General features: G+C 44.8%; 3 protein-coding genes and 2 long non-coding RNA genes across 8 annotated transcripts; 2 read left to right on the top strand and 3 right to left on the bottom strand.

The window, feature by feature from the left end:
- Positions 1-45,297: 45,297 nt before the first annotated feature.
- Positions 45,298-77,817, bottom strand: FECH (ferrochelatase). Its single transcript, XM_026496381.4, has 11 exons — positions 77,541-77,817; positions 73,019-73,145; positions 67,842-67,961; positions 66,321-66,469; positions 60,439-60,573; positions 57,518-57,624; positions 54,107-54,205; positions 51,118-51,225; positions 50,542-50,706; positions 47,114-47,173; positions 45,298-46,640 (listed from the first exon to the last, which is right to left on the bottom strand). Exons 1-11 carry the CDS (start codon positions 77,605-77,607, stop codon positions 46,506-46,508), a joined length of 1,272 nt encoding a protein of 423 aa, XP_026352166.2. The 5' UTR covers positions 77,608-77,817; the 3' UTR covers positions 45,298-46,505.
- Positions 77,818-87,129: 9,312 nt separating this feature from the next.
- NARS1 (asparaginyl-tRNA synthetase 1) lies at positions 87,130-103,023 on the bottom strand. 2 transcript variants are annotated; one of them, XM_026496382.4, is made up of 15 exons: positions 102,790-103,023; positions 101,690-101,772; positions 99,396-99,461; positions 99,202-99,294; positions 99,027-99,116; positions 98,060-98,138; positions 96,949-97,019; positions 94,617-94,703; positions 93,215-93,436; positions 92,906-93,105; positions 92,353-92,488; positions 91,548-91,661; positions 89,357-89,488; positions 88,694-88,825; positions 87,130-88,212 (listed from the first exon to the last, which is right to left on the bottom strand). In XM_026496382.4, exons 1-15 carry the CDS (start codon positions 102,830-102,832, stop codon positions 88,081-88,083), a joined length of 1,680 nt encoding a protein of 559 aa, XP_026352167.1. In that variant the 5' UTR covers positions 102,833-103,023; the 3' UTR covers positions 87,130-88,080. The 2 variants fall into 2 exon arrangements, with proteins under 2 accessions (XP_026352167.1, XP_026352168.1); XM_026496383.4 differs by having other exon boundaries at positions 101,690-101,769; positions 102,790-103,003.
- A 2,458-nt stretch (positions 103,024-105,481) lies between these two features.
- Positions 105,482-122,827, top strand: LOC130543974 (uncharacterized). Its single transcript, XR_008959803.1, has 3 exons — positions 105,482-105,674; positions 118,537-118,682; positions 122,733-122,827. It is a non-coding gene; the product is annotated as an uncharacterized LOC130543974 (long non-coding RNA).
- Positions 122,828-146,189: 23,362 nt separating this feature from the next.
- ATP8B1 (ATPase phospholipid transporting 8B1) lies at positions 146,190-272,357 on the bottom strand. 3 transcript variants are annotated; one of them, XM_057313374.1, is made up of 28 exons: positions 272,258-272,357; positions 206,607-206,809; positions 188,634-188,731; positions 187,200-187,313; positions 185,377-185,475; positions 185,218-185,279; positions 182,703-182,775; positions 182,525-182,595; positions 180,709-180,791; positions 180,436-180,594; positions 180,177-180,265; positions 178,061-178,251; positions 175,525-175,733; positions 173,483-173,526; positions 172,638-172,794; positions 167,149-167,337; positions 165,927-166,039; positions 164,127-164,291; positions 163,272-163,383; positions 162,039-162,114; positions 158,563-158,695; positions 157,901-158,189; positions 153,436-153,659; positions 152,174-152,257; positions 151,163-151,408; positions 150,726-150,864; positions 148,890-149,020; positions 146,190-147,782 (listed from the first exon to the last, which is right to left on the bottom strand). In XM_057313374.1, exons 2-28 carry the CDS (start codon positions 206,785-206,787, stop codon positions 147,558-147,560), a joined length of 3,756 nt encoding a protein of 1,251 aa, XP_057169357.1. In that variant the 5' UTR covers positions 206,788-206,809; positions 272,258-272,357; the 3' UTR covers positions 146,190-147,557. The 3 variants fall into 3 exon arrangements, with proteins under 3 accessions (XP_057169357.1, XP_026352169.3, XP_057169356.1); XM_026496384.4 differs by lacking the exon at positions 272,258-272,357 and adding an exon at positions 265,107-265,220; XM_057313373.1 differs by lacking the exon at positions 272,258-272,357 and adding an exon at positions 212,187-212,374.
- On the top strand, positions 147,760-162,955 carry LOC130543973 (uncharacterized). Its single transcript, XR_008959802.1, has 4 exons — positions 147,760-147,827; positions 159,445-159,491; positions 160,396-160,522; positions 161,256-162,955. It is a non-coding gene; the product is annotated as an uncharacterized LOC130543973 (long non-coding RNA).
- Positions 272,358-280,124: the final 7,767 nt, after the last annotated feature.

Genomic DNA, 280,124 nt, shown 5'->3' with positions numbered 1-280,124 from the left:
CTTGTACAGATTCCATATGAGGTCACATGTGGTGAGTCAAAAGGGGATCACTTTATTGTCACCGTATGGAAGAATGAAAACAAACACATTTGGAGCCAGAGACCTCATATGGAATTTAGGGTCTGCCGTAAATTATATAGCTTTCAGCAAGTCCCTTAAACTCTCTGGGCTTCAATTCCTCCAACAAGGTTAAGGTTAGGATAGGTTATATCTGATAGGATAGGTCCTTTATATCTCTTGTTAAAAAATTTTTGAAGATATTTATAACTTGCTATAGGTCATATCTTGGCTTATTATTTTTTACAGTTAATGAGTTAAAGAGTTCTTTTATTCATTTTAAATTTAAATATCCCCAAGGTGCAAAGGAGTTCCATTAGGTAAACCTTTGGTCTAAGTGAAGGACTCACCTAAAACCCAGCCTATGAAGCACTAAGTGCCTTTATCTAGGGTAGTGGTTTTCAATTCTGGATATACATTAGAATCACCCAGAGAGCTTTCATTTATTTATTTATTTATTTTAAAGATTTTATTTATTTATTTGACAGAGAGCCAGCCAGCGAGAGAGGGAACACAGCAGGGGAGTGGGAGAGGAAGAAGCAGGCTCCCAGTGGAGGAGCCCGATGTGGGACTCGATCCCAGAACGCCTGGATCACACCCTGAGACGAAGGCAGATGCTTAACAACTGCGTCACCCAGGCGCCCCACCTAGAGAGCTTTTAAAATATACTGGTACTTAGGTTTATCACAGACCAATCGAATTTGACGGGGTGGACCCAAACATTTATATATCAGTTAGCTTTTGTTATATAACAAACCACTCTAAAACATAGTGACTTAAAAGACACAACCATGTTCAAACACACACACACACAAAGAAAAACCATGTTATAGGTCACAATTCTGTTGGTTGTCAATTTGGACTGGTCTCAGCTGGGTGGTTCTTCTGGTGTTGGCTGGCTCTTGCATCCACATGTCAGCTCCCCAGGGGGACTGGCTGGTCTAGGATGGGCCTTTGTTTGGGCCCCTTGTGGCCTGGGAATGGAATTGGTATAATTGCCTCTGCCATATCCTACTGACTGAAGAAAACCATGATAGGTCCAGCCCAGATTCACAGGGAGCAGAATGGAAGGAGACTCTAGCCCTTGATGGGAAGAGGGGCACAATCACATTGCCAAATGAGGAGTGAAATAATGCAGCCTTTTTTTTTTTTTTTTTTTTGCAATCTACTATAATCTATATGTTTTAAAGTTCTCCTAGAGATTCTAATGTCCAGGCAAATTTGTAAAACACTACTGTAAAGCCTACTGTTTCTCTATTTTTTTCCACAACCCCAACCCTACTCTGTGCCAACTCTTTCATATACCTTCATTGTATAGCTTGGACTCATTTCATGAAAAAACTATTTACAACTTCCAAACTTGCAGTATAGGTATATCACCTATAAGCCGACTTTATATAATTGAAAAAATCTGCCACAGGCTGAATGATTTAGACACTTATTTTGTTGCCAGATGAACTCCCAGCCTCAGCTATTGGTGCCTGCTCACCAAGCCATTCATTCCATGTGCACAGCTGGTGGGAAGCACTGGGAAAGCACGGAGTTCTTCCTGCTAGAATACTCTGGAAGAATTCTGGGCTACCCTAGCCACCCGCAAGGAACAGCACTGGGCTTAGCACGGCCTTGGGGCCAGTCATGGCGATCTTGAAATAGCATGGCCTTTGGCTCAAAGATGGAATCCCTTTTACCTGCTATTGGCATCTTTCTTCCCCAAATGGCTTACCCTTATTTATTCAGGCTTCTGAACAGAGAAGACCGTCTTAGAAAATAAACATGCTAGGCCAAGTCTAAACTAAATGATCACCAAAACCTCTTCCACCTCTGATATCTGCTGCCTCAAATAATCCATCACCATTACTCAGAAAGGTAAACAATAGCTAAAGTTGGAAATTTTCAAAGCTAAGAGATCTCTGGTCTCACTTTAGCCCTATCAGGATAGCAGAAACAAAAGAAATTCATAGCCTAGGTGGACCCTTCGAATGACCCTTTGAATTGGGCTCACTGAGGATAATACTTCCTCATTTGGGAAGCTTGTTGATATGAGGCCATCTGTCTAGCTTTTGGTTAAAGCCATTTGATGGGATGGGGTATCCTTAAGTCAAAATACCCAAAATTATTAGCCATAGTCCTTACAAATCCCCTCTCTTACTTTTATCTGCTTCCTGGACTCGTCCCTCCTTCAATGGGGCTATTTTTATGAGGGAGGAAGTACTTGTAAAAGGAAAATAAAAAACAGGAATAAATCCCTGTAAACCCACCAAACACGAGGAAACAGTGGTCAGTCCACAACTGTCCATGGACAGTGATTATTTCTGGAAGTACTAACAACAGTTGAAGCCAACACTGGAACATGGTGAGTAACCATACTCACTATGCTCTCACCTCCCCAACCCTCCTTCCTTGCACAGAACAGCGACCCTGCTCAGTAGGCTGGGGCAGGGCTAATCATGGACCTCTCACGGATGGTAAAATGGGATGTAGCAATATAAGGAGTAAGTGGCAGAACCAGCATTCAGACCTAGACGTCAGAGTTGATCTCCTTGTACCTAGTCATTCAATGCTGCACCACAAGGACCCGGAGATTAGTACGGCGTGCTCTCTGACTGGAGTAATAAAACATATACCATGAAATCACTACTACTATAGAGTCCTCTCTGCTAGATTCCAAATAAGTGGCACAAACAATAAAAAAAAAAAAATGCCAAGAATTCAGAAGAAATGGGGACCACTCCAAACTGGGTTGGTCAAAAAAAGGTTTCTCTTACCTCATGTAGATTTCTAAGTACTACATTTTATTAACAAGCTCAACTGAGTGCCGCTCAAGCATGGCCAAGTAATCTAGATTTGGGGGGAAGATGACATGCCTCCCCCCACATAACTAACCTCAAATGTACAGTATGCTCTTCAGATAATTAATATGGAGATCTCTGAATCATGATTCCATTTTTACCTCTAGCTCTGATTTGGGAGGGAAACCAGGGTTTTGAGTCAGAAGATTTGAATTCATGCTCTAGGTCCATCTCGTACCAATATGTGCAAGCCACTTAAATTCTCTGATCTTCAGTTTTCCCGTATATTGGAAATAAGAATATAACAATGTGTGACTGCCCTACCTAGTTCACAAAGTTATTGGGAATATCAGGCAATGCGATACATATGGATGTGAGCTATTAAAGATAGCTATCATTTCACAAAAAAATATAAGTCTGAGGCTCAGAGAGGTTAGGTAATTTGTCCTAGGTAACACCAGCGGAGCCAGGATTTGAGCCCAGGATTGTCAGTTTCAAAGCCCGCATGGAAGTCCCTATTGAAACATGGATTCCCCAAAGTGAAAGGCGAGCCATGTTGTGGAACTTGTAGCAATGCATACCATGTCATAAAGCATTAATTAACAATTAGCCCTGACAACCGAAGTGTAACTAGTAGAAGAATAAACTCACTCAACTCTACCCGGCAAGGACTATTCATAAAAATTGTCGTGAATTGACTAAGCCAATCTGGTCATGCACAACATTTAGGCTCTTTCTGGTGGCTAATCGTAGCCACCAGAAGGCTTTGAGATGGGCAAAAGTTACCTACTTCCCCAAAACTCCCTGTCAGATTTTACAGAAAGTGAGTCTAAGACCAAACACTGCCACAAACAGTATTAGAATTTAACAAATTCTATCGAGCAAATAAGTCACTACCCTATGCACACTACCTGCTGTAAAACTTCAACGAAGTCTAAGTTCTCTGTCCAACAGGGAGCTCTAACCATACTCTAGAGAGACCCAGCAACATTCCAGAGGCACGCTCTTGTTAGCCATTGGGCAGCATCAGACAAGAAGCAACTTCTGAAACCAAGGTTGGAACACAGGATCTCTTAGGGATCAGACCTCCTGTATATTCCCCAGCTGTGCAGGTGAAAGGTTTCACTCCGCATGCAAGGGAGGCTGTGAGGGGTTCTCCAACCCAGTATCTTAAATACCTTTCATCTCACCTAACACCAAAGTCCAGTTGTCACATTTCTCATGATAATTGATAGTCTACTATTTTCACCATTAAAACTCCACTTCTGTACATAATAAATAAATAAATAAATAAATAAATAAATAAAAATAAAACTCCACTTCTGCATTCAGTATGCTAATTAGCAGAGCTAGGTATTGACTGAGATGTGGAAGGCTGAAGTACTGATGTAAGCAGTGGCTGCCCTGGAGTGAGACCCTTCAGAAACGATGTTCACTACCACCCAAGGCTGCACACTCTTGATGAAGACAACTTATTGCCCCCAGATGGAAGCACAAACAAACTGACACAAATTACACCTAACTATCTGTGCTAACATCTGTTAAAATAAGTCACAGTCATGGGATGCCTGGGTGGCTCAGTTGGCTGGGTGTCTGACTCTTGATTACAGCTCAGGTTATGACCTCAGGGTCATGAGATCGAGCCCCGGGTCAGGCTCTGTGCTCAGCACGGAGTTGGCTTGCCCCTCTCCCTCTGCTCCTCCCCACCTCCCAACTCTCTCTCTCAAATAAATAAATAAATGCAATCTTAAAAAACAAAAAAGTCACAGTCATTACAGTAAAAGTTCATGTTTTATCCACATCCTATGTTGGAAAAGATTGAATAGCATTTGTTAATTTCAATATAAAAAATAATATTTCATATTGCATTTATTTTTATTCAGCTCATTTTTCTCTACAACCCACAGGGCAGGTCTACTAAGAGCTTAAATCACCTTCTTCATACTCCTCTAATAACAGCGGAGGTGGATGAATATTTACTATGTGCTGGACATTGTACTCAACACTTTACACAGTTTACCTCGTCTTGTTCTCCCAGCTGCTATGAGGCAAGTACTACCATGAGCCCCACGTTACAGACGAAGGAACTGTGCGGAGATGAAGGAACGTGCTGCAGGTCACCACCAGGCAGCCCGACTCCAGGGCGAAGCTCCTGTCTCTGCAGAGATGAAGGAACATGCTGCAGGCCACCACCAGGCAGCCTGACTCCAGGGCGAAGCTCCTGTCTCTGCAGAGATGAAGGAACGTGCTGCAGGCCACCACCAGGCAGCCCGACTCCAGGGCGAAGCTCCTATCTCTGCAGTTTCCTTCAGTTACTAGCGGAGCTTAGACTCGTTCTCACAGCTGGGGACCCCTACTCCTGCGCTCCTTCCGTAGGAAATCCCAATTGCTAAGGAGCAGACATGGGTAGAAGTGAGGGTAAACAGTTCAAATGCCCTTCCATCATCTCCATAAAATGTGTTCACAGCTTGACGCCAGAGATTATGGCCACTAGGAACTTGCTCCCGTTTCCGACTCTTCATCTCACCCTTGGGGAACTCCATCTAGGACATGTGCTTGGACCTCCTGGGAGCTGACACCTATGATTTGGGACTTCCCAACCACAGAGAAGCTTACAGAGTGGGAGCGAGAGTTCACTGTTGGCTGTGTGTCCTCAAAGTGTCCACAAAAGTGAATTTTAATTTAATTTTTTTAAAGATTCGTTGATTTATTCGAGAGGGAGAGAGAAAGAGTACACACATGTGAGTGGGGAGAGGGGCAGAGGGAAAATCTCGAGCAGACTCCCCATTGAGCGTGGAGACCGATGTGGGGGCTCAGTCTCATGGTCCTGAGATCATGACCTGAGCTGAAATCAAGAGTTTGACATTCAACCAACTGAGCCACCCAGGCACCCCAAGAATGAATCTTCAAAGGATACTAATAGAGCTGCAAAATTGAACCCACAAATAAAACAGCTGGTATTGGTATGAAGCAGTGGCTACAAATACATCTCCTAACGGAACTATTTTTGAATAACCTCGTCTGAGCTCTAAATGGTCCTTACCATCACCATCATTGTTACTGTCATCATTACCTTCACCTTCACCACTCTGGCTGGATTTTCAGACCAATAAAATATCCTCCTGTCTTCTCCTAAATTCAGAACTAATTGAGAAATGAGACACAGAAATGAAAGTCTTTTTTTTAAATCTGAACATGCATTGCATTTGTGACCAAAGGGGTTTCCTAATATAATCCTCCTGAATCGAACTTTCCCCCCAGACTGCCAGCCAACTTTCCCCTCTTTTCCATCCTGCTTTCCTCGCCCCTCCCAGGGGCTGCTCCCAAGAGCACTTCCCGGTAAACCTCCTGCACGTGGACCTTGGGGTCTCAGGGTCTGCCTCCCAGAGAACATAACCCAACACACCTACTTCTATGCCTTCCTCCACTCCATTCTCCCCTCCCCTAACAAAACCAGACACTAACTTGGGGAGGAGGAAGGAAAGGGGAGGAAATCTAAAAGACTCAACTAGTTCCTAAAGCAGATTGTTTGAACAGTAAGAGATGGAGATATTATTAAATGATAACACTAAGTTCCTGATCTGCGCCCCAGTACAACTGAATAGGGCTCTTGAAGATCAGAAATAGAAAATTAAGAGGCTCTGTCCTCTTTAAATATCTAAGATGTAAGCTGAACTACAACTGTGAGCCAGCGACACAAGAAGGGGGATCCAAATTGGACAAAGCCTGAAGGCCCTGGGTGTTCGAGCCCACCCGGGAGTGTGGGAGGCAGTGCTGGGGGCCAGGACGTCCCCCAAGAGAAGAACACGGCCCCTCAGCCTGTGTTGGGGATGGAAACAGTGATGAACCGACTGAAGGTAGAGAGAATGTTGGGAAATCGTTGCTATTCTTGAGCATATTTTATAAAACTAGTATCTTTCCAAGGATTTTTTCATGAACATGATCGTTATGATGACAATGAACAGATGTTAAAAGTAGTGTGAAAGCAAATCGTGGAACAAGAGACAGCACCGTCAAAGGAGGAAGCCCCTTGTTTTACATGCTCACGCCCCTGGTTACAGTAGCTCAGGCCACCCCATCCTGCTTAGCCTTGCTCCCTCTCCATCCTGCTGCTGGAATACGAGGTCATCTGGGAGTGGAGATTTGAGGTGGGAATTAGTATTCTATGGCTGCATAACAAATTAGGGCAAACTCAGCAGCTTAAAGTAACAGTCACTTCTTATCTCACTGTTCTGGAGGCCAGCGGTCCAGAGGTACTGGCAGGACCATGCTCCACTGGAAGGTGCTAGGAAAGGACCTGTCGCAGGCTCCTCTCTTAGCTTCCGGTGGTTTGCTGGCAGCCTTTTGTATTCCTTGCTTTATAGACACACATGGCTCCAATCTCTACCGTCACATGTTCACAGGATGTTCTGTGTGTGTGTATGGGTCCAAAATCCCCTTTTTATAAGGACACCAGGCATATTGCCTTAGGGGCCTCCCCTAGTCCTGTATGAACGGATCTTAACTAACTGAATCTGCAGTAACCCTATTTCCCTATAAGGTCACATTCGGAGGTACCAGCGCTTAGGACTTCAACACACGAATTTGGGAGGAACTCAACCCATAGCTATAGTCAGTATGAGAAGGTGTTCCTGGTCACTTGACACTTGAACCCTGATCAAGGCCTCTTGATTCTACGGTTAATTAATTTGTCATTTATACTTTTTCTGCTTCGTTTTAGATATTCTTATAATTTGCTCTTGACATTTTGTGGAAAGAGGATAAAGCAAAAGATAAGAGGAGAAACAGGAGGTGGGGAAGGAGAAGGAGGAAGGGAAAAAGAGAAGAGAGTAAAGGAGAAGGATGGTGTGTCACTTATAATGCTGTCGGGCCTGGAATTGGCAAGTAAGGGTTTGGGTTCCATGGCCTCTTTTGCCAGATGTGTATCAAGGGTGGCTGTGTCCCCAAATCTGTCTTCAACATAACTCCAACCACAAAATCCAAGATCAAGATCATCCATATGGATTAAATTTTATGACTTATGTTTGTAAGCCTGAAATTTCACAAGATCTAAAATACTCTTCCAGTGGATTTTATGGCAAAGGAAGGCTGAACAGGAGCATCAAAGTCCTCTCCCCCGCCCCCAGCTGGCCTATCTACAATTAGAGACATTCCTTTCCTAGAAAAATTGCTCAAGGTAAAATATGAATGTTCTCTAAGTTCTGCTGTGAGGTCAAGTCCAGAGCCATGGGCAGCTTCCAAAACCATTTTCTGCCCACAAGTCATCACTGGCCACCGCCCTTCCACTACCTCTCTCGTGGCTGGGCCTCAGCTTGCTCCGCATCCCACGGCGAGTTCAACAGAGGGGAAAGGAGATCAAGAGTGCAGGGCTTGTGGCACTTCGACTCCACCCACAGGGCAGAGCAGAGCAGAAGACAAGAGGCCTTGCCCTCCATGAGCTGAGGAAGGACAGCTCGTGGCCCACTGTTCCAAAGGCACAGCTGCTCCCCCCTCAGAGAAGCAGCTGTATCTTCCAGAACAAATCTAGCCATGTAGTACACAGGAGTAAGTCATGCTTAGAGTCTAAGAAGCAAAGAACAAGTTTGTCCCTCCTACGCACACAGTGGAGTGGACAGCGGCCTCTATGGTGTGTGACAGGGCAAGTGCTAACCACTCTGACACCCCGTCACGTACAATCGGGAAGCCAGGGACACTGCTACACATCCTACAAGGTACAAGGCAGCCCAGCACAGTGAAGACTCCTCCAGTCCCAAATGTCAGCAGTGTCAAGAGGGAGACATCTGCTTTGTTCCCATGGCAACACTATCTTTTTTTTTTTTTTTTGGTACCTGTTCATATAAAATGTGATTGTTGGAATGTTGGAGAGGATGTGGAGAAAGGGGATCCCTCTTACACTGTTGGTGGGAATGCAAGTTGGTACAGCCACTCTGGAAAACAGTGTGGAGGTCCCTTAAAAAGTTAAAAATAGAGCTACCCTATGATCCAGCAATTGCACTACTGGGTATTTACCCCAAAGATACAGACGTAGTGAAGAGAAGAGACATATGCACCCCAGTGTTCATAGCAGCATTGTCCACAATAACTAAATTGTGGGAGTAGCCGAGATGCCCTTCAACAGACGACTGGATTAAGAAGATGTGCTCCATATATACAATGGAATATTACTCAGCCATCAGAAAGAACGATTACCCAACAGTTGCAGCAACATGGATGGGACTGGAGGAGATTATGCTAAGTGAAATAAGTCAAGCAGAGAAAGACATTTATCATATGGTTTCACTCATTTATGGAACATAAGAAATAGCAGGAAGATCGGTAGGAGAAGGAAAGGAAGAATGAAGGGGGGGGGGTAAACAGAAGGGGGAATGAACCATGAGAGACTATGGACTCTGGGAAACAAACTGAGGGCTTCAGAGGGGAGGGGGGTGGGGGACTGGGATAGGCCAGTGATGGGTATTAAGGAGGGCACATACTGCATGGAGCACTGGGTGTTATATGCAAACAATGAATCATGGAACACTACATCAAAAACTAAAAAAAAAAAAAATGCATATTGTTGGGTGCATGCATTTTAAATTTATGGAAATGATATTATATTAGAACTCTCATTTTGTTTCTTATAGTTTTCATTCATCACCTGATTTTTAAGGTCCATTTATGTTGCCATGTATACTCTGTTCCATTGCTCTCAGTGATACGTGGTTACCCACAGAGGGCATCACCTCTTTTTACCCATCCACCCCCCCCCAAATTGCCTCCTTCTCCCAGCCACCTTAAACACTGCTGCAGTGAACATCCTTGTGCATGGCCCCGTACTGCCTGTGGGAGAATGTCTGTGGGGTCAATACCAGGAGTGGAATTGCTGGACATAAGGTAGGTATGTAGCTCATTTGAACAAGTATGGACAGCCTGCTCTCCAGAAAGCCTGCGCCAGTCCACACTTACACCAGCAGCATGTGAGTCTTCTTAGAGCCCTTCATTTGAAAGATACTCTTTTTGAAAGCAAACCGAACCTGTGTAAGATTAGCATATTAAATCACCATCACATTCAAGACGAACTCATTTCAGCAGGCCACCTTCCTTACAGGAGGTAACTTCACTGGCCTGTGTGTCATGAATGGAAAGTCTTAAAACACAAAGAGGAGATGGGGGGACCCAAAGATAGATTTCCACCCCAGGAGAAGTTCCTTCACACATGAACATGCTACCACCCATTTTGGCGGGCTGTGGGGTACCTCCTTTGATTAAACTTGTTTTCTTAACCTTTAAGATAATTTCAACTTGCAGGTGTTTCCTTTTTCCAAAAACAGCTTCAAGTGTAAATCAAGAGGAACAATCCAGAGAAACAGAAGCACGTCGGAGACCAGACTCTTCTGAGATGTGTTGGTGCTCTTCTGTGATATTACTCATGCTTAAGTCATTCAGCTTGCCCATGGCACATGGGGATCAATAAAGTGATATAATCACATATAATAGATGCCTATCAGCAATATATGAGCAATGAGTCTTTAAAGAAGGCAACTTTTAAAGAAGATTCAAAAACATTCCACGCTGAAGATGGCCATCCCCAATGTCCTGAAGCTGAAGTCCATTCGCTCAGAGTTAGTGAGTGGTGGACAACAGGCTCTGGTTGTCAGGCAGATGGGACTAAGCAGCCCAGAGGCCATCTAGTGGTGTCAGAGGGGCTGGCCAGACAGCAGAGGACCCCCAGGAGGGGATTATGCTCCCAGTAGCAGTGCTTTTGAGGGTCAAATGTTCTCAGAGGCGGGTAGGGACAAAATCTTCTTTAGAGTAATAGCCCCTTCAAACCAGAAAAAGGATTTTGCAAAAACTCCAAGTCACTTTCTAGTGAGTTTTGCCCCCTCCAAATAAGGGGTAACCACTAAGGCTACCCCCTTTCGGCCATTCCCCCATGTCTTTGGGCAACCGAACTGAGCCCTGGAGATCCTGCTGGGCATCCCATTCGAGTCCAGGTCAGAGGCAGAGCACCAGCTCTCTGCCAGGTACTGGGTTCCATGTTCAATAAGCAAAAACTGACACACATAAGCCACTACAGTGGTCCTAGCACATGACATATGCTATATAAATGATTACCATGATGACTGCTTATCAACATCTTCACCACCATGAATACTAGATCCTGAAGATTCAGAAGTAAATAAGACAAAGTCCGTGCTTCTAAAGAGCTGAAGGACAGGTGGTGTGGAGATGTTTAATAAATCACTAAGCCAATGAGAATGTAGAGTCATAACTGCAAGGACAGTAAGTGCAGTGGCAGAAACAGAGCATCAGAAGAGAGGATGCAGAGATGAGATATTGCGGGTTCCTGAAACTGGGGTCCGGTGGCGGAGAAGAGCTCTTTGAGAGTTCACGAAGGTCCTGTGGTAGACTGGAACTGTATCTACTTAGATCTTTAGTCCCCAGAATTTCCTTACCTACCTAACTCTGGGTTAGCCTGAGCCATGAGAGACATTTTGCAGAAGATCTAGAAGCCAGAAGTAAAGCAGTGCTCTGCACACCTTTTTTTCCCTAACACTAGGAAGGTTGGTGCCAGGCTCCAGCACGGCTGCAGCTCAAACATGGGGTCACCAATCTGCTAACTCTCCTTTCTTGTAGGGGGCACAGCCTGTCCTGTCGCTCCCGCTCCACCTCTTCCTTCAGCTGCTCTAAATCGACGGGCGATTAACCTCCTTGGTGAAGGGCATCAGCTTTTCCCACATCTTCACCGTGGAAGTTGGTCTGGAGACACTGCGAGTCAGATGTGGATTCCAGCTTACCCCATGGGCTCCAGTTCATTCTTGCTCCCCCCACTTCACACATCCTCTTCTTTGATTGTGGTTTTTTGTTTTTTTTTAAGATTTTATTTATTTATTTGACAGAGATAGAGACAGCCAGCGAGAGAGGGAACATAAGCAGGGGGAGTGGGAGAGGAAGAAGCAGGCTCACAGCGGAGGAGCCTGATGTGGGGCTCGAACCCATAACGCCGGGATCGCGCCCTGAGCCGAAGGCAGACGCTTAACCGCTGTGCCACCCAGGCGCCCCTGATTGTGGTTTTGATGTCATATCTAAGAAACCATTCCCTAAACCAAGGTTATGGAGATTTACACCTATGTTTTCTTCTTCTAAGTTTTATAATTTTAGCTCTTATGTGCAGGTCTTCGATTCACTTCGAGTTAATTTTTATATGGGGAGTGAGGTAGGGGGTGTAGCTTCATTCTTTTTCATATTCTTCCGGCACCATTTGTTGAAAAGAATATTCTTTCCCCATCAACTGTCTTGGCAGCTGCCTTACCTCACATTCTCTCCATCAACGTGTGCAGCTTCCAATTTCTCAACAGCTTTATCAACATTTGTTATTGTCTCTTTGAGCGTAGCCATCCTACTGGGTGTGAAGTCACGTCCCATTCTGGTTTTGACTTGCAATCCCTTAATGACTAAGAATGTCGAGCATCTTCGCAGGTGGACATTACTTTTTTAAATGAACTTCATTGTTTAGAACAGTTATAGATTCACAGAAAAACTGCCAAGTCCTGAGAGTTCCCCTATACCTCGTAACCGGTTTCCACTATTATTAACGCCTTATATTAGTATGGCACATTTACTACAATTCATGGATCAATAATGGCACATTATTCTTAAAGCCCATATTTTATTCAGATTTTCTGAGTTTTTGCCTTTCTTTGCTTCAGGATACCGTTACATTTAGGCATCATGTCTCCTTAAGCCCGTCTAAGCCGAGACAGTTTCTCAGACTTTCCTTATTTTTGATGATGTTGATAGTTTTGAGGAGTACTGGCCATGCATTTCGTAGGCTGTTCCTCTATTGGGATTTGCCCGATGTTTTCTTTATGATTAGACTAGGATTAAGGGTTTGGGGGAGGAAGATCACAGAAGTAAAGTGCCATCTTCCACCCTCCTCACAACAAATCGAGGGTTTATATGGTCACTATGACTCCCCCTGGCTGGTCACCACGACTACCCCCCACCTCCCTGGCTGAGGCAGTGTTATCAGTTTTCCCCACTGGGAAGCTGCTTTCTCCCCACCCCCTACTGCTATCCTCTTTGGAAGGCAGTCACTACATGCAGCCCCACTGCAGAAGTGGGGTGCCTTTCCTTGTATCTACCCCCTACACCCACTTTCCCGGATTTTCAGAATTGCCAGCTCAGCGCAAATCTAGACTGAGGCTAGGAGCTGTCTGCAGTGTGACAGAGAGCCGGAGAGCCCTTCCACCCCCAGGCTTTCCAAGCTTGGACCCGAGAGGAGCAGCCCTGTCTTTGTGAATAGTTACCTGTCTCTATTCTATCTCCCAGAGGCAGCAATCCCAGAGTTCCCAGCAAAGTTCCAGTCTTAGCAGTTTCTCACAGCATTTTCTAAATATGCTTTAGTCTCCAACGCAAGAAAAAACAAACAAGCAAACAGAAAACAGTCATCGGATCAATAACACACACACATACACACATGCACACACGCACGCATGCATACGCTCACACACACAGTGTGTATACAGAGCAGGCCTTCACCAAAATTCTGAAGCAGATGCAATTTATCCTTGATGCCCTTCCTCTGCTTTTCCAGGCTCTTCCCAGAGGTCCCGGGGTCCTCATGCTGTGAGCCGCACGCAGGCCTGCCCCCCACTGGCCCTAGATCTCTTGGCAGCCCCCTCCCTCCTGAGCCAGGACTCCATCACAAACCAATTAGTAGCTGGGCTTGCAAAACTGTAGCCCAGACAGGAAGGGTGGATAGAAACAGGAAACCTTCTCCAGGGGAGGAAAGAAGCCAGGGAGAATGGTTTGGCAAAAGCAATGATTTTTAAGCCATTTACCTGTCATTTTTTGAGAACTTTGATAGTTACCTACCTCTGCGCTTTCAACCAGTGGAAAATGCAGGCATCATTTAGCAGCAAGAAATTGATTCTGCCTCCAGGTGTTTCCGCATCACAGGGGATCCGGGAGCAGCATTAGATTTGCAGATTTGCATTTCTATCACTCCCTCTCCAAGCCCGCTTCAGGTACCAGGGCTTCCCAATTGCCCCATTATTGCTCACAACCACCTTTGGCTTCTCGCATTCCTAATCAAACGCCACTTTGGAGCTACTAGTCATTTCTCAGAAACTTGGGAAACTTTCTTCTTTCTCCCTGTGTGAAGTTTCAGGAAAGGGTTTATTTTCCCCTCTAGGCTTATTTTTACTTAGCTGAAGTCATTGGAGACAGCATACATAGACTTTGCATTTTGATCAGACCTCTTTCAAATGTGCTGGCCCTGTAGTTGAATTTCAATGATTGTGTTCAGTGATTTGCAAGAGAGAATAAAAAAAAAAAAAAAAAAAGCCCACTCCTGGAGATTTCCCATTGGTAAAAGTGCAGACAACACTGCACTTACTGTCTATTTATTCTCACAACAAGTACATTGTCTCCTTATTCCTTTCACGGGTAATTACGAGCACTCTTCATTGGGGCCCAGCATCCATGTTAGCAACCACAGCACGCGCGAAGTGTAACATGGTCCACTTTCCTTCAGAAGTTCATAATGCGATTGAGAGTCAAGGTATGTACATCATATGGTTAAATAACATTATAAAGATGATTGTGCTTTAAACAAATACTCTACGATGTACTAATGCAGTTCTATGCCCAAATTCCAATGCAGGACTGGTTCCCACACATCCAAAAGCAAGCAATTCTTGGACACCAGCTGGGCATCCTACAATTTAACTTGGTTCTGACACTATCTTCCCGGAGACAGCATCAGACCCCACAGGTGAACGGCTCAGTCCTATACGACTGCCCTCCCTTCAGATGTTAATTATCACCTGTGCATCTGACCCACCAGCCATGGCTTGGACATTCTTCCAAAGCCCTCCTTGGGTTCGATTTGCTAGAGCGGCTCACAGAACTCAGAGAAACTTGCTACTCACTGGACTCAGCAACAGCCTGGCGGAAGAGGTGGGTAGGGCAAGGTATGGGGAAAAGGGCATGGAGCTTCCCTGCCCTCTCCAAGCATACCACTCTCCCTGACTCTCCCCGTGTCCAGCAACATGGAAACTCTCTGAACTCTCTCCTTTTGGGTTTTTATGGAGGCTTTATTACACAGGCACGATTGACTAAATCACTGTCCACTGGTGGTTGAACTTAATCTCCAGCGCCGGTACGGCAGAAGGGTGGGGGCTCCATTTCCCATGGGAAGGCTCTGAGAAGTGCCCAGATACTGCGGCCTCTGATGACCACACTGCTGAGAACATTCAGAGCCTCCGAGCCTGATGCAAGAGACAGATAAAGGCAGATTTACTTGAGGCCAGGAGCATGAGCCCTGAACAGCCTAGAGAGCCCTTAGCTTTTCTCCCCTTCCCAAGAAAATGTATAAGGACCCAGTGAGTTTCTGCAGCACATTTTCCAGATCTCAGTGAAAATTTGTTTCTTCTCTGTGCCCATCTCTTTGACAAATACACACACAATGGCCATGATGAGAGTCCCTCTCTTGTGAACTTCCATCTCTCCATACCATCCCCTGTGAATGTTGATACAATATTTATTAAGGCTTAAATAGCGCTGTTAAGTGCACGCGTTGATTTAGAATGATGGAGAGTGTCCATGGAAAGGGAAGCCGCAGACTAGGGACCCCCCAAAGGACAAGTAGATACATCATTAGCTAAAGACTCAAGCTAGCAAATGTCACCGGCAGGGAAAAGCAATTCTCTAATTAGGGCTTTCTTTACACCGACTGTTAACACCAATTTTTTATAAATACATATATTTTTTTAAATATTCTAAGATAATACATGCATAGAGTTAAAATTTCAAACAGCACGGGCTGGCTTTAAATGAAAAGTACAGCCATCTGTCTCACCCTCCCTACCCCCACCCAAGTCCCACAGATCGGAGGAAACCCCTGTTAACCTTTGGTTTTTCATTCTTCCAAGTTACTACCATAATGCTAAACAGTATGCCCAGATCTCAATTTCTGGACTTCCCGGGGTAGATAACATGAAGTCATTTCTGTTCTCTTTGAGACAGAAAGAATTTAGCTTACAATTCCACTCGTCTCTCCCTCTTCTGAGTTTTGTCAGTTGCGCCAACGTACTTACTTTCTCTATCAGTTGCCTTTACACTTTTAAACATACACTTTTATATGTTATCCTCTATGTTCCACCTTCCTACACAATATCTCTTGCCTCATCCCGAAGTCAAATGAGGAAAGCTGCACCCCTACACTCGCCTTCCTGCCCCCTGCTTCCAACTGGAACTCTGCCCACTGGAGCATCGCCTTCACCGTGTCAATCATTACACAGACATGCTTTTCTATAACATTAATTAAGGCTGCTGTTTTGATTATAAAAATTGAAACTAGTAACCATTTAATTATGACTATATGAATGTGATTATATGACTATTAGTCACGGCAGAAATCGTGTGATTAGGGGCGCCTGGGGGGGCTCAGTCAGTGGGCCATCCGACTCCTGATTTCGGCTAGGGTCAGGATCTCAGGGTTGTAAGATCAAGCCCCACGTCGGGCTCCGCCCTGGGTGTGGAGCCTGCTTAAGATTCTCTCCCCCACCCCCACCCTTGCACTTTCTCTCTCTAGGAAGGAAGGAAGGAAGGAAGGAAGGAAGGAAGGAAGGAAGGAAGGAAGGAAGGAAGGAAAGAAGGAAGGAAAAAGAAAGAAAGAAAGAAAGAAAGAAAGAAAGAAAGAAAGAAAGAAAGAAAGAAAGAAAGAAAGAAAGAAAGAAAGAAAGAAAGAAAGAAAAAGAAAGGGAAAGGAATGAAATTGGGTGGTTAGAGCCATTGAAAAAGAAATGTGTCACTGATCCCCTCAAAGGAGAATGTCCCAAGGGTTAAGGTCAAATGGATTCCCTTCTATTCCATCAAGCGCTCAAGATCAAGACACACTTTTGCTAGTTTGTGTTTGAACCAAGTTTCTTCTCTAGCGGCTCCTGGCTGGCTCAGTAGGTTAGGCATCTGCCTTCAGCTCAGTTTATGATCCCAGGGTCAAGTCCTTTTCTCCCTCTCCCTCTGCACCCGCCACCCTGCTCATGCTTGCTCTCTCTCAAAAAAATAAAATCTTTTACAAAAAAGTTTCTTCTCTAGTTTTTCAATAGTTTCCTTGGCATTTCTTTCTTTTTTTTTTTTTAAAGATTTTATTTATTTATTCAACAGAGATAGAGACAGCCAGCAAGAGAGGGAACACAAGCAGGGGGAGTGGGAGAGGAAGAAGCAGGCTCCTAGCAGAGGAGCCTGATGTGGGGCTTGATCCCATAACGCCGGGATCACGCCCTGAGCTGAAGGCAGACGCTTAACCGCTGTGCCACCCAGGCGCCCCTCCTTGGCATTTCTAATTGTGCTTCCTTTTTCTTGCTGAGAGGGGGAAAAAAAATACCTACCTCTTCTTCCTCATTGGGTTAAGAGCTCGCAGCTTCTTAATTGTCCTACCTATTAAATGATTTCCATTCTAGTCTTGGAGCAATTTTTAGGGTTCTCTTACTTTATGTTTTAATTTGAGCTGGGTTTTTAGCTGTGTCATAGAGGTATCACCCAGGATATCTTTCCATTTCAAATCCAGAACAGTACCACTGTTTCCTGGGCCCATAGCTGCTTCTCTCTCTCTCCTGTACTCGTGGTAGAGAACACCCTCAAATAAGTGCATTAAAGAAAGGCATCTTGGTAGATAAAGATTCTGATTTGTTCTGAACCAGCATGGCTGGAAAAGTGTTTATTTTACCTTCATACATATGTAATTTAAAATTTTCTAGCAGACACATGAAGAAAGCTAAAGGTTATTAGCTATTTCACATTATTTTGCTCATACTAAGCCTTTGAAATCTGGTGTATATTTTATAGTTATGGCACATCTCAATCTCAACTAGCTACATTTCAAGTACTTGACAGCCACACGTGGCATCTGGCTCTATTGGACAATGCAGGTCTAGAACTTTCTCTTTGTGCTGTACTGCTTCACCCAAAGATGTGGGTGTTTTTTCCACTTTCTTGCTCAGAAATTAGTATGACTTATAAATTTTAAAACTGGGGTTTTTCTGTCATTGTTAGATGCTCATAGTATAATTTATGTCATTATTCCCTCTCTTCTGTTCTTTCTTTCTTGACCTATCATTACTTGAATGCTGGAGCTCTTGTACTGATATTTTATCTCTTAATTTTCCTCTCATATTTTTCTTTTTAAAAGATTTTATTTATTTATTTATTTATTTATTTATTTATTTATTTGAGATGGGGGGCATGGTGAGGAGGGGCAGAGGGAGGGGGACAAGCAGACTCTGAGTGTGGAGCCCAATGTGGGGCTTGATCCCACGACCCTGAGATCATGACCTGAGCCAATACCAAGAGTCAGACACTTAACTGACTGAGCCACCCAGGCACCTTTGCCTCTCGTATTTTTTGTCTATTCACCATTTTACTCTGTTCTGAGAGAGTTCGTGAAATTCACCTCAGCCATTTCATTCAATTTTTATGCTGGCAGTCGTATTTTTCGTTTCCACGAATTCTTTTTGTTTTCTGTAGGCTTTTTTCATAGCAGCCTGTTCTTTCTTTATGGGTAAGAGATCTTGGATCTCTCTGAGGACTCTCATCAGATTGTTAAAACTTCTTTCATCAATTATACTTCAGTTAAAAAAAGATTCTTTTCATTCCTGAGGTATTTTTTTACCTTTGGGTTTCATTTTTCACATCAGTCTTCTCTGTGTGCTGCTTGTTTCCTTCACTGTCTTGGATTTCCCGTTCATATTTACACATGAAACACTCAGCTGACTAACCCAGGAAGCCATGATGGGTTCGCTCTGAGAAGGTGTGCGCTTCCACACAGGACCTGGCCTCTCACCTGCATCAGGGCAATGGTGGTTGTTGAACTCAGTTCTTGTCAGCTGACACCTCCCTATACCCTTTCCCCCACTCACTGCCAAAGTTTTCGGGTTTTTTAAAGATTTATTTATTTTGAGAGAGAGACAGAAAGCATGCGCGTGTGCCTGTGCAGAGGGGAGGGGCAGAGGGAGAGAATCCTTCAAGCAGACTCCCTGCTGAGCGAGGACACCCCCCCCCCCGACACAGGACTCGATCTCACAGCCCATGAGATCATGACCTGAGCCGACACCGAGAGCCCAACACTCAAATCACTGAGCCATCAGGTGGCCCACACTGCCAAAGTTTTTAAAGGGTCTTATTAGCGGCACCTGGGTGGCTCAGTCGGTTAAGTGTCTGCCTTCGGCTCAGATCATGATCCCAGGGTCCTGGAATCGAGCCCCAAACCAGTTTCCCTGCTCAGACGGAAGCCTGCTTCTCCCTCTCCCTCTGCTTGTGTTCCCTCTCTCGCTGTGTCTATCTCTGTCAAATAAATAAATTCTTAAAAAAATAAAACAAAATAAAGGGTCTTATTATAAGGCACCAGCATACACGTGAGGAGCCCTAGCCTTCTCCAGGCATCTCTCAGATTATTTTTGGATATATCTCTGTTTTGGTTTATTAATCAAATCTCTTACAGAAATTAGAATCTCTGGGCTGTGGGTGCCTTCCCCACTTCCCTTCTTGCTGCTGTTACGGGATTTACTCGTTTGTGGACGTCTTCACTGTCATTACACTGGGATGTTGTGTCTATCTGCCATCTTGAATCAAAAGACCAATTATCTTTAAGGGAAATAGTCCTCCTCTTCTAAATCCATAGCTGCCCAAAAGATAATGAGCAAAGGTTTGACTTTTGAATTTGATTTTCACGGTGGAACTTCTATTAGCCAAAACATAGGTTTTTACACTGACAAATGATGATCTGACCCAATGGAAATGTAAACAGAGCCCAGGCACATGCTTTCCAATTTCCTCTCCAAAGTTCTTAAGTTGAAACATTTGTATGGGTTATGTAGAGACACTGCCAACCCTTCCCCCCTCTCCTTCTCTTTGGGGGAACTGAGGACCAAGGGTTCGTCTGTGTTCTGTCATCTACCATATAGTGTGACAACACTGGCCTCATGGTGAAAAGACATGGGTTCTAGTCTCTGTGCAGTCCCTCTCGGTTCTGCACTGTTTCCCTAACACTTGTGAGCCCCAGCTGCCTCATCTGTAAAGAGGGCATAACCACCGTTCCTGCATGTCTCATGGGGCCAATACAAGGAGGAAAAGAGCTAACATACTGACACACATTCTGCCCTCAAGAAATTCTGTTGGGTGATTAAGTAAAAGGTTCAAGGCAGGTGTCTTATTTTAAGGGCCTGACTGATAAAGGCCAACAGGGGTAATCAACCTCCCTGCCAGCATCCAGGCTGGCATGCAGAGTGGACCAGGCTCAGCCATGTCTCCCAGAGAACTTTCCAGAACAACTTTGATGATCCCCACAAAAGCAAAGAAGGCACAGATAGCTCTGGTCACAGCCTTCACAAGCCAACAGCTTCCCATGTATAAAGGATTCGTGCACCACCAGGAAGGCTGGCAAGATGACAGGGGGTCTACAGGACAGAGCTGGGTATTACGAAGGGGCCCTGGGTCATTAAATCTCACACTCTCCTTTTAGAGATGAGGGGCCCAGTGGCCCTGAATGGAAATGGGACCTGCCCAGTTAGTGACAGAGCCAAGACCAGAGTTTCTCATACAATTGTCACATATCACCTGAAACCATGCCCTACCCCATTAAAGTCCTATTTTGAAACACTTCCTGGAGTTAAGTGTCTCTCTTCAATGATGCCAAGCTGGGTTTTGGGAAACTGACCTAAACCTCAAGCCCAAGAAGGCTTTGGGCCCCAAATTCGTGCAAGTACCTGCTGGACTCAGAGCTGATAAGAGATTTCTTTGGGGTGGGGGGTCAGTTCGACTTGTCCAGTGCCCAGGCCATTCTCCTTCCTGGGGACCTCCAGTGTCCATTCGGCTGAGTCCCCCACTGGCGGGAGCATGCATGCCCACACTTTGGGCCAAAGCCCCAAAGTGCCCAGCATATTCCAGTCTTGCACCATCTCCAAGGCGCCCTAGGGCCCTGCCAGGGGAGGGTAATGGCAGGAAGCCATATATATTAAAACAGTGGATTAAAACAAACAAGAGCATTTTGGATCATATTACACATCACTTTCCTCACGTCTGACAACAGAAAAAAATCAAAGGCGGTAAAAGACAATCGTAGACCATAATGGTCTAATAACTTGGCGATAAAAGTGCTTGTGGGAGCAGCGCGGGAGTCGTCTGCTCCTGGTGCAGGAATCAAAGCTCTCCTCCAGGTCCACAGCGGCGTGCTCAGAGGCATTACTGCTTAAGTGCTCGGTTAAGACTTCCTCCGAATGCAGCACTCTCACTGGAGAATCATAATTAGGCCTCAGTTGTGGGCCATATTCACACGTTGTGCATCATCCTTAAAGATGACAGGAAAAAAAATTACCCAGGGCCATGTGGAGTGCATATTAGCTCTTCCACCATTGTCCTCCGTGAAAAAAAGATTAATAATTCCCTGTCTAGACTCACAGCTTTCTGAATACGGAGCACTATGACTGTTTTGTATTGAAACAGAGGAAGAAAACAGGATGCACTGTGGGGTGGATGTGCTCAAATCCGTAAGGAAGTAAGAGTGTCAGTCACTTTCCCATTCCTGGGGCACTGTCGAACCCGAGTGAGACACATTCCAGAAAATCACAGATGAAGTTCATCAGGAGTATTCCAGCCCAGAGCTGATTCAGCACTTGGAGCGCATAATCTTTTGAAGACAACTTTCAACTAAGAGCTTATGCATGATAGACTAAAATGCCGTGAAAATGTCCAGCCATTTGTCCATTAGTCCTTCTTTTCTGCCCAAACTTCTTCCCACAAACCCACTTCCTGTCCCTAAGTTTCTGCTCCTGGGGAATAGCTTTTTTAGAAACTGACAAACATGGAGCTCCTGGGTGGCTCAGTCGTTAAGCGTCTGCCTTTGGCTCAGGGCATGATCCCAGGGTCCTGGGATCGAGCCCCGCATCGGGCTCCCTGCTCTGCTGGGAGCCTGCTTCTTCCTCTCCCGCTCCCCCTGCTTGTGTTCCCTCTCTCGCTGGCTGTCTCTCTCTGTGTCAAATAAATAAATAAAATCTTTAAAAAAAGAAGAAGAGGGGCGCCTGGGTGGCAGAGCGGTTAAGGGTCTGCCTTCGGCTCAGGGCGTGATCCCAGCAATCTGGGATCTAGCCCCACATCAGGCTCTTCCGCTATGAGCCTGCTTCTTCCTCTCCCACTCCCCCTGCTTGTGTTCCCTCTCTCGCTGGCTGTCTCTATCTCTGTCGAATAAATAAATAAAATCTTAAAAAAAAAAAATTAAAAATAAATAAATAAAGAAAGAAGAAGAAGAAAAAGAAATTGACAAATCTGCCATTGCTCAGAGTGTCCACACCAGCCTGGCATGCGGCTGTCTCTCCCCCTGCAGGCAGGCCTGTTCTCATTCCCAGGGGAGGAGTGTACCTAAACCTCACCTCAGGTCATCTTTGTTTGCATTTTGAACCCGCCTACTGCTGCCATTTCTTCATGCCCTACTCTTTACTGGTTGTTTTTTCCCTATTTCCCATCACCAGCAGCACTTACAATTCCCACTAGCTCTTCTGTGACCCCATTTGGACCTTGGCCGTGTATCGCCTTAGTGCCCCTGGCTTTTTCATGGGCTGGTCTGCCTTCCTTGAACACGCAACAGTCTGTTCCACGTCACGTGTCCCTCACCAAACCCTAGTGTAGCACCCGCCCCAGACCCTCAGTTGATGGTTGTGCAGCTGAGTGAGCTGCAGAATCCAGCCAGCTGTCATCTGGAGACCTGGGGCACACGGACAGCGAAATCTCTAGACCATGCCTGAACTTAGTTTCTGCTGTTCATTTTTTCTTGTACTGTAACCTCCCACCCTTTTCCCCCTCACAACCATTCTCTCCCCCATTTTATAAGACGTGAGTAAAACACAGCCCACCTTTTCTTCTCCTGGCTTTGGCAAGACGTGAATATGAGCAGAGAGAGACACAATTATGAAATGGGAAACTACAAAAGGCCTTATACTCCTCACGGTGGTTCCAACCCTAGGTAATCAATAGTTGCCTGGACATCATCACACGTGTTTTCTGCACAAAAATGGTGAGCACTTTGGCATCTACTTTTGCTTTCCCTTCCCCCGCTTTTGTGAACCATCAAAGCATTTGTAGAATGTTTCAGAATTTACGAAACCCCTTCACATAGATCTATCTCACTGGATTTTCCTGACAATGCTAGGTGCTCAGTAACAGACTATTATTTCCACCTTACAGCCTCTAAAATCTGTAATAAGAGCTTCAGAGCTAATAAAGGAGGTATCACAAGTCAGTGAAAAAGTAATAAATTGTCCAAATGTGATTTTAGGAGAATTGGCTCTCCCATGGCAGGAAACATCTAATTCCTCATTTCACACGACAAAATAAAATAAATTCTAGGCACGTCAAAATTACACCACCCAAACATTCGTTTAAAAACTCTAAGAAAATGGGGGTGCCTGGGTGGTGCAGTCGTTGAGCGTCTGCCTTCGGCTCAGGGCGTGATCCCAGCGTTATGGGATCGAGCCCCACATCAGGCTCCTCCACTATGAGCCTGCTTCTTCCTCTCCCACTCCCCCTGCTTGTGTTCCCTCTCACGCTGGCTGTCTCTATCTCTGTCAAATAAATAAATAAAATGTTAAAAAAAAAAACTCTAAGAAAATGTAGGTAAACGTTTATTTATCCGATCTCTGCACTGATATCGGACAAAGCATTTTCCAGGCACAAGACGACACAGGGAGTCACAAGGGAAAAGATGAACGGATTTTATCACACAAAGATTTTAAACATCCAGATATAAAAAATAAAATAAAAACAAATGATAAACTGAAAAAATATAAGCCCTACACATAACAGGCAAAAGGTTAATATTCTTACTATATAAGACATCCATACGCGTCAATAAGAAAACAAAATTTAAAAGTGGGTAAAGGTTATGAATAGACAATTTACAGGAGAGAAAACACAAATGTCTGCCAAATCCACCTAAGAAAAGCTATTCAGCCATAAAAAAGTAATCAAAGAAATTAAAAACAGCCACCAGATACAGCTTCTTGCTTATCAAATTAACAAAAACAATAGGAAGATTGATAGTGCCAGATGCTGCAGAGATGAAGTGAGAGGGGAATATAAATTATATGACCTTTCTGGAAGGTGGTTTCGAAACACGTTTCCAGAACCTTGAAAACAATCATACTCTCTGCCCTGGTAACTCCTCTTTAAGGACTCAATCCTAAAAAGTGATCAGAATTGTGGGCTGAAATGTCTGCAAAACACATTCTTTAGACAGTAATTTATAACAATAAAATGTGGAAACAATGTCCCCCAAGAGGAGAGTGGTTGGAATTCTGGCATATCTACAGAATGGAATATTGTAAAGACATTAACATTTTGGAATAATTTCAGTGGCAAGAAAGACATTTCTCATACAGCCAGAAAAAAATAATTGAGATAAGCCTCAGTATTTTTCATGAAAAAGTCTGGAAAAGGTAAATGGCGTAGTGGAACGCAACCTCTGGTCACATGACTCCACATCCACTGTTCCTTCTGTGCGTCCCGCTTTCTCATTTCACAGAGGATAAAAGACCCCACACACCCACAAAGCCCACCGTACTCTAAAATTACTTCCAAGTTGGTGAATACACAGAGTTGCAATTACATAGTTTTTAGTAACTAGCCCTAATTAGTCCTAATTAGTGCTCCTGTGTTCTGCCTTTTCTGTTTAATATTATTTAATATTTAAGTTCCCATGTATCAGCAGAGTCAACATATATATTATTTTAGTTTAGTTTTAAGATTTTATTCATTTATTTGAGAGAGAGAGAGCACGTGCACGAGCGGGGTGAGGGGCAGAGGGAGAAGCAAACTCCCCAATGAGCAGGGACCCCAATGTGGGACTCGAACCTAGGACAACAGGATCATGACCTGAGCCAAAAGCAGACACCCAACTAACTGAGCCACCCAGGTGCCCCCATGCATATCATTTTAATGATGTGGCAGTCATTGCTATGTGTTCATCAAACCCGGTCACCCTTACTCTCTGGGCGTATAGGGAGGCAACATTTCCCAGCCTCATTTGCAGTTAGATGTGACCAGATGACTGCATTCTGACCACTAAGTGTGGGTAGTCATAACACTGCCCCCAGAACTCCAAATACGGTTCGTGAAATCTCCCTTGTGGTCCCCTGTTATCCCTTCATTTCCTCATGCACCTACCAGATAGAAAGAGGAAATGATGGGGCCCATAAATGTCAGGAGCCCGGGGCCCTGAGTGACTATGTGCAGTAGGCTCAACTGACCCACACGGGACTGTGATGTGGGCAAGAAATCAACATTGGCTGTGATAAGCCACCCAGGTTTGATGTTGTTTGTTTAAACAGTTACCCTATCCTGACCCGGACTTAGCTACTCTTCTTAGCTACTTGGCTATTATCTTAACAGAGAGTCTGCTTAACCACTCTTCTGTCTTGGGCGTTTTCACGGTTGCTAAATAATGCCACGATTATCTCTGAACAAATTTTGATTTCTCCATTGCTCCTTCTGGCTTATACTCCTCGAGTAGATTCCCCAGAGGGGACTACCAGGGGGCAATACCAATGCATTACCAAGATTAACTATCTCTTTTTATGCCTGGCTGCTCGCTAGAGATCCTGGAGCAAATGGGTGCAACGTCAGCAATGCATTGTGTTTCCCCCCATCCACGGTGGCACTGAGTTTTATTATTTTTACTTATGTTTGTTTATTCCTTAGCACCGATTAGAAAGTGCTTTTCAAGAGATTTTACTGAGGTCATTTACACTTGCAATACATATGGGAGTTCCTCTCTACACCGTACGTACGAGGCAGATAGTATTTTGCTCTCCCAACCCCACCCTGTTCCTTACCCTTTGGCCTGCCCTCTGATGCAGGCCACCACGGTGACCTTCACGGGTCCTGCACTAGGAAAGTGATGACACTGCAAAATGCAGTAAAAGGAATCCGGCTTTCGCTTCTACATTACAAAACAGGCTTTTGGAAACTCACAGCAGAGGCTATAGTTTTAAGGCGGGGGAAAGCTTTATGTGTTTCAAAGCGCGGCTTTTGAGTGTAAGAAGCCTCAGGCCTGAAGGACTCTGGGCATAAGGTTGAGGCATAAATAATAGATTTGGAAGAATACGTGATCAGTCAGAGCCAGACAGCTCTGCCCCAGGCTAGATAAAGTTTCTCGGGGCTGAGGCAAGGGAGAAGTAGAGAGGAAGACAGGGCTTCAATGGCGGGTCCCAAAGGCAGAGCTGTGCGACCGGAGCCCTGAGGGGCAGACTGCAGCCAAGTCCTCGGCCTCCGCACGTGCCTGAGAGGTGGGGGGGCAGGGGGCCGTTCATTCAGAAAGTGTCCGTGCACACCCACTGTTCTGAGCACTGCGGGTACTGAGAGACTGCATCCTTGCTCTCAGGGAGCTGACATCCTAATAAGGGAAATAGACAATAAACAAAAATGTATGGCTTATATACATACACACCAATATATATAGGGTTTATATCCATACACATTTATATATACATAATGTCAGTGGTGATAAGTGCTCTGAAGACAAAACAGGACAGGGAGTGATGGATGATGGTGTTATTTTAAATAAAGCCCCGGGGAAGGCCTCTGAAAATACAACATTTAAACAGTGGAGTGGGAAGGGAATCGTGAGCGTGTTTGGGCATAGAGCATTCTAGAAGGTGAGAACAGCAAATGCAAAGGCCCTGAGACAGGAGTGTGTAATTGGCATAGACAGATCTGCAAGGAGGCCACTGTGGGGAGCAGAGAGAGAGACGTAAGTCAGAGAACTAGCAGAGAAGCACAGTGCAATCAGTGGCCCTGGATAGAAAGGACAGAAGCAGCCTTACTTAATACGGGGCCCTCTCTCCTCCCTTCCTAGAGTAGTATCTACGTTTCTGGCTATGAAGGGCCAAGGCAATGAGGGTGGGGTGTCACAAGAGGGAACGTCTGGGCTGCAGTCACGTCAGGTATGACCGATGGCCCCAACGTGTGCACGGTATCCTCCTGGCTCCTCACAGCCAGGCCACTGCCCACTGTCCCCTCCCCGCTGCGCGGTCTCTCGCCAGCACACGGGAGACAGCTGGCGTCCCCGGTACCTTGTGGATGGGTGCTTGCAGGATGCTAAGCCAAATCTGCAGGAGAAACTGGTCTTTGGACCCTGGCGCCCCGTCCTCTCTGGCTTTGCACCCTCCTTAGCTGCTTCTGCCCCCACGGCCGCAGGTCTGGCCTGCCAGCTATATGCACCGGGTTTCAACATCCCCACCCCTTCCCTGAATTCCACGGGAATTCAGACGAAAGCAATCTAATTATGTGAAGAAATACCATGTACATCAAAATGGAATAACCCTCCATGGAAATTAGTTGCTTAAATAAGTCTCTAATTAAGTGAACATGGAAGGAGAGGGTCTTTGGGTTTGGGGTTTTGTTTTGTTAGCAGTTTCTTACCTATTTTTCCACTAGGGCAGGTGAGCGCACGCACACGCACACACGCACACACACACCTGCATCCTCTAGAAAAACAGGGCTTGGAAATCTGGCTCCGGCTATCGACAGATTACCACTCCTATTCTAAATGAACTGCCGGCCTGGGCCTTCTTTTCATCTCAAAAGCCGTTTGGCATCGCCCCATTCATCTGCGCCGACTGTCAAACTCTCTCTCCCGGACTTCTCCTGTGACCTTCGTTTTAGTCTCTGCTCATGCCTGAGTGTGGCGTCTGAACCGGACTGATGAAAGTTTGGGCCCTGTCTTGTTCTAATTCAAGAGCTAAGCGGAGCATTTAAATGAACTCGTAGCTGGGCCCACTGTCAGGATTCTGAAATCTGGTTAACAGTTCTCCCTTGGCTGCACCCTTCCCCTCCCCGCCCCCCCTTCCCCACCCCATTATCACTGCTCTGTCTCCAGGTTGGCTTCTGGGTGATGTTCACGGTTGGTTAAAAATGACATCATCGGAGTGACTGAGAGTAGATTAATGTTCATTTCCATCTATCCATCCATCACTGGAGTTCCTGGGTTCATTAAGTGTGCTCCAGTCATGATTTCCCTCCATTTCCCATAATTCATCGAGGGGTCTAATGAACTAGAATGGAGTTTGTCAGTTTCCCCCAGTTCTGAGTAGAAGGGACAACAGTTCTTTGGTGCCGAGCATCTTTTATCCTGGAGAGAGAATGTAAGGGGAAGGAGGGAGACAGGCCTGGCACGGTGACATGAACGCAGCACACTCATTCATCATTGCCATTTACAAACACCGCGATGGGCTCCCACACGGTCAGGGAAGCTTGACTCGCACCTTCTTCTGCCCTGGGTCTTCAGTCTGATTGCTCCTTTTCAGAGAGTCACCTGGTCCCTCCATTCTGTTACCCCGCGGTAATTGCCTATGGTTCTTCTGACAGAGGGAGGGGCATGAGAGAAGTAAGCCAGGCATCCATCCCCTAGGGCTGGATCAGGCATATAATGCCACACCCAGGCCCCCACTGAATTCTCCAGGCTCTGCTCATCCACTCCCCCATTTCTTTAATTCAGCAAATATTTATCATTTGCCTTCTATGTGACAGGCCCTGTGCCAGGTGCAGAGGTAGTCTAAAATGTACCAAGGATCTTGGTTTTATTTAGGTTTGGTGAGACCAACAGACCAGGCAACGGCCACCACCAAAAAGAGAGCTCGCTGTATCCCACCCGCAAGCCCTATAGGTCCCAGCCTGATGCAGCGGACCACCAGACAGCAACAAAAAAGAGCAAGCTATAAACGCATGCAGAAGCAGGGATGAATCTCGGAGAACCATGCTGAGCGTAAGAAGACAGATGCGAAGAGCTGCCTTTATATGAAGTTCGAGAACATCTAGGGGCACCTGGGGGGCTCAGTTGTTTGAACGTCTGCCTTTGGCTCAGGTCAAGATCCCGGGGTCCTGGGATGGAGTCCCACGTGTCAGGCTCCCTGCTCAGCAGGAAGTCTGCTTCTCCCTCTCCCCCCCCCCCCGCTTGTGGTCTCTCGCACTCTCGCACTCTCTCTTTCAAATAAATAATACGTAAAATCTTTAAAAACAATAGAAAAATAACATCTAAAACTTACGGAAGTCAGAATCGTGCTTACCGCTGGGGGGGTGGGTATTGATTTAGAAAGGAACCCTCTGGCGTGCTAAAGAGGTTATATGAGGTGCTCTGCGTGGCTGTTACCTGGGTGAATACAAATGTAGGGAAAAAGGAAAAGATAGTTCATGTATTTACGGTTGCTAAGAGGAGGGGGCACATCGTGCCACACCACTCGGGGGCCACACAGAGAAGCACCAGGGTCAGTCAGGAGACAGAAGGAGCAAGTGGAAAGTCATGGGCAAAAGCCTTTCTTGCGGTTTTTGTGGAAAGGAGTGGGTGAGGCAAGATAAGCAGAGGAGCAAGCTTGAGTTTGGACAGTTTCAAGAATTTCAGCAGGCTCTCCTCTCTAGGGGTGGTTCCCAGTTGTCCGATCGCTGGCCCTGGGGTGGGCGATTTAGGGCGGGAGGATAAAGTCCTGATGAAAGGAGGTGGTTGGAGTATATGGATTTGGGACTGGTTGGTTTGCATATCAAAGGTAGGCTTGCAGATAAGTTGTTTGCTATCTCTAGGAATTAGCTAACCCCGGGAGGGGTAGTCGCTCCCTGGGTCTGCAAGTCCCCAAGATGTCAAAGCATCATAAAATATAGAAAATTAAAAATAAAATTAATACACGGGGTCTCCAAAAATGACACAGGTCTTGAAGAGGTCACAGACCTCAAAACAAACAATTGTAGTAAATTCGCTACCATAATGGCACAAGGAGATGTACCAGTCACCTTTGGGGATGTGTGTCAGGCTCACAGCCTCCTACTCTTAGGAAATACACCCCAAATCTAAAGCAGTAGCAATCGTCGGGTTTGTAATTCATGACTTCACCCTCCCCCGCACCCACAGCCATGGCTAATTGGATCAAACTAGCCCGCCAATCCTATGTCCTCTTCCACTAATGTGGAATTGACGTTCAGGGACTGCAGACCTTGTGTGGGTGGGAACTGTAAGCGCTAAACCCAGGAACCTAGAGATAGCCCCACTTCACCACACACACCAGTGATCCCCAGCCCTGCAGGCACATCAGAGCCATCCGGGGAGCGTGTAATAAATACACCAGGGTCACAACTCCGAACCACTTACATCAGAATCTCTGAGACTCGGCCCCAGTGTCGGAGCCCCTACTCCCAGGCTGCCTCACTTGACGCCCACATCAAAACGAACTCCCGGACACCCTCGGCCCCCCAAAAGCTCCACTGTGTGTAAGTGACACGGGACTGGGCTGTCATTTGCGTGGATCTCCCCCACATCCAGAGGCTCACGGGACACTGCCGCAGGGAAGCCAGGAGGACCTTCCATCACTGTTCTCCCACTAAGGCTTCTAATAAAACGAAGGTCCATCAAGGGAAGATGTGTGGTGCACCCAAGAAGTCAATATGTCGATTAACCAGGAAATATTTTTAGAGGGGGGATGAAGGAGAGGAAAGGCGAGACACCTGCTCTGGAGGAGTCTCCCACTGAGGGGCAGGAGAGGTTTAGATGCCGGGTGGACACACACACAAACATACACACATGGAAATACACACGCACGTGTGCAGTCTGTTTGGTCGAGAGGAGGAGACCAAGCATAATACACACTGAACAAATGGCACTCCACACGATCAGAAAAGAAAGGTCACTCTGACCTGGCTGGTCCAGGAAGACTGCCCGGAGGTGTGGGCATTTAACCTGGCCTTTTGAGGAAAGGTAGGTTTCAAACAGGTGGAAAAGGCAGGCAGCCCATGGGCCAGGGGCACCAGCCGTGTGGGTGCTTGAGGGAGCATCTTCCCCACCGCTCTGTGAAAAGCCGGCCCTGCCAGAAGTTGTGTTCTCCGGCCTCTCCCCAACCGGCTCCCAGAGCTCCGGTCAAACTAACTGTCCAATGTTCATTACTCTCCTGCAGTCTCAGAGCTCGCCCCCCTTTCCCATCAAGCAAACCAGAAAAACTCAGGGATTTAAACTGCCGTTCGTCCGAATCCAAGGAAGCACAAGGGCTCATGCGGGGCCCTCTGACCTCTGGGAGAGCAGGCATCAGGAGACAAGGCAGGTGGTCCCAGAAGCCAGGAGACCGGGGACTCACCCCTGGGCAGACGCCACCTTTCAAAGGCTCAGGTGCACCAAACACTCGAAACTCAGGGTCCCCGCCTTCCAAATAGCTACTCTGAGAGGCAGAAACAGACAGGAATTTTGTTCCCATGGCTCAGCTCTTCCCAGGAACAAATCCCTAAGTGCCCAGGGAGGCTACAGTAAGTATAAAACCCAGTCACTTCAGAGGAAAAAACATCCGCACTCCATTCTACCAGCATATTTGCAAATCCCTCTCCAGCTTAAAAACCACCCATCCTAGTGACAGCCCTCTTCCCTCCTGCCTCTTCTCATTCCCATTTGCACCAGCTGCCCGCCCCCCGCCCTCCATCCTCCCTCTCCCCACCCCTACCTGGACCCCTCACTCCTTAGCAGCAGTCCATTCTCAAGAACTGAGCCCCAAACTCTCAAATCTGTGCCTGGATTTATAAGGCCTTCAAACCCACAGCTTCCACCTGAGTTTCAGATCAGGGGTGTCTCCTTTCCTTGCCCTGGGGTGTGGCGGGGGGGGCTCAGATTTCTATACACCCTTAAAAAAAAACAAAACAACCCTTCCTTCCACTCAGTTTGGGCATGAGAATAACATCTGGGGACAGATGTCTCGGCCACCTTTGTCATGGGGCTCGGTTTCCCCCTGCGTGCAATCCAGAGTGGACCCTGACCTCTCTCCAAGGACGACCCCCTCCCCCTGCTCCTGCTCCTGTTCCTGTTTATGGGCTTCTTTGTAGCTGGAGGCTTTCAGCTGTGCTCAGCTCTCTTCTTTTCTGCTACTGTGGAACATTTCCCATGCCGCTGGGGAGCGGAAGTGCTCCTCCCATGCATTTTTGAAAGACCTCGGAAACCTCTGCATAAATCAGTACAAGTTCATTTATGGTTTTAGAATATTCTGGATAATTTATTTGGTGTCAAGAAGCCTGAGCCTGAGCCTTCTTCACTTTTCAACCCATGCCCTGCAGGGCTGCACTGCATTTCCCTTGCATGTTTGTTTTGGTTTGCCCTGAAATGCTAGCCAGCCACAAGGAGACCTTTATCATTATTCCAAATAGATTTTTCTCCGTTCTAATGACATACTCTTTGGAGGTTTGACACTGAGCCAGTGCTTCTTCCCCTTTTAAAAAACCAACAGCTAATCTAGAGATCTTCCTTCCAGCCAAGCAGGCCGCAGCTCTCAGATTTCAGCCTGTCCTTCCTGAGAGTTTGAACAGCATACAGACCTCCTCCCGGTGACTTCCTGCTTCCTTCTGGCCAGGGCAGGCAGAGTACAGAAAAGCACCCCAGATTGTGGGGACACTGTTAGAAAATGACATCTTACCCCAACAGCCCGCAGATTTGGCATGCTTGACATTCTCGGGGCTGTCCTACCAGAAATGCCTGGAGAAACATGCAGCTGACATTTTTAGCAATTTGCACAATGTCTATCCCCCTAGGCTTCTTTACATCCTTCCTGGCTATGGATTGACCTTCGGATGGTGGGCGTTCCTTGCTTTTTGCTCTCACCATATTTCTGCTACCCCAAATCATGTGATTGAGCCCTAAACTCCTGTCCTTAGAGGACAATCAGAATGACACCTTTAGTGTTTGTGCTTGATTTTATGGCCTCATGATCTTGTGCCCTTTGGAGTTCAGAGGTCACATCAGGCAGCAGGCAGGGAGGTTTTTGATGTAACCTCTGAACCCCAGGAAACAAAAGGACAGAGGCCCACAGAGACAATCCATCTAAAAATGGTCATATAAAGAATGCAACTCAATCAGCCCAGAGCATGCAAATCACCCAACATTTTTATGGAGCACCCTGATAAATTCAAACTTATCATCAGAAGAAGGGACACAAGCCCCATGATCCCAATACATAAATCAAAGCTTGAGAAAAGCAAAGAAATGAGTTTACAACCGGTTCAGAATGGAAGGATTTGCAAGATGTGATTTATAAATCGTTTTGCTCCCCCCCCAACTACCCCCCTCCATCCACACACAAGCGCACGCACACACACACACACAAACACACACACACTGGTCAATACCATGCCACCATTTGAAAATCAAGCGTTTCCTTTTCTGAAGGCTTGCCCAGCACTAAGCCGGACAAATGAGTGAGACCCATCAAAGGCCAAGTGCTCTCTCCTTCGCGGTAGGAACCATCCTCAGAAATAGGCTGAAAGTCAGCAGAGCAGACAGCCGATAAGAAAGATGAGGACCTGTCCCCTTCTGTAGAACAGATGTCACCTCCCATACTACACGGAGTGTCCTTCAACAGCCCTTCATCCCTGGCACACACGCCCCCGGGCAAAGGTCAGACTCATTTTGAAATTGGCGAGAAATTCTATTCATATCGTTAGGTTATTAAGCAGGTTGGCCTCCTGTTTTTCATGACTACTGAAGTTTTACTTTTCCAAAAAATAAATACCTATGTGTGTGTATCTAGCTTGGCAGAGAAGATGCTGATACTGGGAAATAGATCTTTAGAACTTGGCCAAATGAATCAGTATGAGCGAAAGTTGTGTTCAGAGACCAGACCACGGGGAGAGGAGGAACAGGTGTGCCTTACCCTTTTAAATGAAGACTTGGTTTGCAAATAAAATGCGTGTCCTCTTGCACAGTGAAACTGAAGAGCCTGTAGGAGCGTCCAGATTCCCGTCACAGATCTGCTGTTCAGAAGAAGTTCTCTCCGCTTTGTGTCATGCAGGCTTCTCCTCTCCTAAGTTTGCATCAGACTGTGATTTCACTGGGAGGAGGGAATAGATCGTTGACTCCATCTGAACAGAAGCACAATTGTGTTTGATAAAAATGTGTCCCCAACACTGGAACCCAAAGCAATGTGGGATGGAATTAAGAATTCCCAGAAAGAAGTCGAGAAAGGAAGAAGCCTGGTCCTACAGTTGGAAGGCCTCAGACAGGCCACCCCCGCCCGCCCTGAGCTTCAATTTCTTCACCTGTAAGTTCAAATCCCATTTCTGCTTTCCAACAGCCTGCTCTGCACAGGCCCTGCCCGGGTGCCCGGACGGCACCATGTTTGCTCACGATTTCTCTGGTTCTGGACACGCTTATCTGGGCACAGGAGCACAGACTAAACTGCTGTTTCTATAACAAAATTCTTCACAGGAGAAGAGAACTACAACCCACTGAAACCATTTTCCAAGCGATAACTGAGCAGCAAATATTATTAAGTGGGCCGCAACATCCTCTGGACCATTCTGGAAGCCCAGCCCAAGGCATGGACATGAACTCGACGAAAGCTGGTGCCAACTGAGTTGCCAGAACGTCAGAGTTCTGGACGGGGTCTGCCGGACCAAGGGCTCTGGGCCGCGGTGGCTGCAAAGGCCAGGGGTCACTTTGTTAGATCACTGCCTTTCTACACATTCCATAGACACTCAGACACTTTATCCAATTCCATGGGGGCCCACGGGAGGTCACGTGGCTAGCTGGGAAGAGTCAGGCTGGGAGTCGGGTTTCTCCACTCCCAGTCCATAACAACGCTATGATAGGGAGTGGTTTACCGTGGTCCAAAGCATGTGCTGTTTACGTGCCACGTCCGCTCGTCTCTACCACCAAGTTACTCTCCTTGTCTCAGAGATGAGGAACCAGACTCCTGAGAGGTCTGATTGCTCAGATTTCACACCTGGTCCCTGCAGAGCCAGGATTGGGTTCCAGACTCTGCTGGATTCCAGGCCTGTGCTTGTCACCACCCACCACAGCCCGGAGACCCCATTTCTATGCTCTGACCTTGCAATGCTGCTCATAACAGGGAGATGTGAACCCAGCAAATCCTAAGGAGTGGGGGGGGGTGCTTTCTGGGACAGGCAAGAAGGGGGTGTGGAGGGTTGAATGATGACCCCCCGAAAGACATGTCTGTGTCCTAAGCCCCGGAGCCTGCCATGTGACCTACGTTGGGAAGAGTCTTTGCAGATACAATTAAGGATCTCAAGGTGAGCTCATCCTAGATTATCTGAGGTGGGCCCCAAATCCAGTGACCAATGATGCTTATGAAAGACAGAAGACTCTGGAGAAGGCCACGTGAAGACAAGGCAGAGACTGAAGTGATGCAGGTACAAGTCAAGGAACACACTGGAGCCACTGGAAGCTGGAAGGGTTCTCCCCAGGGCCTCTGGAGGGAGCACAGCCCTGTCAACACCTTGATTTTGGATTTCTGGCCTTCAGAACTGTGAGAGAATACATTTCTGGATTTTTTTAAAAGTCACTGGGTCGGTGGTATTTCGTTACAGCAGCCCCAGGGAACTAAGACAGCATTTCCTGTCAGAAGGGTTGTGTCGTCAGAGCTCCTCCCATGAAGCCAGGTAGTTACTAAGGCTTCTGAGGCCACCGCCGTCAGTTCCGTCAACTGGAATCTCTTTCCTTCCAGGAAGCGCCAGAGCTAGAAGGGCCGCCTGGTAAATGAGTGCCAACCCCAGCCCAGGCCCCAACCTTCTGTCCTCAGGCTCTTGACCATTGGAAAGCTGACGGGAATGGCTTTTGGGACTATAATTCCACGCACTTTCTGCTTAATGGCACCCACTTCCTTTCTCTTGGTGAGACTTGGCCACTGAACCCAGACACTTTCTAGCTGAGTCAAAAAATCTAGATTTACACACTAGCCAGCGTGGGCGTGTGTTAGAGGAAGGTTCTTTACTCCAGGGAAGCGCTCCTTTAGATTCCAATCCCTCCCAGATATCGGTGAAAGGTCACTATGTTTACAAAACTTCCTTTCCCGTGCAAATGTTTAGGATCAGGCCTCTTAGGAAAGGTCCTAAGACCGTGGTCCATGGTGCGAATTGCCCGTTTGTCCTGCTGAATATTCAGGTTCTGGGGTAAGGGGCGGAGGGCCGCACTTCCGGTGCGACAGCTCTGTGACCGAGCACACCACAGGCCCGGAGAGCCGCGGCTCCTCATTCCCACTGCTGGCCGGGGTCATCCCTCCCTGTGCCTGTCACCTGCAAACCGGCAGGACCATCTACCCCGAACGAGGGCAGGTGAGAAGAGACGGCACAGCTTACCCACCCCCCACCGTCTGCTGCGGACACAGAGGCTCATCGGATTGTCGCCCCTCGGACTTTCTTCCAGTGATGCCCAACCTTTTTCCGGTAGAACGCAGGCCACATCCTGCTTTGCTGGTGCTGTTTTGAGCGGCCAGACGTGACCAGCCCGGAAGGTCAGGCCGCCGCAGGCCGCACCTGGCCACACCAAGGGCCAGGGGACCCGTCAGCAACCAGAACACCGAGAAACCTGCGCGAGCACAAGACTCACGAGGCTCTACCTTATGAAGCTTATTTCCTGCATGTATTTAATATTTAATAAACCCAATTAAAAAAAAGTGATAGAGTTCCAAACTTCAGAAGCAAATCTTAAGAAATATGGAAATATTTAAAAATGCCTCCCAAGCAGATAAAATGAGAGTAAAGGTTTTTAAAAATAGAAGCTTAGGCTAAGGGTTTTGAGAAAATGAGAGCACCATAATAAAAAATTCTCCGGGACTCTGCTCCTACCTGTGAATCACGCCGACAATGAACCACCTTGCCGTGGACGCTGGAAAAATCCTTGTGGACGTGTAGTTTGGGGAACACTTTCCTTCACTTTCAGGACGCAGACCCCCTCCTCCCCCCTCCAACCCTCTCAATCCTCAGGTGCAGGTACATGCACTCACGCGCGCGCGCAGACGCACCCACGTGCGCGCAGACGCACCCGCGCGCATGCACGTGCGCGCGCAGACATACACACACGCGCACAGAGACGCACGCACACACAATGAACCAAGAAAGGAAGGAAAAGAGATCAGTAATAAGAGAGCCCACTAATGGATTGGCTTAAGTATAGAACAACATCCCATCACTGTTCTAGAAAATAATCAATCAAGCACTTAATTTTAAACATAAAAGTAAGCTGCCAGGAGACTGTTAATAGATAACCAAATAAATTAACAGTTGTAGGTGGGATTTGAAACCAGGTCAGATTTCCCTCTCCCCCACGCTCCAAGCCTGTGCATATAAAGGGTTTCCCCAGCTTGGCACCTGATCTCACACTGTTTCAAAGCAAAATCTCTTTTTAGCCAATATCCCCTCTCAGCAGGCTCATCACTTCAGGGAATTGTCCTTTGTGCGTCTTCCATAAATTTTATAACACCGCTACTTTAAAATATTGATGGGCAACTTGGCCTTGGCCCAGACCTGCAGTGGGTTAGTGTGGACATGAAAACCTTCAGGAGCACAGAAGCAGGAAGGAACACATCCCCTGCTGACCTTTCTTAAATGGACAATTGTGTAAGTGCAGTGGGTACCTGAGCTGGAGGCCAGCCGGGCTTTGATGGCGGTTCTGCCCTCTGGGAGCCCATCTCCGAGGCACTCGGGGACAGGAGGGTGTGCAGGACACACACAGGCAATGCTCAGGCACCTGCAGACCCGTAAAGGGTAAGTGAAAGCCACACATAAGCCCCCAAGTCGTTTTAACCCGAGACTCAACTTTCTCTCAACATTCAAACTCTTTGCAAAGTTATTGACAAATAAGGATTGACAGCTTTATAGTCTGTCTCTTCTCCCTCTACCCGTGACCTTCTCAGGGCAAGTGACCAAAAGTAAATGCAACAAGGAACATCAAAGGCAGGACTAGAGAATTGATCCCTGATTCCTGGAGGCTCTGTGAGTGCTCTGAACTTCGGGGATGACATCCATTCCACCAGCACGTCCTCTTCAAAATGCTCCCTGAACAACAACACAATAAAATTCCACCTCCTAGAATAGTCACCACCGAGAGCAATGCGGCAATAGTCTGCTAATCAAATGAATAACACAGTGATAGCTGTCATTTATGGGGCCTTCCATACACACACACACACACACACACACACACACACACACACACCAAGCACCACGCTGTAGTAAATACAGTACATGCATGTGATTTCATTGGATCTTTTTTTTTTTTAAATCTGCAAAAATATCCTTTGATTCAGAATATCCACTTCTAGGAATTCTTCCCATAGAAGTAATTGAAGATACATCCAAAGATTTCATTTATAAGGATGTTTATCAAATTTAAGCAAAAAATGAAAATAAGAAAAAGTTCCAATAATGGAGAGGCGGTAGAAGAATTACAATATATCCGTCCAATATAATATTGTGTAGCCATTTAACAGTATGTTGTGAAAGAATATGTATTGACCTATAAAATAGATCTAGCAGATAGTATTCAGCAAGCAGAAGAAGAGTAGGAACAATAGGAATATTTTTAAGAAATTACAGTATGTAGGGGCGCCTGGGTGGCTCAGTCGGTAAGCGTCTGCCTTCGGCTCAGGGCGTGATCCCGGAGTCCTGGGATCGAGCCCGGCATTGGGCTCCCTGCTCCGCTGGGAGCCTGCTTCTTCCTCTCCCACTCCCCCTGCTTGTGTTCCCTCTCTCGCTGGCTGGCTCTCTCTATAAAAAAAAAAAAAAAAAAGAAATTACAGTATGTAATACAAATATGCATAAGGGATATGATGAAATTCATCAGTGTCACAAGATTATGGGTGATTTTTTCCTCATTTTATTTCTCTAATCTTTTATAATTTCTAATAAGAAAAATAGTTTTAAAAATTATGACCTACGTACTATGTCCAAAGATTCATAGCTCTGCATTAGCTTAAGAAGAGCCCATTCCGCATACAAAGCCCTCTCTGGTCTATAATGTGGCTTTGCCACATTGTCTCAGCTGACCCTCACAGCAACACTTTCAGGTAGGCGGAGGTGTTTGGGAATTGCAGATATTCTCAAACACACACACACAAATGAAAGAGAATGGTAAGAAGAAGCCAGAGCCACGCTGCCCGCCCCGGCCCGAGGGCAAGCAGCGAGCAAGCCTGTATGGGGCAGGGCTGGCCCTGGCTCCAAGCCCGCCACATCCACAGCGGGGAGCAGGCTCCATCTGCCGCACCTGGGGCTCTCAAAGCACTCTGCCTGCTCCTCCTCTGGCTTCCCAACCCCTCCCCTGCCAGGGCTCAGGTTCTGCAGGACGCTGGTCCGCTCAAAGTGGGGAAGGGTGGGACAACATTCCAGAATACCTGGGAGGCAGAATCTGTGACCAGGATGAGAGTCAGCAGTGCCAGGGAGCCTCCGCTGACCCCCTCAGGAATCTCTTCCCAAGTCTGCCATCCGTGACATCACAAAGGTAGCTTGGAGTCCGCCGTGGTGGGAGTATTTACACCGTGGAAAGTGGCAGACACTATAATCAGGGTTTCTCTCTCCCCCCAGAGAGCCAAGAGTTAAACAGTTACCAGCCCCCCCACTGGAGAGTGTCAGAACTAGAAACCCATACAGCGCAGGGAAGGTCCACCTACACACAACCTCGCTTTCAACAGGATTACACCTGCAGAGACTAGCACAGGACGTGACGCCGCTTTGAAATGATGACACGTTATTCAGAAAACTCTCAATTACAAAACCATGCCAGTCTGCCTCCTCTCCACCCTCCTTGCGGCCACTTAAGTTTGTTTCCTTTTCCTGTGTCCTCTTCAGAGTCCAAGAAAGGCCATCTAGCACCCTTCTTTTATTCCTAACCATGATGGTGGCACCGAGTAGAGTGGCCTGCTCCCCAGCAGGTGCCGGGTCTGGCTCAGACTACTCGGTCTTGGCCCCGAGACTTCCCTCGGGGCCCCTCAGGCACAGCGGCCTGTTTGCCTCCGCTCCGGCTCCCCGTCCCTGGGCCACCTGCGCTGGCGCTGCGTGAACCGTCTGTGCTCGTTCTGCATTTGTGGACCACGCGGCTAAGAGTGAAACTTGATCAGGAGATAATTCGGTCCAGATGGTGCCAATACAGACAGAAATAACAGGCAGAGGCATTCGCGGGTGCACTTCCTTAGTCTGGGGGAATCCGTTTAAATTTCTTGGAGAAGTGGCTGTCACCGAGCTGCCACATACCCACAAAATGCTACCTCATGGGGCCCAGTGTCTAGCAAACATGTGAGCATGCTCCCTGAGAGACGCCCAGCTCCCAGCAAAGTCAGGCCAGGCTAACCTCTGGGACTGGAGAGCCCAAGCCCGGCTCAGCTGCGGACTTGGCCTTCGGGGGATAAGGGAAGGATCAGGCATAAAACCCTGAAGATAGCCCGGGCTCCTGAGGATCAAGGGATTGCTGCGAAGGATCACACCGGGCTGGAAACAAAAGAAAGCCTCTCAGAAGCACAGGAGGGTAAAGTGGCTGCCGAGAGAGGCCTTGGCTCGATTCTGGTCAAGTTCTGAGGTACAGAAGAGGTCGGAATTCACTGCCTGATGCAGTTTTATCTTTTCTGTCACAGACTTGGCATAAGAAAGACACGTAAGAAAGAAAATGCTTGTCTGCAGAGCCCAGCCCTGAGAAAAGACCCCTTGGCTTCAGGAAGAATAGGAACCGTGAAACCAGAGGCACTTAGGGTGGCATGATTCTGCAGTGAGGGGGTGGCCCTGGTGTGAGGACATCATGAGGTTTGGCCTTCCCGAGGAATGGCCGTGAGACAGGAGCAGGCACTCACAGAGACAAAGTGATTCATGGTCCCTGAACAAGTCCCAACTGCCGTGTGTGGCCCTCACTCGTGACAGCTCTCTGGGGCCTCGGGAGAGGAGCAGCAGAACAAAGCCCTCCTCTCTAGACCCACCCAGCCCCCTGGCTGTGACCCATGGGGAGAGCCGCACACTCACTTTTCAGGGATTCTGTTAGTACAACAGGCTCATGGAATTTTGTTGGAGACCGTTGGAATCTTACTAGAAAGATTAAAATTCCTACTCACCATGTGGCAGCCTCCACTCGGAATAGACAGTGATGGAGAGAGAGCGTTGCCTCTACGCGCTGTGCATCTGAGGACAGGTATGCAGTCCACATGTACCATTCCCATCACCCCAGAAAAGTTCCCTTTCGGGCACTAGTGCTTTGGTAAATGGTCACCAACCAGCTCTCTGAAAGATAACCTATGCATTTGTGAGTGTATATTTACTGTAAATTTTAGCAGTATAAAAGATATGACACACTTTATACAGTAATAATAAAATACACACCACTCTTTACTGTAAATTCCATGTAGTCAGTGGATCCTCAAAGAAAGCCTTTAGTTGATTTTTACCAAATTCCTGCATCTGTAGGCAGCCTCTGGTTGCAGTGGGTCAACAAGTACAATTCTGACACAAATGCTGATTTTTTTTTAATGAGTAATACAAATGTCAAACAACTTCTTTGTATGTCGAAACTTTACTTGGCTCCATCAGATGATAGTTTTGTTTTGTTTTTTAAGATTTTATTCATTTATTTGAGATAGAGAATGAGAGCACGAGCCGGGAGACAAAGGGAGAGGGAGAAGCAGGCTCCCCATTGAGCAGGGAGCCCGGCCCCGGGCTCGATTCCAGGACCCTGGGATCATGACCTGAGCCGAAGGCAGATGCTTCACCGACTGAGCCACCCGGGCGCCGCAGTAGTGTTCAAATAATGGAAGAGTATTTCAAGTTTTTTCGCTATTCACAGTGTAATGGCTATAGATGACAACTTTTCATCTGCATTACTAATATCACTTTCTTAAGTCTCAATAATCAACAAAACAGTCAAGTCCTAATTTATAATATTTGCTGATTTCCACAGCATAAGATAGCGCCATCACAGCCCAGTGCAAGCTACCACGATGTTGCTGCTCCGACTTGGAAAGAGAGGCACAGTAACTCATCATATAAGGTATTTCCACGAGACAGCACACTAAACGTAAATGACTGCTACAACAACCATAATAAAATGGAGTAAAAGAATTGAGAAGTAATGAATTCTGAATATTTGTTACGTTTGGTTTTAATATAATTTAAGATATAGAATTTTTAACAATTGCTGTTTAACATACTAACAATCTAACAATTGGCCTGCACGCCCTGGCTTGTATACCTGTGCAGTCCATTCTGCATAAATATATAAATATATATATATATTTTTCCCCCTAAGGAAAAGGTAAAAATACAGACTACTTTATGAATTCCCAGGGTAAAATCTATTGTTTCTTAACATGTCAGGCAAGTAAAGTTTTGTTCTACAGGGGTAACTGCAAGCAGAAAAGCTGACCTGTGTGTTCCCACACCAGGAGCGGCAGGCAGAGTGTGTGTCGGGAACGTTGGAGGGACAGCTCTCAAGCAACCAGAAACAGGACCCGATTCCTGCCCAAGGGCTTAGAACAAAGGCTCCAACCAGGCTTTTTTCCAAAAATGTTTTTAATTCCAACATCCATCTTAATGGATTACTGTGGACTGATTTAGCCGGTAGTTTGTTCTGCTAAAAATGGGAGCTAATGATTTCAGCTAAAAACAACTAAGCCAGTACTATCAGAGTGTATCGTAAGACACTGATTATTACCGGCTGCATTCGTTTTCCACGTCCTTCTCCCTGTAGCTTAATAAGATTCCCACAGCAAGAGCAAAAGGCTCTCTTCCTCCCCTGGGACCCAAGGTTATGAATGTGTTCTCTAGGGGGCATCTACTCCCCAAGAGCTCTTGGAAGACTCAGCTCAAACAGGGAGCGATGCACCACGCGCTCCTGCCGGTCACATTAGGGCCATGCGGCAAATACGGACGACATCGCCTTATTTCTCTCGAGCACCGACCAGTTCCCACAACTCAGCTGGGTGCCAATCCAGCGTGGCACAATTTATCCTTTCCAAAGTAAGTGGCTTTTGAAAAGAGGCACAACGTTTAAGGCAAAGATCAGACAGCAGTCATACCACACAACTGTCCAGCTGGAAGGAATCTAGCAAAAAAACAACAAAAAACAAAAATCAAAAGTTTTCAAGTACCAGTGTTTGAATTAACCAGGGATTCTGGTTAGGTGAGCACACTCGACACAATTACGACATGATTAAATATTTTAACTGGCAACGACTCAAGCGTAATGCAGGTTTCTTGGTTCAGATTCAATCCACTTGATGTATGGACTCTGAAACCTTATGACACTAGTTTCTATAAAGTAAAATGTGGCACAAAAAGCCACACCTGGACTGGGAAGCTACTAAAGAGACTTGTTACAAAGGAATCTCAATTATTAGGCAATCAGAACAAAACTCCTGAGAATATTTACAAACCCTTTCTGGGGCATGACCTTGATGACATGTTTTTAATTTTGTAATTTTTAGAAATAATGAAAGGAATGGTTAGCTTTTGTCTTCCTCTAAGCATTCCCCGTATTGCTATTTGAGACCGAGAAACTGGATGATTTTAATTCAGGGCACTGGTTTTAAGAGACAGCTCAGAATTTTCTTTTCCAGCTTGTGACATCTCAACAAATTTCCCATTTCCATCCAGTGTTGGGAAGCATGTTCCTGTGCCATCTTCAGGATTCTGACAGAAGGGTTTCTCAGGCTAGGTCAAGAGCTTAGAGACAAGGTACTAAAGATGCGTTCTGAGGCCCCCGGCTTAACGTACCTGTGTCCACACGTGTGCACACACACTGCTCTGGCCACCAGCTTTAACTGCTGCCCTCTGGCTACAGCCGTACAAGCTGGCCCCTTCTCCCCATGCCCTCCCACCCCCAGGATGGAGGAATGAACACAGCGGAGTTCTAGGACCGTCGACCCATGTGGTTCCTGATTCTGGGACGGGTGCAGGTCTCGCTGCTGCCCAGTGGTGTGCACTCACCCTCCTGGTTTAATAACATCTGGAGAAACACAGTAGCATCTGAGTGAGCAAATGGCCTCTCTTACATACCTTAGAGGTTCCTGCATTAAATGCCCAATTTATAAGAACAGATTGGCCAAGGGGGAAAAAAAGTGCAACAACTTTATTCTAAGAAACTCATCCCACCAAATCAGTGTATTTTCCTCAAAGAGAAATTAAGAGGAAAACAATCTATTTTCAATATCAGCTGAATATGTAAATGACCTAAAATGACCTTACGATTGTGGATATAACATCCCTTCAGAAAGGCTTAATTTGGGCAACTTGAAGTGGAAAATCCACTTTCCCTTCCTATCTAAATAGATATCCCTGTCTAAATAATTTCAGCCATAAAGAAAAATTTAACAGAATCCTAGAGAAACATCATGTTCTGTTCATGGGATGACTAACCAAGGATGTGTCCTCTGAGGTACTACTGGGAAGGCATGAGGGCTCCCTATGGTTCAGCACCAACTGAAAGACATTTAAAGGGCTTTTAACAAGGAGTTCCATTTCTCCTCGAGTAGACTAAATCTTTGAGTGCAAACATTTCTTTGAATTTAAAAAAGGTAAGTGGTTCCAGAATGCAGATTCTTCAGGAGTGTTCCTTCCTTCCATGCTATCCATCCAGGGAGCTGGGCCTTCCAAGGACCCCGGGAGGCTGCACTGCCTCCTCGTCACAGAGCCGGCAAGGCTCCTGTATGGGTTGATCCATCAGTTAAAGCCGGTCTGTTCCTAAGAAGACACTGCCAGCAGCGCACTGGCTAAGTACCTGGGCAAACAGGTGGATTTCAAAGCTGACGAATAGCATCACTGTTCCCAAAGACTATCAGCTCCGAGAACAATTGTGGATTTTGTCCTACCACGTGCCCCCCTCGAGTGTGACCCTAACCCATCTTTGGTTAATAACAGTCATAGGTAACCCTTCTCATGAGCAGGGATCCCAGTAACATGCCCTTGGCCTCTCGCTACAAGGGCCAGTCTCGTCCCACTCACAATCAAGGATATTATTCCAGACAGCCCAGTCACTGGTGATTCAGAGGTTTCCTTAGGAAATGACAGGTTTCAGATATCCTAGCAAGAGCTCCTGAATCAGAGTTTTCTGTGACATGTGCATAATACAGTCAAAGTGAAGCAGGCCCTCAGCCGATGTGCCGCAGGGAAAAGGGCTGCAGGCCTATCCTGCCTTCCAGGGCCATCCCACCAACCAGAGCATTCACTTTGCTGTGGGACAGTCACCCAGTCTACCTCGAAGCTAATTCCCCAAAGCTGATGGAAATAGCCAACTATCTACGCCTTGTACCTTTCTCTGGAAACACAATCTACTACCAGGAAAACCGATTTGGAATAAAATGCACCTGTTATTCAAATTTCAGAGCTGTTATCAGTGTGGGAAAATTATTAACTACAATGGACGGCACGTTTCTTTTCTTGTATTCCAAAGTAAATTCCTCCTATTTAATAATTTTGATTATTAACTAAGTTGCATTAGTTTTGATCTCACAGAGAGCATGAATCAAATGGTTAAAGCCTTAATGATGTGATAATACTTATTAATATGGTAAATCCTGAATATAGAAGATCTATGACTCCTCTAATGCTTGCAGTTTATGAACTGGCTTTAAAAACATCAAAGACATGCTCTTTTGAAGAACAAAGTTTTAGAGCTTGGAGGAAAGAGAAGGTAATCATTACAAATTCATTACGGATCCATCAGAGATTGTTTTAATCCAGTTAAATCCACGTATAGGAGATCAGATTCTGATCTTACATTATTTTTACATTTTTAGAACAACTCTTCACTCACAAATTCAAGGTTACAATGGCATTAAAAATATCCCCAGGAAAGGAATGGCATGAGCTAGAATAACACGATTAGTAGCTGTTACATCAGAGTGGTATTTCTCTTTTCTTTACTTTTCAAATTTCCAATAGGAGGGTTGTATAATTCTTAGAATAAAAATTGTAAGTTAAGAAAGAATTCAATATTACAAAACATAGTTGACTTTATAAAATAATGCTTCAAACAAACAGGCAGAAAGAAGACATTCAACCAAAATAAAGATGCTCCCCGGAAAGGTTCACCAGGTGCTGGGACGAGCGTCACAGATGAAGCCCATCGTTAGCACTTCCCCGCCTCGCTGGCGTTTGCAGACAGGAAGCAGTGGGAGCCCCGTTTCCTATGACACCACAGACCCTCATCAAGGCACGGATGACAAATACTGGATTTCTACATGTTTATTAGCCTTGTGTGCCTGGGGAATCTCAAAGCACTTTTGGAATCTGTACTTGATTTGGTTTTAGGGTGAAGAAAGTGAGGTTCACACGTAAGTACCAAAATGACCAACTAATGGCGACATCACTGGCAAAAGCAGCCCTTATAAGGCAACCACACCACCTCACCGGCACTCTGTACCCCACGGGCTTACAGAGAGATCAGGTAACAGTTCCTTTTCAAATCGTATTTCCTTTACTCCACTACGTTCACTTAAGAAACAAGGACAACTAACTATATGCACAAGACTGTAAACGAGCTCATTCACACTGACAGCCCACGGAGGGGACTCTCTAGATCCTTGCAGGGGTTTGGGCAATAAAACCAAAATCTATATTTAAAATATGTGTGCCTCTATTAAGATAAATTTTTAAAACTATTTTTTAAATAGCCCAGTGGACTGGTAACTTTACCCACAGAGGGAGACTATAAATGCTTACTGTATTGGTATATAAAAAGAGAAAACCCCAGTAAGGTTTCAGAGTCTCTTCCTCAAGCAATCACACAATTTGTGCCCAAAGGCTGTACAGATACCAGTGTTACTTTCCTCCTTGACCTCTAAATACACCTCCTCCACAACAGGGGCATCTGGGGGTTGGGCATTTGCCTAATCCCACGGGGTCCTCTGGCGGGGGTCACAGCTGCTGGCTGGTGAAGAAGGATTTAGTCTCCCTGCAGACAGGATTTACACAGAGCGGACAACTCAGAGTCAACTGCTTGGAGCACAGCTCGTTTGACTGGATGTGTGAGAGCACCAGATCGGCCAGGGCCTGGAAGACGGGCGACAAGAAGCAGAGATTCCTCAGAAGCAAAACGTCTGCTGTCTCCCTGCGCATCTCCCCCTCCCATCTGCCCCCATAACCACTGTGGCTGACGGTTGCTTTTTTCGTCTGAATTATGACTGCTTTGAACTGGATTCTCTAATATCTTCATTTCCTAAGGATCCTCGATTTAGAGAAAAGTTAAAATAGAGATTTTAGAGGACATCCTCTTACCCCACCTGCTAAACCCTGCCTCTGGAAGGCAGGTCTTAAATGCGACATAGTTATAGGTGGGTAGAAATAAGAAAATTGGGGCTATCTAAAGGAAAAAGGAACAAGAGTATAAGGAATTCGATTTTACTTTTGTAATTAATTGGAACTCAAAATGTTCTAATATGTGAGAAAACCAATATTCTGTAAGAGTTTCTCAGAGGATTTCTCTCCGATATGTTCTACTAAAATGGTTGTAACACTATAGATACCTTGGAGAACAATGGATTTCCATTAAGAGACTCTGCTCTTCTGATGTTTTCAACTCCACACTGAATCAAATGAGAAAAAGAAGGAAAAACACATACACATTTTATTTTCCGTTTTTTTTTGTTGTTGTTGTTGTTGTTTAAAAGAAACCACTACATAAATAAATAAATAAATAAATAAATAAATAAATAAATAAATAAATAAATAAATTGACTTAGATACACGCACAACTTAAAGTCTGACTTCCAAAGTGTTCCCAGACGGCTCAGAAATGAAAACAATCCCGGGCCCAGAGACAGATGTAGATTTTCACCTCTGTTATCATAAAACTGCTCTCAATTTCTATTCCTTCCCCCACCCTATTGCCTTCCCCGTAGGTGTTTAGTTTCCAAACCGTTTTTGAGACTGTATTTGACAGAATTCTCAAGTAATCCAAATCTGCTTACTATTCTTTTTTATTCTACCTTTCTAATGCACACTTTTACAGACTCTACCGAAGGAGAATGTTGCTTTAATTAAATAAATCTTCATGCCTGTTTTGATTCCAAATGCCAAAAGAGGTAGATTAATTTAATGTATATCGAACCTAGATTGGATCCAATGCAGAGTGCGGTTTTTAAATATATTCTTACATAGAAAAACCCAAAATAAAACCTGAGGACTGTTTTACTATCATCCCTGCTTCCCTCCCCCCAAATACTCAGTTGATTATCCCCCAAATAATTAAGAAACATCTAATTATTGTTCACTCAGGTGGTCAAGATCTTCTCTTTCCCTTTCCAAAAAGCCGATGGCTTTTCAGTTGCTTTGTCTTTTAAGTGAACTCTAACCGGCATAGGAAAAACGGTGAGAGATTCAGCAAACACGTAGTTCTCAACCGAAAAAGAAACTATTCGGGGTGTTCGGGTGACTCAGTTGGCTAAGCGTCGACTCTTGATTTTGGCTCAGGTCATGATCTCAGGGTCGTGAGATCAAGCCCCATATCAAGCTCTGCATTCAACAGGGAGTTTTCTTGAGAGTCTCTCTCTCCCTCTTCTGCTGCCCCCCCCCCCCCGCACGCACGCACGCTCCCACGCACTCTCTCTCAAATAAATAAATCTTTAAAAAAAGAAAAAAGGAAAAAAGAGACTCTATTCTAAGACTCCACATGGAAGTCAGTAACAGCAGGACAACCATGCTGGCAGTGTTCTTGAACACTCTGGATGGGAGAGTCAAGGACACAACTCTGTAGGGCAAGCCAATGAAATAGCTACCAATGTTTAAATTCCATTTCTAGGAATCTTTCCTAAGAAAATAACTGGGAAAAGGAAAAGAAAATGATGTTTATTACTGAGCAGTTTAGGAAAGTAAAAAGTTGGAAACATCTTAAATATATACTGATCAAGTATTCGTTTAAAATAATTATATAGATCTAATTACATTTATTGATTTAGGTCCATAATATATTTTTAAGGGAAAAAAAGGTTGCAAAACAGTTATGAATAAAATAGCATGCAAAAAATGGTATTTTATTCATAAACAGGTAGGAGCATACCATTTTTCCTAAGTATACACACATTTAGAGAAAAAAGGGGATTTAATTTTATCAAAATATTAACTTACCTCTTGGGGTAAGATTCTTTTTTTTTTTTTAAGACAGAGAGAGGGAGCCGGCAGAGGGGGAGAGGGAGAATCCGAAGCAGGCTCCATGCTCAGCGCAGAGCCAGATGCAAGGGTCCACCTCACGACCCTGAGCCGAAATTAAGAGTCAGACACTCGACCAACCGAGCCACCCAGGCGCCCCTCTCAGGGGTAAGATTCTGAGTGAGCTCTACTCTCTATGCGATACTTCTCTGAATTGTCTGAGCTCTTTATTATTTGTATTATCAAAAAACAATAATTTCATCTTAGGAAAAAATTCAAACTACTTTTTAAAGAAAGTCGTTTTAAACATAGTATATTCTTCCATTAAAACAATGAAATAAACCATAACTAGATGGTTTTCTTTATTCTCTCTATGGACTAATTTATTAGTCACTAATGCTCCTTTTGATTACTGAGGAACAACCTCGGTTTAGTGTTATTAGTGAACGTGACGTGACTTATCATTCAATACGAACAAAAACTTACTTTCCAAACACACTGGAATGAACTATATTTGCACATAAGTCTTTTTAGCAAGCTCACAATTAGCCAAGGTCAGGGTGGGATATGGAAGACACCATCACAGGAAATCCACAGACAACCCTGCAACCTCACTTTAGCCAACTACAACTTCGCCATAAATTCTGTATCAGAACTACTGACAAGTAATTTACACACCCTCTAACTTCCCCAACATTTGATTGATGACTAGCACGCGTAAACAAACACCTGTGGGGTTGGGTGCTGGCTAAAGCTGTTCCCAACCCACTCTCACCCTGCCCTGCACCTGCCACTCCACCCCAAAGGGTGAAGAATCCTATGAGGCCAGGCCTCCATCAATCACGCATGGGGAGGACCAGGATCAGGAGTTCTGGCAGAAGATGAGAGGGGGAAGGGTTTTGTGTGTCCCAGAGCTTCCACAATTCCCACAGAAACACTGCTATAAATTGGATTCAGGTTTTGGGCCGGCCCTCTGAAGCCGTGAGATGGGTGAACAGTAAGTTTTTCTCCACCGTGAATGATAATTCACATCCATCTTACATTACAAGACACTGAGGATGGTATTTGTTATTTCAATAATCAGATTGATCACAACCCCACTGCAAAGAGCTAATTAAGTGAGTGTATGAAAGAGGTCAAGGGAATTACAACACACACCGCTTCACTGTTCATTCCACGGTCTTCTCCTAAATGACAATGACTCTTCTATGCCTCAAAATCCACCAAGAAACAGTGTAAAAGCCCCAAGTAAAGGGCACCATCAGGCCAAGAAAAGGAATGACGACACCACAATTCTTTTCCTCCAAATTCGTGAGAAGAACGATTGCTTTTTCTTAAGTAAATGTAGTTTTATTACTTCCGGGTAGTACAGAAACTCAAACTAGACAAAATGATGTTGCTCGCAGTGATGCCTGCGAACCCTCCCCATGGCTGACGTAGAATTACCCGGATGTGTTCAGATTAACTCAGATTAAGTATTATTCAGAATAACGAGGCCACGATACATGCAAAAACAGATGTACCGAACAATGCAACAAACCCTTTTCTTAATTCCAGTATAGTTAACACATTGTGCTATATTAGTTTCAGATACACAATATCGTGATTCAACAATTCTGCATGTTACTCAGTGCTCATCAAGACAGGTTGTACTCTGAATTCCCCCACTCCTTCACCCACCCCTCACCCAACTCCCCTCTGCTAACCACTGAACTATATTTTTGAGTGACAGAATTATGTCATTGCAGAGAAAGTTTCCTGTCAAAACAAATCACAATTTGTGAATGGGATTAATAACCACACTTACCTCGTTAGCTAGAACTTGAGAGTACTCGATGTCCAGTTCATATAGTGTTTCAATGTGATCGCTGGTAAACGCTATTGGAACCAAAAGAATGTTCTTCCTCCCCCTCTCACAAAGCCCTTTGATAGTCTCATCTGTTTGAGGGCCCAGCCAGGGCATTGGACCAACCTGTGAGAAAGGAGGATGGAAGGCACACAGGGACCCACTTCCCCTGTGTCTGTGGCAGATCACAGCCCACTGCCCTCGACACACACACACCCCTTCCAGTACGACTGAGAGCCATGCTTTATATTTGTATTAGTGGGTTTTGGTATTTCTATATTAAACTTGAATCCTCGAAGTTAGCATAATATAAATAAATTACCATTTCTGCCATTAAAACTAAAAATAATACATTAAATCAATGAAATTCAACTAGTCACTTGATTTCCCCTCCATTTCACCTGCTTGCAGAGTTCCTTCTGCTCATGGTGAGCCACCGGGTTATAGAAAGAGCCAAATCGAATCATTTTATAACAAGTCCTAAAATAGTCGTCCTCAGAATGGCTTACTGCCCGCAAACGTGTGGAAACCACCTACCTTAGACTGCCAAACCAGTCGGTACGGGTTGGAGTAACCCAGCTTATCCATGACTCTCTGCACAGTGGCGCCCACCTCCTGAGGATAGGGGTCCCCTCTGTTGACCACCTGCGGCAGAGACACGCGGGTGGTCAGTCGCCAACACTGTGAAGGGTTCTAAGAGCCTCAGGCTGTGCGGTGAGGTGCTGTGAGCCGGTGACCGGAGTCTCCCCTCCTGTCTTCTGCACTACTGATGATGCAATCTGAGCTCAATCGCCAGACCTTCCCTGGATCTATGTCCTCATGGGCCGAAGGAGAACACCGTACTCACATATCTCTAAGTACCTAGGAATATGTCAAATTCTACATCCGTGTTACTCATGGGAAATTGACAACATCCAACGAGGGTGGATGGGTCTCTCCGTTCCCCCATCTGAAGTAGGGAAGGCAGGAGTTGAGAATGTTGTATGGATGGCGTAGGGACCTACTGAACCCATGGGGCCAGCTCAACACAGGGGCAAGTGCTGCTGGAGAAAGACAGAGAGGAGAAGCAGCACATGGGTTCAGCTGTGTACGGATTCCCTAACCCCTTACATGGCTTGATTGCTTCCCATACCACTTATTTCCTCCTAACATACCATACTACTTTCTTCTGTACTATGTTTATTATCTGTCCCCCCCGACCCCCGCTCTCTGGGGGCAAAGATTTCTGTCTATTTTGTTCATTCCTGTATCCTATGACAGTGCTTAGAATACAGTGGATAGAACAGTGCTCAATAAATATTGTTGAAATAAAATACTGATAAACTATTTTATGATATTACTAAAAGTTAGTTAAAAAGCCATTAGAAACCTAAATATAGAATGAGTGAGGGAAATAGAAAGTCACCATTAGAACAACACAGAAATAATTACTACAGGCAAGATCTACCAAAAGATGCTAAAATTAGCGGGCAAAAGTCGAGGAACAAGAAGACATTTGCGTAGTCTCAAAACATCTCACCTAAGATACTTTAAATTACGAGGAGAGAAATGGTAACCTTACAACGTACAAATCCAGCAGATACCCCCTTAGACAAATGGCCAAGGATCACATCACCAGCGGCAGGACTTGTTGTCATCAGGTACCCCCATGCCATGCGCTGAGAAGGAGAGATCACCCTGGGGTGTTCTTCCCAGTACTGCAGAACCTCAATCGAATCATGGGAAAATACCAGACAGATCCAAATGGAGGAGCGTGCTACAAAATAACTGCCATTCCACTAAATCATTCTTCAAAAATATCAAGGTCATGAAAGACAGGGAAAGCATGAGGACTGTCACAGACTGGGGGATACTGAGGAGCCGTGACAACAAAAGGCGACATGGGATGCTGGACTGGATCCCAGAACAAAACAGGACAATTGTGGAAGAAGTGGAGAAATCTGATCAAGCCCGGCCTTTGGCTCACAGCACTGCACCACTGTTGGCTTCCTGGTTCGGGTCACTGTGCTGTGGTTATGGAGAGGTCAGCATGAGGAGAAGTTACAGGAAGGGTGTGTGTGTGTGTGTGTATGTATATATTTATATATGAACCCTCTGTACTATTTTTGCAACTTTGCCTAAAGTCTAAAATTACTTCCAAGTAATTACTTCCAAATAATAAGTCTTTAAAAAGTCACTGAGGAGGAAAAAGTCCTTAGAAGCAAGTGCAGAGGAAAAGAAAAGTCCCCTAGAACAGTCTTCTGCCTTAGACTATCCCTTGTCTTCCCTGCCCCTTCCTCATGGCCCCATGGCCTTCCTCAGTCCCACACGGGATCCTGGGCCGCAAAGAAAGCTGGCAGCAGCATGCTCGGTCCCTGAGGGAGAGAGAAGGAAGTGCAGCGGATGGGGAGGGAAGAGCAGGCAGCACCTGGCTCATAACGGAATCGATCATGTGGAAAAGTGTGTTTCCTCCTCTCCCGGTTCAAGAGCTTCCCTTCGGGCTCTTCACACATGGCCTCATCACACCTAGGACGGTTAGGAAAAGGATGCCGGCGGGCAGCGGGATGGACATGTGAAGAGGATTTGCATGATACCAGAAGAGAGAATGTGAACTGGTTAAAATAAAATAGGCAGGCTTCCAGAAGACAAATTTCTCTCCCAAGCCACCTACAGCTGACCCGGCACCTGCTGGGTGGAGACAGAGTGGAAAAGCTGTTAAGGGCTCGACCCCAGTGACCACCAGGTGGCAGTAAAGACAGATTAGAAGAGTGGCCCCTGCCGCTCTGGTTAACTCCATTAGCTCTGGAGTTAAACCCTTAATGACACCTCCGAAGACTAACTCGCCTTGTCTCTGGCTTCGAAAGCACTGTTTTGGGCACAATGATAGTTCTGAGCTGATGCAACGGGCTGCTCATTCCATGCACATCTCTGTACCACCCAGCACACTAGCTCCATCATTTTCGTTCACAAATGTGCAACGAGCTAGGGCTCGGAGGTAGTGTTTTAGCGAACACCCAGTGTAACGTGAAAAACACAGGAGCAACCAGATCACAACCTGATACACTCCGTATTCACTTGCTAAAATGTGGGCTCTAGTCCTGGCAGATTAAAAACTGTAATCATTTCCTGGAATTCAAACAGCCCCTATTCAGTCTTGACAAAAGAATGGGACGGGAGATGGCTCAGTGTGACTGGAGGCCCTCAGTGCTGCACACTGACCGAAACATCAGGTGAGCTCCCTCAACAGGGCAGGCAAAAACAGCCTTCCTTTACCTGCCCCATGTACTGAAAACTCCTGTTCATGAATATACCCTCCAGTGATCATTTCAAAGGAATTTATTAAGACAATATTTATTCACAATATTATAATTTGAATTAATTATTATTAGGTTTCAAGAAATGCGTCTAGTTAAATGAGCACCTAGGTAAATCTGAGATGTTAGAACTTGTCCTTGCACCAGGCTCAGGATGTTCTAGAAGCTGGGTCCCACTGGCACATTCAGAAATCCTCTACCGCTAGGTCATCCAATAAAATGCTCTTACTTACAGACATTGGCAGTGAGTGAGCAGAAAACAGAATGACCACCTCATTTCTCTTCTCAAGTGGAAAACGGTCCAGTTCTTTCACTATGTGGTCTGCAAAGCACTGTGGGAACAGCAAGAAAGAAGGTTGAGAAGGAGGTGAGAAGAAAGAAATAGAAGGAAGAGAAAATATGTTTAAAATGAGAGCTACAACAAAAATCTCCTGGCAACCCTTAAAAACTGGAACTCTCTTTTTTAAAAAATTGCAAACAGTACAGTCTCCTCTTGCTTTGGTTCATCATGAAAATGGCTCATAACGGTTTCAGGGGCCTAGGGAATTTGATGGGAAACTTCTAAAGCTCGCTAATGGCTCACTGAGAATGAATGCTCTGGATCTGCTTCCCCTCGGGAGGAACAGGGCACACTTCCAGATGGAAAGAAGACACAGATGGGAAGGAGAAGTTGTTTTAAGACCTCTCATTTGCTCGGTTAGCAGGAAAACAGCTTACAGGCTCTTTCTAAATCTTCCTCAGTTTGGCTTTCAGGCCTATCACATTAAAATACATTAGACACAAATAGTAGAGGAATAAGAAAATACTATTCTATTTTTACGACCTTCTTCTGAGCCCAGTATCCTCCCTGAGTCAGTCTTCGTAACAACCTTCATAACAACAGATGAGAGGTTGTACAGCTCTCATTAAATTCACAGAGGGGGTAAGAGGCGGCCGATGTGGGGGCCATTCAGTCACATCTGCGGGACCTGGGCTGCCAGGCAGGCCCCGCCTCCGCCTCCAAAGCTCTGTCCACCAGACCAGTTAATTCCCTCCGTCTAGTTGGCTCCTTCCGATCTACATCAATAGGTGCTGAAATACCCGATGTGAAGAGGCTTTCTTTCATCTTCCACTTTAATCATTCTTCGTCACTTAACTCAGAAAGCAAATGCTACAAAGAACATTAATGGGTCAATTGACAGAACTGGAATATGAATGTAGATTAGATGAATTTAAGTCTCGATGTTAAATTTACTGAAGTTGAATATTATATCATGGTTATGGAGGAGAAGATCCCTGCTACTTAGGTGTCAAGGGTGGCTTCACAGATATAAGTTACTCTCGGAAGGTTCAGAAGAAAAATGTATACACACACACACAGCGTGCAAATGACAGAGTGGAAGAAATGCTAATAATATGTGAATCAAAGCAAAGAGTCGAATTCCTATACTATTCTTAGTCTTGTAACTTTTCTGCATGTTTAAACTTATTTCCAAATAGAAAGGTTTTTAAAAAAATCATAAAGGATGATTTATCGGAACCACGCACATCTGCGCTTGTTGGTATTTTGATACTTCAGGGGTTGATACTATAAGAAGAGCAAATAATTCCCTAATCAATTAGCACTGAGATATTATTAATCTTTCCACACCCTCAAAATTGGGTGAATAAATGTACTAAGGTACAAGCTGGTACCTAGAGAGTTTCCTTTTCAAAATGTATAATTTATCTATAGAGTAAATGTGGTTAGATTAGATATAAACAAAACCATTATTTTCTGGCTGTCTTTGTAGTGCTTGGAAACGAAGGATGTGCAGGAAGGACTGTTTGGACAGACAGCAGCCTGGGTCAGGAGACCCACAGTGAAGCTTACATGGGAGCCTGAACTCACGTTTACTCCAATTACCCCGGCAGCTAGCGACACAGCAATGAAATGACAGTAGGGATGACAGTAGGGAAATGACAATTTCGAGTAATTACTACCTATAACAAGTAGAAACGTAGAGCAAGACGATAGTTTCAGTGTTAGTTTTTAACTGTATTTTTAGTTTCCAATTACGGTTTGACTTGTTTTTTTAAAATTTCTGCTAGATATCAATCTCCTCATGTCAGCTCCATGATATAAATAAAGCCTATCTATAAACTTTTGTTCCTAAAAAATGTTAGTATTTTTCCTTTTCTTCCCTCACAAAAGTGCGTGCAGAAACACAATTTGTTCCGGCTTACAACAGACGCTAAGCCGTTGTCCACACTGTGGAGCCACGGGCAAGGAGAAGGCTACTTAGACCATCTACAATCCATCGGCGGTATCCTCGATGTGCGAGCCCTCTGCGGAATGAAAGAGGCAGGCGGCTCTCAGAGCCTTCAATCACACCAGCTAGAAGGGCAGATAAATGCCTCTAAAATTCCCTTTCATTTTGTGAACGGAGACTTCCTCAGTTAAGAGACCTTTCCATCTTTCTGCTTCCCCTCTTTTCAAAGGGCTGAATTTTAATACAAATCTAATTACTCAGTGGATCAGGGCAGGCAGATGCTGTGCAGATCCCTCCGTTCTCTGCTACCACATGTCAGTGCTGACCTCAAACCCCTGGCTCTCAGTCACAGGCCGCCCAGAGCAAACCAGCAGGGGCACACTGGGGCTTCCGCGGTGCTAACTGGACCCAGCAATACAGCGAAGGGGTGGGGGGCCCTCAGAGCAGAACGACACACATCCCTAAGGGAAAGCACCTCCTTTTCACTTTTACTTAAAACTGTTTTTCCACCTAAGTGTTAACCCTTGACATCACCTCTGTGCCTACAGAACACGGGCTCTAAGAGCAGGCCTGCTTTTACCAATGTCTGGCCCCACCTAGTGGTGTTAGATTTTAAGTGACTCCAGGCTTTTAAAAAAGCTGTTAAACGGGTATTTTGCCAGAGAATGTCCACGGAGTGAAACATAAACTGGATGAAACCTAAATCACTTCATATGTCTCCTACCTAAACTAACTCAAAGGCAGAAACCTCCTCTGACAGAACAAAACTATGTCTGTACATTTTAGGGCAATTACCAATATTACCCTCATGTACAAATGGCAAAAAAGTATACAGTAAAACCAATTCAAAGCTATTGGCTTTTGAATTGTAGTTTTAACTGATTCTCCAAAAACTAAGCATCTGTCCATGAAAATACTATAAATATAATTGTATGGGAGAAATCTGAAATTTCTTCTAATATGACTTTCTCAACTGAAATGTTAAATCTATTTTCATGTCAGAACAAGTAGACTTAGTACATTGAAAAATTTTAAAACCTTTTGTCATTTTAAAGGATTTAGAAAATACAGGATCTGTCGGTCATTCAGTATATAAACGTAAATTAATGGAAATACTGTTTAATCTTCCATGTCCTCATTATTGGGAAACATGAAACTCAAAACATAATTCTGCTCTAGTTTGTAACTAACTGTTAATCCGAAGAAAGGAAAGACTCTAACCTTTAATCTTTAAATTTACTTTCTCTTGTCATAACATGTCGAGTCTCTAATACTTTTTTTTTTTAATCCCAGCACACAATTTAAGCAAGAGAACGGTAAGGCTCAGAAGGACACCACAAACCAGGCAGGGACAAGAACCTGACCCACCCCAGAAGCTGGGCCGACGGGGGCTGCGGGCAGTGGCTGGCTTACCTGAATGAGGAGGGGGTGTGTGGGCCACCTGTCAATGGTGCTCCACTTCATCCCAGGCTTCTTTCCCACTTGGTTATAGTATCTGTAAATGGCATTTAAGCTGCTGCCTGAAAAATACAGGGGACCACTTAGTAGACGCGTGTGGATGATAGTGCAAATGAAAAACAGACCAGTAAAGGCAGCAAGTTCGAAACAGGTAACTGCTTCTATACTGAATTGGTCTAATTACAATCATTTCAACACTCTAAAATGCAGATAGATTTAACTACCCTGCAAATGAAGATCACTAAGACGCAATTAACTGCAATGGCCTTTCAAAGACTAGTGAGGCCATTTCTAGGGAGAAACACGATGGTAGAGGATTTATGAAACATAAGCCGCTGCTGTTTGCAGGAATGAAGTCTAACAACTGGAAGCATGTTAATTTTTCCCCCCATTATGAAGGTAATCCACCTCAGCAGAAAATGTAGGGGGTGGGGCAGAAAGGAAAAAAGACACTGGCCATGATCCAGCATGCTAATACAGCCATCGTGTTACTCTAACAGAGTTCTTTCCTATTATTTTCCTGTAGAGCTGTTTTGTTTCACAAAGTTGTAATTTTAGCATATATGCAATTTTGTACCCTGAGTGCGTGGGATATTTTTATTTATTACTATGAGATGCATACTTTCTACCTTACAATAAAATCTTTAAAACTATTTTTTAAATGACTTGTTGATAAGACTAGCTTATTTAGATTTGTATGAGCATTCTCTATTTTTATCTGCTTCTTCAAGATTATCATCATTCCCCAGAAGAAGTTAAATGGGTAGCAAGTCCTTACAAGTAATCTAACAAAACTCGTATTTTTAACCAAGAGGTCAAAATCACGAAAATTCAGACTGAAGGAAGGCAGACGGTGCCAACCCAATGCAACTTTTTCCTGGCCGAGGGGAGCTGGCACGCAGGCCAAGACTAATCCTATGCAACCAATCCTAACACGGAGCCTCTTCCTCAATCTTAACATAGGGCAAATGTTCCAAAACCTTTCCCAGCTTCCCACACCAGTGCGCTGGTTTCTGTAAGGATGAGGACTGTTAACCTGTTATATCTCCAGATTAAAATACGAGCCGGGATACAGCCCATAGTTAAATCAAATGTACACTTAGCCTAAAACTTAATTTTTAAAAGAGAAATGAGTTCCATTCTGGAATACAATGAGACGGATAAATCCAAATTGAGTCTACAGTGGGTTCGAAAACAATCTCTCCAGAAATCACAGTCACCAGCATATTCATAGGGCAAGCCACACTGTACAGACGAATATCATCTTCAGGACTTCTGAAGCCACAAAAGGATTCTGGAAGCCACATGAGTTCTTCTGGGTGACTCAGAAACATGTGACGAACTACTCGAGGTAGTAATGAAGGGGAAAATAGAACTAGAACAATTGCATGTGATTGATACATAGGATATACTGGCTCTGCCCCAACAACCTGTGTCTAAACAATACAACAGGTAAACAACACTCTCATGGCCTCAAAGAATGGATGTGCTTTCCGAAGGCTTTCGCATCTCTGAGCGAAGATGGACCTGCCCTTTCACGTGAGCCGGACCAGGGAAAGCCCACACAGACACTAACACCTGAGACAGCGGTGAGATGAAACCCAGTCAATGCTCTGTCCCACAAATAACCACCTTCTTAACTTGTCTAATGCTGACAGCAGATATCTACAATGAAGGTATATATATTTTTAAGATTTTATTTATTTATTTGAAAGAGAGCAAGCAAGAGCGAGCAAGAGAGAGAGAGCACAAGCAGGGGGAGAAGCAGAGGGAGGAGAGGAACAAGCCGACTCCACACTGAACGTGGAGCCTGACCCAGGGCTCGATCTCACGACCCTGAGATCATGACCTGAGCTGAAATCAAGAGTCAGATGCTCAAGCGACTGAGCCACCCAGGCACCCCTACATTTGACATATATTTTTTAAAGGAAGGCAAAGGTCTGCTTAGAAATTTAGAAAATCTGATTCCTTCTCCGACAACCTATCAGCAGACGTTTTGAGTTGCAGAGGTACATTCCCAAAAGAAGTCACAACTCAAACTCTTGAGGGTGTCTGAGAACTCAGGTATTTTCACAGGAGCTCTGAACAAACGTTTAAGGCACCAACAGGCTTTGAACATCTCCTCTAGCAGCCTTTTGTCTCTCTTTATAATTACAGAAACAATATGCACTGAAATCCAAAAGCAATTTGGGAGTCAAAATGTGCTGAGCCCGATCCTTGAAGCAGAATGCAAACAGATGTGTTTGTAGGCAACAGCAGAAGCTTTACCTATTACCAACGTTACACAGAAGGGCAAACACGATGATTTTCCTGCTCCAGTTAAATATACAGGAAACAGCACACAGTAATATTTTCCAAAATCTAGAACACTGAGAGAAGTTGACAAAGGGAACGTCAAGCTGGGCTTTGGTTTAACCAGTAAACCAACCCATAAATAAAGCAGAACAAAAAAGCATACTAATATTTCTTGTGCTACCTCGGTACCTCTGCTTTCAAAATGGAAACAGCTATCACCTTCACTACGTTACTGAGAATATTAGGGTTGCCATAAAAATAGGGTTTATTACACAAACATAAGAAGTGGCTTAACGTTCGTCACTGATCCATTACCCAACTGCATTAAAGCGCCGAGCACCAGTGCCGACCGCCTTCCACCCACCATTTGTAATTCTCAGCCGACTGGCCCATAACTCAAGGGACAGATGAACCATGAGATTTTAAATGGACTGACCTGAACTCTCGTGTTTAAAGTGGACAGGCTGGATTTGCCATTCAAATGGAAAATGATTTATCCTTTCCTTCCACACGCAGGTTCCCCGGGGATGGCTGCTAGGGCCCCGCATCCCCACCCGCCCACTGTCAAGGGGAAGCCTCACCTGTCGTGGAGCAGCTGTACTGTGGATACTGCGTGAAGGCAATAGCCCTTTCGATCCCGTCTCTCTCCATCTCTTCAATTGCTTCTTCTGTTAAAGGATGGACGTACCGGAATCCAATATAGTATTTGTGAGGGGCTATTAGGAAGCATGTGTGGAAAGGAGAAAGTATTAATCTTTATATAGATTCCTCAGAGTCGCCAAACATCATGCAAAGCCCAGAACGAAGAACAGTTAACCTAATTTCCTATGAGGCTGATAATGTGGGTAAGTTTAGAATATTCCTCGGATCTTACCCAGTCTTCACTAGTGCACGGACTTTTAACCCCTGTTTTCTGGGATCAACCTCCCCCCCAGAACACACACACCTCCACCGAGCACAGTAGTTTTTAAAAGTCAAACTTCTGTTCTTTATTCTCTGCTCTTGACTGAGATAAGAGAGACTCAACAGAAGGAAGGAAAGAAATAACACTTTTTCTTGAAATGTAACCTCTTCTGATATACCAGATACCGTGGTGGACACTTTGCTTGTATTTTTTCTTTCATTTAAACCCCATTTTTCAGATTAAGAAACTGAAACCCTCCAAGGTTAATAAACCTGCCCAAAGTCACACCTAGCAGAGGGTGGAGCTGAAATTGAATGTGGGTCTTGTCCCTCCCAAGCCCGTGCCCCTTCCCGGCCCTGAAGCCCGCTTCCACCGGCCCCGGTTCCCTCCTGCTTCCTCAGGCCCCAGGTCACCGAGGTAAGCTCTGGGATACTCAACAACCGTTCACGGATTACAAATGATTGAAATGATTCTCCTCATGTAAAAGATGAAGGAAACGCAACAACAAAGCTTAAATTGGAGGCACCAATTCGGATTTGAAGTAACAGCCCAAGTCGGTATACGCCCCTGCCCTCCTTCCCTGCGTATTCCTTACAAACCCCGTCTCCTGCCCCTCCTCTGTCCTTCCCCATCTTCTTGTCCTGGATCTTAAAAGCACCCACCACCACACAATTTCTTAGACATTTAGAAAATCATAAAACTGAAAGTTCCTGTTATTTCATAGGACAAAGCTCCCACTCAGGGATCACACTGGGAATACGCAACATAAATGTTAAGTCGTAACAGAACCAAGATGATGCTACTGTCCGAGCGTGAGCAGGGGCTGCCACTAAGTATGGGACATGAAAGAGCCACAAGAATTGTTTAGGCTAAAGTGAAGGAAAAGGTAACGTGTTCACTGTTCGTGTATCTGTATAAACGGTTCCTCAGTGACGGGACACAGGGAACGGGCAATCAGTACATGTTCCCAAGGACAGGAACAGATGATGGAAAGGAGAAGCGTGTGTGTGCGTGGGAAGGATGGGCTGCTCTGACGGTCTCTGGCTGGGGACCACAAAAGAGGAAGGTAAGGGTGTAAGGGGAATCATTTTGCAGTCTGTCCCTTCTAGGCCACCAATTTTACGTTCTCTTGTGTCAAATGATGAACTGCAGTTAAAATACACCAGCATGCCTGATGCTGTAAGCAAAGTCCAAATGACTGACGGACCGAAGATTACGTGGTTCATCCGAAAACTGCCAACTATCCCACTACCAAGTCCCCGTCTGAGGAGCTCTGGGGGACCTAAGCTGAGGCTGCAGTGGAATCTGCCTTCTAATCTATTCTGAGACAATCCTATTACTAGATTGCTAGGGTAAGATGCTCCAATGCTGCAGGCCAACCAGCTTCTGGCATTCTCTTTCCACCCTTGAAAAGTTGCAGCCTAAGCTCCTGGGGCCTGGGAGTTCCTCAAATATTGCAGAACCCAGAGGTGGAGTGGCGGCCCCTGCAGATAAAGGCAGGGTAGTGACCTTGCTTTGAAGTGAGGGAGGGTAAAATACTCTGGAAGGAACAGATAAGACTGTTTTATAAAGAGGGCCTGGCCTGCACACACGTACTGCAGGAGAACGGCAATGTGCTCTCTCTGACTGGGCCTCGCCTGGAGAAATAAATGTTTCCCGAAGGCCACTCGCCGGCCTAGCCTAGTCTACCCTCGGAGCTGCGGCCCCGCCAAGTCTTTGGTGACCCGTCACCAGGAAAAGAAAAAAAAAAGAACTCTGAGTTGGATTTTTAAGCAGTGAAACTTCATTAATTTCCAAACCACAGTTCAAATGTCTGCTTTGTACATGACTCGAGAGAAAGGTGTGAAATAGATAGCATCACACTTTTTGAGTTGTATCACATCATGAGCCCTAGGCCAACGATGAATAATAATACAGGCTCACGTTTATTGAATTTTTATCATGTCACGCACCAGGCTGATGCCTTTCGTGATTACCTTATGTAATATTCACAATGACTGTAGGAGTGGGGTTCTGTTATCACCCCCATTTTCGAGATGAGGCTGAGTGGGTAAGTCATCTGCCTGAAGGCCTACAGCCAGGACTGGGGAAGGCAGCTCCATCTGAAGAGAGCCCATGCTCTTCCCCACCATGCACCCTGTAAAGAACAACGGACTCATTCTACGGAGTAGCATGCATTTACAGCTTCATCAAGAGCCGTCACAGTCTACAAAACTAAACTGCCATTTTTTAAATGTATTTTAGATTTAGACTTTCGTGAAATGATTACACTTCTCACCTATTTTCCTTCTGTATTCCCTCAATTCCTGTACTGCAGTGTAACTGTATGAAACCAATTCCAAGTTATATTCCCGCATTAAACTGACCGTATAACTTAATAGTCAATTCTACACAAAGCCAGGGCAAGCTGAAATTTCTATACCAGCTACTAAGCAAAAACTACCTCCCTAAAAAATGAGAGTTTGAAACATTTCTATCTGTTCGTAATCATCACACTGTTTTGCCTAAAGAGAACTTTTTTCCCAATAGGAATAAACAACTAGACATAGTTTAAAAGTATACTTTATGGTTTTGAGTGAAAGTATGAAGGGAAGAGGAAGGAAAAAGAGAGGAATGAAGGGAGGGTCAGAGAAAACAGGAAGGAAAAGCCACACAAAGGGGATGAGGCGCCTGGGTCTTCACGGCTGGCTCAGGTCTATTCTGCAAAGCATTAAGTAGCAGGACAAGGACCCTCTTTCTAGGTAATCTGGCTGAGCCCCTGGCAGAGCCACAGAGCCACACCTGATAATCTTGGTCGTCAGCACAAAGCTCCCCCAAAGCAGCTTCCAAACCTTGAGACTATTTCATTTTTCCTCTATCTGCATTCTGTGTGATCATTGGCCTTCCTACCCGTTTTGTACAGCATCTCTCCAGTAAGTCTTAAAAGATTTTCTCTCTGGGGCGCCTGGGTGGCACAGCGGTTAAGCATCTGCCTTCGGCTCAGGGCGTGATCCCGGCGTGATGGGATCGAGCCCCACATCAGGCTCCTCCGCTATGAGCCTGCTTCTTCCTCTCCCACTCCCCCTGCTTGTGTTCCCTCTCTCGCTGGCTGTCTCTATCTCTGTCGAATAAATAAATAAAATCTAAAAAAAAAAAAAAAGATTTTCTCTCTGCCCCTTAAGGAGACTAGGCTGCAATCACAGGGTCTCCCTGGACTGGAAGCTTCTTGTAAGTAGAAACCATATTTCTTGACTTTGAAAAGCAGTATCGAACAGTGCAGGGCACTCAGGGCGCCACTGATGAATGAACGAGTGGACAGTCTTGGGCCTTATGGAGCATCTTTACCATGCCCCCATAACAGATCGGCCAAAACCGTCAGGTGGTCATCTACCGTGCAGGAGAGAGCAATAATTTAACTTGCCTGTTCCAAGGGTCCCAAGTGTGGGCCACAGAGGACAGTGATAGGTCAAAGGGTCATCAGTACCAAAGCCCTCCCAGGACCATGCCCTGCACAAGCTTCTCAGATCCAGAGAAACGAAAAGTAGCCCCTAAGACAATTTACTCCCTGCTTCAATGAAAACAACCAGGAAACTCGGTTCCATGAAGGTAAGGGTGTGACTTATTCACTACTTTATCCCTTATCGCTGTACCTGAGCATGTCAGTGCTTACAAGCACCTGGTGGCTAGCTAGATGGAAGAATGGGTGGGGATTCGTGCATGAAAAAGCAGGTATGTAAATGATCAAATGGGCAAGTGAACGGAGTGAGAAAGGAAGAAAGATGATTTCCCATCACATTAGTAATGATTTAGTGACTGGAGAGGCAAACCAGAGCTGATGATACTTCATGGATACGCTAAACTTATCCCCAAAGCTACAATGAAGAATAATAGACTTTACTTTTTCATATAAGTCTCTATAAGCTGGAATGCTTAATAACTGATTTTTTAAAAATCACTTATAATTCTGACTATGAAAATACGAAGTGGAAATTACTATTCTTTGGTCCCTACCAAAGCCGGGCATAATCCTAGAATCTAGATGATGTAACTACCTTTGTACTAGATGACCACAGATTAAAATAATCAGATGTTTGATAGTAAGTGATTTAAATCTAGTTCATTCCATGGGACTCTTTCCAGGCCAACTTGGGAGGCTGAGGCCATGGCTATGCCTGTCTGATCCGGACAACCCAGCAGCCTCACCATGGACAGAGGGGAGATGGGAAGGATGCTCTCCGTCTGTATTCCGTTTTAGAGTCTAACAGCTCTGCTGGGATCCTTGATGATGACGGGTACTATACTACCACATCAACAGAAAAAAAATGGCATCTTGCCACCTCTTTTTTCCACTGAAGACAGCAGAGCAACTGCAGATCTGATTCACACTAAACCTTTTATCGTGATAAACTGTTAGACTAGAGGGCTTGTTTTCTCTCAGGTAGGTGTGAGTAGGGCACAGCCAAGTTTCCCTCACCTAACGTTTTCAAGATACATCGTGGTACGAGTGGCTGAACTGTGTAAGAAATGCCCTTGGGCCACCAGCGAAGGCAGGAAGCACACCCGAGACTCAGAAGCGTGACTGAACAATTTTCCAAGTGAGATGAGCTGAGCTAGAGCCTTTGTCCCTGTATGTGATGGGAACCAGTGGCCTCTGAGAGCAGCTTGAAGTGACACTCACTGGTGTTTTCTCAGAGCAGAGTGAATGCTTTTGGTCCCGCCTGGAGGGGAGGCTGTCCTTGAGGCCCCCCACTGTGTCACACTCCTGTTCTCATTCTGAAGCCCCAAAATGCATCTGTAATTAATGTATTTCATGTGCCTTATATGCACATTTCTTGGTTTAACATTTCTCCTATTGGGCCACATCTGCAACAGATGCCGTCTTAAAATTAACCGGCAGTTTCCGGTCTTAGTATATATAAGAACGATGGTGTGTCCTGCAATCTTGAATGTGTATTGAACGCAGCTAAATACGGCACTTACAATTCATTCGTGTAGTTAGTGCTTCGTTCTGCACATTATTCTTCTGCATTTGAGGTTCTCAGAAGCCGGTTACCAGCTGCACGCAATCCTCCTTGTTCCTCACACTAGCCAGTATTGCTGAGAGCTGAGAACAGTTGCTGAAAGTTGCTTACAGTCTCACGGCTGCCGCGACAGCTAACTAATTCTGCTCTGTTCATCTAATTAGCTTTCCGCACAGAAAGAAAAGGCACGAACAGCAGCCCTGATCCATTTCCCAAAGATTTCTTTCCGGAGCAGTGAGATACACATCTTTTATTCACGGTATGTGGCCTCTTCCTTACAGTCTAGCTCAACTTAACACACACCTCAAACTTCCTTTTGAAACTAAAGTTCCAAACCTTCAGCTCTTTCCTCTGTAACATAAGGAAGTAACAGGCTACACGGCCAAGGACAAAGGATAATGGCTGGAGAACGGAGTTAAGGGACCGTGCATCATATAGGAACCCCCACAGATCAAGGGCTGCGGGTACACAGAACTGCATCTACCATCCAAGTGTTTGGGACTTCAGATCTAATTTGTAAGAACAAGCCTAAGGAGAGATTGATTAAGAAGCGCGGTACCTGTGTGTGGGGACAACTCATCCAGCAGCTTCACCATGCCTTCTCCTTGCTTGGAGGTCCACATCTTGATGGGAGACCCGCCTCCAATCCTGCGGTACTGCTCCTGAATTTTGGGGGTTCGGCGTTTGGCGATGATTGGTGCCAGCTTACTAAATCATTTAACAGGTAGGTAAGTGGATTTTACTCCACCTTAGCAATCTCAGAAACTACTCAATAGAAAAGATAAGGAAAATTGTAAGAAGAGCCTAAGAAGATAAAGCCGTTAACAGAAGCTTTGAGTGACAACAGCCAGCTCTTTTGGCCTTGAGTAGAGAGAGAAAACTAAACACTCTCTGAAGAGTAGCCACCTCTGCCCCACGTGTTATTCTAGCAACACGGCCTGAAGGCTCAGGACACCAAACACTCAGGCACACACACCCAGGATGCGTGCGAGCCACTGTTTTAACACTTCCTGGTTCTACTCCTAGTAGGAACTGGGATACACGAGGCAATAGGAAGCATATATTCCTCTTACTTTAAGAAAATGCAAATTAATCATAAATGCATTTGCATATGTGAGGAAAGATGTACGCACACCACATGAATGTTCAGGGTAATACGTAAACAACGTCAATGCCCACCATGAGCCACAGGTTAAATAAACTAAGGTATGATCAAACAATGCAATTCTATACAGTCATGGAAAAAAAAATAAACCAGATCTATATAATCTGTTATGGAACTATCTCCAAGATACATTAAGTTTCAAAAAAAAAAAAAATAGCCAAGTGTTAAATAATGTATATAAGTACATTCACATTTGTGTTGAAAAAGACAAGGAGGATATATATGTGCATGTATACCTATATATCTATATCTATAAATAAAGATACGTATATGTTTGCATATGCAAGAACTATTTCTAAACGTAACCAGAAAGACATCTGTACAATTACAGATTTCTCTCTTTCTGGTTCCATCTGTAACCTCCCAAGTAGGTAACTAGAAGGGTGGAGCCCCAAGGAAAGGGACACTTGCTTTTTACTGTGAACATTCTTCCGCTATTTGCATTTGTTATCATACGATGTATAAATTTTTCATTACAAAAATCTATTTTAAAAGAGAAGAGAAGGAAGGAGGGAGGGAAGGATGGAAGGAAAGAGACAGCCACAGTCCATGTTCACAGTATGAATGAATACTAATCATTGCTTCCCTGAGTATTAATCAGCCACTGAGTGCCAAGTACAAATATACCTGTAACAGTCTTTAAAGGGACATCAGCTGTGTCAAGACAATTGCAATTTCCAGAGCTCTGGGGAGGAAAGGGCTCAAGGGGAATCCCCCCCAAATTGCTTTCCCTCTCCCCTGCAATTCTTTCAATATCAAATCCCTTTTATACCTACGAAAATAATAATGCTGCTCTAACCACTACCAGATATGCATTAAAACCATTTATTTTTTGAACCGAAGGAATGAGGTACGTGTACGGCAAGAGGCGCTGCACAAGTTAGGAAGAAGCACAGGTGCTTAGACATGTCTTACTTTTGAATAGGAAGCGTCATGAGGTCTCGGTCCAAGAAGAGCCTCAGGAGAAAGTCGTGAACGTCTCCCAGCGTTTCAGGGCCTCCCATGTTTAGCATTAATATTCCAGTTTTCGGCTTCCTACAGAAAAAAAAAATGCAATGGTTGATTTGTAACTTTCTATTTTCTCCTCTAGGGTACAATCTTGGTTCAGCTAGCAAACTCACATCTAATCTGTTCAAAGCAAAGGTACAGACCTACAGAGCAGTGCACTGGCATCCCACGGCTACCTATCTGCGAACGCACGAGGCCTCCGGTTGCACATGGTCCCAGCTCTGACTCTGGCCTCGGTCTCCTAGCTCCATGCATGACGCAGGTCTTCTCTGGGCTTGAAACGTTCCTCCACTAAACGGCCAGTCCTGAACAAAGATCCCATTCCTTGGGGACTGAGAGCCAAGGTATAAATCTACAATTGTGCTGAGGCTGGAGCAACTGTTCGTGTGAATGCCTTACGAATACACAAATGACTTGGTCTCTCCAAATGTCAGTTTCTTCATCAATAAGACAGAGTGTCCACTATCACCTCAAAAGCTGGTTTTGAGAATTAAATAGACAGCATACTTATTTAGCATGATCTGAAACATAGAAGTTCTATTATACACAGAGAAGCCATGGGCTTTCCCAGAAATTTAAACTTCCAAGTTATAACACCAGCCCATCTCTAATTCCTTTATCTGCTCCTTCTCTTTAATTATTACATTAAATTATTACTGACACATTACTTCTTGCTACTCTGCTGGCTTCTCCGGAGCCTGCCTTCGCTCCTTCTTCAGAGCCTCCCATTATAATAAAGTACACTCCTCACTTTGCCCTCACCTCTCCATCTTCCATCGGGAGCCCCTGCTTGGGGGATTCCTGCAAGAAATTGCTCTAACTTATTCAAATAGGTTCCAAGCGAAAGATTCAAGCACTGAATGAACCAGAAGAAGCAAAAAGAAAATCAAGCCGTTTGGGGGAAGTTAAATAAACAAAAGGACTATGCAAACTCTAAACTTGTAAAATCCAGAGTATGGAGCCTACACAGACTAGAGTGAACCAGGCCAAGAGGAGTTCTCAATTCCTAAACCCCTTCAGGGCGCAAGATGGAGCCAGAGTGGGACCAAGTGTCTCCCGCATGCTTTCGGTAGCCGCCAGCAGCCCAAGACTGGAGACTGGGAACTCTGAGGTCATACCCAGAGATGAGAGCCTGGAAAACTGGAGGCCTGCGTGTTCCCGTGAATGGTAGCCCTGTGACGGTGGTGAACGAGTCTGCAGGTGGGGCACTAACGGACAAGGGGTGTTTCTTCCATTCATGCTTTTGTTTTTTTGAATTTGTAAAAATTTAGACATAATTTACAAACCATAAGATCTGCCACTTTAAACTACAATTCAGTGGTTTCTAATATATGTACCAAGTTATGTGACCATTACAACTATCTAATTCCTAAGCATTTTCATTACCCTGAAAGAATATCCCCCGCCCCCACTAGAGCCATTCCCCACTGTCCCTCCTGCTTACTCTTGGCAACTGCTAACCTGCTTTCTAGGTCTACGGATCTGCCTATTCGTACAAATAGAATCACATAATATGTGGCCCTTTGTGTCTGCTTTCTTTCCCTTAGCATAAAATTTTCAAGGTTCATCCATGTGATAGCATGAATCAGCACTTCTTTCCTTTTTATGGCTGAATAATATTCCACTGCACGGATGGATGTAGTCTCCATTCATTCTTGATAAAGCAGCTGAGAAATGACCAGACTGAGGTTTATTTAAAACACCATTATTACAAATGCGGAGGGGGTCCCACTTTCTAACCCTCCTACATCCAGACCACCTCAAACTACTGCAGTGACTGAGCCCATCCTGCTGAGACGGCTCTTTGGAAGACTGTTCCTAATGTGTTCTAAAGCCAATGAGAGCACGAGGACATTTTAATTGCAATTTTTAAACAAACGCTAACATCTGGCAATAATGTGAGGCAGCGGAGTGTGTCAAATGTATACAGGTGGACACTGTTTTCTTGAGCGAATGCACTACAGGGGAATGAGGCAGAAATCTGAATTCTCAGCCTAAATTTTCAAAATAAGAACCAATTCTTGGGGTAAGGGGAGTGTTGCATGCCAGTGAAGTCAGGGATCTTCCCATTTAGACCCCATTATAAGGATGAACTTGGTTCACTTTTCACATCATTGTCTTAGACCAGCGTTTCTCTTCCTCGGCACTACCGCATTTTGGGCTGGATGATCCTTTGCTGTGGAGGGCCGTGTTGTACGCCGTAGGGTTTCAGTGGCATCCTGGCCTCTATTTGCTAGATGGCAACAGCGCACACAAACACACACACCCGCCAAGTTGTGACAACCAAAAACGCCTCCAGACATCACCAAATATGTCTGGAGGGTGGGAGGGGAGGGTACCCCCCTCCCTCTACTGAGAACCACTGGGTTAGAAGAAGGGGGTTTACTTCTCCTTTTTACTAAACCAAGCAACTATTCTGGACGATGGTCATTGTCCTACAACTTTTCCACCTCCTCTGACCAAGAGTCCTATCAATGAATTAACAAGCTGGTATTTAGTTTTCCTTTCTTGATACCTGAAAATTCCATATTCGTTATATTGTGAAATTGTAATACTCCCTTAATCTTTCTACTTAGACCACCAGTGTTCTGGGATCCTGTCTCTCACCCTCAAAATCTGTGACTCACAATAAATTAAGCGCATTTTTCCATGGATTGCTGCCAGTTAACAGATTACTGGTTAAGAAACCCCAAGCTAAGAGACTTACCTAAGCCACAGAGGGTATCAATGTGCAAACGAGATTTAGAACTGTTTTCCATCTATAACACCTGAGCTCAGAACAAGAGTGGCTTTAAATTGGATGTTACCCTGCCCTGCAAACCCACGTTTTGTAAACCATGATGATCTTACACATGAAAGAGATGCACACGATTTGAAAATACCTAAATACACATGCACTTAATTCCAAACTGTGTTGTGCATGACGAATGGCGCATTAGCTGTCCTTGGCTGACACCCTCTATGCGAGAATGTGAAGTGCAAAGCTTTAGGCATGGTCTCTCTCTCGTCCCCTCCAGACAGAGGCCATCTGACACCAAGCTCTGAATGTCAAGCCCCCTTTGTTTGAATGTAAAAGTATAAATAGCACAACGTATTTAAAACTTCTCACGTGAAAAGGTTTTACCACTTTGCCATTGTTATATTCTGGGACTCTCAAAATATGAGGTTTTTCCTTTGAAATACTAATTGTCCATAATGTAAACTTGAGATCATCAATTAATAAAGATACAGAATAATTCTATTATACTGTATATAGTCAGCATAAAGATATATAAAGATAAAGAGGGGCACCTGGGTGGTTCAGTTGGTTAAGCATCTGCCTTTGGCTCAAGTCATGATCTCCGGGTCCTGGGATTGAGCCCCACATCAGGCTCTCGGCTCAGTGGGAAGTCTGCTTCTCCTTCTCCCCACCACCCCCTCCACTTGTGCTCTCTCTTGCTCTCTCAATAAATAAACAAAATCTTTAAAAAATTAAAAATTAAAAAATAAAATACACAAGCTATTAAAATAATGGTGAATATTTATATTTACATGGTGGATATATTATTAAATTTAAAAAGAAGAAACTATAAAAATACTATGCACAGGACTGTCACATTTTGGTAAATATACACTGAATAAATATCAATAGGTATGGACATAGAGACATAATACTGGGTGATGAGATTCTCAATCAGTGATTTTTTTAATCTTTTTTTTTTTTTGCCTGTCTATATTTCCTAAAATGAACCCATTTCTTCTGTATAAATATGATATAAAGTTAATTAATGGAATTTACATATTTTTTAGATTTTTATTTAATTTTAATAATTTTAATATTAAGGCTATTTATATCATTGGCCTCTGCTACTAGGATAATAGAGTAGTGAAATAATGATTCTCCCTGGCTTCCACATTGAATCAGGTTCTTCAGGTTACACCAAATACTCACTCTAAACCCTAAGTACTTAAAGCACTTTGTACCATAGCGGAGGTGAGACAGGAGGGGCCTGGGGGCAAGGGGGAATGGTGTCCATGCTGCCAGGACAGAGACGGCATCTGCTTCCTGCTTTCCTCACCAGATTCGATCATTTAGGAGGCCAGAGAGTTGAAAAGGGATGAGGGCCCCACCCCTAAGGCTCTGTCCCCCCAAAACCTTAGTTTACTCAGTGTTCAACCAATGTACCCAGGATCACACAATGAAAAATAACAAACACAAAATAAGACTATTCATTTTCATAGCTGTATTGCTTTCATGGAACGTCTAGTCTAGAAGGAAGGTCAAGGAGTTAATAGTTGACAGAGACTTTCCTTCTTTCACCTCACTCCCTAGTGTTGAAGCGTGCTAGTTCTGGTACTCATCTAAATAACTGCTTTTTAGAGTCTCGTGTTGCCTCTGTACCAAGGAAGACTTAAGAACAGCTGTGGCTTCTGTTACGGAAGGGGCACCCAACAACAACGCCACGCTTGCTGACATCCACCAGCAAATAGCAGGGGTGAAGTACAAAACTGGTACTTTATTCCTTTAATAAATCTCAAATCACATTATGTCATTTCTAATTAGGTTCACGGTGTTAACCGTGAAAAACAATGGGCAGAGTTTACTACAGAAATTCTTGACAGATTATTCTTTACCCTATACAGGACATACACTTCATAGGTGTAATTATGTTAGGTTCATTAATACATTTCCAGCATACATATAATTTGTGTTACATGACATATTCCAGAACTAAATTCCTGCATGATCTGCAGACTGTACTGAGCTATGTGTCCTTTAACATAAGCCCTGTGGGGTTTTCACTTGTCAATCATACCTCAATAAAGCCGGGGGAAAATTTTTTAATGAACAATTTTAAAATCTATAAAAAATTTCAAAAAAATTTTAAAACCTTAGGGGTGTGTGTGTGTGTGTGAGAGAGAGAGAGACAGAGAGAGAGAGCTGTAGTTTTCCAGCTACTGAAAGAAAGCCAAGAAAATCACACCCCACTCCTTACACACTGGCATTCCCCAGCAGCTTTCCTCCTAAGGCAGCTTGTATCCACTCACAGGTGTTGGCATCAAGAAAAAAAAATTCTTATTAGTACCTAAAATTAGAGTCATACCTCTTCCCTGGTTGAACTTGCAGTTTGGGGCTTCTGGCACGTTGGGCTGTTTCTGTGGTAGCTGCCGCCGTGGCTCCCATCGACTGGCACCTCCATGGCTGGCAGGTCCTTGAGCCGCCATGCATCACTGTGACAAAATTAAAGTAAGAGCATGAAATCTAGCTGGGAAGTAATCACTTTGTAAGAGGTCCTCAGAGCATCAGTCCTGGATTTAAAATTTAAAGAGATGCTGCAGCACAGGTGATTTTCCCAGCATTTCTCTGCACATGGGTAAAAGCACTCATCTTTACCTCTGCGGGGATGAGGTGGTGCTCCCAGGACAGTGTATCAGGACCTGCAAGGTGCCTTTTTAGAAACACACCTCCTCGCTCTGCCTCAGCAGATTTTGACAAGATCCCTCATGAGAATCACTGCACGTTTCTGGAAGTTACTGGCAGCAGTGTGCTGCTCTTGTGAAAGGTGAGAAGCTTGCAGGACAGGCTAAGAGCCACTGATTTAGGGAGTGGCAGTCGAGCCAGTTTTCCACTGTCAGTTGCACAGACCTCATCTGCCTATAAGGCTTCTCCCATAAAGCACTGGTGCTGAGAACCCCAGCCCTGCCCTTGGACTGTGCCCTCTACTTGAGAGGCCCATTCTGAGCAGCTCTCCCCATGGGGTATGCAATCTCCACAGCCAAGGATTCACGGACCCCTGAGTCCACGGCCCATGTTCCTGACCAGTCTCCCAGGACCCAGAACCCCAGAATTCCCTGTCCCCAGAGCCCCATACTCACTGCCGGGGTCTGCACAGGCCTCCTTCCTAGATCTAGCCTCCTGAGAGCTGACTGTGCCGTCAGTGCATGAGATTCTTGACCTGAAGGGTAGCTATTTGCGGGGCAAGAACAGAGCTTGTACACACAGACTGGAGTGTCCACTCGGGTGTATGCACAAGACTCTTCACCATGCATGGCAGAACCAGCAGTGAAAAGAGAAGCAGGGAAGCCTGCAGGCCAGGGGCAGCTCTCCCAAGGCCGTGACATTTCTGTAGGAACTCTGAAGAGCTTAACAGTGCACCCTTTCAGGGCGTGATGAAGGTCTAGTTGCCAGTAGTGGAGAAGAGAACACACTTCCCAGCTTGTTAGCTTGCTATCCCACATATGATGTGTGGGTCTCCATTGGCACTCTTGTCCTGGCCTCCACAAGAGTTAGGTGTGGACCTGGTGAAGCCACCTGAACTGTGAGGAGTCTATGGGCCCTATTTAGTTGTAGCATGAAGAATATTCATCCTTAAACGACATACAGTGAAATTAAACTGAAGCTATACAGTAGGTCAAGATGGCAATGTGGGACAGTGGTTACTGCTGTGCCCCAAACTGTATACATGACCTCTCCCTTCCCTGTTCTCAAACTAGCTGGTCTGAAACCAACTTGAGATCAGTCTCCTTCTACCCTCCTCCTACTTATGAGTCAGAGGCGTCCTGGTAAGGAACTCGGGCTATGGACCAGCAGATCTGACTGCATCCAGCTCTGCCACTTACGAGTAATGTACTGGGGACAGGCCATACTCTTTCTGAGCCTTAGTTTCCCCAGTAAAATGACAACACCTTGCTATGAGGATCCTTACGGCAGATGAGACCAGTGACGTGCTCGGCACAGCACCAGCTATATATGATTAGTGCTGGCATTAGTTTCATTTGTAAGCGTCTAGGGCATAGGAACTACACCTGCTCTGATTTTTTTCACCTACCCTGTCTATAAGACATAGGAGAATGGTATCTCCAGGCCCCTTAGATTTCCAGCTATCCATATTGTGCACATTCCCAACAGAGCCAATTACGTGAGCTTGTGCTGAATAGGCCTTATTAACTCAAAGTGGAAGTGCAAAAGATTGACATAAAGAAGTTCAATGCTGCTCAAATGAAGTCTCAAACCAACTCACATCTCCTTATTTTAGACGAGTTCAATTCTGAACTGCATGAGATTTAACCAGGTTCTCAATCATGCCACAATGTCTGCAATTCCTTATATGAATGAGATTATACTGTATTCCATGGGGTATCAGAATAGAATTTGGGCATTACATGATTTGACTGCTGGTAGTAGGATTTCCCCCTGTGAATCTTAAAAAGGGAGTGGCAGAAGGGAATCAGGGTGAGACTAGAGTCCTCAACTAGTACATTAGTATTTCCTAGGACAGTTCGGGAGCTGGGAGCTTTTGAAGCTGCTGATCTATCACCATGCCCTATACTTACACAATCCTCTGTGGTTGAACAATTTCTCAGGGCAATGCTGCTAATAACGGATCCTCTGTGCTCAGGACTTAGGGCTAATACACCCACCTCTCAAGAACGTCTCCATGACACTCCCCTCCCCTAATGATGTGAAGGTTCCAGAGAAACAAAGAGTAGTTTTCAACCAAAGGATTAGTATACATGTAGCTAAAGTTGTTTAAAGTAACTATTCAAACAAAGGACCAACTGAGACTCCGGAATATACTCGGTTCACAGCTTAAGAGAAATCTAAAGGCACAGACAGCATTGTGTGGCATAGAGCGTATGTGTTCCGGAGCCACAGAGATCTAGTGGAAATCCCAGGTAGCACCAAACAGGCTGTGTGGCAGTACTTGGACAACTCAAAGAACTACTCCAAGCCTCACTTTTCTCATCTGTAAAACAGTGATAAGGCCAACCCTGCAGGACCGCTGTGAAGATTAGGAAAAATTTTTGAAATCTATGTCCAGCCCCAAGAACAGTACCAGGCACACAGCATGTGGTTAAACAAGAAGAATACTCAACAGCAGGGCCTTGCCCATTTATGAGCTAAGACCAGGTATACTAACCCTACGTATGACATGAACTGCTAGTCTACTAGCTGTGGAAGGCCTACAAATCATGAAGGCTATAAATCTAAGAAAATGCAGGAGAATATAAAGAAAGCAAAACTTCCCAACTCCTGGACAAACCCAAAAGGTGAATCATTCAAAAGTTTACCTGTGACTTAAGTTCATGGGTATCAACTGGTTCTCTAAAAACAAATTATTTAATATTTTGGATGCTTAGGGGTGAGGCAGGGGAGGGTATAAAAGCACACAAGTACTTAAGTATATAATGGACCCCTTTTCTATCACAAAGGAGATGAGGCTTATTTCAAAAGGTACTTATAAAAATAGGTACCATTTTAAAAATTAACAGAAATAATGTACTATATGGTGATTATTAATAAACACTTGGAGAGGGGAGGCTTTCAAAAAAGAATTATTTTCTGGTACAGCACCAAAATGTTCTAGTGTCCTTAATTTAAACACTAATACTCTTTTTTTATTATTCCAGAATTTTTTTTCTAATTATGAAAGACACAGATGCTTAGTGTAGAAAAGTTGGAAAGAAAAGCCAAAAAGAAAAAACACTAATTCATTAATCTACCAACTTTCTAATTTAAAAATATATATAGTATATGCAGCACATGGCCCACCCCAGGAGCTTCTTATTGATTCTTTCATATGCTAAAAAACATAGTATAAAACTTCACTTTTACACTTATACTTTCAGAATTTGTTTTCAGAAATGCTACTCAATTTTTTCTAACCCAGATAATGTTAATTCCTTCATTTCAACAAGATGATTAAAGTATTATAACTACATCTTAAAATCAGAGTCCATAATTCAACTGACCCCAAATCTTCACGTTGCTATGGTTTCTGAATCCCTAATCTGGACAACAAATCATTTAAAGTTTCTCATACTGTTCTGTGACCTCAAACGTAGAACCTGTCAGATTTTGCCACAGAAAAGGCCTAAGAAAGAAAACACTAATTCAATACACCTTTCAGCCCCGTTACTGACACTGCGCTTCCTCTTCTTAAAAGATAATGCCTTTTGCTCCCAGTTCCCTTAGTGACCTGACCCTCAGTATAAACTGGGTCCTTATTATTTTCCTCCCAAAGCGCCTGTGATAAGATATGGAAATTCAAAGTGGATTCTCTCCATTCCTTCTCAGTAGGCACCAGACTGAGGGGCTGGGGAACTGCTTAGAAAAAATAAGTCAGGTCTGTGTCCAGTCACCATTCAGCAGCAGTGGGCACACTGCGACCTCCGTCACCAGGGAGGGAATCCCAGGACAGATGTCCGTGGTGATGACGACGATGATGCCTTAGTTACCATCCTCAGTGTCAAGTCCCTAATACACCCCCCCCTCCCGTAATGCTCACAACAACCCCCTGACGCTTATTATTGATTTTTACAGATAAGAACTAGGGAGGTGACAAATTTGGGCACTGCTCCTGGCCACCCAGCTGACCCGTGCTGCTCCAGGACCCCTCCCGGCAGCGCCCCAGGGCCCCCAGATGACCCACGTACCCCCTCTCGCCCTCCCAGGGGACGACCCCTTTCCGGTCCCTTCTCCACGGCGCCCCTCGCCCCGTCGCGCGGAGCTTCCTGCGCCGCTCCCGGAAGCCCCCAAGTCGGGGGACCCCGGAGCCAGCTGCCCGCTGCCCCCGCCGTCGCAGGGACCCCGGCGGCGGTGGCGGCCGCGACAGCCTCACTTACTCCGATCGCGGAGCAGGGCGGCCGCAGCTCTCACGGCCGCAGCCATGTTTGTGCCGCCCGAAAGCATTCCCGGGGCAGCCTCGGCCCGGGACCCGGGTTCCTCCCGCGGTGGCGCGATCGGGTGTCGGCCCCCAAGGCGCCGGGCTGCTGGCACTACCACCCCAGGCCTTATCTTGCGTTACTGCCCCCTGAGCCCTCGCGGTGCGCCTGCTCATTCGCTGCCCGCCGGGCAGGGCCTGGGCCTCGGGGGCGGGGCCAAGGAAGACACGCCCCTCACGGGAGCCCGTCCTGCAGTCCCGGGGGTGAAAGGGGCCCGGTGCTGCGCTAATGGCCGCGCCCACCACCCGGCAGTTCCTGGCACTGGAGCCCCGCTCGGCCCCTGATCACCCTGAACAAATGCCCTGGTTGCATCAGCCAACCTGGTCAAGGCAGGAACCGCAGCCACAACTCAGCAAAGGACTTTACAGACATTTCTAGTACTTTTACTGAGATTCGAGGACGCTTTTGCCACAATTCTCCAGTTTGCTCGTTGCCTCACAACTGTGCCGACCCAGTTTTGTTATGCTTGGTTTTCAGAATAGGAAAAGGAATTGTTTTATATGAGACACTCATGAATGACATATTATTCAATTTCTCTGTAGCATCTCTATGTAGCAGAGTTTGACAGGTGGGACCAACAAACAAACATTATACAGCTAACATGAGAAAAAAAGAACATAGGAAAAAGTGAAGGCCAGTCTAGCAAATGCGTTTTTGGGAGGGATGGCATGGTGAAGTTTGTGGGTATATCTGCACACCCTTGCAAGGTAGCTATCGGGCCCCAATCCCGCACACGCGACAGGCACCTCCCTCATTTCTAGCCATTCCTGCATTCCCACACATCCACCTGCCCATTGTTCTGTGCGTCCTGAGGTACAAGACCAACCTTGAAACAGAAGGGTCTCAAACATTATTCACTCGTTGAACAAGCATTGACGACGTACTGTGTGCACTGGAAAAACAACAGACAAGTGGCTTACATGGGAGTTAAAGGAGAGACAAAATAATCAGAATATGTATTATTTGGAGCGATGATAAGCGTTAGAAAGAAGAAGGAAGCAACATGAGGAAGATAGGGGAAAGGGAGACTAATGCAATTTGAAATAGATGGGTCAGAGAAGTTCTCACTGACATCCAAAGGCCTGAAGGAGGTAAGGGGGCAAGCTTCATGGAATATTTTGGAAGATGGAGTCTAGATTGAGTTGAAAATCACCTATCTGTAGCATAAAATTTATGTTCCTGATTGAGTTAGTTTATTATTAGAGTTGGTCCTCCTTATGGTTATAAGCCAAATGTAAAATATCATATTACATGGATTGTCTTTCATATTACCTACATGATCTTCAGATCCAAGTGGGAGTTGTTCCCCGAGAAATGGACGGTAAAACTTGCTCCAAGTACCAAACTGCTTTCCTATATGTTTTGCTGGCTCTCTACTCTCGTAATGAAAATTATATTCATTTATTTTGTCCTTTAGAGGTGATCTTTATAATGTACTTCTCTGCCTAAAGCTTAAACCCATTTAAACAAGCTGCCCAAAAAAGCTCTACATTTTGAACTGCTGTGCTGGACAAAGTGTAGACCGGTCCAAAGAACAAGGAAGGATTGAGGGGGTTAGATGTCTGATATGCGTGGGCTCTTCTCAGCTACTCTGGAAGGCTCTGGATAAGTCAGCCTTGCATCCCCAGGGCTGTGCCTCTTCTGCTAGGTGAAGATAACAGGGATCTTCTGGCCCCTCCTAGGGAAATGTCGATGATTAGTGACAATGCACAAAGGTGCCAAAATCTCACATAAGCAACAGCTGGGATAAGTATCTGACCAGAGAGGAGAAAGGAACTACCAACACATGCTTTATTAAATATATCAATATAATAACATTTAAAAAATGAATTTGCACCATTTCATACATTTTACTTACACCTTTTATTTTCATTTTTCCTAACTTGAAAAAGACTCATTCAAAATCCCTAATGTATAAAATCTCCCTGATACACATATTAAGAATCATAGGTCAAAAAATAAAAATAAATACATACATACATACATGGAATAGATGGAAACAGAGCTTTGTTATTTTTCCAGAACAGAGAGTATCATAAAAATTGTTATTTCTAATCTATGGCTTATTTCTTACAGACATCAAATATAATAGCTTTCCAACAAGTAAATTTTTATGTTTTAAGAAATGAAAGCAAATAAAATGTGTTTTATACAGGTCCTTTTCAAAAGGGATCAGAAAACACAGCCCTTAACCCAGAAATTATGAATTCTGAAGATTTGTTTATTTATTTGAGAGAGAGAGAGAGCACAAGAAGGAGAAAAGGGAGAGGGAGAGAGAATCTCGAGCAGACTCCGAGCTGAGTATGGAGCCTGATGCAGGGCTCGATCTCGCGTCCCTGATGTCATGACCCTGAGATCATGACCTGAGCCAAAACCAAGAGGTGGACGCTTAAATGACTGTGCCACCCAGGTGCCCCAGAAACTATGAATTCTAAATATGGGTTTACTAAGAAAACCAGAAAAGCCCTTAAAAGGCTAAAGAAATTTATAAAAATATATGAGATTTATATATGTGTCTGTGTGTATGTGTGCATATGTACATCTAAATGCATTTTTTTTTCTGGCTTACATATTTGTAACAAAAATATACCACTTCCCTTAGCAAACAGAAGGCCAAAGGCACAGTCTCTGGGCCAACTCGATAAGCTGCACCCCCACCACACAGGAGAGGGTTTGTCTGAGCCCGGGTGACTTAATTAGCGAAGAAAGCACTCTCCTGTCACAGACAACACTCTGAGTTCAGCCTTTGGTCCTAAATAAAATGAACTTGTTGGTTTCAGCTCAATGCTTCAGGGAAGGGCAGGGGGATCACCTAATTCATTATTTGTCATGATTGGCACCTCTGAGCTACACACACTAAATTTAGATTACTCAATTCTGTCTCCTTAATCAGAAAAACAACAGGGCAAGAAGGGGCGGTGTGCGGTACAAGAAAAACAGTGGCTGGGCGAGGCAGACAAATGGTGAGCTATAACGATCACTCAGAGACATCGGATCAATGGTCCCCACAATTGTTTTACAGCAAAGAGGCCACCCAATTCAGACCAATGTGGTGTGCATCTTGACTTCCTCTCTTCACCACGCAGAGCCTTAAGCCCATGAGTGATGATGGGTTTATTAGTCCAGCTATACACATTTCCTGAGCAAAGCATGGCATCAGGCAACAGGAAGGATAAAAACATAAAGGGTAAGCTGTACTCTCAGGGAGCTCATTCATTTATGAAACAAATACACATGGGGAGCTTGCCCACATCAGACACGTGGTAGGCACTGGGTTTGCAGCAATGAATTGGACTGTCTCTACTTTCATGGAGCTTACATTTTTGAAGGCAAGGAAGACAATAAATGAAAGATATACGATATAATGTTGGTAGGACTCGGACCATGAAGAAAAATAGAAGAGGCAAGGGAGTGGAGAGGGGCAGGAGCTGCTATTCAGGGGTGCACGTTGGCCATGGCCTCTATGCAAAGGTGGCGTGGAGCAGAGACCTGTGGGGAGTGAGGGAGGCTCTCTGTGGAAGGGCTTTGCAAGCAGGGGAATGAGCAAGGCAGGAACACCTTCGAGGCTTGTGTTAGTTTCCTAGGGCTGCTGGAACAAAAATACCACAAAGTGGCTTAAAGCCACAGAAATGTATAGCTTGGAAGGCTTGAAGTCCCACATCAAGGTGCCAGCAGGACCCTGCACCCTCTGAAATCTGTAGGGGAGAATCTTTCCCTGTTCTTCCTAGCTGCTGGGAGTGGCCAGCAATCCTTGATGTTTCTTGGTTTGCAGCTGCGTCCCTGGATCTCTGCCTCCATCTTTGTCCGTGTGTCTGTCCTTTTGTAACTGCTTTCCCCTCTTCTAAGGATACCAGTCATGTTGGACTAAGGGCCTACCCTAATGACCTCATCTTAACTTAATTGCATCTGCAGAGACCCTATTTTCAAATAAGGTCACATTTGCAAGTTGCAGAGGTGAAGATTTCAGCATGTCTTTTTAGGGGACACAATCCATAACGAGGCCTTTGAGGGACAGCAAGGAGACCCACGTGTCTTGAGCAGAATGCGTGGGGTAAGTGGCAAGAGATTTGGGCCAATCGATGCAGGACTTTGTAGGTGATGCAAGACTGTGTCCTACTGGGTGATGTCCCTCTAGCAGAGTGATCCATGCTTATGTTTCAGAGGTTCACTTTGCAGTGTGGAAAAGAAACTGCAGCTCCTGAGCCGGTATTAAGACACTACATGACCAAATGCATTCATTTTCTCCTATAGGTTCATTCATTTTCTCCTATGGGTGGTTTTTTTTTTTTTTTTTTTTTTTTTTTTTTTTAAGCTCACATTGGTCAGAGTGGCTTTCTCCAAAGAGTTCTCTGCTCCCTGCATGGTGGAAGGATCCTAAGAGATTTTCTGGTTTGCCTCTGCCAGGATCCAGGGATCCCACCAGTCTTAGATGGGGTTGGTGTTCATTTCTCGGGTTCGGATTGCTGTTCCTTGCAGGTGGGTAAGAATAGGGGGAGTTGACTCTTTCCAGGAAGCTTTCATTGTGTATGCAGAGCCCTGGGCAGATGACAGGCTTCCTTGACCTTCTTTGGCCAATTTTCTAGGTCTCTTATCACAGAAAAGCCAACCTGTTGAGGCCCCACTTCATGCAAACAGGGGTCTGGCCCTTCCTGTCTAGGTGTGGGCATTCTAGGAGCTGGGTACAGGATGCATTCACTTTGCGGAAATTCATGGAATTGCATGCTTATGATGTATGCCCTTTTCTGTATGAATGTTCTATTTCCATACAGCTTTTTAAAAAGTGCCTTCTCAGGGTCTGGGTGGCTCAGTCGGTTAAGCATCTGCCTTCAGCTCGGGTCACGATCCCAGAATCCTGGGATCGAGCACCATGTTGGGCTTCCTGCTCAGCGGGGAGCCTGCTTTGCCCTCCTCCCCACCCCAGCTCGTGCTCTCTCCCTAATAAATAAGTAAAATCTTTTTAAAAAAATTAAAAAGCACCTTCCCTGTCTCTTTATCTGGGGCTCAGTTCCCACTGTAACCCTCACCCTTGACTGATAGCCCTGGCTTTGAGACCCTCGGACCTCCCCGCCCTCCAATTCTGATGCCTAGAGATGTGCCTTTCGCACTCAGCTAAGATTTGGGGGTGGAGGGAATTATTCTATTTATTCAATAAATCAATCTGTTGGGGCGCCTGGGTGGCTCAGTCATTGAGTGTCTGCCTTCGGCTCAGGGCGTGATCCTGGAGTTCTGGGATCGAGCCCCGCATCGGGCTCCTCCACTGGGAGCCTGCTTCTTCCTCTCCCACTCCCCCTGCCTGTGTTCCCTCTCTCGCTGGCTGTCTCTCTCTCTAATAAATAAATAAAATCTTTAAATAAATAAATAAATAAATAAATCTGTTTACAGTGGGGGAGCAAGAGGTGAGCAGAAGGTGATACAAGTCTGTGATGATTTCAGACTGAGAGGAGGAAGGAATGATTTGTCACCCCAGTGGTCTCAGAACTCACGAGAAGAGGAGCACTGGAATGTCCTCCACGTGAGGGGAGACCACAGAGACAGCAAAGCACAGCACGCCCGAGAGCAAGGCATTCTCTTCACCACTGCGCGGGGATGGGAAGGGTTGAGAGTTAAGCTGAGGGGCAAGCTGAAAAGTTCTCAGAACTTGGACCTTTGTCTGTAGGCTAACGGATGGTGATAGTCATGGCAGTCGGTGTTCGGGGCTGAGGGGAACAGTTGAGCAAGTGCGTGCAGGCTACAGACTGCGAGATGGGCGCGGCAGGGAGAACAGACAGGAGACAGTGCTGGCGGTGTTTTGTTTGCTTTCAAGCACAGATCTAGAAGGATGGGGGAAGAAAGGAAAGGGAATCATGGCAACAGGACTTTGAAAGCTGGAAGGCAGATGGATACGTGGTTAATGATTTAGCAGGCCCAAGAGAACCGAATCCTACGCTGGCCATCCTAAGACAGGAACCACGGAGATTTATATGACAATCCCGAGGTGGTTCAGGACGGGCAGATACCACTGGAGGTGGGGAGGCCGTGAGATGCCAGAGCGAGATGGATTGAAAGAAAGATAAAGAAGTCCGACTGCCCAGGTCCCCCCATGGCAGCAGCCGACTGCCCCCACGCACCCAGTGGCCGGCTGGAGGTCATGTTGCCGGGAGGCCACACCTGGCTCTGACCTGACGATGCCAGGTGCAGTGCCAAGCACGTGCACATCTCCTACCCACACACCCGAGCATTTGCATCTGTCCTGGGAATTCTCGGCAAGTAAGTAAGCACCACTTGACAACTGAGGAAAGCCACTAACAGGAGAAAGAGAGACCCAGGCAAGTAGAAGAAAACAATATGGAAGAAACAAGGAAGACGCAGGAAGAAAACTTGGGTAAGAGACCATAAAGATGTAAGTTTCTGAGGCCAGAATTAGAATTAAAAAATTTTTTCTTTCCCCTTTACTCTGCTAAGAGGTGAAAAACCCAATAGAAAGACTGGGGTAAAGTAAATCCCAGAAAATAGCAAGCAAAAGAAAAGAAAAAGATAAAAGAACATTTAAAAGGCCTAATATCTGAAGGGGCGGCTGGCGGGCACAGTTAAGCGTCTGACTCTTGGTTTCCACTCAGGTCATGATTTCAGGGTCATGAGATCGAGCCCCGTGTCAGGCTCTGGCTCAGCATGGAGTCTGCTTGGGATTTTCTCTCCCTCTGCCTCTGCCCCTCCCACTCATGCTCTCTCACTCTCTTTCAAATAAATAAAATCTTTAAAAATAAATACATAAAGAAATAAAAGGCCTAATACCTGAATAGCAGTTTTAGAAAGAAAGCAAAACAGAAGGGAGACTTTCAGTGAAGCAATTTTAGAAACTTTCTCACGACTCAAGGGCATGATTTCCTGGATGTGATGGGCCTGTCAACCACTCAGTGGGATGGATGCAAAGTCCCAAGAAATAGCATCATGAAATTTCGGAAGAGTGGGGACAAGTTTCCAGAACAGACAGGTCATATGTCAAGGACCAGGTATGAGAATGCCTAGGAATTCTCAGCACCAGCACAGGAAGCCAGGACTTTGAAATCCTGAGGGAAAAATGCTTGCTAGCCCACATTTTTATAGGGAGACTATGATTCGAGCAGGAAGATAGATTAATAGCATGTTTAGATATGCAAGTTTCTCGGTGAATCTCCTTTCCCCACACCCTTGCTCAGTGAACTGCTAGAGGATATGTACCACCAAAATGAGGAGGTGAACCAAGGAGGGAAAGAGGGGATATAGGAAATAAGATGTCCGATACAGAAATAGGGTGTCCAGTACAGAAAGGCAAAGGGGATAGTGAAAGATGACCCCAAGAAAACTTCCAAGAACAGAGTGGTTAATTCAGACTAAAGCAGAGACTCCAGAACCTTCTATGGGAAGATGTAACTATGGCTACCTGGTGTTCCTCACTAATCATCACATTAGTAATGAACCATGAGGTAGAAAGAAACTTTTCAGCATAAGAAACCCAATCATTTAATTCACCAGCAATTACCAACTACTACTAAAGTATTTGGACATCATGACATCTTTTTCCCTAGAAGGGCTGAATGAAATATACTGATTCTAAGTTTAAAGTACTTCAAGATGTGGAGTTTAAAACTTTATCCTACCACTTACTACCTGTGCAGTTTTGGGCACCTTTTGAGGTGGGGGAATGCAGGGGGCTTAAGGGAAAATCTTTTTTTTTATGTTTTTTCTTCTTCAATTTTATTTTATTTTTTTAAAGATCTTATTTATTTATTTGACAGAGACAGCAAGAGAGGGAACATAAGCAAGGGGAGTGGGAGAGGGAGAAGCAGGCTTCCTGCCGAACAGGGAGCCCGATGCAGGGCTCGATCCCGGGACCCTGGGATCACACCCTGAGCTGAAGGCAGATGCTTAACAGCTGAGCCACCTTAAGGGAGAATCTTAAGCAGGGTCCAAGTCAAGCCCAACGCGGGACTCCAGCTCACAACCCTGAGATCACAAACTGAGCCGAAATCAAGAGCCAGATGCTTAATCGACTGAGCCACCCAGGCGCCCCATTTGGGCAAGTTTTTAACCTTTCTCAGCCATTATCTCAGGGCTAACAGAAATTATCTCAGGTTATTGTGAGGATTAAAGCACAGGACAGGGCATGGCCTGACACAAGGCACTCCTGCATTAGTGGCAGCTGTCATAACTTGGAGAACTTCTCAATACGCCTTGAAAGCTAAATGGAAACACACAGAGTGTTTTTGTAGCCATTGGCCAATATTGAACAGGCTTCGCCTTGCCCCAAGTTTCCCATTTCAACTACAGGGACTAATGGGAAATAATTAAATGAGGACCTACAGTAATAATGAGAGGCTTAAGGCTGAGTTTAGAAGTAGCAGGGAGCTACTTAGGATGGTCAACCTAGCTCTGCAAAAGCGTCGCCCGGGGAGCCTCTAAAAAATATCATGGGCCCGTCCCTGAAATTTGGAATCAATTTGTCTGGAATAAGGCCCAGACACCAGTATTTTTCAGGTCCACAAGTGATTCCAGTACGTCGGAAGGTTGCTTCTGATAGAGTTGAACTGCTCTATAAAGAAATTAGGGAATGTTAGAGACAAGCAGGTGCAGAGGGGGGAGGAGGGCTGAGCAACAAGGGAAAAGCAAGGTGGCTAGAAGTGGCAGCAGGACACCCGTGAAGAGGGAAAGTTAATACTGCAGTCATTCAGTTTGCTTAGGTACCAGCCTCCCATGTGTCTTCAAAACCTCAAGCAGGTCTGCTACACAAGTAGCAAAGGTAAAGAGGGTTTTGGTGTAAGAATCAACTTTAAGGGCCACATCAGGAAAGAGCCATGAGAGGAGAGTCCCATAGGGGCAGGAACTCAGAACTGGGGTGTCTGTGGCCAGACACATGGCAGGGCCACGGGACGGGGCTAGGACACCAGATTGCAGCAACAATGACACAGTCAAGGGAAAAAAAATCCATGTGTATGGGGTTTGCTGCTCACCATGCTCAGATTCTTGGCATGATGTCACCATGACCTTGACGCCCTTATCCCCATCCAATTCCACAGCACTCCCTCTGTATTTAAAACTCTCAATTCATTTGCACAATTAAAATTTAGGTTAATTGGGTCTAACCTCTTTCTTAAATTCTGATCAAATGAACTGCCTAGATTAATCCAATTAGAGCTCATTCACATTCTTACAAGTATTTTTTATTTAAAGATACAGGCCAAATATACTATAAATGCCCTATTTCCATCTGTCATTTCACTTAATTAAAAAATACGGTGTAAGTTAATGTGTCCAAAAATAACACAAAAAAGATTACAAAACGTGACTAGACCTACACCTAATTTTTAAAAATTGTTCCTTTTCATTACCGTGTGTTTTTAGTAATACCTACTAAATTTAGTAATATCTAATTTCACATATATACATCATGAAAAAAAGATTTAAAAAATGCAAAACACACGAACCAATGTAGACTGAGGTGTTCAGCTTTAGAAAAATCAAAGCCAGCAAATAGTTTTTATGTGCGCCCATTTATTGATTGCTGGGAATACAGCCTATTGAGAATACATGACATGCATTTTGGGAGAGAAATGAACCAAATCTGAAATGAAGCCATTCAATAAGCCTGCTAGGACTTAATAAGGTAGCAGATTAGATCTAAAGTCACAGTGTAGGAAGAGTCAAACGGCCACATACAGTTGTCATTAAGATTCCAGCTGCAAATTCTTTTGGAACTTATTTATTCTTAATTACTTAGAAACTACCAGGAAAAAGAAAAGATCACTCTGCCTTTTTAGCTTAAACTAATGCAAGGAACGGAAAAAAAAAATTTGCTGTTATTTCAAATTAATGCAAAATTCCCATGTTTTTACAGATCTCTCCACATCAACTCATATGCTTTAGAATTATAAGCAGCTCTACAGAATTAGAAAAGATTAATAACCAATGCAAAACTGTCGTTTGATTTCAGTATCAATGAATTACACTGTTCTAACACGAGCAGATTTTTACACCACATTGTCGATTTTCCCCCAAGATGTTTGTTCTAACTCGCCTATACAATAATATGACATAAATTAAAGAATTCCAGTTACACTTAACAGGACAGGAAGATTAAGTTACTGGAATGTCTTAGATCATAATTAAAATCTGTTTAAGTATATATGTGGTATATATGATGCAAAAATTATAACCTACAATTGAATAAAATGCTGAAATGGACGTACAACTGTAGTGTTACATGCCACATAATTCCCCCAGACTTTGTGATGGATATTGTTTCTTAAAATAACACCGACGTCACTTGATATTCACATGATTTGGATTGCTTTTCGTGGGAGAAAAAAGAAATGGATATACACCAATGGAATAAAAAAGGGAAGATTTTGGCTTTTTGTTTTTTTTAAGAGGCAGTCTGTTCCTTTCATAAACTGTATTCTTTCCTTAATGCTTCTGGAGGAATCAGTTACGGCTTGCACCGCTGGACAAATCGTGGGTACAAGCATACGTCTCGGATGTGATATCTATTCAGAATCCAGGTCAAGAACCGTTCCAAGCCCAGGCCATATCCTCCATGAGGACATGTGCCATATTTTCTCTGTTTAAGAAAAAGGGAGAGAAGAATAGATGTTTAAAATTTTGTCAAAGTATTTAAAATTTTCGAATGTAAAATGAGTTAGCTTATGGTTAAGAATTTAACCTCTAATCTATGTGCTTTCATGGACCACATGTGTAGAAATGATTTGGTATGAGAAATAAACCAGGGATTAGGTGGAATGAAGAGATTTCAAACTTTTCAACTAAGACAATGTCTCCGTTTATCAGAGAAAAATGTGAGACAGCACTAGATATTGGTAGGATCTAACAACGAAATTTTAAAAACTCAGCAGCATACTATTAGACAAAGACAAAACTAGCAATAGTCACGGGCCAACATTATAACTGTGAAACTGAATACAGCTCATTCAAACACCAAAGTAGCACACTGAATTCTCTCCTTTTAAAAACTCCAATTTATACAGAACTATAATAATGAAAACATTTTAAAGAGTGTTAAAAAAAAATAAAACTGTTTTTACCTGATCTGTGTACCAGTAATAGGGAGTGGGGTCAATTCCTTCCCTTTTATAACCTGCCAGTATTTCCTCACTATCCCAGATACGCATTGAGCCTCCCACAATCTCACCAACATTGGGCATCAACACGTCAACCTTTAAAGAGAAGTAAATAAAATGCAGTTACTACCAGGCTATAGTTTCAAGGAAAATCACAACCAAACTCCTAGCTAAACGAGCACTATGGTCATGTAATATTCAAACCCTGTAGTTTAACAAGCTATGTTAAGCCCAATTGGAGGACAAAAGCCACTTCTTCTTCTTTTTTATTATTATTATTATTTTTTAATGTTTTTTTATTATATGATGTTAGTCACCATACAGTACATCCCTGGTTTCTGATGTAAAGTTCGATGATTCATTAGTTGCATATAACACCCAGTGCACCATGCTATCCGTGCCCTCCTTACTACCCATCACCGGTCTATCCCATTCCCCCACTCCCCTCCCCTCTGAGGCCCTCAGTTTGTTTCTCAGAGTCCAGAGTCTCTCATGCAAAAGCCACTTCTTGAAATACTGCCATGCTAGATGTGTAATGAAATATCTGCCATGAGCTCTTAGTCCAGTGGCAGTCCCCACCCCCCTTAGAAAGCAAAATTACTAATACTATTTGAATCACAAACTGACAGATTCTGTAAGGCGGGAATCCTCAGGACATCGCTGCATATAGAAGGACTTGATCTCTACAGGAAATCGACACAGCAAGATGGGCTCATTAATGGTGTCCGTCATCAGTCTCTCAGGAGCTTCTGGGATATCCTGAGGTTAAACAAGACTTCATTAACATTTACAACTCGAAAGGCCACAAGACAGAAGCAGCTCTCACCGCCTAGCAGCCTTCATCTTATTCATGTAGCAGAGCAGAGAATACACACCATCCACAACCCAGACACATGGGTGGAAGCAACAATTTCTTCCAAAAACAATAAAGGTAGCTTAAAAACTCACACACAGTTATTAAACCAACTGCAAAAAGATCCACTTCCTTCTACAGTATATCTCAAGCGCCATGCTGCTTGAGGAATGAAAACCCCCCTAAAAGCCCCCAAAAAACAAAAAACAAACCATTCAAAGCCATTATCACTGGGACTAGATACTGCGTAGTTTTTTTCAGTGGCCAGTTTTATCTAGCTCTGAAGCAAACGTGGCCCACTTAGTCCCATAAGGCATAGGATAATCAGTGAATGCTCCAGAACATCATTGGTCTATGCACAGAATGTGTTATTAATAACACCAATCTTTAACCTTCCCTGTTATCTGTACTTTCTTCCTGTTACAGTAAATCTATACGGCTTCAATGGGAGTAAGACAGAGTCGTAAGACAAATAATCAGTATGAAACTTCTAAGTGTAACCACACCTGGCATACCTAGCCAGGAAATGATCCGCTTCTCTCTCAAAACATCCTTCTGTAAACCACACATCAACTCAAGTTAAAACTGAAAACTCTTGTCCCAGTACAAAGTGACTGAGAGAACTCAACAAGACTCATTGATTTATTTAATATAAGAACCAAAATGGAGCTTAGCAATCACCTGGCAGAGCTGGCATCAAGCCCCAGTCCCTGGAGGCCTGTGCTCTCTAAAGTAAAGAGAGGAAATGCGAGATGAGTGGGATAGTTCTGGTCTCTCAGCTTTTATCTGCTTTACACACTAGAGTATGATTTAACTGGGGGGAAACAGTCTTACTGCACATTCCAAAAAGTCAGAAGACCGTGTACTCTGGTCTCCTCTTGTGCATGGGATGACATCAGTGTACAACAAATGTTGACAAGCATCAAGGGCTTCCTGAGCCATGCACCATGCCAAGAATTTAGCTTTGAATCCTCTCAACTTTGCAAAGCAGATGTGACCTCCAAGGAACAGAGGGTGAGGGTCACTGGCCTTCCGTCATATAGAAGTAAGGACACAGCTGGGAGCTAAGCCACCTGGCGGGCTTCTTACTCCAAAGATTGGGCTCTTTCCACTCCAACATGCCACTTTGCTAAGTTTTAGGTAATAACACTTCTTACATTTTTAATACAAAATTTTGTTATTATATACCACCAACTGAATTCATGAAACTTAGGAATAATTTATATAGGTCTAATGTACTCTTTGTTCTTTCTGTAAATTCCTTCTAAAAATAAAACAAAACTCTGGTTACCAGTGGTTCTTCCTATTTTATCTATAAAATGGATTTGCAAATACTGTGTAAGAAATGGTTAGATGCATAGGAAGTGGGCTTAACGGTGCCAACAGTCTACACCTCCGATACATCCGTTCAGTGTATCTGGGACACCAGACCACCTTCCCCCGCCAGGCCTTCTCTCTTGGTTTTGCAGTTTAACCAACAGCTACTTTCTTCTTTGACTCTTCTCCACATGAAGGAGTTTTAATACACTCCGTTGGGGGAGCCATCCTTTTTGAAAGAGCCAGATACTTTTCTCCAGACAAATAAAATGAATATATACATATCAACACTTTGCATGAAATTTTCAAGTGTACAGCCTTCTGAAGCATCCTGCCAGCCTAGAGAATTACCACTGGAGTAAGTCAAGAGCATGGACTGACGACGGGAGAAGAGGAAAAAGGTAAAAGATGAGCTGTGAAGGCTACCACGGCGCCAGTATTTACTGAACACTACAGAAACGTACTGTTCTAAGGCTGGCTCTCCTACCTCTGTTGGCCCAGTGAATTCCCTGACAACCCCAAGGAGGAGGTTCTGGGGTCACCATCTCTTTGACAACAAGCAGCTGCCTCCTACATTACTGGTTCACTGACCTGAGCAGCAATCCACTTAAGCACAATGCCACCCTGGAAACAGCAAGTGAGGCATACCTCTCCAAATTCATAGAAAGTTCCATCTTCTTTCTTTATATCGTGTTCTTTCAGCCACACAATAGCATCTGAGTAGTTCATCCGCTTAAAAGGCCGTTTGGGAGGCTTGAAGTTCTACAACAGAAAGAAAAAACAGAGCGTACATAAAGAACCCGTAACACTAAAATTTCCGTTTAAGAAAAACTATTCGTCATTAGCGTAAAATGTTATTTCAGACTAGAAAACAATGAGGACATTCCAAAAAATGGAAAATACACACAACCTCCTCCTACGTAAAATATTATAAAATAATTCACAATGACTAGTACCAAATTTTAATCTTAAAAATATAAGCACAGAAATGAGTGAAGGTGGTCAAAAGGTACAAACTTCCAGTTATAAAATAGTCAGTCCTGAGGATATAACGTGCAGCAAGGAGACTATAGCTAACTATACTCTATTTATAAGTCTGAAAGTTGCTAACAGAGTAGATCTTACAAGGTTGCATCCTAAGAAAGAACAAATTATATCAATGTCTGGTAATGGATGTTTAACTAGACTTATAAATCATTTCATAATATATACAACTATCAATCATTATGCTGTATGCCTGAAACGAATATAATGCTATTTAGCAATTTTATCTCAAAAAATATATATAACATATATGCATATACATATACATATACACACACACACACATTAATCACTTATTTCAAAGCTCGCCAAGCCATTAAATCTACAAAAACTGAGGGTGAAGACATCATTACCTTCCAAAAAATAAAAAAACCCATGATTTTGCATTTCCATAAAACAGCACACCTACCGGGTTGAGGTCACGCACTATGCTCGCTGCAGGTGATTTCAAGACTCTATCTACCACGTCACAAACCAAGTCCTCCAATCGGTTCAGGAGCTCCTCAAAGGTCAGGAAAGGACATTCTGCTTCCACGTGAGTGTATCTGAAGAACAAAACACTAGCTGAGAGCCGCTCTTCTTTTCTGCCAAGTTTCTCTCAAGAAAAGATTAAAATCGCAAAACTGCCCAGGAATGTAAAATTCCAGCACTGCTAATCAACTCCCAACTCAGCAAATTAGTTTTAGAGCCCCTACCTTTCCCCCTTGAATAGTGATTTCTTGTTTATTTCTTAACATATCAAGGATCAAGGCAAAGTAAAAGAAGAGAACACGGCCAGCTATGGCCTAGGAGGCAAAACGTCATACGTAGCTTCCATTAACTTGATGAACTGCCCTCCAAACACCCTCTTAATATACCAAATTTTTTTGCACAGTCATCATTTGCCTACATAAAGACGGCTTCTCTAAACATATTTTCTTAAAAATAATTTTTTAAATAAAAATAAATAGACAATTCCATACTCAGCCAGGTGCCTTCGTGTTCTGGACTGTTCTGCCCGGTATGACTGTGCAATACAGAATACATCTCCCAGAGCTGGAATGCAGGTCTCCAGGTACAACTGAGAGGACTGAGTCAAGAATGCCTCCTCCCCAAAGTAGTCAAGCTTGAAGAGTGTAGCACCTCCTTCCACTTGTGTCTGCACTAATGTTGGAGGAGTAACCTGTTCAAATGGAGAAGAGGAGTAAACAAAGGGCGACTGTGAGTGCCGCCATTCAAGTTTAAAAATGGCAGGAGGTATCGTTTGCTTGCAAAAGATGACAAACACATACTTCATAGTACCCCCTATCAAAGAAGTGATCTCTGAAGCACCGGGTGACCACGGAACGTGCTTTCAGGATCTTGGACATGTTTTCTCCCCGGATCATCATGTGTCGGTTGTTGAGCTGGACGTCCACGTCAGACTCCTCGTTAATCAAGTTATCAGCTCCTCCAGCAGGGGCCAGCCCAATCAGTTCCCAGAAGTCACAGCTCAGCTCATGGCCGCCGGGAGCCTCCATTTTAGAAAGGGGGGAGGGGAGAAAGGAGAAAGAAGGAGACAAAAAACTAACATTATTGGAGATTTTAATTTATGTCAAAACTGTTGGTAAACTATTTTTAGACCTCATCATTATTAGCCTACCCTTCTAGACACAAAGACCCACTAATCTGATTTTATTTTGGTATTTTGATATTTAATATTCCTTTCAGAGTGAATACACACATGACTTTTAAACAGTAGAAAAGCACAAACTAGAAAATAAATGATAATCTTGCAACTTGGAGTAACTACTAACCGCTGTTATCATTTGGTGTATCTTCCTAACCTTTCCCTGATAATTTAAAATAACATTTCATTGACATTGAAAAACTCCTTAAATGCAAAGGTTTTACTGAAAGCTGTTTCTCTTTGGAACAGATATATGATGGAAATTCAAATTCTCCCTCATAATTCCATTAAAAGCAATTCATTTTAGAAGCCACACGTCACGGAATAACAATTATCTTGGTGCCAAACCCTGGATAGCAAGTAACACGACGTGACAACTCCGTTTTGCAAATCACATTACTTCAGCGAACTCAAATCAGATATTCACGCTTAATGTAGGTTCTTCTACATCAACTCTGGGAGACTCTCTGATATCGACATTTCTAGTCTATTAAGGAAGACTCTAGGGGCTCCCTCTGGTGGTTAGTAGGTCATATTTGTTTGTTTTCTTTCCCAGCCAACAAATACAACCACAGCGATTATTTGAAAAGTAATTACCAACAAGTAACTGTTATGTGCCTGTTGGCTGGAGAAGAAACAACTCTCGGAGTATCAGAATTATATTTAACTTTTCCTTAAAGAGACTTTCAAATTCTATTCAGAAAGTTTCAGATTTAGATTACTGTTCTCTCCTGAAATTTTTTGGGTAGATTGTTTTTATTTCCACCTGGCTGAAAAATTATTCATGCATCCACAGCAAAATGACTACATGAAATATTTAGGAATTCTATAAGGTTGGAAGTCCCTGAGTTTGTTATATCATATGAGTTGTACAGTGTACATATTTCACTGGAAAAGGAAAAGGCATTCTAAATTTAGCAAATACACCACATCTGTGTATTAATTTGCCCAATACCAAAAGTACAAATAAAAACGCTGGAGAACAAACACACTTACTCATGCAGTGAGAAATTCAATCTACTCACCTGTTTGCCTTTTGGGGTCAGATTTAGCATTCCATACACTGCAACACTACTCTCAGTGGCCAAGACGACTCCATTGTAACACTGACACTACAAAAAAATAAAAGTTCAAATTTACTTACTCACATTTACATTAAAATGTACGTTCTGATGTACAGAAAGCTAAGCGGATTACTTACATGTAAGTTACCTGGTCTAAAACTAGTAAAATAAGATGGCCATCAATTTTTTTAGTATTAATAAAGAATAGCTATTCTTGTGGGAGGACTCATCTACACAGAAATATGTATGTAGGGCGCCTGGGTGGCTCAGTCGTTTAGCATCTGCCTTCGGCTCAGGGCGTGATCCTGGTGTTCTGGGATCGAGCCCCACATTAGGCTCCTCCACTGGGAGCCTGCTTCTTCCTCTCCCACTCCCCCTGCTTGTGTTCCCTCTCTCGCTGGCTGTCTCTATCTCTGTCAAATGAATAAATAAAATCTTAAAAAAATATATGTATGTAAATAGATATTTTACATATATACATATGCACAAATGCCAGTAGCCCACATCTCTTAAAAATATGTGAACAGCTCATTTTATTTTTTTTAAAATTCAGACTGTTGAAATAAAAAAACCATCCACCTGGACTATGATCATCAACACTTGCTAAAACCATTAGGATAAAAGTGACAGGTGACTTTATAATGGAGGGATCAGGCTACCAACACTTCAACCCACTATCATAAAATCATAAAAAAAGACAAGAGGACGCTATGTGTCTTTGATGTGAGGCAATGAGCAGCACACAACCTTGCCCATGAAGTAGCTGTGCCAAAAAAAAAAAAAAAAAAGTCAAAGCGAAAAAACCCCAAACCTGAATTTGATAAATTTATAATACAGAGGACAGGAACACGTTAAATGACCCCTTCACAGGATGCAACCAACCAATCTGGAATGGAGGAGTTCCACGGGACAACCAACCAGGTTTTTAAAAACAAATTGGGTAGAAAAGACAACAGAAAGGGCGAACAGTTAAGGACTGAAAGATTTCAGAGCCACATCAGCTCCATGCAATACACAGATCTCGTCTGGGTTCTCATTCAAACCAAACAACTGTAAAGAGACATTATGAATCAACTGGGAGAATCGGACTGGATATTTAGGAAGTTGCCTTTGTTTGGGGAGGGTGTGATTAACATTAGCGTGGTTGTATTAAAAATATATTTTCTTGGAGATGTGTATGCAAATCTATTTATATGAAATAATACGATGTCTAGGGGGTTAAAGGGGTGAGCAGTAGACCAGAATTGGCCATATATTAGTCATTACTTGTTAGGGACTTAATGTTTTTGTCCCTCCAAAATTCCTATGTTGAAATCCTCTAGCCCAATGTGCTGGTATGAGGAAGTGGGCCCTTGGACAGGTGAACAGGATGAGATGAGGGTTTGCTCCCCCTCTCTGCTCTCTGACACATGGGGATGCACTAAGCAGCTGGCAGCGTGCAGCCTGGAAGACGGCCCTCACCAGAGCATGACCATGCTGATGCCCTGAGCTCGACTTCTAGCCTGTAGAACTGTGTGAGAGAAATACCTGCTGTTTATAAGCCACCCAGTCTATGGTATTTTATTACAGCAGCTAAAACTGACTTTCCCAAAGCTGGGTGATGAGCACATGAGGTTTCTTTATGCAGCTGACCTTGAACAATCTGGGGATTAAGGGTGCTGACCCCCCTGCACAGTCTAAAATCTACATATAACTTGATTCTCCCACAACTTAATAGCCTACTGTTGACCAGAAGCCTTACCTATAACATAGCCAATTAACATATATTTTATATGTTATATTATACTGTATTCTTAAAAAAAGCTAGAGAAAAGAAAATTTTATTAAGAAACTCATAAAGAGGGGCGCCTGGGTGGCACAGCGGTTAAGCGTCTGCCTTCGGCTCAGGGTGTGATCCCGGCGTTATGGGATCAAGCCCCACATCAGGCTCCTCCGCTAGGAGCCTGCTTCTTCCTCTCCCACTCCCCCTGCTTGTGTTCCCTCTCTCGCTGGCTGTCTCTATCTCTGTCAAATAAATAAAGAAAATCTTAAAAAAAAAAAAAAAGAAACTCATAAAGAAGAGAAAATTCACTCACAGTACTGTAAAAAAAAAAATCCACGCACAAGCAGACCCAGGCAGTTCAAACCCACGTTGCTCAATGGTCAACTGTACTGTTCTATTTTTTATGTGCTGGAAATTTTTTCTACAACAGTTTAAAATATATATAAAGATCCTAAACTTCCCAAAACTAACAATAAAGGAACTTCCTGAAAAATATCAAATATTTAGCTACAAATAAGAAAAAGTACTTACCAAATCATCTGACAAGACACACTGGAGGTAGCCTGTACCGTCCCGCAACACCAGAAACATTAAATTCTTTCCTAAAAATGAGAAAGAAAAATGAAGCCCAGCTGTTCTCAAGGCACTCAAAAGTACTTTCTCATAATTTAATCTTCTAACAGGTAACTGCATGGTTCAATGTTAAGAGTTCAAACCTCCCTCGTGGCCCCCTTCCTCTCAAGTGGCCGTCGGAAATGTCACTGTCATCTGTAAAGCATTTCACCTTCTTCACTGTAGTTCCAAATCCCACGTGAGCCTCATGAGCCACGTGATCACGGGAAAGCAAGACCTTCAGCGACGTGAGACGAGGGAGTACGTCTCATTCACTACTGAATCCTCTGCAATGCCCAGCACAGTACTGTGCCCTCGGTGAGAGGGGCAGAAATACGGCTGCCTGTGAGCACTCTTTTGTTGATTTATGCCCCATCTCTTTTTATGAAGGACGTGTAACTACTTAAAATAAAATATGTGTAATAAAATAATAATAAGAAAGCAAAAAGTTAGGACTGAGAGAAGCAGAATGCAAACACACTAATTACAACAGCCAACACTGCCATGAATTAATTTCAGATTTGGCTCTGCCCTTCCTGTAATACATCCCCTGCTTTTCATTAAATAATTAAATTCAGGGGCACCTGGGTGGCTCAGCCGTTAAGCGTCTGCCTTCGGCTCAGGTCACGATCCCAGGGTCCTGGGATCGAGCCCCGCATCGGGCTCCCTGCTTGGCAGAAAGCCTGCTTCTCCTTCTCCCACTCCCCTTGCTTGTGTTCCCTCTCTCGCTGTCTCTCTCTGTCAAATAAATAAATAAAATCTTAAAAAAAAAAAAATTCAACTAAACAAATATTTACTGGATACTCCTGATCTCTGTGGCTGCTTACAGTTAAATAGCATTTAAATAATTTTTAAACCTGTAATAGTCATGTAAGAACAAATTTAGGATGTAATTCACTATCTTCTTTCACAAACTAGCATCCCAAACCAAAAATATCCCCCACCTAAGTAAATGTTTTTATGTTCTTCTTCATCTAGACAAGGGATGTTTAAAATTAAAGAGAGAGAAAAGAAAAGCTGTACCATTTACCTTGCCTACGCAGTCTGTGGACCCAGCCAAACACCTTTACTCTTTGGCCTCTGTATCCTTCTAGTGCATGAATCTTCACCTGTGAAATTGAAATCAGTAACATCTGACCAATCATGTAATTTATCACATATCAACTTCTCCACTAATACTAGATAGATGGCGGTAAAGTGTTAAAATTTCACAAATGATGCAAAACAACAGTCATTCTACAACAAACGTTCACCATATTGGAGTGGTTAAAAAAAAAAAAAATCCAAGTCTTCTTTCTCTTAGTACAAAACTGACACTGAGAACCATCTGGAATTTCAGATACTGCTATATAAAACGAATGAATAAATGAATTCATAAGAGGAACAACATGAGTCTGCAAGGAGCCCTTCCTGTCCTCACAGTCCCTCCCAACACCAAAAGGTAGAAGCTCGCCAAGGCTAGCTATTAGTTTGGAGGAGGAAGGACAGAGAGGAGTACAGGAAGCAGAGGGTGAAGGTGGCAAAGACAGCTTCATCTTTAAGGACACAGGAAAAAGATGATGATCCATGAGCAGTAAGAACTATTTGAAATCTAAGCATGTCCAGTCATAGCCCAACATCTGTTCTAGAGAAAATAGAGGAATCCGATTCACAAAATCACAGAATGTTTTCTCTATTTAAAAAAATCATCAACATCATGGATTTTGACCTCTTCATCTTATGGTGAGGAAATGGACATGTAGAGAGGGAGGACACTTAGCTAGCTTTTAGGCGGGACAGGAATCATTCAACACCTAATTACTAAACCTTACAGTAAAATGAACCCCCAAAGAACTAGCCTCCTAACGCTAAGACGTTATTTCTCTCTATCCCTTTTAAAAGGAAAGGAAGGGCAAACAGTGCCAAGGAGCAAACCAAGTGGCCCGGCCCTCGGACATAGAACTGACAGTCTGACAGGGCACGGCCATGATATTTGGGACAGTATGTGTCACACTCACACATTCTGGCTCTGGGAGACTTGGATCATTTTTAATGGTAATCTTCTTTGCTTCTTCCAGGTTCTTCTCTCTCCGCAAATTGTCTTCCGCCTAATTTTTAACAATAAAGCAGTCTGTTAACACGGTATCTAGTATTCCAACTTCAAAATGTTCACGGGGCAGAATCATTGCTCACCTCTTTCTTTTCCCGGGATTCACTCTTCATTTGTTCCCTATGCCACATTTTTTTAATGTTCTTCATCTGTGATTTAGAAATAACATCCCACCTCTAGAGAGAAAAACAAATATTTAATTTTTTCAAGAACCTCTATGTTCTGACGAAAACTTATTTACAAAATATAATTTGGTAGAGTTTTTGGCTCATCCTACCTCATTTTCTTTTTGTGAATCGATGTAAATGGTGGGAAACGGTTCTTTTCCTACTGTCATCAAAGCCTTGGGTGGGAAGGGAGAAAAAGAAAATTTAGCATTCTACAATATTTGAAATCAAAATAACATCCTAATTATGAGGTAACTTCAACCATCTAGAACATCAAGAGCCAAGAAAAGCATACAGATCCCAATAGCCAAAAGTGAATGCAGAAAGAATGACTGGTTGGACATATTAAGAATCCTTTGCTTAAAGTAGAAGCCCTTGGGTTCTTTCACAAACAATTCTAGCAAGTGCAGCTACAGAATACAGTTGATCCCTGAACATGGATTTAAACTGCATGGATATGGATCCGCTTATACACAGATTTTTTTTTTTTTAAGATTTATTTATTTGAGAGCGAGCGAGCGCACAAGTGGGGTGAGGGGCAGGGGGAAAAGCAGACTCCCCATTGAGCAAGGAGCCTGAGGTGGGGCTTCATCCCAGGACTCCAGGATCATGACCTGAGCCAAAGGCAGACACTTAACTGACTGAGCCACCCAGGCGCCCCATATGCAGATTTTTTCCCACAGATACAGAAGACTGTTAATAAATATATTTTTCTCCTCCTTATGATTTTTAACATTTGCTGTTTACTGTTTTGTAAAAATACAGTATAGAATATATATAACATTCAGAATATGCATTGACTTTATGCTATTGGTTTATGTTATTGGTATGTTATTGGCTTCTGGTCAACTGTAGGCTATTGGTAGTTAAGTTTTAAGGAAGTCAAAAGCTGTATGTAGATTTTTGACTCTGCAGGGGTCAGCGCCCCTAACCCCATGTTGTTCAAGGGTCAACTGTATACAGTTTCCCAGTACAAGTAGACTAGAAGCAAGAGATTTTAAGTGGCTGTGGGGACCAGCAGGAAGTATACTGAGAACAACAGAGGAGAGACAGCTGACAGTAGAAGTCAACTGCAGATCACACCTAAATGGTTAATCTTCACTAAAAAGTCAGGGAAGTTGTTTCTGAAACTCTTTCAAAAACAAAAATAACGGTTAAGAACATAAAAGGCTAAGCTTCATTTAATTTGAAAAATTCCTATATGTAGAATGCCTCTTTCCATAAATACAAGGACATGTCAGGTGTTGCTGTGCCATTTGTATTTTATAGTTTGTATTACTTGATCAAGTCAGCCAAGAAATGCAACAGATGACTCTCTCCAGTCGTAGGATCTGAAGCTCACGAAAACTAAAGGTCTAGTTTCCAGACCTGGAAAATACTTTTCATCTTCTTTTAACACTAACCCCAACTCAATGATCACGGCAGAGGAGGGAACCTGGATCTTTGAAAAGTTCTTCTTTTTAAATATCAGACTTTGTAGAGATGTTTGTAAATCATTGCTACCTGACACTCTCTATTGATCCCTCCTTTTTTATCACGGAAGTTGAAAGTTTCAAGCCAAACTGTAATTCCCCCAATGAGAATGGCACACTTTTGCTAATAGTGACATTTCGTAAACATTCACCTAAATGTCAGTTTTGGGGAGCCATAGGAATCACCTCAACAACTGTAAATAAGAGAAAGATTTCCTTCTAAAAATTAAAAGGTAAGACACAGCTTCCCCAGTCCCACTAAGTTCATGACCAGATTTCTTTTTCTTTTTTAAAGATTTTATTTATTTATCTTACAGAGAGAGAGCACGAGCAGGGGGAGTGGCAGGGAGAGGGAGAGGGAGAAGCACCAGAACACAAGGGGCTCTGATCCCAGGACCCTGGGATCATGACCTGAGCTGAAGGCAGATGCTTAACCCACTTAGCCAGCCGGGTGCCTCTGCCCAGATTTCTTCTAAATGGACTCCTCAGAGGCTTTTTGGTGAATTTACCACTAGAATCCAGATGTGATCCTGAGCCTTGAAACTCAAAGACCTAATTTATATCAGTACACTAAGAATGACCCATTTCTCAGAGCAGACACTCAATAACTCATGAGTCTAGAGCTTGAAGACAGAATGCTAATTTACTAATCTATTATTTCTCAGGATCTAAAATCCTCAAGTGAGTTTAGCATATTCTCTCTCTGCATGATAAAGAAGAAAAGAAGACACCTTTAAAAATGTTCAAATTTAAGTTTAGATTTGTTCATCCAATACTCTTCAAGCTACATAGCTGTATACATTCCTCACTTTCTCTTTTCTAAAAATTATCTTCAAAATCTAGTGACTGAAATAAAGTTACTGATAAGTCACATATTAACAGACATGAGTCATTAATAAATGTAATCATTTCCGAATGAGAAGATACACTACCTTTAGGCCTGTTTTAAAAGGTTTTTCCTTGGTTCCATCACCTGTAGCATCATTTCCCTCACGATCTGAGACATAGAGCTCTGCTGTTTTACAAAAGGAGAGTAAGTTACTTATTTGGCCAATAATTATTAGTCATTTCATACTGCAACTACGGCATCCATTCTTCATCTTTGCGAACAGAACAAGCATCTGATTAGTAAAAATATAGTCCAAAAGAAATTGTATTATGATTACTTTCCCACACCTCTATTTCAGTGACATCACATTAAAACATACTAATTACAAATTTGGCTTTCCAAAATCATCAGATTTTAACTTGTGATACTGCTTCTAGCTACTTGATAAAGGCTTTGAAGTTGGCCAGACGAGACTGGAATCTTGGATGTTGTACCCTAAAGCCAGAGTGGCCCTTGGGAATTCACTTAACCTTTCTAAGCTTATTCGTCTAAGAAATGAGGGGGAAAAACAATACCCATCTTGAAGGACTGTACTTAGGACTAAATAAAGTAACATACAAATCAGATACCCCAGTGAGAGTGCACCGATGTCAAGTAAACACCAGTTCCTTCTGATCTTTAAAGGAAATGAGGCTCTGAGCTTAACGAATTACAGAAGGCCTTACAACTAATTAAGTGTGAACACTGAAATCAATCCTGGTCCCTTTTCCCCACTGCACCATACGGTCTCCTTGGAAATCTTAATATAAATGAGGATGCGTGAAAGCGAATTAGAATTCACGAGTCCTTCCCGAAAGATCACTTTGAAGAGCTTACATATTTGGGGGCTACTCTGACGTCTCACAGTGCCTCGCGGTGACTAAGTCTCAGCTGAATCACCAGATTGTTTGCAGTGGGGCGAGGTGGGGGGGGGGCGGCCGCCATCCCAGTCCCTGGACATGGGGGACCCCGAGCGGGGACCGACCCCGCCCAGCGAGTTGGGGACAAACAAGGGTCCAGGCCCCTCCCCCCGCTCCAATGTTTCACGTACAAATAGCGGTGGACCGCCCACTCGAAGCCAGGCCTTCGGCCGCAGCTCGGTTCCTGCCCCACGTAGGGGCACCGCTCCACTTACACAGCCAGGGGTCCTCGCGCCTCACTCACCTAGTACCATCCCTGCAGTCGGCCCGGTCACCTCCAAGGACATCTTCTCCAATACCCTGCCGCCTTGTCACCCCAACGTGCACCGGCGGCTTCCTCGACTAGGACGTTGCATCAGAACGTCATGCACTGGTCGCCCGGGTGAGTCACAAGAGCGTCGGGGCGCCATTGGTTACAGGAGGATACGATATGTGGGCGGCCGTCACTGCTGCCGCCATCTTTGAGCCGGGCAGAGGCAACTTCCGGGTCCGCCGACCTGCCCCTGCGCGCTGGGGGTTTCATGGCCCTGGCTCCCTCGGACTCCCTGGCCGCCTAGACCCGGAAGGGGCTTCAGTCTCCTCTGCCTTCGGTCTCTACCTCCCTGGTTTCCCTGATGAATCATCCAATTCCGTCCCCAGCTCTAAGAGCGCAGGGGCCCTTTTGGAAACAAGACCAAAGATTTCGTCCCATATCCCCAAATGTTGGAATGCTTGTGGAATTAATGTCATCATCAAATGTATTGAGCACAAGCCATGGTGGTGGGGCGGGGCGTAGTGGCGTAAGAGTAGTCCAGTCTCACGTGCATTGCCTGTTGTGAACTATGAAGGCCATTTAACTTTGTAACTTAAATAGATGAACGTGCAGTACTTTCGTACTTACGATTTGGATTATTGGTATTTTTATTTAAAGTTATAAGGATCGCTATTAGGGATGCCATAATAATGTTGTGGAAAGAACTAGGGCTTCAAACCTGGTTGGAATTCTGGTTCTGCCTTTTACTAACTGTGTTTTGGGATAAATTACCTAACCTAAGCTTCAATTTCCCCACTTGTGAAGGATGATGGAAGTTCACTGTCCAGCACATAAGAGATACTAAATAAAGGGTAGCTAACGTTATCATTCTCAGTTGAGTGGAATACCAGAGTTTGTCCTGAGTCAAAGAAAAACTTATTTGTGCTATGAAAGAAACTAAAAATAATTCCATACATAGGTTCAGACTCTATGGAGAATATGAACCAAATACTTTTCTTCAAGATTATTTCACCCACTTTCATGAACTTTTCCCGCTTTGCTAACTTTTTTTGTTTGCCCACACACGTATTCGTTATCTGTTGCTGCAAAGCAAATTACCCCAAACATTTAGAGTTTAAGACAACAAATATTCATTACTTCACATAGTTTCTAAAATTGAGGAATCCAGGGGTAGCTCTTCTGGGGATTGGGTCTCAGGGTCTCCTGAATCAAGCTGTGGGCAGGGGCTGCAGTCTTCCGAAGTTTGGCTAGGTGAGGATCCACTACCAGGCTCACTTATAGGGCCGCTGGCAGAAGGCTTATGTTCTTTGTGGGGTGGGCTCCCCATAGCGCTTCTAATGATGGGACAGCTGACATCTCCCAAAGCAAGCGATCAGAGAGAGAGAAAGCTGTATTCGTTACCTATTGTTGTATAATAAATTACCCCAAACTTCAAGCAGCATTTGGCTTCTCATGTTGTCTATGGACCAGGAATCTGGGGGCTCTGGCTCTGGGTCTCTCAAAAGGCTGCAATCCAGGTGTCAGCTGGGACTGCAGGCATCATAATTTAAGATTCTTAAGTCTCACCTGGGATGGATCCTCTGTCACTCAGCTGAGTGTTGACCTCAGTTCTTTGCCACGTGGGCCTCTCCACCAGGCAGCTGGCTTCATCAGAGCAAGCAAACAAGAGGGAAGTTACAGTCATTTGTAGCCTACTCTCAGAAGTGACATCCCTAACTTTCACCATATTTTGTTTGTTAGAATCTGGTCACCTGGATACACTCAAAGAAAGGGTTTTACACCAGGGCATGACTATTAGGTGAGATTAAGGTGACCATCTTAGAAAGCTGCTTTCCACCGTGACCAACAACCAATACCCAAGATGCAGTGCCTCTTGTAACTTGATTAGTGAGGTAACATTTCATCATTTCCACTTATTCTACTGATCACAGACACCAACCCTAGTACAACACGGGAGAGGACTACACAAGGGAATGAATAGCAGGAGGTGGAGCTCAGTGGGAACCATCTTAGGGGCTTCCTGCCACAGCTCAGCCAGATGAATTTCTCTTTACCCTGCCCTGGGCCCCCAGAGGCTGACTAATGGGGACCGCACCAATGTTCTCTCTGTCTTCTGGTCAGATACAGCTAGCAGGGAGCCCAGGCACAAGAGCAAGAGGGAGGACAGTAAGGTTGGGGTATTTATTTGCCCAGCTCCCTCGCTGCAGGCTGGCTGCATCTGGATCCGGTCAGGTGGCATTAAGCAACTGTCGTCTGGACTGCCCTGCATGCACTAAGTGTTTGGTGGCCAGTCTCATTTAGTCCAACCTCCCTCCAGAAACAGAATTTTCCTTGCAGTGTCGCTGAAAGGGTCACATCCAAGAACAAACTGAATGAATGAAATGAAATGAAATGAAATGAAATGAAATGAAATGAAAGGCATTGCTCTTCTGTCTCCTTATCCGACTCTGGCCAGCTGGGGGCGCCCCCTTCTCGTGGTCCTCGATGGTCCGTCTCTGCGCCCACTCAGGGTTGTCCCTGTCTGGGTTGACACCCACTTCACTCCACCAGGCGCCAGATGCGATCGCTGTCCTAAAACTGTATGGCCCTCACGAGCCACCGTAGCCGACTGCCTATTTGAACTCAGGGCGCGCGCTGTCGGCGCCGCCGTGTCTTCTGCGACCATTTCCGTCTTTCGCTCACCTGGTGCTGCCTTGCGGCTCCACCCATCACCTCCAGGTGTTAAGAGGGAGCTCTCGGGCTCGCTCTCGTCGCGGGAGCGCTGTCTTTCGGTTACTCTGTCGGAGCAAACCCGCAAATGTCTATAGTGTTCTCTCGTGCTCCTAACGATTTTCTCTTCAAAAGAGTCTCCGGAGAGAGAAGAGGCAAACATCACTGTAAGCGTCTTTGAGGCACCTTTACCCATCCCCAAGCCGGGAACGGGGGCGGGGTGGGGGGAGGGGAGGCCCAGAGTTCAGGTAATTAGCGAATCGTCAAGCAATCCAAAAATCTCAGTCCTGTTTAAAACCGGCTTGAAACTGCAAACAAAAAGTGGGAGGTATCCTTACGATGAAACTCTTCAGTAAGGAATTGTAAACGTACCTTTCCTTTTCGTTGTAAAGTTTAAGCACGTAGGTTTGCTCGATAGTTTACTTCAGTGATTTCCAGGCTCCTTAATGTTTGTGAACTGCTCGTTTTTAAACACCTAATCTATACTCTCTCCCTTAACAAGAAAAAAAAAGGAGTGAAGTCATTCTAAAGTCCTGCCAGATGCTTCCCTTAGGGAGGTGAATAATGACAATTCTGCAGCTGGGGCTCTAAAGCCAGCTACGTACAGGGGATACCAGACTCCTGTTCTGCCTCCCTAACCCTGACCAGGTTCCTTCAACTCCCATGAGCCACAGATTTTTCCACTGTAAAATGATAATCTTCTGGAAAGGTTGTGGTGAGGTTGATATGAGATCAAGTATACAAAAATGCCTAGCTTGGCATCCAGTAAGCCTTCTGAGTTAGGGTAGAAATGGTATTAATAATCATTGTTAATCTCTTGTTTCATGATTTTGCACGAATCAAATCTTCAAGCCTTGGACCAAACTGCCGAGGGCTGCTGGGGGACCTGCCCCATTTCCACCTTCACGCACTCCCTCTTCACTTCCTGAAAGCCTCAGGAATTCAGAAATCTGTGTCTCAGACTGCAGATTCTTCTCATTGCCCCACCTCTCAGCAAATGACCTGTTTCTTGCTGCACGCTATTAAATAGTAGCTCTCTGCTTGTCCTCTCTTACTGCCCTCAAACCCTATTCAACACCCATGCTTTCCTTCTAGAACAGTGCACGTAGTATCCTTTCTCCTGACAACTCCTCTGTGGGTCACCTGGATCTCCACAGCTCCCCACGCTAATATCCATTCCAGCCCAGTAGAACACTTAAGAAAATAAACCCAACCTTTTCATTTTTCAGTTGGCAACCTTCCGTGATTTCCTTTTGCTCTCAGGATCCACCCCAACGCCCATATAGACCCACCAGGCTACTATTTCTTCCTAAAAGTACAATTAGCATCAGTTTGGGCTAGTTTCTTCACTGACTTGTCTTGGGTATGATGGGAACTTGGGATAGCCTTTAAGAAAGGTGAAGGCAGTAAAATGGAGAAGAAGCTGGGTACACAAGCAGAATTGTGTTCTTTGAAAGCATTGAGGAAGAGCTAACCTCTAGGTTAGTTTGAAGAACAATCACTCTATCAGTTTGGCAGGAGTTGAGGCCCGAGTGAATCTTCATAGGGTCTAAGGCCCAGCTGATGATTTCTTAGTTTATCAGGGTTTTTTGTTTTGTTTTGTTTGGGGTTTTTTGTTTGTTTGTTTGTTTTGCTGTAGGAGCAGGTTGTGAAAGTATTTTCACCCCAAGCCACAAAATCATGAGAAATATCCAAGTCTTACACAAATCCAACAATTTAAAAAAGCTCTTCTGGGTCCACATTTATTCAAGCTGTGCTGTGATGAAATCTTGATGCAAGTTTTCCAGAAACTTGAACCAAAACTCTCACTTTAAAAATAGTCCTTTGTGTTACCTTTATTAAACTCTTCAGTAAGCATAAATTTTTGTGTTGATCACTCAGAATTGAAATAAGGAAGGTGAAAATAGGTGGGAGTCCCAAAGCTGATGGTAACTGGAAACTTCCTACAGGATTTCCATAGACTGGCTTATTCATTACACGGTTGAGCTAAATTTATAATGAAACTGCAAGATGATTCCCAGTCAGCAAATCCACCTGAGACAGAGCAAGGACTCCCGTTTGGCCTCTTGTCAATTTCTATTGTTTAGAGAGCACAAGAGCCTGATTCAGTATCCTAGCTCTTTGGGGACCACAGAGGACCCCAGGGGATCTTTCACCTGCTCTGGGAGAGAGTCTAGGACCCATTGGGGCAGCTGGACACTATCCCTTCGCGGCTGCTTCGGTGTCCCTGTGCTAAGTAAGTCTGCCTCCAGTGTCTTGGGGTTCCCGCTACTCTCATATTCAGGCAGTGCTTTTCCCTTTTCCCTTCCTTACCTATTTCCTTCCCTTCTCATTTAACCTCCCTCTTCTTTTCCAGGCTCCTTCTCCTCCTCCTTATATTCTGTGGGAGCCGCTACCAGACAGCTACAGCTTAGCTCCTCTCAGTCTGCGAGAGCTTGCTTCCTTTGGCCCAGAACTAACCAGCAGGGGTGGGAGAGGCCTGCCTTGCACCGTGCAGACCTTGGTCTAACTGGCTCCCCCTGATGGGGACTAGTGACCATGGTGGAGGTATACTGATAGCCACAGGAAATTTGATATTTTCTCTTTATCCTTCTCTTGTTCCCTGGTTCTGAGTTGCCTGAATAGACACTCAAGAAAAAGGAGGGTTGGAATGCCCCCCCTCCCTGCCCCGCCAGGCCTGAGCCATCCTAATAGGCAGTGAACAGAGTACCTCCCTCCACCGGCCCCTGCTTGGTTTCTTTCTTCGCACTCTCCAGTTCCTTCCAGCTCCCTCCTCCACCCACTGCCCACTTTCAGCCTGGAGACTCCCTGTCTTGTTACCCTCTTTAAAACTCCTGGGTGCTTTTCGATCCTTTGTCCCCATCTGTGGGGAGAGGAGCTGGGTGGGCTTCTTTGTTGCCTCGCCAGTCGAGAATTTGTCACCAGGTTAGATCTCATTGTCCTGTGAAGACCCCGAAATAATACATGGGCAGAGGCTCTCTCTGACCCTAAAATCTCTGTTTTCTCTCTTTCTGCCTGTCTGGTTAGCCACCTTATTAATTAATTTCAGCCCAAAGTAAGTTCGGGTTAAGATTGAGCAGGACAAGGACTTGGTGTGAGATTGAGGATATTGGAGAGGTTGCTGGGACACAGATTTCAGAACTGCGGGACCCCCTCCACTCTTTGTACTTGGTTGTCTCTCTCTTCTCCACAGCCTTTATTTCCATAGTGACTGGGACTGTGCTTGTATCCCTAAGATGCTCAATCTGGAAGCCCCACCCAGCTTCTTTGATAATAGCACACCAGCTTTATTTGTAAATATGGGAAATGCTCAGAGGATTCCAAAAGACTTCCTCTTGGGTTGCATTCTTAATAATTGGACCAATTCAAATTAGACGCCTTGGAAAAAAAAGAAGTTTTCCTTTGTAGCTTGGCCTGGCCCCAGTACACTTTCGGTGATCAAAAGAAGTGGCCACCAGATGGGTCCCTGGACTTTAATTCTGTTTTACAGTTGCATCTGTTTGGTAAATGATCTCAAGAGTGGGGAGAGATGCTTTACATCCAGGCCTTTGCAAAACTGTATGAAGACCCAGGCGGGCAGGACTCCTGAGGTATATGTGTGGCCTCCATCTCTACCCCACCTCCAAAGGATTCAGAGCCAGATTTGGTCATGGATCTTCTCTTCCAGCCACTGCCAAACCGTCTCCTTTCAGAATCTTTTCAGGTCCCAGCTGGCCTCCCTAAGCCCCCAGCTTACCCTAGTCAGGCTCCTGAAGCACCAGAACCCCCCAAACTGGAGCCCCCAGCACTATCCCCAATGGGATCCCAGTCAGGCTCCGAGCTAGTTCCCTCCTTCACCTCACCGCCACACCAGGGTCTCTCTCCCCTTCAGGAGGTGGTTGATGAGAATGGGGCAATTACTAGAGTATGTGTCCCTTTCTCTGTGAGACCCCTAGGATATGCAAAGAAAGGTTTGGTAGATTTTCAGAAAATCCTGGTAAGTTTAGGGATGAGTTTGTCAGACTGGGGCTGATGTTCTGGCTGACCTGGCAGGACGTCAGTGTCCTAGTGACCAAACTAGAATGAGGCATTATACCGCTTGTTTGTCTGAAAGGATGAAAAGGTGTATGTTAAAACTTGCAAATGAGGATAAGGTTAGAAAGATTCCACATGGGAAGGATGAACGCCTGGCAGTCTCTGAGCTGGGTAACGGACACATTCAGAAAGGATGCTGACCCAGAGCTGGAGCGCGACATGAAGGGCATCGCTGGCTCTGCGTTTATTACCCAGTTGGCTCCAAACATTAGGAGAAGAGTACAAAAGTGGGAGGCTGGCCCTTGGACTCCACTGTCAAAGTTGGTGGAGGAGGCCTTCAAGGTCTATAATAACAGAGGCAGAGTCTGGTGGGGGTACCCTGCAGAATGGTTCCAGGTCCAAAAACACCCCATTTCCAGAGCCAATAAATCTCAAAGAACCCAGTCCTCTGCATCCACCCAGTACCCGTTAACCTGACCACCACAAAATGTTTAATCCATCAGCCCTGACCTGGTAAACCAACATAGATCCCAGTTTACCCCCACGTAACACCTCTTGTGCTCCTTGCAGGACCCCCATCTGTAGCCAGACTACGAGAGGAACCTGCCCACCAAAAGGTGTAGCTCACCCCATGCCGGATCCCTATTCCGCTCATGTGCACTATGACCAACTGTAGTTCAGACACCCTATGGGATCCGGAAGATACAGCCATGGTGGCGTAGTTACCTGGCCTGTTAGGCAGGGTCACAGGTATCCTAGACTGCCAACACTGAAAACCAGAGAGACAACCACAAATACTTCTTGTGGCTGTCCCCTAACACCCATCCTATCCAGGACTCTTATATCTGGCTAAAGGAGAAATGTTCCTGGGAATGGTAGGTGGGAAGGGGATAGTGGTTCAGTCCTTCGATACTGACCGTACTAGAGGTGATTGGACTATGGAGTATATTGCACCCCCCCCCCCAGGATATTAAATATTCTCCAATAGGGGCGCCTGGGTGGCTCAGTCATTAAGCGTCTGCCTTCGGCTCAGGGCGTGATGCCGGCGTTATGGGATCGAGCCCCACATCAGGCTCCTCTGCTGGGAGCCTGCTTCTTCCTCTCCCACTCCCCCTGCTTGTGTTCCCTCTCTCACTGGCTGTCTCTCTCTGTCAAATACATAAATAAAATCTTAATAAATAAATAAATAAATAAATATTCTCCAATAACCCCCAGAGCACTCAGCTATCACCATGGTCCAGATGAGCAGTGTGTCTGCTGATTGCCGGGGTAGTTACCTTGGTTCCTTGATGGGACTGGCTGGGGATTAATTTACAACAGTGCTGCCATATACCGTGTCCATGGTGGTGTCTGAAACAGGACAGGATTTTAAACTCATACAAAAATCATTAGATTCTCTGACTTCAAGAGTCTTAGATCACTGGTTAGCCTTGGATTATGTACTGGCTGAGCAAGGGGGAATAGGTGCTATTGCGAATATGTCTTGTTGCTTCAGTAATGTTTCTGGAGAAGTGAAACAAAGGCTGACATCATCCTCCAACAGGCTACATGGCTACAAAATTTTAACAACCCCACTGCCCAAACCACCTGGGAGTCCACTAGAGGGCACCTACCAAATGATACTTGGTTCTTGCCTTTCCTTGGACCTTAGTGGCCATTTTATTGCTGTTACTTTTGGGGCCCTGGGTTTTTAACCTCCTGGAAAAGCTGTGTCTTTCAGCTTCAGTAATTCCAAGTCAAGCTCGTGGCGGTGCAAGGATTCCAACCTACACCACTACAGGAGGATTCTAGTCCTTATAAATCATTAGAACCGTCAGTGAGACCCCTCCGGGGTAGGACAGGGACAATAGCCCCCATTCAGCGTGAAGCAGGTTCTGAAGATGAGACAGAGGAGGGACTGGACTGGGGTCCCCTCAACCCTGACCACAAAATCCAGTGTTCCTTGACTGCCTCCATAAGGGAAAAAAAAAAAAAAAAGCTAGAACTCTATGCCTCTTGAATAGTTTATCTTGCAGGAGTGCGGTGGGAAGATGCTTACTACAAAGACTGGCAAAGACAGGGCCAAACCAGTCTGCACCTAGATGGACCCCAGTGCTGACTTTCTCCCTCATTATAATAAAAATCCCTCCCAGGGGTAGAGATTTAACATACTAATTAGACATGTCCTACCTAAGAATCAAGACCTTTAAGTGCTGAGAGCCAAAAATTCCCCACCTGTGCGTGTTCAGATGTTACCCTTTTCCTACCTAACTCAAATTTTAAAGCTCTCCCTGACCTCTCCTCAGGGAGCCAGCCTGGAAAGCCTCAGGGCTCTTCCCTTTGTGCTGCTGTCTCCCTTGTGCTGGAGGAGAAGCCCCAGTAAAGCCTTGCCTGGAACTCCCATTTGGCTTCTTGTCAATTTCTATTGTTTAGCGAGCCCAGGGGCCCCTTCCGGTATCAGACCTCTATTTTCAAGGTTGATTCTCAGCATCTGGAGAATCGTGCCTGATTGAGAAATGCTGGGGTAAAGGACCCTCCCATGTTGGCTCCATAAGCCAGATCCAGTATCTTTCATTCTCTAGTGAAAAAGAAACAGGGAGGTATTCCATGGCTGTGATGGCATTTCCAGGATGGCTGCTGTTGCTTAATAGCATCAGGGGCAAAGGAGCATTGATAATCACTCCCAACTGGAGATCATAAACAAGTTATCTTGAGTGAGTGACTTACATCCTGAATTTGTCCAGAGCAACTTGGGTTTTTAACTACAAAGTTTGGTCAGGAGGTTTGGATTTCTCTCCGTGTTAGATCCCTTTCCTCTTATATTTATTGTCAATAAATGTATTCTAATTTTATTCAAGTTTTGAGGCCAAATTCCTGATGATTAAAAAACTGAGGGTTATTTCTTCCTAAGTATCGTACTTACTGAGGTCTTCTTAGCTGGTAATTGATTGGACAGCGTCGAGGCAAATCTACACTGGTCTTTGGTGGTGCTGTTTTTTAAAAATATACAAACCGTATTTATTCCGTTTCAAATTATTGTATATAATATATATGCTGGTCTTTGCATCTGGCACATTCTTTTCAATTCTATTGGAGCTTCTGTTCCTTTGCCCTGTCCTTAAGATGTTACTCAGACTCATTCTGAGGGCAAAGACATTTACATATAAATTGTCTAACAAAACACAGCTCTCAGTCAGTAACCATCTCTTGGGATTCTGAGTCATCCAGGAGGGCAGACTAAAGAGCGCAGGGTTGCTGGTCTAGTGGGAAGTGTGTAGGCTAGGGAGATTCTCATTTTGAGAGGATTTGTAGCTTAAGCAGGAAAAATATGAACTCCAACTACTGTTCTTTGGCTTAAAACGAATTTTGATTTTTTATTTCATTTTTGGAGTAGGTAAAATATTCATAGCATTCAAAACTTTAAACTTTTTTGAATGAAAAGATAATTCCATTTTTAAAGTCACTTTCTTCCTTCTTTCTTTTTTTTTTCTTTAATTCAAGTTGGTTAACATATAGTGTAGTATTGGCATCAGGAGTAGAATTTAGTGACTCATCACTTAACATTTGACACCCAGTGCTCATCCCAACTCCTTTATTTCTTTAAAAAGCTTCTTTTGAAGTACAGATGATATATAATAAACTGCACATATTTAAAATGTGCAATTGGTATTTTTAGCATATTGATATGCCTGTCAAACCATCACCACAGTCGAGATAGTGAGCATATCCGTCACCCCAAACAGCTTTCTCATGCTCATTTGTATTCCTCCTCGTGCGTTTCCCTGATGACTAGTAATGTTGAGCCTCTCTTCATGTGTTATTTTGACATATGTATATCTTCATTTTTTATAGTTTTGTTGAGTTATAATTGATATATAGCACTAAGTTAATGATTTCACTTATGAATTTTGTGAAACGATTACCACAATAAGTTTATTTTTTATTTTATTTTATTTTTTTTTAAGATTTTATTTATTTATTTGACAGAGATAGAGACAGCCAGCGAGAGAGGGAACACAAGCAGGGGGAGTGGGAGAGGAAGAAGCAGGCTCACAGCGGAAGAGCCTGATGTGGGGCTCGATCCCACAACGCCGGGATGTGGGGCTCGATCCCATAACGCCCTGAGCCGAAGGCAGACGCTTAACCGCTGTGCCACCCAGGCGCCCCCCACAATAAGTTTATTTAACATCCATCCTTTCATATAGATACAAAATAAAAGAAAAAAATTATTTTCTTCATGATGAGAACTCTTAGGATTTCCTCTGTTAACACTTTCATGTATATCATACAGCAGTGTAAACTATAGCCGCCATGTTGTAGATGACATCCCTTGTACTTATTTGTAACTGGAAGTTGTGTCTTTACACATCCTTCATCCAGCTCCCCCCCTTCCCACCTACGGTAACCACAAATCTGGTTTCTTTTTCTATGACTTTGGGTATTTTGTTTGTTATTAGATTCCACATATAAATGAGATCATAGAGTTTTATCTTTTTTCTGTCTGACTTATTTCACTTAGCATGATGCCCTCAAGGTCTATCCAAATGGCAGGATTTCCACATTTTTTATGGATAAATAATATTCCATTGTGTATATGTATACACACATAATACACCACAACTGCTTTATCCATTCATCCATCAGTGGATGCTTAGATTATTTCTGTGTCTTGGCTATTATAAATAATGCTGTTATGAACATGTGGGTACATGTGTCTCTTTGATATAGTGCTTTTGTTTCCTTCAGGTATATACTCAGAAATGGGATTGTGAGATCATATGGTAGTACTACTTTTAATTTTTTGAGGATCCCCTATGTTGTTTTCCATGGTGGCTGCATCATTGTACAATCCTACCATCATTTACCAACCCTATCAATGTACAAAGGTTCCCTTTTCTTCACGTATACACCAGCATTTGTTATCTCTTATCTTTTTGATAATAGTCATTCTAACAGGCAAGAGGGGATACCTCATTGTGGTTTTTCTGTTTTTGTTTTTTTTAAGATTTTATTTATTTATTTGACAGAGAGACAGCAAGCAAGAGAGGGAACACGAGCAGGGGGAGTGGGAGAGGAAGAAGCAGGCTCCCAACGGAGGAGCCTGATGCGGGGCTCGATCCCAGAACACTGGGATCATGCCCTGAGTTGAAGGCAGACATTTAACAACTGCGCTACCCAGGCGTCCCACCTCATTGTGGTTTTAAAATGCATTTCTGTGATTAGTGGTTTTGAGCATCTTTAAATGTACGTGTTGGCCATTTGTATGTCTTCTTTGGACAAATGTCTACTCCAGTCCTTTGCCCATTTTTAAATTATTATTATTTTTTTTTACTATTGAGTTGTATGAGTTCCCTGTATATTTTGGGTATTAACCCCTTATCAGCTACATCTATAATTTGCATTTTGATTCTGCAAGTTGTCTTTTTATTTTGTTGATTTTGTTTATTTGTTTGTTGTTTTTGCTCTTTGGAAGCTTTTTAGTTTGATGTAGTCCCACTTGTTTATTTTTTAATTTGTTGCTTATGTTTTAGGTGTCATATCCAAAAAATTATTGCCAAGACCTATGTCAAGGAGTTTTTTTCCTATGTTTTCTTCTAGGATTGTTATGATTTCGTATCTTACATTTAGGTCTTCCATCCATTTTGGGTTAATTTTTGTGTGTGGTGTAAGATAGAGGTCTAGTGTCACTGTTTTACACACAGATATCTAGTTTTCACAGCACCATTTATCGATGAGATGGTCTTTTTTTCATTGAGTATTCTTGGCGCCCTTGTCTAATTCTAGTTGGCTGCATATGTTGGGGTTTACTTCTGGGCTCTCAGTTCTGTTCTATTGGTCTATGTATCTGTTTTTATGCTGGTACCATACTGTTTTTGATTAACTTTATGGTATAGCTTGAAATTAGGAAGTGTGATGCCTTCCGCTTTGTCCTTTCTTAGGATTGCTTTGGCTACTTGGGGTCTTTTGTGGTTCCCTATAAATTTTAGAATTATTTTTTCTACTTCTATAAAAAATGCCATTGGAATCTTGATAGGGATTGCATTGAATCTGCAGATAGCTTTGGTAGTGTAGACATTAAAAAATATTAATTTCTCCAATCCATGAGCACAGGATACCTTTTCATCTATTTGTCTCTGCTTCAGTTTCTTTCATCAATGTCTTGTAGTTTTCAAAGTAGAGATCTTTTACCTCCTTGGTTTAATTTATTCTTAAGTATTTATTGTTTTTGATGCTATTGTAAATGGGGTGGTGTTCTTTCTTTTTGGGGGTTATTTATTATTAGTATATAGAAATGCTACTTTTTAAAAATGTCTTTTTGTAACCTGCAACTTCACTGAATTTGTTGATTAGATCTAACAGTTTTTTGGTGGAGTCTTTAGGATTTTTCTCTATATAAAATCATGTCGTTTGCAAAGAGAGACAATTTTATTTCTTCCTTTACAATTCTGAATGCCTTTTACTTCTTTTTTCTTGCCTGGTTGCTCTGGCTAGGACTTCTAGTACTGTGTTGAACAGGAATGGTAAGAGTGACACTGTTGTCTTGTTCCTGTTTTTGGAATAAGGAAAAGCTTTCAACCTTTCACCATTGAGTTCATTAGCTGTGCGCCTGTATTGTATATGGCCTTTATTATGTTGAGGTTCATTCCTTCTATACCTTATTTGTTAAGAGCTTTTATCATTAATGGATGTTGAATTTTTCAAATGCTTTTTCTGTGTCTATGGGTATGATCATCTGATTTTTTTCTTTCACTTTGTTCATGTGATGTATCACAATGGTTGGTTTCTATATGCTGTGCCATACTTGATCCCAGGGATAAATCTCACTTGATCATGGTGAATGATATTTTTAATATCCTGCTGAATTTGGTTTGCTAGTATTTTGAGAATTTTTGTGTCTGTATTCATTAGGGATATTGGCCTATAGTTGTTTCTTTGTTGTCGTGTTTCTTTTTTCTTTTTTCTTGTGATGTCATTTCCTGACTTTCCTATCAAGGTAGTGCTGGCCTTCTAAAATAAATTTGGGAGTGTTCCTTCCCTCTCAGTTTTTTTTTTTTTTTTAAGATTTTATTTATTTGACACACAGAGAGATAGAGCACACAAGCAGGGGGAGCAGCAGAGGGAGAGGGAGAAGCAGGCTCCCCGCTGAGCAGGGAGCCTGATGCGGGGCTCAATCCCAGGACCCTGAGATCATGACCTGAGCCAAAAGGAGACTCTTAACCAACTGAGCCACCCAGGCACCCCCACCCTTTCAGTTTTTTGGAAGAGTCTGAGAAGGACTGGCATTAATTCTTCTTTAAATGTTTGGTAAAATTCATCAGCAAAACCATTTGGTCCTGGGCTATTCTTTGCTGGGAGATTTTTGGTTACTAATTCAATCTCCTTGGGACACCTGGGTGGTTCAGTCAGTTAAGTATCTGCCTTCAGCTCAGGTCATGATCCCAGGGTCCTGGGATGGAGTTCTGCATGGAGCTCCTTGCTCAGCAGGGAGCCTGCTCTCCCTCTGCCTGCCACTCCCCCTGATCGTCCTCTTTTTCTTTCTGTCTCTGACAAATAAATAAAAATTTTAATTCAATCTCCTTACTAGTAATCAGTCTGTTTGGAGTTTCTATTTCTCCTTGATTCATGCTTAGTAGATGACATATTTCTTTTTTTTTTTTTTAATATTTTATTTATTTGACAGAGCACAAGCAGGGAGAGCAGCAGGCAAAGGGAGAGGGAGAAGCAGACGCCCCGCAGAGCAGGGAGCCCAACTTGGGGCTCAATCCCAGGAAGACCTGAGCTGAAGGTAGACACTTAACCGACTGAATCACCCAGGTATCCCTAGATTGCATATTTCTAAGAATTTTTCCATTTCTTCTAGGTTGTCCAGTTTTTTGGCATATAGCTGTTCATAGTAGGTTCTAGTGATCCTCTGTATTTCTGTGTTATTGGTTGTAATGTTTCCTTTCCCATTTACAGTTTTGTTGGTTTAGGTCCTCTTATCTTCTCAAAGAACCAGCTCTTTGTTTTGTTAATCTTTTCTATTTTTCTCTTGTTCTTGGATTTATTTCTGCTATAATTTTTATTATTTCCTTCTGCTAAATTGGGCCAGTTCTTCTTTTTCTAGTTCCTTATGGCTTAGAGTTAAGTTGTTTATTTGAGATCTTTTTTGATAATTACTCTAGGCACTTAATGTTAGGAAGTTTCCTCTTAGAACTGCTTTTGCTATGTCCCATAAGTTTGAGTATGTTGTGTTTCCATTTTCACTTGTCTCAAGATACTTATTTATTTCTCTTTTGATTCCATTGGTTGTTGAAAAGAATGTTGTTTAATTTCCATATATTTGTGAATTTTTCCATCTTCCTCCTGTTGTTGATTTCTAGTTCCATACCACCATGGTCAGAGAAGATACTTTGTATAAGACTTTAGTCTTCTTGAATTTGCTGAGACTTATTTTGTGGCATAACATACAGTCTATCCTAAGAAGTGTTCCATGTGCACTTGAAAAGTGTGTATATTGCTGTTATTGGATAGAATATTCTGTATATGTCTGTTAAGTCCATTTGATCTATAGTGCTGTGTAAATTTGTTTCCTTATTGATTCTGTGTCTGGATAATCTATCCATTGTTAAGAGTGGGGTCTTAAAGTCCCCAGCTGTTATCGTATTGCTGTTTGTTTCTCCTTTTAGCTCTCTTAGTTTTCGCTTTGTATATTTAGGTGCTCTGATGTAGGGTGCATGAATATTTACAATTGTTATGGCTTCTTGATGGATTGACCACTGTATCATTATATAATGATCTTCTTTGTTTCTTTTTACTATTTTTAGTTTGAAGTTTATTTTGTATGATACAAACATGGCTACTTCTGTTTTGGGGTGGTTTTTTCCTTACAGTTTTTTTGAAATACTGTTTTCTATCCCTGTATTTTCAGTCTGTGTATATCTTTAAACCAAAGGTGAGTCTTTTGCAGGCAACATATCATTGGGTCTTGATTTTTGTTTTTTAAATCATTTCAGCCATCTCTGTCTTTAAGTTGGATTTTTTTTTTTTTTTTAGTAGGGTCCACACAGCATGGAGCCCAGCGTGAGGCTCAAACTCACGACCCTGAGATTGAGACCTTAGCTGAGATCAAGAGTTGGACACTTAACCAGCTGAGCCACCAGGTGCCCCTAATTGGAGAATTTAATCCATTTACACTTAAGGTAATTATTGATAAGTAAAGACTAACGCCATTTTGTTCATTCTTTTCTGGCTGTTTTGTAGATCTATTGTTCCTTGTTTCTTATCCTACTATTTTTTGTGTGTTTGGTGTCTTTTGGTATCAGTATGCTCTGACCTCATTATCCTGTTCTTTTGTGTAATTACTACAGGTTCTTCCCTTATGGTTACCATGAGGCTTAAATAAATTTTCTCAAAATTATAACACCCTTACTCAAGTTGAGAAGAACTTCAATATCATTCCTAAACTTTACACTTTTATTTCTCCTTCACCTCACAATTTAAGTTATGAGGCTAAGGTTCACATATTTTTTATATTGTGTAACCAATAACAGATATTGTAGTTAAGGATATTTTTACTGTGTTTTTTAATTTTTAAGCTAGAGTCGTAAGTGAATTACACACCACCATTACCATATTATAGAATTTAACTTTGACTATATATTTACCATTACTAGCGAGTTTTATGTTACCTTCTTATGTTTTTATGATTTCTATTGGTTTCCTTCTATTCAAAGAACTCCCTTTTTCATTTCTTGTAAGACAAGTACAAAGGTGATGAACTTCCTCTGCTTTTGTTTAGAGAGTCTTTTGTTTGGGAGAAGGACAGATTTGCTGGGTGTAAAATTCTTAGTTGACAGATCTTTTTTCCTCCTTTCAGCATTTTTGAATATATCGTCCTGTTCTTTCCTAGCCCAATAAGTTTCTGTTGAGAAATTCACCAATAGTCTTATGGAGGTTTTCTTGTATTAAACTTCCCTGTTTTTCTGCTGCCTTCAGAATTCTTCTGTCTTTGACTTTTGACAATTATAATGTATCTTGATGTAGTCCTATAGTCCTATTCATGGTCAGTTTATTTGGGCTCCTTTGGACCTCATGGATCTGGATGTCCCATTTCTCTCCAGAAGTTTGGGAAATTTTCAACCATTATTGCTTTAAATATGTTTTCTATCCCTTTCTCTTCTCCTGGCATTTCCACAATGCAGATATTATTTCTTTTGATTATGTTCTATAAGTACTGTAGGCTTTCTTTACTTTTTTTCATTCTTTATTCCTTTTGCTCCTCTGATTTCAAATGTCCTATTTTCTAAATCAGTGATTCTTTTGCATTTCTTTAGGTTGAGTCTACTGTTGAAGCTCTCTATTGAATTCTTCAGTCATTGCATTTTTCAGGTCTAGGATTTATGTTGTGGGGTTTTTTGAGGCTTTCTGTTTAGTGTACTTCATGCATTGTTTTCGGAATATTGTTTAATTGTGTTCTTTCTTTGTGTTCTTGTAGTTTGCTAAACTTTAAGAGGACTGTTCTGAATTGTGTGCTTGGCAGCTCATAGATCTCCATTTCTTTAGGATTAGTCATCAGAGGTTTATTAGTTTCCTTTGGTGGTGGCATGTTTACCTGATTTTTCATTGTCTTTGATTCCTTATGTTGTTATGTGTGCATCTGAGTGAGCAGTTTCCTCTTCTAGATTTCATAGGTTAACTTTAGTAGGGACAATTCTTTACCAGTCAGTTCAGTGTAGGTTCCCGGACAGTCTGCTGGTAACATCCTTGGGCAGATGGGATGTGCTGTCAGGGTCTGTCTTTATTTGAGACCACGGTCCAAGCTTTGTGGTTGGGGTGGAGGGGATACTGCTGACTGAGAACAACTAGGACAGCTGGCTTGGTTCACTGCCCAAGTGAGGCTGTAGGATGGGCTCTGCATTTGCCTGGGTTCTCTGGTCAGCTTACTAGACAGTCAGGTTGGAGTACTATACTCAGCAGTATACGGCACTATGAATTAGCTTCCCTGCTCTGGTGGGGCAGCAGAATGGGCCGCAGGGGCTACACAGCTCATTGTTTATGAACTTGAATCAGGCAAGACTGTGCACTGAATTTCCCTGGCCACTGCTTTTGCTCTGCAGATGGGGAAAGCCATAGGCTGTGCTCTCTGTTCAAGAGCTGCTATAAGCAGGGCTGTTGGATGGGTTATGTGGGTTCCTGTGTGCAGTGGTTAGATTCTCTGGTTGGGCAGGCTGAAGATTGTATTCAGCAATGGGCAGGGCTATGACTTCTGCCTAGGCTAGTTCCAGGCAGCTTAATAGATGAACCAGATCAGGCTTTCTCATCTGGAAGAACTGGAAATTACAGCCAGCTGTGTGCCACGCTATGACTCACTTGTCTGCCTGTGCGCAGCAGGCCAGTTCACAAGGGCTTCCAAAGCTCTTTGTTCGAGGACCCTACCATCAGGCAAACCTGTACCCTGCTGAGTTCTCTGGTCAGACTGTGCTACGGGCTTGGCTCTGCACAAGCAAAACTGCTGATTGGGATTGCTCCTTGGGTGCCGCATGTAGGAATTTGGTCTAACAAGATCTGAGTACCAGTTGTGGCATGCCATTACCCATTCTCTGTCACAATCGGACCTCCAGTAGTTGAGCCTTCTAGATTCCTCTGTTATCCCTGTCGGATTAGTCCGAGTGGAGGCTCCCAGGAAGCAACCCACAATGCTGGGGCGCCTGGATGCTGGGCTCTCTCTTCCCTCCGGAGGAACTCTAGGCTCAGGGGAGACCTCTCAGCATGTTGCTGTGCCAGTCTTGGGGAGAGGCAGTGAGGTCAGTGTGTAACTCTCCTTTTACCCTTCTAATGAGGTCGTTTTTGGTCTCTGTGTTGCAGAAGGTGCGTCAGCCTCTCTCCCATGTTCTAGGATTCTCTCAGTGGTATCTTGCTTATGAATAGTTGTTAGCTGATCTCTTTATAAGAGGGAGTAGAGTCAGGAACAGACAATGTTGCCATCTTGATGACATCACTCCTGTATTTCTTCTTTGTTGAAGTGTCTGTTCACATCTTTTGCCTGTAGGAGGTATGGATCTTAAGTTTTTTGGGAGGTTTTGTTAAGGTTTTCTTTGCATATGAATATCCAAATGTTCCAGCATCATTTGTTGACAGGTCTGTCCTTTCTCTACTTCATTGCTTTTGTACCTTTGTCAAAAATTGATGATATATGTGTGGGTTTATTTCTGGACTTTTAATTTTGTCCCATTGATCTATTTGCTATTTTCAAGCTTAAAACCGTGCTGTTTTGATAACAATAGCTTTATAGTAATTCTTGAGATCAAGTAGTGTTAGCCCCTCAAACTTTATTCTTCTTTCTCTTCTTTCTCATTTTGGTTATTTTAGATCCTTTGCATTTCCATTTGAATTTTAGCTTGTCAGTTGAATTGAAATTGAATCAGCTCATCAGTTTTTATCAAAAAATCTTGTGGGGTTATGGTTGGGATTTCATTAAATCTATAGATCAATTCATTCTCTTTCTTGTTCTCCTTCTTTTTGACATAAAAAGTAGTTGCTGTACACACAGTTCTGCATTTGGCTCTTCTTGCTTCATAGTGAATCACAGAGATTTTTCTTATTCTCCCTTAGTCTCCATTTTAGTTTGTTGTGTTCTGTCATCAGGATGTACTTTATTAAATTCTTTTAGTCTCTTATGATGGATTTCTTGCTCATTTCCAGTGTCTTGCTATTACAAATAGCACTACAATACAATAATTATACATGTTTTTTCCTCTGTGGGCAAATAGAACTGCTGGGTAAATTTGAAAAATGTGATTGCTATGTCAAAATATATATGCTTTTGAAATTTTTTAAAAAAAGACTTTCTTTATTTATTTGAGAGAGAGAGCATGAGAGAGAGAAAGAGCACAAGTGGGGAGGCCAGGGGAGAGGGACAGAGGGAGCGGGGAAAGCAGACTCCCTGAGCAGGGAGCCTGACATGGGGCTCGATTCCAGGATGCTGGGATCATGATCTGAGCCGAAGGCAGACCCTTAACTGACTGAGCCCCTATGTCCTTGAAATTTTAATGGATAAATTGCCCTCCCTAGAGTTTTATCAATTTATATTCCTGCCAATAATAGAATAGAAAGCCTATTTTGCCATAGTTTCAACAGTGCATTACCAGGCCTTTCCTTTTTTTGTCAAGTTGATAGGTGTGGATGGTCTATCAAAGTTATTTTGATTTGCATTTCTTTAGTATAAGGAAGTTTATCTTTTTATTTTAAAGTAAGTTCTGCAGCCAGTATGAGGCTTGAACTCAAGACCCTGAGATCAAGATTCGCATGCTCTACTGACTGAGCCAGCCATGCACTCCTAGTACAGGTAAGTTGAAACATCTTTTCAGTGTTTAGGAGCCATTTGTATTTCTTTTTTCTGTGATTTTTTTGTTGTCGTTGTTCATGTACTTTGCCCATTTTGTTTTCTGTTGGATTGTCAGAATCTTTCAGTTCCAAGGAAATCTTAGCCCTTCGTGTGATGTGAGTTGCAAATATTTTTTCCTATTTTGCCATTTGAGTTTGCTTATAGCACTTTTTTTCTTCTATAAGGAACACTTTCATCCTTATGCATTTGAAGTCATTAACCTTTCCTTAGAGGCTTTGGATTTTTTTTCTAAAGATTTTATTTATTTGAGAGAAAAAAAGAGAGAGTGAGCATGAGTGGGGTGGAGGGGCAGAAGGAGAGGGAAAGGGAGAAGCAAACTCCTCTCTCCTGAGCAGGGACCCCAATGCAGGGCTCGATCCCAGGACCCTGAGATCATGACCTGAGCCGAAGGTAGATGCTTAACTGACTAAGCCAGCCACCCAGGTGCCCCGAGGCTTTGGATTTTTAATCTTAATTAGAAAGGCTTTCTCTACTTGTAGTCTATATTTGGATTTTCTCATGTTTTCTTCCAACTTTTATGAATTACTGTTTTTCTTGTTTTTGTTTTTATTTTACATTTAAATCTTTTATTTGGAGTTTATTCTACTACATTGTATGGTATCCAGTTTGTTTGCTTATAGATCCAATACCCTTTATTAAAAAGTCTGTCTTTATCCCTACTGATCTTTGGTACCACCTTTACGTGTAGCGTGTTTCCATGTGTTTGGGTCTATCTCTGGGTTTTCTGTTCTGTTCTGTTCTGTGGGTGGTATAATCATGCATCAGAATCATTCTGTTTACATTACTTTTTTAAATTATGATCTGGTAGGGGTAGTCTCCCTTATTGTCTTTTTCACTCTTCTGTGTCTTATTAATTTTTCCATATGAACTTTACAATCAGTCTATTAAAGAAAACTGTTGTCATTTTTATGGGGATGATATGCCATTTATAAATTAGGGAAAATTGTGACGTTAGGTCTTAGCTAAGAACATGACATGCCTTTCATTTGCTCAGCTTTTCTGAATATGCTAGTGTTTTAACATTGTTCATATAGGTCTTGTAAAGTTTATTCCTAAGTATTTTGTCTTTTTAATTGCAATTATGATCTTTTCCCCATCATGTCTTCTGTTTGTTGTTTGTAAAACTGCTAGTTATCTTTGTATTTATTTTGTTTCCACTATCTTGTTGAATTATTACCATAGTTTTTTTAGTTGAATCTCTTAGATTTTCCAAGAATACCACCATACCCCCTTCAAAAATGATAGATTTGTTTCCTTCTTTACAATTTTTATGTCTCTAATTTATTTGAGGGTTTTTGTTTGTTTTGTCTAATTGTTTTCAAATTATTTTCCCTCTTTAATCCTCTTCTTTTCCTTGGGTTTGCTGCTTTTTCATGCATTGTATCATTTGAAAGCCACACATATCTATCAGAAAACCTAACATCGTTTAAATAAATAAGGCTTTATTTTTCTTACATGGAAGTAGTCTGGAGGTAGGAGGTCTGAAGTTCAGCTTCATCAGTAACCTAATTTTTTTCTCTGCTGTCTTAACATGTTGGCTTGTTGCCTCATGATCACAACATGGCTGCCAGAGCTCTGGGTATCACATTCATATTCAAAGGAAGAAGTGAGGTTAAGGTAAGATGAGGTGAAAGGCAGTAAAGTAAGTCTTCCCATCATGCTTCTCTTTCTGTCTCATTGACTAGACATAGGTCACGTCACCATCCCTAGCTACAAGGGAGTTTGGGAAAGTAGGTGTTTACATTTCCAGTCTGTAGTGGAGATGGGCAAGGAAGAAGGGGGTTGGAAATGGGTGGTGAGTTATCTACCCATGTCTGTTGGAGGCATCATTACTTCTTCATGTTTATATGCAGGAGTAAAGGAAGATCTTTGAACTGATCCTAAAGAGTCACTATAATCTTGAAGGCTAAGGTGTTTTTTGCATCATTATTGTTTTGTATAAATAGAAAATCAAGCTTTCCAGAAGAGTGTGAATTTAAAGTGTGGAATGAGAAAAGGCGAGTGGCCCAGATGGTCATCTATCAAAATCAACCAAGATCTCTAAAACAAAGGAGCCTAAGTTGAAGCAGGCAGCCTAGCATTTTTTCTAGTTGTGGCTGGCCATGTGTTTATTAGAGATCCCCTCTTGAAGTAGATGTCTGGGGCAATCAAAGCTCAAGGCGGGCACTTGCATCATAAAAAACAACAGCAAAAAACTGTCAGGGCTTATACCACAATTCTCCTTTATCCTTAGCCCCTGACAACCACATATCAGCTGTCTCTATACATTTAACTATTCTGGGTATTTCATAGAAGTGGAATCATAAATATGTAAACTTGAATCTGGCATCTTTCATTTAGCATAATGTGTTGGAGGCTCTCCCAGCATGCAGCATGTGGTAGCACTTCTTTCCTTTTTTTTCTTTTAAGATTTATTTATTTATGAGAGAGAGAAAGAGCCTGTGCGCATGCTCACGAGGGGGAGGGGCAGAAGGAGAGGGAGAGAGAGAATCTCAAGCAAACTCTGTGCTGAGCGCAGAGCCTGATGTGGGGCTCAATAACCACAACTTGGAGATCACGACCTGAGCTGAAACCAAGAGTGAGACGCCTAACAGACTGAGCCACCCAAGTGCCCCAGTACTTCATTCCTTTTTTAAAATATTTTTTATTGATATAATTAACATATAACATTAGTTTTAGGTTTACAACACAATATTTTGATATATATATATATATGTATTGTGAAATGATTGCCACAAGTCTAGTTAATATCCATCACCATACATACTTAACGAATTTTTTTCTTATAACAAGAACTTTTAGGATTTACTCTCTTAGCAGTTTTCAAATATACAATACAATAATAACTATAGAACAAATATACATTTTGTGTATATTACATCCCCATGACTTATTTTATAAGTGGAAGTTTGTGCTTTTTAACCCCCTTTACCTTTTTACTCCCTACCCCACCCCTTCCTCTGGCAGCCACCAGTCTATTTTCAGTTTCCATGAGGTCCAGGTGTTTTTTGTTTGTTTTATTGTGTGTTTGCTTTTAGACTCCACGTATAAGTGAGATCATATAATATTTGTCTTTCTCTGACTTATTTCACTTAGCCGAATGCTGTCAAGGCCCATCCATACTGTTGTAAATTTCATGGTTTTATTTCGGTGTAGTCTCAACAGTTTATTTTGTTTTGTTTCCCTTGCCAAAGGTGACATATCTAGAAAAATGTTTCTACAGCTGATGTCAAAGAGCCCTTTTCCTATGTTTTCTTCTAGGAATTTTATGGTTTCAGATCTCACATTTAGGTCTTTATCTGTTTTGAGTTTATTTTTGTGTATGGTGTGAGAAAGTGGTCCAGTTTCATTCTTTTGCCTGTAGCTGTCCAGTTTTCCCATCACCATCTGTTGAAGAGACTTTTTCCCATTTTATATTCTTGCCTCCTTTGTCATAGATTAATTGATCATATAAGCATGGGTTTATTTCTCAGTTCTCTATCCTGTTCCATGGATCACTGTGTCCGTTTTTGTGCCAGTATCATACTGTTTTGATAACTACAGCTTTGTAGTATATCTTGAAATCCGAAATTGTGATACCATCAGTTTTGTTCTTCTTTTTCAAGATTGCTTTTGCTATTTGGATTCTTTTGTAGTTCCATACAAATTTTAGGATTATTTGTTCTAATTCTGTGAAAAATGATGTTGGTAGTTTGATAGGGATTGCATTAAATCTGTAGGGTGCCTTGGGTAGTATGGACATGTTAACAATATTGGTTCTTCCAGTCCTTCAGCATGTTATATCTTCCCATTTGTTTGTGTCATCTTCACCTTCTTTCATCATTGTTTTACAGTTTCTGGTGTACAGGTGTTTGATCTTTTTAAGTTTATTCCTAGGTATTTTTTAAAAATTGTTGGTGCAGTTGTAAATGGGATTGTTTTCTTAATTTCTCTTTTTTTTTCTTTTAAAGATCTTATTTATTTATTTGACAGAGACAGCCAGCAAGAGAGGGAACACAGGCAGGGGGAGTGGGAGAGGAAGAAGCAGGCTCCTAGCAGAGGAGCCTGATGTGGGGCTCGATCCCGGAACGCCAGGATCACGCCCTGAGCCGAAGGCAGACGCTTAAGGACTGCGCCACCCAGGCGCCCCTCTTAATTTCTCTTTCTGTTACTTCATTATTAGTGTATAGAAATGGATCTGATTTCTGTATATCAATTTTGTATCTTGTGACCTTACTGAATTATTTATCAGTTTGAGTAGTTTTTTGGTGGAGTCTTTAGGGCAATCTATATACAGTATCATGTCTTCTGAAAATAGTGAAAGTTTTTCTTCTTCCTTACCAATTTGGATTCCTTTTATTCCTTTCTCTAGTCTGATTGCCGTGGCTAGGACTTCCAATACTATGTTGAATAAAAGTGGTGAGAGCATATGCTTGTCTTGTTCGCAGTCTTAGGGGAAGAGCTCTCAGTTTTTCACCATTGAGCATGATGTTACCAGTGGATTTTTCATATATGGCCTTTATTATGTTGAGGTTTGTTCCCTCTAAACCTACTTTGCTGGGGCTTCTGGGTGGCTCAGTCAGTTAAATGTGTGCCTTCGGCTCAGGTCATGATCCCAAGGTCCTCGGATCGAACCCCATATCGGGCTCCCTGCTCAGCGGGAGACTGCTTCTCCCTCTCCCTCTGCCCCTCCCCCTGGCTTGTGCTTTCTCTCGTGCTCTCTTTCATTATCTCTGTTGCTATCTCTGTCTCACTCTCAAACAAAAAAATAAAATCTTTAAACAACAAAAAAAATAAACCTACTTTGTTGAGGGTTTTTATCATGAATGGATGTTGTACTTTTTCAGATGCTTTTTCTGCATCTATTGAAATGATCATATGGTTTTTATCCTTTCTCTTGTTGATGCAATGTATCACATTGATTGATTTGAACTACCCTTGTATCCCAGGAATAAATCCCATTTGATTGTGGTGTTTTGTATTGTTTTGTTTTAATATATTGTTGGAATCAGTTTGCTAACATCTTATTGAGGAACTTTGCATCTATGTTGGTCAGAGATACTGGGATGTAGTTTTCCTTTTTTTACATGTCTCTATCTGATTTTAGTATCAGGGCAATGCTGACCTCTTAGACTGAATTTGGAAGCTTTCCTTCCTCTTCCATATTTTGGAATAGTTTGAGAAGAATATTAACTCTACTCTTACGTGTTTGGTAGAATTCACCTGTGAAGCCATCTGGTCTGGACTTTTATTTATTGGGAGTTTTTGGATTATTGACTCAATTTTACTGCTAGTAATTTATCTGTTCAAATTTCAGCTTATATGTAATATACTATGCATATAGCAATCTATATTAGGTTGGTGGTCGCTTAAGTTTGAACCCATTTTAAAAGCTAAATTTCCGTCCCCCCCCCCAAACACAAACACACATTTTGTGTATATGGCGTCACCATACTTTATATCCTTTTATTTTGTGGATCCCTTGACTAATTTTTATAGATATCATTGATTTTACCATTTTTGTGCTTTAATCTCTACTGGTTTCATAAGGGATTAATCTACTTTTATTGTGTTTGTATGTACCTGTGAATTTTTTCCTTTACTAATTTTCTTACTCCTGATTGTGAGCTTTCCTTTCCACTCAAAGAATTCCCTCTAACATATTTTTTAAAGATTTTATTTACCTATTTTAGAGAGCATGTGCACGCTAGTGGGGGGAGGGGCAAAAAGGGAGGGAGAGGGACAAGCAGACTCCACACTGAGTGTGGAGCCCAATGCAGGGTTTGACCCCATGACCCTGAGATCATGACCCAAGCCAAAATCAAGAGTTGGCTGCCCAACCACTAAGCCACCCAGGCAGTCCTCTAACATTACTTGTAAGCCTTGTGTAGTGATGATTAATTCCTTTAAGCTTTGTTTGTCTGAGAAATTCTTTATCCCTTCTTCTATTCTGAATGATAGTCTTGCTGGATAGAGTGATCTTCGTTTCAGGTTTTTTTCTTTTGGCACAAATGAGCACTCATTTCTGGCCTGCAAAGTTTCTGCTGAAAAATCAGCTGATAGCCTTATGGGATTTCCCTTGTATGTAACTCTTTTCTTTTCTCTTGTTGTTTTTTAAAATTCTCTCTTTATCACTATGTGTTGCCATTTTAATTATTACGTGCCTTGGTGTGACCCTCCTCAGATTGATTTTGTTGTACACTGTCGGTGCCTCCTGCATATGGATTTCTGTTTCCTTCTCCGCATTAGGGAAGTTTTCAGCTATTACTTCTTCAAATAAATTTTTTGCCCCCTTTTATCTCTCTTCTCCTTCCGGGATCCCTGTAGTGTGAATATTATTACACGTGATGGTGTCACTGAGTTCCCTTAACCTATTCTCATTTATTATTATTTTTTCTTTTTCCTGTTCTGTTTGGTTGCTTTCCATTACTCTTTCTTCCAGTTCACTGATCTGTTCTTCTGTTTTCTCTCTTTTTTTTTTTTTTTTTTTTTAAGATTTTATTTATTTGACAGAGAGACAGCCAGTGAGAGAGGGAACACAAGCAGGGGGAGTGGGAGAGGAAGAAGCAGGCTCCCAGCAGAGGAGCCTGATGTGGGGCTCGATCCCAGGACCCCGGGATCACGCCCTGAGCCGAAGGCAGACGCCCAACGACTGAGCCACCCAGGCACCCCTCTTCTGTTTTCTCTAATCTGTTTATTCCCTGTAGTGTATTTTTAATTTCAGTTATTGAGTTCTTCATCTCTGATTTTTTAAAAAAATATTTTCTGTCTCTTTGTTGAAGGTCTCACTGAGATTCCCCACTGCTTTTTCAAGTCCAGTATCTTTATGACCATTTGAATTCTCTATCAGGCATATTGCTTATCTCTGTTTCAGTTAGCACCTTTTGCTGTGATTTTTGTCCTGATCTTTCATTTGGGAGATATTCCTCTGTCTCCTCATTTTTTCCTAACTCTTCCTAATTTCTCTGTGCTAAGAAAGTCAGCTGCTTCTCCTGGTCTTTAAAGTAGTGGCCTTACTCTGGAAAAGTGTGGAGGTCCCTTAAAAAGTTAAAAATTGAGCTACCCTATGATCCAGCCATTGCACTACTGGGTGTTTACCCCAAAGATACAGACGTAGTAAAGAGAAGGGCCATATGCACACCAATGTTCATAGCAGCAATGTCCACAATAGCTAAATCGTGGAAGGAGCCGAGATGCCCTTCAACAGATGACTGGATTAAGAAGTTGTGGTCCATATATACAATGGAATATTACTCAGCTATCAGAAAGAACGAGTTCTCAACATTTGCTACAACATGGACGGCACTGGAGGAGATAATGCTAAGTGAAATAAGTCAAGCAGAGAAAGACAACTATCATATGATTTCTCTCATCTATGGAACATAAGAACTAGAATGATCAGTAGGGGAAGAAAGGGATAAAGAAAGGGGGGGCAATCAGAAGGGGGAATGAAACATGAGAGACTATGGACTATGAGAAACAAACTGAGGGCTACAGAGGGGAGGGGGGTGCGGGAATGGGATAGGCCGGTGATGGGTAGTAAGGAGGGCACGTATTGCATGGTGCACTGGGTGTTATACACAACTAATGAACCATCGAGCCTTACATCGGAAACCGGGGATGTACTGTATGGTGACTAACATAATATAATAAAAATCATTATAAAAAAATAATAATAAAAAAAAATTAAAAAAAAATAAAGTAGTGGCCTTATGAAGAAATTGTCTAATAGTGCTGATACTAAACCTGGCCTCTGGGCTCTCTAAACAATAGAAATTGATAAGCTGAACAGGAGTTCCAGGCAATGCTTCATTAGGGCTTATTCTCCAGCACAAGGGAGACAGAACAAAGGGAAGAGCCTTTAGGCTGGCTTCCTGAGGAGAGGTCAGGGAGAGTTTTAAAGAAACTTAGGTGGGAAAAGGGTGGCATTGAAGCATGTAGAGGTGGTGATTTCTTGGCATGTGTGCACTTAAAGATCATGTTTCTTTGTGAGTCATATATGTAATTAGCGTGTTACATCTCCACCCCTGGATGTGATTTTTAGTGTTATAATGAGGGAGAAAGTTGGTGAAAGGTCAGCGCTGGGGTCCATCTTGGTGTAGAATGGTTTGGCCTGGTCTTTGCCAGTCTTTATAGTCAGCATCTTCCTTTCAGTAAGCATCTCCCCTCTGCATTGCTCTGCAAGATCTGCTACTCAAGAGGCATAGAGTTTTAGCTTTTCTCCCCCCTCCCTCCTGTTGTGGAGGCAGCCAAGGAACCCTGGATTTAGCAGTTAGGGTTGAGAGGACCTGAGTCCAGCCCCTCCTAGTCTCATTCCCTAGTCTGTGTTGTGACCCTCCTTATGCCTGTGGAGAAGGGGCTGAAGATCTCATCTTCAGAAACTGCTTCCTGCTGAGTGGGGGCTACTGTCCCTGCCCTGCCCTGGAGGGGTCTCACTGACTGTTCTAATGATTTTTAAGGACTGGGGTCCTTCTGTAGTGTTGTAGGTTGGAATACTTGCACCACCATGAGCTTGACTTGGAATTATTAAAGCCTGGAAGACACAAACTTTTCCAGGAGGTTAAAAACCCATGGCCCATAAGGGTCCAAGGAAAGGCAAGAACCAAGTACCATTTGATAGGTACCCTCTAGTGGACTCCCAAGTGGTTTGGGCAGTGGGGTTGTTAAAATTTTGTAGCCATGTAGCCTGTTGGAGGATGATGTCAGGCTTTGATCCACCTCTCCAGAAACATTACTGAAGCAACAAGATGTATTTGCAATAGCACCTATTCCCCCTTGTTCAGCCAGTGCATACCCAAGGCTAACCGGTGATCCAAGACCCTTGAAGTCAGAGAATCTAATGATTTTTGTATGAGTTTTAAAATCCTGTCCTGTTTTGGCCACCATCATGGACACAGTGGCTGTAATATTTTGTATGATGGCATTGTTGTAAATTATTTCTCCAGCTAGTCCTGTCAAGGAACCAACCAAGGTGATTATTTTGGTAATCAGTAGACCCACTGCTTGTCTGGATTTTTTGGTGATAGCTAAATTACATAGTTTTTGGGGAGTCCATCCCATTATCCAGCTGTTCAAATAATCATATGTCCATGGGTCTTTTATCATCCCCACAAAGTAACAGGCACTGAGATTATCCATACATGAGCTATTGTCACAGTTTCTCCGGAGCTTACCTCAAGTTGTCTAGATTAGGCCAACAATAAGCATTTGGAGAGATTCAGAACTGCAATTTTATTTCCAAAATGTGTGTTATTGAAACAGAATTTTTCTCTCTCAAATCTCTCTCATTTCCATCAAAGATAGCCAAATAAAGTCTGACCTGTTTAAAAAAACAAGTCCAGTCCTAATAAACATGGCCTAATTATTTACATAAGCACAGCAAGAATAGGGATTGACTATATAAGCTGTTGTTTTGTGGTGTTTTTTTTTTAATCTGCTTTGGTGGTACTTTTTATAAGGAATTTCCAGTTGAACTTGTAATAGCCTCTCAAGGGCAGAATCCAATTACTTGCTGTCACATTTGCCTGCAATACCTGTAGATTTGGGTGAACTCATCTTCTCGAGATCTACAAAATCTGAGTTTTCTGCACTTACCAAAAATTGACATTCTTTGCTCACCTGGTAAGGCCCCTGGGAACTCTGTAAGCAAGGTATCAGGCGAAACTTTCCAAGGGGCTTTATTGGCTCCATAAAGTCGACCTTAATTCCTTAAAGCTGTTTGGTCATATTTGAGTCTATACGTCTCTCTCAAATATGACATTCTAATCAAAGCCTTGGTAGTATAACCAATATTTCCAGTGGTATCGTGTTACAAGGAGAGCAGATTCTTATTGAACTTATGTAAACAATTACAACTGCAATGAAAGAATACTCACTGAGGCTAAATATTCTGGAGGGTTCAGGTAGGGAGAAAACATAAATGTTTCAGTTTGTTTACAAAAGAATATTTTATCAAATATCTGTAAGTAATAGATGTCTTAAGAGAAAAAGTTTCCTTAAGTCTGGAAGAGCAAACATTAGAGAACTAGCAGTGTTTTAAATAAAAGTCATAATAATTGTAAAATCATGTTTTTCAATTCACTTGGTCCCATGTTATTAATTCCTGTTTTGTTTGAATGCACTTTTTCCATTAGTTCCAGAAATTCTTAGTTTTAGGATCTTAAAGATACCACAAATTTGTATTTGCAACGAGTTCTTTTTATGAATCTTTTCGAAGCTGAAACACATTGGCAAGAGCATCAGAACAGTAACTATAAGTGACAAAACTCAGAAATGGACATGGTTAAAAATCTGATGAGAGTTCATTATAATGCAGCTGACAAGAAAATTTGATTATTTGTGTGGTATACAACATTTTAATAATTAGAATTTTAAGTGATGACATTATACCAGAACATATTAAAATTTTAGGAATTTTATATCCTTTCTGGAACAGTTACAGCATTTACTCACATAGTATAGCCTAAGATTTATCACTGTTGGTTTGCCCACACTTCCCATGTAACAACATACCAAATAAGCCGAATTAGTTAAAAAGACTTTATTTAGAATTTGAATTTGGGGGAAATTTGTTAAAAACCTCAGAAGGTTCTAAAGCACATATCTAAATAGGATCATAGATTATTATAAAACTTAATATTTAATTATTTATTCAACCAAGGGGACAACAAAAGATTCCAAAGGCAAATACATAGGGTTATGTAGTTGTTAGCAAAACTTAGCTCCTCTAATGTTGAGAAGATTTAGTTTTCTTAAGTAATCAGGGACCTGATTAAAACAAATAGAGAAACCTTGTTTTTTCTGGGCAGGTAAAGGAAGAAAACTTGGTTTATAATTTATCAAGAGCAGGCCAACAATCCAAGAAGACTTTGCCTTTTTAAGAGAGGGAAAAACAAAATTTCAATCACACAGAGAGATTTTCCTTGCATACAGAGCTGTTTTCCTTATTATTTCTAGTAGTCTCAGTTACATTTATCAGTATTTTTAATGCTTAGAAACCTTAATTTGTAGTAGAAACTAAGTAGTAAGCAGTTGTGAACTGTTACACCTGTATTCTTTAGATTGGTACATTTATGAATGTATTTGATAATTTCTAAAAACGTGTTTCTTCATAGTACGATCTTTTAATAAAGCATAAAACATGTTTACTAATAAGCCCAAATTTATCTTTAGTTTTCCTCTAATAAGACAAAAGTAGGTAATCCTGTGTTTAGTATTTAATGTTTTATTTGGAAAAGACTTAGATATCCAGTGAGTGTGAACCATTTTATCATTTAACCTAGCAAAACTTCAAAGTTTTAGGCTACCAAAGATAGTGAAAGCTGTAAACCTTTTTATATATTTAACTTACTTGTTCTTACGAATTACCCATGTAAACTTCATGTGACAAAGTCAACCATCATTTTAAGTCATTGTTGTTGACAAATTGCAACAGAACACAAATTTAGCTACAAAATTAAGGTAGAATAAAAGCTGATTATCTGTATCATATTTGATGTTGACAACTCTAAAAGACATGTCTATTTTAATTAAATGAACAACCTCGAAATAGCGTTAATGTTGAATATGTTGCACCTGTGTCTACGAAAAAGTCCGTCTGGGCATCTGGCTGGCTCAGAGTGGAATGCTCTTGATCTTGGGGTTGTGAGTTCAAACCACACGTTGGGTGTAGAGATTACTTAAAAATAAAATCTTTTTAAAAAATGTCGGTTTGTTCCCCACTGTCAATTTTATCTGGAGCTCCTGTGGGGAAATCTAAGTGGGCCATTTAAGTCCAGGGGCCCCTTCATGATAACTTGCAAGGTGCTCCAGTTTGAGCCTCATAAGGAGGTAGCCTGACAGCTTGGGGTGCCTTTTGCTCCTTGATAGTGAGGGTAGGAGGGGCAGGAGCTGATGATGCCGGAGGCACCGAGGGTTGGATAGAGCAGCAGGCGGAGGTACAGGAACAGGAGAGGGAGGCAGAGGTGGCAGGGGTCCCCCTGGCAAGGCCAGAGGCAGAGTCAAAGTTGGGCTAACATTTTCCATCTGTTTCCTATCTCTCCCTCCTGTGAAACAGGCATTTTCTGTGGTTGCTTTTCGGCCCTTTTGAGGAGGCAGAGGAGCAGGCAGTGGGTTGGACATTGGTTCTAGTGCTTGTGCTTGGGGCGGTGGATTTAGGACATCCAGTGTCTGCCTATCTTCCTCCTCCTTTTCCTCTCATTCTAACTGTTGGGAAGGAGGTCAGGTGTCTTGTCCATACTTCTCTCTCTGGCCCATCAATTGGGTCCCTTCCCATGAGGCATCTTTATTATGGAGGAGCACCAAAGCCTGAATGTAGGGAATTCCATCTCATTTATTTGATCTCTGACAGTATAACTCTAGTTGCAAGACGGTGTGATAACAAAGATGCATTTAGTGGCCATCTTTTTACTGAGCTCAAAACATACACAGGCCAAGCAGTGTTAGAATAAAATAGCATTTTCCTTTTAGGTACAGGCTCACAACTCTAAGTATGCCCATCAGACAGAATTCGCCCTTGCAGGCCGAGATGTGTCCAAACTAAATCCTCCCATCTTTATGCAGATTGCAGAAACAGCTGAGGTACCTCTCAGATTCCCCTCTTTCAAGGAGAGAGGCAGAGTCCGTCCCCACTCATTTCTCTTTGGAGGTGAGTGATTTAGTCTCTCAATTTCTAGCCAGAGAATTTACTCAAGCCTTATATTAAAACATTAATTTGTGGGGGCGCCTGGGTGGCACAGTCGTTAAGCGTCTGCCTTTGGCTCAGGGCATGATCCCAGCATTATGGAATCGAGCCCCACATCAGGCTCCTCCGCTATGAGCCTGCTTCTTCCTCTCCCACTCCTCCTGCTTGTGTTCCCTCTCTCGCTGGCTGTCTATCTCTGTCAAATAAATAAAATCTTTAAAAAAATTTTTAAAAATTAAAAAAATAAAGCATTAATTTGTGGGGCGTCTGTGGGGCTCAGTGAAGCTTCTGCCTTCAGCACAGGTCATTATCTCGGGGTCCTGAAGATGGAGCCCCACATTGGGCTCCCTGCTTGGTGGGGTGTCTGCGTCTCCCTCTCCCTCTGCCCCTCCTCCCCACTCATGCTCTCTCTCTCAAATAAATAAAATCTTTAAAACAAAACAAAAAAAAAAACCACATTAATTTGTATAACACCAAATTAAAAGAAATCACCCATCAACACCAACCCCTCTAGGTTTTTCTCACCTAGAGAACATTACCGGTAACCCTCAACAGCTGGAATAGAGGTCAGGATCATCCACTCAAATTGAGGAGGTCTGGATATCTGAACTCACCCGATACACCTGTGAGGTTCTGAGGGGCCGGAGGGGCACAAACAAAGGGCCTGTGCTGGGTGGCTCAAATGGAGTGGCCCACCGAGCTCCAGAGGACCCCCTAGATGTTCTTAGGTGAGTTGCTCTGATGTCCTGCAGACTATGCCAAGAAGTGTTGATGCAAAATGAACAAACTTTTAAAAAATTTTTAAAGGAAAAAAGTTTTAATTGAGCCCAAGTTAGGACAGCCGCTCTGGATACACAATCTTCACAAAGAAGAGAGTGCTCTGGGGAAGGGAGCAGTTGGTGCAGGGTTATGTGGTTTTATATAAAAATTACAAATTATTACGACAAAGGGCCTTCTAGAAAGTTACAGACTTCATCTTATGGTTTTAGTATGTGCAAGACTGTATGACTTTCATATTATGGGAACCAGAAATGTTTTTTATCTTTATATTTGGAATGCTTTTTGATGATTTTTTTCAAAGATTTTATTTATTTGAGAGAGAGAGAGCAGAAGCAGGGGGAGCAGCAGAGGGAGAGGGAGAAGAGGCTCTCAGCTGAGCCGGGAGCCCGACACGGGGCTCCATCCCAGGACCCTGGGACTATGACCCTAGCCAAAGGCAGATGCTTAACCAATGAGCCACCCAGGTATCCCGGTGATTTTTTCAAATAAAACAGATGTGCAGTGTGTGCTCAGGGCAGGAATAGGGCCCATACTTTGAGGTTTTGTGGAGTCATTTTGTCCTTGGTAAATGTTAAAGTTTAGCTTCCCTGGGAGCCCGTGTATTATTTAAGCAGTCTCGCAGCGATGATGATGAGAGCTAACTGGGTGACAGATTCGACTGGCGAGACAACAAAAAAGCCCACACAGTTTCTGTCCCCACAAATGGGGCCAGAGGATTGAGACTTGCGTTGCACGTGCCCTGCTGCTGTGGTTGAGCCATGCCTGCCTTCGGCCGCGTGTCTGCAGTGGCCCTCTTTGCCTGTTGTGGTCAAGAGTCTGGTCCCAGTGCTGTTAAGGGGCCAGTCCGGGCCTGCCTGGGGCTTGAGTTGGGTCAGACCAGATGCCTGCCAGAACTGGTCGCACTGAACTTCAGGGTGCTCTCCCTGTGTTGTCCCCAGAGAGGCTTTTACTGGTGGGCAGGGCCTGCAGTCAGACCAGATGTCTGTCCTCAGTCTGTCTGTTGGGGTTGCTCTGACCCTGAACTACCAGGCTCTTTGTGCTGCCCGCTGTAAGGTTTTTGTTGGTAGGCAGGGCCAGCAGTCAGATCAGATGTCTGCACCCCACCGGCTGCTGCTGCGGCTGCAGTGGAACTGGTGTGTGTGTGCTTATCTTACCCTCTCTCCAGGGCAAGAGTCACTTCGGAGTGGCTGTTGGAGCTGCTTGCACAAGGAGAAGCTTGTGGTGTTGCTTTGCATGGATTCTGCTGAGTGGGGCAGTTGGAGGGGGCAGCCCACGGGAGAATGAGGGGGCGGGATATGGGGTTACATGGTAGGGGGCAAAAGTTTATGTTGGTTCCCACAGCTATCTGTATCTAGGCTGGGATGAGGGGAGAGAGGTGGTGCCCACCAGCTCTTTTGTTCTTGGAGAAGTCTCCTAAAGATCTCTGCCCCTCCAGTGCGTGTTTTGAGATTAGTAAATAATCTTCCCGTGTACCCCAGGCACTTTTCGAACTGCTGCTTCTGTGGTCTATCTCTGAGGGGTTGTTTGTTATGCTGTCTCTTTAAGGACAGGGACTGTTTCCTATCATCCTTGCCTTCCAGCTCTCCCAGAGCCAGCGCACCGATTTTTAAAGTTCCTGGTGTTAAGGCCCTCTGGTTCTCAAAGCCAGGTGTTACGGGGATTTGTCTTCCCAGGGGAGGTCCTGTCTGGGGTCCTGGTGTAGGGTCTGTTCTCGCTTTGTGCTCCTGGTGTCCCTCCCATTTGTGATTAGTCACAGAGGTTGGTTTGGTTTCTGACTGTCTCTGCCCTTCCTACCACTTTGATGTAGCCCCCTTTCTGCAGTTAACTCTGGAGAGCCGTTCTGCCAGTCCTTGGGTCATTTTCTGGCTTAGTTACACAAATGTGGGGGGTGTGTCTGTGGGACAAGGTGAGCTTAGAATCCAACTCCATCTTCCCTGGAGTTTGTGTGTTTCCTTAAGATAGTGGTCCAACTTCATTCTTTTGCAGATGGCTGTCCAATTTTCCCAACACCATTTATTGAAGAGATTGTTTTTCCCCCATTGTATATTCTTGGCTCTTTTTTTTTTTTTTTTTTTGTAAATTAATTGACTGTATATGTGTGGTTTTATTTCTCTGTTCCATTGATCTATGTGTCTGTTTTTATACCAATACCATACTGTTTTGATTACTGTAGCATTGTAACATTGTTGGAAATCAGGGAATATGATTCCACTAGCTTTGTTTTTATTTCTCAAGATTGCTTTGGATATTCAGGGTCTTTTGTGGTTACATACAAAATTTAGGGTTGTTTGTTCTGTTGCTGTGAAAAATACCATTGAAATTTTGATCAGGATTTCATTAAATCTATAGATTGCTTTGGATAGTATGGACATTTCAACAATACTAATTTTTCCATTCCATGTTTTATAGTTGTTAGTGTACAGGTCTGGCACCTCCTTGGTTACATTTATTCCTAGGTATCTTATTCCATGTGATGCAGTTGTAAATACAATTGTTTTCTTAATTTTTCCTTCTGCTACTTTGTTATTAGTGTATAGAAATGCAACAGATTGGGGCCTGGGTGGCTCAGATGGTTAAGCATCTGCCTTCTGCTCAGGTCATGATCCCAACGTCCTAGGTGCGAGCCCCACATCAGGCTCCCTGCTCAGCAGGGAGTCTGCTTCTCCCTACCCCCTTTCCCCCTCCCTTTGCTCTTGCTCTCTCTCTCAAATGAATAAATAAGAATCTTTAAAAAAAATGCAACACATTTTTCTGTATTGATTTTGTATCCTACAACTTCAGTGAGTTTTTTAGTGTTAACAGTTTTTTTGATGGTGTCTTTAGGATTATCTGTATATAATACCATGTCATCTGCAGATAGTTACAGTTTTACTTCTTCCTTTCTGATTTGGGTGCCTTTTATTTTTCTTGCTTGATTTTTCTGGCTAGGATTTCTAATACCGTATTGAGTAAAAGCGGAGAGAGTGGGCATTCATGTCTTGTTCCTGATGTTAGAGGAAAAGCTTTCAGCTTTTTACCATTAAGTATCATGTTAGTTGTGGGACCATATATGGTTTCTATTATGTTGAGGTACATTCCCTCTATACCCACTTTGTTGAGAGTTTTTTTTGTCATAAATGGATGTTGAATTTTGTCCAGTGCTTTCATCTATTGAGACGATTATATGATTCTCATCATTCATTTTGTTAGTGTGCTGTATCACATTGATTGACTTTGGACGTTGTACCATCCTCGCATCCCTGAAATAAATCCCACTTGACCATAGTGTATGGTCCTTTTAATGTGTTTTTGAATTTTGTTTGCTTACGTTTTATTGAGGATTTTTGCATCTATGTTCATCAAGTATTTTGGCCTGTAATTTTCTTTTCTTGTAGTATAGTCGTTTGGTTTGCTATCAGGGTAATGCTGGCCTCATAAAATGAATTTGGAAGTATTCTTCCTCTTCTGTTTTTTGGAAGAGTTTTAAAAGAGTTTTAAATTTTATTTGGTAGAATTCACCAGGGAACCGCTCTGGTCCTGAACTTTTGTTTATTAGGGGTTTTTGATTACTGCTGCAGTCTCCTTACTAGTAAATTGGTCTGTTTAGATTTTCTGTTTCTTCAGGATTCAATCTTGTAGGTTGTAGATTTCTAGGAATTTATCCATTTCTTCTGGGTTGTACAATTTGTTGGAGTATAATTTTCATAGTATTCTGTTGTTATCCTTTGTGTTTCTGTGGTACCACTTTTTTCTTCGTGTGTCTAAAGATTTGTAAATTTTGGGTATCTTTTCAAAAACCAGCTTAGTTTCATTGACCTTTTTCTTATTTTTTTAAAGATTTATTTATTTATCTGAGAGACAGTGTGAGAGCACACAAGCACACAGAGAGAAGGAGGGAGAAGGAGAAGCAGGCTTTCCGCTGAGCAGGGAGCCTGACCGTGGGGCTCGAACCCAGGACCCTGGGATCATGACCTGAGCCGAAGGCAGATGCTTTTACTCACTAAGCCACCCAGGTGCCCCTTCTATTGCTTTTTTAGTCTTTATTTCATTTATCTTTAGCTTTGATCTTTGTTATTTTTTTCTTTTACTAAGTTTGAGCTCTGTTCCTCTTTTTCTGGTTCTTTGGTGTATAAAGTTAGGTGGTTTTTTTGGGGATTTATCTTGTTTTTTGAAGTAGGCATTTATTGTTCTGCACTTCCCTCCTAGAACTGCTTTTGCTGCGTCCCAGAAGTTTTGGTATGTTGTGTTTTCATTTGTCCCAAGCAGGTTTTATTTCTCTTTTGCTATTTTTGACACATTGGTGGTTTAGCAGCATGTTGTATAATGTGCACATATTTATGAATTTTCCAGTTTTCTTCTTGTAATAGATTTTTCGTTTTGTCCATGATAGAAAAGATGCTTGAGAGGACTTAAATCTTCTTAAATTTATTAAGACTTGTTTTGTGGCCTAATATGTAATCTGTCCTGGATAATGTTCTTTGTGCGCTTGAGAAGAATGTGTGTTCCTTTGTTTTTGGATGGAATGTTCTGTATATATTTGTTACATCCATCTGTTCTAAAGCATTTTTTAGAGCCAGTGTTTCCTTACTGATTTTCTGTCTGGATGATCTACCCATTGATGAAACTGGGGTATTAAAGTACTGTAGTGTTATTGTATTGCTGGTTATTTCTCTCATTATGTCTATTAATATTTGCTTTATATATTTTGTTGCTACTATTTTCGGGTGCATAAATATTTACAGATGCTATATGCTCTTGGTGGGTGAACCTTTTATCATTATATAATGATCTTCTTTGTCTCTTATTACAACCCTTGTTTTAAGGTCTATATTGTCTGATGTAATTATAGCCACCCAGCCTTCTTCTGGTTTCCATTTGCACGGACTGGCTTTTTCTAACCCTTCACTTTTAGTCTGTGTGTGTCCTCATATTTGAAGTGAATCTGTTGTAGGTGGCATAAGGATGGGTCTTGTCTTTTACCCATTCAGCCACTTTGTGCCTTTTGATTAAAGAATTTAGTTCTTTTACATTTTTTAAAAAATATTTTACTTATTTGTCAGAGAGAGAGGGCACAAGCAGGGAAAGCTGCAGGCAGGGCAGGCAGAGCAAGCAGAGGGAGAAGCAGGCTCCCTGCTGAGCAAGGAGCCCAATGCTGAATTCGATCCTAGGACCTTGGGATCATCACCTGAGCACCAACGGAGGCACCCAGGCTTCGCTAGTTCTTTTACATTTAAAGTAGTTCTTGATGTGTGCATACTTACTGTCATCTTGTTAATTGTTCTTTGGCTGCTTTGTAGTTCTTCTGTTCCTTTCTTTATTCCCTTATTCTCTTCCCTTGTGATTTGGTGATTTTCTGTCGTGGTATGCTTAATTCTTTCTCTGTATCTTTTGTGTATCGACTGTAGGTTTTTGCTTTGTGGTTACCATGAAACTTACACGTAACAACTTAGAACAGTGTAATTTGATAACAACTTACATGTTTGAATACCTTCTAAAGCTCTACATTTTTAACTGTCCCACCAGTTTTATGTTTTTGTTCACAGTTTAAACCTTTTTGTGTATCCCTCATTAAATTATTATAGTTACAGCTACTTTTACTACTTCTGGGTTTCAACTCTCATACAAGCTTTTTAAGCAATTAATCCACCACCTTTACATTAGATTCTGAATTTCGCTGTATATTTACCTTCACTAATGAGATTTATACTTTCGTGTTTTCCTGTTACTAATTAGCACACTTCTGTTTCAGCTTATAGAAGTCCCTTTAAGCCTTCTTCTAAGTCCAGTGCAGTGGTGGTGAACCCCTTTTTGCTTTTGGTTGTCTGGAAAACTCTTTATTACTCCTTAAATTCTGAATGAAAACACTGCCAGACACCTTATTCTTGGTTGAAAGTTTGGAAGGTTTTTTCCTTTCAGTACTTTGAATACATCCTGGCACTCCCTTCTGGTCTGCAAAGTTTCTCCTGAAAAATCTGCTGATTGTATTACAGGGGAGATCTCTTTAATATAACAAATTGTTTTTCTCTTGATGCTTTTAAAATTCTTTCCTTGTCTTTAACTTTTGACATTTTAATTATAATGTGTCTTGGTTTGAGTCTCTTCAGGTTCTTATTTGGAAGTCTCAGGGCTTCCTGGATCTGGACGTCTGTTTCCTTCCCCAAGTTAGAGAAATTTTCAGCTAGCTGTTCTCTCTTCAAGCGAGCTTTCTACCCCTTTCTCTTTTCTCCTTCTGGAACCTTGTAATGCAAGTGTTGGTCTGCTTGATGTTGTTTCATAAGTCCTCTAAGCTATCTACTTTTTTACATTGGGTTTTTTGTTTGCTTGGTTTTTTCCTGCTCTGATTGGGTGAATTCCACTGCCCTGTAATCAGCTCATTGATTATATTCTTTAGCTGTCCCGTAGAAGAGGATCTAAGTCAACATCTAGATTCGGGCTGATTGTAAGGCAGACCCCTCAGGCAGCAGCTCTTAAACCGTACAAATATATACAGTCCTGTAGGACTGCAAGCATTAAGTACCGCTGGCTACCTACGCTGGGGACCTTGGAAGTGTCCCCTGAGTGTCAGTCACAAAAACTGGGTGCCAGACAACTATATGATCTCCTTTCTGGGAGATACCAGCAATCTGAAGCAAGGCAGATGGAGTGCACAGGGTGGCATCTCCTGACTTCTGTCCCAGTACAGCATCTTCGTAGGTCCCTAGATGTGTGTCAGACCAAAAGCCTGCCCCTCGGGCCAGAACTCCAGGACAAGCAAATAGTCCTTTATCACAGAAGGCCCGGTGGGGGGGGGGGGTTTGGGGAGAGGGTGTTGGCCTCAAGTCTGTATTGTGTCCTGGAGTTTGTAGCAGGCCAGAGTTGGCCTCCACTTGTTACACTCCCATGGGCTACAGGAATGCAGATCCTGCTGGCCACCAGAGCTGGGCAGTGAAGGGCCATCCACTAGGTGGTAGCCGCAACAATCAAGGCACCAGGCATAAAAACTGGTACCAGACCTGTATACAAACTGCCCCCTGGGAGAGGCTGCCACTCTGGAAAGGTCTCTGGAAAGGTTTACAGACGGCCCTTCGATGTGTGTTAGAAGCCTGTCCCTCAGACATTGCTGCGGAGATTAGCTCATCGGCCTCTTTCACAGAAAAACTCGGCTCCTTGGACTGTTGCCTCTTGCTATGCTCTGGAAATGGCAGACAGTTAAAAACTGTTTCTCTGTTGGTTACAGTCCTGTGTGACCCGTGCTAGGCAATCTAGAGGTGTCACCTCAGCATCTGCAAAAATCAGGGCACCAGATGAGGGTATGAACTCCTTTCTGGGAGATATGGACAAACTGGAGGGAGGCAGAGAAAGAGCTCCCTGCCCTGAGAGTCCCTCTAGATGTGTGCTAAACCAGAGGCCTGCCCTCAGGCCGACGCTGCCGGACAAGCGCGTGGTCCTTCATCACAGAGAGACTGGGCGTCTGTTTCAGTCTGCGAGCTGTGCAGTGCCCTGGTGGTGGTAGCTGGCCAAGAACTTCTCTCTCTGATTGCTACAGTCCTGTGGGTCCCCAGAATGCAGGCCCTGCTGGCCTCCAGAGCCAGGCGATCACGGGGCGTCCACTAGGTGGCCACTTGTAAAAACTGGGGCGCCAGGTATAAAAACGGTGCCAGATGCACGTAAAAACTCCCCTCGGGGAGATTGTGGTGCTCTGGAGCGCAGCAGGGGGACGGCATGAAGGTGGTGTCTAGATTCAAAAGTGTCCACTGGCCTCCATCCTTGGCGAGTTGAAACAAATGTGTGTTAAATGAGATGCCTGCCTCTCAGGCCGATGCTTTAAGAACAGTAAGCCTGTCTGACGTCAAGTCTGGTTGCTTCTATGCTGGGCTGTGGCGTGCAGGGGAGGTCAGGGGCCCGAGCCCAGTCTGAGCCATTTCTCAGTTTGCATGCTAGCCTTTTGGGCCTTGTGGATGCAAACCCTGCTGGCTTTCAAAGCTCTAAGTTTTAGGGGCTCATCTCGCAGGTGTAGGTCTGAAAAGTTGGGCTTCCCGATATAGTGTTCAAAACCCGTCACTCCTCATGGAGAAGCTCTGGATTTTGAATGCTGGAGGTGGGGTTTTCAGCAAGATTGCACCTCTACCTTGCCTGCCCACCTCCGTGTGGGTGGTTTGCCCCATGTTACAAGCCCCTCAGCTTTGGTTTTTGTTTTCAGAGGAAATTGTTCCATATGGTGTGTCGATGGGGGCAAGTGAGTTCAGGATTTGCCTATGTCTCCATCTTGAACTGGCCTTATTCCCTTTTATGGCTAAATTATATTCCATTATATGTATATCCCACATTTTTTGTATCCACTCAGCTGTGGATGGACGTTTAGGTTGTTTGTGCCTTTTGGCTGTTGTGAGTAGTGCTGCTGTGAACATTCATGTGCAAGTATTTGAGTACCTGTTTTCAAGGTTTTGCGGTATATATATGTACATGTTTTGGAGAATTGCTGTTTATATGGTAATGCTGTTTAGTTCTAGCGGAACTGCCCAACTGTTTCAGTAGTGGATGCACCATTTTACATTCCCACTAGCAGTGGATGAGGGTTCCACTTTCTCCACAGGGTCCTTGCTAACAGTTATTCCCCCCCCCCTTTAAGTAAGCTCTATGCCCAACGTGGGGCTTGAACTCACAACCCTGAGATCAAGAGTCCTACGCTCTGCTGACTGAGCCAGCCAGGCGCCCTTCCTTTTTTATTTATAGTCATCCTAGCGGGTGTGAAGTGGTATCTCATTGTGGTTTTGATTTGCATTTTCCTGATGACTAATGTTGTTGAGGATGTTTTTATATACTTTTTGGCCACTTAGAGATCTTCTTCAAAGAAATGTCAATTTAAGTCAGGAAAATCATTTTTACAGTGTTTTCTGACAGGCCTTTTTGTAATTAATTATAAATGCGCCAGAAGTTTTGTAGCCGTAACTTTCTATCAGATTCTAACGGGACTCTTAGAAGAAGCTGTCTTATAATTTTTCCAAGTTTCATTCACATCATAGGAAGGCAACAACTGCTAAAATACAGAGTCCATTGGGGTACATTTGGTTTTGTTATCACATTGGAATCCCTTAAGAAAGAACTGTTTTATCCCCATTGGATATCATTAACTGAACAGTTTCTGGTACCGATTATCAGTAAGAACCTTTAGGTGGTGCTCTTTGATTAAAAACATATTCCTCAACCGGTTTAAATACAGTAGGACATGGGCGCCTGGGTGGCTCAGCCGTTAAGTGTCTGCCTTCGGCTCAGGTCGTGATCTCAGGGTCCCGGGACAGAGCCCTGCATGGGGCTCTGTGCTGAATCTGCTTGATTCCCCCTCACCCCCAACTTACACCCATGCTCTCTAAAAAAAGTCTGTGGCATTGTCCCATTTCCTTAGTGAGGTCACAGCTTCCCATACTGTCCAGGAGCGGCCTGCCTGTCCTGCAGCTGGCTCATCATACTCAGCCCTCCCCCAGCCTCAAGCCTCAGGTCTACCTTCTCTGCTCTCCTGCCCTTCAACATCCTAATTTCCCTTTGATCATTTACTCACCTCCTAGCCCCTACTTTTGGTCAAAGGTTACACTTGCTTTTATTCTACCTTCAGAATTGAGGTCATCCCTGGACACAATTGCCCTTGCCAACTCTAAATCCATACCCTCCAACCTTTTAAAGTCTGATGGCCTTTTCTCACTCCTCCCTAATACTTAGTACCCTGCCCCTAACTTTTATTTCTCACCACAAGGGGACCCCTGTGTTTCTTTAGAAAACTTGCAGGCCTAGGCTTCTTCTATCATCTACCCTACTTAAAAGATACTTTACTAAAGCATTTATTTTTTAAACAAAAATATACATTAAATCTCAGATTTACAGAATATAGAAATAATTTATCCATAGCAATTTGCATTTTAAAATTGTTTATATTGCACCCAACAGTGTAAGTATTTGACACATTTGCATTGTCGACCTTTCCCACAATTCACAAAACAGGAGAGAAAACTGAGAATTATACAAGCAAACTTTGCTTTACCAAAAAAAAAAAAAAAAAACCCAACTTTTTTTTATTTACAAGTTGTAAACTTCCAGAAATTTACTTCCATAGGATAAAGAGCCATACATTCTTTTATCATACCTAGAATATGAACTATATACAGTTGTGATTTTCTCATAGTAATTCGAAGGGACACATATTGTGAACATTCACAGCCTAATGGTAAAGAACAGAATCATTAAATACTTCTGTATCTTCACTAGAATATGGAAACGTGTGTGTGAAAAACACAGAATGAGAAAAGCCTCTAGAAAAATAACTTTTGCCTCTTTGAGGATAGTTTCCATAGTTGCTTACAATTGTTTTCAATTTTTGAAGGTTACATTGTTAGCCTCAGAAATGTGGCTGCCAACAGCCTTTTCTCTGAAGACGTAAGACAAGTGAAAATGTGAGGCCTCTGTTCAAGTCCCTTATAAAATACGTATAGGCAGGCATAGAGTTTGCTTTTCAAAAGAAAGCTTTACCAAAAAAATCACAATTTATCACTGATGTCCTTAGTTTTTAAGAACTTTTTTTTTTAAAGCCCATATTTAAACGCATGTTTTAAAAATGAAAAGTAGGGAAGGAAGTGGCTAAAATAATATGCAAAGTAAGAGTAAACGTCCATGATGCACACTTTTAACCTGGTAGTAAACTGAGCAGATGGAAAGCTTGTACTTACGAAATGTGAAGTGATTTTCCTTGAGCTATTAAACGAATGTGAGGAGAAGAGGAAACCACACAGTTCATTATCAACTCTGAAAAAGTCATTGGACCACTTTGCTTCCAGGTGATGAACTTTCATCAGTTTCTTTGTCCTTGCCATTATAAATACAAAATCTTTGTTAAAAAGGTAGCCTGTTGGGAAGAAAGCAACCTCTGGGAAATTCGTGTTGAAGATCCCAGACAGGATGATTCTAAATGTGATTTTTATAATGAGTACCATTTGAATTGAAATATAAAGACATTTCCTAATTCTGTTGTCCTTGATGGAGACTGGATTAAACGTTCCCTTTGAATCATAACAAACAGAAGCAGCTGAACAGTAGGACTTTTGAAAAGGTATTCTTTGCTTTTGCAATAGTCCCGCAGCCCAAGGAGCTTGTTATGAAGGTTGTGGTCTTTACCATCCTCGTGACAAATTGTTTTGTTTTTTAAAAAAGTCCTGAGAGTCTTTAGTAAAAAAATAGACATTTGTGTGTGTGACTGTTTTGCTGCAGCCACGTGGGGCGGGTGCATCAGCTGTCCACCGTTCGCCGGTATTCGGCCGTGCCGTCGGCTATGATCGCGTCCAGGGGCGAGCGCTTCTTCCGGATGCTGCGGCCGGAGGAGATGAGGTCGGCGTAGCCCCGCTGGTGCGAGAAGGCGTAGGCCGAGCGCCGCGACGACACGCCCCGGCGGAACACTTGCTGCCGCCGCTTCCACTGCTCCTCGGCTTTTAACCGCTTGCGGTGCTTCTGAATCTACAGAACGGGAGAGAGGGGGCCAGGCTGACGATGACACTGAAGGTGGGTGACGGCGGCGGCGAACTGGGCAGAAGGAGGTGGGCAGGTGCTAACATGCATGGGGACCTATCCCAAGCGGTCTCGTGGAAGGCGGCATCGCCGGCCTCCGTTAGAGGTTATGGAGCACTCCCAGGGTCTCCGAGACAGGAAACAGGAGCGGAAATTCCCACTTGCCCAAGCTACTGTTCTTTCCCACTGACAAGGCAGACTGGTACGGGTTCAAGAGAAAACCTTGTTGCTACTGCATCTTCTTGTCAGTGGAAAAGGGCCACCTAGGGGACCCTGAAGGTTGTCTACCCAACATCCTCTCTTTCCTTCTGGATGAAAACAGAGTTAAGTGCCCCTTTCCTGCATGTAGCCACATCCCTCCTGGGATGTGGACGGTGCTCCCAGGAGCAGTACCTGCCATGCTCAGCACCGTCCAGGAATGGCCACGTGACCTCACCTGGCTCCCGAGGCCTGTGAGAAGTGCACGGGCCCTCCCATGCCCAATTCCCAGGCTCCTAAGGCAAAGCTCCTGGCCTCCCCTGGAGAGTGATGTGTCAGGAAGAGATGCCTAGAACTGCACTAGCCAACCCCCTGCTCCAAGCTGAAGCTATAATGAGGATAGCAGAGGGGAGGGATGGAAAGAACCCCAGTCGTTTTTTGACAGACATTAAGGTTCTCAGTCACCTTAGGTGACCTCTGGTGCTTAGTCACTGAAGCCTGCTAATCAGTATGAGAGCTGCAGCGATACATTAACAACTTGTAGGTAAGAGGATCCTGCCAGAAGAGGTGGCATTTTTCTTTAAATGAAGAAAACCCCACCCTCTTTGCAGGGAAAAATGTTATCATAATTGTTAAAGGACCTATGGGGGTTCGTTATACTATTCTCCCTTTGATAACGTTTAAAATAAAAAGCACGCAAAAATCCCAGTCCCAAAGGACTTATTTGCAAGATGGAGTTAAAGTAATATTAAAAAAATGTTCATACCAAACTTGCCATGGATTTAGAATTGTGCAGGAAAGCTGCTTTGCTTTTTATGAGAGGCACTCAGAATGAGGAAAATGCTATTTTTTCTGTACCTTATCACTTTCTGATGGCCAGATGGTCATTGACAAGAACCGTGTGGCAACGACGGGCAGCAGGCATACTGCAACGGTCAAGATGATGGTCAACCAAATGTACGGCTGTCTCAGGGCATTTGATGCTGTGCCTGTAAAAACATGGAGAATGAATCCAAGGCGTCCTAAGGGCAGAGTGAATATTCCATAAGCCTTAAATGATTATTTATGGTAAAGTTTCACAGATTGGCGTCCCCAAAACATCCCATCACTGCCAAAGGAATGAACATTTTTAAAATAGTACTAAGCAAAGCAAAATGAGGAAGGCAAATGTACCTCACTGAACAACTAAATAAAAAAGAAAGTGTGTGTTGATATTGCATGACCTAAAAATGCAAACTTAGGCAATCTATACTTCTAGGAATATACTTTCCAAGTTATAGTTTTAGTTTGAAACTCCAAGTGACAGTAGCAACTTGCACTGCCATTAGTATGACAGACCTTATGCTGAGGTGTTTTATACAGGTCATGCCATTCAATTACCTCTGAGGGATTAAGAGCACCCTCCTTGCTACACAAGGAAATGGAGTTGTGGAGAACTGAAAAGATTTCCCAGGGTAACAGAACTAGCCACGGCAACTCCTGAATTAAACCCCATACCCATCCAACTGGAGCCACGCCTTTTCCGCTGCAAATCGGCAGCTAGTTTATGTCAGAGGAAGTAATAATTCATACAACCAGGTAATCATACATAACTACCAAATTTTAAAATATTTATAATTAACATCCCCTAGAGCCAAATCTATCACCGTGTTCTCTGTACTTAACTATAAGTTTATAAAAGTAATGGCCTTTATTTTTTAAATGTGTATTTAAACACTCCCTTTGGAAATATTCTAAGTAACTGGATACTAAGTTTTTTAAAACACAGAGTCGGTAAAGAAAAACAGTCATCAAAAAAATGAACTCAGGCCCAAGAAAAGGGTTATCATAGCAACTGTCTTTTTACAACTGGTCATTTAAAAAAAAAAAACAAAAACTCATCTTTTACAGGGAAACTAGTTTATGGGGACCCCCCCCCCCGCACTGTGAATCCAAGCTACTCTATTTAATAAACTAAGAAATTTGTAAATTCCAATTCATGATATTTTAAAATTCATAATATGTATGAAATAGTTCAAATTCATTCTAGCACTTATGATTTATCCTATTTTATACAGCTATAAACTGTTTCTGTAAGTTTACTTATTGCTCTGCATAATTTTTCTAACGATGTGGCAAGTTTTCCACTTTTGAATTCTAAAATTTCAACATATGGGATTCATACCTTGATTAGCTAATATAATATTCTTACTAGGTCTTTGAATTATTTCCATTTAAAAAAAAAAAAGAACTGTAGTGATGACACGATATTTGTACAAACTGACTTTCCAAAAGTCAGTATGTTTTATCTTTAGGGGTTTTCTTCAAGTGGAAATCCTGGGTCCAAATGTAGGAGAAGTTTTATAGTTCGTTATGTATTTCCAGATAGTGCTTTGGGAACATTATATTATCATGCTACCAGCAATACGTGCGTACTCAATTTCCCAGCAACCTACCAATATTAGAGGTTTTGGGGGGGGTACTATCTAACTGAACAGATGCACAATTATATTAAAGTTTTAAATTTTGCTTTCTTCTGTCACATTACCACATTTCCGGCCCACCACCATCATTCAGTTGCCAGTCAGGACATTAATTTTCACTAGCAATAACTTACACTCTGTTTCTAGTACTAATTTTCACTAGCAATAACTTACACTCTATTTCTAGTACCACTTTTCTATACCTTTATTTTTGGAATTTAGAAATACCAACCTGTAAACTGAAATGCAGATGGAAAGAGGACATGTATCCCAGCGCTTTGGAAGTCAAACATGATGCCAAAGTAAAGTGCAATGCTCCCAAAAATTGAAAAAGCATTCACAAAAGTCCAGTAAGAAGTATCCAAGCCAATCTGTCGGGAAACCAGAGAAAAACAGAGCACTCATTTCGGGGAGTTACCAAGAAATAAAGGACCTAAGGATTCTGAAAATAGAATGCAACAATTTCGGCATGATTTGGCTTGAATACTGAAACTATCCTTGGCTCAGGCAAGAAGTAGGAAATGTGCTCGGTGTAAGGGGCGAAGTTTTGTAAAGTGGCCGAGGCTCAGTGGGAGGGAGAGTGGGAGCCAGGTGGATGCGCACACTGGTCTGTGTACGGAAACACAGGTAACTGACAGATACTGAAAACAGTCAACTGAAGCCATGTACCTGGAAATTGACTGTTATTATAAGAGCAGAAGCAATGGTCACAGCAAAGGATTGGTAGTCTGAAGGCGCCTCTCCGTCCTGACCCACAGTTTGCAGATAAGCTCCCAGAGGTATGAAGAAGAGGATCATTGATGTTAAAATTCCGTGCACCAAGCTTACAAAGAACTTCTTATAGTTGAATAGTAAGTCTCTTTGTCCTACTATGTACAACGCAGGGAAGCGGAGGCTCAGTTTGTCACTCACATCCTTAAAGGGAAAACGCAATTAGTTGTGTACCATCCAGGATCAAAGAACTCCGAGATCCATTCCAATTTATATCTCACAAAGAGTTTCAACTTAGTTTTAGGAAGGCAAAAACTCAACAAGATAAGTCCTGAATGGTTTCAAGGTGCAGTGACCAACCCCTTTACTTTAGTCTACCGTTATTTACTATTTAATAAAGAAAAGGACTAGGTAGAGATCTATTACTTTGCTGCTCATAGAAGGAAAGCAAATAGTAATGTCAAGAAAAAAAAAAGTAGGGAGACTATTTTTACCTCCTGGTAGAATATATTCTAATTTTTTTCGAAAGTATTTTCACATACAAGTTGATGGGGGTAATTCCAAATTATTCTTTTTATTCATTAAAACACTTTCTCTAAGAATTGCTCCTAGATAGAATGTGGACTAATTTGGGAATTAAACACATACATTTGGAGAAATATTAAAATTTTGAAGTTATTACTGTAGAGACATACTATACTGTCAGGTGTCTTAACAAAAAACTCTTAGTGTCCAAAAGGAAGATCATAAACTCTTTTGTCCATGAATTCAACCCAGGCACAGAAATCCTCTTTTGTCACCATAATCCAAGAACCACAGCAGTTAACTCTGGTTGCCTAACAACAGGACAATAATAGGGTTTTCTCAGGAAGAAATGAAAACCAAAAGAATGCGTTGAAATATTTGCCTTTAACTTCTCAAACAGGTGCCCAGCCTGTCCTGAGTGTCCCTGTCGCACAAGGCTCCTACCTGGTCAAGCAGCCCCATGAGGAGCACAGGCAGGCTGGAGTACAGCACGTTGTACAGCGTGATGAACCAGTCTTCGTACGCAGTCTGTGAGGAGATTACAGAGTGGCCGTGTCACAAACCAAGATCTACTGCCCGCCTAATCAACATGCATTTAACTCTCAAAGCAGGGAAGGCCCCCGGACGTGCGTGGCCTCTGCCAGAGCAAGCAGCCCTTGTCTACAGCTGCCCAAGGTGTGAGCCGAGTTCGGTGGAAGGGCAGGATCAAACACGTTCCACAGAAACAAACCTTCCTTCTAAAATAAATGGGAGAATCTACGCCAAAACATTTTTTTGGAAGAGGAGTCCATTCTGTTTCAATAATGCTGGAAAATACATTGGTGCTGATCCTTTTTATGTCCCTTTATTAATGAATTAGAATATACAAAACCAAAACTGGTTCAAAAAGCACATAAGGTATCATTCAAATGTTCTTTTACTTTGCAAGTCCCACATTTCCATTTAAACACCTGTGAGGCAGAATTTGAATATGAAAAACAGGCTTTTGAAAGGGTAAGCTGGCTTGTGCACACACCGGTCCTCAGGGTGGCAGAAAGGAGACTGGCTCACTCGTCACCACCCGCTCTACACAGGCCTGCATGGGAGCAGGAGGCAGGCCCTCACTGCTCAAAGGTGCTCCCGGCCCTCGGTTTCTGAGGCTCTTCTGAAACCATTTGTCTGTGGCAGCGGCATCAGAAGTTTGGACAACCACATGCACTGACTTAGGTTCATTTTTACTAATGATATTTTTCTGCTGTATCACCATTTCAACATATTTTATCTGTCTCCCTCTGCCATTTCAGCACTAACGAAAATAAAAATCAACAGGTTAAGATAACAGATTTATGACCATCCAAAATTTGTATAATCCCTTTAGCCTTGGTCACAATATCATTTTATATGTTCAACGTTGACTAATTTGTTACAACTATTCTTAATGGCAAGGTGACTTAGGAAAAAAAATCTAGGGTGAAGGCAAAGACATGTAACAAAAGCCAGTAGGTCAGGAACAAATCCCAACTTTTCAAAGGCAAAATAAAGTATTATTAAAGCACCAGAAACCTTTTAGAAAAGTCATCTATAATCTCAGTCTGTGCCTCAACCAGTAAGAGACAGAGCATCAAACCTGCAAGTATGGAGGGGAATTTTTTTTTTTTTTCAGAAGTAGAGTTTTATTTATGCGACTTCTACTCATCAGATAGTAATAATAATAATTATTCTATTACCTGTGCAGAGTACCCATTGAAGAAGGAGTACCAGAAATGAACCAAAGTAAATGCGAAGTTTTTATAAAAGAAGTATCGTAGGAATTTGCACATCCTTATGTAAGACCACCGGCCATGTACCAGCAGCAGTCTCTGCAAGTATCTGAACTGGGCAAAGGAGTAGTCACTTGACATGACCGCTTGCATGCCTTCTTGTCCGCTTATTCCAACACCGATATGGGCAGCTGTGGGGCAGAAGGAGAAGACATGAATCATAAGCTAATTTTAAGGCAAAACACTGAGGTGATAAAAATGTTTCCACAGGAAAAAACACAATCATGGAACAATACATGTGGAAACTCGCTCACCAGCCCCTCCCCAGCTTCTGAACTCAATGTCAGAGATACAAGTTGCTCAAAAGAGCACATGCTGGGGCCTCTCAAAGGTATTTGTGGAAGGATCTCAGGTGGGTCGTAAATTCCATTTGGATTATCTGCCCAGCTCATAAGCCATCCTTCCCACCCACGGGGTGAACCCAAGGAGTCCATGCAGACTCTGCGTCCCTGCCTCCCTGGCCACAGCTGAGTCAGCTATGGGCAGATATGTCCTCAGCAGCAGATACTACAAACTGGCTCTCCCAACCTTCATTCCACCCTTGTTCTACTGGAAAGTTGGGAAAGCACATAAAAACCCACATGCTCAGACTCCCTTGCAGCTACATTCTGTTTGTGAATTGGGTTCCGTTGTTAGGAGCCACCTGAAGTGGAAGTAGAAGCGAACTGGACCCCAGCACCCCTGCCATTTTTGGCATTTCTGCAGCAGAGTTCATATCCTCTCTTCAGCTGCCTGGATGTTGAGCGACAAAAGCTGCTCCACTGAAAAGCCCTTCACAGGAGCCTCAAAGCTAGAAGCTCCTCTGGTGAGTGACTAATATGTTAGAGACTCAGGCTAGCACCTACTTTCTTCAGCCCATCCAGAGCTTTCATGAGCACCTAGTCCCTTGTATTAATCACTTCCTGCTTAAAGTACCCAAGGGGGTCTGATTCTTGTACTAACCTTGACTGAAAGCCCAAGCTGGGGCAATCAGTGTCTCTTTCAGATTTTGGAATTAAGATTTGGGCGTGTTCATGTTTGGAATTTCAACCTATACATTTTTTTTTTTAAGATTTTATTTATTTATTCGACAGAGATAGAGACAGCCAGCGAGAGAGGGAACACAAGCAGGGGGAGTGGGAGAGGAAGAAGCAGGCTCACAGCGGAGGAGCCTGACGTGGGGCTCGATCCCACAACGATGGGATCACGCCCTGAGCCAAAGGCAGATGCTTAACCGCTGTGCCACCCAGGCGCCCCTCAACCTATACATTCTTGAGCTGTGGGACAGATACATTTTTTTTCCTGAGGGGTTCTGAGGGGCAGAGAAGAAAAGTAGTCTAGATAGAGAGAGAAACCAGAAGTTGGGTTTCTGGTGCAGCTCCAGGTCCTAGTTCCAGCATCTTCCTGAGGCCTGGCTTCTTGGGAGGCAAAAAACTTTTTTTTTTTTTTTAATTTGGGAGAGAGAGCAGGAGTGGAGGGGAGAGGCAGAGGGAGAAGCCAACTCCCTGCTGAGCAGGAAGCCCGACTTGGGGCTTGATCCCAGAACCCTGGGATCACAACCTGAGCTGAAGGCAGATGCTTAACCAAATGAGCTGCCCAGGTGCCCCCATTGTTATACCTTTTAAAATAAATATTTTTTCTTAAGCTTACTTTAGTTGCTCTCTAATATTTGCAGTCAAAAGTGTTTTAAGACAATATTAAACTTTCAGCATTTAATCATGGCCCACCATGACCTTAAGAGGCACAATTTTTTTTTGCTGGGGAAGATTCCAGAATGCATAAAAATGAATCACAGTTTTATCCGTCCTTCCAATAGTCATTTAGTCACAGTTTCAACTTCAAGAATTACGAATTTTATCTAGGTCTTAAAAGGCATGGAAGTAAAGATGTACTGAAATCACAGAACATGTGATGGAGAACACAACGTATTATTACTTAGACCCGGAGAGTGACTGCCAACTCAGCAGGGTTTCCAACTAAAAGAAGCTCCAAAAATCCTGCCATAGTGGCAGACTACCAGGTCTGGCAAATTCAAAGCGACACAGTGACTTGGCCAAACCTAAGTTTTCAGCAACACTTTGCAGTTCTAAAAAACAGAATTACATGTCTCAGTCAATATTTATGACTTCTTTCAAAACACATAAATAATTCTTATGACTAGTCATGGCTGCCAAACTGCTCTTTCCTACCAAACCATGGCCTTCTTTCCTGAATAAGCAACAAAGGGAAATGTTGAGATTCTCTTGGAGCCAAGGAGGAGGAACCCCTGCCACAAGCCCTGATGTCCAGCCCCTTTTTGCTGAACTCACCAAGGGCAGTATGTGAAATGAACACCCACAGCTCACGGGTGATTCAAGGCAACTGAATACATGTACTTTCTAAGGCCACACTTTCTCCCCCCTATAATCTAAATATAGACACCTGGATCTTCCTGAAGCTTCAAAAATGTGGTTTCAGGTGCCTCACTGGTAGGCTCCTTCACAGTTGCTTAACAAACCCATCATGTCCTCAAGCTTTCTGCCTCTGTCTCCCCTCTCATGCTGCTTGTTCATTCTTAGCGTGTTAGATCACAGAAAAATCCCCACCAGCCAGCAGACCTCTTCAGGCACAAGAGAGGGAGAGAGGGCAGGCAGCCCATGAGAGTTCTCGAGTCCTTGCTAGCTGCAAAAACATGGCAAGTTGCAGTTCCCTCCACTTCTGGGCTACACTATTAAATATGGAACTTGCTAACAAATGGCCAGATTTTTGGACACTTAAATATAATTCCTGCATATTGTTTTTTATGCAGATGAAAGTGATGCCAGTTTTTCTAAAGTACAAAAAGGCACTATCAATACTTGGATGAAGCTACTGACTTACAAGGAGACCGGAGTTTCTTTGATGTTCACCCAAATGGATGCTCCCTGTTATATATAAAAGCACCTGCCATATAACAGAGCTTAATAAAGCTCTTAGGACAACTTCAGAAAATAAGTCTCTATGAGGTTACTTAATGTTGACTTTTTGTGATCCCTTTTATTATCTATTATTGGTAAACTCGGACAAAAAAATTCTCCAGTCTAAGTCCCACAGTCAGATGGTACATCTGCAAGGTAAACTCCCTCTCTCCAACATCTCGAAGTCTACATTGTAACTTTATAAAAATTATGTTTGAGTTACTCGCCCTTCTGGCACAGCTGTTTATGTTAAGGGTGCACAATGGAAAATAAACTGGAACTGGCTGTAGTGGAAAAAAATTGGTATCATTTGGAGCAAGAAATGCCAGTCCTATGGTAGGGTGAACACATGCAAAACACCCCCCAGAGGAATTAAACTGGCAGTGGGCACAGACATACACATGATAAAGAAGCAAGAAGACATACGTCATATAGCTGACTCCTGCTGAGGAAGATAAAGTTGGAATATTCTTAGTATAGATCAAGGAGGAGGAGGAAGAGACTCTAAGAAAAGAAAGAGACACATGAATTACAAAATAAGCTGAATTAAGTCTAGTTAAACATGCAGTTAAGGTACCCAGCATAACAGGACATGTGTGGTCATGTAACAAATGGTTCATCTTAATAACATCACAAAACCGGACGTGACATCAAAGATAATATTCTTGTTTTCAGATGAGAAAGCTGAGGCTGAGCACGAGCCCAGGGTGACACAGCATGCTGGCAACAGAATGAAGACAAGTATTCAGGCCTCGCTAGTTTTCATTACAAGATGCTCCCTGACAGTAATACAGGGAGGAAACAAAAACAACCCAGGATTCAGGAGTGTTGATGAGGGTTTGGTTCTGCACACTTTAATACCAGCACAATGCACTTCTGCATGGTAGGACTCAATTCTTCGATTTGTGAAGACCTAGGGTCCTTCGACCAGTGAAACGACCCTTGACAGTCCTCTAGGAGGGTCAGGAGGATGGTGAGACCACGTTCAATGCCACATGTGTTACCCTGAGCTCGTACTAGATCACCCAGTTTACCAAGGGCAAGAAGAAAGCCCCAGAAAAAGATGCTTAGATGAAAGAAAAATACCCTCAAAACAAATACGAAAGAGAATTCAACAATTTACTCCAAGCTCAGTAGAGATTTTTGCAAAACGTATTAAATAGCAGGAGTTTTTAAATAAGCCTTAAGGAACTATGGAGGAACGGCAGCAAGAAAGGGAAAACAAAACAGATCCACATGTATGTAAAAGAGGGAAATGAATAAGGCTAAGCTCCCCCATCTGGAACTCTTATTTGGCATGTCACAGGTGTCCTCATCGTGGGTAAGGGCCTTTGTCAGACGTCTACTTTATGGTGAAAGCCTAAGCAATGAAATTTGGAAAGACTACCCCCCCAAAACATCCATGCCATTTCTTCTCTCTGGCAATTCCAGTGGCATTGGCCATGGGCGAGACTCACTTTTGATCATGTTTACATCATTGGCCCCATCTCCGATGGCCAGCGTGATGGCCTTCTTGTACCTCTTCACCAGGTCCACCACCATTGCCTTCTGCTTGGGGGTGACCCGGCAGCAGATGACTGCGCTGCACTCACAGGCCAAGTCTACAAAGTTCTTCTGCCGCTGTTCTTTCCTAGCTTCCAGACGTCTCTTACTCTGCGTCCGCATGCGTCGTTCTTCTTCTGTCCTTGGGAACTTCAGCTTCAGAATTTTACTTCTCTTGGTCTTTTTCTCCAGAAGAATTTCATTCTGTGAAATCAGAAGATTACAACCATTTTAGTTTTTACGTCAAGAGTATCATTCCCAAGACCTTAATCATGTGAAGGATGGTCCTTGGGTTCTGACTGTAAAACCTATTTACTTACTATAAAAGTCAGAAAATACAAAAATGTACAAAGAAGAAAATTAAAATCCGTTGATAAACCAGGGATAACCACCATTACCAGTCTGATATAATTGCTTTCATAGATCATATAATATTACATCTCAAACTTGGGGAATTGCCCGTTTATACGCTAAGAGATTTTTAGGTTGGCAGTTAATATGGGAAACCATCTAAAATCAGTCCACAATGAACTGCTTTAGTTTAAGCCAAAGGCACCGATACAGTAATGATACGCACCAACCAAGAACCAGTGATTATTAAGGCTCGGTTTTCACCAGGTGGAAAAAAACGTTCATGCACTGGGGGTACAAATTTCGCATAGACTCCACCTCTGTTGCTCTGGTTTTCCATCCTTGTGTGAAGAAGAGCACTGGTGGAAAAGAAATTTAAATGTTTAAGAGTACAAGACTATAAACAGGCCCTTGACTGTGAGATACTTTTGATATATAATCTTTTTTTAATTGTGTTAAAAAAATAACATAAAATTTATCATCTTAATTATTTCTAAGTGTATAGTTCAGTAGTATTAAGTATATTCACATTGCCTTGTAACCAATCTCCAGAACTTTCAACTTTCAAAACTGAAACACTATACCAATTAAATAACCCCCATTTTGCCTTGTCACTACTACTTTATTTTCTGTTTCTATGAATTTGACCACTCTAGATAACTCCTATAAATGGAATCACACAGATTTGTGGGGGTTTTTTTGCGATTGGCCTATTTCACCGTCCTCAATGTTCATTCCTATTGTAGCGCACGTCAGAATTTCCTTCCTCTTTAATAATATTGCATTCTATGGCTATACTACATTTTGTTTATCCATTCATCCATCAATAGACATTTAGGTTGCTTCCACTTCTTGGTTATTATAAGTAGCACTGCTATGGACATGGGTATGAAAATCTCTAAGTTCTGGCTTTCACTTTTTTGAGATATATATCCACAAGTGGGATTGCTAGATCATAACGATAATTCTATTTTTAATTTTTTTGAGGAACCACCATACTGTTTTCCATAGTAGCTGCACCATTTTACTTCCTACCAGCAGTGCACAAGGGTTCCAATTTTCACATGCTTGCCCACACTGGTTATTTTGTTTTTTGTTTTATTTTTAGGTTTTGTTGTTGTTGTTTTGATAGGAGCCATCCTGAAAGGGCCTGAGGTGAGATCTTATTCTGGCTTTAATGTGCATTTCCCTAATGTTTAGTGATGTTGAGCATCATTTCATATGCTTGTTGGTCGTTGGTGTATCCTCTCTGGAGAAAAGTCTATTCAAGTCCTTTGCCCATTTTTAAATCCGATGACATAATATCATTAAGTCTTAATTCTTCCCCCATGGGGCGCCATGTCCTTGGTGCTTCGTTATTGGCCAGAGACAGCTAAGAGAAGACACAGCTGAAAATGTGCTCACGAGCCACAGAAGGAAGGCAATCTTTACTTGAACGTTAATACCTGGGGTGAACCCCCAGCGTGTTATAAACAGTGGCCACTATTTGGCAAAAAGCAGCTTACTCCCACAAAAGTTATGTTTGCTTTTGAGAATTCCCCAGTGCTTTACATTAACAAATAATTGAGAAGATCACATATAACGCACTCATGTGATAGAAAAAGGAGTCATGGAATTTTGGAGTGAAAAGGTCCGTAAATAGCTCATCCGATCTCTTCATGTTACAAATAAGGGAATCAAGCCCGAGAGAGAGGATGTGATTGACCTGCACCAAGTTGATAGGAAAACTTGGGTCTCCTTACCCTCAGCCCAGAGCTTTACTCGTGACACACACACAGCCACTGTCCCCACCCTAGCACTACTGCTGTCTCGGGCCAGGTACGTTGCTGTTCGTGGCTGACGGTTGTGCTGTAGGGTGCCGCGCAGCGCCCCTGGCCTCTACCTACTAGAAGACGACAGTACCCGCCTCCCCAGTTACGACAACTAAAGATGTCTCCAGACATTGCCAAATGTTCCCTGGAAGGCAAAAGAACCTCCAGTTGAGAACCACTGCACTAGGGGAGTAGGGATCTGTTATTCTTTTTCTACATTAATTGCTCATTTTCATTTTGAAAATAAGGAATGATCAAGACAAATCACTAAAAGGCTGGAAGAGAAAAAACATGGTTACCCATTCAAACCATTCTATAGGAATCATCCTTTCAGGAATTACCTAGAAAGACAGATGGATTCAGCCGTCTGGAAAGGTAAACCTAGCTAAGAGCATGATCATAAAATTTGCTACGTGCATAAATTTTACTTTATGATTTAGCTCAGGGCCCAATTTTCAGCACTTTGTTTATTTTTAAAGATTTATTTATTTGTGGGGCGCCTGGGTGGCACAGCGGTTAAGCGTCTGCCTTCGGCTCAGGGCGTGATCCTGGCATTATGGGATCAAGCCCCACATCAGGCTCTTCCGCTATGAGCCTGCTTCTTCCTCTCCCACTCCCCCTGCTTGTGTTCCCTCTCTTGCTGGCTGTCTCTATCTCTGTCGAATGAATAAATAAATAAAATCTTTAAAAAAAAAAAAAAAGATTTATTTATTTGACAGAGCGAGAGAGGGAACACAAGCAGGGGGAACTGGAGAGGGAGAAGCAGGCTCCCCACTGAGCAGGGAACCTGGTGTGGGGCTCGATCCCAGGACACCGGGATCATGACCTGAGCTGAACGCAGATGCTTGAGCCACCCAGGTGCCCCCCAATTTTCAACACTTTAGAAAGAGAGACCAGAGCTCTAATAAGGCCCCCCATCTATAAGAAATAAAACCATCTGGCAATTAGCCAAATCATTCGAAACCAAGAAACTATTTAAGTAAACATATTAGCATTTGTCTATCACTATTTTTTAAAAGTTAAAAGCACAGAGAGGCATGGTTTATGCAGTCAGGCAGAACTGATCTATTTAAATGTTAGAGCTACTGATTTTGTTTGTCTAATTTAGCCGAGTGCCTAATATACTGGAACAACTCACAGAAGCTCTATCACCATGATTAGAAAGAAGACTAACAACCACCATCGACTCCCTCAACATCTTACCACTTCTCAGCCTTTTGGCTCAGCTCAAGCGTAACTCCCTCATCATCTTACCGGACTAGGCAAGTGTGTATGTGCACAGCTTCGGGCCTTGTGACAGCCTGGGGGACGTGTCGTCAGGAAAAGACTTGAGGAATAAATAAAACTGTCAAGATCGCACAGCCCGGGAACTTGTGCAACACACTTCTAGCTTTTTAACAGGACAGGGCTCTCCCTTATACGTTCCCAGCTCTGCTGTGACTCTGGGCTCACGGGGGTTTCAGGAGAAGCTACGCTTTGAAATATCCTGCCCCATCCAGACACGTCTAGAGGCTATCCAAGCACAATTGTGGGGCTCTCTCCTTCTAGGTTTCTTTCAAAATTATAATTCTTAGAAAAGGCAGCACATGGAGAGAATTCAGCTTAACTGGCCAGTGACATCTTGATCTTTTTTTTTCTCGTCAGCAGGCAAGCACTGAGGACTCCCCAAGGAATGGAGAGAAATGGCCCGTGAAAGAGTGAATAAAGACCCCAAGCTCCCCTAACACTAAGATCTGCTCAGAATAGGTCAAACCATGATAACCTGGAACTACCTGGGTTCTCTCACTTCATGTAAATGTGAGGAAAACTGCCTGAGGGGACAGTCTAGCCAGTCTAGACAGTCCATTTCTCCACATCCATGTCTACTGCCTCCACTTCTGCCTTTACTTACTTGATATCTTCCCCATAGCAGATTTTGGTGTCTTCAGTCAGAAGTTCACATGCAAATCCGATATTTTCAGCAGTTTCTACAATAGAAAAAAATTCAGTGAGGGGATGTGTTGTGGTGAGCGCCGTGTATTGTGTAAGACTGATGAGTCACAGAGCCGTACCCCGGGAACAAATAACACATTATATGTTAATTATAATAAAAAAGACAAATTTAAAAAATCTATAAATAAATAAAATTAAGTGTTGTTCCCATTGATGAATGATTGACTTTAGCTAGTAATGAGCTTTTTTTTTTTTCAAGTCATGAAAATAGGTGGATTCAAGCCAATATGCTCTTCTTTCTGTAGCGATGTATAGAAATCACATGGGGGGAAGCCCATTTTCTGTGCTAAAATAAGTGAAGTCAAAGTCTGGTTTGAGATGTTTTCACTTATAAAAAGTACTATATTATCAAACACGTGAACTGGTTATTTAATAAATCAGTGTTTGCTGAAATCCTAAGCACAGCTGCTTCCTGTGGTTTAATCATTCTGTTATGGAAAAAAAAAATGAGAACTATTTCCATAAACCTTCACATGGGGCCCCTACTGGAGATGTCTTTCCCCCTTTTTCCATTACCACCCATTGTTATTTGTTTAAGGTCAGGACTTCCCTTAGCTTATCGGAGTGTGTAAGCCATTAACCACGTCAGGGTAAGAGAAATTATCTGATTTTCCGCAGGAGGCTTGTGGAGTAAGGTAGCAATGCCAAACGACTCCTTGTTGAGCTCTACATTTAAAAATTAAGATCATCCCTCGGGTATAAAATTTTAATTATAGTTTTCAAGCAATAAAATGGGCCAGAAAACAAGTTGTTGATCAGCATTCTGTCTTGTTCCATTCTGTGCCCAACAAATGGCAAAGTGCTGGGGAGGACAGAAGGGACAAAAGGGATGGTCCTTTCACGAGAGGAGCCCACATCTGGCTGGGGAGATAAGACTGATCACAGTCAGCATGGCACGACCAGGAGCTCAGTTATGATATAAACTCTGCTACTGGGAGTTTTCCGGAAGGATGCCGTCAGCAAGAACTGGAATAATGGAGAAGGTTTTCTTAAAAGAAAGCATCTCTGTCTCAAAGAAATGGACAGTCTTTGTGCAAGACGGAAAGTCTGAGAAAGTCATCTTGGGCAAGGGAAATAGGAGCTATGAATATTTAACAAATTAACAGATACGCTTCCCTGCAAATTGAATTACCCTTTTTGTCTCCAGTGAGCACCCAGATCTTAATGTCAGCCTTTGCGAGTTTTGAAATGGTTTCTGGGACTCCATCCTGGAGCTTGTCTTCAATTGCTGTTGCTCCCAATAGCTGGAATGTACATTAAAAAAAAAAAAAAAAGGAATTAGCAAGTAAGCTCAAAATGTTCTGTAATTGCAGTTTGCCAACCTGTAAACAGAAGGGCTAATTATACACCCCAGTTGGTGCTCCCCTGGGGCCGATGGCCAGCAATGACAGGGAAGGCTGCTGCATTTCACACTTACCAAAAACCAAAACATTCAAAAACTTTTTTCTTAAAGTAGTTTACCAAGAGAAAAATGTAAGTACAAAATTAAGGACATTAAAAAAATATACTTGCATTGTATACATACGGCTTTACACGGACACCAGCCACTTCCTTTCACTAAAGGTTGATACTAGCTATTTGTTGAACATATCCTTCTAATCTAAACTCAATAAGTATTAAATTTCAGAAATTTCACTTATAAATGGTATATTTTTCTTATTTCAAGGTTTTGCAAAATAAAAATCATTTCAGTGGTTCTCAAAATGTAACAAATATGTGCTGGTTATGTAAAAATCATAATGCATTTTAATGAGTGATATAAAAATAATAGAATCAGATTAGAATCTCCATGTTTTCTGTCTTTTGGTTTCCCATAATGGCAACTTCTATTTTACTTGAAAAGAAACTCAAATGACCTAGTTCCATTGTACCAATTTGAAATGCTAAAGTTAGAATTATCTTTCAAGCATGAGATTAAAAATATAACAAAACTTAATAAAACTTCCAATTCTGTTTAGAATATCAAGTTATGAAGGTTAAAACTCACAATTAAGTCTTTTTCAATCTCTTCATATACTTTATCCAGAGCTTCATCCCGGTTGCTGGAGACTACACTGGCAGCCATAAACTTTTTATTCCATTCTTCATATTCTTTTTCTTCAATTTCCTTGTAGCAAAGGCACAGAGTTCTAAGAGTCTCACTTGCAAAGACCTATTTAAAAGATAATCCATCCAACAAACAATAGTTAATTTTATGTAAATCAAGATCGAGTTTGAAATCTTTCTTTGAAGAAATACAGTAAGAATTTAAAAAGAGGTCATGAAAGATAATGAATTCTGAATAAATACATTCTGTAGACAAAATTAAACAAATACTTTGTTTTTCTAAGTATTCTCAGGATCCTATTTGTAGTTCCCAAAGTAGTTAAAGAGAAAAGTATACATTTCTTCTAAATCACATCACTAGAGTGAAGAAAACTTTTTCTCATAACGACTCAGAAAATAACAGACAAGGGAGCTGCCTTGGGGTGTAATGATGTCGTAAACACAGACCTGACAACTTTATAACTTGTTCCGACGAACTGTTACGAGCCCAATCAACTATGAACTCTCAATCAAGCATTATTTCCTCAAACCAATTCTGAAATACCTGAGCCACTGTTAAAGCTGAGATAAAACATTTAAATGAAAAAGAGTGTCTGGAAAATTTAATCATGGTGAACGCATTTAAACTATTTTAAATAGCTGAAGTATGAGCCAGTAAAAATGTTTTATTACTTCACAGCTGCACCTCTTCTAGCCAAGATGACAGAACTAGGTCACCCAACTGAGTGTTCGCTTTCAAAGGTTCTTTGGAAGGTTCTGCGTCTGTTTGATAAAATTGCTGTTGTTCATTTGCTCATGAGAAATTATCCACTGCAACTGCTTCAACAACATATCTAAACTTAAAATGTGACCCCAATAAGTAAACAACATATACAGGCTTCTTCCTGAGGGACCTTTGGCCCCAAAACTCAACTGGACCCTTAAAGGGAAGAAACTACCCTTTACTAAGCACTTACTAAATGCTGGGAATTGTGCAAGATGCTTTCCCTTGCAACAATCTTCCCTGGTAGGAATTATCCTCTTTCTCTTGCACATGGGCAATTAATGCTTCAGTGAGACATCAACCGTTTCCCCCAAGGGCACAAAACAAAAAGGCAGGACTGGGATACCAGGACCGATGGATATCCTCCATACTTCATTAACTGTCATTAATAGAACCAAAACGGTTCTATGAGGATTGGTAGGCAAGTCCAAGAGAGAAATTTCCAGAAGCATTCTGAATAACTGCAATTATCACTGGGCTTAGTTCATACTCCCCTCAGATAACAAATCTGAAGCAACAAAGACCAAACTGATTCACTGACAAAGGCATCAGAACTCACTTATCCACCCCATTGTTTTGTCACGCCCCATCATGCAAGAATGCTTTCTTTCCTTCGTTGTGCACTAGGAGATTGGTGGAATTCTTAGAGGCCACACAGATATTAAGACTACAGCTCGCTATGGTTATGGAGCTCGCTCAAGGTCACTGGAAGAGAGACCAGTCATTACCCTGGGCCAGTCCCGCAGATGCTGCCAACCTGGGTGCTGGAAAGGACACCATGGTCATGTCCTAGGAAGTCAGCAGCAGGAGCAGAACCAGAACCCGCCTGCTGAATTCCTGCATTCGTGCCCTTTCCACACAATTACACCAAGACAAGGGAAGGGCCAACAGTTAACACAGAACTTTCATTTGCACTTACAGACAGTATCAGAAAGGAAGTTTGCAATCTGCTGCATGAAGGGTAAGAGTGGGACTTACATCCAGGGCATCCTGTGTCTCTTGTTTTGTTGGATTCATTTGATGTAACCGTTCATAAATCACCGTGTCGGCACCTTTACAATAAAGCCTGATATTGCCTTCTGGGGTTCTTACTAGAAGCAAGAGAAGGAAAAGCAAATAATAAAGGTAGATTTGATTTCTAAATAGAAAACCACATTTATAAACTTCATTTGAAGTGTTAGTCTGCTAATAACTCACCATTAATTTACAATCATGAATGCGCCTAGAAGAACTTCACTCTCAACAAACTCGGTAAGCCACTATCTACATCCGAGGTAATAGTGAAATAAATATGAAAAGATTCCTTTAGGCAGCTGAGTTTTTCATAATCTTACTTATTTTTGCAGCAAATATTGACTGATTTCCAGCTGCGTGCCATGCCGTGTTCTAGTTTCTTCCATGATGCCCTCTTTGTCTCTGCCGTAGGAATCTTTCTTACCTATAAACCCATTAACACTTACTGCCTTTAATACTCAGACCATAACATGACTCCTTGCGACCATTTTTGTTAGATTTTTGGATCTGTGAGGTAATAGTAGCATGTGCCCTTATGGCTAACTGGATTTTGAGTCCTTTAAGGTAAATGCCAGGCATGAAAATGACGAAGGCTAAGTGGCCAATGCTAATAGTTGGTGGATGTGGAAGCGAATACAAGAGTTTTTTTAGACCATTCCTAAGGTCCTTCTGTAAGTCTGAAATTGTTGTAAATTAAGAACTTGAAACTTTCAGTGTTGGGAAGCAGTCACCCTCTCCACTCGGTGGCCTGTTGTCATGTGCCTGGACTGGAGGTACACTTTTGCTTCCTAAGCACAGCCCTGCTTTTCTCTGAACCCTTCTCTTGCTGCTTCTCCCTTCCCTGCTGCCCAGCGTAGGGCAGAAGTGCTCGGAGGGCTCGCAAAATAACAACATGTGTGTGGACCGACCACCCACCGTGTTCCCACCCCCCATTCACAGCTGGCGGCTCATATCGTGGAAGAATGCCAACACGTACAAGAATCCCATATACTGCAGTTGTCCCTTTGAGTGACGCACACCAGGCAGAATGAAGGGAAAAAAAAAAACCGTTTCGATACGTCCGTGGCAATCTCCCAGGAGCCAAGTGGTTCATTCACTGCCTCTGTTATTCTGGTGTCATTACCTTAAATGTGCAGAAGGCAGCATCGAAGTGAGTGGTACACAGACACACCTGACGGAGACCTACCAATGATAGACATCCGCTTCCGGTCACTGTTGAAGTCCAACATGGCAAGAACGTCGTAGGTCCTCTCAGTTCCCAGCTCACTGACGGTGATCGTGTTCTGGGTCCTGGCGAGGAAGGCGAAGCCAAAGTTCCTGGCCGCGCTCACTAGAGCGCCTTCGTCCGGAGAGGCCGCCTGGTAGTTGAGCTGACCTGACAGAAAAAACCAGAAAAGCTGTAAAACCAGAGGCAGAGCTCACCACCCAGAGCTCATTGCTGAGGTTCACGTGGGGGGTAAGGATGTATGGCAAAGCCCAAAACATCCCCAAGGAAACAAATCGTTCATTCTTAAGGAGTATACCAACATTAACGCTTCAGAATTTAAGGTTTTTATTTCTAAACAGTAACATAAACTAGAAAAAAAAAAAAAAACTGGCCAGGAATAGGGGATAAAATTCCCATAATCCTACCATCCGGAGGAAAAACACCACTGTTGACATTGGGTTGTAATTCTTTCCAGTCTCTTTGAAAATGCCTATTTCGGTAATAGTTTCTATCCTACTGAATATACATTTACATCCTGGTTATTTTAACCTTATATTTTGAGCATATTAATAGAGCTTTAAAGATTCTTTCTAAACATTATTTTAACTGATGTAAACATGTCACCATTTTCCAATTACAGGCACTTTATTTCCAAATTTTTCTGCTCTCAAAAACAACGTAATAACCATTTTGTCTGTGTACATAGGTTTTGCTGACTATTTTCTAAAGATAGCTTCCCAGTACCAAAAATACTGAAGAATACTGATAATTTTTAAGTCTGTTGGCAAATATTACTCATGTATTTTCTAAAAGGGAAGATAAAGGGTATCTTCCCTCTGGAAGAACGTGCTTACGTCACCACACCCATATTCCCATACTAAAAAAAAAAAAAACCCTTAAAATTCATCAATCTGTTCCATCACCTGATGTTTAAAGTTAATTAATGGAAAGTTGCCTTCTGTTCATAAGCACACTTTGACGACTGGAATAAATCTGAGCATGTTGAGCCAAAGAAGGCAGACACCCAAGTCTATGCTCTGTGATTGCATTTATACAGAACCACAAGACCGACAAAGCTAATCCGGGTTATGCCAAGTTAGGACCAGTCCCCTTGAAGGGGCACTGACTGGAAGGGAACACAGGGGACTTCCATGGGACTCACAACGTTCTGTTTTTTAAAATCTGGGTGTTAATGACAAGGGAGGTTTCAGTTTGTGAAAAGAACTCACTGAGCCATATGCTTGTCTCCATACACATGTTGTACTTCAGTAAAAAGTTGAAAAAGATTTTCTTTTTTTTTTTTTTAAGATTTTATTTATTTGAGAGAGAAAGAGAGATTACAAGCAGGGGGAAAGGGTACCGGGAGAAGCAGACTCCTCACTGAGCAGGGAGCCCGATGCAGGACTTGATCCCAGGACCCCGGGATCACGACCTGAGCCGAAGACAGACGCTTAACCAGCGGAGCCACCCAGGTGCCCCATCCATTTTTCTTCTTCAGTTTTTCTACTTCGAAGCAGAAAGAAAAGTACTTCTGTGGTCAGGTGAATTTTCACAGACAAAGGCATTTCGTTTCTCACCGTGGTTTGAGCAGGATGCAGACCACGGATGGATGGGCAGCTTTTTACACCATCGGTCTACCTGGAAGGGGAGGGTGCTCCAGGGTGAATAAGCTACAGGGAGAGCTGCACCTCCACCCACCTGCCTCCTCCACCCACCTGCCTCCTCCACACACCTGCTCCGATGGCTCACTCTAAGTCCATATCAATCAATTCCCGGTAACTGAAGATGACACTTGAGGTTGTTTTCTGTTCACCCAGAGTCATACACCAGAAGTTAGAAATGTACACGCCAAATCCATCCATTCTAGAAACACACGCACACTCCAGAGGGCGAACTATTTGACCAGAGCTCACCAAGCAGCAGTGGGGACACCACCACTCCCCCTTGGGCGAGTGTAGCTGACACCACGTTATACCGCACCATGCTGATGGCGAGCTTATTTCCAACAGAAAAAAAGGAACGAAATGATAAAAGGTGGTCAAGTTCCCATGACTAAGACAATCCTATCTGGAACAAACTGATATTGTTATCATTAACCAAAACCACCCCCCCTCTTCCATTTGGTTCTCGTAACAGAGTCACAGAACTGCAGACGAATAGAGACAGGAAGGAACTCAGGGAGCTGGTCCAAACTCCAACTTGATGTTTGCAGGAAGAAACCGGGACAAAAAAATAATCCTCGGAAACCACTTCCGAAGTGAACTCTTTATTTACTGTACACTTGGAGGCAACCAGAGAGACTTCTTTTCTTTCAGAAACTAACTTGTGGGCCATGAAACCGACGCAGAGAAAAGAGATGCTCAAACCACAAGTCGCACCTGCGGCCATCCTCCCGCCGGAGCTTCGCTCCTCCAGCGCCTACCAGCCCCCCCACCTGCCCGCACCAGCCCCAAAACAAGTGGCCACTCCAACAACTCCCCTCAACAATCCCAGCCCCTGCAAATCATTTGCTGGATGTCTCCCCCATTTGTGACTTCCTCATCCTCCCCACAGACCCCACCCTAACCCAGACTCTCAGCCTCCGTGCGGCCTCTAGTGTCTCCCGGCTTAACCCCCTAAAACGCAGCCTCTAACCACAGCTCATCTGACTTCAAGGCCTGGAGGTGAAGAAAAGGCCTCCAAGCCTTCCACACTCTGCTCTCACACAGCCTCTGCAGGAGGCAGCAATCAAAGGTGGCCCCAAGGTTCCGGCCCCCCTCTTCCTGTGTACACACACACCCCCCTCCCAGTTATTCAAATGCAATCTAGGTACTGCTAGGAAGGGATTCTGCAGGTGTAATTAAGGTCCAAACCAGTTGACCCCAAGATAGGGAGATTATCTGAGTGTTCCCAACCTAATTAGGTCAGTCCTTAAAAGGGGCAGGGTTTTTCCCGGAGAGAGAAATTGGAAGCATGTAAGGGGTTCCATGGAAGGGAGATTCTTGTTTGCTGGCTTTGAAGAAGGAAGGGGCCATGCGGACAGGAAGAAGGGGGGCCCGTAGGAGCAGGGAAAGAAGACCTCTGTCCTCTGACTACAGAGAACAGAGTCCTGCACTCCCACATGAGCCTGAAGGAGGACCCTGAACTCCAGAGGGGCACAAGGCCTGACCCCGATTTTAGGGAGATCTTGAGCAGAGATCCCTGTCATGCCAGGCCCAGACTTCTGACCTAAGGAACTATGGGCTAATGAATGGGTGTTTCCAGCTACTGAGATGCGGTCACTCATGACAGACCAATAGAAAACCAAAGCCGCCTCTCCACACTCTGTCCCCATGTGCCTCCGCAGGGACTCCACACTCAGGCCACCCAGACTGCTGCGCTAGTCTGATGGATATGGCAGCATATACGAAAGGATTGCCTCCCCTCTCCTGTTGATGTGACGCGTAATAAAAGACTGACCAGTCTCCATTACTCTTACAAAAGAGAGAAAATGCAAGACCAAAAGCAAAGGCACCCCAGCATGGGGGGATGGCAAGGGGACCCAACTAGAAGGGGTTCTGACCTGCTGCATGGGTCAGATAGGTATCTTGGCTTTTCTGGGCCTGGATTATCCATCGAGGTTGGAGGAGGCTTCCCAAGGTCCTTCCAAGGGACCCTTTCAAGGTCCTTCATGTATCAAACCCAAAGCCAATTTCTCTTTTAACCTCCTGTGCCTAGAAACCCAGCTGCTCTTCATTCCCCGTGGCTACAGCAATTGCCTATCACAGACAGTGTGAAAGACGTTTCCTCGAGAAGTACAACTCTTTGCCTCAGTGGACGGTGGGACAAAGAGCTGCATGATGTTTGGCTAGAAGGGACCTTGAACTGCAGCCTTCTGCCTGCAACACCGAGGACCCAGGTCTGTACCGTGTGCTGTGGCAGGAACCCAAACGGGGCCGGCCCATCTCTAGCCGAATAGGGCTCTTCCCATAATATCCCAGGAAGGAGAAAAGAAAGTACAGGCCATAAGATTGAAGTGCATTTGCCTAAGTCAGCTGGATAGTTCTCAAAATACTACCACATGCTATTTAAAAAAAAGGGGGGGGGCGGAGTAATTTTACTAATGAGTCAAGACCTAAGAGAACCAAGTTGTTTAGAAATATCGTAGTGGATCCTTGCTGTAGGAGTAAAACACGCTGGCTAGAAACAGACTTTGACCTCTCTGTTGGTTATTCATGACCTGGTGTCTCTTTCTGTCTTCCCCCACTTGGCCTGCTGATAGACTTCCGTGGATCTGTCCCACTTTGAATTCTGCCGTTATCTCGCTTTATTGCACCGTTACGGCCATCCTCGGAATGGGTGTCTTTGGAATCTGCTGAAACATAGCGCACAGAGCTTGTACACATTCAGTTTTTCTGCATATTCCTTCCCCAGAGAGTTCATACTTGCCACACGTGATGTCGCAAGGTCAGAAAACAGAAAGGCCCTTTCCTGTGCTGCCCTGATTTGAGTGAAGGCTGGACAGGCGGACCGTGCTTCATTGCAGAAATGCCAGAAGGGTTCCTTTTGCTCTTTCTGTAATGCACAGGTGTATTTATATAACGTACTGGAATGCCCATATGTGAAAAACTGGCTAGCTTTCACTGACACGGGACCAACTTGCTACAACCGAGCTGGAACAGCGGCATTTAAGAATCCTGCAAAGGCGGGGGGGGGGGGGGGGGAGGGGTGCCTGGGTGGCTCAGTCCGTTCAGCATCTGCCTTAAGCTCAGGTTTTGATCCTGGGGTCCTGGCGTTGAGCCCCACACTGGCTCCCTGCCCAGGGGGGAGTCTGCTTCTCCCTCTGCCCCTCTCCCTGCTTGTGTGTGTTCGCTCTCTCTCTGCACTCTTTCTCTCAAATAGATAAATAAAATCTTTATTAAAAAAAAAAAAAAGAATTCTGCAAAGGAGCCTACAAGTCAGCTTTGCAGGCTCCCAAGCAAATACACATTAATTATGCTCCTTCCAATGAAAAAGGCACCTTAAGTGAGCTTGGACTCTGGTGGGTATTATTTCCAACCCCAAACACATCTGAATCTAGAAAATCAATTCTCTCTGAAATTATTTTGTAGTAAAGATTGTCCAAGTTCAAAGTTCCCTTACGATCCAGATAAGCCTTGACTCTTCACTCTCAATAAATGTTAAGTAATAACAGGGTGGGCAGATTGTGATTCTTCTAGTAAAATGCACGAGTCAATCATTTCTCTTAACGATAAGATTTCACTTGCAAAGTGATAAACACACTTGGAGCCATAACTGTGAAGAAGATGGACGTTTTCAGAGACCGAGAGCTGGTTTCATACTTTAACTCCTCATAGGCCATCAGGGTAGGGGCTCACGAATGTTCGCGCCCTGAGTAAGAGACAGACTTGTCATGCCTACCACTTTATACGCGCTTGAGCGCCAAGCGTGAGTTACCTGTAAACGGAAACACTGCTCCCCCGTGTCCGAGATGCCAGAGAAACACTCACCGTCCATCCGATCCACCATGACCGTGTGGCAAACCGCAAGCAGGAAGAAAAACTGTCGAACTTCCGACTCTTTCCCTGACTGGATTTGCTCAGTAAGGTAATGGTCATAAAACGCAAGCGTCCCGTCGGCAAACGTATTCCAGCTGAAATCAACTTGCTGAAGGAAGGGGAGAGAGGAAACAAACACGTGATTCTGAAAATGTCCACATTTTCACAAATGACAGAAGGGGCTTCACGAATGATAGAAGCTTGTCTTTGAAGCCAAGTCTTTATGGAAAAGTTCTCTTGGGATTTTAACACATTCTTAAGTGGTCAGGAGGCTCACACCTGTCTTAAAGCAAAAAGACCTCCTGTTGTGGGTTGAACGGTGTCCCCCAAAAAAGATATGTGGAAATCCTCACCCCTGGTAGCTGGGAAGATGACCTTATTTGGAAATAAGATCTTTGCAGATGTAACCGAGTTAAGATGAGGTCCTTCTGGATGAGGGTGGGCACTAATCCAATCACTGGTGTCTTTATAAGAGGAGGGAAGTCTGGACCGAGAGACACAGACACCCAGGGAGTGCGCCACGGGACGATGAAAGCAGACATTTAAGTGTTGGGTCTATAAGCCAAGGAACAGCAAGGACTGCAGGCCATCACAGACGCTAGGAGGAGGCAAGGAAGGATTCTTCCCTAGAACCTCAGAGGGAGCGTGGCCCTGCTGGCAGCTTGATTCCAGACTTCTGGCCTCCAGAGCTGAGAGAATGATTTTCTGTGGTTTTAAACCATCCAATCTGTGGTACTTTCTTACAGCCATCGTGGGCAACTAATACACACCCCCAAACCCCTCCTTAAATGACTCACCTCTATCTTGCTATGGCTGTTTTGAGAAGCATCCCGATGGTCTCCTGAGAAACAAACAGGACAAAAGAAATTGAGCCTCCGTCGGTGCGCAGAGGTCCCTCCCCACCTTGCTCCGGTTCTATGGGTCTCGGCCTATGGCTGGACAGCCTTCAAGTTTTAGAACGATTTTCACACTTTTCAAGAGTTGTGAAAACAAAACAAAACCTAACGAAGAAGAGAATCTGATGCAAACAATATATGGCCTGCCAAGGCTCAAATGCTTTGTCTGGCTCTTTACAGCAGAAGTTTGCTGACCCCCGGTTTGGAGGTTCAAATACTAGTGCCTCTGTCCTTCTGCACCACATCCTCCTCTGGGGCCAGACTCCTGTCCCTCGAAGTGCTTACTTACCCCCCAGCTGGAAAGGGACTGCCACCACGCACAGGAGAACCACTCCCTTAACCCCCCAGTGGCCCACAGCCTTCCTCACGGCCCCCGAGTCTGAGATGCCCCTAACGTGAAAACACACTCACAGTATAGTTTTCTACAAGGAAAAAGCACACAGCGTTCTTATAGCTCTTTTAAAAAATTGTATTAAGTGGGTGCCTGGTTAGCTCAGTCAGTTAAGCATCTGACTTTTTTTTTTTTTTTAGATTTATTTATTTATTTGAGAGAGAGTAAGCCTGCACGCACAAGCGGGGGGGGGGGGGGAGGGGCGGGAAGAGGGAGAGAGAGTCCTCAAGCAAACGCCCTGCTGAGCACGGAGCCTGACATGGGGCTCGATCCCACGACCCTGAGATCATGACCTGAGCTGAAATCAAGAGTGGGACACTTAACCGACTGAGCCACCCAGGCACCCCACATCCAACTCTTGTTTTGGCTCAGCTCGCAATCTTGGGGTGATGGGATTGAGCCCCACATCGAGTTCTGTGCTCAGCATGGAGTCTACTTATCCTTCTCCCTCTGCTTCTTCCCTCGCTCATGCTCTTTCAAATAAATCTCTAAAAACAAAATAAAATAATTGAAAATTGTTATTAACTCTTTATTTAAAAGTTAGAGCATTCTAACTGAATACAGTATTAGCCTTAATAGTTTTATAAATATACAGCATGTTTCAGAATATTAGAATGGAAATCAACTTTTTCAAAATAATTATGGGGAAATACATATAAAATTCACCACTTTAACTGTATTTTTTAAAGATTTTATTTATTTATCTGACAGAGAGAGCACAAGCAGGGGGAGCTGCAGAGGGACAGGGAAAAGCAGGCTCCCCACCGAGCAGAGAGCCTGACACGGGGCTCGATCCCAGGACCCTGAGATCATGACCTGAGCCGAAGGCAGACGCTTCACCGACTGAGCCACCCAGGCTCAGTCCCACCTTACCCATTTTTAAGTGTATAGTTCGGTGACATTAAATAGAGTCCCACCGCTGTGCAGAACCACACTGCCCGCTCCAGAGCCCGTTCATCTGGTAGAGCTGAAACTCACTGCCGCCCCCCCAGCCCCTGGCAACCGCCCACTCCACTTCCTGTCTGTGTAAAGCTGACTGCTTTAGGGCCTCCGACTACGTGTCCTGCTGTGACTGGCTTATTTCACTGAGCACAGTGTCCTCCAGGTTCATCCTCGCTGTAGCATGTGCCGGAACGTTTCCTTTTCAAGACCGAGTAATACTCCGGTGTATGTGTAGACCACATTTTATCCACGGACCCACTGCCGGACACTCGCGTTGCTTGCACACTTTAGCTACTGTGAGTAACACTGGCATGAACGTACTTGCACACATCTCTCTCCCACTCCCTTTTGGTTCTTGTGGGTTTACACCAAGAAGTGCAATTGTTGGATCACACGGTAACTTCATGTTTACTTTTTTGAGGCATGTGTGCCCATTTCTGACCGCTGACCTCTCTCCCCCACATTGGTGTTCCCAAGGCCACCAGGGAAGCCACCTCAGAACTCAGCCCAGAATGGCCACCAGGGCTGGGCACGGCGATGGCACCAACAATTCCGGGAAGGCAGGCCCTGGTCACACAGGCCCGGGGACCGGGTAATGGCTTCCACTCACCATATATTTGCCCGTTGATGCAGCACTTCTTAAAGGTCATGATGTTCTGTGTGAGTGTCCCCGTCTTGTCAGAGAAAACGTAATGGATCTGGCCGAGCTGCTCGTTGAGCGTGGTGGTTCTCGCCTTCGCGGGCGTGTCCTTCTCAGGGTAGTACATCTGCAGGTCCCAGTTTATGAAGTAACTCTGCCCAAGGCGGATCACTTCCACGCTAGGGAGACAAGGCGAACCGTTACCGTGGACGGCGCTCTCGGATCCGAGAGGCAGGTGGCAGGCTTGATCTCACTTGTGTGCACAGGAATGAGCTGCTCGTCTGCAAAAGGCCAAGCCATGCGGGGTCCGTGTGCCCAGCCCCCCGGCTCTCCTGACCAGACACATCTTTCTCCAGCTTCAGGGTCAATGCTCCTTGTTTGGTGTGACTTCCCACTCAGCCCGAGTATGTCTGGCCACAGCAGCCCCTGCTCGGCACACGGCCCCGTGGGATTGGGGACATGGTGACGATGTGGCAATCCCTACTCTCTCTTCTCTCATTCCCATGGCACCCGGGGACAACTGGAGCGGTCACCTTCACCTTTGCCCCCAGTTGGAGGAGAGGGTCCACTAGGTTACCGACACTGTGTGCTCGCAAGGAGGCCCTAGCACTTTTGGCAAGTAACTCTTACATTGTGATTTGACACTGTGAAAAAGCATAGTTTTTTTTTTTTTTTCTAAATTCTTATAGGATTAAAGAATGTCCCAAATAAGATATTCTAAAAGAATCATCTCAATTTTAAAACTCTTAAGGGATTAAAGATATCCCAGTTATAAGGAAGCTGTTTACATCTTCCGCCAATGTTAAGTGGCAAAAGACGTCTTTATAATAAATTAAAGAGATGGGAAAAGAACCCCTTCTGTCACCCTACAAATATTTCCTGAGTGCCTACAATGTACAGATACCATTCTAGGGACAGGGGGCCACATCCGCAAACAACACAGACAAAATCCCTGCCCTCGAGGAGGAGACCTCCTAACGGGGACAAACACATAAACCTGTAAATGTGTCCTGCGGTGAAAATCCCCTGCAGAACATTAAAGCAGGGTAAGGGAAGATGGGGATCAACAGGGAACGGAAGTGACATTTAAGACGGAGTGTGTCAGGAAAGGCCAGCGTGACAAGGTGATGTTCGAACAGAGGCCTGAAGGAAATGAAAGAGCCACCACGTAGACAAGAGGGAAGAACATTCCAGGCAACCAGAGCAGGTGCAAAGGCCCTGTGGCAGGTACTGGCACCACACTGAGGGCCTGGAGTTGAGTAAGCCTAAGGAGGGGGAGGAGGTACAAGAGGTGATGAGGGGGCGGGGTGGGAGAGCACCAGACCACGCCGGGCCTTGTGGGGCATAGCGTGGCCTCAGTAGTGAGTTCATCCTGAAACAAATGGAGAGCTACCATAGGGTAGAAAACAAAGCAGAATGACCTGATCCAACTTACGCTCTAGAAGGACCTTCATTTCCAAGAGAAATAAGGAAATCATAATAATCACATGACATGACTTTTTAAAACCGAAAACACACAGCTTATTTTACAAGATACAGTTTTAAACAAAATAATCTGTTTAATGCTCCCTCAACAAAGGTAAAACTCATCTCAGTTTTTTGTTGATGTTTTTTTCTTAGTGACTGCAAACACATGGCTCCCCAGGGCTCTACTTCATAGTGAAAGAACAGCAGTAACTACATGTAATAAAATTACAAATAAAACAAATGCACATATAATACAATTAAAATAAAACAAGTGCTTCTGATTACAGAAGTGCATGTCACCCTGTAGGTCTCTGGACTGTTGCTTAATCGGAACTCAGAGGAGAATCTGGCTGCTGAGTATACGCTAAGACACAGCGCCCCTTCCGGTAGTCGAAAATCCAACCGATGAGTGACAGCAAACTTTGATATTAAAGAAGGAAAAGAGTGAACCAGGAAGGAATCTCACCAAGCAAGGCGATCACCACTTGTCAGAGATAGGACCCTGACTCCTCTATCGTGGTTGAGATTGAGGTGAGAAACAGAACATTCTGAGAAGCTGACCGAGAGCAGGGAGAGGGGCATTCCCATTGGAAAGTAGTGGCCAGGAAGCATGTTACAAGCGACAGATGTGTCAGGAGGTAATAAGGAAGACCGAGCTAAGGAATTAAGAAGGCTCCTGAAAAACCACCAAGTTTTCCCATGACATTCAAAATCTCCACCTTCTCCCAAGGCCCTTTCTGAAGTTTGAGCTCTGAAGTCCACTGAGAAGGAATCCTACCAAGTGAGTGACTTCTGAACTCTGGTAGTCTCATCTGCAAAGTGGTCAAGATACAAGGCGCTGTGCCTGGCACAGAGCAGACTCTCCAGTGTTAATTTCCTTTCCCTCTATTACCCCCAATCCTGAGATGAACGTTATTTTCTTACTTGCCCCTTATGGCTTCAAAGGCCAACAATGACTGATAGAAATAAAGGTGCCACATTGGGAAAAGGTACTACCTTCTTCCCTTAAAGCAGAAAGCCAAAGAGAGGACAGCCTTACCTGACATAGAGAGAGATGGGTACCATTGTATTTAGAATAATGATGTAGCCCCAGAAATTTAGGAATCCACGGTAGGAGGGCGTATAGTCTTCTCCATCATAGAGGTACCAAGAGTAATTGCCGACTTGGGCCTCCCAGTAAGCATGGCCAATGGCAAGACCCGCAGAAACCAGGATGAGAACAACAAAGATCTAGAAGACACAAAACATTTAAGTGTATTTGGAAGACGGATTGCCAGCTCCCAGAAAGTCAGAGATGCTAATTAATCTTACTCAATACTTTGCATGTTAATGATAATTTAACAGTCTGTAAAAACACCACACTTAAAGGAAAAACAGCACCATCAGGATGCTTTGAAAGCCTATCTAAGTTCTATGATGGACTGATCTATCCTACATAACACATATAGGCACACACAGAGTTCCCAAAACTCTGGTCCGAAAGAGGAAGTGGTGTCTTATATTCAAATCCTTAAATATCCTTCTATTACAGGGCATTCAATCCATGACTTTTAGTTTGAATAGTATCATACTGTTTGGGGAAGTTACCTTTACATGAAATAATTTCAAACAATGCTGACTTGGAACGGTTCTAGAAAATATTTGATGGAAATAAGTTTTTATAAGGGATGTTAAGGGAATTTTACCCAGATTTGGGTAATTATTCCTGAAGCTTTAATTTTAAGATCACTTAAGAAATGACACAGTCAGTATATCCCGTTAGGGAAATTATGAGGATACATTTAGGGGATGAACACAAAAGTCCAGTGTCCTCCGGGTATTTGGGTATTTGTGGGTAGGAACACAATTTCCAAGGACAGATTTAAATTTCTGGACACAGATTCCAGAAGTGCTAGATCTCAAAACCACGTGGCTCAGAAGAGACGAACTCATTGTGAGTCCTTTGGCCGTAACCAGGACAATGACATGGAAAATACATGTGAAAAGTTCAAATAAAGTTTTCATGAAATGTGGGACCAGAGAAAAAAGAATTATTTCTTCTATTTCTATTTTTACACTTTAAATATGTATATGTAAAGTATTCTAAGTCTCAGAAATCCCTAAAAGTTCATGTATTTAAATTAAACTAAATACTTGGGGAAAAAATGGATTCTCATTGGGAAATTAGAGGACTGCCTAATATTTGAGGCCAGGCCTGATGATGCTATCCTTAAAAGACCTGCTTGCAAGGGTGGCCTTTGGCTGGCATCTGGGAACATAGATTTTGGAAGGGATTCTTCTTCCTTATTCCCTGATAAGAATGGCTCTTTGTTTGTGTAAAACAATATGGTATATGCCGACCACCGGCATTCCTTCAAAGAATCCGGAATTTTGGTATGTGCCTGGTAGATGGTGCCTGTGTGACCAGATCCCAATAAAACCCCAGACACGGAGTCTCCAATGAGCTTCCTTGGTATAGACAACATTTCACATGGGCTGTCACAAATTGTTGCTCAAGGAATTGTGACTTGCCATGTGACCCTACTGGGAGAGGACTCTTGGAAACTGGCACCTGGCTTCCTCTAGGCTCTGCCTCATGGGCCTTTTGCCTTTGTTGATCTTGCTTTGTAGTAAGTTACAGTAAGTCATAGCTATGGGGGCAAACAGATGCTCTAGTCTATGGGTCCTTCTCGTGAATCTCACCAAACCGGGGTGTGGTCTTGAGGACCCCTAAACACACCTTCTATTTAGCCTTGCCTTTTATGTAGACTTATACAGTATATGTCAGGGGAAAAGGTTGCTTTTAAGAGAACTACCCCTTGGGGAAACTAACAGCAGTAAAATCAACCCTACGTTGACTCTAGGAGTATGCAGTCCCCCGAACTTATCTTGGGCTGCCTGGTTTTCCAACTGGTCACTCCAGTTAACAAAATACTCAAGCACTCAGAGGCTCCTACAACTGTAATTTTCATTCCCAAAAGGATTCTCCTATTAGAGGTATGGCATTTTTGAGAAAAAGTAAGAGTCCTCTCTTTCCCAACCAGCCTTGGAACACCTCGTGTGTTCTTCTACTTGGCTTCAGAGGAAAGATTTCTCTGCATAAGAAAAGCATAGAACAAAATTACAGCAAAAGACAGCGGTCTAACCTCTCATCTACTGAAATAGAAAATAAGTACCGTATAAACCATGTAGTTCATCAAGTAATCAATTTTCGTTCTTTTAAATCTGGTTTTCCCGCTATTCTTCATTATTTTAGTGTCAGCACCTAAAAGTGGAAAATTCAATATGGTCAATAGTTGGGAAAACCAATTCGCGGTCATGTCAATAAAATTACTCTTCCTTTGGTTTCGACAGAGAATGAACAGAAGAGCAATCCCCTCCTTTAAATTTTAAAGGCACATAGCAGATCAATTTCCCAAGAAACTCTGGAATTACCTGCAAAAATGACCATTCCGTGGCAGAAATCCGTGTTCCTGATTACACAGCCACGTAACAAAACTTTATCTGCATCCAGAGGAAAACTTGTGTTTCTCCAAATCAGAGTTCCTGTAAACTTATCTAGTCGATTATTGGGTTCTTCACATTCAATAAAACCTTTAGAAAAATATGATTCACGTAAGTACTCACATGCGAAAGATTTTCTGGTTTTAATTAATTGGGACTGAGTTGAACAACTAAAATTTAAAACTAAGTCATGTTTGCACAAACCGTCAAACGTTGTCAGCGAATTTTCTCTTTGGAGATATTGGTGTGTGATTTCAAGTGCCATCTTGAACTTTAGATTGGTTTCTCTAAAGGGAGAGGGGAAAAAAAGAATTTGATGACTAAAATTTGGAGCCTGAAAAGGAATATAAGAAAAAAAACTGTATGAAGTAGCATTAGGTGTACCTGGAAGCACAAGCTAGATCGTTAGCTTTTCCGATTTTCAAACTCTGTTTGCCTCGCAACTTCGGGTTTAGTGAGGTTATTTCCTGAACTACAGAAACATTTCTGACTTGGGAAATGGGGGTCCCCTTCGCGATCTGTTTTTGTGGGCCAGTGGTCGGGACAGAGGCATCTACAAGCTTCCTGTCCTCCCCCTTATAACTTAGCTTTTGCCACCAGCCTAGATTATCAGACTGCTATTTAAACACTTAGCTCCGAGGGGAGCCTGGGGGGTTCAGGGAGCTGAGCGTCAGACTCTTGATCCCAGCTGGGGTCGTGATCTCGGGGTGTTCGGATCGAGCCCTGCATTGGGCTCCGGGCTCAGGGCAGAGTCTGTTTGAGATTCCCTCTGTCCTCTGACCCTTCCCCCTCCCCGACTCAAAAAACTTAACTCCTAATATTTAATTGCACCAAGATGAATCTACAAGACAGTATTTGTTACAGGAAGTGTTTAGACTTTGTCAACCTATTATTTTCCAGACTGAATAACTGGATCCTGTATCTTTGAAAGATAATTCTACCCAGGAAAGGAGGTGGAAGCCTTACCCTCCAATATTGGGCATTTCCCGCCCACAGAGCAAGGACGGCGCATGCTCTGGAAAAAGGAGAGTCAGGCTGGGCATTTGGGCGCCGGACGGCAGTGCTGCCCTTACGGGATGGACATCTTTTTGTGGGCTCCATGAACGCTGACTCTGGGGTTCCCCTATACTCGGACGCTGACCTGTGGCCCCCAACCTTCCCGTTCTGTTTGTCCTGACAGGAGTGGGAAGATTCGCTACCTTGGGAAAGCTTTAGAGGCCTCACTCATGGGAATAACGGCTGTTTTACAGGTGAGATTGATCAACGGACTCCTCGACGGAGCAAGGGCAGACCTAGTTCCACGGAGATGACTTCAGCTCTCCACAGAAGTTCTGCATCTCCAGGGCGTGAGGTAAGGCGTTCACATCCGAGGGGGAAGGCAGACACTAGCCCGGACAGCCAGCACCGGGGAGCAGCGCCCCAGCCCTGCCACTCACTGTGTGACCCCGGGGGGGCTACCTCACCTCCTGGCGCCTCGCTTGCCGCGTGGGTCATGTCGAGGGGACACCCATACCCATACTTGTCTCACAGGGCTGCTGAGAAGATTAAATGAACGAACACCTAACGCCAATACAGCGTCGGAGACACTCAATGCATTCCAAACTGGCCAAGAGCAGAACGTGCTTCTCTTTCAGGTGGTAGCATCGTTGTAACCAGAGCCAACAAAGGGAAAATTCAAAATTGCCTATTGACACATACTTTAAAAATCTGGTTTTTAGTGAAATAGATTACACTGCTAGTCATTTGTATGTGTCTGGACACTGCCCAGCGGTTTATAAAGGGCTCAGGCATCGATCCTTTTACCTTCCCTCAAAGTGGGGTGGGGAGGGGCAAGTTGGAGAGCCCCACTTTACAGATGGAACTGGAAAAAAGAGAGGTTGGTCTGCTAGGGACATGGTTGGACAGCTAGCAAGTGCTGGAGGTGGGGCCAGATCTCGGGCTCTTTTTCCTGATGCAATTTTCAGTGGAATGCGTGTGCCCTCCAAGGTCAGCCGTACAGGCCTGGCGAAGACCCGCTTACCCGTCGAGCTCAGCTGTTTCGACATAGCAGAGGCTGTTGGGCTCAGAGCTGGACAGCAGCAGGATGTCAGCCTGTTCAAAACAAAACACACCCATCACACAGAGGTCCCCAAGGCCAAACTGAGCTCCAGAGCCGCTGGCAGGGTAAGAGATGTGGGATGCGGGGCTTCTTCACTTACTGGAATAAAATCATTTTTTTTCAGACGAATGACATCTCCAACTTGAATCTCTTTCCACTTGGCAACTTTGAATCTAAATATTAAAAATAATGATAGTTTATTGGCTTTTTAAAAGGCACTGGCAAAAGATTCGGAATTATTCTTTCTAGAAGCCAACGATTCTGGGGAAAACGTGAATAGCACAGAGAAAAGGTTTCCTAAAAGTTCAGCTATTGAATGATGAAACCGCATTAAGAGGTCATGGGAATCACAGTCTCCTCTCAAGGAACCAGTGGAGACGCGTTCTTTCCTGGAATGTCACGTAATGAAGGCTCGAGGGGGCTACTTAAAGGTGTGGCAAGGAGAGATACCTGGCACCTCCTTTGTTTTTGCTCATGTCCTCTGCTCCTACCTCTCCTGTTCTCTCTCCTCTGGGTTAACCACCACCTGCTCACGACGCAGGTCCCAGGTGGTCCCGTGGCCAGAGTGCATTCTGGCTCCCACACCAGCCACCTGGAATCCTGCTGGAACTTTAGAGCGTGTCTCCTCCCTATTGTGTTAAGTTACCTTTCTAAGGAGCGTGTCGCACTTTCCTAAGTCTAATAAGGACATTGATAACATGCAAAATAAGAAGAGGACTATTTTCTGTCTCAAATTTCATAGGAAACACCCATTTAAATGTCTAACAAATGAACATCTTAAAAAGTTTTAAAACACAGTAGTCTAGTTTTAAAGATTTTCAGATATAGAAAAGATATCCCTAATAGATACAGTGAATCTATCACGACTAATAATTTTTTTGGAGGCAGAAATCCAATTACCATGTGTGTCCTCCCATTAATTCATGGATAAAAGAGACCTGGAGTTGAAAATACATTTTTTTTTTGTTTTTTTCAATTTAAAATACATTTTAACTATGCCTATACACGAGTTTCACCAATTTTATTAGAATTTAATACACAATTCTTCATTTTAGGATTAAACAAAAAACTTGGCTCATCTTTCAAAAAATGAAATGGTAGTTAGTTTACACATCAGTATCTGTGAAACTGTAAATTACGATTTGCATATGAGTATCAAATTATAAACGAACAAGTTAAGAACCTTCTTGCCACAGCTCTTTGGGGGTATTAGAGGCAATTCTGTTGGACCCTTCCACTGTGCCATCTGGTTTCCCCTTGGGAGGTCCCATTGCCCTCCCCACAAGGCCCGAGTGCCCACACGGACTTGACCCTACTCCAGGGGGAGCTGGGGCCACAGATGTGCACCCTGACCCCCAAATCCAAGGCCACTCGGAGCTACTCTTTACCAGTGGGGTTACCCAGGCTCTGGGCTGTTGCCAGGGTAGTGCAGGCTGGCTGTGAATCTTACCACTCTCCACGACAGTGACTCTTAAGTGATTTGAAAGGTAACCTTCAGAACAGACTCCATTTATTTGGCAAGGAGAAAAAGCCATCCAAACAGACTGACATAGTTTATATGCAAATTAGACACGGTGGAACTGTGCCTATAAATCGCCTTATTTTTCTCAGGGTCGACACATAAAAAGTCTTTGAAATGGGCCTTCACACTATTTTTTTCTTTCTTTTTCAGTGAAGTATAACGGATATATAACATCCGACAGTTTCAGGTGTACGTCAGTGATCTGGCATTTTCTTAGCCACTATTTTTAGCACCTGCCTTTGTGATTCTACCTCCAGGCGCCTGCTCAAAAAACAACTCATTACTGGTCCGTGAGTTGGCACGCTGGCCACAGTTGACAATGTTTATTTAACATTTATGGAGCACTTTCGGTGTGCTGGAGGCTCTGATGGACACAAAAAAGAAAAAGAAAAAAGAAAAGAAAAAAACCAACCAAATACCATCAGGACAGTCTCCTTCAGAAACTTACAGTTCAGGACAGAAGATGAGACACCTACACCAATAATTCTAACACAAGTCAGGCCAATAAGAGGAAAGCAAAATGCTCTCAAAGCACAGTGAAGGGAAAAATCACTTGAGCTGGAGAATCAGGGAAGATGTCAAGATGTTTGGGCGGAATCCTGAACACACAAGTTTGGGAACAGCAAAGATGGGAGCTCCAGGCTGAAGGAGCCATATAAGCACAACAGTGCTGGGGCGCCTGGTGGCTCAGTCGGTGAAGCGTCTGCCTTCAGGTCAGGTCATGATCCCAAGGTCCTGGGATTGAGCCCCGCGTGGGGCTCCCTGCTCAGCGGGGAGTCTGCTTCTCCCTCTGCCCCTTCCCTGACCCTCCCCCTGCTCATTCTCTCTCTCTCAAATAAATAATAAATAAAAACTTTAAAAAAATAAACCTAACAGTGCTGATACCGTAGGGCCCAAAGGGCAACCACCCATAACCCAACTTGGCTCTAGCCTCCGGGTCATGAGCAGGGGACCGAGTCTTACTAAAATAGCAGAGACCCTCACAATGAAAAGGCCACTGTGCTGACAACCTTGTAAGTTCGGAAGGGTTGTCTCCAAGTATGTTTCTAGACACAGTTATCCACTAAGGAACAAATTGAGGAAGACACTGTACCTGCCATCCTTAATGACTTCACACGTCCTGTTATTGATTTCATTATCCATTTTATGACGAGCCTTTGGAAGAGAGAAGGAGAAAGGTTATCTTAATCATCTCAGAACAGAAGGTACTGACGCACTGCAGCGAGCAGAAAGTTGCCCGAGCAATCCTTACCACGTCGTCCACCAGGTCTTTGATGGCCGTGATGCCCAGCACCACGAGCAAGGGAACCAGGGTGGTATACCAGGCCAGGGTCGAGATCTCAGGGATTGCCTGAAAGAAATACAAGGTAGACATGTGTGCCCAGGAAGGCACAGCTTCTGCAGGTTGCTGTGAATTCCAACCTCTGCCATCACCCAAGTCTGTACCCTGCAGAGCCCGCAGGAAAGGAAAGGCATCCAAGCCTCCAGCCACCCTTCTTCCTGCCGCCCTCTCTAGCTTCTGGCCTCCTGGAACAGACCCGGGAGGACATGCATACACGGGCTCTCCACTCTGGCTGCTCAGCCAGTGGTCGCCGAGGGTCTCAGGGCAGAGGCCAGCACGGCAGTAGGTGGTGGCTGCCTCGGAAATCTCATGACTGCACTGGGCATCCTTGGGGGCCATCGCTAGAAAGAGGCTGGCCTCCCAGGAGGCCTTGTCCCCTTCAAGTGAGAATAAAAGATTGGGAGGCAAGTTTAGTAAAGATCTCTTGTAATCGGATCATCAGGCCATATAATGTAGAGGTTAAAGTGACAGGCTTTGCAGTGAAGTTCCCGGATCCAAATCCGGTCCCGCTTTCTCACTTAGGGCTTTAGGATTTTGAGCAAGTTCCCTGAACCCCCCCCCCCCCCCCAGCTCTCCGTTGCTCTGCAAACTGAGGTTATGATAGCCCTCGCCTCACACAGTACAAGCATTCAGTAAAGTAACAATGAAAGCAAACGGCCGTCTCAGGCTACAACTATTACTCTAATTTACATTGCTCTATCTTAAGAGACGATGATTGGGGGTTGGTTGGAAGAGAGGAAGATCATTTGCCACATTATTATCCATGTGTGTAACTCCTCTTTTCCTTGCTAGCGGGAAGGCAGGCAGGGAAGAAGAGCTCGCTGATGACATAGCATCGAATTTTAGTGTTTGCCTCTCCATGGGCCTGTTTCAAAGCCCCCCCCCCCATAACAGGACCATTCTGTACTGTCAGGCCAGTAGAATTCATATTCCACTACGTCTGCTGGGTAGCCGTTTCTCCCTCGTGCTTCCTCGCCACTCCCTGCACCCTCCACCCCCACCTGGACACACACAAGCTCCCATTTTCATGAAGCCCCCTGCGTGAATCCTGGCGGATGGGACTGTTTTCCAAACCCAATACAGGATGTAAAGAATCTGATAAAAGCAAGTGGCTGTGCTGTCCTTTGTAGCCTCACACCAGGGGCTAAAGGTCGATACTCTGGTTGATACCCCACACTGGAGGGTGTAGGGTTCCTTTGATGATAACAACAGTTTCTAGACAGGTAAAATGGACACTCTGCAGATAAATGAATCCAGTGCCACAACGGAGAGAAAGACTCAGGAAAAGAACAGGCCTTCTGTCCACATGAAACCGCTTCACAAAAATAATTTGAGAATTATGACCCAAATATTAATACAAATAAGTAATATTCTTGAGGAAATCAAGCATCTAAAGAAAAAACAAAGAACAAGCACACACAAAAATAGAATTTTAAGGTACAAATAATTTTACAAAGTGAGGGTTTTAATTGTATTTACTTCAGGGAAACCAGTTTTAACACTGACATCAGGATGAAATAGAATTTTTAAAAAATACAGAATTAAAGTATCTCCATTTGCTTCCGTTCCCTGTTCACTGAACACTGTCGCCCTGGTTCTGTATGAGGCACTATTCCCTTCCGTGCAGAACCCTGATGTTAATATAACAACTTTCAAGATTATACGTGTCCAAAACCTCAATGTCACTGAGTCATCACAATTCAAAACAGATTTAAGATATCAAAGGGCCTTACCTGTAAGATAAGAAGGATCAGGAAATAGAAATTGGCTGCTCTCTTAAACTGTTCAAACAAATTCATCGGTAGAAAGGAAAACGCATTATACTTGTATGTTTTAATTGCATTATTCTGTTGGGGGGGGAAAAAAGAAAGAAAGTCACTCTACATAAGGTCACGTATTTATCCCAGCGTAGACACACCTGCAAAAATCCCTAAAGCCTGACGGCCTACAGTGACATAGGGACATAAACCAGATAGACACTGAGATTTCCTTTATGCCTTTAATTCTAACCAGGCCTCCTTGACTCCTTGGAGGCTCAGGCCAGAGACAGTAACGAGGAGACATTTCCCCTCAAAGGATCTCCGTGACAAATCTGGCAGTGACCAAGTGGTCGCTGCTGGCAGGTTCCCTGATTCCTCAGAGCCTCTTAGAAAACGGGGCAAAGGGAGACGTCAGCACGGGCCACAAAGCTGGAGAAGGAACACTCTTTTACTGAAGGAAGGATGAAGGCTAGTGTGTAGGCTAAAAGACACTGTTGTGTGTTGAACTGTGTGCCCCAAAACATATGCTCAAATCCTAATCCCAGGACCCATGACTGTCATCTTATTTGGGAATGGGGTCTTTGCAGATGGGATCAAGTTACAGCAATGTCGCACTGGCTTAAGGTGGGCTCTGATCCAATGACTGCTGTCCTTAGAAGACAAGGACAACTGGACACAGACATAGAGACACACAGGGACAAGGCCATGTGAAGACGGAGCCAGAGATTGGAGGGATGTGTCTACAAGCCAAGGAATGCCAAGGATTGTCAGCCACCTCTAGAAGCTGGGGGAGAAGCTTGGAACAGACCCCGTTCTGGAACAGGCGCTCCAGAAGGAACCAGCCTTGTCGACACCTTGACTTTGGACTTCTGGCTGCCTAAACTGTAAGAGAAAGGATTTCTGTTGCCTTAAACCAGCCCATTTGTGTCCCTGTTACAGCTGTCCCAGCCAACTGAAAGTTACATCACAACACGTAAGCACACACTTGACAGGTGTTATCATATTTTAAAGGTAATAAGGATTTTTGAGGTGAAAATATCTTCAAAGTCTCCATCACAGGCAGAGAAGGGGAAGAGAAGTTATCAAGATTCCTTTCAAATTCTTACTACTTTCAAACACAAGGGCTTCTCTGACATTATTATAAATTCTTACATAGAACGTTAAGAGAGCTCTGTGCACACACAAGGAAAATTTCAATCTACCTAAGTTTATTTTGGTCTGTGTCAAGCCACTCTTACTCACCTTTATGAAACTGGATGTAATGAATAAACGTGATATTCTGTAGAACGGGCAATGATTATCAACGGCCCGGGCCAGGGAGATGATGGGGAAGGCAGGTAAGCACAACAGCTACTGGAAAAAACTGGCTCTTCGTAAAGAGGATTTAGAAAGTCCAAATCAACTTACCGCATACTTGCTCTCCTTAATACAAAAGAACCTTGTGTTCATAAAGTGAGGTTGTTCATGGAAGCTTCGATCATTTGCTTTCACTTGCCACGTACAATCTTTTAAAAAGAAAGAAAAAAGTCCATCAAGCAGAAAATCAGCATACGGTTATGGGCTGAATTGCCTTCCCAGGTTCAGATATTAGAGGTCCGAACTCCCACTCTGTGCCTCGGAATGTAGCCTTTTTCGGAAATCGGGCTAGTGCAGATGTAATCAAGTGAAAGTGAGGTCATTAGAGTCGCCCACTCCCCAACCCAATAGGGCTGATGGCCTAAAACAAAGTAAATTTGCACACAGATATGCACAGTGGGGACGATGAGGTGAAGTCAGAGGGAAAACCCGGCCTCCTACAAGCCAAGGGGTGAGGCCTGGAACAGACCCTTCCTGTCCTTGGCCTTTGTAGAAACCCAACCCTGCCCACACCTTGATTGCAGACTTCCAGGCTCCAGCTCTGTGGGGTTATCAAGTTTCTCCTGTTGAGGCCGCCCGGTTTGTGACCCTTTGTTACGGCAGCCTAGCGAGCTAGTGGACGTGTTGCAATCTGACCCACTGTCCACAGAACATTGGAGTTCTAGAAGAGTAATCCTCGTTAAACAGGACCCAACCAAAATCCCAGAGCCCCGGAAGGTCACAGCGAAATTAAGCCAAATTATTATTTTCAAACTCATGTACTTGGTTTGTAAAGTTTAGAACCCATTACACATTTAGTGAATGGATAAATCAAAGAAAAAGGCCACCACCGACTAACGCAACACTCTCGAGGCCTGATCACAGATGATCACTGCTTCACCTCACGTGCTTAACGTCACATCCACCGTACTGAGCAGCCTCAGTCCATTCAATCGGCTCGTCCGAGTTCCAAGGAACCTGAGGACGTCCACGGCATCTCTACTGCTGGGCGGGGGAGGGGGGGCAGGGAGGGACATTTCTCAGCAACAGGTGTCTCGTGAAACCCTTCTCCCTAGCCGCCATACCCCCTGACCCCAACCACCCAGCACTAACGCTTTCTACCCTGATTCTCCTTGGAGATAGCTTTCTCCGCGCTTACTGGAAGATGCTGTCTATGGGTTTAGAAGAACTAGTCCTAACTCCTGTGAGATCACGTCTTCCTCATTCCCACCCTAACCACAACCCCATTCCTAACATCTGTGCTTATCATCCCCGTATTTTTCTGTATCGGTTCATCAAGTACCCCCCCAAATAAGTTGTTCGGGCCAGTTTCGAGCTGTATCACTTGGATTCTTCCGTGAACTGCTTTTCCTCCCTCAACACTGTGACCTTCCTCTCTATCAGTGTGGGTAACTGCTCTTCCTTGCCAGTGGTTAATAGTATCTTTTTTTTTTATTAAAGATTTTATTTATTTATTCGACAGAGATAGAGACAGCCAGCGAGACAGGGAACACAAGCAGGGGGAGTGGGAGAGGAAGAAGCAGGCTCATAGCGGAGGAGCCTGATGTGGGGTTCGATCCCTTAACCCTGGGATCACGCCCTGAGCCAAAGGCAGACACTTAACCGCTGTGCCACCCAGGCGCCCCCAATAGTATCATTCTTTTTGTCATCTCTAGTGAGTCCACAGCTGGCTGAGGACTCGCTGGAGGTAGATTTTTGAGTTGACCTGTCACCCCCCATCTTATAAGCAATTGTCCCCCATCCTGTGGTGATAGGAATTCCTCTTACTGAGTGTTTGGTCCTCCCTTCCTTCCTTCCGAGCTTCGGCGCTGGGCTTGGAGACTCCCTGGCTTCCGACCTACCCACACACGTAGCCCTCACTCTGCAAAACTGAAACGAGGGTCTCACCACTGCAGGGTTAGCTGCTCTGGCAACAGACTGGCGGGTAGTCTCCGGGCCTGCAATCAGCACACCGGGCAGCTCTCTGGGGGCACACCACCCCCCACCCGCCCCCGCCATGCTGAAAGTACTCGTGGAGGATATGCTTGCAGACCTTCCCAATGAATAGTCAAGGTAAAGCTCGCAAGGTGAGATCTAATTCCTCTCCGGCTCAAGTCCTTTCTAACTCAGTGGATCCCCCATTGACGGAGCCCAGCACCTAATGGAAATTTCGGCTAAAGGGACTTTTCCAACACAGAGATGGCGCACCTGGCAGTCAGGCTACATCTACAGAGGAACAATATTTCCACCCACCTGGTTTGCTTTACCCATCTCCTGACTTCTTCTGTCCCAGGACGTGAAGCTCCATAGCTAACATTGCTCAGTGCTTACTACGTATAAGGCATCATGACGAGGAGTCTGGTTTCTCCATGCATCTCCTGTATGGACTGGCCCTGCTTTTGTGACCCGTGCTCCAAACCACCCTGAGAAGTCTGCCCACGAGTCGAGGTGGGAGGGTTGCTTACGAGCATAGGGTTAACCTTTCCACCCAGAAAGGTGGAAGTCAAGTATCAGGCCGCGCTTGGTTTCCTAACAGGAAGGGATCAGCATGCCGCTGCTATGAAATCTCAAGACAAGGATGTCATCGATGAGGAAGGGAAGTTGAGGAAGCACCTCTTTGGCTTCAGGTCCTCCACTGACTTGGGTCTGGACGTGCGCACTGGATGAACTTGCTCTGTGGGACATACATGAGTGGGTCAACCCAGTTTGGATGCACCCCTCCCTCCCTGGCTAAGTGCCAAGGGAGGGAAATTAACAACTAAAGGGACTCAACTATTTTTGGAGATGGGAATATATTAAAGAACATTTATAGGTAAAGAATTCTAAAATTATCGGATTTTTTTTTTTTTTAAGATTTTATTTATTTACTTGACAGAGAGCAGGAGCAAGCACAAGCGGTGGGGGGGGGCGCTGAGGGAGAAGCAGGCTCGCCACTGAGCATGGAGCCAGACACGGGGCTTGATCCCAGGACCCCGGGATCATGACCTGAGCTGAAGGCAGATGCTTAACCGACTGAGCCACCCAGGCCCCTAAAAGTACTGATCTTATACAATTATCCAAATAAAGACATACTTTTGAAAATACTGTTTCATTTTTTGAAATGATTCATTTTCTAGACTTTTCCCTTAATAGAAAGTACAGATAACATTGCAAAAGGGACAAGTGTGGACTACCGAAGAATGCAAATAATTAACCTCGTTACTTTTTTAAAAACCACAATACCATTACTAAAAATTCCTCTTGCATCATTTTGGCTGCCATGCATTGGGTAATCATACTGATTGTGCCATTACAAATGGAACTGCACCCAGCCTCTCTCTAGCAGAAGTGCAATTTTATCAAATGAGAAAATTAAAATGGAACTGCAAAACAACTCATAAGCACTGTTACAATGTGTGCTGTTCCACAATCGGAGTATAATGTATGCAATCAGAACACTTCTTCCCCACTCAATAGGAGATCTAAATAAAAGCAGGTAAAAAAAAAAAAGTATTTTATAGGGTAATCTTGAATCCATTCCATGTTACGATAACTTGAAAATGTACGTGCTTTTAATGGTTTACGTTAGCTTGCAGATGGCTTGCAACACACCTCCTGCTACCAGTGTCCCAGAACTTCATCGGGCTGCTGTTCCTAAACCCCAGGAAGGCTGAGAAGGAAAAGAGACTGGATTCTTCAAGAAGCAAGAAAAGGTCAAGGGGAAGGGATAAAAATCAATCTCAGAAAAACTCAAGAGGAAAGAATAAGCTGCCCAGTTAATGAGCTAGATTCATTGCCCCTACCCCCTCGTGGCTCTTTTTTGTTTGTTTTCATTTTTAATTTAAATTCAACTTAGTTGGGACGCCTGGGTGGCTCAGTCGGTTAAGTGTCTGCCTTCGGCTCAGGTCATGATCCTGGGGTCCTGGGATCAAGCAGGGAGTCTGCTTCTCACTCTGCCCCTCCCCCTGCTCGTGCGCTCATACATTCTCTCTCATATAAATGAACAAAATCTTAAAAATAAATAAATTCAATTTAGTTAACATATAACGTATTATTAGTTTCAGGGGTAGAATGCAGTGATTTATCAGTTGTATATAACACCCAGTACTCATTCCATCACGTGCCCTCCTTAAAGCCCATCACCCTGTTAGACCATCCCCCCATTCACCTCCCCTCCAGTAACCCTCAGTTTGCTTGAAATTTCCCTCATAACTAAGTCCCCCAGCCAGTGGCTCCTCTGTCTGTCCCACACTATGCCTCATCCCCACCCCATTTTGATGTGGATACTTCTGACAGAAAGGGTGACATCAGTCACCTCAAACGGGCAGTGAAGGGTCTACCAGAAATGCCTTTGGTCTCTTAATTTTACGCTGTGATAACACCTTAGGGAGACTGGAGAAAGTAACCAGTATGTCTTTATCTGCAACATGCTGACCTTAACCACAGAATTTTCTAGTTAAGTTTAGAAATCTGATTGCAGTCAAATAATCAGTAACCCTACTTCCAACAAGGTCCCTTGTTTGGTATAATTCCGATAAGTCGAGGGCAGACAAATTGATGTCTTCTCCTGGTTCTCCTCTGAGTGTCGTGCTAATTGCTTGAGGAATATTTCAAGTGGAGACCATAAGAAAAGTGAAAACAGTGTTCTGTGGTTAAATACATTTGCAAAGACAGCATATCGTACTGCATCCCTCTTTTGGAATTCAGTGGACCCACTGGTATGTCAAAGGCTCAGAGAAGAAATTTATTTAATTGTATTCAATTCAATCTTTTCAAAATTAATGTGACCATGGGCACATTTTTTAAAAAATCACAGAACACCTACTAATATGGTTTGAGAAATGCCGCGCCAAAGCGTATGTCTTTAGGAAGGGCAGCAAAATAGCACTTGGAAATATTTGTCCTTTTGATCAAACATTTACGAATTACTCACTTGGAACAGAAAACTTTACTAGACATTTGGACCACAAGGCTACCTTACAGAAAAAGAAGATAGCTTGCTCCCATTTTCTAGACTGAAAATACTAAGAGAAGAATTAATAAATTTTCCAGCAAAAAATGCACATATGTCCCTTTGGTTAAAAGGTATGAAGATAGCAGCTAACAATGTAAAACCATCAATGCATGTGTCCAGATATGCATGCAACATCAGCCAGCTATGGCTCAAAGTCGTCCCCAAATTCGGTAACTGAGCGTCCAGTACATCTAAACATTGCCAAACGCTGTTCAGAGTACTCCCACCATCACCTAGACCTTTGACGGCTGCCATACAGAAAGTAAGTTCCCCTGGCCCCTCGTCCTTACTGCTGCTTCTGAATTCTTGCTTATAGACATGCCAACAACCAAACAGCTACGGATTGGTACGAACTACAACAAAGCAGCAGAATAAAAAGATCTAAAGTTTAATGTCAAAAAGGAAAACCAACAACCCACAGAAGAGAGAAATGGGTAAAGGACATGAATAGACATTTCATACGAAGGGAAATTCAAATGATTCTTAAATATGTGAAAAGATACTCGAGTTCATAAAAAAAAAAAAAGAAGTGCGGTTCTTTGGGGTGGTACCAATTTTTAGCCTACAGTGGCAAAATATTGGCGAAGAGGAAAGAATCTGACGACACACTGGGTTGAAAAGACAGCGGAGGGCCAGGCCCCCTTAAGTGGTCTCTGTGAACAGCAACTGGGCTACATCTATCAGATTTTAACACACACTCACATGCACTGGCTGATGGAGCAATCCCACTTCTAGGAATTTCCCCCCCATGTATATATTCATGCACAGGAGAGATGACACGTCTCAGCACTATTCAATGCAGCCCTGTTTATCAGGAAGATTAGAAACAACCCAAATGCCACCATGAGCAGCTAGTTAACATCCACATGACAAAAGTCTATGCAGTCTGCATGAAAGAATAAGGCAGCTGGGGCGCCTGGGTGGCTCTGTTGGTTAAGCGTCTGATTTCAGCTCAAGTCATCTCGGTTAGGGCCCTGGGATGGAGCCCTGTATTGGGTTCCCCGCTCAGTGGGGAGTCTACCTGTCTCTCTCCCTCTGCCCCTCCCCCCCGCTCATGCTCTCTGTTGCTCTCAATAAATAAAATCTTAATTACACTAAGGGACAAAAGCAGGGGTCTCTACTATACCGTGCTTTCAGCGATGGGACACACGGAATTAATGAACAGAGACGCACGCATATACATGTACTGGCACAGGTGTGTTTATGTATCTGTAGATAAACAGGGGCATGGGTAAGTATTCTTTGCATGTACAAGTGTGTGTATATCTCTGGAAGAACAGCTGAGAAACTGACATCAGTTTCTTTCTGCGAAAGGAAACCGCATGGCTGAAGGACAGAGGAGACAAGGAAGGAGACCTCATCTTCACTGTTCCCTCCTATAATTAGATCTATATGCATGTATTACCTTTTAAAACAATATGCTTACAATTCAATTCCTTCCCTCTATACATTTACATATAAAGCCAATATGTAAGTTGCTTAATTTTCTTATGGTCATTATACCATTGTAGTTACTATTTTAAAAAATATTTTTCTAAAGGCAGTGGGACGGTGGGTGGGAATAAACCAAGAGTGAACAATACAGGAAAAGATGGAAGCCTATGGGGTCCCGGGTTCCAACGTCCAGCCATCAGACGGGAGCGGCACGGTCACATCGTGGCTCACCCTGGTCACACTCACAGCAGTGAGCAGGATGTATCTGAAGGGAACAAATCTGGAGGCAGAAGACCACTGCGGTCACTGAAGGGAGAGTGGATGTGAGTCTCGGCCAGAGCCAAGGGACTGGAAATGGAGAAGCCAGATTCAAGAACCGCAGGACAGGGGCGCCTGGGTGGCACAGCGGTTAAGCGTCTGCCTTCGGCTCAGGGCGTGATCCCGGCGTTGTGGGATCGAGCCCCACGTCAGGCTCCTCTGCTATGAGCCTGCTTCTTCCTCTCCCACTCCCCCTGCTTGTGTTCCCTCTCTCGCTGGCTGTCTCTATCTCTGTCAAATAAATAAATAAAATCCTTAAAAAAAAAAAATTTATAAAAAAATAAAAAAATAAAAAAAAATAAAAAAAAAAAAAGAACCGCAGGACAATGGTCTGAATGCGGGCAAGGGAGAATGAGAAATCAAAATGAAGCCAAAATGAGAAAACGGTGACCCCGGGATGCCAGCTGGGGTAACCAGGTGGACAGAGGTGCCGCGGACGAGCTAGAGGACACAGAGGTGCGAGTCTAGTCGGCGAACGGAAGACACCCATAGGACGTGTCGGGGGAAACAACCACCCGGGAGCTGCAAAAACAGATCTGGACTCCAGGCTGAGGTTTACGGCGGAGATCGAGATTGGAAGGTACTGGACCTGCAGATGTGGACTGAAACCAGGAACGTGAAAGGATCGCGTCGGAAGTGAGCGTGGAGGAAACAGAGCTAAGAGCAGACAAGACTGAAGCAGCAGCAGAGAGGAGGAATCCAGGGACGAGACTCTGAGGCTCGGGGAGAAGTCAGGAGAACCCGTGTCACAAAAGTGAGAGTGCAGGAGCATTCGCAGCAGGCAGTGACAACCCAGCGCGCAGGGACAAAAGATGCCCGGTGTCGTGGAGATCAGAAGGAGATCAGAATCCCGTTGGTGCCCTTATGGAAATGAGGAGTGTCCTCTGGTTAAGAAAGTAAAGGGGGGTTGGGCTCATTAGGTGGTGGTTTTAGGACAGAGAGACTGAAGGAGCCGGGACAGAGAGGGTGAGGACCCAGGAAGAGAGGGGCTGCGGGGGGTGGGGGTGGGGGCTGTCCAGGCTCCTCCTCCCCGGGGGAGGGGCGCAGAAGGAGGAGTGAGGGTTTGCACAGCCTTGAGTTCCTTGCGTTTCTTCGTGTGTGCGGATGAGGCGGCTCAAAGCGGGCGCCGTCAGAGAGCTCATGAGAGGGTGAGAAAGGCATTAACTGCGGGCAGGCAAGAGTTTGGAGTCACGGACTGATCGTGTCCATCTGCTTGTTTGTGTGGTGTTTGTAGCGTTCAGCCCTGTTGTTCCCTCTACCCCCTCCCCCCAAAAACAAACAAAAAAAAGCTCAAAAATGGATGGAATGAAAGCACAGTAAAAGGCCAAATGCTACTGCTTGGGTATGCACACGCACATGCGCACGCGCACACACGCACACGCGCGCACACCCACACCCACACGTGCACACACACACAGCTTTGCTCCCTGGTCTTGGCACTTGCTCCACCAAGCGAGACCAAGTTGCGTCACCAAACACCTGGTGACAAATGCAGACTCTCGGGCCGCACCCCAGACCCACGGCAGCAGGATGGCATTTTAACAAGACCCCAGATGGACTCCTCTGCGCCCTGACTGTGCGAGGAGCGGCTCTCAACCCTCCTGGAATCCCCGAGAGGGGCTTTTTATCACATCCTGAGGCCCAGGGCTCCAGCCCCAGGGATTCTGGCTTTAGTCGGGGCTGAGCCCAGCGAAGGTCCCCAGTGATCCTCATTTGCAGGCGAGGCTGTCATCCCCTGCTCAAGAGCAGTGTTCTTCCTCAGCCTTTCTCCTGCCTCCACCCCCCCCACCCGAGGGTGATGGAGGGTGACGAGTGCTCCCCAGAGCCCCCCTCACCACCCAAGCAACACACCGCGGGGTCTGGGGCAGGCAGGACTTGGAGTTTGGGACTGCCTTTAGAAATAAACGCCTCTCCCCGTCAGAGAATCTTTATTCTCTCGGTGCTTTCCAAACTTAATGTGCATACGAATCACCTTGTTAACAGATTCTGATTGGCCGGTCTGGGCTGAGCCAAGGTTCTGTATTAATTAGCACCCCGGTGAGGCGAGCAGAGAGACCTCGCTCTGGGGAGCAGGTATGTTAGGGGATGAGTCACAGGATTGTCCTGATGTGAGGCTGAAACTGGTGGGATTCATTTTATTTTTTTAAACAGATTTTATTTATTTACTTCAGCGAGAAAGAGAGAGCACAAGCAGGGGGGAGGGGGAAAGGGAGAAGCAGACACCCACGCCCCACTGGGCGGGGAGCCCGACACGGGGCTCGATCCCAGGACCACCGAGAACATGACCTGAGCCAAAGGGAGACGCTTAACCGACTGAGTCACCCAGGCACCCTGGGATCATTTTAAAATATGGATCCTCCCCTTGCCTCACTCTAGACCTACCTTCTCAGTATCTCCAGGGACTGAGCCCAGGCACCCAGGGAGTTTAAAAGCTCCGCACAAGATTCTGTTGCACCAGCAGGACTGAGAACCCCCGGTTTGTGCAAGTGTCTCCCTAAGGCGACTTCTATCATCAAAAACCTACTTTAGAGACGCAGGTTTCAAACGGGCCCTCAGAAAAGCCACTGCCGCGTAGGCCTCCACGAGCAAGAGCTTCCGGCTTGAGGTTCAGCCATAAACGACATTACTCGAAAGCAAGTTCTACAAAACGAGATAGCACAGTCCCCCCCATTACAAATCACTCAGGCAGGGACACCCCACAGCCTTCGTTCTCTAAGCTGCCAGTTACTGTGGTATTCACAGAGCCAACGTGTAGAAGGCAGCCTACAGCTTCTTCGAGACAAAAAGTAAGTAGCCAGAGCAGAATTTCCACACGGGGTATGCATCGAAAAGTCAAAATGCATCCCCTTGAGTGGAAAATAGAGCCCCCCAGCACGTTTCATGGATTTCCTAGGAGTTACGTATCTCAGTGAGCCGATCTGTGTTTGGTTCCCAGATAAAAATGAATTCAAAGACGCTCTAGAGAGCCACATCCTGAATTCCAGATTCTTCGCGGAGGATACCACTTTCAACAGGTACACACCTGACCTCGCCCGTTGCCGCCACACGCAACCTGAAACCATGCCGAGCGAGGGCAACTTCCTTGACTGAACATTCCATCTTAAGCACTGCCAACCACTGATCATCTCACCCATGAAAAGAATTATGAACAACAAAATTCTGAGTGGGAGAAGAGTTTTAAAGAGATGTAGCTTGGGGGCACCTGGCTGGCTCAGTCGGTAGAGCGTGTGACTCTTGGATCTCGGGGTCATGAGTTCAAGCCCCATGATGGGCCTTGAGCTTACTCTAAGAAATGAAAGAAAGAAATGCAGTTTTGTATGTTCAGGTACAGAGAGCCACCCACCCCAGGCAAGAAGAAAGGTCTCTGGGGACTGCGTCCAAGAACAGCTCGATGTGAACGAACCAGCTGCTCACGGGCACACACTTCAGAGGCATCCGGAAGCTGTTCTGTGAGTGACTTAGCATTCCCCACATGATGCTGTTCATGCTATTATTTGGCTTTAAACAAAAAAACAAAACCAAAGCTAAATAACGTTGGACGCTCTGTGTGAACTGGCTCCAATTTCAAAGCAGTAGAAGCAAAACTCGTTCTGATACGCAGCAGTCCCGTGTCTCAGCTAACATCGAGCACAAAAAGGGAGGCAGGGCGGGCAGGTGTGCGCCCCCCCCGGAGCCCAGGGGCGGGGGGATGGCTGTGCCACGTGGGAGTGTGCGCGTGCGCTTATGGGACGGGTGAGGGGCGAGTACTCACCGGACAGACTGCTCCCCTAAAGTACCTGCAGTCACCCTCTCCCTAAGAACTTGCCACTTACGTGATGCAGCAAAACCCAGAAGTCCGTCACCTCCCCTCCCGGGGATGGAGGTCTGGGAGCTGAAACTCAGTGCCATCCATCACCTCGTGGTTAAGACTCTGAAATGCTCTCATTTCCCAGCCACAAGGCTGCTTCATTCCATGTTCTTTCTTACCACTTCATTATATCTTTTTAGCTGCCAGGGCCGGCAACCCAAGGAGACGTCCCACCGATGTCCCGGACTAGTGAGGGTCAAAACAACAGCCCTCTCTGCTCGACCTACAAAAGGTCAACCCTCTCTCCTTCCCCCTGCATTACACATCCCTACCAATGGCTCCGTTATCCACGGAGGCAGAGAGCACTCTCCAAAGGTGACTGCGAGAGTATCTCCCAACCTGCAACGTGACCTTCTCCCTCCTCATCAACAAAGGGCATCGAATCTCCCTTGCCTTGAATCAGACCTAGCTTCAGTGACTCTCCGTAAAAAAGAGATGCTCAGCACAAGCATGTCGCCTGAATTCTGCAACCAGCTTCTGCTTTGACCTTGACCTTTTGGGATGCTGGTTCTTCAACCCCCCCCCATAGGACACTCCCACTGCAGTCCAGTGCCGTGTTGGCAGAAGCCCAAACCATGCAGAGATGCTTCCATCTACAGACCCACTTGAGCCTTTGAGTTACCCAGCTCAGGTGCCAGACATGAGTGTAGAAGCTTCCAGATGATTCCAGGCCCCAGAGGTTCAAATCACTTTGGTTGTTCAGGTCTTCACACAGCTGAGGGCCCAGACATCCTAGAGCAGAAGCAAATCACCCCTGCCACGTCCTGTCTGAACTCCAGACTCACAGTATCTGTGAACACCATGATGATGACTTTGTGCCAATAAGTTTGGAGTGGTTTTTCATGCAGCAACAGACAACTAGACTATCCACTGGGGCGTTAAAGCCAGAAGGTATAACTCAGGCCTCCGTTTCTCTTGACCCTCGGATCTAATGGGATTTGTGAATGTCAAATCCCTAACACTGATCATGATCTGTCACCCTTCTCGCCATCTTGGTTTGGGTCCTTACCAGTTCTTACTTGGATTATTGTCTACTCTCTTCTCCCTGCTATTGCCAACATGGATTTCTAAAATAAATCCATGTTCCTGACATATTTATTGAGTGCCTTTTCTGGGCTTTGCATGGGATAAACATGGCCCCAAGTCTCATGAAGCCAACAGTCTAGTGGGAGAGAGTCACACAGTCATCCAAGGACATAATCCTAAGTGCCCTCAGGGATATGAAGGAAAGTGCAAGGGGTTCATACAACTGGGGGTCTGCTCCAGGCTAGGGCTGGGGCTCACAGAAGACTTCTCTATGGAAGTGACAACTCCATTGAGAGCTGAAGGAAGAGAAGGAGCCAGGCACAGGGAAGGGGCTGCACTGGGAAGAGTGGATGGAAAGTCACTGGCTGGGGAGGTATGCATGAATCAGGAACTGAGGGTAGGACGAGGTGATGGAACAGTGAAAAAGGCAGGTGGCTGGGACAGGACAACAGGGCCAGATCACATGGGCCTGAGCAGCCAAGGGAAGGAGCTGGAGTCAGATCCCAAGGGCAGGGAAGTCATTTCCCCCCGATGAAGACTGGACTGGGAGGAGCAAGCGTGGCTATGGAGCAGCCATGATGGCAGGAGGCCACTGCACATCTAGCCATGTTATTTTCTGCCTAAAAAGCTTACATGGCTCCCTGGGGCCTTCAGGGGAAGGTCCAAACTCCAGCATGGCTGTTGCCCCACCCTCATCATCTAGGCTCCAAAAATGACCCGCAGTTACCTGAACACTCAGCTCCTTGGAGCCTCCCTTCACGCTGCCTCAGAGTACCGTGCTCCCGACTCCAATGGGGCTGATTTCCCTCTCACGCGTACTGAGGACTCAGCTCAGGGGTCCTCACCTCCAGGAAGCCTTCCTTGCCCAGAGAAGGCCGCTGAAGAACACACCTGATTCCCTATTCACACCTGTGTTGAAACTCTGATGCGTTCAACCACAAATGCCCGCCGTGCCTCTACAACCCGCCAGGCAGAGCCTGGTGCCCTGACATGACCCTCCAGCCTCCCCTCTCGCTTCTCCCAATGAGCTCCCCCCCATCTCTCACTTGGCAGCTCAAGCATGCCTTTTACACAAGGAAGCAGGGCAGGCTCCTATGTCCCAGCCCTCGGAGCGGAAACACAGGTCAACCCATTACAAGACCAAGTCACTGCATGAGTGGGGCTCTTTCTGCGAGGTTTTGCTTTGTCCCTGCGGTCTCACGTGTGCATGGGTGAACTTCTCCACCAACAGAGTTTTCTGCTTTCTCTGTTTGGAGAGACTGATGCCTTGGCCTCCTGCGGGTGTGCTGAACTACCTGAGACCAGGTGGAAGGCTTCGCCTGAGAAACCACTGGGGTCTAGGAAAGCAGGGGGGTGGGAGTGGCATGAGGGACCACAGGTCTGCAAACAGAAAGGCTGGAGAAGGCGGTGTTCATGGGAAAGGCTTATTGGATGGCAGGGGCAGGAGTGACCTTAAATCACCCCAAATTTCCTCAATATGTGGGCACACTCATTGCCGGGAAAACAAACTATTCTTCATCCCATCCTCCTCTGCAACCATGCACCGCACTTGGATTTGGGGACAGAAGGAGCTGTTTAAAAGAATGAGTCCACAGCTGCAGACTGGGGGGGGGGGGGGTTCCAGGAGACTCTGAGTACCCCAAAAGGAAGTAGAGGGGGTCAAGAAGAAGGTCTGATGCTGGAAAGAAGAGGGGAGATGATGGGGAAGGGTAGACATTTTCAGTTTGATATGAAAGCCATGAAGGGAGGAACTGGCCAGAGGGGGTGGTGGGGATAACAGCTACCATTCACTGAGCACTTACTGTGTGCCTGAAACAGTCCTAAATCCTTTACATTGATTTTCTGATTTAATCTGCACAAGCACCCAACGAAGCAGGTACCGATATCATGCCCATTTCACAGATGGGCACACTGAGGCACAGAGAGGATAAGTCCCTTCCTCAAGGTCACACAGCTAGAAAGTGGCAAAGCCAGGGCTGAAGCCCAGAGTCTGCACCCAGTGTCCCCCCTCTTCCCCACCACGCACCTCGCCTCTCAGAGTAACAGAGATACGGTAGGTAAGCAGGTTAACGGGAGTCAGCTTGCCGAAGGCAGGCCTGTAGAGAGAGAATGGAGTATGAAGGCGGATGTGAACATTCTCCAGAAGGAAGGAGAAACAAGAAGAGTGCTGGGAAAAGAGGATGTTGCTGCCTGCCGAGGAGGTCAGCTCTCCCAAGGAGAGGCTGTGACGAAGGTCAAGCGCTCCAGAGACAACAGGTTGGAATATGATGGCAAAAAGCTCACTGGGCCTGGCACAGGGGTTCTTGGTGACTTTAAAGAAAGCGTTATGCACGGGCTGGTGGGCAGCCCGTGGAGGGGAAGAACCCAGGGGAATGGGAGGATGTGGTGCTAGAGGAATGGGTTTCCAGAAGCCTGGCCATGAGAACAGGAGACAGGCCACCAGCCCAAGGCAGAAGGCAGGATTCAGGGGAAAACGTGCTGTAGGACAGGGAAGCCGTGAGGACGTGCGTAAGCCAGCAGAGCGGGAAGACGGGGGAGGTAATGGGTGAGGCAGTGTGGCCGAGGGGGTCAGGAGACAGCTTTTGTCCTCATCCTCAGGCTCAGAAAAAAGAGCCAGTTTGCATTCATCCAGGAACCTCTCCCGAGCCCTTACTCATTCCCAAGGACTTCATCTGGAAACTGGTTCCTGACTGGCCCAGAATTACCCAAGGGGTTGACCTAGGGGACACCAGGATGGTGGGATGGTTTAAAAAAAAAAAAAAAAAAAAAAAGGCAAATTAAAAAACCCCACAGCATTCTAGAGTCATGGAATTTTAGACTGTGGCTGAATAAAATTAAACCGGTTTCTTTAATGCCTCAACTTCTTGGATCCGTTTAAGCTAACGGACAACCTTAAACTCCAAGAAGACGTTGAAGAACCCTGAGTTTCTGGTGTGTGTCCCTGGAGCATCTGGCAAACCCTGGGAAATATGCTGTTCTCGCGTCCTCAGCAGGAAGCGAGGGTCCGCCCCATAGCATGGGAAACATTCCCATTTGTTTTTGCCCGTCCTTGCTCCAAGTAAACTAAGGGTAAAACTATTCCAGTAAAATCTGCGGGTTTATCTCCTCTGCGGCACATTCTGACAGCATGTTTACCCTCGCTCCGGAGTCTCACGCACACCTTAAAGGTCCTTCAACTGAACAGCACTCCAAATGGGTCTCTCGAAACACTTGCTGAACTCAGCTGGGCTAGAAACCAACTTTCTGGGGCGCCTGGGTGGCTCAGTCAGTTGGGTGTCTGCCTTTGGCTCAGGTCATGGTCCCTGGGTTCCGGGATCAAGACCCGTGTCGGGCTCCCAGCTCCACAGGGAGACTGCTTCTCCCTCTGCCCCTCACCCCACTTGTGTTCTTATTCTCTCTCTCAAATAAATGCGTAAAAATCTTTAAAAATAAATAAATAAATAACCAGCTTTCTGCACTCAGACGATATTGCTAAAGGACTGAATGTGGTTCGTGCCCTTTTAGGCACTGCTCTGGGATGGGCATGGCCTCCGGCGTTCCTCGGCCCCACTGTCCTTCACAGAGTGACTCGTGCTCTGATTTCTTTGAAGAAAACTGTCCTTCATATAAAATGTCAAGACAGACAGAGGATGGTTAAAATGAAAAAAGTCAGAATGACACAATCTTATTAATTAGGAAAATGACCAAGTGAGATTATAAAAAATAAAATAAAAAGGGAAAAGGAGGGATGCAGAGGGAGTGAGGGAGGGATGGAGGGAGTGAGGGAGGAGGGGAGGAAGCCGATCTGTTGGGGACATGCAGGGCAGAAATCGAATGCAGGGAAAGAGGTTCTAGCATTTACTGAATGTCCTCTGTGTGTTTGGGAAGGGCAGGCAGAGGTGTTAGAATAATATTTCTGAAAGTCACAAGCAAGGTCATTTGACAGGAATTTTAAGAAATGAGAACCACCAGGGGTGGGGGGGCCTGGCTGGTTCAGTGGTAGAGCATGCGACTCTTGATCTTGGGGTCGTGTGTTTGAGCCTCACACTGGGTGTAGAGATTACTTAAAAATAAAATCTTAGGGGCACCTGGGTGGCACAGCGGTTAAGCGTCTGCCTCCGGCTCAGGGCGTGATCCCGGCGTTATGGGATCGAGCCCCACATCAGGCTCCTCCGCTATGAGCCTGCTTCTTCCTCTCCCACTCCCCCTGCTTGTGTTCCCTCTCTCGCTGGCTGTCTCTATCTCTGTCGGATAAATAAATAAAATCTTTTAAAAAAATAAATAAAATAAAATCTTCAAAAAAAAAAAAAAAAAAGATGGGGCGGGGGGTCCTGGGAGGTTCAGTCAGTTAAGCGCCTGCCTTCAGCTCAGGTCACGATCTCAGGGTCCTGGGATCAAGCCCCGCATTGGGCTCCCTGCTCAGTGGGGAGTCTGCTTCTCCCTCTCCTCTGCCCCCCGCCTCGTGCTCTCTCTCTCAAATAAATAATCTTTAAAAAAAAAAAAAAGGAAAGAAAGAAATGAGAACCACCAGATTCCCCTAAAAATATAAGCCACCATTGGAAAAGACTACGAAGAGCCAAAATCAAGTCTGGGCTCCCTCGAGGCCTCTGTTTCAACAGAATTCTGTAAGGAAGATGACCTGCAAACAGAAGGATCAGGAAAGGGCCCTGAGTGCCAGGACATGAAGGTGGAGTTGGAAAAAACCAGAGGTGAGAGTTTCCACCCACTACGTGCCTCCCTGACGTTTCTGCAGGCACCCAACCCTGGGCCTTTGTTGCGTCCTGGACCACACATCTGATAGCACGGCACCCGCACCAACAGCAAAGTTCACCTTGAACCTCACGGAGCCGGTTCTCTGCCAACTCATCGGATAGCCACATATGATAGCAATTCCGAAATTGTGCTAGGAAACTGAGAGGTGCAGTGGGGGAAGGAATGAGGAAGAAACACAGCATTCAGGACTGGGGCAGTCAGCTAGAACTCCTTTGCTAACTTGTCAGGCTACTTCGGCTTGATCCCCCTTCGAACAACATCCAGCCTGGACCTGTTAGGACAGACGCCACATTCCTGTCCAGATTAGCAGTGTTTCCATTTTAATTTAGCTCAGTTATCATGATTTTAGTACCTTCTGCTTCAAGGCAGAAAGCACTTACGCTTAACACTCAACAGACTGAAATTACAGCCAGAAATCCACAGTAAGTTCTGATCGTTCTAAATGTTTGCTATGGAAAACCAAGGACGGCAAACAGTCTACATGGGTCGATGGCCTGCCAGGTTTCAGAGCCAACTGTGGGCGGAGTCCTGTTTGGACACGTGCTCTCCCCCATGGACAAGCGCCCCCCTCATGGGGGAGAGAGGCAGCCTCTGGCCAGAGCAGGAGAAACCATCCCACGAGTGGCATTTCATGCCTGTTGCTCTTCCTACTGGTGAAAATGGTTTGAAAAACCCCACACAGACTAGGGAGCAGAACCCAGCAGGAAAGATGAGGGGAGCGGGGAGTGACGCAAGGGAAGCCAACTTCAGGGGAACCTAGGAGGACAGATGGGCTAGTGACGGAGACTTTGGGGAAGCCAGATAGAATCAGATGGTATTCTGACCGAGGCTGTGGAGACAATACCCCAAGAGTCAGAAACCAGAACTTAGCGGAAATTTCTGTAAATGAGAAACCGAAGCTATTTAGCTGGAATTCTAGGGACCGTGGAAGAAATATTTTCCACCTGAAATCTGGAGCAAATCTGGGGCCTAAGGAGGAAAAGAACAGCTTCCTCGTGGAGCAGGACAGCTACAGGAAAAGATCACATTTGCTTACCAGGGTGGGAGAAGCATCGGAAAATGAAATAGAAAAGCCGCAGGGGGAAAAGCCTCATCATCAAAGTAAGCTACACTCTGTCAGTCTAAATGACGGACTGTCTAGGGCTATTTTTAAGAACTCCTGGGAGAGCTGAGTGGGAGTGACAGAGACCACGTGGCACACGGAACCTAAACACCATTACTGTCTGGCCCTGGCCTCTGGTCCAGACCCGGCCTCGGAGCTCCCCCAGTTCTGGGCAGATGGCACCATTCGCTGCATGTATGACAGGCCCCTCCTAGCAAGCAGAGCCCACACCACCTCATAGTCACAAATGACTGAGCAAAAGGTATGGTAACGCCAAGCTTCCTGGGTGCAGAACAAGCAAATTCTTCCATACGCAACTCCCTTCTAAAACTAGATGCTAAGCAACGCTTGCCATTTTCCGGGCTGAGCCGGCCAGGTAAGTCGAGCAGCCCTGCATGCTGAGGATGACATGTGCTTGTCCGAGCCCAGCGACCGTTCTCCCAGCTTCATCCGCAGAGAAGGAAGAGACCCCCTGGACCAGGTAACATGGACCGGCTGGCCTTTGCACCTGTCACCGCTGCCCCGTGGGGGCTGACATGGACCAGACCCAGGGTCCAGTCCCAGTGAGGTTACCTTTTCGGAGGGTCTCCCGGGTTTCCTCGGCTTCTCTGTTGATTCGGTTCTGTTCCGGTTCAACCGCAGGCCCCTGGTCGTCAAGCTCATCTTCAGTTTCATCGTCACTATAGGGAACCACTTCATCATTAGGCTGAGAATCCTCCTCAAAGGTCGTTTCTGAGTCTCTTTCTGAATGCATGCTGCTGGCAAACTGGAACCACCTGGTTTAAAAGAAACCAGAGTGAATTACGACCCGTGCCCAGCGTTTGGCTGAATTCTGGCTGCGTCCTGTTACAGGGCCCTTTTAGCAGAACACTATCTCACTCACAAGCAAGGATGTCTGAATAGCAACCCAAAAGTTCAAATTATCGTGGAAATAAGAACAAAAGCATCCGTTAGGGATTAAATGCTTCAGTGAGAATTAACAACAAAAATGCAGCTGCAAACTCTTCTCTTAAAGCATACACAAACTTTAAGGTAGAATTTCAAGTTGGGAGTCTCTACCCAGCAAAATAAATTGGATTCAAAACCAACATTAAAATAAAATGCAACAGCTGATAAAATACCAGAGTACAGCAGGCATCGCGAGAGTTAGCACGGTTTGCTGAAACCGTTTGAAACCAACACATACACACATTTATTTGCATCATGGGTCTTAATGCAACTGCATGTCTCACTGCAGGTTGCTGGCAAATTTGGGAAACCCTGCCCTAGGATACCCGGTTTCTGCGAACGCTGATATTCTGGGACTTTAATCTGTGATACATTTTATTTATTTTTTTAAAGCTTTATTTTTTTTTTTTAAGATTTATTTATTTGACAGAGAGCACAAGCAGGGGGAGCAGCAGGCAGAGGGAGAGGGAGAAGCAGGCTCCTTGCAAAGCTGGGAGCCTGACGTGGGGCTCGATCCCAGGACCCTGGGATCATGACCGAGCCGAAGGCAGACGCTTCACCGACTGAGCCACCCAGGCGTCCCCCTGTGATACATTCTAAATACAAGCTTAGGTCCTCACACGTTACTAAGGGCTTCCTGGGAGCGCTCCCTTGCCTCCCTTCCAAACCACCCCACCCACACCCTGTATGCCAACTGTGTGTGTGCACACCCCTGTTTAAAGTGACTGCAGGAGGGACAAGCACAGCCGTAGTTAACAGTAAGAAAATATTGACACAAGACCATGGGTCACATGAAGACGGCCATACAGCCTGCATTATTTACATCGGCATCGCACTGCCGTGCCCTTGACGTTGTTAATGACAGCAGCTCCCATCTCCTGAGTGGTAACTACACGCCAGGCCCTGCGTGAAATGCCTTAGAGGCTTGGCTCCTCGCAACGTCCCACACCACCCCGTTGAAGGTATTATTGTCATTCCTACTCTACAGAGGAGAAAACAAAACGCCTTGAATAACTTGCACAGTAATTATTAAAAATTTGCAGCCAAGGGGCCCCTGGCTGGCTGAATTGGTAGAGCACGCAACTCTTGACCTTGGGGTTATGAGTTCGAGTCCCACGGGTATCTAGCTTACTTTAAAAAAAATTTTGCAGCAAAACAATCGCTTTCCTAGGAGAGACCTCTTATATTCTACTTTTATGTTACAGTTTCTTATATGTTTTAGTCCAGCCTTAGTTGCTTTGCGTGGATCCCCATGGCTGATTGCACGCTATGCACCCAATCTAGCATCTAGGCATCTAAATCTTCAGGGCCACAGCTGACCATGTAGGAAATGTTCAAATATTTATCTGAGGGTTTTGTCCAGCATTATTTAAAATAGTAAAACCCAGACGCAGCTGGGGTATCCAATGATTGGTAACTGTAGATGAATTGTGATAGCCTCCTTCTCTGGGACAGTGCGCAACTTAGGACATGATCAGAAGACTTTTTTTTTTTTTTTTAAGATTTATTTGTGTATTAGAGAGAGAGAGTGTGCATGCAAGCAGGAGGGGCAGAGGGAGGGGGAAAGAGAATCTCACGCACACTCTGCACTGACTGCGGAGCCCAACGCAGGGCTCAGTCCCACGACCCTGAGATCATGACCCAAGCGGACACCAACTTAACCAACGGCGCCACCCAGGTGCGCCGATCATTAGAGTTTTTAATGACATTGCAAAAGTCCACGCATGTTGAGTTAAAAAGTGAGTTAACAATCTGTATGTATAAAATAGTCCCGGTTATGCAGACATTTATTCTTTTTCCAAAATGCCAACAACTGTCATGCACCATTTAAGTGAAACGATGTGTGCAACGAGCTCCATTCAGTGTTTAGCCTGCAGTAAGTACTCAGTACAGTCCTTACAGTGAAGTATGCAAATGTGAAGTCGTTGTGACTGACGATTTCTCCATGATTAAGAAAAATGTTATTATAAATAACAAATGGGAATGGTGTGGGGATTTATCCCTTTTAGGCTTTTCCATTTCCCAAAGTCTCTTCTAAAATGCACCTGCCCCCCACCGGGAGGTAAAATATTAAACTATTACAGGACTACACTTAAGCAGAGATGTATTCTGTTTTAAAGCCTTTTAATTGCAGAGTAAAATATTCTCCTGCAATCCCAATTTTCTGTGGGCTAGTAAATAACTATTTCTTGGGGTTTTATACATGTTTCGTTGGCCTGATTTGTGATTTTGTAATAGACTGCCACCCATGCTTTAGCTGACATTTAAATTTAATGCACGCTCTTTAAAATTCCTAAACCCTTAAAGGCAACACTTGCACGAGCACTCTTTCAGAACAAAAGTAATGAAAGCGGTTACCACTGACTGAGCGCCTGCTGTGTGTCAAGCAGGACCACCCTGTGAGATGGATAATAGTCTCCCATCCTACAGGTCAGGGCACTGAGGCCCAGCTGCCAAGTGGCAGGAGTTAGGACCCCATCTCTCTGTCACAGAGACATATATGACATTCACAAGTCTGAAAGCACCATACAGAAATACTTTCTCATTCTAGCTCATAACATAAAATGAGCCACGTTAACCATCTTTAGGTGCCCGAGTCAGGAGCATCAAGTGCATCCTAGAAACATCCCGTAAGAGATCATTTCCTCATTGTGATTATTGCCAAGTGTCTCCGCGCTTATTTCCAACATTAAGGAGGGATCCAGTCCTTCGAGGTTGCGGGAGGAGCGGACAAAGAGGAATGGATTTGACAGCCACGAGGACGCGATCCAGAGTAAGCAAGACATTGCATAAGCAGCCAACGTAGCACAGGAACAGCCACTCCATGTGGGCCGCTTGGAAAGCGGAGCTCTGAGCCGAGCGGAAGTTCTCTGCAGTGTGTGTGCGTGCGTGCGTGTGCGTGTGTGTGTGATGCAGGCATATGGGAATCGATAGCTCTGTCGTCTTAGCACTACCAAAGAAAAATCCGGAAGAAATCATTTCTTTGAAGCCCCGAGTGACATAAGCAGCTTTCTGGGTCGAAACCATGACCCCCATAAGGCAGACGCTATCTAGAATGTGGATTTGGAAACGTTGTCACGTCTCTGACCACCCCTGTAGCACATGGCAGCCACGTGTGCACTTACTCCCCCTTCATTAAGCACCTGCCTGGTGCAGACTAGCACACCAAGCACTGGAAACACACCCCCTGGAGACTTCCAGGTTATTCAGGGGTACAGGTGAGTAAACTGGGCACGAGAGCCACAAGACACAGCAAGGCCAATCATTTCTGCTGAAACACACACCTCCAATCTATTCCCTTGTCTTCATCCCCATGGCCGCCATGCTACTTCAGGCCGCCATCATCTCTCTCCTGTAATGCCAGACTCTAACCAGACTGCCCACAATCACCTTCCACGCGGCCCCCAGAGTCATGCCACTCTCCTGCTTAGACCCTTCCTAGGGTGCTCTGGACAGAGTTGTGCCCCCTTAAAAAAAATCACAGGTTGAACCCCTAACCCCCAGTATGGCTGCGTGTGGAGACAGGGCCTTTAAGGCGGTTGTGAAGGCTAAATAATTTTATAAGGGCAGGACCCTATTCTGACAGGTCTGGTCTCCTTATAAGACGAGAAAGAGACATCAGAGAGCTCTCTTCCCATGCGCGCACAGAGGAAAGGCCACAGCAAGATGGTGGCCATCTACAAGCCAAGAAGAGAGGCCTCACCAGGAACCAACCCAGCTGCCACCTCAATCTTGGACTTCCAGCTTTCGGAAATGTGAGAAAAGAATTGTCTGTGGTTTCAGCCACCCAGCCTGTGGTATTCTGCTATGGCAGTCCAAGCAGACTGTGGTTTCCCACTATAATTTAAACTAAATCCACACTTTCCCCGATGTCTGAGAGTTCTGCACACTTCCACAATTTCCTTCTTGCTCACTAATCCTCAGCCCCATGGCCCTGCTTTCAACTTAAGCCCGTGAAGCCTTTCCTGCCTCAGGTCCTTTGGACATGCTCTCCCTACTGCCTGAAACGCTCCTCTCCCAGTTCTCCGCATGGCTACTATTTCTCATTCTTTAGATCTCAACTTCAATATCCACTTCCACGGAGGGTGTTGAACAGGTATCTGCCCTCTTCTTCCTGCTGCCGCCAACCTCCCCAACACTTACCTCTCTCTTTTCTTCCTGGCACTTACCACAGTTTTTAAATATACGCTCGCTCTTACTCATCTATCCTCTGCCTCTCCCAGGAGACCACGAGCTGTACAAGAACAGAGACCCATCTGTGAATCCTCAGTGCCTACCGTCTAGTTGCCACGCAAAGATCTGGGGAAAGAACAAGTGAACTTTCGATAAAGCCCTCTAAGATATCTTTGCCATCTCTCCACGGTTTCTACCTACCGCACCAGGAGAAGACTTCAAGTAGTCAGTGGATGGAGGAGGAAAGCTTGACAGCAATGATAAGAAGCTGTACACGCTGGAGATTCTTCGGGAGTCTCGCTATTCAAGGCCATCCAAAACTTACCGCCTACAATTTTACTACGTACGCAAAACTAAACCAGCCTGTGGTAAGGTACTGAAGGCACCGAAGGGCAGCCCTGATCTTTCTTGTCTATCACTATCGCCCCCCGCACCTGGCAAGGGTCCACCACAAAGAAGCACTTCTGCCTGTCCTGAGGGGGCTTACAGTCCAGACGTGAGTTAGCAAATGAGAGCCTACAGGCCAGGCTCAGCTGACCACCTGTTTTTGTTTTTTTTGTTTTGTTTTGTTTTGTTTTTTAAAGATTTTATTTATTTATTTGACAGAGATAGAGACAGCCAGCGAGAGAGGGAACACAAGCAGGGGGAGTGGGAGAGGAAGAAGCAGGCTCATAGCGGAGGAGCCTGATGTGGGGCTCGATCCCGTAACACCGGGATCACACCCTGAGCCGAAGGCAGACACTTCACCGCTGTGCCACCCAGGCTCAGCTGACCACCTGTTTTTGTAAGCCAGGTTTTACTAGAACACATTCTTGCTCATTCCTTTATGTACGGTCTCGGCCGCTTTTACACCACAGCAGAGCTGAATGGTTACGATGGATACCATGTGGCCTCACAGTCTAAAATATTTATGGTTCAGCTCTTTACAGAAAAAGTTCTATTGACCCCTGGACTAAAACAAAAGGTCGTAAGAGACGGCGACAATATGCAGTCAGTACCAAAGGCCCACAACCAGAGAAAATCAGCACTGACCTGGGTAAACCGTGCACGCTCTGGGAATACGGAATTAACGACCAGGGGAAGTGGCGGGAAAATGTCACCAATACGGTTGTCCTATTGGTTGGGAACAGTAGCGTTGCAGCTGCCGCCAGCTGTGTAAGGAGAGAGGACACACGCTTGCCCACGCCTGTGGGACAACACACCATCCTCCCCCTTGGCACGTGAGGGTGGGCGCGCAGCTGCTAACCCAGCCACCCCCGCTTCGGCGCGGAACTTCCTCATGAATCCGGGAGCTTATAATCATGGCGTCCGGAGTCAATGGGACCAGACGTCAGAGCAAGCAGGCAAATGATGTATCAGAATTCTTTTTAATTCATCAAGGACTTAGCATTCAAGGACTCTTCTGGTCACACGATCTTCAGAAAATATTCTTACCCAGCTCCTGCTTCGACTGAGAAGGAGCATGGTTTATTTGAAAGAACATGGGCCTGGATTCAAATCCCAGGTCTACTATTCACTAATTTATAACTTGGGTGGGTTACTTAACACTTTAGAAGCTTATGCCTCCCATCTGTTAAAAAAAAAAAAAGAGAGAGAGAGGGTAGGGGGATAGTGACCCTTCAAATACTGTGAGGATTTATTTAGATTCCTCGTGGTTGTAAAAACCCCTAGGGACAGCCCACAGAGAGTAGATACAAGGTACATGCTAGGGGCACCTGGGTGGCTCCGTCAGTTAAGCGTCTGCCTTCAGCTCAGGTCATGGTCTCAGGGTCCTGGGGTCGAGCCCCCACATTGGGCTCTCCGCTCAGCAGGGAGTCTGCTTCTCTCTTGCACTCTTCCTGTGCATGCTCTCTCTCTCAAATAAATAAATAAAAATCTTAAAAACAAAACAAAACAACCCAGGTACATGCTAGTTTCCATTGGGTTCTTTTCGGAGTCCTTAAGAGATAGGAATTTGCAAAACAAAGAATCAAAGACTATACCTTCTGACAACTGCTCAGCTCCCTTCCCCCTCCACCTGCTCCTGCCCAAGGAAGGGGCCTTAATACCCATACAGCTCAGAGCCTGCAGCCCTAAGGGAGATCCTGTTACTCCCTGACCCAAGTTTAAAGTTCAGTACAGTGAGTGGGTTGTTTCCTACCCAACCATCTCCATGAAAGCAACACCCCAGGATGGGCCCTGCCTCCTGGCAACAGGACTCCTCTCTCCCTGTTCTGTCCCTGACCAGAGAGCTGTCTGGTTAGCAGACTCCAGGCTTTTCTGCAGGCCTGCCTGAAAAAGAGCGCCGGGTAGAGGGGATGGGGAGGAGTACGAACCAAAAGGCATCATTTATACCAGATCTTGATTTGGGTTTTTTCCAGCTCTTCATAAAGTGGTGCTTCATTTTCCACCCTGCTTTCCATAGTGTTCAGCCCTCTTGGTCATAAACCCCCCAAGACCAAAGGGGTAAAGGACAGAGTCTCCAAACATGAACCCTAACACCCAACATTTGTCGCCTTTATATACTTGGCTACCAAGTACCGCGAAGTGAATGAATGAATGAAATCCTTCTTCCTTTGTAGGGGAGGCACTGAAGGAGAGAGAAAAAGGGAACCCAGGCAAAAAGAATGACCTTTCCGCCTTTGCGATAAAAGCCTGAAGTCAGTAATAATGAAAGCACAAACTTTTGCTGCTATCATAAGGTTTCCAGATTTCAATGAAGCAAAAGCAGGGACAAAAAACTGAGTTTTGTCATGGCTAGAGTAGGATCTGTGTGCATACACAAAGGGAACTCAGAGGCTGGAGAAGGCCAAGAGTCCCCAGTCAATAACAGCTTTGTTGTAGGACTTGATTCGTGTCCAGCTTAGAAAGGAAGATAAATTCATTTTTGTTCATTCTACATCATCTGGTTTTATGGCTCTTAAAGCTCCCCACAGGAAAGGGTATTTCTAACACGTGTTTTTCCTCATTTCCTTCGCCTATGATTAGTATTATAATTAAAGATAATGCAAAGTATTTAACAAAACATATATCATGATATAAGAAGTCTAGGCATTAGATTTCTATGTGTCCTATACTATGCATGTTTTTATTATATGTTCTATACTAAAAATAATAAATTACAACTCTGGCAGGCAGAATCCTCTCTGCCCCCAATGATGCAGCCACCTGCTATCCCTGCTCTCATGTAACCCCCTCCCCAGGAGAGTGGGCTAGGCATAAGACCTTGCTTTTAACCAACCTAATATGACACACGTAATGGGATGTTTTCTCCATGATCAGGTTACAGAAGACTCTGACTTCCTTCCAGCCCATCAGCTCTCTCCTCTTGCTGGCTTTAATGAAGCAGCTGTCCTACAGAGGGGCTCACATGGCAAGAAACTCGGGCTGTCCAGCCAACGGCCAACAGGAACTGGGGTCTTCAGACCAACAAGTCTCAAGGAAATGAATTTTGGATGTGTACAGCATGGGGACTAGCGCTACCAATACAGATTGTATATTTGAAAGTTACTCAGACAGATCTTAAAAGTTATCACAAGGAAAAAAATTGTAAGTATATAAGGGTGATGAATGTTAACTAAGCTTACAGCGGTGATCATTTTATAATATACACATATATCAAATCATTATGTTGTATACCTTACACTAATACAATGTTATATGTCAATTATATCTCAATAAAACTGCAAAAAAAATTTTTTTTAAGGTGAGGGGGAAGGAAATAAATTTTGCGAACAACCACACGAGCTTGGAAGTGGATCATCCTTCCTCAGTCCAGCCTTCAGATGAGACCCCAGCCTGGGCTGATGCCTTCACTGCAGCCTTGTGAGAGACCCAAGAACAGAGGACACCATCAAGCAGTGCTGGATTCTTCATCCATAAAAACTGGGAACAAAAGTGTGTTGCTTTAAGCTGTTAAGTTTTGGACTAATTTGTAATGACAGAGAACTCAGACAGATCGTTAATCACGAATAATAATGATTCAGTGTTAAGATTATTTCCAAGTTATTCTGAACAAGAGCCCAATCTAAGAGGCAGCAGAAATCTTCTCCGTAATCCCAGTTAGTCCACACACCTGCCACACCCTGCTTGGAATCTGCCCGATACTCTGCAGAGCAAAATCCGACAAGCTTGATGACAGTTGTAATTAGACAATCTCATGAGGCAATAGTAATAAAACATATCTAAGATCTAGATTAAATTTAAACTTTATACAGTTACCGAAACGTGACTCTACTGTCTCCAGGACAAACAGGGTTATATTTTTTATTTCCTTCTAAACTGAAACCTAGAATGCCTAGAAGCCTGGGATAACTCCCATAAAATTAAGGGACTGCTGATGTCACCGTTGGGGGACAATCAGCCAAGAACTTTCCTCGGGACAGAAAAGGCTTCTCTGCGTCCACAGCTTCAACTTCTGCTCCTCCGTGGAGCCCTGTGCCACAAAGGAAGCTGACGACCATGTCGTACCGCACGACCCCAAAGGCTACCGTTGAAAGAGCTGCAGGGAGGAGCGCCTGGATGGCTCAGTGAGTTGGGCGTCTGCCTCCAGGTCGGGTCATGATCTCAGGGTCCTGGAATCGAGCCCGGGTTGAGCTCTCTGCTCAGTGGGGAGTCTGCTTCTCCCTCTCCCTCTCTCAAATAAATAAATAAAATCTTTAAGAAAAGAAAAAGGTGCAGGGAAACCTCATAACTTTCTCAGAGAAGGGCAGTTTTCTCATTGTTCTGGTGAAATGTAAAGGAATTTTTGGTGATATTGTCCCAACTCTGTCATGAGCTGACCAACAACCTCTGGCAAGGATGATGACTTCTTATTAATACAAGGCATCCCCTTACAGATCACTAAGTATCTGTCACCCTTCCATCTCTCACAATCGTCAAGGACTTATTCTGAGATGTGTGGCCAGGCACTGTGGTTCCTTCTACCACAGAGAAAACAGAGGTGGTGAAGCCCCAGGTCATTCAGCTCGGTAACGTCAGACTGGATTCAAGCCCTCTGACCATACAGGCGAGTCTGTGCTACATAGATCATGTGGTACAGTTCACACATGCGGATTCAGACTGAATTCAGGTTCTGTCCCAGAAGCACCCGAGCCTGCCCCCCTACCACGAGCATCCACTGCTTTCTCCTGCCACGCCATCAGCTTAGAGCATCCTCGGTCACAAGAAAAACCTAAGCAAAAGAAATGGAGAAACTGACAAGAAAAATAAAGCAAACTTCGTGATCTACAGACAGATCTATCCTACACCAGTGAGTGGGGAAATTTTAAATGCTCCCCAGCTTGTATCACATGGGAGTGCATTTAAATCAACAATGATTTCCTCATTTGGAGCTGGGAATAGGAGAGTCACAGAGGAGAGCGAGCACTCAGGGTGGATGGGGAGAGATTTTCAGGACTGAGGAGGAATAGCTGGGGTGAAGACTGAGCAGCGGGCAACAGGAGGCACCCACCCACCTGAAAGGAGAGGAGCTGGGGAAGGGCTGGTTGGAGTCCTCTGCCCTGGCCCATGAGGGCTTGGCCAGGCTCTCTTCCAGGGAGTGGAAGGACCACTAAAATGTCTGCAAGAACATGATCTGCACGGTGCTTCAGGAAGATTAATCCGATAGAGGAGGGAGCGTGGGTGGCCCGGAAGGTGAGAGCCAGACAGGAAGACCGGCCAGAGGTCACGCCGGCCACCGAGCATCGCCCGTCATGGTTTTGTCATCTGTAAAACCGAGCAGTTCGGGTCCTATTACCTCTGTGGCCACATTCAGAAACAGCACTGCTGGTGTGAACGTAAGTGAAGTGAGGAATACGGGCCTGGATCAGGGTGGTGGCAACTAGAAAAATGTGTTTAAAATTAAGACCGGGTGGGGCTGCCATTCTTTTGTCTGGAAAACTAAGGGAAAAAAGTAAACAAAAGACTAGAACTGGTTCCCATAGGATAATAACGCCAGAACTCCCCAAGTGTTTACTTAGACTCAGCCTCAATCCACAATGTATTTTTATAATAAATACTGAAAGTTACCAGGAAAAAAGGCATTGTTTGTACAGTCACGCTGGTAAGGACAATGGTCTTATTTTTACTTCATTCCTATTGCCTCTATGATGAGGTTTTTAACTTATATTCATGCTTAAATACTATAAAAACCATAGGGACTTTGCAATGGATAGCTGCCCGAAAGCAAAACCTCCAAGGTGAAATAAGAAATAAATCTGTCGAGTTCAATTAATTTTAATGTTTGAAGAGTCACCACCCTATTGATAAATGGATGCATTTAACGTAAAGTCTACACTATAGGGGCGCCTGGGTGGCTCAGTCGGTTGAGTGCCCGACTCTTGATTTCAGTTCAGGTCTCAATCTCAGGGTCGTGAGTTCAAGCCCCATGCTGGGCTCCACGCTGGGCATAGAGCCTACTTAAAAAAAAAAAAAAATGTTAAAAGACTACACTACAGAAAGACATAAGAACTGGCATAATTTTTCAGAACTAAACATAAACCTTAAAATTTGCAATGTCCAAGGAGACAGCTTATATTCCCCCATTGAGAGTCAATAGGACTGCTTGTTTGAATAGAAGCGGAAGTGGAGGGGGCAGAGGTCTACGTAACTGGAATAACAAGCACACAGGGAACAGAGTACTCTTACTAATAACCAAACAAAGGCAACAGAGGAAAACCAAGACACCGTTTTATGCCTATTAGGTTAACAATATTCAATTACTAACATCTCGTGTTGCCTGGAATATAGCTGAATGAATTCTCTCTCTCTCTCTCTCTCACACACACACACACACACACACACACACACGGCTGCTGCTGGCATTGAAACTGGTACATTCCTTACATATGAAAACAATATAGCAACATTTTACGCACCAAGAATACTAAAGATATTTATAACATTTGACCCAATGATCTCATTTCTAGAAACTCTTCCAATATAAACAAACAAGTAAAATAACGATTCACACAAAACTTTTGATGGTCATGGTTAGCTATAAAAAGCAGGAACAGAAACCACCCGGGAGTCCAACAGGATAATGGTTTTATAAATTATGATTTTAGGGCGGTCATTAAAAACGACAGCCATAGAAACATAGGAAATGTTTTCCGTACAACTTTAAAGGGGGAAGGTCAGAAATCAGAACTGTGTCCTGGTACTGCAGCTTTCTAAGTCATACACGTGTACGTTTTGGAAAAGAATTTTTCCTCCCAAACAAGAGACTGACTGTGTTTCTCTTTCCAAAATAATCAACGATGGATAACACCTACCTACCCCTTGTAGCCAACGACTACCAAGCTGTTAGTGGTGTGCTGGGCTCCTTTCATGAAATCCTCGCCACACCCCCCCCAAATAAAGGGTCATCTTCATTTTGAAGGCTTTATTACAGGCTAGGTGACTTCTCCAGGGTCATACAGTGAGCTTTCAGCCACATCTGTTTGCTCCCCAACTTCTTCAGACTTGTCACAGGGAGAGAAAAATTGCACCAGGGTGGACTCTGCCCACCTCTACTTTCTTTACGATCATTCTCTGTCTTCGCCGATGAACACAATAGCAAAGACGGCAGCCTGAGAGCCAGCTGGTTTCATCCAGAGGCGGTGTCTGAGCTCAGAGAAGGGATGGCTTGCATGTCAGGGCAGGAAAGATGAAACCTGCCACGTTGACTCCTTTGTATCGTTGCACCTTCCCAGGCATTAGTAAACAGAAGATTCCAATTCCCTCCCAATGATCATGAGATGCCATGAAGTCTAGCCTGTGTCCGTTCTCTTCCTCTAAGAGCCCTCGCTGACCTATGCTCTGCGTAGATGGAGACCCCAAACCATTGACCTTCATGCACTAAGGTCAACAGACCTCAAGAGCCCTGGGCACAGGTCCAGTGGCAAAGTGATTTGCAAAGTTAGTTCCTCGTCCCTTGTAATCCGCATCATAAAGTTGTGTGGCTTCCACCGAACACATGAACCCTCTTAAGACTCCCTCATGGAACCCTTTTCATATGTGATATGTTTTAAATTTTCCAAATATTTATATAAATATGTGCCAAGTTTAAATGGACACTATGTATGACTGACACATCAAGTATGATTGAGGTACCTACCAGATATTTTTCTAGACACTGTCACGGTTTCATGAATGTCTGTAACTGGTCAACAGAACCTTACTTCTCATTCCATTTAAAAGTTAACACCTTCACAAATTCTGGGTCCCAGAAGTCTAAGGGACGAGGGCCATCTTACATTTAATCACTGTCTCCTCTGCTGTATTTAAAGTCAGCTTAGAGGGGCGCCTGGGTGGCGCAGTCATTAAGCGTCTGCCTTTGGCTCAGGGAGTGATCCCAGCGTTCTGGGATCGAGCCCCGCATCAGGCTCCTCCGCTGGGAGCCTGCTTCTTCCTCTCCCACTCCCCCTGCTTGTGTTCCCTCTCTCGCTGGCTGAATCTCTGTCAAATAAATAAAATCTTAAAAAAAAAGAAAAGTCAGCTTAGAGGACTCAACTTCGATTACAAACTCTTCCAGACAGCTGAATTCACACCCGAAGTTCTGGACCAAGACCATACTGCAAACATGTGGTTAATATTTTATTGTCCTTTGGAAACACATTGGCTTGAACCACCTGCAGAGTTTCATATAGACAGCAGGCAATTCTCATGATCTGTTCTGGCTTTCGGAGCAGGTCAATTCACAGGACTGCCTGTTTCTACACATCTGATAGTTCTAAGAACCTATGATAACGCTTATAGTAGAGAGCTTCTGAAGCTTCCAGGGTCTTCATGGGATGATGCTGGTGAGCACTTACAAGAGAGAGGACTACACATTCCATGGATCAGGCCCAGAGCTAAGTGCCTGAAATATGTTATCTTAATATCATTTGTTGAGGGTCAAATGATCTCCCCATTTTACAGGTGAGGGAACGGACGTTGAGAGATTAAGTTCTTTGCCCAAGCACATGTAGGTGGTAACTGGGATAAAATTCTTTGTCAATAGTCTATGCTCCGTTACAACACTCAGTACCGTAACTGCACCTATTAAAATCTCTGTGGCACAAACTGGAGAAGAGACAGTTCATCTAAGCTGAAGAAACAAATAACTAAGAGATGCACAGTTAAATCTGCGTTGGAGCTAGAATGGGTGGGTGCCCAGCCACCCTGACATCAGCCTCTGATTGCGACACTCAGGGTGGAAACTGATCAAGGGGGAGGGGCATAAAATGGAGGCACCACCAGCCCCAAGAGTGTGTTCATCCTTGCGGGAGCATTTCTCCACTATGACCTAGAACCCAGGTCTCTCACTTTGTAGGAAATGCCTTTTGCCCTGTGTACACGGAGAGAAGCAGTCCTTAGGGCTACCTGGTTTCCTCCTGGCCTCTCCCCTGCTCACTGCCCATATGCGCTGGTCAGGTGGTTCCAGAGATGCCCTGTGGCACTGCTCTTTCGCACAGCTCCTGGGACAGAAGGACCCAGCAGCTGAGCTGCCATCTCTTTTAAAACTGACTACGGACTCCTACAGAATTTTTATGTAAAGAACTATGGCTTTCGAAAAAAAAAATATGATGACTACTGCCTAGCCCATTCTCCCAAGGAACTAAGAAAGAGAGATTATGTGTAGGATACTGTGATCTATAATAAAAAAATATGTATTTGCTCTTCTTCCTGTTCTTGGCACAGAGCTCCCAAAACCCTTGGAATTTCCCAAAGGATGAGAGTGATGAGGTTCTTTTGTTATGTTAACGAGGGGACTTTTGGAAAACACCTAGATAAGCTAGGGATGAGGGGAGGGGAAAGGGACTGAAGATTGAGTTCAGTCACCAATGGGCACTGATTTCATCAATCATGCCAGTGTAAGGAAGCCTCCATAAAAACCCAAAAGGAGAAGGTTTGGAGTTTCGGGGTTGGTGAACTCATGAAGATTCAGGGCGCGTGACCCGCCTGGAGAAGGCGCACACCTACAGCTCTATGCTTCTCTTCCGTCTGGCTGTTTCTAAGTCATGTCCTTTTGTAATGAACCAGTGATCTTAGTAAGTAAACTGTTTTGAGTTCTGGGAGCTGCTCTAGCGAATGAATTGAACCCAAAAAGGGGGTTGTTGGAACCTCCAATCTCCAGCCTGCCTGTCCTAAGCACCAGGTGATAAGCTAGACTGGCAGCTGGTATCTGAAGTCGGGGGGCAGGGCAGTCTTGTGGGACAGAGCCCTGAACCTGTGGGATCTGATGCTATCTCCGAGTCGGTAGTGTCAGCATTGTGCTGAAGGGTAGACACCCAGCTGATGTCAGAGCATTGCTCGGTGGTGTGGAAAAACCACTCACGATAGGGATTCGGTGCACAATCCTTAATGCAACTCATCCAAATTCCCACAGCCAGTCGGGGATCGGCTACCACTGCAGGGATCAAAGTGGGGGGGGGGCGGGGGGAGTTCACCAGCTCAGCTTACAGGTAATAAGAAAGTACAATCCCCGTACAAGATTCAAAAAACGGTAGCAGAATCAGCCAACAAGTCATCATTTTTATTCCTTTATTATCACCATGAATGGATAATGTCCATAATACTCCTCCTCTCCAAAATCTTTTGGCTGTAGTTACCCCTCAGTTTTGTTCTGTTTTACTGCTCCGCTTTGATAACATACAAGCGTCAAATAAGCACTTTAGAAAACGACATCTCCGAGAATAAACACTGGATTCTATGGACGCTAGTTCTGAGTACCGCTGGTTACACAGCGTCCCCCACCCCCTTACAGGGGATGAAGTCAGATATTGCTCAGTCTGTCTACAAATTCAGAACTCACCCCCCATCAGGACTGCGTACTTGGAAAGCTGTGGCTAGTATTTCTTAGCACATTATGTAATTAAGACATAAATGACCATATTTTCTTTTCTCTCTTCTAATTACCCAAAGATAAAACATGCTATTTTTGGCTACTTAACTAAATTATAAAAAATTATTTGCAGGGAACACCCGGAAGAAACTGGTATTTAATGCAAATAAGGACAGCCTGCTCAGATAGGGATGACTCATGGAGGCCTTGCACAGACACATATTCGGATTTGCATTTTAAGAGAAAACATTAAAAAAAAAAAAAAAAGGAGAGAAAGCATAAACCCATAGAAGTAGCTAACACTGATTAAAACATCAAAACGTTTTGAGGTTTTAAAGTACCAATTAAATAAGTTTTCTACTCCATCTCTTAAAAAAACACGACCCCAGGAAACATGCCAATTCATTCCAGAACTTTTTTCTTTGGATGAGATTTTCTCTTCTTCATCAACGTTTGCTTCCGTTTAAAATTTGGGTACCTTTTGGGGGCTGTGAGGGCTTGGGTTTGATTTAGCGACACCTACCCCACTCCCAACCCCCACTCCCAGAGCCATGTGATAAAGGGAGAACTTTTGTTTAAACCCGGAAGTGAAATAAATGTAAACCAACCAACCAAGATACATTTGAATATTTTTGCTCTTCTACACACACCCCCTTTCTCCAGCGACCCAGACTTCAACCCCCATCTCATGCAAGGACTTTCTTGAATGTGATGGGATTCGTGACACAGAAAAGTTACTTCTTCAACCCCAATGTGATCACCATACTATTTATAACTTTTATCATGCTATTACTAATGCTCCTCCACATTCATAATGTTTAACACGGGATTTAGGGGACGGCATTACTGTAGAACTCTGGAGTTGCATCAGGAAGATCATCCCTTTATTTAGGAAGCAGAGCTCACTGTAATGGGTCCTTGTAAGTCTGGGGAGGAAGCAGGCTCTGGCTGAGTTGTTCAGGGGACTCTCCCTTCATCCTCAACCAGTCTACATCCCAACTCCACCCCTCTTCCCAAGAACTCTCTATTCCCTCAGCTGGCCATCGGAAGTCAATGTTAGCGATCCATTCCCAAAAGGACCAAGTCTAACTGCCCTAAACTTTGACATTTCGGCAAAATAATCTTCCTGACTTCCCAAAGCTCTTTAAGAAAGAAAGAAAACATTAACAGAAGAATAAAAAGAAGAGTGCCGGGAATAAATGAGAGGTTTAAATAATCCACAAATTATTATAACCAAGTCAGGAATACATATGTATGTATAGGGCACAACCCAAGAAAAAACCTACTTACAAGTCTTCAAATACCACATAGATTTGAACTTCAAATATCTGGAAATAATTAAAATCTCTTCAAATCATGTTTTAAAAGCACTCTGAAGAAAACTGTGCTCTGGATTTACCCAAGGCCATCCCTCAGTATTTCATAGTTGTGACACAGGCTTTGTCATCAAACAATCAAGGAAAAGCCAAACTACACTCAAGACCCAAAGTTGGTTTTTCAGCCACAAAAGCGGCCACCTCCGAGCACTCCACAGCCAGACCTGCCTAGCAGGTTGGTCCCTGGGCTCCTTACTGGTTAACACCCCAACCTAAACTCAAAGGCTACACCCTCCCTTTTCTCCCTTTACCTCAGAGCTCTGGCTGTGACGAATTTGTATCTTGGCTTCCCAAGTCTAAATCCCATGCACAGAAAACAGCGTTGCCCCAACCCTGAGGCAGCTAATCCGATGTATGTTTGCGCGTAGCCCACGAAATTCACCTATTATGGGTGCCGGTCCCTGTTTAAACCCTTAGGCTGTCAGTAAGGCAGGACTCCTTTGAAGGACATTTCAGCTTGGCTGCCTAGACCAAATACAAAATCCAATTCATGTTCAACACATTCTGAAATCTGAATTAACAGCTCTTGAGAAATGGCTGTGGTAGGTAAGAGGAGCAACCGGTGGGGTTATTCAGGATGTCTTCAGAAGCTACGACGGAGTGTATTGTGTGCTACTCTGGAAACTCTTAGTTTCACGTGGCATTAGAAATTAGCCTGGGGGCGCCTGGGTGGCGCAGTCATTGAGCATCTGCCTTCGGCTCAGGGCGTGATCCCAGCATTATGGGATCGAGCCCCACATCAGGCTCCTCCGCTAGGAGCCTGCTTCTTCCTCTCCCACTCCCCCTGCTTGTGTTCCCTCTCTCACTGGCTGTCTCTATCTCTGTCAAATAAATAAATAAAATCTTTTAAAAAAATTTTTTTAATAATAATAAAAAGAAAGAAATTAGCCTGGTCCACCTGTTTCCCACCCCTCTCGGCAGGTTCCTCCCTGCTCTGCCTCCCGTCCCCTCGCAGGGACACACTCACATACTCGCCGAGGCAACAAGGCACTTTGTTCCTTTCCCACATCCTCACATTCTGATGCACTGTTTTTTTCACTTGTACTGGAACTTACTGTCTGCCCAACCCCTTCTTTGTACTCTACCTTGTATTGTGGTCGGTTTTGTTTCTAATAGTAAATTTCAAAGGCTCAGGACTTATTTCCCAATCACTTACCACTTACGACCTAGGAGACCTTGGGGAAAATATCCTCAATAAGCCTCCTCACTTACAACATGAAGATAATGCCTTCGTTACGGGCCTCAAACCTCAACCTCACGTAAACCCCTCGGCAGCGTGTATGGTACCTGGGACTCGGGCATCTACAGAGCGAACAATTTCAGACAATCTTTATCATGGTACGAACAAATGAAACAAACTTAAATTTCAAAACCAGGTTTAATAAAAAGATGCACTGGTTGAGTTTGCTTTGAAATAATATGGGGAAGGAAGCAGACAGAGGGGTAGATGAAAGACCATTCACTGGCCATGGCCGTGAACGAAGGTGGGGTTCATTATATGACTGTTTCTATTTTACATGTTTGAAATCTACCTCAATTAAGAAATGAAATAATAAAGTAGCATTAGAATAAACTAACGTACTGACATTACGTCACCACCACAGGTAGCATGTTATGTCCTAATTCCTAACACGGACTCTGAGGAACCACATGCTCCGAGCAGCTACTGGCCCATCCCGAGAACTCAGGTATTAAGTAACTCAAATGGTAAACGGTAAGTTTTTTCATAGTTATTAAAAAGAGTATTTTTAAATGACATTGAATGTTTCGTATTTCACAAAGTAAGAAGTGAATTTCACCAAATAGTTCCTAAAGTGAAAACGGCATAGAAAACTGGAATATTTTGTTACGTCAGGGTGGCCCCGTCTCTACGGTACCAGGGGCGGCATATTTGGTGGTTTAGATCACTGAGAACATTTAGCATTTACCTTGTTCTTGTGCGTTATAACTGCCTTTCTTTTAAGAACCATTTTTAGCTCGAATACTGTTCCCATCCTTTAACATGTTATCTTCCCCTCCAGCACATGACTAAAATACTGCTACTATCCCCATTTTGAGGATGAGCAAACTGAGGCCCAGAAAGCTTACATGGAGGGCTCAAGGTCACACAGCTGGTTGCCATAAGGGCTGCAACCAGAGCCACGTCAGAATTCTCCAGTTGCCAAGGTCATTCCACAGTGCCAGTCATGGCATCCCCAGCATGCCCACGACTTCCTCCACTTTCTCATCTGCCAAATGGGTACAACGGTAGTGCCTGCCTCTTCGGGTTGCCGTGAGGAAAGGACCCGATACGGAGCAAGCTCCTGGGACAGAGCCGGGCCCCAAGGAAAAGCACAATAAACATTAGCCGTTGCTAATCCTACGTGGGAGAATGAAACACTAAGAGAAGAAATGTGTGACCAAACTGACACTTCGGGAACAGCCGAGAAGCTACTATGGCCCCCGCCTCCTGGGCTCAAATTTACCTTCCTCTGAATCATTGATAGCTAGGGGAATACCTAGCTCGTAACCCGCTGTGTCACCCTAGCAGTGACAGAGACATTAAATATTTTACTCTCCCAGCTGCTCCCGACACAGCGGCCTGTGCTGTTTCCATTCCCTCCTTTTTCAGAGCTCCTGAGTGCAAGAGGAAAGCAGTCATAAAACTCGAACTCCGGAACGTAGAGTTGAACAGGAACCTAACATCTCACAGTCCCTATTTTTGCATAATGGATAAAAGTGGGTTGTTGTTTTGTTTTGTTTTTTTTCACAACGAGAAAGTGTTATTTTCAGAAACAGACACCGTCTTTCCATCTGACACCTCTGTCACCATATACGCTATCTTGCCAACAAGAAACACACTATACCCGCCAGCCCAAAATAGTCTCGGCTGTTTACCAACAATGTGTAATTGTACATTGGAGAACCCCGCGCCGAACGGATTCTTCTATCCAGATATTACACGCCCATCAGAACTGGTTCATTAAACTCTTCCTATGAAAGCTGCCTACTTAAGCCCCAGAACTCACGTATTATAGAACCATGCCAACATTGGGAAGGGAAAGATTCTAAGACCCTGAATCTTCTCCTTTGTTTCCTACCTAGATAAAAATCCTTGATAAAATTTCCAGTGGTTTTGGAAATTTCACATCGACTGTTTAATCAAGTTAATCCTTGATTATTTTCGTGTTTAATGATTGATTTCTTCTCTATGTGTGGATCCCAGGCGGGGCTCCCTCCAGGTCAGCTGCTCAGCCTCACCTGTTTACACAGGCAAGCTCCCAGCAGGAGTTTTTAACTTTTAACTGTTTAAAGAATGGGCAGAAGGGGTCAATATCCTGATCTTTCCCAGGCCTTAAATACGGGGACCCCTTCCATATTCTCTGCGTAGTCTTACAGAGTCGTAGTGTTGCTCCGCCCAGAACACGGGAGCAGCCTTTCTGGAATTGGCTTCAGATTCCCATACACCCAAACCAGCTCCCGACCAGGCTGGAGTTAAGAGCAGAAACCACACCTTGCAGCTGGTTGAAGGCAACCTGCGGGCCTGTGTTGTTTGGCCCCCTGAGGGTTTCTTATTTGTTGAAATTTTAATTAGTTGCATTTAAAAATCTGTTGATTTTGCATAAAATCCAACACTTGGGCAAACTGACCACCAATGGGGTGGGGTAGCAGCTCTTCTTTTGAGTGATGTGTGCTGTGCCCCACTTGCTCGGGTCCCCACGGCCCCCACCCAGCGGCCAGCCTGACCCTCCCAGCCCTTGCAGGAATTGAATTTGGCAGAGTCAAAGACCACAACTATTCCCAATTTACAGATAAGGAAACTGAGGCTCCGAGGTTAGTGATTTCCTCAGTGTCCTACAACTAGGTGGCAAGCTGGAATTGCAATCATGGTCGCTTCACTCCAGACCTGGTGTTTGTAAGGACCGAGCTTGGTGGCTCACCTGTCCCCTTCTAGCAAGGGAATTAGCATGTCAAAGGGCAAGACAGACACATGGGGTAATTTTCAAATTCTCTATCTGCAGGAGAGAAAGCACCCTCTATAGTTAATCCATAGAGTGCTCTGAATTCAAATACATAAGAGAGCCACAGATTTGCCATAAACTTCTTAGAAAAATAAAAGAAAAATCTCCTGCCAAACTACAGGGCGGCTCCACATTAGCAATATTTGCTGTCGTTGACCCACGTTCATCTGTTAACATTTTACACCAGTTGCTTTACTCTTAGCTCACTCTCGTGTGTGTGTGTGTGTGTGTGTGTGTTTCCCTCTGAACCATGAGGACCAGCTACACGACATCCCTGCACCCCTAAACACCTCAGGGGTAAACGCTTCCATTCCTTACATAGTCATAATAGAGCAATCAACTTTACAGAATTCAATATTAATATGCTACCTAATACTCTTCTTTTAAAATTGACTGTCCTTTAGAGTATTATTTTTCCTCCAGCCCAGAATCAGTTATTACCTTAAATGGTCAAGTCCTTTAATCTGGAACATTCTATTTTTTGGTCACTGAGGTCATTCGTTGACGACACTGAAGTTTTTCAAGAATACAGTCCCCACCCCACCCTTTTTTTTTCTTCTTCTTCTTAAACAGAGAGTTCCTCATTTGGGCTTTGAGGTCTCCTCACCACTGAACCCAGCTTATGCACCCTTGCTGAATGGCTGGAACACAGCCTAGGGGACTCTGTGTCCTTCTCAGGACCTGGCATCTGGGGGCACATGATGTCCCCCACCCCTCGTTGGGGATTTAACTTGCATCACTTGGTCAAGGTATTGTCTGATTTCTCTACTGTATTTTTTTTCTAACTTGTAATCTGCGGAGAGACATTTTAAGACAATGGGAACATCCTTATCCAACTTTCCTCCTTGTTGCAGCAGCCATCGGGGATTCTTGCCCAATCCTGTCTTGGCTACCACGGCTACAACAGCATGGCCCCCTCTCCAGCACGCCCTTCACATTCGGCAGCTGGCCTGAGCCTGCCTCCGTCAGCAGAGGCTCCCTTCTTCCCGGTTATTTGTCTGTTTATCAATTGGTTATCGGTAGGGAAGCCTAAATTTTCTTTTTTCCTAATGGTTTCTAATTCCTTACTGTCCACAATCAGTGTTCAAATTGCCCAAGGTGTGGCAAGTGGGAGTCCCTTCGAGCTGGCATGTATGTCCTGTGGGAGGCCCTCCTCATTCTTGGAGCATTTCCATACTTTGCAGCAGTAACAAAATGTTCCAGGCTCACTGCCCCCGTCCTGCCACAGCCTGTTCCTTTCAGTGGGGGAATGACATTAGAGACCAAAGTCTGGGCACGAGACGCGCTCACTGCTACTGGGGTGTCTTTGCGTCTTGGCCCTTCGGCGGACAGAATATACACACCTACATACACTCACACACATAAACACACGCACGTTACATGAGAATGCGTCTGCACATCCGTATTTCAGAAACCGACTCATGCCAAAGCCTCGGATTCCCAATGATCCCCACAACTTCTCCCACCTATCACCTGTACGCTCCTTCTCCCTCAGTGAGAAACCTGGCTCCCCAAACAATACATTTACTCCTCTGCTCGATGTTAACGTCAAAGAATTGTCTCAGAATTGCTTTGCCAACATCACTACATAAAACCACGCAAAGAACTGAGGATGTTTTTGGTCTTTCTCCCACACGTTGTCTAAGACTGAGTATTTGTAGCAAAATACTGTGTTCGTGGTACCTCGAATTCTTTCTCTTTTTTCCCCTCTTCATCGTGGATCCTGTGCAAAGCAATTGGATCCGTCCATTTCACTTTGCTTTCCATCTTAGGGTTTTTTCCCTCCTTCACAGTTTATTGGTTTAAATTTATTTTTTGAATATGTGGAACATTAACATGTTCCCCCAAAGTCAAAACACTGCAAAAAGGCATCCTTCGCCCCGTGGCTCTCCCTCGGCTCTCCTCGTCTCTTTCCCCACCCCCTCCTTGCTGGAACTTAACTCCATTGATTTCTGTTTATTCTGCCTGTGCTTCTTTTCATTGAAAAAAGCAGCTCTATGTATTTCATATTAATCTTTCTTACATGGAAATAGTATATGCCCCTTTTACTTACTATCTCCTGGAAATCACTAGAAGTCACTTTTCAGGCACTGTTTACAAGTAGAGAAACATTTATGTATCTTCCAAGTCATTGCCTTGGAAGACTTTTTAAAGAAATCCATAGATCCCACCATGCTTTGCTCCCTTTCCTCTCTGTTCTTTAAAACAGAAGTCCTCACCCACCACTCCATATCCTAACGTCTAGCTTGCCTCTAGGGACTCCACTTCGCCAGGGCTACTATATTGCTACAGTGACTTTCTTAACATCCGGGTAAGATACTTATGACTTCCAGGGACTTTCCCCAGGCAATATTTCCATCTAAAGTGGTAGCCCCAATGGTAGCAACTCAGTCTACATTCCAAGGGGATTAAAAAAAAAAAAAAAAAGTTCCCTTTGTGAACCTTTCATCTCTGGCAGGTATCTAGCAACTCATGTCAAAACGGGGAAAAAAGGTGTTGAAATCTGCCACCGCTGCTGGGAAGCCCACTGCCAGTCCTGCCATTGGCAAGACAACTGCCCCTCAAGGCTAACTGTCTCCCACTGGTGCTGCTCCCACTCTCCCATCCTTCCCACCGTGAAGGAGAGACGCTAGGGGCTCCTCACACTTTGTCGCCAGCACACCAAGCTCTCTGCACACCAACAGGAAGGGGTTCATGCTGTGGTACCAGGCTTTTCCAAGTTGGCCAATCTCTCCAATGTACAAAGGGGAAAAGATAATGACTAAAAGTGATCCCCCTCCATAGTGATTTATTTATTTTTTTAAAGATTTTATTTATCTGAGAGAGCAAGGGTGAGAGAGTGAGTGAGAGAGAGAGCACACAGGGGCAGAAGCAGCAGCAGACTCCCCACAGAGCAAGGAGCAGGACACAACGTGGGGCTCAATCCCACGACCCCCGGGGATCACGACCTGAGCTGAAGGCAGTCACTTAACCAACTGAGCCACCCAGGCGCCCACAGTGACTCTAATGAGCACAGAAATATAAATGTCAGAAAGCCACAGATGAAAGCAGTATAGTAATACAATGAATAGTCTCAGGGGATCAAAGGTTCAAAACCAATCACTGTGGGGTAAGGCCTGGGTGGGTGGAACATCTGAAGAACATCTACCGCAGGAGCCACCCTAGGTCTAGCTGAGGGAAAGTTCTGTTCCCGAGACCCCACCAGCTGGGGACAGGGCGTGCTGGCCACAGCCAGCTCCAGAAATGCCTGATGACCCCCTCCCACAGCCAGCCCCTCTCTACCTTCTTTCTCACCTTCCCCAAACTGCACACTGGTCTCCCTTGAGGGAAAGACAAACCAGTGACTTCCGCAGATACAGTTCATGAGTAATGCACATCCTGGAGTTTATTCCTGGACCTCCTGTAACAGCTTTTCCCCTTCATGAAACTCTGACAAGAAAGTATGGCGATCTGCCCCTTTGTTCACCGCTGCGTCATAAAAGCAACATTTTAAAGCCCAAAGTTCTTCCTTAAGAGAAATATACCTAGCAGAAATAGGTATTACTCACGCACGCAAGGCCTGTACGTAACGGATTCTAATTTAATTGCTCCTCTACAATTAAAAAATTGCCTCTGTCCTAGAGAAAGCATGGAAAAGGATCAGTATGTCTAACTGGAATAACATGTTCTAGAATCAGAAATCACTGAGAATTTTTATTACTGAAAGTGGAAGAAGTCATAAAAAATATCTTCGCCTCCCCAGATGGGCCGCATAATGGAAAAGATTTTCTCAAAACAAGAGAAAACTAGAGGACTAGTCCAGCGAAGGGGTCAGCTGAATCATTCCACCTCCCCCTGCATTTTTTATTTTTTTAAAGAGACCACAGCAACAGTGCCACCCAGGCTTCAAGCAACTGTTAGGTTACCACGAATGGCCTTTCTGAAGGTCCTTGAGACAGTACAAGTAGTGGAGAGAGACTTAACGCTCTAGTCTAGCGGAGCCAACACTAGCTGTATGGCCTTAGGCTGTGTCCCCACCCGGGCTCAGGTTTTCATCTGTAAGCAAAGGTTCTTGACCAGATCACTCCTTCTGAGACAGGACCACACATCAGAATCCCATGGAATGCTTTTAGCAACAACGGATTGCTAACCCAGACCTGAAACTGGACTGGGGAACAGGGGTAGGCTGTCCTAAGGCTTTTCTAGAAGATGTCTGAGATCCCTTCTGGCACGAAATTTCCGAATTTCACCAGATTAAAAAAAAGGTTTTTCCTAATGAGACTTTGTTAAAAATAGTTTTAGCTTTACAGAAGAATTGAGCAGTAAGTACAGAGATTTCCCATCTACCCTCTTAGCCCTTTGCCTTGTTGCTCCTGTGACTAACATCTTGCTTTAGTACGATGCATTTGTTACAACTGATGAGCCAATATTGATACATGATTATTAACTATTAACTAAAGTCTGTAGTGTAAGTGAAGGTTCAGTCCCTGTGTTGTACATTCCATGGGGCTTGACACATGTACAATGACATGTATGTTTCCTAGTTTAAATTCCCCCTAGAGTAGGACTTGCTCTCGAGAGCGGCACGCATAATAAAGGCAGAAGGAGAGAGGGAAGTCGGCTGGTGTGCACCGACCCTGAGGTTAAGACAAATCAAAGGTACATACGTGGAACTCAGTATCATGGCCATAAACATAACATAAACACAGAAATTACTGTTTTGCTTCTTCACTTTTCCCTTTAACCACTTAGGAGATCTTTTCGGACAGGGTGTATCTCCACTACTTCAACAACCAAACCCACGGGTATTTCCTGATATGTAGTGTGCTTCCCAGATACGATCAATCACAAAGACTTTAGAGCCTTCAACCACTTTTCTTAAGAACTGTAAGAGAGGACAACCAGGCGTTGGTAGAAATTACTTCCCTTGATCCAAAGATAACTAGTAATTGAAATTCTATGAAATTCAGGCACCAAAACAATGAGAATCTTAGGGGAAGTGAAACTTCTTGAACATACACTTTTCCAGTCATTTAGTCATTTCCTTAGGGATAAATGCCAAGGATAGAACAGTTGTCAAAAAAAACGTTCTCTGAAGATGGAGTTCTGTTTCCACAAATTGCATCAGAAACTAGTAACATTCCACCATTTAAGTTTCCATATGCCTTCTCCCCGCCCCCCCCACATTCCAACAAACCTTTTCATGGGCCATCTGGAATAAATTCTACTGATTTGCTTTTAGTACAAAAACTTATTGTACAATAGGTCCTCAATGTATAGGTTTTAATTGATCAAAGAAATACATTTAAGAAAGTTTGGAGCTCTTTCTCTGACATTATCCTCAAGGCAGCTTTTCTCTTTTAAGTGCCTGGTTGTCAAAAAACAGAAATCAACAACTGTTCTTAAGGAGGTGGAGAAGTTGGAACCCTCGTTCTTTGCTGGTGGGGATATCAGTGATGCAGCCACTGTGGAAAACAGTATGGTTGGTGTTTCCTTTTAAAAAATCAAACACAGGAGCGTCTGAGTGGCTCAGTTGGTTAAGGGGCTGACTCTTGATTTTGGCTCAGGTCATGACCTCAGGGTTATGGGGTCCATCTCTGTCTCTGTGCTCAGAGTGGAGTCTGCTTATCCCTCTCCATCTGCTCCTCTCCCCATTTGCACGCTTGCTCTCAAATAAGTAAATTTTTTAAAAATCTTTTTAACAAATAAATAAATAAATAAAACACAGAAATACCATATACTCGAGCAACTCCTCTTCTGGGTATATACCCAAAAGACCTGAAGCAGGGATCTGAGTAGATACTTGTACACCCAATGACCACAGCAGCATTCATCGTAACAGCTAAAAGGTAGAAACCACCCAAATGTCCATCAACAGATGAATGGATAACAAAGTGCGGTATACGGATGATCGGTGAGGCTATTATGCCAAGTAAAATAAGCCAATCACAAAAGGACAAATACACCCTGATTTCACTTTTACGAGGTATCTAGAGTCAGTCAAATTCCTACAGACAGAAAGTAGAATAGTGTTTACCAGGGATGGGGCGTCCGGGCAACGAGGAGTTAGCATTTAATGGGTACAGAGTTTCGGTTTGGGAAGATGAAGTTCTTGAGATGGATAGTGGTGATGGTTGCACAACAAGAAAAATGTACTTAATGCCACTGAAATGTATATTAAAAATGGTTAAAACGGGGAAAAATGGTTAAAATTATAAATTTTGTTATTTTAATTTTACCCCAACTAAAAAAAAAAAAAGTAGTTGATCTTTATCTCCTCTGATGAACAAAGAGATTTAAGTGGATTTCAGCTAAACATTTCTGAAGTGGACAAGCTGCCCAAAGAATAACGGATTATTTCCGGAGGCATTTCTTGAGGATCAACCACTCTGAGCCCAGCAGTGTGCCATGGACACAGCGACAAACAGAAAGTCAGAGATCCTACCTCGCGGGGCTTACGGTTTATAACCCAACCTGGCAGCAGACTTCCCCGGAGGGCTTGTTCAATGCAAATTAGTAGGCCCCATTCCCGGGATTTCTGATTCAGGAGGTCTTAGCTGAGGCCTGAGAGTCTGCATTCTAGCAAGCTCCCAGGGGATCCTAAGACTGCTGGTCCGGGGACCCCACCTGGAGAAGCTCTAGAAGGGTGGAGACACAGAGGTAAGTAAGCAATTTCAATCAAGTGTGGCAGAGGCTGTAACGGGGACCCGCCTAGGCCGCCCACGAGGAGGGGCACCCATCCGTCCTAGGAGAGACCAAGAAAGCCTTTTCTAGAGGAGGTGCTGCAGGAATGGACATCTAAACCGAGACCCATGGGACATGCTGGAGAGACGCAGGTGAACGGGAGGGAAAGGGCATTGCAGGCAGAGGGCGCAGGATTTGCAAAGGTAGAAAGATAGGGGAGAAGGCACACCAGCTGATCTTGGAACACAAGACTTCCCCTGCGATGGGAAGTTGGGGGGTGATGGGGAAAGTGATGCATGGGGGTGTGAGAGGTGAGCAGATACTAATGGGCATTGAGGACCTTAGTTTCATCCTCAGGGCAACACCGAGCCTCATGAAGGGCTTTCAGCATTAATGGTTTTAACTCTAAGACCAAAGGCCCGATCATGACCTCTCTGGGAGGGTTTCTGTCCAGCACAGACCTTGCCTGGGGGGGGGGGGGCGTGTTAGGGAGGGGGACAGTGACACGTGTCCCTCTGACTCTAGGTTCACCCCACCTGATCCAAGCTCCAGCTTCTCAGAAAGCCAACTGCTGCCAGTTACAGACTGTTCAGGTAAGAACAGCCCAGGTCCGCCGTGCGGTCCCATACAAGGAACCCCTAGCCACGTGAGACTATTTAATGAAAATTAAAGCCAGTTCCTCCGTGGCACTAGCCACATTTCAAGTGCTCATGCGGCTAGTGATTAGATAGAGAACATTTTTATCATCACTTAAAGTTCTATTGGACAACACTGGTCCGGGAGATAAAAAGCAGGACTGGCTTTAAGACGTGCCAGGCGTCTTGGTTTTACTGCATTAAACCAGCACGTAACTGTTTTGGGTCTTCATGAAGGAAAACACGCAAACACACCCAGAGCTCTAAATTGATTTTTTTTTTTAAATTACAGAGTAAAAACCTAGACAATTAGCAGCTCCTCATAATATATTTCCAAGCTATAAATATCCTTATATATGAGACATAAAAGGAATATTTTCTCCAAGCCACTAAGAAGAATCCTAGAATCACACTCACTCTCCAAAGCCACTTCTAAATCCTCAAAATAACTGGCCGGGGGAATTGAGGGAGGATAATAGACCCGAGATTAAAATTCTACAAAGCCATTCTACTGCATACATGCCAGAAAAGCTAGGCTTTGATGGCTTTCTCTATTGTGCATTCTACCTAATTCAATGCACAGGATTCATAATATTACATTGCTAATCCTTACTCGAAGTTCTAAAAATAAAAGGCAAGAGACATTGCATGCCAAGTTAGTAACAAACCCGGAGCGAGGACAACTGGAAATTGATGCAGGGAGGAAATGAGTTATGCTCTAAAATGAAACACACGCCCAGACGAGAGATTTAACCCTTGGGCTGACCATACCAGCCATTGTTTTTAGCCAGTTAAAAAGCCCAAGAAGCCAGGGGTGGGTGAGGACTTCTGCAAATAAAAATTCAGAGATGTTTTTCTTTTCCCAGCCGCTCAGAAAGTAATTGAGCAGCCTGAGTAGAGAGGCAAGACCCAAGAGCCCACCCCCCGCCTCCCCTTGAACGTTCAGGTGGGCAGTTTCCAGGGAGGAGATAGGTCCAAGCAGATTGTCTGAGCATCCAAGCCCCAATGCCAAGGGACAGGTGGCCTTGGGAAGCGAACCGAGGCCAACGACGTGTTGCATCTTTGTTCAGCCTTCTCCTGGCCCAGGCATGGTAAGGGGAGGGGTACCTCAGAAGGTAAGGAGAGCTGAGTGTCTGCACTGCTCAAAAGCCCCGGAGCCCAGGAGAACCCAACCACCACTGCCCCAGCGTGGTCACTGTGCCTGTCTGTAGAACACCTGCCTGCTTCGTGCTTCCTCTCTGCCCAGACCTGCCCTGCAGGGGTGGAAATGAAGCTCTAACTGGTTCCCTCCTCCCTGCTCCGATTGGAGAACCCTTCCCAGCTGAAAACCAGTTTCTCTAGAGCCTTTCCAGGGATGCCCATGGCCTTTCCACACCAAACCACCACGACTGGCCATTCCTGGTTTGGCCAACATCCACACTGACTAGCAAGAAACAGCGTTAGGCCCCTTGGGGTGCCGGAGTAAAGCAGGGAGCCGTTAGTCTGTGGATTATCTCAAGTGCAGGAAACACCGAAGAGGACCCCAGAATGGTCAAGACAGAAGTTTGGAGAAGAGAGCGGGCTCATGGTCGCATTCCAGACACAGAGCAAAAGACGCAGAGTATTCAAGAATTGTTTGCTTCTAGTACTAATGACGACAGCAGCCACACTGAGCTGATTGATACTACGTGCCAGGGACTCTTCCCGCACATAACACACATAAATGCACTTGGAGCTCACAAGGGCCCAGTGAGGTAGGTTCTTCTGTTCCCATTTTACAGATGAAGACACTGAGGCCTAGAAACCCTCCCAGGATCTCATGACTAGTATGTCGTAGGGCCTATCTTCAAATCCAGTCCCTCGGGTTCCAGCATGTCCTGCTCACAAACTGTCATGCCCGGAACTCCTTTCTCTTGCTCTCAGGCAGAAGTGGGTCCATCAGCTCGGCCAGCCTCCCAGGTGTCCCGTTCACCCTAAGCTGCCGATAGGAATCCAAAGATTTTAGTTGGTTCTCTGAAGATCAGAATGGATCTTTCCAGAGTCGTCCACAAAACGCTCATTTGCTTTGAGAGGCCCGTGTTCTATACAAAATGGTACCATGGCACTTGGTCACCACTTGCAATAATGTTTCTTTCTGTCCAGCGTGGGCTGCCAGAAACCCTCTCCCCCTGCTCACCTTGCTCACTCCGTGGCCTGCAGGAGACACAAAGCTCCTCCCACGAGCTCCAGCCGGCCCACCGTGAGATCCGGGGGCTCCAGAGCCAAGCCACTGAGACAAGAGCTTCCAGGGGTGGGAAGGGCCTAGAGGAGAAGGAGAGGGAGGACGAGGGCCTCGAGATTAACAGCCAGCCAGCAGGGTGGCTTGTCCGTGGGGCAAACCACACGTAAGGACAGGTACACTGGGCCTGCGAGCCGTGGCAGATTTCAACGTACCAGTAAGCAGAAACATCTCCACATGCCCTGCTGTTAAAGAGAGCTAGAACAGAAAAGGGACAGTCAGACATGGGTTACTTAATGTCCCCTCTCGAGTAGGGACACGGACTTTAATTTTTATCAAGAAATTTGGATTTAGGGGCGCCTGGGGGGCACAGTCGTTAAGCGTCTGCCTCCGGCTCAGGGCGTGATCCCGGCGTTATGGGATCGAGCCCCACATCGGGCTCCTCCGCTGGGAGCCTGCTTCTTCCTCTCCCACTCTCCCCTGCTGTGTTCCCTCTCTCGCTGGCTGTCTCTCTCTCTGTCGAATAAATAAATAAAATCTTTAATAAAAAAAAAAAAAGAAATTTGGATTTAGTGCCAGTACAGCTGATAGGAAAATTAAGAGGGTTAATTTTCTTCCACAGTCATTTCATAAACTCACGATAGAGCCATTTCTCTTGGAGACGAACCCCGTTTTAGAGGACAGGCTTTTGCACAGGCAGACGGCAGGTCACTGAGCAACTCACAGCCCGCCTCTCCGCAGTGGCCTCCCGCACCTCCTCCTTCAAGGCCACGCCCTCCTCGGCTTTACTTCTGACCCTTCAGTTCACCTTCTTTATAAATCCTGAGTGATCGGAGATGGCCGGGTTTCCCTCACCAAGCTTGTACAAATCAGGCTGAGCAGTCATTTTTAGACATTTGCACTTTAAAAGTCTATTTGTAGGGGCGCCTGGGTGGCTTGCTTGGTTCAGTGTCCCACTCTTGATCTCAGTTCTTGGTCTCAGGGTTGGGAGTTCAAGCCCTGCACTGCACACCGAACCTACTTGAAAACAAATCAATAAACGTCTGTTGCAGCGTTTCCTTTTTGGTACCTGAGTCAGTCACACAGGCCACACAGCACAGCTCGGGGGCGCTGCCTCGGGTCTAAATTTTACTATAACCCCCAACGTTGGAGACCAGTGATCTGATCAGAACACATCCCGTTTCCAAAGATCTGAGCAGTGTCAGACAAGAGACGTCAGTTTTCCGGTAACATCAAGGGGCACCCTCAGCATTTTTCTTGAACCACCAGGAAAAAACCACGCTTCACGAGGGAGCACAGCTTGAGGCCCAGAAACTCATGATCAATACCTGGGAGAAAAAAAAGGCAGCTTCTACCTTTAGCTCTGAGACCAGTAAGCCATTGGAGAGCCCCAAATTCCCACCACGGGAAACCTTCTTGCGCTGGGTCCAGTAACTGTAATTCTATTATATCCGTGTGTTACAGAACACTTAAGATTAGTCATAAGGAATAAGCCTCCTAAGACATAAAATTCCACCATTTCCTCTATTCGTCCCCAAATCATGTGATAAACCAGAGATATATGAAGTATATTAAAGATACAGATATAAAGATATCTATTTCATATTTATGTATATTCTATCTCTAAAGCATGTAGTGACATATAAAATAGGAGCCGTGTCCTCATCTGCTTGCAGTTATGGCAGCGACAGTGACAAACACCCATCTCGGTGTAATTCCACGGGGCAGGTGCTAGGAGAAGCCACAGGACAGCAGGGACTTCAAGGAAGGACGGAGAGAGGCGGGAAGTTATTTGAGTTTGGCCGTGACCAGGGCGGGAGAGGGGAAGTGAGAGAAGCAAGGACTTCAGCGGAGGACTCCACGGGATGCCAGGATTAGGTACCAGAGTGTAGGCAGGTGGAGGAAGAAGATGGTTTGAAGAGGAGGCTGGAGAGGTAGACTGAGGCAAGGCTGGGAGGCCTTGCAGGTGAGAGGCATTGGGAACTTGTGTGCTAAGCTAGCAGAGGCCATGAGAGGCTCCTCGTGCTTTGGACAAATGTCTCCGGGCCTTCTACAGGTGCTCAGTCAGCGACTGGGGGGCAAGACCCGCCTCCCGTCCTTCTGACGCTTCACCTCAGGGGAGACAGACAGGAACACAGCCCTCAGAAATGTCTACACTGTGACGGGGAGGCACTGGAGGCGGGGACACGGAGACGCGGGAAGGGGCAGGAATGTTCCAGGACAAGCGAGGAAGGCTCTGGGGGTTGAAGCATCAGCAGAGCACGGAAGGAGGGAGAGCACTGTTCAGGGAACCGTCGGCATCAAGAGCCTGGGGCCTCTTCCACAGGAACTGGCCTCATCAGATAGGCAGCAGAAATGATAACCCCAAGCAGGAACTCCAGGGAGAGATGAAGTCGAGGTGTGGCCGAGACAAGATGGCAGGAAGTCCCTACGGCCCTGTAGCTGGCAGATGACCAAGACCGAGGCGAAGGCAGGGCAGGCAGAGGGCTCAGGGAAAGCCTTTCAGAGGGAGAAGCAACAGCTCTCGGATAGATCTGAACCAAAGAAACAAAAGCCCCTTCCCTCAGGGAGCTTTCGTGCTGGTGGGAGACACAGATGACACAGGACATCATAGAGCTGTCAGCAGCTGGGACTTTGGACAGAAAATGGGACAGCAGGGGGCAGCGGGCAGGTGGGGTAAATCAGCCCCAACCACTGGGGTGAGTGGGCAGCCAGAGCGCAGCCCAGCACACAGCAGGCAGCTTCTAGACGTCTATGGCTTGGATCAATGCTCAGCTTGTGAAAAAGGCCTCCCTAGCGACCTGTGCAAAACCGCAAACCCTCGCCTTCTTCACTGGCCTGCTCTACCCCTTGCCCCCCACTCATTTTTTCCCATTGCATTTCTCACCAGCCCACATATGCTCGCTGCTGTGTTTCTTCTCGCTCTCTCCATGTGGGAATGTACGCTCCACGAGGGCAGAGACATGGTCTCTTTTTCTGATGAATCCAGAACATCTAGAACGGTGCCTGGCACATAGGAGATACTCCACAGTTCGGTGGAAAGAAGGAAGGAAGGAAGGAAGGAAGGAAGGAAGGAAGGAAGGAAGGAAGGAAGGCAGGCGATGGAGAGAGAAAGGAGGAAGGAGGAAGGGGCGGGGAGGAAGGAACTCAGTTCTCACTCGATACCACCAGGGCCACAGATAAGTGGCCTAAAATTAAGAAACATTAACTGGCTCTCACATTTCTACATAGAGAGATCCTGTCAGAGAGCAGTGACATCAGCAAGCATTCGTTGGAAACCTAACCATTCCTGTGTGGCTTCAGTTGGAATAAAAAGAAGTATCTACCGGTGACGCCAGAACGAGGCACAGACAATACACGGGATCGCAGTCCGAGGAACAGGTCCCTGAATGACCGCCATCACGGTTGTGCGTGGGATGCTCCCCACTGCTCTCGGGACAACAAACGCAAAGCCTTGGCGGATCCTGTGATCGCGATCCAGGTGAGCGTACGTTTCGATCCAATGCCCTTCAGAGCCCATACTCCACGTAAAGGAAACAGCTAACATCTGCGTGCAGCTGAATTCCGAGCCGTTACTCCTTCACCTCCGTTGTGACTTGTCCGCCACGCTGCCTGGGACTGTAAAGGTAACGACTGCACTGAGAACCACCCCGAACTCATAGGGCGCCTTTCTTCTAAGGCATGTATTGGTCTTCAAGTACCATGTTAATTAGGCTTCCCCATCCCTGAAAGCTACGGTTTCGTCACCTGCACCTTGCAGAGAGGAAATGGAGACGCGAACAGGTGAAGATGTGTGGCAAAGGTCGCAGAGCCAGCCAAGGAAGGGGTGCGCACCTGTCCCACAGCCCGGGCCACCACCCACGCCGTTAACAACAGTTAGCCAGAGTCTCCACCACCGGGGCAGGTACCCAGTAGTAGAGGAGCGAGAACAAGGCCTGCTCTTCGGATCTGTTCTTGGGACTCACTCCACAGCTAATGTGGGGTCATCTTAGTTCCCAGAAGCAAACCACACACACACACACACACACACACACACCCTTAATTTTTCACAACATGCAGAGTTCTTTGGGAGAAAAGTCTAGAACAACCATCTGGGACATTTTCTGATAAGGAGAGTTATGTTCATCCCCCCGTTTCCCCAAAGATCAGGAAACTATTTCAGGCTGGAAGGCTCTCGAAGGCAGCTCCTCTGGATGTTCTAACCACTATCCTGCCCAGGGCGAGTGGACAAACCAGATGGCTTCTCTAGGCCCAATCAGTCCACGACTTGTTATCTTTCTTTCTCTCACAGGTTTTTCAACTGTTTCCTTAAGTGAATTTCTTATCTGTTAAGTTCAGGGCAGAATCCATTGGTAGGAGTTACGTAAGTTTTCCATCGATTATGTATCAACCATATTCCTGATTTCGAGTCCAAGTTGAAAGTCACATTTCACTGCCATGTAGTTTCCGTGTGGGGGCGGGACAGGTCTGTACACAGTGGTAAGGTACACACTTGTAAATGCAAAGACTATCTCTAGAAAGGTAACCGATAAACTGGTAAGGGCTGTTGACTTTGGGGAGGGGAAGCGGGCGCTGACGCGGAAGGGAGAAGAGTGCTTGACACTCTATACCGTTTCGGACCTTTTGAAGATTGTAGCATTCGCATGTTTTACTTCAAAAATTAAACTGGAAAACAAACAAAAAATACATGGGACAACACTGAAGCTTGGAAGCTATTTTTGTTGGAGTCCTTCATCAGAAAGTAACAACGATGATTTCACATGTTGGCTTACCACTGATGTTTGCCAACTCTAGTGCTCAAGAAAGATGGTGAGCGCCCCAACGGCAGGGGACACTTTAGTTGGACCTTGAATCGGTGTCCTTGTATGAGTCACCTATTGCTGCATAACAAATGACCCCCAACCTCAGCAGTTTCAAACACAAGTATTATCCCAGTTTCGACAGCTCAGGATCGTGGGCCTGACCTAAGACTCCGCCTCCCAGCTCGCTCACAGGCCTGCTGGCAGGATTTGGTTTCTCATGGGCTGGTGGCTGGACGCTGGCTGCTCAGAGAACAAGTCAAAAGGAGGGTCTTCTTTGCACCCTCGCCTTGGAAGTGACCCCCCACCCCTTTTGCCATATTCTGTTCATGACAAGCACATCAGCAGGTCCAGCTCCTCGACAAGGAGGCAGGTCGCCCAGAAACAGCAGAAACCGCAAATCAGACTTATGAGAATCTGGAGACATTATAGCGGGGCCCCAAATTTGGTAAAAAGTCCCTTGAGACAGCTCGCATGCAACAAGCATGAGAGGTCTAGCAGTCAGATGCAAACCAGGGAGCCGCGACTTCCCGCCAAAGCACACCAGCAGATGCGAAGCGTTACAAGCACTCCCAGAACTGGAAGGCTCCAGAGGAGGCAAAGGGAAAATTCAAAATTCGCTTTTAACATCCAAGGGGTATCAGCCGTGGTGTGATATGTTCACTTTTTTATTTTAGCACCGCGGAACACAGCGTTTATATCTTACTTGGTGTGGGTGGGAGGGGGGGTGATTATCAATGCTTAGCCTGTGTTATGCAACAAAAGAGAAATGAAACACACAGGTAATCACGTTAAACATGATCTTTTCTCTGCGCCCACTGTGGGTCACTGCAGCATATAAAGGCCACAGCTGAAAAGCCAGCTCTATCAATTGACCTTTAAGTCCACATTTCTGATCCTATTTGATCACCATCAATCTCCTATTCACAAGTTTGTCTGTATATGTAAAACTGTCTTGGAGATGTAGATAAATGGGGAAAAAAAATTTTTTTTAATCTGAAGTTGGAAAAGGTAAAGCAAACAAAGCCATTTTAATCTTCTACTCACTTAACTAAATCCTTGAAAGGATTAAAAAATATTTAACTTGTCAATTTCCTTAAAAAGTCCTTTTACAATGAAAAGGGGTGAGTTCACAATGACTGTAAGTGAAGGTTTTACAGGACTGACTCACTTTGGCCCCGCCCCCAAGCCCCTGTAAGGAACGTCCTGTTGTATGCTGACTGACACACACTGACAGCTCGGGAGTTTAACAAGTAGGAGTCAGATCTTATCAAACGGCTCAGCGTTGGTAGGCTGACTTCCAATTCAGAGCTGGGTCGGGGGGTGGAGGGGGAGACGGAGAAAAAGAGGACTTCTCGGAAGGTGTGCATTGGGGCGGGGGGTCACAATTACATCGGCACTGTGGATTTTCCATCGTTGGCCAGTCATGCGCAAGGCCAGAGAAATGATCTCATTTTACAATCCTCAAAATCTTTTAAGATTCATTTATTTCAGAGAGAGAGAGAGAGAGAGAGAAACCGAGCCTGAGAGCATGGAGGAAGGCAGGGGACACAGGGAAAGGGAAAAGAGAATCTCCAACAGACTCTGTGCTGAGCGCAGAGCCCAACGCTGGGCTCGATCCCAGAACCCTGAGATCATGACCTGAGCCCAAACCAAGAGTCAGCCGCTCAACGGACTGAGCCACCCAGGTGTCCCAACCCTCCAAATCTCCTCATTGGCTTTAGCCAATGCAAATAATATTGCACACCCTATGTGAACAACTTATATTTTCTGTGAACAGCTTTACCCCAAGAGAAGGAAGATGTGGTTTCACATTTCCTCTTCTCTTCTGTTTGCTCACACCCACCCCTCCTCCTCACCCTGATTAGGAAGTGATTTCTAAGCAGTCAAGAGTCAGGTCGCAGTAGCCATGTCCCAGACTCCATCATGATCTGGACAGAAGGCCCCCTCCTCGACTCAGCAACGCGCGCACGATGCATGCGGCTGGCGGGTGCTGGCGGCACAACGGGGCTGCTCTGGGGCCAGCCAGCTGTTCAAAATTCATAGAAATGGACTTGCAGTCCATTCACATAACCACAGTTGGTCAGATGGGGGCACTCGCCAGGGGAGCAAAAGTGGCCCTTGAACACCAACTGGTCTACTTCAGAATCACTTGGGGAAGGTCCGAAAAGGGTCTGACGTGGGCGTTTCTACTTTCTCAACCTCCCGAGGGGATTCTAGTGCACAGCTGTCAGGACTGGGTCACTGGTCCAGGCTGCAGTGAAATACGAATTTCTGTTCTGCCAGCTGGTTGACTCCCCTTGATCAGACCTTTACTCTTTCTTTTCGAGGCTGTTTCACGCCCGCCTGAGAGCTTTGCTGAGCTTTAGCACCAAAGAGTTAAGACGGTAACACTACCGCCTGTTTTAGAGCTGCGAGGGATGTTAGAGAAAACTTCCAAACTCTTCATTTTTACGAGCAGAATGTGGGGCTTGGGAAAGGTTAGGGGAGGTGAGCGCTGATCTGTATTTCGTCTCCCCGGGGCCAATGTCCCCACCTGAAAAGTAGTGATGGATGGACGGCCGGATGGATGAAATCATCAGTGAATGCCCACTGGGTTAGCGAGCCTTGGGATGAAGAGGAGGTCATGACCCTCGAAGGGAGAGAAACCGTGACAGATTTTTACAGTTCAATATGGGAAGTGCCAGGAGATGCTCCGGCTGCCGTGGGAGCCTGGTCCCTAACGCAGCCTGGGAAGGGCCTGGGAGGGGCTTCGGGCCAGGAGAGCACTGCGCCGAATGTCAGAGGATAAAGAATCGTGTCCCTTGAAGAAAGGCCAGAAGGGGAAAGGTGGCCCGCCCTCTCTTTAGAATTCTTGCGACTCTACGATACTGCCCGTGAAGGTACTTTGGCGTCAGCAAATCACAACACAGATGTGAGCTATGAGGTTGGGACGCGATCAAGGCTGCCCCCAGCTGATGCCATCACACAACCGAGTCCCGCATCTGTGACGCTGCTCATTTATTTCAATTGCTTCCCCCATGTGCTGATACTCCAGCAATCCCATAAGCCCCGGTGAATTTTAGACACGCTAAAAGGCATCCCACAGAGGGCAGACTCCTCCAGCATCTACTTTCCAGGCAGTTCTCGGCCTCCACTATGCATTAGACTCCTCCCAGGTGTACCCCACTTGGGTGACTCCCACCGCCCCCCCCCACGGGGGACTCAGGCATCAGCATAGCTGATGCTCCCCAGATGATTCCAGTGTGCAGCCAAGTTGGAGAACCTCATTTATTACAACCCCCAAGAAGCCTGAACACCCCCCCACAGACAGCAGCTCAGTCATTGCGGGTTTAGACATCTTAAGGCAGGCTCCAGATCATATGGAATCCATTTGCCTCCTCTGGACGAGGATGGGGTTCTTTTAGGAAAACAGAGTTACCCTCCAAATGATGACTGGCCTGGATTAATACTAATTTGTCTTTTTTAAAGATACATAGGCTGATAGGGGAGGCAGGGGGTTGCCCGGAAGTAGGACAAGTGGCAGAGAACAGACTGTCCGAGCAATGAATGTGCTGCAGAGAAACCATAAAACAGATGAGGTACAGATTACAGGAGAATGCACCTGGAGGAATGCAGGATGGATAACAGTTCAGTGGATTTACGTTAACAAAGTGCTAACATGCTTACTGCGGTCCTCTGACAACAGGTAACAGGACAGAGCACGGGGGCTCAGAAACAACTCCGTTTATATTTCTACTTCCTTTAATAACATAGGAAGGCCGGGGTAATAAGACCTTGGTTATCAAATTACAGCTGGAATACGCTGCCTAAAATCAAGCCATCAGATGCCTCTTTGTGTTCCGCAAGAAAGTCTAGAAGAAAACACAGAAGTCGCGTCTTCTACTCTGTATCAAAGGGCACATGAGGATGGAGCTGCTGTCCTGTCAAATAAGCTGGTCCTGCCCGTCCCCTGTGCCTGCAGCCCAGCATCCTCGGCATCGTCCAGAGCGTGGGTGAACTGCAGAGTTTCACCTTCCCACCAAGCCCGAACCTACATTTTCACAAGACTCCCCAGGAGATCCACGTGCGCATTCATGTCTGAGAAGACAGCAGTCTACACTGTGGAAGTAGCCATTCTCTGGACGGTCCATCGCAGCCCGTGGGGGCCTCTCAGAGGCCAGAACTGCTTTAGGCCCCATTTATTTTCAAGTATTTCCCCCACCCCAATTGAAACTTTTCATCACTTCCTGAACCCCGGGGAACCCCGATCATTCTTCAAGACTGTCCTCCAGAGTAAACCCCCTCTTGGGAAGCTTCCTGAACACCCCTGAACCGAGTGAATCACTCCCTTCTCTGTGCTCCGGCAGCCTGACATGTCCCACTTCCCGCCCTCACCCCTGCAGGCTAGTCTCCCTTCACTCACCCGGGCACGCAGGGAGCAACCACTCCCACTAATATCCCCCAGACAGTAAGCAAATAACAAGCCACAGCCAGTCCGCCCGCACCTGAGCTGTAGAGAGCAGGACAGATGTGGTCCCTTCTTCGGAAGCTTCCCGACTCAGGGAGCAGCACACCAATAATCCCACAAGCAAATGAAGGAACGAGCAAGAGAGCAAAGGGGCCCTGCGTTCACGGGGGGAGCCCAAAAGCAAAAGATAAGGAGTCTTTGTGGGGAAGAGCTTTTCAGGCAAGAAAGCAACAAATGTGCAGGTCCCGGGACAGGCAAGGAACAAATGTGCAGGTCCCGGGACAGGCAAGGAACAAATGTGCAGGTCCCGGGACAGGCAAGGGCTCGTCGTGCTCCAGAGGCTGAAGCAGGACAAGAGGGAAACTGGCAGGGGGTCGCAGGCTGGGCCTGCTAAGCCACTGGCAGGAGGTAAATGTTATCAGTGCAACGGTGAGCTACCAAAAAAAATTTTTTTTTAAGATTTTATTTATTTAAGAGAGAGAGATCATGAACGGGGGGGGGGGGGGGATAGAGGGAGACAGAGGGGAGCCAGATGTGGGGCTCCTGGGATCATGACCTGAGCAAAGGCAGATGCTTAACCAGCTGAGCCACCCAGGCGCCCCAGAGCTACAAAAAAGTTTGCAGCTGGGCACAGACATGCTCCAGGACCTGAGTGGCCGCTCTGGGCTGGGAATGGAGACATCGGTTAGGGGACTCCTGGGGCGGGGGAGGGGGGAGCTCAGGAGGAGGGTGGTGGTGGCTTGAATAATGGGGTGGCAATGGAGACAATCAGCTGGACTCAAGAGCTTGTGGACTACAAGCAGCAGATCTAAGAGATGGATTGGAAATGGAGGTCACAGGGCGCCTGGGTGGCTCAGTCGGTGAAGCGTCTGCCTTCGGCTCAGGTTATGATTCCAAGGTCCTGGGATCAAGCCCCGCATCGGGCTCCCAGTTCAGCGGGGAGCCTGCTTCTCCTGCTCCCTCTGCCCCACGCCCCCACCCCTGCTGGTGCTTGCTCTATCTCTAAATAAAATCTTAAAAAAAAAAAAAAGGAAATGGAGGTCGGGGTGGCATGATGTGGAGGAGGAAGGGGGTCAGGGTTCAAGTCCAGGTGTCTGGATTCACACCAGCTGGAGAGTCATTCTAAAAGCGGCGGGGAGGGGGGGGGTGCGGCGGGGGGAGGGGGGTCGGTGCTGGATGCATGGTTCCTGTGCCGCTCTGGAGCTCCACCAGCGGAGAGGACAGGCTGGCAGGGAGGAGGAGCTGGCTGCCGTGGAAACCCAGCAGGCACTGGTGTGTTAAAACCACCGAAAGGGAGCAGATTCCCTCCCAAAGCAGCAGCACGCTGGGACGGCGTCCCGGGGGAAAGCCCGCATTCTCAGATGCTGTAGGAAAGCTTTCCCAAGCCCCGCACGGCACACTGTGGGTGGGCTGCCTTGTAGTGGAAGCAGTCCTGTGCGTCGTGGCAAGTTTAGCAGCACCCCCCGAGCTGGGACAACCTAAAACATCCTCTAGGGCCCCAGACTGCCCTAGCTGATCAGGTTAGGGATGCTCGTGCAGTCTTTAATAAAGCTGGTGCCTGACTTTGGTCTTGAAAGGTCACAGCCCACCCAAGGGGAAGAGTTCCACAAATCGCTTCAACTTTCTCATGTTCTGGCTTCATGGACAAGCACCTAGAAGTCACGGAATAAAACCAGACCTCGTACTAAGCTTGACCTTGCTCTATCTAATAAGAAACAACGGTAGTGGTACTAACCCCGATAGTCTTGAAAACCCTGTAACTTCATTGTCTTTTGATAATAAACACAGACCCCAAACAGTGAGCGAATATTGGTGTGAGCTGTTTTTCCCTGTATGCAAATATTTTATAGCCCAGAGTGATGGAATGGGCTAGAAGCTTCCAAGTATCATTGGTAAAAAGATCTGCCATCGAAACCAAGATGTCACAAGAGTCCAGTTTTCCCAAGTTAAGAGCTAACTAAAAATAATCCCTGGTATTTTGCGGCATTTTGCAAAGGATGGCAATATGTACCAGAAGTTGGTGCTAAAAAATCTGAAAATACCAATTGTTATTTGTGACTATTTTAATAAGTAATAAGGTCCAAGAACATGATTATTCTCCTGTGGCACCTTCCCAAAGGAATGAAGCCATGAAGTTCACTTGATCCGGCCACAAGTGGTTCTTCTGAACCCAGGGTCACTACACAAAACCACCAACTTCAACACCTGCTCTCAGAGAACATCTTGCAATAACGACCGCTAACTCCAGTGACTCTACGTGTGGAAAAAGGCATATGTCTGACTCTACCGTTGTCCTTACGCTTGTAGAACAGCTACGACAAGGTAAGCACCGTGCTGGGGGCTGGGTTACACCAGTGAGCCCTAAACAGGTGCTCTTCTCACGGAGGTGACAGCCTAATGCAGAGACAGACAGACCAGCGATTACAATACAGTTCAGGATGGCACCACCCCCGGCCCACACCTGTCCTGCTTCTCACCTGCTCAAGGTCATGTATGTCACTAAGGAATCTTAGCATACCCCTGCCACGGCTGGACGGGACTCCGGAATCCTACTCACCAAAAACTTCCGGCCAGTGGTCCTCAACCTGGAGCAGGTGTAAGAATCATCTGGAAGTTTTGTTCAGACACAGAAGGCTGGGTTCTACTTCCCGAGTTTCTGATTCAGTAAAACTGCTGCTGTCGCTGCTCTAAGAACATTCTTTGAAAAGTGGAGTTAGGGGCTGGCACTTGCAGTAAAAGCTCGCCACCATCTCCGAGATGGCGAGATCTGGGTCAGGAATGTACAGAGAGTGACCAGAACAAAGGAGGGGCCCCTCACTTTGACCTGGGAGGGTGGAGAATCAGGAAGTCTTCAAGGAGGAAGTAGCACCTGGTCAGCAGGTGGGGGGGGGATGGGAGCCACGGGCAAAGATCAGGGCACACGTGGAGACCCTGAGATAGAGAAGCGCGCTCTGTCCTATTAGAATTCCAGCTAAGAGGGAAATGACGTTTCATTTCAGGTAAGGTTAGTAGAAGCGACTGCACCATTAACCTCAGGAATGAAAACATTCCTTTCCCACTGAAAGCATTTTAATGATCAAATATATCATCGTCAGCCTTTTTCTTTTTGCATTAAACGCTTCCTTCCTTAAACAAGGTACATTTGTCTGTCACAGCGGCACCTGGCTGGCTCGGTCTCGGTGGAGGGTACAACTTGATCTCAGGGTTGTGACTTCAAGCCCCACACTGGGTGTAGAGATTACTTAAATACATAAAATCTTTAAAAAAATAAATAAATAAAAGAGTCTATCACAATGCCAGCTTATGAAGTACTAATTACCCTGCCATTTTAATTTCACTACTAAGGATATGGGCAAATGTAGGACGCTCAGAGTCGGTCTAAAGATGGGACCTGCACCAGTCCAGGAAACAAGAAATAAAGTAGAAATCTCAGGGTCACCTGTTACGTGGAGACCAATGTGGGCAGAGGTCGGGGAGGGGAGGATCCAGTAAATTTAGTGTAAATAGGGAGTAAGAGCTGGGAATTTTGCTGGAGCCTTTTTGCTAAGAGCCTTCATTCCAATAATTAATGTGGTCATCGAAAGGTTCATGAAAACTAGGAACCCCAAAAAATGTTAAAGGGAGTTTAAAACATAAAAAAAATAAAAAAAATCAAAGGAGGGAGACTACCATCTTTGTCTGGTAAGAGGGGTTAACATACAGCCAGATCTGGGAGATGACATCGACTCTGAACACTCTGGGACAGAAAAAGGATTCCTAACAACTGAAGAGTTTAGTCAGACAAATTCTAAAGTACACAAGGACTGGCCAACAGGATGTTAGGATGAAAATACTGTTTGAGGGGCGCCTGGGGGCTCAGTCGGTTAAGCATCCAACTCCTGATTTCGGCTCAGGTCATGACCCCAGGATCTGGCTCCTCGCTCCAGGCAGAGTCCGCTTGTCCCTCCCACCCCCCCTTGCTCTCACTCTGGCACGTTCTCTCTCAAATAAAGAGAATCTTTAAAAAATATATTGTTTGAAAGATTTGAAGTATTCTCATATAAAAATGTGAAGACCATGAACTTTGTTATATTAAAAAATTCTAAGGGTACTCCAGACTGAAAATTAGTGTCATTCCTAAGACAAGGTAGCAAACAAAATTTTACTTTATAATCAAATGTACCTTAGTCCTCGCAACGGTCTCCGGCACTGATGCTCCCTTAGTCCTCTGACAAGTACAAGTACAGCCATATCATGCTCACCGATTTCCTTAGGACACATGCAAAGGAAACTATATATAACACCTAAGGTCATCTGATAAAAAGCAAGCATCAAGTCCCACCGGAACACAGAGGCTGGTAGCGTGGGACGCACTATAGATTTCCTTCTGTTATTCCGCTGGGTCCTTGCTGGGAACTTCTTTTTCAAAACTGATGTAGTGCCTTATGGATTGCATGGCTTTACTGATTTTTAACTTAAAAAAAAAAAAAAAAAGAAGAGTCTTTTCATTTAAAAATGCTCCAGGGGCGCCTGGGTGGCGCTGCGGTTCAGCATCTGCCTTCGGCTCAGGGCGTGATCCCAGCATTCTGGGATCGAGCCCCACGTCAGGCTTCTCTGCTGGCAGCCTGCTTCTTCCTCTCCCACTCCCCCTGCTTGTGTTCCCTCTCTCGCTGGCTCTCTCTCTCTGTCAAATAAATAAAATCTTTAAAAAAATAAAAAATAAAAACGCTCCAAATTTTGTCAGACTTCAGTGATTAGGTATATGAATGTTGGTACTATTTTTCTGTAGATTTAAATTTTCTCAAAATACAGAAAAAAAACCCATCTAAAATAAAAAGGCCTCATTTAAAATTTGATAACCCTTCTAAAGGGACCTAGGGTATTCGTTGTGTAGACCTAAAAAATACTTCATCACAGTGAATAGGGACTGAAACACGTACCTGCCATCGGACACGCAGGTTTCTTTTCTCTTACCTCGTGTGGAAGCCATTACTTCCTTGTACTTCAGTTAGACAGGTGTTTGTAGGATTCCCCCACTACATATTAAATATCCGAAGGGCAAACACCATTTCTAACAAGCTATAGCTCTCTAAAGTCAGCACTGAAAGTGAGGCCTTCAAAGCTGTCTTCAAGGATCGGGTCCATTATAATCACTCGCTGAACACACTGTTGAGTTCCTACTGTGTGCTGGGAGCTGTGTTAGCACTGGCTGCATACAGCGAGCGTATATCCCAAGAGGAACAGGGAGAACTCCCCAAAATACAGACTATGTACTATCCACATCTGGGTCTACAGATACTGGACGTATCCATTGGGATTGGTACACTTTTAAGCATCAGGATTTCAAACATCCCAATATGTATCATTGTTGTTATGACAGTGCCTCATCTAAGAAACTGAGCTTGCTATCGCAACACGGTGGCCCCTCGTGCTTGTCAAACACTACTGACTATGTCATAGGACAACATACAGGGAGGCTGCCCATGATGGCCAAAGTGGCCTATGCTTCATTGTCTTAACTTACACCTTGAAATTATGTTCACCGTGTAACTTCTAAGAGTTGGAGTCTTATGACATAGGAGACTGTGCAGAGTCATGGAATGACATCAGGAAAATAGTCTATAAAACGTCGGGGTGTGACAGGAAGCACAAAGAAATGGGAGCTTTGGAAAAATTAATTGACGCCACTGAACTGAAAGTTGGGAAGAGCGTCCTAGCTCAGCCCCAGCCAGAGACCATGCACCCAGACCCCGCTTCCCCTTGTGTTGCTCTTCTGGTCCATGGGGATACCATCCATCCTAACAACTGCCAAGTGAGAAGACTTCAGCAATGAAGTGGCCTAAAAATACACAGCATGTTATGACTAGCCAAGGTCAAAACACTGGTCAGTGACTTGGCCAGATCAGACATCTCCTGACCCCAGGGTCTTTCCCTTTCATTATTACAAATAATGAATATTCATCAAAGCCCAGGTAAATAAAACACAGCCATTTTGAGAGAATAGGGGGAAAAATCAATCCTCCTCCCACCCAATCCCCAAATTTTAAAAAATGTATGGAAGATTCAGAAGTTGTCAAACAGAACATACAAGTAGTCCTCAAACTGCAAACATCTTTGTGTTCCAAAAGTTCAATTCTGGGTAGTGTTTCCAAATAAAATGCAGGACATGCAATTAATGTGAATTTTAGATACAATTTTTTTGGTATAAGTATGTCCCAAATACTACATGGGATATACTTATGGTAAAAAAAAAAAAAAAATTTGTTCACTGTTCATCTGAGATTCAAATGTAACTGTGTGCCCTGTATTTTTAATTGCTAACCAATTTCTGGGTCATTTGTACTGCTTTTCCAAGACAGCTATGAGGTTCTGGAAAGAACCCTTACCTTGGGAGTTGAGAAAACACAGTTCAATTTCTGGTTTTTGAGACCTCAAGCAAGTTATAGTTCCTTCACTTGCAAAAAGAGGCCAGTAAATACATACACCACACAATTTAAATGCCCTTGTGGTTGAGAAATCTTGTGACTTTATCAAGTTCCCATTCAAAACAAACTGGCCCTTTCCTGGGTCTAACAAGGATTTTGATGTGTGTGCGGTTGTCCTGTGTATCAGACAATACTGCATCGGCCCTCCTTCTCTTCATCCGTAAAGTGGGGCCAGTGCATTCGCACAAGCGCTTTTTTTGCTCAAATGTAAATACGTTATTGCTTTAAAAAAAAAAAAAAAAAAGCTGAACGTATGATTTCACAAAAATCTATCAAAATTCAAAGGCTGACCCTGAGGATAGGATGCACGGGTTTCAGAAGCTTTCCAACATCCCTGTGGGACTCCAGAAACCCACCTCCGCACGCCACTTCCCACAGTTACCTGTCTCCAGCCAAGACTTCCAAACCCATCAAAGCCTTGACCTCTGGCCCCTCCTGGGTGTCCAACAAACGGAACGGAACATGACCGAAGCTAAATTCTCCCCCTCCTAGCCTGCTCCTCTGCCTCTGAGGCCATTCTCTTTAGCTGCTTACATTAGAAATCTGAGAATCACCTGACACTTCCCTCTAGAAGCTCCTCAAATCTGACTCACACCAAGACCAAGATTCCACCTCTCAGTTCCTACACTGCACGTCTCACCTCCACTCTGGTCATCGTGGCCCTCACTGAGCCCCCATCATCTCTCTCATGGACACTGCAGCAGCCTCCTGACTGCTCTCCTGCCCCCCAAACCCATTACACACATCACAGGCTGAGTTACCCACTGAAATCAGAAATCAAGTCTTGTCTCTCCACTGCTTAAAAATACTTGAATGCCCTCCTATCAGCTTGGTCCCTGCCTACCTCATTTCATGCTTCTTGGCCCCACCATGACTTCCCCCAGCTATTCTGGTCTTCTCACAGCTCCTAGAACACAAACCAAGCTCTCACCACAGGGTCTTTGCACATGCCCTTCCTATCAGCTGGACCAGGGGAAGCCTTGAGTGGTGCTTCTCATCCTCCAGGTCTCAACTTAAGTATAATCTCCTCCAAGAGACCCTCCGAGGCCATTTTTTTTAAATTGTGGTAAATATATGTAACAAAAATTTACTGTTTTATCCATTTTTAACAGTACAGCTCAGTGGTACTAAGTACATTCACATTGGCACTGTTGTGCCATTATTACCATCATCCAGCTCCAGAATTTTTTCATCATCCCAAACTGAAATGCTTATGAAACAATAATTCCCCATTCCCCGGCCCCTGGTAAGCACTGTTCTATTTTCCATCCCTATAAATGTGACTATTCTAGGTACCTCACAGAGTGGAATCATACAATACTGGTCCTTTTGTGTCTGGCTTATTTAACCAAGCATTAAGGTCTTCAAGTTTCACTCACGTTATAGCATGTGTCAGAATTTCTTTCCTTTTTAAAGACAGAATAACATCCCATTGTATGGACACACCATGTTTTGTATATCCATTCATCCAGCAGTAGTCATCCGGGTTCCTCTGGGGCCGTTTTCAAGTAGGATCTCATTATTCTCTTATTTTCCTCTAAGTGCTTATCATAGATTGTAACTCTAAGATCAGTTTGTTTCAGGTCTCCTTTGCTCAATATTTTAATATCTAGTCTTGCCACCCCACCCCTAACGACCCTGGCAAGCTCCACAAAGGGGAGGACCATGTCTGTTTTGTTCATCCTTGTGTGTGTGTGTGTGTGTGTGTGTGTGTACACATTTAGTTTTATTGTAACAAAGCAACTCGTACACTTTTAACGTTTAAAACCGAGCATCATCTTTCCTTTCCAGTGAAACAAAAAGAACATTTAAAAATAAACAGGAGCAGAATTACAATAGAGAATGTCAATTCCAAGTAAGATCCTCCAGGTTCTGCTGATTCTCCCATCCAGTGGCAGGGCTCAAGTCAGCATTAGGAGAGAGTTTTATTTTAAAAGTGTCATCTTAGGGGCGCCTGGGTGGCACAGCGGTTAGGCGTCTGCCTTCAGCTCAGGGCGTGATCCTGGCGTTCCGGGATCGAGCCCCACATGAGGCTCCTCCACTGGGAGCCTGCTTCTTCCTCTCCCACTCCCCCTGCTTGTGTTTCCTCTCTCGCTGGCTGTCTCTATCTCTGTCGAATAAATAAATAAAATCTTTAAAAAAATAAAAAAATAAAAGTGTCATCTTAAACTGCAAAATGTCCATTAAACATCACAATTAAACATGCCGAAGGAGAAGCCATGTTCATCCTACTCTTAACCACCATTTCCTGGTACAGCCCTAGAGTGCAGAGGGGATTTAATAAGTAATTGTTGAATCACTGAATGAAAGAACATCATTAAGGCTCCAGAAAGCCACTGGTCTTTAGACGCATTCACAGATTCCATGCCCTTTGTATTCAACTGTGAAAGAGAACAAGTTAATGCACGTGTGTGTGTGTGTGTGTGTGTGTGTACGCCCATGCACACACACGTGCACGCTGAGTTCTCTGGGCACAAACAATTCCCTTGTCACATGTAAGTCGATCTGTTTGTGACGAACATTTCCATTTCCTGTGTCTTTTTTCAAGAATGCATCGTGTGCAAAAGTAACTTGCGTGTTCAAGCAAGGAAAGGGAATTAAGTACTGATAAATGTTACAATGTGGATGTCTGCTCAGGGGCGCCTGGGTGGCGCAGTCAGTTAAGTGTCCAACTCTTGGTCTGGGCTCAGGTCATGATCTCAGGGTCATGAGATCGAACCCGGAGTCAGGCTCCCTGCTTAGCACGGAGTTTGCTTGTCCCTCTCCCTCCGCTCCTACCCCCTTCCTCTCTGGCTCTCTTGCTCTCTCGAATAAATAAATAGTCTTTAAAAAAAAGAAAACATTCTGCTAAGTAAAAGGAGTCAATCACAAAGGAATAGATGTTGTAGGATACCGTTTACGCAAAACGTCCAGATAGGCAAATACATAGAGTCCAGAGTGGGAAAGCAGATTGGAGGCTGCCAGGAGCTGAGCGGAGGAAGGAACGTGAGTGACCGCTAACAGGCATAGGATCTTCTTGGGTGATGAAAAGGTTCTAAAATTTTTTTGGCGATGGTTGCACAACTCTGTAAATATCCTAAAAACCAGTGGACAAAACACTTTAAAAGGATGAATTATATGGTACTTGAATTATATCTCCATAAAGCTGTTTAAGAAAAAGACCACAGGTGGGGGGAGCCTGGGGGGCTCAGTTGGTTAAGCCTCCGACTCGGTTTTTGCTCAAGTCATGATCTGAGAGTGGTGAGATCGAGCCCCACCTCCGGCTCCAGGCTGAGCGGGGAGTCTGCTTGAGATTCTCTCTCTGCCCACGGTGTACCACCCCCCCCCCGCCCCACTACCCTGCTTGCTCTCACTCTCCAAAAAAAAACAAAAAAAGAGACAACATGTGGATGGACATGGAGGAGGCTGGCCGGCATCTGAGCTTTGGGAAGAGCTTCCCAAGGAGGCGACACACAGCAAGGGGGCGGCACCTTGGCAACAGCCCTGGAGGGGCAGCCGCTTCCCTCTCGCCGCAGAGGACCCCTGGCCCCACAAACCCTGTGGATTACAGGCCATCTTCCCTCCAGTAAAGGCCTCTGCTTTGTGCAAACCATTTCCTTTTTTTTTTTTTTTTTTTTTAAGATTTTATTTATTTATTTGACAGAGATAGAGACAGCCAGCGAGAGAGGGAACACAAGCAGGGGGAGTGGGAGAGGAAGAAGCAGGCTCATAGCGGAGGAGCCTGATGTGGGGCTCGATCCCATAACGCCGGGATCACGCCCTGAGCCGAAGGCAGACGCTTAACCACTGGGCCACCCAGGCGCCCCCCATTTCCTTTTTCTCACACCAGTCCTCTCCCCGACCAAAGTAGGAAGACAGGCTCTGAAGATAAACAAAAGTAAAGCGCTCCGGACCAAGACTTTACATAAATACGCATGTTTCTGAAGAGCCTCCTTATAACACAGCCCATTGAGTTTAGAGCATTTTGAAACTCAGATTTCCGTTTGCAACCCAGGTTCTGCCAAGAAGGTTATCTTTGGCTCCTCTTTCCCTAACACCCCATAGCCAAACCGTCCGGAAATCCTGTTGGCTCTACCTTTTAAATATACCCACAACTTTCTCTTTCACAGAGAGTTCACCCAGGTCCAAGCCTCCACCATAGCTCACCTGGGTCAGCTTCCTACCTGGTCTCTCTGCCTAGGACCACCCCCGCCACCCCCATCTCCCCACAGCAACCAAAAGCGGCCCTTTTAAAATGCAACCAGACCACAGATCATCCTGTACCAACTGCCCCCTGATCCTGCCCAACGTCAAAGCCAAGGTCTTTACACACCTAGGAAGCCCTGCACGGTGGGGCTCCCCTTCCTGCTCTTGGCTTCCCCCCCTTCCCCTCCTCACTCGCAGGTCTGAGGAACAGCCAACCACCTGTTCATGGGCTCCATCAGACAAATCAGGGCCAAGCACCTGCACATTAGGGCCTCTGCACAGAGAAATCGGTCCCCTCTGCCCAGGACACGCTGTTCCCAGATCAAGGTCCCCCCGCCCCCCCGGCTGAGTCTTCGCTCCAATGTCACCTTCTCCACGCCACAACTGCATCCTGTTCTCCCCCAGGCCCCTCTACCCCCCAGTACTTATCTTCAGATCATCATTGAGCATCATTGAGCCTTTTACTACCGTTAGCATCGACTGCCTCTCTTCCCCTCTCTAGAAGGTGAGCTCCGTGAGGGCAGGCTCTTCATCTTCTGGGTTCACCGACAGATGCCAAGTGCCTGGCACACACGATGTGCCTTTTAGTATCTGCTGGACAGCTGGCAGGATGAACAAACGTGGCCTCTATTTCAGACTATAAGGCTAAGAAAGAGGGTCCACTCTGTGGAATGACCGAGGAGACAGAAAGTTCCTTAGGAGAAACCAAGAGTGTCCTTCTTTGGCCATGGAATTTGGGAAGGGAGACCAAGAGTTACCCAGGAAACATGGCCGAAGTAAACTTCCTTCAGCTTCGAAAAGAGTGTTGGTCCAAGTGATCTCAAAGGACACCTTAGACGCTAGTTAGTCACCATTTCACACAGTCCGCGGTTCTCACATTGACCTTTGAGAATTTTCACCATGTTTCTCTATGTAAGGGGGAAAGCCTAAGACCGAGGGGAAAAAAAAATCTGAACAATCTTAATCAAGTTGAGCTAGACAAAATCAAGTATCAAACCTGAGAGATCCGCCATGTTAGCTCAATAGCCTTTCTGTGGCTGCGACCACACAGGACTGAAAGATGGAAAATACCCAAGGATGGTGGTACTTGGGCTTAGTGTGAAGATTTTTTTTTTTAGCTCAAAAAAAATAAATAAATAAAAAATAAACCTACTTTTAAAACATGCAAATCCTTATTTTGGCTAATTTTTCACAGTCTGAACATAAACTGAGAGTCTGTTGTTCTCTAGAAAATATAGATTAATATACCTTGAGCCTAAGAGACTGATCTCTAATCATTTAAGCATGGCTTCTGGTGTTTATCCTATTATTATTATTATTTTTTAGATTTTATTTATTTATTTGACAAAGAGAGAGACAGCCAGAGAGGGAGGGAACACAAGCAGGGGGAGTGGGAGAGGAAGAAGCAGGCTCCCAGCAGAGCAGGGAGCCCAATGTGGGGCTCAATCCCAGGACCCTGGGATCAGGCCCTGAGCCGAAGGCAGATGCTTAATGACTGAGCCACCCAGGCGCCCCTATCCTGCTATTATTACACAGAGGCAACATGGGATAATTCTGCCATTCCACAGTCTATAACTGCCCTTTGGCCTTAAAGCTTATTTTGAAAACCATGGATTCCATCCCAAGGTAGAAATCCATCTATTAAGGATTCAATTTTTCCAAACATTTAAATATCAGTTTCTCTCCCATGCTAACCCTCCTTCCACCTAAACAAAACAAAACAAAAAAAATGTGTTTTAATCCAAGTCAATTCTGAAGCCAAAGTTAAGGATTTTTTTTCTCTACTCCAGAATGTACTTCTTGGAAGACAGCTGTGGTCTGCAGGGGCCTCCAGATTGTGGAAGCAGGGCTCCTGAGCATTTCCGCCTGTGCCGCCAGAGTCTGTGGCCGGCTCCCCGAGTGCAGCTGCAGGTGAAAAGGAGAAGCGGGTCACGCCCTTCAGGCGCCCTCCACGCAACCATCCTGCCTGTAGTTCCCCAAGTTTTTATTTCCAAGCTGTTTTGGAGGAGATCGTCCCTGCCCATCCCAACCACTTTCTATGAAAGATAAATGTCACAAAACCGAAGATGATCTCAGAAACCCCTACAAACATAGATACTCGTTTGCCTATCTTCACAGCAACGTTATGCACAAGAGCCGAACGTGGACACAGCCCAAGTGCCAATGGATGATGAATGGATAAACAAAAGATGGTATATACACAGTGAGTACTCACCCCTGAAAAGGAAGGAAATTCTGACATCTGCTAAGACATGGATGAACCATGAGGACGTTGTGCTGGGTGAAATAAGCCAGCTGCAAAAGGATACATTTTTTTGTATGATTGCACTTAGGGAATTTAGCCAAATCCATGGAGACACAGTGGGATAGAGATTACGGGGAGCTGTGGGGAGGGAGAAAGGGGGAGCCACTGTTTAATGGGTACAATGTATCAGAATGGGATGATGAAAAATTCTGGAAATCGACAGTGGTGACTGTTGTCTAAGACTAGGAAGGTGCTTAATGCCACTGAGTTCACATTTAAAAAGGGCAAATTTTATCAATATCTTGCTACAATTAAACAAAACTCCCGTGAAATGAACTTCTGCACTAAGGGGAGATCAGGAGTACAGATTTTCACATAATCCCCATAATCTCTTCCATCTGATGAACCCCACGGCACTTGCTTTGCTTTTTTTATAAGCCTCCAGAACTTTTGCTATAATATTTGCTAGTGCCTGGCTTAGAGGCCCGCAAATGGATTCCCAGTATGGTGGTGAGGACAATAGTTTCCAGCACGAAACCTACAAAATCTGACCCATCTTCTCATGTAAGTGAATATTTAAACCACCCAAGACAAATGGTCATCTCTTTTCTTACAGAGAACATTAAACACTTGTGGGTCCACAGATCATCTCTACATATCTCAGAGAACAGTCTCAGTAGTGCACTGCATCCCAAGACGACTCAGTGAGAATCTGTGTACAAGTCACATCGCGCTTTATAAAATAAATAATGCATCCTTGGGCGCCTGGGTGGCTCAGTGGGTTAAGCGTCTGCCTTCAGCTCAGGTCATGATCCCAGGGTCCTGGGATCGAATCCCGCATCAGGCTCCCTGCTCAGCGTGCAGCCTGCTTCTCCTTCTGCCTGCTGCTCTGCCTGCTTGTGCTAACAAATACATAAACAAAATCTTTAAAAAAAATAAAATAAATACAATAAATAATGCATCCAAGCCATGGGAGCTTCTCCAACAGCAAGAATAGACAATCGGAGACTGTGTGAGGACAATGCCTGAGAAGCTGCAATAAGGATATTCCAGCTCAACTTGAATAAAGGTTAGAAAACAGACTGCAAACACTGTGTGCTCTAAACCAAACAAACCTCAACTCTGGTGGACCAAAAGCCACTCAGCAAAGCGACAAAGCCATAAAGGACAGCCCTGTCAATAAAGACCAAAGCTACTAGCCAAAGGTCAGGACACACAAGTACTCAACGCCGAAGAAGAGGCAGGATTCTCAGTCACACGAAGGGGAGGTGGCCATCGACACGGAAAGACTGTCCCAGGACAAGGGTGACCTCAGCAACCCCCACAGCCACCACCACCAGGAGTCAGTGCCTTTTCCCAGACTGAGAGCCAGCTTCCGGGCCCAGCTCTCCCTTCTTAAATGCAAATTCAGTAGCCTGGAGACTGATCAGGAACACAGAGCTTCAGAGCTGGAATTGGGCTGGACCCACCATCTCCCCTTGCAAAGAGGGACGACATCCAGACCAGAGGGAAAGAACACACAGGCTACTTTCTTACCAAAGAAGGAGAAAGGCAAAAAACAAAACTCCGTAACTCAGGCCCTCTGCGACCCTCACAGGCTTCAGTGAGGCAGGGAGGTAATCCCCACGACAGTGCCTGGAGAAGAGATCCTCAAGGCATTTTTTAAATCAATGAATGGATGAATCGGATTGTACCAAGGGTCTCTGATTAGCACTGCTTACTAGGCGTCGCGAATGAGACACTTGCATAGCACGGATCCTTTCAGGAAGACTCAAGTTCCAGATACTCCTGAGTTTTGAACGCAGAAAAAAATTTTTTTTTTTAATGAAAGTACAGAGGCTGAGGGAAAGAGATAGGAGGTGGGGGGTAAAGGAGACACAGAAGCGCTCTCTGTGCCCCAAGGGGCTCTGACAACCCCGCACCTCATGGTGGTGACTGAGTGGGCATGTCCCTAGGCCACCAAGGACCCTCAAACTTCGTGCTGTCCCCAGACACCTATGCTCCAGAAGTCAAATCCCGGATATGGAGATTCAGAATCTCGCCCCTACCCTGGGGAACTCTCTCTTACCAGTGCTTGGTGCAAATAGTCACCTATGTTTGCTAAATAAATACCAACATGCAAAGCGATTCCTGTTTCCTACATAGTCTAGGAGAAAGGCAGTTGCTGCACGAGCAATATTTACTGAGCAATACCGATGACAACACAACAGTAAAACAATTTTTTGAGAGAAAGAGAGAGAGAGAAGAGAGAGAATGTAAGTGTATGTGGGGGGAATTTTAAGCAGACTCCATGTTGAGTGTGGAGCCCTAGGCGGGGCTCGATCTCACCATCCTGAGATCAGGACCTGAGCCAAAACCAAGAGTTGGACGCTTAACTGACCGTGCCACCTAGGCACCCCAACACAATAGTAATATTAATGACTATGTTTGAGCTCTGTGCCAAGCTAAGTTTAGCTAGATTCATTCTCTCATTTGGAACTCTTCACACAACCTTGTAAGGTACTATTATTAATATTCCATTTTACAGATTTAAAAAAACCTGAAGCTAGACAGACTCAAGAACTTGCCCTAGGTTATACAGCTAAGAAAGCTGTGAGACCTGGATTCCAAGCTAGGTCACAGGACTCTGAAGCACATGTCACCAATGTCTATTTTACTGCTGCCGCTGGGCTCCGGGCACCCTGGGCCCAGTTATCGAATATACTTCCTATTGTGCCTGTTTGGGAAACAATGTATTTAAAAGTACAACGCATTTAGAAGTATTAGGGAAAGTACTAATGTATTCCTAGGTGATCAGATGATAATTCCTCTGTTTTCTAAGAATAAGAACAAGAAACAAGACCGTTTTATATAGCCATGCTTTCTAGACTCTTCCTCCACTATGCCAGGTTTTTGGTAACACAGGACCTCACAAGATCTTAGATTGGGCATTCTTTTCAGTTGGGCACAGGGATGAGCATTCAGGAGTAACTTGGTTAACAAAATAAAGGATAAGCTATCTTCTTTTTGTGTTATTAAAACTCTCTGGCAGCAAATTAATTTTTACTTATCTTAATAAGTAACAAAACACCTACGGGTGTTATGAATACAATTAAGCTAATTGAATGATGCCGACACCTGAAAACTCACACGACCCCCCCCCCCCAAAGAAACTTCCCAGGAGAGGGATCTAGAACCAAATACAGAAGCAAATCTAAAATGTGCTTGAGACTTTAAAAACACCTTTCTTTAGACATACGTGACGTGAATGGACCCCACAAAACTTGTTCTGGTAACTAAAAAGCAAGTTCCTCCGCATTCACAAGAGAAAACACAAATAGATTCAAATCTCTCTAGAGTTATAAGGATCACCTGGATTTCATGAATGTCGTTTATGAAAAACTGAGAAGGAATTTAAACCAGCAAGGCAATATATTAAAAATACACCAAACACCTGGGCTTTCCACTATTTTTAAAATCAGTTTAATGAAGAAAACACAGGAACACCTGTGTATAAGGGACATTCACCTGTTCTCTCATTTAATTCTCTCACCAACCAAAGGAAATTAATATCTTTTTTGGGGGGGGATTGAGATTCAGAAAATTTAGGAATTTATCTAAGGTTAGACAATTTAAAAAGTAAATATAGGGCACCTGGGTGGCTCATGGGTTAAGTGTCTGCCTTCAACTCAGGTTATGATCCCAGGGTCCTGGGATCGAGCCCTGCATCAGGCTCCCTGCTTTGTGGGGAGCCTGCTTCTCCTTCTGCCTCTGCCTCCCTGTCTCTCATAAATAAATAAAATCTGTAAAAATAAATAAATATTGAAAGTAAATATAATAAGAAATTATAAAAATCAAATACAATTTAAGTAAAAGAACTGAATGAAACCTGTGGGAATCTAAATCCACAAGTTTTCCACCACTCCTTGCTTTAGAAGGAAGAAAAAGAAAAGGAAGGAAGGAAAGAAAGGCAGGCAGGGAGGGAAAGAAACATCTATCCGGAGCCGGTTGGTGCCACGAATGGGAAGATCCCAAAGACTGAAATCCAGGCAAAACACGGAGCCAGGACTAAACCTGCCTTAAGTCTGCAGATATTTTTGTTACGCCATTTGCCTTACCAAATCATTATTTTATTTATTTAAAGATTGTATTTACTTGAGAGCGAGCACGAGCGGTAAAACAAGCAGGCTCCATGCTGAGCACAAGGCCCCACGGGGACGCGATCCTAGAACCCTGGGATCATGACCTGAGCCGAAGTGAGATGCTTAACCGACTGAACCACCCAGGTGCCCCACCAAATCATTATTTTAAAGTCTCAATTTAAAAAAAACAAAATAAAAAATAAAAACCAACCACCTCCTAGTTCCATTACTAACAAAAACAGGTGCACACTGGCATGCATTTTTTTTTTTTTTAAATAAAAGGAAAGCTTGAAAATGGCTGGAGCGGCTCTCACACAGATCACATCTGTGTTCGCCAGTATTAAGCCACATGAGCCTGGTTTGGCCCTCAATAACAGACACAGAGAATCACCAAGAATCACCAAAGCACTGCCACCAGCAAGTGGCGAAAGAAGAAAGTGGGTAAGGTTTCTTACCTAAAATTAGAACAAGGAAGGCTCCACTACATAATGAAAGTCATTAAGAAAATTCGGAGAGTAATTGCAGGCAGACTTCTCCCCCAGAAAGGAATCAGCTAATAAGCGTTAATTACCTCTTGCACGGCAAAAGTATTTATAGTAGGTTCACATAAAGCCTTCCCCAATAGGCTCCATATTAATGAATGGCATTTTAAGTCTAACACAAAAGTGCTCCCGAGACGATGAAAATTAGAACTTCTTTACATTTTGTGTTTCCTCTTTTTTCTGCGCTCTTGTATTTACCATCACTGGAGATTTTATCACATATTTTCAGTTTTGTTCCTAAAAGCAGTCAAACTTGGTCCATAACCTACTGTGTGCCTGGAGATCTTCAGGCACGACTCCTGTGTGGTCTCACTGAGTTCTCAAGGAGCAGAGGCAGAAATCTGAAGGCAATGCAACCAGGAAGATGGGGGAGAATCTTTTCTCAAGCCAACGGGGCGGGCAGTTTCCGGGAAGGGAGCTCGGCGGCGTCCAGCGCTGAACAAGGACTTGGAGTCGGCCGGGGACACCGCGGGCAGGCTGGAGGGGTCAGGTGGGGTTGAGGGGCACTCGCGGCCCCAGGAACCCCTGCCTGGCACGAGTCTACTCCCCTCCCGCGTTCCGCATCCCCTCCGCACTCTCGTGCACCCCCGACAGCTGCGGCGAATCCGCGTTCCCAGCCGCGTCCCGGGACCAGGCGCGCACACCCCCTCGGAGAAGTTGGGCAGACAACGGAAGGCGTTTCTTTCACTTGGGGATGTGTGGGGCTGGTGGAGGGTTAAAACACGCCATTCTCTGCAACCCCCGCCCCGACAAGTTGCCCCTCCGCACGCACACCCGCCAAGTGACAGCCCCCGCCGGGCATCATACTGGGGAGGGAAAGAGATGGCTTGTGGCGGTGCCACGGGAGCTGGCGGAGACGTCCCTACCATCACCGGGAAAGGAGTCCCTCTTCCCCATCACCTCCCGACCTGCGCTAAAGCTCGCGTAAGATGTCAGGAGGGTACCTAGTCCTGCAGCAGGCGCGGTGGAAGCGAACTCGTCCTTCCATCCCTCCCCGCAGGTGCGCCAGGTACATTAGGTCCTAAGGTCTTTTTCAGACACGTTGGCATCGGCTCCCAAAAGGGGCCCCAGCAGAACTTGGCCACAGGAGACTTCTGGAGGGGCAGCAGACACTGCAGGGAAGCCTGCAGCACTGCCCCTCAAGGACCTGCAAGTCCTGTCCGGCTCGCCCCTTATAGCTTGACCGCAGACATGTGCGTGGCAAACCCAAACAACCCGAACGCCACCTGCGAGTTTCCGCTCGCTCCCGCAGGTGAAACCTCCTGAACGTCTCCACAGCGCTGCCTGCCCGGCCAGCTGTGCCTCCCCATCCCCGAGGCCGCGAAGTTTCCTGGCCCCCACCTAAATCCCACCCGTGTGGGCTCCGAGCCGGAAGGTGCGGACAGCTGCTGCCACCGCATCCCAGATCACGGGAGTCCGCCCGCTCCGGGGCGGCCAGAGGACCTGTGGGACACCGCCGGATCCGCCCCGTGGGGAAAGTCGGGGGCCCGCTGCCGCGCCCCTCCTTACCTGGCGCTCTCCGGCCCGGGCTGGGACATCCGCCGGGTGCGCGCCCCTCCGCGCGCTCGCTGCGCACCTGGCCGCCGCCGCCGCCGCCGCCACCGCCCGGCCCCAGCCCCGGCGGCCGCGCTAGCCCTTCATGGCGCACGGGGGCTGGCCCGGGGCCCCGGGAAGCGTGTCCAGTTGGCGGCGGCTCCTCTGGCTCTCGCCTCTCTCCAATGGCTCCCCGCCTTCCCCCGCCCCGCGTCCGTGCGCCCGTCCTCAGCGGCCGCCCTTTTCCCTCCGCACCCCCGGACCGGCCAAACTGGTTTCTCCGCTCCGGGGTGGTGCCTCCAGTCTCTCTTCGCCAGCCGCGGCTGGGGCTGGGGCTGGGGCTGGGGGCGGGCCCGGCCGTCTGCCCTCCCTTTGTCCCTCCCGGGGGCGGAAAGGGGCTGGACGGGGAGCCCCTGGGCGGGCACACCAGGCCCAGGTCCAGCCTGCGCCCGCCGTGCGCCCTGGCGGCCGGTGGGCACCCCGGCCGTCCCCCGAGTACGTCCCCGGCCTCGCCCGGCCCGCGACCCGGCAGCTGCGGTCGCTGTCGGCTCCTCGGGCGCTCCCGCCTCTCTGGGGCCCGCGCTCGCCACCCCCACCCCCCGGCCCCGCTTCACTTTCCCGCCGCCCTCGGCCGGCCTGGCCGCCACCCGGGGTCGGTGACCGCGCCAGCCCGGAAAGCTGGCCCAGCTGCGGCTCGCCTGGGACCTGACCTCCGTCGGTAAGGGGAGCTGTACACTCTCGACGCCAAGTCACGTTCCGGGGCCGGCCGCCGAACCCGCGTCGCGGTTCACCGCGCGGAGGGGGGGAAGGGACTACGCCAAAACCCCTGAAGAAACTTATTCGGTAGTGGCAGCAAGCAGGCTTTCTGCTGAGACCAAGCCCCTTCGCCTTTAGGGGGAAGGGGTCAAAGCAGCCAAGGTGCGGCAGGTGAAATGGCACGCAGTAGCTGGAAATTTGGGACTCGCGCGCGTGGTCGCTGGGCTCGTGTCTGGCCTTATGAATCGTGCAACAGTATACACAGCACATTCTTTACCTGGAAAGTCCGTTCAGAATTTTATCGTGCACCCACAATGGAAGAGACTGAAGAGAATGGAGGAAAGTCAAAGAGGAATCAGAGTTTGCTTAAAATGTAGCAGCGAAGATAGAATTCATAAACATCTAGTTACCTGCAGGTCAGAGAATTTCACGTCACTGGCCTGAGAGTTCGGATGCCCACCTGGGGGCTTAAGGAAGACTTCTCTGAGGAGGCCATGCTTTGGATGGGGCTCAGAGGTCCCCACTTTTAGGAATCAGATTTGGGAGAGGATATTCAAAGAATAGCCCACGATTTGGTCTCCAGGTACATGAAAGAGTCAACCAATATTGTTAAACCCTAAACTGTCCTGAGTTTCTTTTTCATTCGACACACTTGATTTTTTTTTTTAAGTAATCTCTACGCCCAACGTGAGGCTTCTACTCATGACGCTAGATGGAGAGTCACATGCTCCACCCACTGAGCCAGCCAGGCTCCCTGTCACACTTGACTTTTGACCAAGTGGGCTGGTCAGTCATTTAATCTCTCTGGGCCTCAGTTTCCTCATCTATAAAATGAGACTGGACCAGATGATCTCAAATGGTTCCTTCCATTTTCCGAACTCAACAGCAGAGCAAAGGTACAGAAGCCAGAAAACACAGGGCCCAGTGAGCAACAATGGGGAAAAGCAGTTGGCTGACAGTGCAATGGTTATCCATAAGGCTGGAGAGGGAACTGGGGCCTAGAAGCCTTGGGAGGCAGGTTAAGGAGTTTGGGCTTCCTTTTGACAGCACCTGCAAACCACTGAAAGTTTACGATCACAGCTGTGACACGATCCAGGTTGTGTTTTAGGGGAAGTAACGGGACTCGTTTGAAAGAAGATAAGACTGAAGATGAGGGTACCACTTAGAAAGCTAGTGAAGCAACATAATGTGGGCCTGAAGGAGTTGCCACTGGAAGGAGGAGGAACTTTCAGGGACAGCAACAGGAGAAATGGCAGGGTGCAGAAGGGCCAGAAGCTGCGACTGGAAGACAGAAGCATGAAGATGAGCCAAGTTCCCTAAGCTCGGTGCTGGCGTTAGTAGGAGCAGCTGAGTCAGAAAGAAGGGAGGCCACTGAGGAGGGCTCTGCCCCACCAGGAGAAAGGCAGGTACACCTAAGAATCAAGAGATGACTCTAGACTAAAGGAAGGATCCCTTCTTTCTTGCAGGTCTACCAGCAATGCTCAACCTGTCCAAGAAAGCATTGCATAGAAGAAAGACGACACTAAGACACTTCCAGTCCACGGCTACACTCCGATCTGATCAATAACATTGCTGTGGCTGTGTTTATCACCCCTGAGTAGACACTGAAGATTTCAAGCTAGTTTGTTTCTCTGACAGACCACATGGAGTGGAGGGTGGGGACAGGTGGGGATAAAGGGACATGATGTACCGGTATTGTTTTAAAGATTCATTCATTTAAAAATAGCACATAGTAGGCACTGTTCTAGTTGCTTGGATACATCAGTGAACCAGTCAGGCAAATTGTATCTTAAAAGGTGACGAATGCTTTGAAAAAATAGAACAGGACTGGCTGGGAGAGGGCCACTGAGGGAGACTTCTAGGGTGCTATGAAAGTTCTATATCTTGACCTGGGTGGTGGTTATATGAGTGTCTACATATATAAGAGTTCACTGCCCTGTACACTTCACATTTCTACATTAAAAAAATAAATAATAAAAACAGCAGGGTTAAGAGATTAGGGGTGGGAGAAAGAGGTGCAATTTTAAATAAACGGTCAAGGTAGCCATCATAAAGAGTTGGATTTGGAAAAGACTTGCAAGAAGGTGAAGGAGTTTCATCCTAGGGGAGAGAAATTCCCTGCAAACTCATCTCACCCAGAACCCACCAGACAAAGCCTATTCAAAGCCTGTCCTACTGAGTTTCCCTCCCATGTTGCCTTCCCGGTCATTGAGAAGGCAACTCTCAGAGCACATCAGCTGCCGTTGCTGAGAAAGGAAGTAGTCCTGCTTTTTGTCCTCTCGGAGAGAACAATGCCAAATTTCAGGGTGCCTTGTCAGGTCCATCCCCGAAAGTGTTTCATGAATGCGACAAAGATTGATTTTGAAATGTATCTTACATGAGTCACTTCTTTGTCCTGGCAGCGGCCCTGATCCCACCAGCCTCTGGGCTTCTTTCTCAGCATACCCTGATGGGATTGAGTAAGCATTCTGGTTTTATGTAGAAGCCACTCCCATTCCATAACCAACACCTTTCCCTTGCAAGGGAAAATAATTCCATGCGGGGGGGGGGGGGGGGGGAATAATCGACAGAAATAGGCATTTCTAAATAAGGCTAACAATGCTTTTCAGATTTTGCCAGTTCGCAATTTCCTGTTTCTTTTTGTTTTCTTTTCTCTCTCCCTCCCTCCCTCTCTCTTTCTCTCTCTTTTTTTTTTTCCTTTCTTGGCAACACTCCTGCGCATTTCCATGATGTGGGCAGGAAGGCTTGGAGAGGGAGGCTGGCAAGAGTACTAGCTCATTTTACCGAAAATTCATTTCCTAGATTTTTTGTCTACAAGATATGAGCTAAAGAATGGACAAAGTTGTAAGGGAGGTGATACTGCCTGTTATTCCACTCTTTACTAAGCTCAACGGTCACTTAAACTAAAGCATTTAATTCCAACCACACTAGGTGCTGTGAAGTCGAGATTAACTCAGTTCGAAGGCAAATTCTTCCCAGGCGTTTTCTAACCCAGCTCCAGAACACTAAACAGGATTAAGAAGCTACCTCTTAGGTGAGCCTGTCTTTGCAATAAGTGAAATTAGATGCTTCAAATAGTCCACCCCACTTTCTTTTACATGGCATTTTATTTTTTTTAAAAGATTTTATTTATTTATTTGACAGAGACAGAGACAGCCAGCGAGAGAGGGAACACAAGCAGGGGGAGTGGAAGAAGAAGAAGGAGGCTCATAGCGGAGGAGCCTGATGTGGGGCTTGATCCCAGAACGCTGGGATCACGCCCTGAGCCAAAGGCAGACGCTTAATGACTGCGCCACCCAGGCGCCCTTACATGGCATTTTAAACAACAGGGATAGATGGTGTGGTCTGTTGTCTCTGAACAAATAATTTTCCAAATTCCTCCTGACTTAATATGCTGCAATTCCACCTTCTTTACTACTTACTGACTTCTTTTTTCTGACCACCATTTTAAATTAAAAAATTGGACTGCAGGGGCGCCTGGGTGGCTCAGTCATTAAGCGTCTGCCTTTGGCTCAGGTCATAATCCCAGCATTCTGGGACCGAGCCCCGCAAAGGGCTCCCTGCTCAGTGGGAAGCCTACTTCTCCCTCTCTCACTCCCCCTGCTTGTGTTCCCTCTCTCACTGCCTCTCTCTCTCTGTCAAATAAATAAATAAAATCTTAAAAAAAAAAAAAAATGGGCTGCAAAAGAAACCTGAAACAACAGGGAACTAAGTGCATCTCAGTTCTTTTGTTACTACCCATGCTTAACATGCAAGAGATGTCAGGGAGGTAATATTTCTCAGCACATTATTAAAGTTCATATCTCTTTCTTTGATATTCACGAGTAGGTAAATATATAGGATATAGTTATTTTATATATATATGTATAATATATATACAGTTATTTTTTTCTACAAGATTTTAATTACCTACTATCTGTATGAAAATGTCATGAACCTTACATTGAACTGAGCTGATAACACCAGTTAAACTTAATTCATATAATTAACAATTTTCCAAAATACCTGGTGACCGTTGTTAATATATGTAGCCATGTTTTCATGTGACCGTAAGAAGTTTGTATGTATTACCTGTTTTCATCATTTCCCACTGTGTCATGAAAACAGTTCACTTTTCCAACTTCAGCCCTCATTCCTCATGAACTAACCTCCCACTATTCCAAGCTGCTTGTAGTTCACTGAATTCTAAACAGCACTTGATGGGGGCACCTGGGCGGCTCAGTCAGTTAAGCGCCTGCCTTTGGCTCGAGTCATGATGTTGGGGTCCTAGGATCAAGCCCCACATCAGGCTTCCTGCTTCAGTGGGGAGTCTATTTCTCTCTCTGCCTCTGCTCCCCACCCCCACCCCCAACTCATGCATGTGTTCTCTCTCTCTCAAATAATTAATCTTTTTTAAAAAATTGCACTTGATGTTTCCTCGGTCCTCCTAATTCATCTGCCTGGTTTCCAGCCAAAGTAACTTCCTCTGGGTTAAGTCTTGCCCCAGATGCCCCCAGACAGTAGTTCCCATAGCATAGGGAAGCCTTAATCCCACTATATTTTAACTGTTTACCTGTAATCATTCCCCACGGCACGTGAGCCCTTTGAGACCTGAGACTGAGTCTTACTCTTCTTGGCCTCCCTTGGCATAGAACATTGCTCGGGCACCTAAGTGCCTGTTAATTCTTGTAGAATGGTCTGCATAGCCATCATTCTCAGTATTTGTATTTTCTTCTGCTGAGGATTTATTTAATCATTGCTATTGTTAAATATTTATGTATTTACCAGATTGGCTTCCAGAAATATCTGACCATCTACAACCCACCACTGTTTTAAAGGCTTCTAAACGTCTTACTTTTCTCTGGTTCTTATTATTTAGTGGGTGTGATTTGCCATCCTTGACTTGCTTCTAGAAATGGTGTGCCTCCAGTGCAATAAAAGTTTGTGTTTTATTAGAACTAGGACATGATTAAGCTTTTGTTGCCAACACCGGGGCAATAGAAAGCATGGTATTCAAATTCTTCCATAAAGTTATAGCAGCCTATGCTGTGTCTGAGTACTGCCTTTTTAATTTTCCTAAACTGCCAGCCACCTCAAATGGTTGTCCCTCCCAATTAAATGCAAAACCAAAATAGTAAGAAACGATTTTTTACTGATCACACTGGCAAAGACAAAAAATAAAATAAAAAGGTCTGGAATTGCACTGCATTGACCGTGTTTATGAGGAAACAGGCACTCAGAGGCTGTTGGTGGCCGTGTATTGTGTAACTCCCTTGGGAGGAAATACAGAAGCACATAGGAAAACATACATGCCTTGTGCCGCAAGAATCCATGTCTAGGAATTCGTCCTAGAGATATATTTGAGCATTTACACAGAAGTAAGTTTACAAATATGTATCGCAGCACGTTTTTCACGGCAAAAGACCAGAGGTGACCTCAATGCCCATTAATAGAAGTTACATCCAGAAAACGGAACAATAATCAGCCTTTTTTGAAAATTAGGAGCTCTACTTGTGCTGTTTAGAACATCTCCAAAATATATTGCTACATGAAAATGCAAAGTACAGAAGAGTATGTGTGTACAAATAAAATATATGTGATGTTTATAGGTTGTCTCCATTTGTGTAACATATAAATAATATACATGTGTGTTATATATTTGTGTGACAGATGGATAACCTGGAAGGATGACAAGAAACTGTTAACAGTGCTCATCTCTACGGAGGAGACCAATTTTTCACAGTTGTACAGTTGAAATTCTTTTTTTTTTCTTTTTTTTTTTTTTTTTTACTATGTTCCTGTATAGCTTTTAAATTTAACTTAGTTTGGTCAAAGTAATAAATACCTCTAGTTTAAAAACTCAACTAGTACTACAAAGTTTCTAATGAAAGACAATAACCGCTCTATCCCCTACCATTTCTCATGCTTGAATGATGTTCTCCAGAGAACTTTTGGTTGGTCCTTGCATTTATTTTCACAATACCATTAATGTGTTTATATTGCCATTTCTGATGTTTTTCCGTCTTAGACATCATCTACGGACTTCCTGCTGTGGGGGAGGAAGAGTTAACTGTCCTGCATTCTAGTCCCAGAACAGCTACGTGCCCACACACTCACTCACCCTCTCTCCCGCCATCATTACATTGCCGTTATAGTTAAATCGTGTTCACTGGATATAGTATTATGACGATGGAAATATTGTTTGCACCGAAGCTCATGGTATTCTATGATTATATTTCCTTTTTCATAAAGTTTTTTGTTTTGACCTGGGTTAATTATTGCCTTTTTTCCCCCCACTTACTACCCCCCACCTTTTTCCTACCATTAAATTGGCCTCAAATTGCTCACATAACCACAAAGGTCCTTTCAGGAGAGTCAAACACACAACTTACCGTTTACATTCTTCCTCCTTGGGACATCTTCTGCTGGAGCCTTCTGTCCCCTGTTCCTGTGTGAATAGATTGCTGTCCAACAGGACTTCCCTTCACCATCCTCCTGAAACTCCCTGCTACTTCACATTTTCTTTTTTATTGGACTTGCTAATTCTGGTGGAGCACGTCTAAAAAAGGAAACAGGAGAGAGGAATATTTTGCGGCTTACTATGTCAGTTAGGATAGCTTTAGTGGTCTGGAACACAAACGGGTTGTTTCGTCATCATCATCATCAACAAACCCATAAGTCTCTGGAGGTGGAGGGTTCACAGCTGGCTCAGTGATTCCATCAGAGCCCAAGTACTTCTCATACTTCTGCTCTGCTTTCATCGTAGTGGTGGCACTGTCCCTCTTTCAGGTCACAGGTGGCTGCAGCAGCTAGCTAATTTCATTTGCCAGAAACTGGTCACCTAACTGACCCTAGCTCAATGGAAGACCGAGAGAATGAGTATATGTCATTATCAGCACCGACTGTGGGAACTGGTCTCTGTCAGTAGGAATGGAGTTTTGGGGGAGGAGCTGTGGGATAGGCAACCCACAAGACCTGTACATTTCCACTTCTGGAAATGTCTTTATTCCACTTTCATAGGTAAACTGGGTATAGAATTCGAGACTGGAAAGCTTTTTTTTTTTTTTTTAATTTTTTAGAATTCCTTTGAGTCTAAACTCCAGTGTCGCTGTTCGGATGTTTGATGTTATTCTGATTCCTAGTTCTCCACAGGCGACCAGCTTTCCATTTCTGGGAAGGTTTTTCTCTAGTTCTAAACTTTTATTGGAATGTGTCTCTCCTCATTGCCTTTCATTTATTTGTGAAACTAACCGAAAACCAATCCTTACCTTTTACAACCAGAGTAGCAACTTTATAAATTAACTCACAGAGAGGTATCAAGACCTGGGAATACTTCGGTAAGCTTTCTTTCCACCAACCATATAGGACTTCGTGGTCTTCAGTAGTTTTATCCCAAATGAACGGGTAAAAGGTGGGAATTTCACAACAGTAACTGATGGTTAAGATGTTCATGTTTATCTCTGAAACTAATAAAAAAAAAGTTCATATTTTTTACTCTTCAATTCATATCTCCTAATCAGCTTCTAACCCTTCCTTCCTCTTTCTTTCTTTCTTTTTTTTCTTTTCTTCTCTTCTCTTTTCTTTCCTTTTGCACTTAGATCCCTGATCCTTTTGGAATTTATGTCTTGTGTATGATAAAAAGAATTACTCTAATTTTATTTTTTCAAATGGCTAACCACACATTCCAGTATTATTTATTTAAAGCCAACATTTGCATCAGTGATGAGATGACACTTTTATCATACACTAATCAGACAGATGGATCTGTTTCTCTTCTACTGCTCTGTTTGCTTCTCTGCACCAGCACCACACTGTGCTCATTAGGAAGTCTTTCTAGTTTTATTTAATATTGTTGGAGCCTGTCCTCTCTCATAGCTTTTCTCCCCCCGCCCCAGCCTTTTGGAAATATAATTGACATGTAACATTGTGTACGTTTCAGGTGTACAACGTGATAACTGATACACATATATATTATGAAATGTTTATCATAATGAGGTTAATTAACACATATTCTACCCCCCTTCTTTTTTTACAAATTAAAGTTGGGTATCAAGAAAGGGTTGAGGGATGTCTGGGTGGCTCAGACTGTTGGCCAAGTCCGATTCTTGGTTTCAGCTCAGATCATGAACTCAGGGTCATACGATCAAGCCCTGTGTTGGGCTCCATGCTCAGGGCAGAGTCTGCTTAAGATTCTCTCTACCTCTGGGGGCTTATGTCTTAACTCCCCCTTGCCTGTGATATTGACAAATGCCTTGTGGTTAATTGCCTTATTTTAGGACCTTTTGCAGAAGTCATTTCTGCAAAGGCTGCAAAGCAGAATGTCAGTGCCGTCCTGTCTAAGCCGCAGCACAGGATGTTAGCGCTGTTTTATCTTAGCTGTCCTGACTCCATATTTTCTTGTTGGGGACCCTGGCCCTGACTACCTAACTGCCCAACTAACTCCTAACAACAGCACTTTCAGAACCCAAGAACGATCCATAAGGACAAAGGATAGAGCTAACTGATAAAACCCATGCTACCCTCAGGACAACTTTATCCTCTACATTCTTAAGGACTTGATAGTACTAAAGCCTGTTGCTCCAACTTCTCTTTCCTTAGGATGAGGACATTCCCAAGACGTTCCTCACATTCTCATGCATTGAGATTCTGGTTGACTTTCCTTCCCCCATCCACTACTGAAAACAAATGCAAGTATTTAGAACACAGACCAAAAAAAAAAAAAAAAGAAAAGAAAAAATTGGCTTTTTAAGGTATGCTTCATTTAAAAGTAATTTTTATTTATTTTTTAAGATTTTATTTATTTATTTGACAGAGAGAGACAGCCAGCAAGAGAGGGAACACAAGCAGGGGGAGTGGGAGAGGAAGAAGCAGGCTCCTAGCGGAGAAGCCTGATGTGGGGCTCGATCCCAGAACGCCAGGATCACACCCTGAGCCGAAGGCAGACGCTTAACGACTGTGCCACCCAGGCGCCCCTTAAAAGTAATTTTTAAACCCGGGGCATTATGGATGGTTCAGTTGGTTAAACGTCTGCCTTTGGTTCAGGTCATGATCCCAGAGTCCTGGGATCGAGCCCCACATCAGGCTCCCTGCTCTGCGGGGAGCCTGCTTCTCTCCCTCTGCTGCTCCCCCTGCTTGTGCTCTCTCTCTCAAATAAATAAATAAAATATTTTAAAAAATGTGTTAAACACCTGTGCATTGAAATCTAAATAATCTATGACATCTGGTTGTGGGGCACCTGATAAAAAAATGACTCAAATTCCATCCTGTGAGTCAAATGTTACTGTGCTTCTCTGAGTCCCAGCACTTAAGTCCTGCACAAGCATATGTCCCTATGACTCACTTAAAATTAATCTCTCAAAAATGTTGACAATTAAACGTTGGCAGGTGATGAGGCCGACGCTGGCTAGTCCTAAGCAATGCCAAGTGACCGCTAGGACAGAGCAGCGATTTTCAAACTTTTTTACGAAGTTTTCTCTCTCTCTTTTAACCGTAAGACCTTAAAGCAGGAGTGTCATGTGAGGGGCTGACCTGTTTGAATCAATGGTGGGACCCCAGTGGCACGTCTACCATGAAGCTAATGACACCCAGACTTTAGGGACCCTTAAAGACCTTGTGCCTAAGTTTGTATTTTTAATTTTGTAGTTGTTTCTTTAAAGAACCCATCCTTTCACCCCTTGTATACACCTTAGGCCCCATAAAACCTGGTTCCAGCCCTGGACAAGCCCCAGCACCTCATCCCTTTCCCTCACTCTTCAGTCCCCCTCCATGGAACCCCAAACCTGTGGGGAACAAAATTAAAAAAACCACCTGGAAGATGGTACAATTCCTGAACTAGGAATTAGGGAGAGGGTCTGAGGCCTGCACCTGCTACTGGCCTCTTGTGTGCCTCGGTCAGTTCACCTGACCTTTCTCAGAGCGAATTCCATGACATGTAATATGGCTATGCATGACCAGATGGTCATCAAGGTCCCTTTCAAAACTGAAAGATTTTGATCCAAAGTCCACCTCCATTGTCTCTCTCACACGAGCTCCCATCCTCGGGCTCCTCGTTCTTCCTCCCTGAGGCGCTAGGAAACCTCAACCCACCCCCCTGACATCCCGGGCTCCCCCCAGGCTGGGCCCAGGCCCACCTTCTTCAAGCAAGGACTTCAGGGGTCATGATGGGACAGCTCGCTCTTCTCCCCATGGTTCAGTACATCTTCTCCTGCTAGATGTCAGCTGAAAGAGAGAAATGACAGATCCCAGCCACGTGTGTTAACCCTTCCAAGATTACCTTCATTTTCAACAGAAATTAATGTTTTAGCTCAATGACCTAACTCTTGATGATTGGTGGTCAAATTTTAGACAGCAGCTACAGTCAAGTCTGAGAAGAGAGTCTCCTGGAGCTCCTGGAGCAGGCATTCTTTCAGAACCCCTCAAGTCACAAGAGGCCACCGCCTATTGTTCCGGAAGCAAGAGACCAACCCGAGTTGAAGGACACAAGAGTCCTGTCAACATGGCTACAAGGAGAACCTTATCTCTTTCGGAATGTCATTTGCACTCACACAATTGTTTGAGTTACGCGGTAGTGTGGTGGGGACTTCACTGGCCGAGCTGAAGTTTGTTCCCCGCTTTCTCCCTAGTCACACACCCTACAGGGGTGATATTCCTCAGGCACTGCTGGCTGCCCTAACCCGAAGGGAAAGCAAAAACAAATGGTTCATGAACAGAGATCATGGTCCTGCAAGACAGGAGTCTCCACCTGTTTACCAATGTCTCTGTGATCTACAAGTAAAAAGCACTCCTCTGGGTCTCTGGAAGTTCGGTTATTGAGAGACCCATAACTCAATTTCCTGGAGCCCTAACATCACCCTTCCCTCCACCGTGATGTGGGAAACAAAGGCAAAAGGGAATGTAAATAAAATACAATTTCCTGATAACCTGCAGTCCAGGGGCGAGTACTTGAGGCAGGCAGAGCGTGACATTCCTTCAGGAAACTCCCAACAGTCTAAATGTTAATGCTTTGCTAGAGGGAAAAACCACCTTAGCTGGACAGTGGCCAGGCCTCGGGGATTCCGAGGGTCTTCTTTAGCATATCAAAGTCCTCTTGGCCACCTCCCTTTGTCCTTACCTCCCCCAACTCCCAAGTATGTAATCAGTGCCCCTCACCACCCCAGGGCAGACGCTCTTTCAGCCCACCCGTCCTGTCCCTGTGCTTTAATTTAAAATCACCTTTTTTGCACCAAAGACATCTCAAGGATTCTTCCTTGGCCCTGGCTCTGGACCTCGCCAACATTCAAAAACTACATCACCATGAGAGATAGAAACAATCTTAAAACCCTCAACCAACCAGCCATTTTATGCAGGTGGAAACTGAGGCCCCAAGGCGAGGGTGTGGCAGAGCCAAGCAAAATTAAGTTTTAATGGCCCCAGCACAGCCCGCTTGCCCTTTAAAGTAGGTAGGTGCACCTCACTGCAATTACATGTAAATGCTTTTTAGCTATTAATAAAGCCAAATGACACTTGGTTGAAGATTTGGGGGCACCTGGGTGGTGCAGTCATTAAGCGTCTGCCTTTGGCTCAGGGCGTGATCCCAGCATTCTGGGATCGAGCCCCACATCAGGCTCCTCTGCTAGGAGCCTGCTTCTTCCTCTCCCACTCCCCCTGCTTGTGTTCCCTCTCTCGCTGGCTAACTCTCTCTCTGTCAAATAAATAAATAAAATCTTTAAAAAAAAATTTTTTTAAAAAGATGGGGGGCATTTTGCACATTTGTAGCTTTAAAGAGACCAAAGTAGGTTAGGATATAACCATTTTCCTAGAGTCATGGGGACCCACTCAAGGAGACCATGAATTTAAACCCTGAATCCCAGAACTCCAGTCTGCGTGTTATTGAAAGAAAAAAGAAAAAAAAAAAAAGAAAAAGGAATCACCTTTGTATTAGCTCTGGTGGATTCTTGTTCCTTCCCCATGGGGTGGAAGATGAGAAGATGGTCACACACGTGTCACCTGTACTACGACCTGGAATTGTTTTGGAAGGAAGAGAGATTCCCGAAGCTTGAGCAATGCGAAAGTGATCCCCGCTCTGGGGGAGCATGAGGTCATCTGCACGCGTTGATTCATGTTCTCTTACCCACGAAGCCTCTGGCTCCCCAGCACTTCCCTCAGACCAATCTCTTCAGGCTGCCGTGGCTGCAAATCTTTTCTGCACTACGACTTCCTTCGAGAACTATCTTTGGAAAGCTGAGTTTTCCTCTTCTTTGTGAATGGACTCAGGGCGATGTTTGTTTCATTCATTCCCTAACGTCTCACTGAGCACATGCTACACGAGCCCCTACAGATGAGCTGGGGGTGCATCCAGAGAATAAGCCGCATGCCGGCCGCGAAGGAGGTCACAGGTCAGCGGCAATGCGGGCAAGCAATCATAACCTGTAAGTAAGGTAGGTAGCAAGGAAGGGGTGGCCCTGACTCATTCTCAGAAGTCACAGAAGGCTTCTTGGAGGAGGTGACCTCTAAACAGAGCCGTAGAGGATGAGTAGGAGTTTCTGTCCTCCCCTTAGTCACTGTTCAGTGGCAGCTGCCGTCATATGACGGTTCCTCACTCCAGATCTACAGAGCAAGGTAGCAATGCCGTGGCTAGAAAAACCAAAGGACCCTCCGCTTCTTCCCTTGAGGTCTGTACACAGTACCATTTCATTTGCTCTGGAAGGAGTCAGAGCCAGGACAAGAGTCGGGGCTGAGGGACAGGGATGTTTTCCTCCCCGGAGGACACTGAGTCGGGAAGTGCCAACCTTAGCACCATGGAGTTCATGCCCATTGGACTCTTCTGACAATGGGCAGCAGTGTTTATGACTGTGGGTCTTCTTCTTCCCCCTCTCGCTCCCATGTATGTATATGTGTGAATATATATGCCTCTGTGTGTGTGTCTGTGTGTGTATGTAACAGCTTTACTGAGATACAATTTACAAAGCACATTATTTACCCATTTGAAGTGTATGGTTTTGGGGCTCCCGGGTGGCTCAGTGGGTTAAGCATCTGCCTTTGGCTCAGCTTACGATCTCAGGGTCCTGGGATCGAGCCCTGCAGTGGGCTCCCTGCTCAGCGGGGAGCCTGCTTCCCCCTCTGCCCCTTCCCCCTGCTCTTGCTCTCTCTCTCTCTCTCTCTCTCTCTCTCGCTGTCAAATAAATAAATAAATAAAATATAGTTTTTAGGAAGTGTGTGGTTTCATGGGTTTTAGCATACTCAAGAGTTGTTTGACTCCCTCCACAATCTTAGAACAATTCATCACGTCAAAAAGAAACCCTGACCCTTTAGCTGTAACCCCTCAACACCCCCATTTCTCTCATCCCCTGGCAGCTGCTAACTACTTTGTCTCTATAGTTTATGCTATTCTTTTTTTTTTTTTTTTTCATTTTTTAAAGGAGCCATTGTGGCTGGAGATAAACGCAATGTGCTCCAGCCAAGTGGGTCCCCAAGAACTTTTCATTTTTTAAATTAATTCATTTATTCATTAATTCACTCATTTATTCATCCAGTCATTCATTTAAGTAATCTCTACACCCAATGTGGGGCTCAAACTCACGACCCTGAGATCAAGAGTCACATGTTCTGTGGACTGAGCCAGCCAGGCGCCCTAGTTTTTGCTCTTCTTAATATTTCAAATGTTTCATATAAAGGGAAGCATGTAATATATGGTCTTTTGTGACTGACTTCTGCACTTCCCCTAATGTTTTCAAGGTTCATCTGTGTTTCATTCTTTTTTATAGCTGAATTATACAACTGTATCATGTACTTAAGATTGGCATCAGGCCAATCATCAGTCCTATACAAAAAATGCCACTGATTGGGGCACCTGGGTGGCTCAGCCGTTAAGCATCTGCTTTCGGTGTAAGTCATGATCCCAGGATCCTGGGATCGAGCCCCACGTTGGGTTCCCTGCTCTGCGGGAAGCCTGCTTCTCCCTCTCCCACTCCCCTCGCTTGTGTTCCCTCTCTTGCTGTCTCTCTCTGTCAAATAAATAAATAAAATCTTTTTTAAAAAATGTCACTGATTCATTGATTTGTTCTACAAACATATATAGAGCAGATGCCATCTGATGCCTAGAGTTTTATGTCCCCAAAAGTTTTCTAATTCATCTCCATGTCACCATCTTGATCACCTCCATCCCAGTCTACCACCATCTGCCTGCTGGACCAGGGAACTTTCCTAGAGTGAAATGTTAGCCTTCAACAATGACCTCTTCACCTTCCATGGCTTCTCCTATCTCAGAATAGAAACAAAACT

The sequence above is a fragment of the Ursus arctos genome, unplaced genomic scaffold, assembly GCF_023065955.2.
Source record: "Ursus arctos isolate Adak ecotype North America unplaced genomic scaffold, UrsArc2.0 scaffold_17, whole genome shotgun sequence".
Taxonomy (NCBI): domain Eukaryota; kingdom Metazoa; phylum Chordata; class Mammalia; order Carnivora; family Ursidae; genus Ursus; species Ursus arctos.
This window is presented reverse-complemented; position numbering and strand designations above follow the sequence as displayed.

Coding starts and splice junctions, on each gene's coding strand:
- FECH (XM_026496381.4), bottom strand. CDS start 77,607: ATGCTTTCGGGCGGCACAAACATGGCTGCGGCCGTGAGAGCTGCGGCC. Junction 57,625..60,438: donor GTACAGCTGCTCCACGACAG/GTGAGGCTTCCC, acceptor TGTATTTTTCAG/GCAGCAGCTTAAATGCCATT. Junction 51,226..54,106: donor CTCACTCACTGCCAATGTCT/GTAAGTAAGAGC, acceptor TCTCTGCCGCAG/GTGGTCAACAGAGGGGACCC.
- NARS1 (XM_026496382.4), bottom strand. CDS start 102,832: ATGTCCTTGGAGGTGACCGGGCCGACTGCAGGGATGGTACTAG. Junction 99,117..99,201: donor AATCCCGGGAAAAGAAAGAG/GTGAGCAATGAT, acceptor GTTAAAAATTAG/GCGGAAGACAATTTGCGGAG. Junction 94,704..96,948: donor GTGTCTTGTCAGATGATTTG/GTAAGTACTTTT, acceptor ATTTTTTTGTAG/TGTCAGTGTTACAATGGAGT.
- ATP8B1 (XM_057313373.1), bottom strand. CDS start 212,359: ATGGTGTGTTGTCCCACAGGCGTGGGCAAGCGTGTGTCCTCTCTCCTT. Junction 175,734..178,060: donor CCCATCTCTCTCTATGTCAG/GTAAGGCTGTCC, acceptor TTGTCTCCCTAG/CGTGGAAGTGATCCGCCTTG. Junction 147,783..148,889: donor GGCCATCAGAAAGTGATAAG/GTACAGAAAAAA, acceptor CCCGTTCTGTAG/ATTCAGAAGCACCGCAAGCG.